The following is a 288,358-nucleotide window of genomic DNA, read 5'->3' on the forward strand; positions in this document are numbered from 1 at the left end:
GACCTTTGAAATCTTGTCAAGTAGGTTATGAAAGCTCTTATTATTAATAAAACACTCCATCCAAGGTATGCATTTGCCAAAATGGCACCGGTGTGACATACAACATCCCAAGAAAGAAATAGCCATTGTATACATGCTCTAAGGCAGGGCCTATTGCCAGCATGGTGTAGTGGTTAAGAGTGGTGGTTTGGAGTGGTGGACTCTGATCTGGAGAACCAGGTTTGATTCCCCACTCCTCCACATGAGCGGCGGAGGCTAATCTGGTGAACTGGATTTGTTTCCCCGCTCCTACACACGAAGCCAGCTCTCTTAGAGCTCTCTCAAGCCTCACTACCTCACAGGGTGTCTGTTGTGGGGAGGGGAAGGGAAGGTGATTGTAAGCCGGTTTGAGTCTCCCTTAAGTAGTAGAGAAGTCGGCATATAAAAACCAACACTTCTTCTTTGAGATGATGTCACATCCAGCATTAATATGGTCTTTTAGAAACACAAGGCAATACAAGCAGTAAGTCTGCAAGAGTAGAGGCTTTATTATTTTGTCACTTAGCCCATTTTAACAGGGAACCTGGGAAATGTCAGATCTTTTAACAACCCAGCTGTGCACAGATGCTCTCAGTAGTACCATCACATTTTAGTGTATGGAATAAGAAAAGTGCTATCATTACTTAAAGAAAAGCTGCTTCTCTTGTAAATAAGAGGCTTTCTTAGCTTCATGCAGAATAGCAAGAGATTCAATACTGGCTTCAATGCTATCTGGGCTTGTGTTGCAGTGTTTTCCAGGAAGAGGCATCAAACTCTGAGCATAGGCTGCTTCTGGAAGAAAACATTTTTTTCTTTGTTGTGAAATTTGATGACTGATGTTTTGTGAATAAGGGGTTTATTTTAACCTGGTGTGTGTTTTAACTTTGTTTGTAATGCAGTACAAACTTTGTTTGTAACACCCAGAGCCTTCATGATGCAACCAAATACATGTTCCCAGTTTGTAACTAATTTGCTGTAGTTTGATGGGTTGGGATGGAGAAGGAGAGCTTCTTGGTGGACCCTTTCCCTCAACTTCCCTATATAAGAAGAGTCTCTAGTCCTTTTACTTAGGGAGATGCAAAGAAGACTGTGTAGGACAGGACTAGGCTGTCCTTTTAGCTTGAGTGCAGTATTACTGTGAAGGTGTTGATGTGCTAGCAAATAAAGGGTGGGAGAGGTAAGGCCGTGGTTGGCCAGACACATTTAGAGGAAGCCAAACAATTGCCCTACTGCCAGCATTTCAGGGGCTCTTCTTGGACCAAGCTAGCAGCTGTGTGTGTCTGGAAAGTCATTATGGACATAAGTAATTATCTATCCATCTCCCATATCGTTGGCTTCAACGGCTCTGCCAATACCTTACAAGCTCTCCCCAGTTTATTTATTTAGGTAACATGTATGCCACTTCTCCAGAGACATGCTCAAGGTGGCTACGTGGGCAGATAACCAGCCCAGTGTGCTGAACAAAATAATATAGTGGTCTTCTGTTGAGTATGCATGCCAGAGGTTGCTTAACCCTGGTATAGGCAGTGTTCTACCCAATTACTGTTCCGAGTAGTTAAGTAGACCTCTTCCTTTTTTCAGTATCCTGGCCTCTGAATACAAAAGTATTTGGATGATCAACGAGCGCTTGGTCTTTATTTGAAATTAAAATGTGGATAACTGTTAAATCTTAATTCATCAGTTGAATTTCCTTTTGCTGACTTACAAGGAAGAAGAAGAGTTGGTTTTTATACCCTGCATTTTCTCTACCTTTAAGGAATTTCAAAGTGGCTTACAATCACCTTCCCATCCCCTCACCACAACAGAAACCTTGTGAGGTAGGTGGGGCTGAGAGAGTTCTGAGAGAACTGTGACTGGCCCAAGGTCACGCAGCAGGCTGCTTGTGTAGGAGTGGGGAAACCAACCAGGCTCACCAGATTAGAGTCCTCCGCTCATATGGAGGAGTGGGGAATTGAACCCGGTTCTCCAGATTAGAGTCCACCGCTCTTAACCACTACACCATGCTGGCTCTCTGTTCTGGTGTACCTGAAGCACTGTCCATAAAATTGCTGGGTGACATTCTGCTCCTGCCTTAAGGGTTTGAAAAGTGTAATTTGTATCCCTTCTGCATCCAAATTATCTTCAATTTCAAGTCTCTATAGGGCTGACAAAGTTTTTAATGAAGAACTTTGCTGAGATCAAGCAAACTGTGGCAAGAATTCAGTACAGCGTTAGTTTGTATATTAATATTGTGCTTAAACAGGCTTCAGTGCTATAGTCAGTTGCTTTTGTGTCTAGGATTTAGACTTACCTAGCAGCACAACAGTTTTTGTGGTTATGAGCTAAATTACTGTACTCTCCTCAGTCTATCATTACCGAAATGTGGGTACTTTAATTAAAAAAACAATACTTAATTTTGCTTGGACTGGTTACCAGAACATTTAAAATTAAAGTTTAAGAACTTGGCAGGTTTGCAGAGGGGTACATTGGGTGCCCCAAGTAAAGGAATTAGTCTGAAAGAATAGGCACAGAGGCATGCATTGTTCAGACAGTATGTGCTTGGTGGATATCAGTTTAAATTTATGTGTACTGCAGTGGGTAACACATAAGAACATAAGAAAGGTCATGCTGGATCAGACCAAGGCCCGTCAAGTCCAGCAGTCTGTTCATACAACCAGGTGCAGACTGACAATGTGTATGCACTCAGTAGGAATGCTACATGAGGATGCAGTATTTAAGTGAAGAAGAAGAGTTGGTTTTTATATGTCGACTTTCTCTACCACTTAAGGGAGACTCAAACCTGCTTACAATCACCTTCCCCTCTCCTCCCCACAACAGACACCCTGTGAGGTAGGTGGGGCTGAGACATCTCTAACAGAGCTGTAACCTGCCCAAGGTCACCCAGCTGGCTTTGTGTGTAGGAGCAGGGAAACAAATCCAGTTCACCAGATTAGCCTCCGCCGCTCATGTGGAGGACTGGGGAATCAAACCCGGTTCTCCAGATCAGAGTCCACCACTCTTAACCACTACACCATGCTGGCTCTTAACAGTGCATAGCAAATAATGAGCTGAAATCTACAGTATGTATTGATAGAGTATATTAAAGGTGGATTCTGGACTGAATGAGAGAAACATGGAGTTCATCATTGTGTCTTCAGCACCATCCTGCATGGGAACTGCTGTGGGCAAGTTTGGCCTGGTACATAAGATCCACGGCAGCGAAGGGAGAATTGAGAGGGGGGAGCACTCCCCGCTTCCATCATGTGACCGTTGGGCAGGAAATCAAATGGAAATCACCTCCATCACTAAACACTCTACAGCCCCCCTTATCTCAGTCAAAGGAAAGTTCCCCAGTTCTGTCAATCTTTCTCATAAGCAGCCATCATACGTTTAAAAATCCAAGACAAGTCCTTTTTTATTTGCCAGTGCAACATTCTCTTTTCTCTTTGGTTATTTTGAAATATTGCTAGTAAAAGTTAATTAAAGCTGATATTCACATTTTAAAATTAAATATTAATCTTGGTTTTTATCCTTCCTTATCCATCATTCCAGAATACTTTCTTGAATTGTTTAAATGGTACTTAATCTGTTTTTAAGCTTCTGCTAAATGTACCATGCCCTCTGTTTGGTCTCTGTTTAAAAAGCTGTAGTTCATCTTCAGTCTTCGGTGCAGCCCCACATATGGGACTGCGCCTGCGTGCAGGCCTGCCGCCGGAGAAACTTTACTAGCCTTATGCCTCTAAGGGGGACGCCCTCTCCCCTCTGCTCATGTGCCCGGCTTCCCGCCGATCCGCTATGTGCTAGTGGGAGTGGCATCCCCCCCTCCCCAGTTCCTTTTTCGCCGCCACCAAGGACGGAACGTTTTTTTCTGCCTTAGTGCTTCACAAGTGCATCAGTACAGTTGCCTTCGAGAGGATTTATTCAAACTGTGAGCTTTTCGGGCTGCCGCCCAGGGCTACCTGGCCAGCCTTTTCCCTCCTCGGCTGAGGGATTTCTCGTGTGTTGTCCTCCGGTCCCCCCAGCCTTGAGCTGAGGGCCGCTATGGCACCCAAGACTCCATTCAAGTTGTGCCCCAAGTGCTCTACAAAAATCCCTCACTCGGATGCACACGAGTTGTGCTTATTGTGTTTGGGAGACGGTCACAATACCTCAATGTGTAAAATTTGTCAGAGCTTTTCGACCAGAGCACGAAACGCTCGCACGGATCGGCTTAATGTTGAATTGTGGAGAAAAGCCTTACTTGCACCATCCCCTTCGGCACCCTCCGAGACCTCGCAAAGAGATCACTCGGTACGCTCAGCCCTGATCACCGCGATGGCTGGATCCGAGGCAGATACAAGACCGTCGGATCCGAGACCTTCAGATCCGAGGAATGGCTCGGACCCGGGGCAACCCTCCAAAAAACACAAGGACAAATCTAAACACAAGAAGAAGTCCAGTGACCCTTCCCGAGCTAAGTCAGCCCTTACGACACCCGCTCAACTAGCGTCGGTTCAAGGGACTTGCAGTCTAGATCCGATAATGGCTCCACCTAGAACCCCGTCGTTCCACGCGGGCTCTCCTCTTCAGGTGTTCTCTGACACTGAACTTGACTTCCAAACAGAGATTTTTCCACCGGACCCAATCCTCTCAGATCCGAGGTCAGAGATGCAGCAAGGCATTGCCCCTAGACCACAGCAGACTATCTCCCCTGCACTAATGCAAGAATGGGAGGAATTCTGCAAGCTGAAGCAGCTATCCTTACAAGCCAGGCAGTTGGCCCCAGGCCCCTCCCAGCCTGCAACATACTCCTCTTCTTCGTATATCCAGCCTGCACAATTGCTGGATCCAGACCCAGAAGACTTTGAACCATTGGGATCAATGGAAGGATCTGAGGGAAGATCAGAACCACCACCTGATGATCAGGTGGTGGACACAGATACTATCTCTTCATCAGAGGATCTCCGCTTCATCAGAGGATCTCCGCTTAAGAACGGAGCAGATGATTAGGATGGCGGAGGCCTTAGAAATCAATGTCACAACTACTGACAACAAGCCCAGAGATAGGATCCTGAGCAGATTACATCCTGACTCACCCGGGATTGCAGCTTTTCCTGTCTTGGAGGGCCTCTTGGATATTACTACTATGGTTTGGAAGAACCCAGCCTCCACCCCAGCGTCTACAAAAAAGATAGAGAATCTCTATAGAATCAAGCCAGACACGGCAAGCTTCCTGACTACACATCCCCCCCCTCGTCCATAGTTACTGGGGAGATGCAAGTCAAGCAACAACAAGGCCAGCACTCCGCCCCGGCGGACAAGGAGAGCAAAAGATTGGACTATTTAGGCAGGAAGGCATATACATCTGCTGCTTTAAATTTCAGAATTGCAAATTACCAGACTATAATGGGTGGGGGGAGGTACCAGCTCTTCCTGTGGGAGAAAGCTACTCCTCATTTAGATCTCCTACCACAAGAGTGCAAGGCAGCCATGAGTCTTATACAGGCCGAAGCAGTACGCCTGTCAAAACAAGAGATAAGCACGGGCAAACGCGGCTGAGACAGCAGCACGGTCCATGGCAACAGCTGTAACTCTGAGAAGGCACTCCTGGCTGCGTAGCAACGCTCTTCCACTGGACACCAGAACCAAGGTGGAAGACCTTCCTTTTGAGGGTGACATTCTGTTAGCACGACAGAATTTCTCACCAATATCAAGAAAGACCGCCAGACGGTGAGATCCCTGGGCGTGATACCTCCAATGGGTAACCAGAGGGAGAGGTTCCAGCCCTGTCAACAGGGTTTCTCCAGCCCTTTTTATAGAGGCCAGAAGTTCCAGAGGTACCATCCGTATCCTCAGCAAAGGCCATTCCAATACCAACAGCATTATAACCAGGGTCAGCCAGGGAAGCGTAGACCCAATAATAGGCAGAGGCCCACTAGTAGCCCTCAAGCTAAGGATAACCTACGACAGAATCCCCAGAGATTCTGACCACTACAGGAAGCTGACCAAGGAGAGTTACCCTTCCTTGACAGGCTAGCGGGATTTTCTGAGGCTTGGCGCCAGATTGGTTCTGATAACTGGGTGTACAAGATAGTGTCCCAGGGTTATCGTTTAGAGTTTAAGGTTGTTTTCCCCTGTGTTCCCGCCAACTTAGCGAGGGACAATCCATTTCCTGAGTTCGCCCCACAACTGCAAGAGCGTCTACAGAGGTTTCACCCGACGTTTCAGGGTTTTTTTCTAGACTTTTTATGATAGAGAAAAAAGATGGAGGTTCCAGACCTATATTGGATCTCAGAGAGTTAAATAAACATTTAAAGATTTCTAAATTTCTCAAGGTTTCTTTACTGGCTGTCATGGAACTCCTCGCCCCCAAGACATGGTTCGTCGTCCTGGACTTAAAGGACACATATTTTCATGTGTCGATACATCCTGATCATAGGAAATACCTCATGTTTCGTTATGGTAAGGAGGAATATCACTACACAGTACTCCCGTTAGGATTGGCTACCGCCCCGCGGGTGTTCACTTAGTGCAGTGCAGTAGTTATGTCATACTTGCGGGACAAGGGCTGCTGTTTATACCCATATCTTGATGACTGGCTGATCACGGCAGAGAACCCTGAACCCTAACGGGCCATTTGAATTTTGTTCTTTCCACTTGCACTTCCTTGGGTCTGCTAGTCAATTGGAAGAAATCTAAATTAATCCCATCACAACAGGCTTAGTTCATAGGAGCCATCGTGAAATCCTGCATGGGAAGGGCCTTTCTCCCCCCCAGAAAGGGTGTCGGCCATTAAGGCCTTGGTTAATCGGTTCACCCGATGCAGATTTCAACCTGTGATAGCTATCCAAAGGTTGTTGGGTTTAATGGCCTCAACAACGGCAGTGACTCCATTCGCTAGATTGTGGATGAGGGACCTACAAATTTGGTTTCTCAGGATGTTCAACCCAGAGAGACACTCACAATTTTGTAGATTGTCCATTCCCAGAGCAGTAGTAAAATCACTGTCATGGTGGTTGTCTGACTCTAATCTCCTCAGAGGTATGCCTTTCGGTTCTTGGAGCCCCCAATTCACCTTGACTACGGACGCCTCCCTGGAAGGATGGGGAGGTCACTGTGTCGCATCATCCATTCAGGGCAGATGGAGTGCGTCAGAGAGTCCGTTGCATATTAATATATTAGAACTGCGTGCCATTCGTTATGCCCTAACCTCATTTGCAGATACCTTTCGGGGAGCCAGTGTTCTGCTGCAATCAGACAACACAGCAGCAGTCTATTATGTCAACAAACAAGGGGGGATGGGCTCCTGACCTCTATACAGAGAGGCACAGAGGGTATGGAGAGTGGCCTTAGAGAATGATATGTGTCTCAAAGCTATTCACATTGCAGGGACCCACAATGCTTGGGCAGACGGCCTAAGCAGACACTTTCATACAAACCACGAGTGGGAGATACAGGAGGAATTCCTACGGCCAATTTTTCAGGTTTGGGGAGTCCCTCAAATCGACCTTTTCGCCTCAAGGGAGAACAGAAAGGTCAGGGAGATTTGCTTGCTAGCAGGGCATGACCCAGAATCATTGGGCGATGCTTTTTAGTTGCGTTGGACAGGCGCCCTGTTTTACGCTTTTCCCCCTTTCCCACTGTTGGCCAGGGTATTGGGAAAGATCAAGAAAGATCACACCTCTTGCATCCTCATAGCCCCGAGGTGGCCTCGTCAGATATGGTTTGTGGACCTGTTATCACTGGCGAGAGGGAACTACATAGAATTCCTGAAGGTCCCAAATCTACTGAGATGGGGGGCGCTTCTGCACCACAAGGTGGACAGGTTGCATCTACCAGCATGGTGGATAGAACAATCGGAGTAGGTCTCTCTACTCCAGTCAAGAAAGTCCTTCTACAGGCCAGGAGACCTTCCACGCGTTATTCTTATGATTGTAAGTGGGAGAGATTCCAGCGTTGGGCTGAGGAGAAGAGAGTGTCGCAGTTCCAGTGCTCACTTCCCACTATTTTGGACTACTTATGGGATCTTTCTAGGAGTGGCCTGGCAGTCTCCTCTATTAAGGTGCACCTGGCTGCTTTATCTGCCTTTCACGATAGAGTGGCATACAATATTTTCACATCCCCTGTCAAAGAGGTTTCTTAAGGGCCTTAACAACATGTTCCCACCACGACCTAGGATTACCCCACAGTGGTCCTTGTCTTTAGTACTGGTTAGACTGATGCTTCCACCATTTGAACCGATGGCCTGTACCCAGTTATCTCTGTTGACAGTCAAGGTGGTTTTCTTAGTAGCAGTCACGTCCACTAGAAGGGTGGGGGAGCTGGCTGCGCTGAGGATGGATGATCCATTCCTCAAGATATTCAATGAAAAGGTGGTCCTTCACCCTAGCTTGGAGTTCAGACCGAAAGTAGTGTCAGGTTTTCACATGTCCCAGGAGGTAGTACTCCCGATGTTTTTCCCGAGTCCAACCTCGACAGCTGAAAAGGCCCTGCACACACTGGACGTCAGGAGGGCCTTGCTATATTACTTACACAGAACACGACATTTTAGAAAGTCCAAGAGCCTTTTTATTTGTTATCAAGGCCCCAAGAAAGGGGAGCAGGCTTCGGCACAGTCCATTGCCAGATGGGTGGTCTCTACAATAGGGCAGGCATATAGAGAGGCAGGGAAGGAAAGTCCACTGCATATTAAAGCACATTCCACCAGAGCTCAGGGTTTGTCAGCTGCGTTTCACAGGAGGGTGCCACTCCTGGACATCTGCAAAGCGGCGACGTGGTTCTCAGGAGACACGTTCATCAGACACTACGCTCTGGATCTACAGATGAGGAAAGATGCAGAAGTGGGAAAGGCGGTCCTACAGACGTTGTTCCAGTGACTCGACAACCACCTCCTAATGTGAGTAGCTTGCTAAAATCCCATATGTGGGGCTGCACCAAAGACTGGAGATGATGCCCTTACCTGTAACTGCTGTTCATTGAAGTCCTTCGGTGCAGACATACATCCCTCCCTCCGACCCCGCTGTCGACCTGCAAAAAAACAAATCAAGAGAGACAAAAGGATAGACTAGAGAGCCAGGTAATTGGTGTTGAAACTATTGGTTGGCGGCGGGCGAGGAACTGGGGAGGGGGGGATGCCCCTTCCACTAGCGCATAGCGGATCAGCGGGAAGCCGGGCGCATGCGCAGAGGGGAGGGGGCATCTCCCTTAGAGGCATAAGGCTAGTAAAGTTTCTCCGGCAGCAGGCCTGCGTGCAGGCGCAGTCCCATATGTGTGTCTGCACCGAAGGACTTCAATGAACAGCAGTTACAGGTAAGTGCAACTCTGTTTTCTGTTTGTATTTCTGATAATGTGCAGATATCAATATTTTAAAACTTGTGCTTTTAGTAAGATGTCGTTAATAATGACAGAGCTCTACCAGTAGCATGAAAGTACTACCGGATGACTTGAAGAAAACATTTTCTAATATTTGGTGTTTCAGGAGGTGTGACAACTTCCCCACTTTACCCTGCTGTTTCAGAAATAAGTTGTATTCGTCACCGTCTTAAGTTATGGCCAATAGGCATTGCAGGAGGAGAATACAGAAGCGTATTTTGCTTTTTCTCTAACTTGACCCATTAAGCCAAATGTAGCCTTACAACCATGCATGGCAGTCTGCTGCGTGCTTGACTACCTGTCTCTTTATTGCTGTCCTAAGTAGGTAGCAAAATCAAATGGCTTTTTGGGCTTTATGGGGTCATATGCTGATCAGACCAGTGCCACTTCAGTACTAAAGGTTTGTTGATTCGCTGCTTAGTGTTATATCTTTTGGTTTACATGACTTATAAAGCAAGTCATCCCTCTAAAATCTGGTTATTCAGTTGGATATCTGCTGTGATCCTAATAGAGCACATTCCCCTTTGCTCTTGCATGGTAGTCATAGTTTTTAATTCCTGCACAGGGCTCCCTTGTATGTACAATGCAGTCTGCTTTCTTTTCCAGTGGAAGGGACCCAGGTCAGTATACTCTTACCCTATGACCAAATTATTTTATTTCTTTTATCCCGCCTTTCCTTCATGGAGCTCAAAGCAACTTAATCCACCTAGCTATTCTGTGAGGTAAATTAGGCTAAGAAAGTGTGACTGGCTTAGTGTCTTCCAGTGAACGTCCTGGGAGAGAGGGGGTTCCTTGGTCCTACTCTGCTGTAAACTTTACACAACACTGTTTTAAGTTTAAAAGGTTTTTAAGAGGGTTTAGGTAAGATTAATGTTTCAAGTGGAGTCAACATCTCCTTTCTGTTAACCGTAGCCTGTAATAGACAAGAAAGGTAATCTAAAGTAGATGATTTCCCAAATCAAAATGTTTTGTATGATATGGTATCCAAATATTAAACTGCATTTTGAGGCAACCAAATTAACATCAAATCTGATCTAAGCATCTTTTATTCTTAATTATTGTATTTCCTGAGGCACAGCTGTTTTTCATTTACTTGAAATAACTGAACCCAGAGGACATGCATTTTTATAGGCTGCAAAAATACCTTCCCCACAATTGGGCAGTTTACTTTCCACCATCAGGCATGGTGCTTCTGAAAGAAAGTGCTATGAATGCTCACCAATGGCTGTTACCGCACTAGGTATTCCCAGCGATGTATTAAGAGTTTGAAAACGTTATAAAAAATACTGTTTGCACTTTCTATGTATTCCCACCGATGTATTAAGAGTTTGAAACTGTTATAAAAAATACTGTTCGCACTTTGTTTGGCTCCTTTAGCTGTGAAGACGTTTTCCAGCCATTTTTTAACCGTGGCATCCAAAAACCCTTTTAAAGCGATGTTTTTTATAACATTTCCAAACTCTTGATACATCGCTGGGAATACCTAGTGCGGCAACAGCCTATGTCTATTGTTTAGCCTTTGTAGCCAGAATTCCTCAATATTCTTGCTAGAGCCCCATGGTTATGACTTAGAGGTTGGCTAAATTTAAATACAGGTATTTAGGAAAGTACCATAGCCATGCATCAAGCAAGTTATTGGTTGGGAGTAATACTGTTTTTGTGGAAAAAACCTGAAAAATAACTGACTTTAACCAGAGACTGGAGAGAAAAGCACATCCAGGAAAAGAATCAAGCAGATTTTGCAAAGTCTTAAATTAGTAAAATAGATTCAGATTGTTTGTTTACGGCCCTTAGCCAGATAAAATTACAGATGGCTCTTAGCAAGATAAAATTACAGACAACAGTTTACAGTCCAAGTCTTAATTCACTTAAAATATCAACCAGATTACCTCTACCATTTGGGCTAAGAGAATACTCGATGACGATGTATTTTCATTGCTGTTGTACAAAATTTTGCGACCTGAGAGGTAATAAGTAAGATAGAATTTTAATACCTCTGGCCTGTTTGACCTGCTGGTAAACCTTTTGGGGTCATCTGGTTAGCCTGTTGTGTGGAACAAGGTTGCTAGACTAGATGGACCTTTGGCTTGATCCAGCACATCTTATCTTATGTTCTTACATCAATGTTTGGTCTAGAAACTTGAAACACATTTTTATCCAGCATTGTACAGGGTTTGCACCAAGGACTTTAATGCTGACTCTTGTGAATGAGGTAAAATAAAAAGGGGGGGGGTAGCTTGCTAAATAGAACTCTAGAAGAAAAGTGTTTGACAAATCTATACTCAGGAAAGAAAAACTAGTCTCCAGGTAGGACCTGATACAGCTGATCTCCAGGCAACAGAGAGATCAATCCCCCTGGAGAAAATTACAACTCCATAAACCCAATCCTCTCTAGACTCCACCTCCAAAATTTCCAGGAATTTTTCAATCAGGATTTGGCAGCCCTACCTGTGGGGGTTACTGCATTATGTATTCCCAGCGATGTATTAAGATTGGTTCTTGTAGGTTGTCCGGGCTGTGTAACCGTGGTCTTGGTATTTTCTTTCCTGACATTTCGCCCGCAGCTGTGGCAGGCATCTTCAGAGGAGTAACAGTGAAGGACAGAAAATACCAAGACCACGGTTACACAGCCTGGACAACCTACAAGAACCAATGAACTCTGACCGTGAAAGCCTTCAACAATACGATGTATTAAGAGTTTGAAAATGTTATAAAAATACTGTTCACACTTCGTTTGGACCCTTTAGCTGAGAAGACTTCTTCGAACCATTTTTTAGCCGTAGCATCCAAAAACCCTTTTAAAGGGATTTTTTTAAATAACATTTTCAAACTCTTAATACATCGCTGGGAATATATAATGCGGTAACCCCCTTAGTATCAATTGAACAGTTTCTTTTTTTTTCTGAAGCACTTTCCACCTTTAATTGGGCTACCTTAAAAAGTGGTAATTCTTGGAGTAGGTAAAACTATTTTGATTTGTAAGAACTTAGTACATTTAACTGTTCTTCCCTTTCCTCTCAATGCAGGTGTTTAGAACAGCATGGCTGTGTGGACTAAAATTCAGAAACAAGCATTTTTAAAGCTGATGTGTTCATTCCATTACATATTTGAGTCCAATTTCATAGTTAAATTCTGGTATTTTCAAACAAATCTAGCTGTCATCTGAGGAACTTGGAACAGAATGTTAATGGTATACATAAACAAACATTGCTTTGGGGCAATGGGAAAGTTACCTTACCGAGGTTATATTTGGTTATTTGTATTCCCCATATGCCCCAGGTCAGAGAGAGGAAAGGTTTGTATATGATATGGTTATTTCCAAGAGAGAGTTCAAATCTGGTAAAACTGTAGATTTAAAGCACAGAAAAGTGTCAAATGAATAGGAAAAAAGTTAATTAAATGCTTGTCAGCTTAGAATGCAGTCAAGCTACAACAAAATCTCTGATGTTTAAGGGTACTTTTACATTTTTAGGTGTTGTTAATTTTATGAATAGCAATAACATTATTTCTGAGCATATTAATATGCTTTAATATGAAGTACAGTTTTTCAAACTGAATGTAAGAATTGTCCTTCTGGATCAGACGAATGATACATCAAGTTCAGCATGTTGTTTCCCAAAGTGGCCAACCAGAAGTCTTGTCCCATAAACATGGAAACAAAGGCCAAAGACACTTGCTGCTGTTATTGGCTCTGAGTTCTTCCCAGTAACTGGTACTCAGGGGTATACATGGAGGCTCCAGTTAGTTATCCTCTGACAGCTGGGTACAGACATACCTTTGGGGTGATGTGTGAGGAAGAATGAGATTCCCCATGTCTTGATTTCGGAATGATCTCTCTTAAAACAATATTTTCAGTAAGGTTAGTGAAGCAGAAGCTTAATGGCTCCTAGAAGTCCGCATTTTAAGAATGTTTCATCATCATATGCAATGAACCAGTGGTTATCTAAATCTGTGTCAGCAGGTTTTGTTATGGATTCTGGTTCCCATTGCATTTTCTGTGCGCTAGAAAATGCTTTTGGTTGATTGTCCGCAGGATAGGGATAAGGCTAAAAATAACATAGGAAGCTAGGAAGGCAATATTATCTTTTGTGTGCTTTTCATTTAAAATGCTCTCCTTTTCAGAGACCATTTTAATGAGTGCAGATGTGGAAGAATTCCATTAGAGATTTGCTAACACCTGCCTGGTTTGGGAACAAATCCTTCGGGATAAATAGGATGATGATAGTCACCTTATTCTAGTGCCCTTTATCTTCATTTGAGTGTAACCCAAATCTGTTGGAATACAAATGATAAAATAATGTATAAGCTGGTTATTGCCATGGCTTGAATGTTTTCATTGCACCTCTTTTTTTTGTGTGTGTGTGGGATTATTGATGTGCGCCTGACTTGTGGATAAGGTTTTGACTTCTCCTATTCTATGTTATGAGGAAATATGCCTTTTTTTAAAGTACCTGGTTTACATTGGAGCCTGTGGTTTATGTGTTTAAGGATTTCTGATCATTATAGTATAGGAAAGGAAGCTGTTCTGATATTTCTAAGGAATTGTGATAATACACATGATAAGTAATTTAGAAATATGCAAATGCATTGAAATGTGGGTAGGAAACCATGCATATTGCTAACTCCCTTATTTGTATGAGAATAGGAAGTTATTTTTGGCTCCTTGCAGCCATTGACCTTAAACGCTGGAAACGGAAAGCTGTAGGGAAGCAATTTTTGAATGCTGCTGTACAAGAATTGCTTGCTGTCTGTATGCTGAATCATCTTCATTTACCTGAGAACAACTTTAGACAGAAATGGCAGCAGCTTTTTCAGATCTGCAGTGATTAAGCAAAATGAAAGGCAGTAAATTTAATATTTTTTGTTCGAGCATGTTTTAAAACAGTCTGACTAAATCAGATAGATTATCTGTAACAGAATGGAACATTTCTTGCATAACATACTTGGTTAATAGCAAGTACCACAGTTCCTGTGTAAAGCTGGATGTTTAGGCTTGATGAAGATGCTTCATGTTTTCAAATACCTTTCCCAGAAATGTACTTTGCTTTCTCATCTTTTTTTTTTTTTTTGGAGGTTAGACCCTGAGTTGTAAAGCCACTTCATTTTTCTGATGCATGTATTTGAGGTAAATGTGAGTCACATGGTATGGATGTAGGTGGAAACACAGGGCAGAAGAAGGAGAGCTAGGGAATAGTCTGCAACTCTGCATTATGAATGACGGCTCTGCAGAGCCAGTGCTGTAGTAGACACATGTCATAGGGCTTTGTGGCACACTTGAGCAAGGAGTTGTCCTGGCTTTAGTGTCGAATCATCTTCTTATACTCTTGCACACTTCTCCAATGCTATAGTACACTCTGAAAAAATTCTTCCTCTCCCATAATACTTGATCTTGGGGGGGGGGGCAGTGGGTAATAGATCCAGGATGGACAAATAATTAAATAATGGATTTCACTGCTAATGGATCTAGTGGTGGCATAGATAGCTTTAAAAGGGGATGAGACATATTCATGGATAGGTCCATCAGTAGCTACTAGCATGATGAATAAAGAGAACCTCCAGATCCAGATGCAGCAATCCTCTGAATTCCAGTGCTTGTTGGCAGCATCAAAGAAGACCTTGGCCTCTGTGCCCTGTTTATTGGCCATTCCAGGAAACTGGCTACTGTGTGAAAGAGGATGCTGGACTGAATGGACCAGTGGCCTGATAGAGCAGGGCTTTTCTTAATGATTTTACGTTTCTCAGGTTATTGAATTGTATACTCTCATATTTGGGACTTCCTTGTAATTTCAGGAAACATGCAGTGTGTCATCGGAATTGGCACCTTGGCGCTGTGCTGATCTTCTAGCCTCTGTGTTGCTGTATTCCAGTGACCACTTAGGTGCTCTGCTGAGTTTCCAGACTAAGAAAAGCAGCAAGGACTTGTATGACATTTATTTATAATGATTTATTTATTTATTTATTTCCCACTTTTCTCCCCAGTTCAGACTCAGAACAACTTTTAGGACATTGTTCTCCCTTCCTCCATTCTCCTGCAGTTACACATCAATACTGCTGGGCCACTTATTTTAAAATGGAGCTTTTCTGCTTATTACTGATCTTCTTGTTGAGGAACCCTATGGTTCTCCGTTCGTATACCACTCGTATCCCAAGCTGCTTTTGTTGATCACTTTTGGCTCAGTGTTTTGCTACTTGTCCATGCTTTGAAATGAACCCAGTCAGCTGTGATTAAGCTTTGCTTGGCCACTGATCTGCTTTTTTGCTCTGTCTGACCACTAGTCAGTAGACCATTTTAAGCAATCTTTTTTTTTTTTTTTAAGATGAATTAACATATGCAGTGTAGCGTTTGGGGCAGGAGCTTTGGGCTGACAATTTCTGTTTAATCTGTGGAGGGAAGTAAGCTTCTAGTGGAACTAGAATTTTATGGCTGGCATTATTTCAGTATCTATTCTACAAGAAAAATAACCTTTCTTAAAAAAGCTCTGTGCTTGGGTGGGATGCAATATTTTCAAGAAGGTTGATCAAATGTATTCAGACGTTATCCTGTAAGATTTGTGTGACATGGAAGAAGCAGCCTTTAAGAATAAAGATAAACAAGTATATAATCATAATGGGGAAATCCCCCCATGTATCCTTTTGTGTATATTAAATGGGCTAGGTATATCAAAGGTAAAAGCATTCAGTTCTGGCTTTCTGTGTTTTTAAGTAACCTCTTTCTTTCGCTACTTTATTGCTATATTGAAGATGAAAAATAATGAGTTACCCATAGCAAAGTAGGAGTACACAGATATGGATGCATGCCATTTCTGATAACAACCCAGACAATTTTATAGCTGTTCAGTCATTTTTGAACCCTCTTGTTTCTTTGAATAGCTTTGTTTTCATATAATGAAGAAAAATATAATACACAGTTCATGGGCATGGGCATGTTGTATGTGGTATCTTCCACATAGTGAATGGAAGGAATTTAATAACAGAGACAAGTGTAGTAAGTATTAATAAATACACTACACCAACTAAAGTCACTGGGGCTTCCTAATGTGCTGTTAAGCACATGCTTTTTTCTGAATCACAGTTTTAAAGTCAAATTACTGGCACTTGCAGCTTGCCAGCAGCTGAAATGCTTTCAAGGGCCATTAAATATTGAAAAGTTCATTCTGTGCAATCACTGTAGAATAGTCCCATAGATGCTCCGTGCATTTCAACTGTTAGATTAGCTCTTTGAGCCTGGATTTATTTCTGCAAAAAATGTCTATCAAGTGTATCTTAACATCCTGTTGGAACTTTTATTGATCATCCCATAGTGAATGAACAGCAAACTTTAATATATCTTTGCAAGGTTCTCTAACCTGGTTACATTATTTTTAGTCTACGAATACAGAATTGTGGTTTAAGAAATTATCTCCTAGTTGGAACAGTTAATGGGAGCAGGGGGGAAGACAAGTCATGGTGTTAAATGCACATGCTCTTCATCTTGTAAAATGAAAATGCTATATAAGTCACCACTGAACAGTCTGATTTTATTTCCATATTTTTTCTCTCCGTCCAGCAGAACTAAAACTTGTATATCTAGGGCATTACTTTAACCATAGCAAGATTAATATCTAAGATTTATAGAGACTTGCTTTGTCGTTTTAGGGAACAGACAGCACTTGTTCAAACAAGCTGTGGCATCCAATGCATTTTTTAAAAGGTGCAGATTTTAAACAGTATATAGAATAAAACATTGCTTTTTAAGATGACACAGACATTCAGGGTGGTATTCGCTTCTAGAAATAGCAATGTTGAATGATTGAATTGTCATAACTTTTAGCAATTGTCACTGTTCCATCAAGTGACTATGATAAATAGTTTCCTTTGAATTCTTTGCTCAGATTCTCTAGTTCACTTGATATATTTTGAATGGATTACCTTACAGCTATATACCTCAGAGATATTGACGTTGTCATGGTAACTAGAACTGCAGTTCTAGCTGATAATTGGGAGTTGTGGTGAATCATGGTTTATATGTGGGTGTTTTCTGGGAACTGGATTACTTCAATCAATTCACTCCATTAAAGGAATCTTAAATAGTAGACTCGCACTTGTATTTGTATCCCTGAACAGGTTAGGATGTTGGAAAAAAACACTGCTTTTTTGTGTATCAGTAATGGAAACCAAACAGTATTTCTCCTGTGAAAATAGAGGAAATTTTGAGTCTAAAGTTTGAAATGTTATACTTTGACTTAATTATAGACATTATGTAGTCCATGCTTGTATGAAATATTCAGTGTTACACAGGAAATTGTTCTATGATTAGTGCTGACCTTAGAAAATCTTAGCTTTCAGCATTCCTGTAAATATTTGCAGGGTTTTATACTGAATAAAGGTGTTATGCCTTTATTCATTGGTCATTGATTTACCAGTTTAATATGTGAATGGTTAATGGGATGTTATCTAGGACTGTATGTCGTGATAGGGTATTTTGTGCTGATATCACACCTAACAATCTATGTGTATTTCTTAATAAAAAATTTGGAAAGTTAAATATTATGAAGTTATATCAATAATATATTTGAAATATATTTGAGAACCTATGATAGTTAGTTAGATAATCCATTGTAGACTGAAAGGTGTACAGAATGAACTTTGATATGGAATGTGGTCCAAAAGGGCACAGTGGGAGCCCACTGATCCCAAGATATGTGTTTTCTTTGATAAATAGCTGCATACTTGGAGCTGTTTTCTGTACTCAATTAATTAATGCCTTTTAGGAGAGAAAAATTGCTGGTGGTAAACTGGTTTTTAAACTGCATTCATCAGGATAGGAGTGCATGGTTTATCTGCAAGGGTGGGGGGGACAGGAGGTTTGACACTTTTTTGACCAGAATAGAATTAAAACCTGATGTAAAAGCTTAAAAGCATTTATGAGTGTTTTAGCTATATTGTATAAAATTGCAGCCATGTTGATCATTCTAAGCTAGCTGGCAGATTTTTTTTGTGTATGGTTTTTTTACAACCTATATCTTATGCAACCTGTTTTAGAGATTTTAGCTTTTCTGGGCAACCTGTTACACTGGCGAATTGGTTAGTTGATGCAATAGTCTTCTGCCTTAATGGCTGCAGAAACGTTTTTACAGTTATCATTCTGAAGGCTTGTCATGGTATGTCTCCCTTGCAGTCTGTTGTCCAAAGTCTTGAGTATCATTTTTATATTAGCCTTACATGAAGAAAGATTACAGACAATTGCAGCAGCTTTTCCAGTGCAGCCAAATTGCTGCAAAATATCCTTGTAAGTGTTCAGTGGTCCTATATATTGCTCCTTGTTAGCCATAGGGTTGTACCATTTCAAACGTTTACTCTCTTGAGATTACAAATGAACTTTTTGAATCTGTGTCTTGGTTGCAGAGACAACTATGTTATTTTGGGGTGAGGGAATCCAAACAATATATATGAACATATGAAGCTGCCTTGTTCCAAGTCAGACTGTTGGCTTTTCTGTTTTGTCCATTATGACGGACTGACAGTGATTCTCCTGGCCTCAGATTGAGAAGGATGTTTCCTGACATCTGCTACATGTCTTGTAACTGGCAATGCCATGATTGAATTTTTATTATTTTTAATTAAGAGGATTTGTATTATGCCTTATCCCATGCTCAAGGCATACAATCGATACAAAACAGACCCTCTAGAAAGACCAGCACAGCCCAGTTTTAAAGCACCCGCTGTAAACCCTGTGACATTGTGAGCCCCCAAATTGGAAAGTCTGACTTCTTTATGCCAATATGAACATCGGGATAGTAATTGCTTTCTTTAGGTTCTAGGCCTATGGCGATTTCATACTCTTCACCCCTTTTTCTGAAGACTGTGTTGTAATTTGCAGCTTGGTTCCTGCATCTTTGCACAGTTCTTACAGAGAGTACTACCATTCAAGAGGTTTGAAGAATTGAAACTTTATCTTCTAGAGGTAATAAGTTAATTCGTTTCCTGAATTAATGCATATAGTGTAATATCACTACTAATTTTATGCACCCCCTCCCCAGCTGTGTGTATATGGAGTGTAGACATCACAAGTTCAGATGAGCTGGAGTCTTTACATGGATGCATAACACTGGAATGAGTAGCGCAGCTGGGAATGTGTAGAGAACAGAGAAATTTGTTATGCATTGCCTCAGAAATGTTCCCTTGGAACGGCTCTTTTGAGCTAGACCTTCATATCCTTTTGTGATGACTTTAAAAATGAAAGAAAAGAACAAATTTATTCTGGAGCACAATCGCCTCATTATATTCAGATGCTGGCAGCATACATAAGTGACAAATCAGGTGTGGGAGAGAAAGGCAAATGAAGACACTGCAGCTCTTGTGCTTTTTCGAAAAAAATGTTTGTGTAGTTTGAGCCGCTCTTAAATACCTGTTGCCTAGTTTGTCACAAAGATAGGACATTTTGGAGGACTTTCATTCATAGGGTCGCCATGAGTCGGAAGCGACTTGACGGCACTTAACACACACACACAATAGGTCACATGCCTGGATCAGGGAATTTGGACATTGGCATTTTTTTGTAGATTGTAAATAGCATGATCTCGACAGAGACAAATGGATCACAATATACATTCAGAGCTGGGGACCTGGCCTAAAGCAAGATATAGTGGCAAAGTTATTGGCTGTCACTGACCCAAATGTAACCCTCGCTGTGGCAAAATGTTTATCTATGGTTTTTAATGATACCTCTTTTTAACTGTACTGTTTAGATATTATATTTTTGTACATATGGTTATTTATGTATTATGGAGTATATTGAATTTGTTTTGCTTATGACTTGTTGGTCCACAAGCATAAAGAATGGAATTATTCTTGCCAAACTGGCATTGAAGGGTTGATGTTATGACAGTAAGAGAAGATTCTTTTGTTGCTAACCTTGTGACTCTTCTCTCCCAAGTCAAAAGCTGACCCTGTTGATTGTGTGTGTGTTAAGTGCCGTCAAGTCTCTTCCGACTCATGGTGACCCTATGAATCCTGTGGATTACACTGAGGATTTTTACAGCACAAAGAAATTAAATAGATTGTTCCAAGACATGATTTTGCATTATCTTTTGCATCTTCACCTTTAAAATACTTACTGTGTACATTTAGGTAACCAATGCATTTTATATAGCAAAGGCTTTTAAACTGTTTTGTTTTTAATCTGGGGTTGCCAAATATTAGAGGGATCTTGGTGATACATTGTTTGCCAGCTAGGCCCTGCACTGTTTTTCTCCCTTCCTCCCCCTCTCTTCACCCAATATCTTCCATTTTGATGAGGTACAGTCTCTGCCTCCAAACAAGCTAGAGAAAGACAAATAAGGAAAGGGAACTGGTAGTGTAGGATTTACTTGGGGTGATACGGAGCTGCTGGTTTTTGACTGGGAGAGCCTTTATTTCGTGGTAGAGTAGCTGAATTGAAGAAGTTAGCCTGAATTATGTGACTGGTTGACAGTGGGATCACGAGTAGGGTTATGTAGAAGTGAAGCACACTCTGTTCAATGGGGCTTACTCTCAAAAAGGTATGTTTAGAATTGCTCCTGAGTGTACTTTGCCTCTAATTCTGTGCGGCAAAGGATTTACTCAACAGAATGAAGTAGAGTATATGGATGACCTTGGAACCGTTCATTTAGAAGCAGCAGAAAAATCTGTAGTGGCTTTTCTAGCATTAATGTGATATAGCTTGAGGAAGGTGAATTTTCAGGTACAACAAATCTTTTGTTTATGTGGCAATTGTTTGTTGATTTAACTTTATTATAGTCAAAATATTGTAAAAAGTTATGTAACTTTGCAAATGCAAACAACTTTTCTTGAACCAGAAAATGAGAGTCTAGTGTAACATTGTACTTTGAACCTCAAAAGCAATTCACAGGCTTGTTGAGAAAAGGGAAAGATTTTAACTAAAACCTTTTGCATGTTACAATAATAAGCATGCTAACAATTTGCATAGTAGTAATGCTGAAGTGGAATTTCATTACTTTCTCACATTTCCTAGCAGAACATCTGAGTTGCATCCCATAAACTCAGATATGGTTGTATTTTAGGTCAGCCTAATCAAAAGTGTAATACCTTAAAGCAGGAGTGGGAAACCTCCGGCCCGCAGGCCGGATCCGGCCCGCGACATCATTGGCGGTGGCCCGCAGACTCTCCCGCAAAAGCCACCGCCATTGCCGCCGCTGGAGCGGGCGCAGATGGACGGGCGAGTGGGGAACAGAAGCCAAGCGCCCACACTCGGCATGGCCGGCGGATTCTCCGGCGCCCTCAGGGCCTGTGTGAGCAGAGGGGCGTGGCTGGCGGGTGGGCGCGAAGGAGGCTCTGCCCCACCCTGCTCGCCTCTCACAAGCCTGAAGCTGTGCCCCACCGCCACATCCCCCCTCGCAAGTGGGTAGGAAGGAGCCCCCCCTCAGGTCAGGCCGGCCGGTGGGAGATCCCCCCCTGGGCGGGGGGCTTAGGGGCCTGGGCAAGCCATGCAGAGTTTTGAGAATTTGGAGGGGGGGAAATGTGCATCTGGAGAGCGGCAAATCCAAGGCAAAACCTCCCGTGCATGAATGGCCAGAGACAGAAAAAGCCTTCCTGCTTTTTCCAAACACACACACACACAGCCCCCTGCCTCCTCCCCCCTCAGCAGAGAAGTGGGGGCACGCGCACGCAAAACAGCCCACAGCGCACGGGGCACCAGGAGACCCTTCCCTTCCCGCGGAGGCTTGGCGTCCTGCACCACTGACAGCTGCCCTCTCCCAGCCTCTTTCTGTCTCCCTCCGTCCTTTTCTTTCCCTACTTTTCTTTCTTTTTCTCCCTTGCTCCATTTCTTTATTTCACTCTCTCTCTCACTCTCTCTCTTCTTTCCCTCTTTCCGGTGGCTTCTCCAGCACCCTCGGGTGGAGGGGCATGCAGTCCTATTCCACCTTTGAACTGCCCACAAGCCACCCTCCAAACACCTTTCCATTTGTCTTGATATGTAGAGAGAAAACAGTAAGGAACTAGGGTTGCCAATCTCCAGGTACTAACTGGAGATCTGCTATTACAAGTGATCTCCAGCCAGTAGAGATCAGTTCCCCTGGATAAAATGGCCACTTTGTCAATTGGACTCTATGGCACTGAAGTCCCTCCCCAAACCCTGTCCTCCTCAGCCGTCACCCAAAAAACCTCCCACTCATGGCGAAGAGGAACTTGGCAACCCTAGCCTCCCCCCCCCCCGCGGGGAGATCAATGTCCGGTATGGCCCCCGATCGATGTTATAAATATGCAAATGGCCCTTGGCAAGAAAAAGGTTCCCCACCTCTGCCTTAAAGAGTGCTGTGACTAGCCCAAGGTCACCCAGCTAGCTTCTTGTGTAGGAGGGGAGAATCAAAACCAGTTCTCCAGATTAGAGTCCGCTGCTCACATGGAGGATTGGGGAATCAACCCCGGTTCATCAGATTAGAGTCCACCGCTCCTAACCACCACTCTTAACCATTACACTACACTGGCTGTAATAAGAGTGGTAAGCTGCAGTACTGCAGTCAAAACTCTTCTCATGACCTGAGTTTGATCCCGATGGATGTTGGTTTCAGGTAACTGACTCAAGGTTGACTCAGCCTTCCATCCTTCTGCGGTTGTTAAAATGAGTACCCAGCTTGCTGGAGGTAAAGGGTAGATTACTAGGGAAGGCCATGGCAAACCACCCTGTAAACATAGTCTGCCTAGTAAATGTTGTGATGTGATGTCACCCCATGGGTCAGTAATGACCCGGTGCTTGTACAGGGGACTAGCTTTACCTTTTATCAGCTAGACATTTTGTGTAAATGAGCCCACTTTCCAAACTGGACTTGGAGTCACATAGAACAGCCAAGTATGGGAGGGAACCCTCTCCTCTGCCATTTTTCACTGTGTGCCCTAGTAGGGGCATCTGATTTTGGTTTTAACTCCTGGATACAAAGCAGTATGTCCCCAAACTGGACTTATGCCACCGCACTCTGTTCTGCATATTCTTTTGACAAAGTGGTGTGACACCAGTACAATGCTGAAATTAAGACAGATATGACAATTTGATAGAGTAACCAGAGAGAATTTATAAAGAGAAACCAGAGAGAATTTATAAAGAGAAACCAATGTACAATTATTCAGTCAGAGTAATATGTAAGTATCTAACAATACACAGCAATTCTAAGGATGTCATAGATACCTGTTTGCAATTCCAGCACCTGAACAGTGTGTACTATCAAGTGTTTCAGACAGAACAGGATTGAAGAGGGGGAGAAAGACAGGGAAGTTGGAGGAAGATATGACCTCTCTTTTTCATCACTGGAATATTGTCTGGTGTGGCTTATGGTCTTTCCATGTCTGACGAACCAGGCAGACCTTGAATCTATACCATTCTGAAGGTTAAGAGTCTCAGGATGGGTTGCTTGGGAAGGGTGCCATGTGGGAATTGGGGTAACAGTTTGGCGAACAATCCTTAAAAAGTCCAGAGGGTAAAGCATCTTGAGCGAGCCTGAGAGTGACAAGGGTACACAGGCACAATTCCAAAGCTGAGCACATGTTGAAATAATAACAGCTGATGTATTATTAAATATATTTTCTTCATAAAACAATAGAATAATTTATTGTTATATTGGTTATGACTTTGTGTATATTGTATATCTTCATACATACGATGATCCATCATAGCAGGATTAATGAGAAATGAAAGCAAAATGGGTACTGTGTCATCAGTGCTCCAGTATCAAAATACAGAGTTCATTAAACTTTTCAAAGAAAATCAGGAAATACATCCATTAAAGCAAACATAGATCTCTTTAGGCTGCAAAACCTGCATGCTCTTTTAAATAGTCTACATAAAGTTATAACTCTGATTTATGTTACCTTGAAGATTTCAAGAATGGAGAATACATAAACCTGATAGATTGGCTTTTCATTGTTAGATTTTAATTTTAAACATAAAGAACAATTAAAAACTAAATGAAACAAGCTTAAATCAACCAATTTTCTTTTTTCAATGAGTTAATTCATGTATTAAATTGGAATCTGTACAATTGCCCTTAATTATAATCAAATCAAAGTGAAGCCTAAAGTAGGTCACATGTCTTATCAAATAAAGCACACTGAGACAATATTTTGCTTGCTTGGTTGGTCTTAAAAGATTATTCTGAGGTGTTTTCAGCTGTTGTTTGTTCAAAGGCTATTCGTCATTTCCTCAAAATGTGTAGAGTTCTTGTGAACCATAATGAATGTTCTCTTGAGATAAGATCAATTATATTTGAACTTTCACTCTTGCTTTCCATGGTGTGTTGAGTGAGTGTACAGAATTTTTTTAATGCAGTGGTTATGAGATACAGCAGGGGCTCCCAACCTTTATGAGCTTGTGGGCACCTTTGGAATGGCTGCCACAGAAGACAGAGTCAACCACAAAATGGCTGCTGCAGGAGGTAAAACCACACACAGAGGAATATGAAGTGCAGGGAAGATGAGGGATCATTTGAAAAACATTGGGAAAGAAGAGTGAGAGAATAAAAAACAACCACTGCGATGGCAGCTGCCGCTGAAAAAGTGTCATTTTAATCTACGCAGCCAATCAAAAGCCTTGCTGGGCAAAAGCCACACCTGACCCAACCCACTTTCTAAAAACACGTGGTGGGCACCAGGAAAGGTGTTGGTGGGTGCCAGGATGCCCATGGGCAGCACGTGGAGGTATAGTTTAAGCCAGTCGTGATGATATTCTTTCATTAAAAAAAAAGAATCCCATAAACATAATAGTAGTTTTATAATGTTTATCTTATTTGCATTTTATCTACTGTAACATCCCGTGAAAGAACTAAGATGAATGGTAAGATGCAGTGTTATTTCCATTTTATCATGTTTTTAAGAATGCCAGCTTGATGCATACATTAGAGTGAGTCATTTATCTATAAATAGAACAATTAAGAATGTGGAATAAGTCCACATTCTTATTGCAAAGAAGGGGGAAATGTTTCCCGAACTGTGAAGCCACCTTATAAAACCAGGGTCACAAGTCTTAAAGATTGCTGCTAATGATATCTGGTGTAATTATTAAATAATCCCAAGTACTTTAAATTTATAGTGGCATCCTAAGCAGACTTCAGTGGGCTTAGAAGGGAATGACTTTACTCAGGGGATGGCATTATCAGTGGAATTAAGTAAACTTGATTTTCCTAATACACCAGCAGATGGGAGTGCGGTTAAATAGTAAATTGGCCTCTGAATATGTACGGTAATCCCCTAACCCTACACTGATCTCATAATGCTTAAATTCAAGTCCTTAGGTGAGTTGTATCACCAGCTAACGTGGTATAATAGTTAAAGCGTCCAACTAGAATACCCAAGGTCAAATCCTCCCTCTACCATGGATGCTTGCTAGGTGACTTTGGGCCAGTCACACATTCTTAGCTTACACTTCTGCACAGAATGGTTGTGAGGATAAAATGGGTGAGGGAAGTATGTTGTAAGCCACTTTGGGTCCCCATTGGGGAGAAAAGAGGGTGTGTGTAAGTAAATAAATAAAAATCCTTAACATAAGTCTAGGTCTCATTGAATGGCAATATGTAAATCCACTTGACTGAAAGTTCATTAGCACAGCAAAATATGTAACTCGGCCTTGAAAATTCAGTGTTAATTTTTCTGAGCACCCATTTAGCCCCATCAGTAGGTTTTTAGAGTTGGTAGAACAATAGCGCTTTGGTTTAGGCTTCCTGGTAGAATATGATTTTTTAAATCTAACTTGGTATCATTATGTATAAAATTATGGTTTAGATATTCCGGTCTTGCCCAATAGCTCTACTGTTCTTGGATCATAATTAAAAACATTCCATACTTCTCACAAGATAATTTAACCTATCAGTGCCTGCCTTTGGTTGAACTGGTCTTTGGAGGCCAAACTAGATTTCTGGCATTATCTTAGCAATCCAAGGTCACTACCCATTAGCTGCAAAAGAGGTGCAGGTAGCTACAATTTGCAAAAATACTACAGCCCCGTCCCCGTCACTTTTCCATGTGATGACGAAATATGTTCCAAGAATCCCGTGGGATGAAAATGCAGCCAAGAAAATATAAAGTACAACAGCCATATATGCAAGGTTCAGAGTGCTTGGCATTTATCCACTGTATTTATCCCTCCCAAAGCATACTATTATGGTTATTAGGAGGCAGCTTGAGTTCCCAGGTTGGGATCTGTGGTCAAAAATTCAATTTGATCTCTAGATGAGGAACAAGATTTTTTTCTGAATTATCATTGCTTCCTCGGTTATAAACTCAGGTACTCTAACATATCTATAAGCCTCTCTCTTCTCATATTGTCCCCATGTGCTAAGTACAGTCTTTAGTTTGTCACATACTGGTTGTTTCCCCACTCAAGGTGGCCTGCCTGGCATCAGCTGTCATTTGAGCCCCCCTGGTCTATAGAATGGGCTCCATGAGGAGGGGGTGCCATCGCTAACAATTTTCAGGTGGCATTGCAAGGCCATTTTTTATGTGCCAGGGTTTTCAATATTATGCAGTAGGGATCCTCAGCGTTGTGCCCGTGACTGCCATGGCACCCATCAATACTTTTTCTAGGGCCGCAAAGAGTTTTTAAAAAGTGGTTGGGGCCGGGTGGGACTTTTGCCCAGCAAGGCTTCCAGTTGGCTCTTGGAAATTTGATTGGCTGTGTAGATTGTTTTAAAAAAAAATGTTACTTTGGCAGCAGCTGCCATCACAACACAAGGATCTTCACTGTGTGACTCAAGTCAAGCTGCAGCAGTCATTTTGTGGCTGGCTCCTCCTCCAGTGGCAGCCATTTTGTGGCGGTGCCCACCATGCTGTGTCAGTATTCCAAAGGTATCCACAGGCTCAAAAAGGTTAGGTACAGACTGCTGATATGTTATATGGGGGTATTTGGGGCTTTATTTTTTATGCTTTAAATTGCAATTTGTAAGCTACCTTGAGCAGCGGAGAAGGGTGGGACATAAATATTTCAATAAATTGTTGTAATGTATGGTAATTTTTATAGGATAGGGAATGTTGTTTGTAGAGTATGGTCACCTATCATTCAGACTACCCAGTTATAGAGCTAATGGAATACAAAGGCAGGCCATATCCAATTGATTTCATAAAAATCTGAAAACTGCCTGATTTATACTAACATAAGGTTCAGGTAGTAGTAGATTCTCTTGTGTGAAGCCACAGGAGAATCAGTGAACTGAATTTAGGAGAAAATGTCATTTCCCAATGTATGGCATAAAGATACTGTGTTGAGCAAAATGAAATGCTGAAATAAATGGAGAAACCATTACATTTAAAAAATGTAACCCTTTGTCTCAAGTGGCTAGCTACAGTTTTTAATAATGCTTGGGAAGATTTATATTTTATCTGCACAAGAGGGGAAATTACATACAAGCTTGTTATGTCGTTTTAAATTCTAGACGTTATCCCTTGTGAGTCAGTAGAAAATATAAAAATAAATGCAATCCTTTTATCCCAAGCTCAGTAATTATCAATTCAATTGGGGTTGCGCTTGAATTGCAGTATATCTTAAAATACCAAACACACACCTATCCAGACACCTAAGGATAGAGAAAGGTTAGCCCGATTTACAGCCACGAAATCCTTATTTAGTTCGAAAATAAGTCATTAAATACCTTTTACTAAGAGCAAACAAAATACAATGCAATATGCAAGCTTTTGAGTTCTCCATTAACTTCACCAAGCTTGAAGTTAAAAACAAAAAGGGTATGGAAGAAAAATATTTTTAAGGCCATGATCTTAATGCTTTGGTGAATTCAGTGGGCACAGGGTATACCTTTAGCATGCTGGTAACTAGAAGCAAAACAGGTAAGCTATTCAGCTAAAAATATAACAATCAGTAGTTGATCAAGTGAGTCACTGATGCCAAATGAAAACACACACATCCCTTAAAAGGCTGAGAACAAAGAGGGAAAATATCTAGTAGTCCTTATATTAACAATCCTGGAGATTAATTTTACTAGATGCTCTAAATTAAGAGTGAATGCCAAATTGTGGTGGTATTGCCTAATGAAATTTGTCAGTTTCTCTTTCCTCCAGTTGAAGCATCTCTTTACTGGTAAAATTCCAGTTTTCCCAAATGAGACCAGAAAAGGTATTACCTCTTCTGCAGTAACATAGGTTTTTTTGTGTGAGAATCCCAGCTGAGCAAAATTCCATTTAAAGAGTTAAGGCTTGTCATGTAAGCCTCCAAGATTTAATACCTAGATGGTTATCAGTTGGATTTCTTACAGCCAAGCTCCAGGAATCTGATCAAGGACTCCACTATTTCACTGGAATTTGAAGGAAATAAAGGAAAAGAAAAGTGTCTGTGTCTTCTGTGTGCTAATGATACTTCAGATTTTCTGTTGTTGAGAAGCATAAGAGAAAAACGTTTGGCACCCCACAGAATCATTGTCACGGAGAGGGGTATGTTTGGATAATTAGGCAACATATACAAAGAAGGGGAGTGTTTTAAAAAGTGTCAGTTGTGCTTAAAAGATATAAGTCTAGGGCATTATATTTTCTGTGTACTCACTGGGTTTGAATAAGTGTTTAGCGTATGACACTGGTAGTTTATGTTCTTTATTGTCTGCCATCTTTTCACGGGTCATATTTGAGAAGTTATTTGGCAAAATGTGACATCCAACTTCTTCATCCTGGCCATCATAATCTCATTATCCAAACCACTTTTTCAATAATGAATTTCATGCTGTGTTAAATTTAGCCCTACCCTGTGGTATGCTGGCACATTCAGTATCTCATTAGTCACACTGCTTATGAGTTAGTAACATACAGACAGTGATGCTCATTCTGAGTATGATGACAAGATTTAATCATCAGAACGGCATTTTTTTTAAAAGGTGATCTTCATTTGCAGTGCTGCTGTTTGGATGTTTTAGAATTGTAAGCTGGGTGTGTGTTGAGTGTAGGTGAGGCTAAACACTAAAACCTGGTAATGGAATGGTAGTGGATAGCTATCTGCACTTTCCAGAGTAGACCTGAGTAGAGAGTACTTCTACTTGGAGCGTGTGCAAACTCGCATGGAACCCAGGCATTGCTTCACAGGCCAGCTGAAGGGAAAATGGAGAGAAATGGTGAATTTTCTATACATTTGCCAAACCCTCCCCCACAACCTCCCGTAGTGATTGGTATAAGAAGAAGAGTTGGTTTTTATATGTTGATTTTCTCTACCACTTAATGGAGAATCAAACTGCTTACAATCACCTTCCCTTCCCCTTTCCACAACAGAAACCCTGTGAGGTAGGTGGAGCTGAGAGAGTGTGACTAGCCCAAGGTCACTCACCTGGCTTCATGTGTAGCAGTGGGGAAACCAACCCGGTTCTGCAGATCAGACTCCATTGCTCCAAACCACTACACCACACTGGCTCTCTGGGGCTTGTACTAGTTGCTGAAGCCAGGAGGGACATTGCACTGATAAAGCAGCTTGATCAACCCGCAGACCTGTAATCATGACTCTCTACTATGAGAGACCACCCTTGCCTTGGACTGCCGTTGTCCTGGGGCCAGTGTGCAATAGTGCACATATCAGAGTAGGTAAATGTTGATCTTAAACCCCCCCAAAATAAAACCCCAAAATAGTATGGAGAAAGAAATTACATAAGACTTGTTTAAACATTTCAATTTAGCATGTCTCCTGGGTGTGTGGTGGTACATGGACAAATTTAGGCTTTAATTTGATTAGTTGTATTATCTCTTAATCTCAATTTTTTTAAAAAAATTGGTTTTAATTGTGTAGTTAAAAGCAGCAGCCCCCTAGCACCACCTTCTGGAACTGGTCAGTCCAGTAAGAGCGGAACTACCATACTATGGTACCCCCTGCTCCCAAACCAGCTAGTCTTTCTAGAACACTGGTTCCCAACCGGGGATCCGCGAGAACTAAATTAAGGTCCGCAAAACAAAGTTATAAACCCATAATAAATTAATATTTTCAATCAAAAGTTCTCTATTATAAAAATATATTCAAATATTATTCTAAGTTTAATGTTTAACTAACAGTTATGATTAAAGTTTATTTTCAAATTATCGCAATTTTTATTTTGAACCTTGGGGTCCCTGCACTGAACAAAAAAGTCCTAGTGGTCCCTGGTCAAAAAAAGGTTGGGAACCACTGTTCTAGAATGATACCATGGTCACAGGTATAGAAACTCACCAAGAGGTCCAGGAGCATCAACAGCCAGGAGCATCCCTGGCTTCTGTGTAATTCAACATGGGTTCTGCACTTTCACAGAATCACCTTCAGAATGTTCTGAAGTTCTAGTCCAAACAAGTGCTCAAATATTCCCCTCTGCCCTGAGGGAGAGCATTGGGACAGCTTTTTGATGTTCTCATAACTTTCTCCTTTCTTTCCTATTCTTAGCTTAGGCTTTCATTTCTGGGTTTCAAATAGGTGGTTATTTGTCCTTATTTTGTTGAAGGCTTTCACGGTCAGAGTCCATTGGTTCTTGTAGGTTATCCGGGCTGTGTAACCGTGGTCTTGGTATTTTCTTTTCTGACGTTTCGCCAGCAGCTGTGGCAGGCATCTTCAGAGGAGTAACACTGAAGGACAGTGTCTCTGTCAGTGAGAGACACTGTCCTTCAGTGTTACTCCTTTGAAGATGCCTGCCACAGCTGCTGGCGAAACGTCAGAAAAGAAAATACCAAGACCACGGTTACACAGCCCGGATAACCTACAAGAACCAATGTCCTTATTTTATTCCCTTGGATGATTTTAACCCTATACTTTAAAAAAGGCTGGACTTGAAGCCAGAGACAGCTCTGTGAGTAATTTCCTCACAATGTTCTCCTTATGAATATTTTTTTCCTTCAGTTTTAGCCTCCTTTTTTCTAATTTTAGTTCATGGTTTCATTTCTGTGTTAGCAGTAGGTGGACGTTTGGCCTGCTTTTATTCTCTTGGTGAATTTTTTGCATTTAGATGTTGTGGGATTGGAAGACCAGAGGTAGTTCTGTAATTACTCCCTTTGCAACTTTATCTGTAGAAATATTTTCTGCAGATTTAAGCCCCTTCCCGCTACTTTTAGCTTACACTATATTTCTATGTTAGAAATAAGTAGGTGTTTGTTTATTCTCTCTGGTACCTTTGCAGAATTGATCATATAGGGAATTGCATATCTCATTTCATATATACTCTATCAGCAGTCTCTTGTGCCACCTCATGTGCAGTTCTGACCCTTTATGTTGATGACTGACTGCAGCCCTGTGTTTTCCCATATGCGGCCAGTGTTGCTATCTGCCCCTCCAGTTTTGGCTGAATTGCCATAGAGAAGTTGCTGACTTGTGGCCAGGCGGATCTAAGCGACTGTGCACAGACATGGAAGAGAGAGATACCCAGATTGCTCTGCTTACTGTGTAGCCTTCAGGCAAACAATATTGTGGCCTCTAGTACCAACAAGGGTCAACTGTGAGCCTCTATATCTCAGAGTGAAACCTCTGTATCTAGCTTTATAATATGGTGTGAACCTTTATCTACCACGACTATTTGATATTGGTCATGGTATGGGTTAAATTCAATATACCTGCCATAATATAGACTGAACCCTTGACTAGACAAAATGGATTACTACTTATGATGCATACCTATTCTCTCTAGTATTAGAGGAGCATGCCTAGTATATTAGGTGCTGTGAAACACAGGCAGGATGCTGCTGCAGTTGTCTTGATTGTGGGCTTCCTAGAGGCCCCTGGTTGGCCACTGTGTGAACAGATTGCTGGACTTGATGGATCTTGGTCTGATCCAGCATGGCTTTTCTTATGTTCTTATGACCAATTATATAATGTCAAGGGTCCCCAACCTTTTTGATCCTACGGGCACCTTCAGAATTCTGAGAGTGGGTAGTGAGTGTCACCCCAAAATGGCTGCTGCAGGAAGCCAAACCCAAACCAGATGGGTAACTGCTGGTCTGTATCAGGATGTGTAAGACTAATAAAATTTATTTCAGCTCAAGATTTTATGTGTCAGAGCTCACTTCTTCAGATGCATGAAGTAGTCATCAGTTAGGCTTATGTTCTTTCACCAAAAGTGGAGAGAACAGACAGGTGGATAGGTGGGGGGGAGGGAGACGTTAAAAACAGAGGCCAATATCCAACCATATCTGATCAAAAGAGTGCTCAATCCACTCCCAACAGTTGTTAGATCGGAAAAGTAGGATTAATGTAAAATACGTGTAATACAAGCTGAGCCATGATATGCAGGTGTGTGATATGCAGATCCAAACAAAAACATGAATGGCAGAACTAATTAACATCTTCAGGAGCTTGAAATGTGCTGTTATCACCCATGGAGAGTAAGAAATGACAGATTCCTTTTCATACCTGGCTGAGAGATACTATTAAGCTTCTCGATGAATTTTATTTCATCAATTTCCCCTTTGATTCTAGTCTTTCTGTTGGAGGATAGTGACTTTAAGATCAGCACGATAAAGTCCTGGAAGATTAAAATTCTCTCTCACCAGATATTGTGATTTTTAATTTTAGATTTGTGTGCACTTCCTCTTTTGCATAAAGATTGAACTGTTTATTAAAGTTAAAAATTAACATTGTCCATTGCAATTTCAAAACCACTGAAGACTCAGTAGCCTGTGTCACCATTGGCTGTGTTCCACTTCTTCTTGAACACTAAACCCTAAAAGAGGACCTCTCACTCAAGGTAGTGAAGTTGTCCTGGAGGAGAAGTGTTGGTTATTATACATTACATTTAGTAGAGTAAATAATAACAGACGCTTAAAGTTTTATTTCTTAAGTAACAAACAAAAGATTTATTTCTTAAGTAACAAACTAGATATAACTCCTACTCTATGGAAAAGGTAAATCAACTAACTGAACCTAGATATTACATACCGTCAGTTAAACTCCCTCTTTTAGAATCAACTGCTTTACTCAACGCCCTATTGGCTACATGCAAATCTAGCAGTTTACTAACTAATAAGCAGTTAACTCTCACATGACTGGATGCTGAGGCTTGCATATCCCAACAAGAAGCCACCTAGAGATTGAGAATAGCACCATCCATGAGGACCTCAGGGCTTGCCTCTGTCTAGACAGCTGGTATTCACCATGCTTTCTCTTTTATATACTGGCATCCAAGACAGCACAATTGGGCTTCAAGTGCTGGTGTTTCATCATAGGCTGAGGAAAGTCTTCAACATTCTTCGTGCTACAATTTCAACCTGAACATCAGCTTACTCTTATGCCTCAGTTGACTCAATTTGATGGAGTGACTCTGAATGTCACTTGAAGTATGATTTCTTTCTTACCCATCAGCAGGGCTCAAATTATTCAAAACCTGGATTCTTTTCCTTAGAGCTTTACACAGTCTGTAGTACTATAGGACAGCTTTTTCTGTTGCAATAGGGTTCGTTTCGGGATGCATCTCCTTCAGTCCCTTTTGAAGAAGTCCCCTTTGACACTCCTATTCTGATTATTATGATAATGGTGCAGTTGTCCTTATTAAGGGGAGGCAGACTTGTTGGGAATATTTTTGAACTATGGCTCCTATTTCGTAGAATATTGCAACATACATGGAAAGTATGTCATGTATGTGTATTAAGTGCCGTCAAGTGGCTCCCGATTCATGGCGACCCTATGAATAAAAGTCCTCCAAAATGTCCTATCTTTGACAGCCTTGCTCAGATCCTGCAAATTGAGGGCTGTGGCTTCCTTTACTGAGTATGTCATACCTGTTCAGATAAGTTGGCCATCCTTCCACCTGGTTATTGAGTACCACATACTGCTGATTCCTGTTGACTACATATCTAAGGATTTAAATTGCGAGTGACTCTGTACAATACTGTAAACCTCAGAAATTGGTGCATCCACAGAGACTGTCAACATCCATACGCTTGCTACTGTTGCATAACAAATGGATGGATGTGCCAAACTCATGATTAATCCTGGATGACTTCTTAAACTGCTGAGTTCTTAAGCTGTTGTAATTAAACTGAAGTGCAGTGCTGAATCCTTTTTCTGTTGCATCAAGGAAGGGTGTGAGAGTTCTCCATAAATATGATTTTGGCTTCTGTGCTCATCTATCTTGTAAGGTGTATTGCTTGTTGTCCTGTTGTGTTTGATAGGTTTTTTAAACTCATTTTACACTTAGCAGCTCTTTGGAGTTGTCATCTTCTAGCATCACTTATCCAAGTAGGGCTATAGTATAACAGAATGAGTCGGCAAAACACTTTTCTAAAAGGAATCAGGACAGTAGTGTATGCCACTTTTTGGTATGTATTATCTGCTTATTGTATGTGCTATCCTTTTACTGTTTTTTTGTCAGTAATTCCATGTTCTGCTTTTTTTGACTTATCATGTCTGATCCTTTTTTTGACATTTCTAATTTTGTCATCCTGGTCATGTTGTGGGAAATGCTGGTGTTTGAACCTTTTGCTCCATAATTTTCATTATATTTCCAGTTGAGGTGGGCAGCCCCATTGTGCAGATCAAAGGATCTGCAAAAGGAGAGTCACCCAGGGCTAAGGTGCATGTTTCTGCAAACTCGGGAAACCCTAGATTTGGTTGTATTACTATTTGTTGTATTACTATGTTCTAGCTATTTGTGATGGCCCAAAAAACAATTGGGGTATTATTCTTCAAATGTGATCTCTGAGCATTGTTGCAAAGGGTTCAGGCAGCTATAGCAACCCAGGATGCTCAGTGAAAACGTAGCTACCTCAAGTAGGCAAAAGGGGGGGAGGGTAGAACAGGCTAGGCTGAGGCCTGCCTCCCTCACAAACCTTAGACTGCTTCTGCATTCCTTATTTACTGTGCTTGGCAGGACTGGAAAGATAGATGGAAGGAGGAGGAGAGAGAACCAGACGGGTGGGAAGAGTTGAAGGAGAGAAGAAAGAAAATGGTGTGGAAAGACTGCATTGGAGGAAGGAAGAGCAGCAGGCAAGCAAATAGGGGATGAAGGCAGCAATCCTAAGCAGGTCTACTTATGAGTAAGTCATGTGTTAATGTAGTGGGGCTTATTCCAGGAAAGTGTCCTTAGGATTTGTAGCCAAAGGGAAGGGCAGGCAGGTAAGTAAGTGTGCATGGAAGGAATGAAGACTTGACAGGAAGAATTGGAAGCAGAAAAACACTCCAAACTTGATGGCTGGAGGGAGAAAAGACAAAGTTTGGGAAGCAGAGAGTGAGAGCAAAGCTTGGGGGGAGAGGGAAGTGAAGGTCAGCTGGGAGGGGGAATGGAATGTCCCCTCTCCCAGTGAGTCTTCAGAGCCCCCTCCCCTAAAAAGTGAAACCTTCAACAAAACCAAAAGCAAGTGTGCTGTTTTGGTCACACTGGCCAGCTTTCCTGTGGTTTTATTGGGGAGGAAAATAGTTAACAATTGCATTTGGTTACTATGGTTTTCCAGCCATTTAAGTACCCAGCATGGAGAAATTGGGTGGTGGAAGGGAACCTGGAGAAGGCTCTCCTTTGAGCAGTTCCTTTGTGGGTGATGGCGTTAGTCATTTGTTCTTTTAGAGCTGAAATAAAGTTGCATTTTTATTTATGCTCCATAATTGTCAAGTTAAGACATTTTATGTTTGACAGTGGCATTTAAGCTTACGCTGGTTTCTGTTCCTTTTGTGAGGGAAGATTACATGCAAACATGAATGTCAGCATTTACCTCGTGAAAGGGCAGAGGGCAGTGACATTGGCGTAGCTTGAAAGAAGCAGGAGGGTGCTGTGGGCACTTGAAGGTTGAATGGGCACACATGCGCACACACATATGCACGCACATACATTTGCCGTGAAAGACAAGCAGTTCAGACTGTTTTATCTGAAGGAAAGTATGGAAATAGTGAAATTAGTCATCTAGCTAGTGTCGACTTCACAATTCGTTTCCACATATGCAAGAATAGCATGTTAATAGCAGAATGTAACAAAATCTGTCTCCTTTCTCTGATGGCCTTGTGGTGAAGTAAAAGTGAAATTAGGATGCCAGCCTAAGATGAGCAACACTTCTTCTCTCGGGAACAGTTTGAAGCCTGTGTGCACATAATTTTTGTTTGTAATTATTTTGGAGATTTGCTGTTTGGACTAAAATATATTTTATTGGGGTGTCAACCCTAGTCATCTGACTCAGAAATAAATTAACTAGTGTATAATCAAATGCTCAATATGCCTTTTTGAGATATTTAATGCAGTATAAGAATTTACGATTCAATAAAAGCTACCATTTATTGTTTGAAAGAATAATCATATTGAACATTTTGTTTTGATGTCTGTTTACAGAACATGTCACAACTAAAATAGCCTCAAAGATAAATCAGTGTGCCTATAACACTGTGCTTTCATTCAAACCCCACCCACACCCCGCAATCAGTGCTCCCCTGAATCAGTGCTATCATGCTGCTGAGTGGATCCTGTTAATTTCAAATAAAGCTTATTCAGGAAAACTTCAAAGTAGGACAGGGTGCCAGTGCTTTAAGTTGGTTGATTATTATTGCATAAGCCAGTTAAAGCTTTCATCTCTAATTCTTAGACATTTTCAGCTCTTTGAGCTCTCTCTCTCTCTTTTTTTTTTACATGACCGGCTTGGTTGTAGATGAATAGCTGCCCTATAGGTTCTTGTCTGTTTTGCTGTGCAAGTTTTGTTGGCGTTCGGAGTTACCCACTCACCTGAGTACTCCTGGGCTGATTTTCTGCATTTCTTCCCCTCTGCCCTTTTAAAGAAAACGTGACTCTTTATCACCAGCATAAAATAGCATAAACATTGTAAAGGCGATAAATAATTTATGAAAAGTGATTAATTGCTGACATGTCTGATGATACGAACCTTTTTTTGTGAGTCATGCTCCAGGTATATTTTTTTGCTTGTGCTACAGGATGGAAGAACCTGAATGTGCATCTTTGGTCTTGGAAAGTGGGTTAAAAATACTGCTCTTATACTTGCTAAGCCATTCCCACTGTTGTCTGACTTGAGGCTTAAACATAGTCAAAGGGTTCCACTAAAATAATTGAGAAAGGGAACTTACAATTTATTAATAATCAAGCATCCAATGCAGTGAGTAAGTAGTAGCTCAAATGGTTCTTGTGTGAGCTAAGGCATGGACATCTGGGAAAGACAGTATGCCAGAAGATTAGGTGAAACGATATAAAATGTGTTGCACTGGAAAAATTATTTTAAATCTCTTCGGTATCTTCTTATTGACATTACCAGTGCCCAAGAGGTCGTATGCAAAAAACAAAACAACAACAACTAAAGCTGTGGTGCCTCTATAAACAGGAATGATCCCTGGTTAACTAAAGTATTCAAAATAACAGTTATTAAACATTTAGAATTAAAATAGAAAACTGAAAGCTAAGCCACCAATATACTCTAAATAAAACTTTGATCAAGGCCTAAGCTTTTAACCAGTTTATGGTGCTAGAGCTCATTACGAGAACATATGAAAAAGAAAAAGGGTGCTGTTGGAACAGCTACAGTGTTTTTCTTTTACTGCTAAGAAATGGTAACCATAGTACAGTTCTTAAGTTTGATTACTTCCAGGACTTCCAGGAAATCTGGAATCCAGATGTCTAGTTACTGTAGAAATGTAGCACTTAAGTGCTTCATTAATATGTCATAGCAAACTTTTGTTCATGACAGGCATGGATGTGACTGGTTGGCTGTCCTAGCCTCCTTCTTCCCTTTTCCCTCTGAGTGGTGCATACCTGAAAGCTTTCCAGTTTGGTAAACTGTCAGACAAACAGTTTGCTGTGATATCTGAATGCAGATGCCTGGACAAATTGTATTTTCCAAACGGTGGTTTAATCCCAGGTTTGAATGTCAGTTTAGAGCCTTGTGACTTTTGGTATTTCCTTTTTAAATTTGTCCCTTTTGCTTTTTTGGACTACTGTCATACCTAATAAGATTGATTCTGATTAGAAGCCTCCCCCCCACCCCGCTTACTTGTTTCTCATAAATATCACCCAGGTACATCCTTGTTGTATACACAGACTTGGGATCCCAAACAAGGGACCAAGAGAGGTGCTTGCAGGTGGGAAGCTTACATGTATAATTCTGTTCCCTGGTGCACTACTGTGATTTTTAATCAGGACTACATTTTCTTTAACAGTGCTGATAACTTGGAAAGAAACAAACCTCAGTTTAAAATGCCAACAATCAGGTGTCCATTTTGTTGCTGCCCTTCTCATAAAATATTGCATAAAAGTACTCATGTAAAACACATTACTATGTAACTGTAACTTGATATAGTTAAAATCCATACCACGAATTTCACCACTGGTCTGTGGCAAGCCTCACACTGCTTTTACTGGAGCAGAATTGCACCTGTAATGACTCTTGGTGTCAGAAAATTTACTTAAAATTGTTAAGGGCCTGAACAAAATGTTACATTGTTTTATTGGGAGTTCTCATATAAGCATATTACTTTTTAGATTAAGGCTCTTGGAAGCTAAATAATTGATGTATCTTACATTTCAGTCAAGTGTTTTGCTTACTCTTTTTATGCATGATATTTTTTATTGCTTTTAAAATTCTTTTTATTCCTGGAATCCTAATTCACTGATGCCGAGTGCATTAAAATACATAAGTAAACATGTTCCCATGCCCATCCTGCTGCAGCTTCTAGTACACTTTGAATTTGTCGCCCACCTGAATTACCAGTTCTCAAGGACACATTTTTAAAAGCTGTATTTAAAATATCAAATGTGTTACCTTACCATTGAACGAAATACCTTTCCATAATTTCTAAATACTTGTACAGTCCATTTTGTTTCTGAAAAAACGCTCAGGCTCTTGTAGTCTGGAGAAAGAAATCCAGATGGAAGATACTGAGAATGCTTCTGTGGGCCCAGCTCAAGAATTTTTTTTAAAACCTCCTAGCTAACATAAAAACCCCTGCCGGGCCCCCTCCCCCAATTCTTGACGTATATTAAGCAATCTGTATGCTGCCGGACAGAGTTTAAAAGCCTACACTTTGCATACCATCACACATTGTTGGTTATTACCTGTCATGTACTATACATCATAGCAACTGGCCATTCCAACTTCTATGCTGACTATTAGTTACAGAAAAGGGCAAGAGTCCAGTAGCACCTTAAAGACTAACAAAAATATTTTCTGGTAGGGTATGAGCTTTTGTGAGCCACAGCTCACTTCTTCAGATACAGCTGGAATGTGAATCCATCTGTCTTTAAGTAGAGGAGAGTGAATTCAGATAAGCATTAGTATGTAAATGTTAACAGTATGTAAATGTGAATAGCAGGCGTGATGGGATTAGGTGTGGTATGCAGAAGAGTCTGTGATGTCCAGGGGAGAGATGGGTGTGGAGAAATCAGCATTGGTAATGAGCCATGAATGCAAGGTCTTTATTCAGCCCAGGTAAATGCATTGACTTCAGTTTGAATATCAACTACTACTGCAGACAGACTAACATGGCTACCTACTGTGAATTACTAGTTACAGAGTCATAAACACCGATCAGAATTCCTGCTTCTCTCCTATACATATACTGAATGGTGGGGAAAAGTCTATAAATGTGTCAGAGATTCAAGGAAATTGAACTACAGCATAAAATAATCTTGTGCATCCAGAGCGATGGGGGAATTTGACAACCTTATACTCTACTTATTTTTTTATATAAATTTTTTTATTGTTTTTTCATACATTCGATACAATCAATTAACATTACCTTTCAATCTTTTCTAATTCTCAATTAAGACTACCTTATACTCTACTTATTGATCCTGGAAATCATTACCACTGCTCAGTCTGTAAAATGGGTTGGAATTTAAACTGTGACTTTTATTGGTTTTATAATTGTTGTTCTTATTGCATATTTCATTATGTTTTATTTGTACTATTAATTGCCTTGAGTTCCTCAATGGAGAAAGGTGGCTAACATTTTTTTAAAATAAACAAATCCTCGCTTTTCTTATAAGCAGTAGAAAATAGCAGGAGACCAGTAGCACCTTGTGTGTGTGTGTTAAGTGCCGTCAAGTCGCTTCCGACTCATGGCCTCCAAAATGTCCTATCTTTGACAGCCTTGCTTAGATCTTGCAAATTGAAGGCTGTGGCTTCCTTTATTGAGTCAATCCATCTCTTGTTGGGTCTTCCTCTTTTCCTGCTGCCCTCAACCTTTCCTAGCATGACCGTCTTTTCCAGTGACTCTTGTTGTCTCATGACATGACCAAAATACGATAGCCTCAGTTTAGTCATTTTCGCTTCTAGGGTCAGTTCAGGCTTGATTTGATCTATAACCCACTGATTTGTTTTTTTTGGCAGTCCACGGTATCCGTAACACTCTCCTCCAACAACACATTTCAAAAGAATCTATTTTCTTCCTATCAGCTTTCTTCACTGTCCAGCTTTCACACCCATACATAGTAATAGGGAATATGATGGGATGAATTAATCTAGTCTTGGTGGCCAGTGACACATCCTTACACTTCAAAATCTTTTCTAGCTCCTTCATGGCTGCCCTTCCCAGTCTCAATCTCCTTCTGATTTCTTGGCTGCAGTCTCCCTTTTGGTTGATGGTGGAGCCAAGGAACAGAAAGTCTTGAACAATTTCAATTTCCTCATTGTCAACCTTAAAGTTGTGTAATTCTCCTGTAGTCATTACTTTTGTTTTCTTGATGTTCAGCTGTAGTCCTGCTTTGGCACTTTCTCTTTTAACTTTCAGCAGTAGTCGTTTCAAATCTTCACTATTTTCTGCCAATAATGTAATGTCATTGGCATATCTCAAATTATTAATGTTCCTCCCTCCAATTTTCACTCCACCTTCATCTAAATCTAATCCAGCTTTCCTAATTATATGTTCTGCATATAGATTGAAGAGACAGGGAGATAAAATACATCCTTGTCTGACACCTTTGCCAATTGGAAACCATTCCGTTTCTCCATATTCTGTTCTAACTGTGGCCTCTTGTCCAGAGTACAGGTTGCGCATCAAAACGATCAGATGTAGTGGCACACCCATTTTCCTTAAAACCAGCCATAGCTTTTCATGATCCACACAGTCAAAAGCTTTACTGTAATCTATGAAACACAAGCTGATTTTCTTCTGAAATTCTCTCATATGCTCCATTAACCAGCGTATATTTGCAATATGATCTCTAGTGCCTCTTCCTTTTCTGAAACCAGCTTGAACATCAGGCATTTCTCGTTCCATATATGGTAACAGCCTTTGCTGTAAGATTTTGAGCATCACTTTACTTGCGTGAGAAATTAATGCGATGGTCCGATAGTTGCTTCAATCTTTGATGTCTCTTTTCTTGGGAATTGGAATGTAAATGGATCTTTTCCAGTCTGTGGGCCATTGTTTTGTTTTCCATATCTGTTGGCATATTCTTGTCAAGATTTTGATGGACTCTGTTTCTGTGGCTTGGAATAGTAGCTCTATTGATATCCCATCTGCTCCTGGTGATTTGTTTTTCCCAATTGCTCTCAATGCAGCTTTCACTTCACTTTCTAAAACTGTAGGTTCTTCTTCAAAAGATTCTTCTTGGAAAGAATCTTTTATCCATTCATCTCTTCTTTAGTTCTTTAGTGTATTGTTCCCACCTTGTCTTTATTTTGTCCTGTTCAGTTAATGTATTTCCATGCTGATCTTTCAGCATACCTAACTGTGCTTTAAATTTCCCTTTGATTTCTTGGATCTTGTAGAACAGATCTCTTGTTCTTCCTTTTTTGTTGTTATCTTCTATTTCTTTACACTGGTTATTATAATAGGTCTCTTTGTCTCTACGTGCGAGTCGCTGGAACATTGCACTTAGATTTTTTATTCTACTTCTGTCACCTTCTACTTTTGCTTCTTGTCTATCTTTGGCAATTTTAAGAGTTTCCTCAGACATCCATTGAGGTTTTTCATTTCTTTTGGCTACAGGAATAGTCTTTGCACATTCTTCCTTGATAATATCTCTAGTTTCCACCCATAGTTCTTCAGGTTTACATTCACTTGAACTCAGTAATGCAAATCTGTTCCTTACATGGTCTTTAAACTCTTCCGGAATATTGCTTAGATTGTATTTTGGTGTTATGAATGTTTTGGTGTTTTTCTTAAGCTTTATCTTGATTTTCGATATTAACAATTCATGATCTCTAGTAGCACCTTAAATACTAACAAAATTTCTGGCAGGGTATGAGCTTTCCTGACCGCAGCTAACGTCTTCAGATACTGCTAGAATGTGAGTCCGTCTATCCTTAAGTAGAGAAGAGTGAATTGGGCACACAATGTCAATGTCAAAAGCAAGTAAGTATGACTGGATTAGGTGTCATATGCAGAGGGGTAGCAGGTGTGGGGAAATGAGCATGGGTAATGAGACAGGAATCCCAGATCTCTGTTCAATCCAAGAGAATACATAACCTTTAGTTTCATTATTAGATGTAATTCAGCAGTTTCTCTTTCTAATCTCCCTTTGAAATCCCTTTGTAAGAGAACTAACGTCCTGTTTAAGAGGCACATACCATCTGGAGAAATGTATGGCTTTGATCAAATCTATCTTCGCATTAGCATCCTGTCTATAAACCAAACATATGACTGTTAAGCCTTAGACCCTGGTAAAACTGAAGACAGAAACAGACATGATAAAGATCACAGGAAATGGGGGAGGAATAGACCTGCAACCCACTCAAACTTTTTTTAAAAGCCAAAAAAGTTGAGGGAAAAATGTGTATAAGTAAATCTACTCTCAATAAGATAAATGTTAATAAACAATATAACAAAGTACATATGATGTGTAAAACATTATTTGAATCAGAATAAAATGGAAGACGAACCACATTTTGACAACATCTTCATTAGGGATCCTTCTCCCAAAGTAACCATTCAAATATACTCCTATGCCAAAAATATGCAAATATGCATATACACACACAGGGATCTTGTATCCTTAATAAATCTCTTATGCAATACCATTAAAGTAACATTTTAAAATTGCTGGTAAACTTTAGCTGTCCTGTTCAATCAAATGCATCCAATATTTCTTTTTATCAAGTTGTTACCCATAACCATGACATAGTTAAATAATTCATTCGATTTTTCAGTGAAGGTTCTCAGTTGCTGTAAAAGGACAAAAATGTCTTGGAAATGCTGGTTTGCCTTCATCTGGCTTGCCTTCATCTTCAAAAAAGCCAAGCAGTCAAGGGAAGCCAGTTACTCAAGGCTTGGCACGGCCATTGGGTATTGTTAAAAGCAAGTTGTGATACCTATTTAAAACAAGACATCATTCCTACAAGATCCCAGTGGAGAAACTGGCCCCCCCTGCGATGATATCAGCTTGTTAAAGGAAAAAGAGATGTGTCCCATGAAATTATAACAGCATGGGGAGCCTGGTTTCAATTACTGAAACTAAACAGGAAATAAAAGATTAAACCCCCCCCTTTTCCTTCCTTGTGGGTCCCTGATTTGAAATGAGTCTGTGCGCATGCACACTTGGCTAGATATATGCTTCTGCATGTTGTTGCATGGGCTCGACGTGGAGAATACAGTGTAGTTTATTGTTCTTGAATCTGTTTATATATGATTGAGCAATTGAGTGCAGTGGAGACATTTTATGTATGTTGTTTGGCTTTTCAGTTCCCCTAATAAGTACAGCTATCTGTTTCTGAGCAGGTATAAGCATTCAAAGCTTCCCTTCTTCATCTGCAGTCAACATGAAGAATTTGTTGGTTGTTTAAATTTAGGAAGCAGAACTAATCCTGACCTACTTTGAGGCTTCTGCAAAAGAGGCTTCTGCAAAAGTTGCTTCAAACAATAAGAGAGGAAGTTCCTTTGGGAAATTCCTAGAAATGGCTCCTGAGAATGTCTAGAAATCCATAATGACAGTATGACGTTGGGGGTTACTGCACTTTGTATTCCCAGTGATGTATTAAGAGTTTGAAAATGTTATAAAAAACACCACTTTAAAAGGGTTTTTAGATATGCTTATAAATCGTTGGAAAACGTCTTCACAGCTAAAGGGGCCAAACAAAGTGCGAACAGTATTTTTTACAACGTTTTCATACTCTTAATACATCGGTGGGAATACATAGAAAGTGTGAACAGTATTTTTTAAAACGTTTTCAAACTCTTAATACATCGCTGGGAATACAAGTGCGGTAACAGCTGTTACTGTGCTAATATAATGGGTTGGCTTTTATTGCAAGATAATAATCTCTTCCCATGTATTTTGAATTCTGGTATCTAAATATCTAGGCATCCACATATCCGCCATACAGATTGATCTCTGAACAGGTTATGACAAACTAAGGATACATGATGTGTTGATTCTGTGGTAGATACTTTGCATACTTCTGCCAGGTGAATCTGTCTTGTCTTTCTGTAAATGTTTGCTACCCTTAAAACTATTGGACACTTGGCTGGCAGTGACATGCAGATTCTCCTAACTAACTGGTTTGATTTCCTGTGCCTATTATAGATTATAGCACCATTGCAACCTGAGATATAACCTTTCTGTTACATAAAAGACTGAAAAAACAAAACAAAAACAAATGGTTGCAACTCTATGCCAGAGAGTGATGGTCTAGACTTTGTGACATGACTCTTGAGGCTTTTTAATATGAATCCACTTGGGTGTGGGATGTGATTAAAAGTGTTGTTTTATAGTTCAGGATATAGTTCCGTGCTAGGTAGGGCCCAAATATTTTACCTTCCAGTTATCGGTGTAAATAAATAGTTGTAAATAATAGTTGTATTCCTGTGAACCGAGAAGATGCTGACATATGCATATACAAAGACCTTCTTTCACCCCACTTTAACTTAATAAGGACATGAGCTGAATGGGCAAGTGGCTAGCATGGCAATTTTACTATTTTTTTAAAATGTATATTGGTTGGTTTTAGGGATAATACACGTTAAACGTGTTAATGATTGCTCAGTGCAGTGTTTGAGTTTTGTACCTTACTGATTGAAATATACTAGTTCAGTATAATTAAATGGTGATTCTCAGCAGGCCGTTCGACCCTGACTTTTATAGTCTAGGTGGCCTCCAGTAGAGGGCTTGACAAATCCTGAGTGGCAAGTTGCCATGGCATTTTAAAAATTCATCAGAGCAACCAGTATTTCATTCTATTGTAGCATGTCCAAGCAATCTTAGGTGAAAGGTTGAAACACATTTGTTCTGCATCAGAATATGTTCTGTTGTGTAAGAATAAAATAAATGCACGTAAAGAAATTATGTGAAATGGGGGGAAAGAAGTTAGGTTAGAGTTAATGTTTTTATTTGGTGATGACAACCATGGTCACCCTTATATTTTATAAACAAGAACACTTTAATCATAGATTCAAAATGATAAAAAACGGTGTCGAGAGATGAGATTAGGTTTTCAGGTAGCAATAATTAGAAATGTGGTCATTAAAATATAAAACACTGAAGGCTGAAAATCTAGTCTGGCTCCTAAATTTTTTGGGTTGGCTCCTGCACCCAAATAAAATTGGTCATGTCCTACCCTAGTGCACAAAAAGGTGATTCCCCTATAAGTCTTAAAGACTAAGATGCTGTAAGGCTCCCTGTTGCAATATAACAAAAAGATTAACAAAACTCCACCATCAAAAACATAGATTAAGTATTCTATCATATACTTACCTCTTTTGTGTGTGTTTAATTTCTACATCCATTTCCCCCCTTGATGTCTCATAGTGCTGTGATACTCTGAATGGGCTACAGTTTCTACTCCACGTGTGGCAGAGATGGGGAAAGTTTCACTTTCTAATTCCTTTGCCACTATGTTGCAGCAGCATCAATCCACGCTGACCAATTTCAAATACAGAACAGCTGAACTCTGGGGCTGTGCATTTCTTAACTTGGAAGAGTGAATCTAGGTTTAGTCTCCAATTGGGCACCTACATTTTAACAGTCTGTGACCCGTGTGTTGTCTTCAGGACTCCCACCTTCTGTGACATATGTTGATTCACCAGTTAAAGCTTGTGGACTAGTTTATATACCACAGCAAATTCAAAAAGTGCCATAAATACGAAGGTATCAAAGTGCATCATAAATATTAATAGTCTTTCCAATGCAACCTGCATAAAACAGCAAGAGCTGAATTTCAAAGAGATTAAGTGACCTGCTCAAGGTTAGGTTTCACATTTGTGCAAATTCAGTTCTAATTTTTTTTTACTGGATTTTGTCTGCAAAGCTATTAAAGACAACATATCCACCCAAAAAAAGATCCACAGCAGGTGAATATATATATATATATATATATATATATATATATATATAGTGCACGTCTGTGTGTATGTGTATATGTGTGTGTATACACCCACACACCTGGATATGTGCTACATTGTGTCATTTTACAGTACAGGAAACAAATCTCCCTCATGCTTCAGCCTGGAAAGGGTTACAACTGAAATGCCCGTAGCAGCCTAGAGAAAATGTGAATCACTGAATGAAGAAAGACTGGGAACCTGGTGTTGCAAGCTGTTTTTATGGTTCTCGTTGAGGATTTTCACCACAAATGTTTGAGGAGTTTCTGCTCGTTGCTGACATTTTTCAGTCTACCAGAGGTGGAAAGCTGCCTGTCTGCCATATCATTAGTGGGGGCGGGGGGTTGGGGGTGGGGAAGGAGGATCAACTTTGTTTCTTAGCCCTTTTCTTTGGCTTCTCCTGCATTCGCCTCTTCTCCCTGTGTCTAGCCAGCTGCTTCTGCAGTGTGTGTGTATGTGTGTGCGGCGTGGAGGGAGGAGGGACCAGAGGAACTGCTGCTGCTTTTACCAATATCTGTTCAGCAGCTTCCACTGCAGGGGCGATAAGAACTGGAGGCAGTCTTGATGAATCCGAAAGGTCAGTACTATCAATAAATCACCCACAGAAGGATATTTGACAGACATTTTTAGCCCTCTTCTCATAAAATAAAATATCTCCAGCAGATACGTTACTTGTCTCTATGGAAGATATTTTTCATGCTGTGATCGAGCCAATCATTAAGTAATAAAAATATAGCCTACAATTTTTCATTAATGATCATTCCTTTTAAGGCACATAGGAGAAAAGGGAAAAATGTAAACCATTCAGACAAATCAAAAATATGGAGAAAGAGCAAAGGTAAAATTTATGTCCTTCATTATCTTTTATTTTTACTTAATTATACAATCCTACTAAAATTAGACATGGTGTACTTATGGCTCCCCCCACTTATTGATGGTGATCTTTAACACATTGTAGTCTGTGTCAAATGCATTACCTTAATACTGAAATATTCATGTCTAAATATACAGCACATGAAACATTGTTTTAAATTGAATTATACAAAATTCTTACATATGTTAAATTGTAGTGTACTGTTTGGTATTTGAATCTGCATTCTGTGTTTTTCCTTCCATCCACTGAATTTAGCACTGTAGTTTTTAGAAACTGTAGTGTAAGCTTTGGTGGTTGTGTAGTTAACATTCTTGTGGAAAGAGGCACTGCTGATATCTTCAGGGTAATTCCCCCCCCCCCACTTCACCTTGGACTTAGATTAATGCTGTGGCTGATGTGAAATAAGCCTATTGTTGTTCTAGTTCAACATAAATATTTTCTTGCAAGGAGCATGCAGGGTGGAGTGGCTGTTAAACTGAAAACTTACCTTGGCTGGAGCAACTGCAACCTCCTACCTCATTTTTAAAGGGAGGTTGTTTTGCAAGACCAAAAGTTATTTATGAGCCAAGCTTCAGGAAGTAAATGGTTCGACCTCTCTTATTTCAGTTTATATGCAAATACACAAAGTTCAGTTACCTTGTGACGTGGACTCCACCCACTTGAAGGATTTAGTGGATAACTAACTACAGGTAGGCTACAAAGGAGTGATTTGTTTTAACTGCGCAGTAGGTATACCGTAAGTTGTCCTTCCTCCCTCGCCCAGAACACTAAGGATGAAACACCCACGTCTGGTATAAATTCACTGTTATGGCTTCCTGTCTGATGTTGCAAAAAATGTATGAATGAGAACATTTTATCAAAGCACTAAAGTGCCTGACCTTCTGAATAATCATCAGCATTACAAAGCTCTATGCTTTAATACTGTGCATATATGAATGAAGGGCATTTATCAGTGTAAACCACCTGGAATTTGTACACTGAATGGTTTTCCTGGTATATGGAAATTGATAGCAGTATTATGAGAGAATGAGGATTGCAGTCTTGACTGGTGCATGAATGGGGTTGTTAGCCCATACTCTTTTGTCTTGGAGAATGTACTGCGTCTATCCAAACGTCCTCTCCTCTTCTCTTCCCTCTATTAATTTGGCCTTCTGTACTTCTGCAGTAACATGAAGTATATGGTGGCATCATGTGCCTTGAGGGTTGCCAAGACAAAACTTTTTTTCAGAGGCCTGAGCTTTTTAAATCCTAGGCAGTGTTCAAGAATGAGTAAAAAAAAGAAAAAAGAAAAGAAAAAAAAGAATGAGTAAACAGGATTTACTCTTTAACAGGGTTGCACGCTTTAGTCAATTATCAGTGCTGAGCTGATTAAAGCATTAATCAGATTTTAATTTCTTCACAATTAATTGATGACTGCATTGTTAATGGCAAGAGCCAACAGCATGCTCTGAACTCAGAGATGTTTTATCATCTGCCTTGGTCTCTTCCCCATGCAGAATTATTGAAACAAAGTGGGTGTAGAAGGACTATTGTGAAGTGGACCCCTGTGAGTAAGCCATGGTTGGGGAGACAGAAACCTAGTTAATGCTGCTATGAACATAAAGTATTGGCCTGCATTCTACGTTTGTGCATGGAATACTGATTTTCCAGTTCATCTGAATGGTTTCTATGCAGTCCCACATTGGGACTGCGCAGGCGTGCATGGAATACTGATTTTCCAGTTCCTGCAGCCCCTTCCAGTCCATGGAGACATCATTCCTGGGGTACTTGTGTAGAGGAAAAGCCATGAAAGTTGTAGGGGGCTACAATGATGATGGGGTGTGTGTTAAACTGCTCCTTCTGTGCCAGTGGAGCTCTATTGATGGAAAAGAAAGGAGGGGATGGTGTAGTGGTTAAGAGCATCAGCCTTTAATCTAGAGAACTGGGTCTGATTCCCCACTCCTACACATGAAGCCTGCTGAGTGACCTTGGGCTAGTCACTGTTCTCTCCTAACTCTCTCAGCTCCACCTACCTCACAAGGTGTCTGTTGTGGGGAGAGGAAGGGGAGGCGATTGTTAGCTGTTTTGAGATGCCTTAAAGGTAAAGAAAAGTGGGGTATGAAAACCAACTCTTCTTCCGGCCCTGCTCCCTGCAGCACTATGAAACGTGGTTATTATTACCCCAAGGAATTTTCTTAACAGGTATCAGAATACATTAATGGAGAAGAACACTGGAAAACTCCATAGGCCTTTTGTGCATGGATGCTAGAATACATGGTATTATATTACATTATGTTTTGTAAACTTTTAACATATAAGCATCTTTATACCATGTTTATAACACTCTGCCAAGTGTTAAATAATCTTTATCTCATTAAGGTTCACAACAGGCCTGCAGTACAGAGTTCTACAGTTCTCATTCTATAAAATGGAGTCTGGTTTGAACCTCTGACTCTCAGATCAGAATATGCATTGCTAAGAGATGCTCATTATAAAAAATACTTAGGGTCATGGGAGCTCTGACTGTTGTCCAAACAAATGCTCATCCTTAAAACCACAATGATTATCAGTAATGTTCTTCTTGCTATACACCGACTATCTTCTATTCTTTTATCACTAAGCCTTTAAAACCTGTTTGCTTTAATAATATCCTGCAGGCATGAATTACGTACGGTTTGTAATATTCTGTATGTGGGCTTATTGATTGTAGATATCAAATTCTCTTTTATTCTCAGACATGTGTAGATAACAAATTCTCTTTTGTTCTCAGACATGTGATTGTGGAGTTGTTGGGTATTTGATGAATCGGTATCTGATTTAAATATTTCTAATCATTATTTAATGATTTCTGTAACAGAGAACACTTGCAAAATAGAGGTGGGACATGTTCCCTGCCACAGAGAGCTTACGGAGCAGAGCAGACAAGACAAGACAAGACATGTCGGAGCAGGTCAAGTAAGGGTATAGTGTGGATTGAATAATGGGAAAGGAGAACAGGATGGGAAAAATTCCAGAAGAAGGTGAGGCTGTGAGATTGCTCATTTGTGTTTGTGTGGTGGTGGGGGGGGAGGGACTGCTCCCAAGTTACCAGGGAAATTGATTATTTTCTTATTGGGATAAATTGATTTTAAATGGCCAAGAAAGAAAAAGACTAATCCAAAATAATTGATTTAAATGTAGTTTCTCATTTTGTAATACCCATTTCTTGGTTAGTAATCATTGTTTGTTTTACTATTTAAACACATTGGTTTGAAACTAAACAGAACTCAAGGCTACATTACTGTGCTTTGAAGACCATTTGGAAATTTCAGTTAGTACAGAATGCATCTGCCTGGTTGCTATCTGGGGCTAATAAATTCAGCTATATTAGTGTGATCTTGAAACATGTATGTTGGCTGTCGGTTTGTTTCTGAGCTCAACACAAAGTACTGTTGTGCTGATTGCTTGAATGTGTTGTTGATACTGCTGATACTTAAATCTGCAGATTGGAACCATGTTGAGCCAAGGGAGACTTGTCTACAAACTTTGGGGAACCCTCACAGGTGTACAGAAAAATCTAAAACACTGCGGAGGAATGGAGGAGTTAAATCCCCCCAAAACAGAGGAGCTGCTGCCTGGTGGTGGAGGCAGCGGCACTACAAATCGTTAAGGGAAGGGGGACAGCAGGTAGAGTGGTGGGAGGCAGGCAGATGAGATGACAGAGGGATGGGGAAGAGGATGGGCTGATGAATAGGGTGGGAGGAACAGCTGCTGCTGCGACCTGCTGCATGAGATGGGCAAGCAGGAGAGGAGGTGGTGATCTTTCTTCGATATTTACACTCTGCTTTTCTCCCCAATGGGGATACAATGCAGCTTACAACATTCTCCCCCCCCCTTCTTCCCCACCTCCTCAGCCTGTGAAAGAGTGCTGGCCCAAGGTCACGGTCTTTCCTCCAGCAAGTGCCGTCTTTCCTCCAGCAAGTACCCAAAGCAATATGTGCTTTCTAGCTAAAATCAAGTAACTGAACAATTAAAATGCAGTGTAAGAACATCAAGGAATTGCTGAAACACGAGAGCCCATTTGTGTATGAAGGCAATTAATTGTTTAGCAATGTGACTGCTTCTGCACTGCAATTACTGAGAGCGCCATGCTAGCGCTGGTGCCCCCTTCCCTGATTTTCTTTCATGCATTCTGGCTGTGGCAAGGCCTTCTCCACATTTCATAAAGAAAGGATAAGTTCATATTGGGTGCAGTTGCTGTTTATCACTTAAAAACCCATAACAAGCAGCATGATTTTGGCTCAGTAGCATATAGGCAGCCCGTTAAAGCATCTGTCTGTCTTACTTTTCTTAATTTTTGTATAGGCACTTCTGCTGAAGAGCCAAATGGCTGTTTGGAATTTCTAGAGGTTTCTTCATTGGCATTAGAAATCTTCTTTAATACAATCATGTAACAAATGGGATGCTATACTTGCAGCAGCTCCCTGTCATAAAACAACTGTTTGTCTTTTTTTGAACTGTGCTTTTAAAGTGGCTGTCTTCCGAACTAACACTTGTCACATATTTACTTGCATTTGGAGAAGTAAAATGGCCTAGATTTAAAGTGAACTGACATTGCCACTAGCACTATATTTTCCCTGTAAAGATAGTTAGGCTCATTTAGTAAATCAAAGCAAGTTAATTACATGATAAATATTGGGTTGGATCCTAGGCACTGCAAGCAGAGTTTTGCTCACAGAACAGAACTTTCCCACTGTTCCCATTCAGCTGCAGCCAGCTCTTCATCCTGAAATGCATCTTCAGAAAAGAGGGAGGTTGGTGGGCTCTCAAGAATAGCATGAGGCGATGTACAGTGGGTATGGAGAATCAACATAAATCCTATGCAAATGGATGGAGAGTTAGGATCCAGCCCATTATCCAGTTGTCTAGAATGTTATACTTGTTTCCAGCCTTGGTGGTAGTTCTGATTCTCCAAAAGATTCAGTGCCTTAAACAAAAGATGGCTTTCTGTTAATGGTTGTTGGGCCTGAAGAAAGTACCAATTCCATTTAATGTATGACAATATATATGATTATATGATAAAGAGTCATTTCAACAAAGTTCAGAGAGCTATTTTCCAAGATTAAATAGATCCTTGAATGGGTAGTTTATAAAGATGGTCTTGTGATGTTTAAGACAATGGCTACATTGAACTCTTATGAACCAACTAAACAAGAACAAGATTCTGTAGTCCTTAGGCTCATATGCTGCATCCCGCCTCTTCTTCTCCCTGCAACAAATTCTGGTTACTTCTAAGATAGGAAGTACAAGGATTTCTGAAGCTCATTTGTGGAATGTTCTTTGGTTTTCATGTTCTTATGTCGGCAGCCAATGACTGGGATCCAAAGAGCTACTTTAGGCACGAATCCAGTGGAGTGTCTACTTCTTCCTGTGAATAGTATACGTCCCCATGCCATATCATAAAACTTATGAAACACCCCTCAAGTTACAAATGTTTGTAATGTGCCTGAGAGTGGTGGAGGTGGTGGAAGGGGGCTGCTGTTTGCAAAACACAGATCTAAACCTCATTTGCATGTGTGGAAGTAGTCCTGCAGGTGTTTGGGTTCAGAGCAATTAATTGCTTTTTGCTTTTTTGTTTGCTTGTTATCCCAGCCCTACCCAAAGAGTGTGTGTGGACAATGAAAATAAAACAAAATCAGCATGTACCTACCCAATTCAATCCAAAAGAAGCGGAGGTTTACATATTTTTGTGAAAACACTGGCACTTGGCTTGACTTCTAGAAGAGAATTAAGCTTCACAGCCACACATAATGTGACGTTATCTTTAAATGATTTGAAGACAGAGGAATGAACGTAAGACTCCAAGATAAAATGAATTAGTCGTCTTTCATCGAACTTGCTGGGATATATACTTCCTTCCCAAAGCTCTTAACTTGGAACAAAAGGTTCAAAAATTGCTATAAACATAGGACAAGGGTCAATTTCAAAATGGGACAGCAGAAACTTATGGGGAAAGGCATTTCCACTTGTTTGCCCTTTCATTTACTCTTCACCCACTCTCCATGTTTCTCTGTGATTGATCTAACATTATATTTAACACAGAAGCGTTTTATTTGCCTACAGCCTAGTTGGGGGCCAAGTTCTGGTTCATGATGGAAATGCAATTATTAATTCCATATGAAAATAATAAGGGTTCCCTTGTTAAACTTTATAAGGTAAAAATTGTTTACATTTTCATGTACTTTAAAAAAACTATTTAAAATACAGTGTTTTGAGATGTTCCAAATTAAATGAAACACCGGCTATCTAACAGGGCATATCTAGACAGCACATTTCAGACAGGGAGAAACGCAACAGGCTGAGTATAGTAGTTGATTCAGTAGTAGGTGAGCCTGAATAAGCTATTGGGCTTCTAAAAGTGTACGTTTTAGGCAGATGTGACTAAAAAGCTTTTGGCTTGGCTCAATTTGTTTTTTAAATTATGGTTAATTCATGAAGTCAGGAATTGTCTTTCAGATAATCAGTCAGTTCTTGGTTTATCTCAATGAATGTTGGTGTCATTGCCTTTGGTCTTTTTTCCTGCCTCCAGCAGTGACCTAGCTGGTATCCCAGCCTGCATTGTGGTGAGGACTGTGCTGGGGAGCCAACAAGGATTAAAGCCAGGGTGCTTGTGTTCATATTTCACATGGAACCATTATTAAGAGCAACTGTGCTTAATAAACCACAGTGGCCTGCCTTAGATGATCAAACTAACCAAAGTTAGTTTATTTAAACTTTGGTTTGGTGAGGCCTTACCCAAGCGTTAGTGTGATCACAAATGGTAGCATAAACTATCAATCTACTTTCTCAGTATTGACATGACAACAGTGCTGTGTGCAAATATGAGTCGATGAGGTGCAAAAGATGGGAGAATGAATAGTGATGCTGTTTTACAGAAGGTATACTGAGGCAATCAAATACAAATCATAGTGGAGACAGGAATGCAGTATAAAAATGCATTCTAGCATCACATAGCTCAGTTAATTTTTGTCTATTTTCTCCCCTATAAGTGTGATATGTTTGAATAAGAATCAAACTATGAATCGGAGCTTTTCTGAGTAATAATTTTGACAGGTTTTTCTCCACTAAGTTTAGAAGGATAGAAAATTACAGATTCTCCACATTATTTTTAGATGATACAAAATTGCAGAGGCTATAAGGACATTCTGAAACTCCTTATAATAAAACGTTGAAGATAGAGTCACCTTGCTTTCCATGTGTGGTAAAGCATCGATGGACGTGTCAGCTGGAAAGCAGCCACTTCTCAAATCTAACATTTCAGTTTTAGTGAAGAAGAAGAGTAGTTCGTTTTTATACCCTGCTTTTTCTCTACCATTAAGGAGTCTCAAAGCTGCTTACAAGCACCTTCCCTTCCCCTCCCCACAACATACACTTGAGAGAGTTCGGAAAGAACTGTGACTAGCCCAAGGTCACCCAGCAGGCTTCATGTGTAGGAGTGGGGAAACCAACCCAGTTCACCAGATTAGAGTCCGTCGCTCATGTGGAGGAGTTGGGAATCAAACCTGGTTCTCCACATTAGAGTCTCCACCACTCTTAACCACTACACCATGCAGGCTCTAGACAGATTAAGATAATTAAGTGATAGATTAAGATAATTTGAGCCAACAGGTTCACATAAGAGAAGGTCAAATTCAAATGAAAGCTTTACGGCAGTGTTCAGTCCTGAACATTTAAGGCAATTTTATCCACAGAGGCGAGCCCAGATTTGCTGGGGGCTTTGTACTGTCAATAGTAATCTACACACAATTATGGCTCTCCAGTAAGTGGATTTCTGTAACATGCAGGTTTGGTTCGATTTGTGTCTTTTTCTGGTAAAAATGTATGATGTTTTAGGTGTATATCTTTAAAATAAGTATTAGGAGCCTGATAAAAGCTATATTTTGGGGTGATATCTTATAGCTTGATACCTGTTTTGTATTTGACTTTAGGAAGTACTCTCAAATTTTGCTGGCAGGTATACAGCCTTAATTATTCTATGTGTGTGTGTGTGTGTAAAGTGCCATCAAGTAGTAGCCGACTTATGGCGACCCCTTTTTGGGGTTTTCATGGCAAGAGACTAACAGAGGTGGTTTGCCAGTGCCTTCCTCTGCACAGCAACCCTGGTATTCCTTGGTGGTCTTCCATCCAAATACTAACCAGGGCTGACCCTGCTTAGCTTCTGAGATCTGACGAGATCAGGCTAGCCTGGGCCATCCAGGTCAGGGCAAAACGTCTGAAAAAAGACGTTTTAATATTTCCTTGTACCTTTTAATATATTTCTTTTGGCTCTTCAGGTTTTTCTCAGAAGGTTTTTTTCTTGAATCAATTGGTACTGGGCGTTTTGTTCAAAGACTAGGGTTGCTATTGTGTTGACAATGTGCTGTTTTATTCCACCAAAGTGCCATTCTTCCTTAATGTTTTGTTTCATTCAGTAAAGAGTAAAGGGCTGTACCAGTAACAGGAGATAAAAAATAAGGCCAAGGCCAATGGTGCAAAATGACCCTCCGAGTTATATACTGTATCACTTGAAAGCTCATTCAGTAGGATACAAAATACATCTAAAATCAACCACAAACTTAACAAAATATTACCACTCTTCAACAAAATCTGCAAACTATATCTAAAGTGAACAACCTCTGTGTAAAGAAGTAGTTTAAAGAGTGAATAATATGGTACGTAAGCAGCTAAGAGTGTGCTTTTAATTTTCTTAATTAAAAATCTGTCAGATAAGACAAAACAATGTCTTTATGGGGCTCATTCGCCCTTTTTTTGTCATTTTCTTTCATAACCCTCCAGTTTGTCACTTAAATTTTCCTAAATAAGAGTTTTTAGATAGAACTAGAGAACTCTGCAAGTTTTTTCAGTGCATTCCTGAATGGGGGGGAATGCTCTTAGGAGTCAGTGTCTGTGCCACTTGTGCCGTGCAAACTGGCTCAGACGCCGGTGTTGGGTAACTTATGCTGGCCCTCCTGGATTGTGGCTACAGCGAGGCCCTCGGACGCCAGTGCGGGTCCTCACGCTGGCATTCTGGGAGGCATTCCCAGGGCATTCTGGGGAGCAGAGATGCCTTCAGGCAGCTTCCTAACCCCTTTCTTGCTGGAAACTCCCCCTAATGAAATGGTGTCTAAGCCCTTTGGATAAGCAGAACACATGTTAAAATATAATCACATAATTAAGAAGAAAATTATGTATACTTTGAGTGAAAGATCAAGTACAAACTGAGGTTAAGTTAACAGCATATACTAAACATTTTCTTTTATGAATGTTCACTTTTATTAATGGCAGCTGTCCTGAGAAATACACACATCATTTAATTAGCTCTGAAAAATCTCCTGCAATTCCTCCCCCAAATCTTCACTTTTAGAGTCTGTGGGGTAAATATCTGATTAACATGAGATAATTCAAAGATTAGGTAAACTGCTGTTCATTCATCTTATTTTTAGCAGGAAGCTGTAACAAAGTACTTCTAAAAGAAGGCTTTTGATAGTTCTGCTGAGTCACTGGCTGCAATGATTTGCATTAGGGGAATGGAAATCCAGGACAGTTGACTCATTCAGCAAAGCAAATTATGTTAAGAAGTTGCCATCCCCATTGTGATGCTCATCCAGGCCCACTGAAGTGGCCTTGCTTCTGTGCCTAGATGTATGTGAGAATGGATGTTTGCTTTCACAACACTGCTTAGTTCTGTGTGTATACAGCTGGATAGCTCGCATGTGGTTTGAGTAGTGCTTCGATCTTTGACCTGCCGATCAGTACCTTGAAAAGTAGCCACTGAATTTCTTGACATTCGTGTTTTCCTTTGCTCCTGTCTTCGGTAAGCGATTGATGTACACAACATCAAAAAATTTGCTTGTCACCAATATAAATGTGACTCAGCAGAAGTCTGCAGAAAGCAAAATCCTTTGTATGGCTAAGCTTGTTCAGCTTGTTCTGGCTGTGAAGCCAAGAGCAGTTTTTAATGTGAGTTTAACCTTGTTCTGTATCAAATTAAGATACACATGCTTTCTCGCTCTAGGTAAGAAGGGCGTCTTCAGTCTGGGTTATTTTCCTTTATTTGCTAGGGAAGGCAGGAATCAACAAAATTTGTAGGCCTTCCGGTTCTCTAGGGGAAATGACCCCCTCCCTTCGGAACGCCTCAGTTTTGTTTCCTGCCTTTGTCAGGGAAGCAGGTTGCCGCCGGTTCTCCGCCGTTTTTTCTAAATTTTGGGTGAAAGTTTCTTCCCCTAGCTTTTCCTTTCCCGTTTCTTTTTCCTTCCCCCTTACCTCCGTGTCTTTCCCCCCTCTTTGTCTGTTGTTTGCGGGCCCCGGGGGGGGGGATTTTTCAGTTTAGATTTTCCCGCCTAAAAAAAAAAAAAAAATGGCGGATGCCCACCAGGACGAATTCATTTCGTCCATAGATTTGGACCCGGGCCTCCTTGTTGCGGCGGATCACAGCCGCGGAGACTCATCGCAGTCCCAAAAAGGCCCCGATCCGAAAAGGAAAAGAAAGCTGAATCCTGAGGGAAAAGGGGACAAAAAGTTTCCCTCCTCAGGAAAACGTAAGAAGACTGGCGAGGCTGCTAGCCAACCGCCACAGATACCCGCCGCCACATCGGTGGCGGAGAGGGTTAAGTTAGGCGCGGCTGCTAGCCGGACGCCTGCCGAGGCTGCTAGCCTGGCGCCGAGGACCCCGCGGGCGGCTGAATGCTCCGCGGACCCATTCGGCAAGGAGAGACCCCTGCTTACCGCCGCGGCTGCTAGCCAGGCTTCCCCAAGCGGCGATGGAACTCCAGGCCCCTCTTCGGCAGCACAATCTACCGGTAAGGTACAGGCGCTCGCGGGGGTTTTAGAGTCGGGGGGAATGGCTGCCTTAAGGGCAGAGCTCACAGAGCTCCTAAGAAGCTTTTTTGTAGACGGCCTACAAGCGGCCCAGCGGACCCCCACCCCCTCTATCAGAGACCCTGAAGACTATCAGGATCCTCTAGAGGGCTCTAGTGCACAGCATAGACAAGCTGTGTCTACTGGTGAGAGGCCTGTCTCCAGCAAATCCTCTCACCAACCCAGGGGGTCGGTAGTAATGCAGGCCCAATCCTCTCCAGACTCTTCGGATGCGGAGAATGAAGAAGGGGATGATTCATCCACTGAGGAAGATCTGCCTAAGCCAGAGGAGAAACAGCTCAGGCTTTTCCCTCAGGAGGATTTCCCCTCGCTCTTGATTAAGACTCTAGAGGCCTTGGATTTATCAGAACCACAGGACCCACAAGCTTCAGACAAGCTTAAGGGTTCCAAGGAATTTTTCCATAGGCATGCCAACCCTGCTCGGGTCATACCAGTCCCAGACTATTTCACCTCTCTCATTACTGCTGAATGGGAAAAGCCTTTAGCAGGCAGACAGACTCCTGCCATTGCTAAGAAGTTCTATGACTTAGCCCCTGACACGGCCCGATTACTCCAACCCCCGATAGTGGAAGCACCTGTGTGTGCGTTACACTCCAATGACGTTGTGGCCAGAGACGGTAAGGGATCCATCAGAGATCCTCTAGACAGAAAAGCTGAGATCTCTCTCAAGAGAACACACGAGGCTTCTGCTCTAGCTGTCAGCGCTTCGGTCACTTCAGCCTTAGTGTCCAGAGCGGCCATTGTATGGACACGCAAACTTCAACAGATTATTCCTAAAGGTAATAAGAAAGCCCAGGAGGGAGTGTCCAGAATCCTAAAAGCGGTCACCTTTCTGGCCGATTCTTCCTTAGACACCCTCTCCTTTTCTGCTAGAGCCATTGCCACCCAGTTAGCAACTAGGAGAGCCCTCTGGCTTCGACCTTGGCAGGTGGACCACCATTCCAAGGCTGACCTGATGGGATTCCCGTATCAGGGTAACAAACTCTTTGGCGATCAACTAGACCCTATTCTAGTTGAAACAAGAGACAAGAAAAAGGCTCTTCCCAAGAGCTACAAGAGGGAGCAAAGGCCCTTCTCGCGTTCCTTTCGTTCCTCCCACACACTCCAGAGATTTAGGGGCGATCAACGAAAGGGATCCTGGACCTCCTCCAGGGGTTCCTTTCGGAGGGGAGGTCGTTTCTCCAGATCCCCACGCTCTTCCCATCCTCCTGACAGGTCTGGGTATGGGCCTCAACAACCCAAACAATGACTCCAGGATCGACCCGGTGGGGGGCCGCCTCTCCCGCTTCGCGAAAACTTGGCAGGCATCACATGCGGATCATTGGGTATCCTCCATCATCGCTCAAGGATATCTACTCGAGTTTCGCAGAACCCCACCAGCAAGATTCATCTCCAAAATAAATCTGGGCAAAGAAAAATTGCTCCGCACAAGAGAAGCCATCCAACATCTGCTAGACATCCAGGCCATAGAGCCCGTCGAGTCCTCCGAGCGCTCCTTGGGAGTCTATTCCGTGTTTTTCACGGTTCCAAAGAAAAATGGGGACTGGAGAGCCATCCTGAACCTCAATTGGGTGAACAAATTTGTCATCTACAGGAAATTCAGGATGGAAACTCTGAAGTCCATCTCGGAGACCTTAACACCTCGAGCCTTCCTTACCTCGGTGGACCTCACCGAAGCGTATCTCCACGTCCCCATCCATCCGAAACACAGGAAGTACCTTCGCTTCTCCTGCCAGGAGGACCATTATCAGTTTCGGGCCCTACCTTTCGGTCTAACTTCCGCCCCAAGGGTCTTCACCAAGATATTGGTGACCCTCATGGTAGAGGCTCGCAAACAGGGAGTCTGGACGACATCCTCATATGTTCTCCCTCTCAAGAACTCAGTCGGATTCACACCAACATCGTGATCAAGATTCTACAGGACCATGGCTTCCTCATCAATTGGGACAAAAGTCAACTGGTTCCTTCTCAGACGCTGACTCATCTCGGTGTAGTCATAGACACTACAACCAACTCCCTCATCCTCATGAAGGACAAGGTGGAATCCATCTCGTCATTAGCCAAACAGGTGGCTGCTACCCAGACATCTCGTCTTATGACACTTGCCAAGCTCCAGGGACACATGGTGTCGTGCATCCCGTCGGTACCATGGGCTCGTTTCAGGGCAAGGCCCTTACAGTGGTTGCTTCAACCGTTCCAGAAGGACATTGCCAAAAAACGGAACAAATTACTGATTCTCTCGGACGCTGCCCGAGCGAGCCTGACTTGGTGGACGCTCCCATCCAACCTATCTCGGGGTCTCCCTTACATCCACGAAACACCTACTCAGTTGTTCACAGACGCAAGCCTAACGGGATGGGGAGCTACTCTCCGAGACCAACCAGCGCAGGGAGTCTGGAATCTCAATCAGCAGAAAAGGAGCATCAACTTCCTAGAGATAACTGCTGTATGGAATGCCCTTCTACACTTCGGTCCCCAGTTGCAGGGGACTCATCTCCTCATCAGAACAGACAACATAGCCACAAAGGCTCATATAAACAAGCAGGGAGGATCCAGGTCGTCATCACTCCACAAGCAAGCCTCCAAGATACTGGAATGGGCCGAGATCCATCTAGCCTCGATATCAGCAGAGCACATCAGAGGGGTGCAGAACATCCAGGCCGATTGGCTCAGCAGACAACGCCTCGACGAAGGCGAGTGGGCCTTACACCCAGAGGTATTCAATCAGATGGTCAACAGGTTTGGCCTTCCACAAGTAGACCTTTACGCGACTCCAGCCAACTCCCAGCTCAAAAGGTTCTATTCCAGATACCACCAGGCCGGAGCGGAAGGGACAGATGCTCTCCTATCCCCGTGGCCGAACGGACTGCTCTACGCATTCCCACCTCTTCCTCTCATTCCCAGAGTGCTCCGGCGCATTCGGAGCCTTCGGTCCACAGTACTGTTGATAGCTCCAGACTGGCCAAGGAGACCTTGGTATCCGGTATTACAACAGCTATCCATTCAGCCTCCCTGGCGACTTCCAGTCAGACAGGACCTTCTGCTCCAAGGACCGATTTGTCACCCGGATCCAGGGTGGTATCGTCTAACCGTTTGGCACTTGAAAGGCGAGGCCTCTTAGATCAGGGGTACAGTGCCGACATCGTAGATACCATCTTAGCCAGCAGAAGACCGGCCACACAAAGGATATACGGAGCTACCTGGAAGGTGTTCGCCACTTGGTGTCTCCGCAACTCCAAGAATCCACTAAAACCGAAGGTACCTGACGTCCTATCCTTCCTCAAAGACGGACATAAACTCGGTCTTAAAGTCTCCACATTACGGCGACAATTGGCCGCAATAGCCACGCTGGTACCTCGTATAGGTCGGTACCCCCTAACAAAGCATCCTCACATCGGTGCTTTCCTTAGAGGAGTTAAATTGACATCCCCTGCGGTGGTTCATAGATTCCCTTCTTGGAATCTGCGTTCGGTTCTGCTAGCCTTGACCAAACCACCGTTTGAACCCCTTAGAAAAGTTGACCTTAAGTGGCTCCGCATGAAAACTTTGTTTCTTACCGCAGTCACTTCAGCCAGAAGGGTTTCGGAACTTGGAGCACTCTCCGTCAGGCCAGATCTTTGCATATTTCGCAAGAATAGAGTGATTCTCCGTACTGATCCTTCTTTCATTCCAAAGATTCAGACTCGCTTTCACCTTGAACAGGAGGTGGTTCTTCCTACCTTCTTCCCGAATCCTTCTAATCAGAAGGAGAGAGAATGGCACTCCCTAGATGTTAAAAGGGCCTTGCGCATTTACATCAGAAAAACCCAGCATATTAGAAAGTCAGAGCGTCTCTTCATTACCTTGACGGCACCCAATAAGGGAGGCGCCATGTCTCGGGCAGCTATTAGTAGCACCATTAAGGCCTGTATTGCCCAGGCCTATAAGACTTCTGGAGTGAGAACTCCACCTGGCATCACCGCACACTCGGTCAGGAGTGCGGCCACCACGGTGGCATTTAGACACAAGGTGTCTTTGGAACAAATATGTAATGCTGCTTCTTGGTCTTCCTTGTCAACATTTACCAGACATTACAAAGTGGGCTCGTTTTCCAGAGAGGCATGCGCCTTTGGTCTGGGAGTTCTTCAGACTGTACAGGAGACCTAATTCCCACCCAAGTTCACAAATAGCTCTGGTAAGTCCCAGACTGAAGACGCCCTTCTTACCTAGAGCGAGAAAGAGCCTTGGTTTCACTTACCGTGAAGGCTTCTTCTGCTCGTAGGTAAGAAGGGCGTCTTCCCCTCCCTAGTTATAAGTGTAAAAAAAAAAAAAAAAAAAAAAGGGGAAGAAGTTAGCGACTGCTACGGGAGGGTGTCTTATGTAAGACGTGTTTTTTACATGTTAAAGTTGAATGATTGTTTCTCGTTACCAGTTATTTTTTCCGTCCCTGTGTTCCTCGTCTATTAGGGGCAAGAATTGTTTGTTAAATTATAGGGATTACTACTTATTGGCATTTTTAAGCTTTTCAACTACTGAGTTCCGAAGGGAGGGGGTCATTTCCCCTAGAGAACCGGAAGGCCTACAAATTTTGTTGATTCCTGCCTTCCCTAGCAAATAAAGGAAAATAACCCAGACTGAAGACGCCCTTCTTACCTACGAGCAGAAGAAGCCTTCACGGTAAGTGAAACCAAGGCTCTTTTTTTGAAAAGCGACAGTCACATGAAAACTCTTCATTGACACTGGCCTTATCTTACTGGGAAGTTATAAGGACTGCAGACAAGTATGTACAGTGGTTAGGGAAAGGCTGTGCGAATTACTATTGTTTAATTACATTTTGCTTCATTTCTTGTTAGCTGTTCATTTTGCACAACAAGTAGGTTTTTGCTGGTTTTTCAGATTCTCTTGATGCAAATAAAAAAATGTAGAGCTTCAAACAAATTGGTTCTGCCAGTTTTTCTTGATTTTTTCTAATTAATGCAGGTGGCATCAACTTTCTTTCAGTAGTGCCCCATTTCTTGTGTAAGACATTCAGTAGCAGGGTGACTTCATTATCCTGGTTTCCTTGACTAGTATTGCATAACTTAAATTAGTCATTGTTCTTCCAGCACTTTTTAAAGGGTTATAAGGCAGATTTCTTCCCCCCACAGCTGAAAACATGAGCAACCACGACAGTAAGTTACTATTCTGTGCATCATATCATCCTTTCAAGTGAAATTATTTAAGTGCCCATGGACCATTTTACACCCTAGCATTTTGAAAAGCAAACCAAAAATCTCAATTGGGACTGTAATATTCTGTGCCAAGTCTTTGAAGCTTTTTTTATTCTTTCTCATGAAAACATTTCATTATCCCTCAGTGTGTTCAAGACATTAAACAGGTTTTATTGAAATACTTCTTACTTTTGGACAAGGTGGTATGAAGTAGAGAAGGAGATTAGTGTAATTGGGATCGTAGTGGCAACCGTTCTATCCTATCTGCTAGCTGTGCTGCAGCATAGTCTGTCTTGCTCCATAATCATGTGAACACACATGAAGCTGCCTTATACTGGATCAGACCCTTGATCCATCAAAGTCAGTATTGTCTACTCAGACTGGCAGTGGCTCTCCAGGGTCTCAGGCAGAGGTCTTTCACATCACTTTTAACTGGAGATGCTGTGGATTGAACCTGTGACCTTCTGCATGCCAAGCAGATGCTCTACCACTGAGCCACAGCTCCTTGTTTTCACCCATGGTCCTTTGCTAGCAAAGAAATTTATAGCATTGACATATGTTGTATTGAAAGTATGTCTTTGAGCTTTTGTCACTATTTGCGTGGTGTTTGGGACAAATGGAAAAGCAGAACCACCACTTGGAAAACACAAATGCATAATTTGGTTATTTTGGTCCAATACAGATTTCCAAACCGGTATATACCAAACTCATCTAGGCCTTGTGTGAAAATATGCTAAGGGGTATTTGTAATGCTAGAAGAAAAAATAAATTGCACTAACTTATGCATTCGGTAGTGACCTTCCAATTCTCTCTTAGTAAACAGCACTTTTCTCTTTTGTTATTTACTTTGCGTGGGAAGGCCGCTTGGGAAATTTGTACTTCTGCATTTGTGTCAGTTCTGCTCTTGTGGGCAATCAGGTTAGTAGCTTGCATTAAGCAACTTGCTAATGGCCAAATCCTTGGGAAAGTAGGTTGCTCTAAATAAGGGAAATATTACTCAGCTTCAAGACTAAGCCAATGATTTATCATTGAGGTAGGAAACTGTAACATGTTTTTCATTTCCCCTTCTCCATCTGATAAATGAAATTAGGAACACTTTAGCACCTTGTAGTTAAACACTTGTACCTTTTTCACAATGGTTGGTGTCCTCTCAAACAAATACAGTAATTAGTATTAAATTCTTACCCACCTGGGCTCATGACAGTATAAGAAGCAGTATCAGGATGCTACTTTGAATGACCTTCAGTAGGAGTGTCCTTTTATCTTTTTCTCCATGATATAATGAATATAGCCTCAGGCTTAGAAGAGATAATTGCTTGGCACAGGTGTACTTGTGGGTCTCCTGAAATTGCCTTTCCTTGTTTACAAATTGCTCTGTATGTCAGTGCAGTGTTCCTTTAATAACCATATAGATGAGCTCATGACAGAACGTTCTTATTCTTCCTATTAAGTAGACCTGCAAGCAAATATGTTTTCCTCTCATTAGAATGCACAGTTTCCCCCCACTTCCAATACTATATATCTCTTTTCCCATAATTTGTTCCAGGAATGATTAAGAGGTGCAAAAATATATTAAAATTACCTAAACCCGTCACACTAGAAACCCTAAAAAAAAAATTGGGTACAACAAAGACTTGTCATTTCAATCATATCTAGTAATCCATATTGACATAAGTTTTGGCCACAATGCTAAGTTAGTCTTGGCTGCCACCGTTTGGGAGTCTGTGTGTGCGCGCTCGTGCCATCACAGCTGATTCTGGTACCCCATAGGGTTTTCAAGGCAAGAGACATTCAGAGGTGGTTTGCCATCGCCTGCCTCTGCATGGCCTAAGTGAGTTCTTAGAGAACTTGATTGGGCCAAGGTCACCCAGCAGGCTTCATGTGGAGGAGTGGGGAATCAAACCTGGTTCTCCAGATTAGAATCCACCACTTTGAACCACAACAAAAATCTGGCTCTCCCTACTGGGAGTCCATAGAAACTACTAAAACAGCACATTGGACATTAGGCAATGTTGAACTTAAGACAATAGCATACAGTAAGCAATTCAGGATCAAAAAGCGTTAGTTATTAGGAGGCTATATGAAGTGAGTGCACATGCACAAAAATAAAATAGGCTTATGCTTCCACAAAGAGGGTTTTTTTGTTGATTGCATTATCAGAGCATTAGGGAAGTGTGCGTTCTTGTGCGCTGTGTTCTTAATTAAAGTGAACGGTATCTTGAAACGTAAGCACTTCTTCTCAGGTGGAGATATCTGTGCCAGAGTTTTGATGTTATTAAACTGACACATGCAAATTAGGTTTTAGATCAGTGATACCGACCTTTCTGTTGCCTTTTTCATAAAGCTGCAGATGCTATTTATGTAAAGTTGGTTAAATTTGAGTGGGGAAAAAGGCCCCATTGAAAAACGCGAGGTTGCCCCACCAAAAAGATGGCGCAGCCCTGCTGCCACTCGGGGGGGGGGTGTTCCTGGGGCGAAAGGGCTGTCGAAGCTGCCTAAAGGCAGCTCCACCCCCGTGAATGCCCCTCCCCTGTGCTGGCGCAGGCTTTCCCTTCTGGGAAAGCCCTGCCTGCATTGCTGTGTTGGCGGACGGGGCCAGAGGTGCCCAGTGGTGTCCGGACACCAGCGTATTTGCCCCTGCGCTGGCATAGGTGACACCTTATTCTGTGATAAGGTGGCACCTACGCCAGTGTTGGGACATGCCAGCTGCAAAGGAGTTTTGGGGGCCCCTTCAGGAATGGGCTGCTTGTTGCACATTTTCACATTATTGATGGATTTAAAATAACCTTTGAATCATGAGGAGTTCATATGAGTTGATTTGTGGTTTCAGAGATTCCCTCCAACAAAACTATTGTAGCTGACTAAGCAATTTTTGTCACCTTGATTGCTATTCCAGGTGGTGTTTATACCTGAAAGACTATGTTGTGATATCTGCTTTTGTAATGTTTTGATTCTAGAAATGTTACAAAGAACCAGGATCATGAAATATGCATGAGTGTGCAAGCTATATTTTTCATTCATTCGTTTGTTTGTTCGTTCATTCAAACACTTATACCTTGCCTTTTTCTCATAGTTTATGCTGGTTTACAGTAATAGTTTAAAAAAGCTAGTTAAAACCAGGATAAAATAACAAACCCCAAATTTCCCTCCATCCCTCGCTTAAAAGTTCCCTGCCATTCAAACCTGTTTGCTATAGCTGTCAAAGCAAGTGAATCTGTGACATCTGGAAACTTGAGCAAAACTTGTTATAAATGCAAGCCAGTGAGCGCTGGAAACTGTAACTAGTATCCTTTAATTATCGGACTGTTGAGCAACATAGTCTGAAAGTTCATCTCTTACAATATGAATCCATACTAGGGACACTGTAGACAAATAGTTAAATACTTACGCATTGGCTGAATTTCTAACTAAGCTGGATATGTTGCATTCCCAGAGCCCAATCCATCTAAAACCGTTTTTGAATAAGTCGCATTGACTCAAAGAGACAATTTAGGCAGTTCCCTATGGACTAAAGAGATACCAAAGGTAGCTGATTCAACCTGTGTGGATGGTGAAAAGTAGAAATTAAGAGGTGGCATTGCCATGCAACATTTAATGGATAACACTGAATTTTATAAGCTCATGAATATAATATTAAACACTATGATATACACCCCAAAATGAAGAATAAATTCTGGGTTTTATTTTCCCTCCAGATATGAAATTTCTAAAGTAAATAGGAGGATAGTAGGTTCATCCTTTTCAGAATGATGATTAATATCAATATCCCAAAATTAGTATTGTGTGCCAAGTGGGGAATTTAGGGTTGTGGTTTTTGAGTAGCAGCTGACCATGCTCCATGGCAACCTCACTTTTAAAACTGAGGAGAAAGTGAGTTTTTGTTTACTATGAGGAGCTGCTGTTGAAAGAAGTAAAAAAAATAAATCTGAGATCTGTCTAAAGTAGCTGTGGATTTTGGATGATAAGGTGAATTCATCACTCCTTTCATAAGAATGCCCATTGAATATTGGAATTCACTTATGTGGATGGACAGTTCCTGAAAATATGGTGATGCTTTCTCTGACTTAGAGTGCACTTGCTGGCAAATTCAACTAGTACCAGACACTGAAATTTGTCCCTTTTGTTTCTCCGTTCCCTTTTTTTTCTGTTTTATTAGAAAATATGCCTTTGGGTAGGGCTATATCTCTTTAAAAAGCAAGATTGGTGCCTAGTATAATGATAGGTACAGAATAAGTAATAAATGATGATTATATTGATATATAATAGCACTAATGAGAATGATTAATGGTTTCTCCCTAAGGGTTCTAAACCGCTTTATCAAAAATGGAGACAAATCATTATCCTTATTCAGTGGGCATTTTCCAGTTTGGTATTTTCAACTGTAGTCTGTTAAAACATATTTTTCATAGGGAAAGTCATCTGTTGTTTAGCTTAATACTAATTTTTTTCTAACTACTTAATTAAAGCAGGCATTATTCATGCAATTTTCAGGGTGTGTATATATGTAAAATTTTCCAAACCCTGCAAATTCTGATCTTTATAGTTTGAAATAGCAAATACCATTTTTTACTTGCTTTCTTCTTTTCTGCCTATCTTCCTGCATCTGGGGTAAGTAAAACTATAACCATCCTTCTCTAAAGTGATGGATTACATGACCTTATAGGTCGTTCTCATCTCCAGATCTTATGCAGGTCTGACAGTTCCAAGGTTCTACTTCACATAATTCAGAGGGGTAGTGCCAATTGGTATGTCCCTGAGTTTGCCAGTTAAGAGTGTTTGAATTTATCTCCAAATAGAGGTGATTAAAAAAAAATCCTCATCTTTAGGAATACTTCTCCAGTCCCAGCTTTTTAAAATGTTGCATTAAAATGTGTCTGCCTCTTCTCTCTCTTTCTCTCTCTCTCTCTCTCTCACTCTCTCTCTCTCTCTCTTATTTGTTCCTAGTGTGTGCCCATTGTGCAAAGATTAGAAAGTAGTTTGGTTCATTTCATATGGGTGGCTGTGTAATTGCGCAAATTCTGCCAACATCCTTCACTTCCACCTCTGTTTTTTCATGTTGACTGCATTAATGAATACCCTTTTCAAATATATAAAATTATGAATGGTAATTATAACACAGGTGATTTATGCAGAAGTATAGGTATAATGTATTAATCACATTAGTTAATAAAGTACATAGCAAAATAACAAATACAGCCCAGTCCTTTGCATGTTCACTCAAAAGTAAGTCCCATTGATTTCAATGGCACTTAATCACAAGTAGGATATAAATTCTTCATTTTCTACCTTTTTCTTGTCATTAAGCTATATGTGTACTATATATCAGAGAGACCATATGCATGCTAGGATTTCTTGAGATAAACTTGCATGCATCAGGGACTATCTGGATAAGTCCGTATTCTAATTTTACCCCTCCCCATCATCGGCAGAACGGGGAAGTCTTTCCCCTTCTATTAAAGTGCTACAGTGGGTTTTTTTTTTTTTTTTAGTTTGTTTTTCTTGCAGCATCAAAGTGAATCAGGGAATGTGCTTGTCTGTGGTTGACTGTGGTTAAAATTTGCTTGTCTGTGGTTGACTATATTTTGAGACAATTTGGACTTACTATTTGAGTGAAAAATCATACATGGCACTATAGAAATAATACATACAAACAAGTCATTTATTGACAAGAGTCAATAAATGTATTGGCAAAAGTTTCAAGTTACTAGGAAAATGGAGCAATTGGTTTAAAATATCTGGTAGCTCCTTTTGGGACTATATTAGTTATTTATAGCATTTAATATACCTTAAAAAAAACCCACAAAGAATGGGTTATCTGACATGAATTTTTTTGATAGAAGGAAGCTAGTTTACCAAATATTGGGTTGCCCTCTTCTGTACTTTTTCCATCTCTGCGATGTCCTTTTTGAGAACTGTACACAGTATTCAAAATGAGGCCTCCCCATAGACCTACCGTATATACTCGCGTATAAGCCGAGTTTTTCAGCCCAAAAAAAGGGCTGAAAAAGCCGGCCTCGGCTTATACGCGGGTCAATACGGTAGGGTAGGGGGGGAGGGAGGAGGGAGGGAGCAACTTACCGCCGCCATCGCTGCCGGCCCATGTGGCTTCCCCCGGCCAGGAGCGCCCTGTGAGGGCCTCCTGTGGCCGCTGCAAGGCCGCGCGGCGGCCGCCGCCGGGCGCACCTGGCTCCCCCCGCCCTGGAAGGGCCGGGGGAAGCCGGCAGCCGAGCGCTCCTGCCTCCCCCTGCCCTGGAAGGGCCGGGGGAAGCCGGCAGCCGAGCGCTCCTGCCTCCCCCCGCCCTGGAAGGGCTGGGGGAAGCCGGCAGCCGAGCGCTCCTGCCTCCCCCCGCCCTGGAAGGGCCGGGGAAGCCGGCAGCCAAGCGCTCCTGCCTCCCCCCGCCCTGGAAGGGCCGGGGAAGCCGGCTGCGGAGCGCTCCTGCCTCCCCCTTCCCTGGAAGCCTCCTGCGGGGGGCCCGCCACCGCCTTCGCCGGGAGCCCTGTCAGGTAAGCCTGCGGGGGGGGGGGTTATAAGCCGACCCTCGGCTTATACACGGGTGCCTAATTTTTCCCTATTTTTGGGGAGAAATTAGGCACCTCGGCTTATACGCGGGTCGGCTTATACATGGGTATATACGGTATACAGAAACATTATAATATTGGCTGTTTTATTTTCAGTCCCTTTCTTGATAATCCCCAACATAGAGTTTAGCTTTTTTCACTGCTGCAGAAAACTGGGTCGACACTTTCATTGTGTTATCTAACCCCCAGATCTGTCTAACCCTCTCAGTCTCATCAAGTTCAGACCCCATTAACCTATACTTGAAATTGGGATTTTTTTTGTCCCATTGTGCATCACCTTACATTTACCAACATTAAACTTCATTTGTCACATTATTGCCCACCAATTTAAAATTGGATTTTTTTATTTAAATTGCATTTTTTTTATTTAAATTGGATTTTTTAAAATAAAATGCTTTTGGAGAAAAAATCTTTCTAAAGATAGTTTTCTATTTAAGTTACATTATAGTCCAAAGGCTATTCATCCAGAAATAAGGATTTGTTTTTAATTATGTAGCATGAGGCTTTATATTTATGCAATGTTTAAATTTTGGGGTAAATGAATTCCATTAATCCATTCACAATGTCATGCTCTTCCAGAGGTTTCTGTAAGATTATTTGGGGTAGTTTTTTAACGAGAAGATATTATCACAGATGCTTGTTTTTGCAGTTCTCAAAAGTGTGAATTTGTGTCTGCAGAGATAACATGCCTTTTCTTCACAGGAAAAATGTTATAAAATAAATATATAGGGTTGAGGAAAAAACCTGAATCCCATTGTACCTTTGCAAATTTATATACACAGAATCAACCCCTTACCTCTTAAATGCTAAGTTCCAAGAGGTTAAATGAATAGATAGTTTCGAGTGGAATAGATCTGCACAAGTAGCTAAGTGTGAAGCAGTAAAATGAAAGTGCAACCTTGTGAGCAGAATACTCCACAAGTCTTGGGATCTTTGTGTAATAATTGTGCAAGTCAGTTGCATGTCTGTGCAACTCAGACTTGAGGCAAGTACTGAAGGCACTTCAGGGCTGGCAACCTCTTCCCAATCCCACTGAGTTCCAACAACTGCACTAACACTTAACAGTAGGCTCTTGAATGTAGAAGCAAATCCAAAGGGGTGGTGGTGGAAATAGTACTGGGATCTGCAAGACCTTGAAGTGCTTGCCAGTCAACTAATAAGAGTTCACTGGTTCCAGGCCCTTCTTCCCAGGTCTCGCCTGACATTGTCCAAACAATAAAGTCTCTACCTGGAACTTCAGTCCTACAGCAGGAATCCCCAAAGTTCTCTGCTCCAGTCCTTGGTCCCCCTTTTCCAGCTTTCCACCAGCCTGTTTCTCCTCGGCCTGTTCTTTGTGCAAGCCTGTTCCAGCCTAGGCCTACCAACTGTATCTCTCCTGTATCTTTGTGTCATCTGCAAATCTGGCCACTACACTGTTCATCACTAGTTCCAGATATATTTATCAACAACTTGAATGGCACCAGCCTTGATACTGATCCTTGAAGGTCCTTAACTTGGTAGCCCAGGCTAGCCCAGTCTTGTCAGATCTCGGAAGCTAAGCAATGTAGGCCCTGGTTAGTACATGAACGGGAGACCACCAAGGAAGTCCAGGGTCACTACACAGAGGCAGGGTAAGCCAAACCACCTCTGAACATTTCTTGCCTTGAAAACCCTATGTGGTCGCCGTATGTCAGCTGAGACTTGGCGGCCAAACCCCACCCCAAACAGTTGAAAGTCAGATGTGAGGTGGATGCTAACCAGGCTTATTGGACCTCCCTGCTAACTTCACAAGAACAATGGAATGACCTTCAGAAGGCACCCACAGCATGATGGTGTGCAGTCTTTGCCTTTCCTAGAAGCTTTATTCAGTATTACTGATCTTACTATTGAGGAGCAGCTCATAAACTACTGAAGAACCCTGGTGGTTTCCTAGAACACAGTTTAGAAACCACATTTCCTAACCATCAAATTCCCAGTCTTGTGTTAACAGCAACCATAATTTGGTTTTCATCGCAGTGTTACTGGGTTCTAATTTATTCTGTCTGCTTTATCGTGCGGTCTGCATATTTGCAAGTGCAACTTTAACTATAAATCAAATTCGGCAAACAGAGTTAACAGTTCTACAGTGGAAATTAGAGTCAGTATAAGTGTATGGGTAGCAATATAGATACCCATTATAGATAAGTATTCGTACTTTGGGAAGGAGGTAGCACCTTAGGGATTAATGGATTCTCTTAAAAGCATTAGAATATTAAAAATAATCAAAACCTAGAAATTGTAAATCATCTAATGAATATCTGTATATTCTGTCTAGGATGATGAAGTCTTCTTTACATGCAGAAGAGGATGATTTTGTGCCAGAGCTTCAGAGAAGTATTCATCCCCGCGAAAGGCCAGATTGGGAAGAGACTCTCAGTGCAATGGTAAAGCTTTATTATTTTTTATGCATTTCTGTCTAATGTAATATATCATGGATTACATTATGAGAATGGTGAAAGGTATTCAGGGCTACCAATGAAGAAAAGGATTAGATGATGATGCTTTTTGATATTGTACCATGCCCTGAAGCATGACTTGTGATTGTTTAAATGCTCCAAATGTTGCCATAATTTCAAGTCTGCATTAACTTCTGGTTTTCAGCTAGAATCCATCAGTGTACAAGAAATCATTTTATTTCTAGTGGAAACAGGGTCGTTTAACAGCTACAATAAAGAACAAATAATATTAACATAATATTACTCTTACCTGCAGACCAAAAATCCCCTGAATGTCTTGATCTCACTTTGCATTTTTGAAAGCTTTTCAAAGGGCTCATTCAAAGCTCATCAACCAACACACTGAATCTCTTAAATTTCAACCTGTTGGTGCAATTTCTTCCTTACATATTTAGCAAGCAGTACATGGATAAGGAGAGAACAGAAGTATGAAGGTTACTTTTTAACACAATTCCTTTTTACACGATTGTATCTGTGGGGAAGATGAAAACTGTTCGAGCCTTAAGGATACCCAGCTGTACTTGCTCTCCATAGCAGAAACTAGCTTAGCATTTTTATTGACTTGGTGATAAAAGGGTTTGCCATTTGCCTTGTTCTGACAAAGGGATACCCCCCCTTCAGCAGTTCAGAGATAACTGTTTTCACCCCTCACCGCATGAAACCCCTCAGGACAAGACCTGACAAAATATGTTCAACATGTTAGCAAAACATGTTAACATCTATATCTGTGGTCATTGTGACCACAATGGGTTAGATCCAGACTAATTTTTCCACTGATGGAAGGGGTGGAGATCATTTCCCCCTTCCTGATGCAGGCCCCGATTTGTCTCTCATGATGTTCCTTAGGGGCCCCTGTCCCTCAGGAGCAGCATTCTGGGTAGATCAATGAGCTGCAGCAGCAGGAGGGAGGAAGGCAGGAATGTTCTGTTCCACTGACGGACGTGTCTTGGTGACACCAGCCAACTACACCCTGTGCCCTCTGAAGTCAGCTTAGCACAGGCTGCAGACAAAGGTCTGAAAGAGGTGCCCCCATCCCCTTTAACATTCACCCTGATGAAGAGCTCTGGAGAACTTGAAAGCTTGCACAATGTGTTGTGTCATTTTGGTTGCTCTTAATAAAGGTATTACATGGGTTTTGTTTATAAATCTGGCTAACTCCCTACAGTTAACTATGCTTATCTTTAAGATACTGAGATAAGGAAATTATCTTCTTGTTACCTGTGTCAATTAGCACCCATGTCAATTAGCACCTACAAATCGGTAGGCTTTGTTTGCTTTCATTTCTTTCCTGAGCTGTAGTAAGTAGCATTTAGGTTTTTTTTTTGTTCACTCTCTAACTTTGTCTTAAGGCTGCTATTTCTTCACTTTGAACGTTAATCCTTAATTGGTTCTTGTAGGTTATCCGGGCTGTGTAACCGTGGTCTTGGAATTTTCTTTCCTGACGTTTCGCCAGCAACTGTGGCAGGCATCTTCAGAGTAGTAACACTGAAGGACAGTGTCCTTCAGTGTTACTACTCTGAAGATGCCTGCCACAGTTGCTGGCGAAACGTCAGGAAAGAAAATTCCAAGACCACGGTTACACAGCCCGGATAACCTACAAGAACCAATGAACTCTGACCGTGAAAGCCTTCGACAATATGTTAATCCTTAATGTTTCTAATGCATATTGGAGCAACACTAAAACACCAATTTTCCTTTAACTTAATGGTTTATTATTTACCATCGAACTTCAGGACAGATGACTTGTAAAGAAAGGAATGCGACAATACTTAGCTAAAGCTGTACTGTGTCCATGAGGCCTGGGATTGTCCTGGCCTATTTGCGGACAGTTTGTGTAGTACCAGCAGTTGTGCAGTTTACTAGCAAGGAAGTAAACAGTGTCTGCCCTGCTTGTACCAAGGCCTTCTGGGTTAGCCTCTTGAAGAGGCAGTGCACAACCGTGTCCCTCTCATTCCTCCATTCCTTTAGAATTATTTGGGACAGTGTAGACATATCCATATGCATGGGTAGGCAATAGTAGATTCATATTCATGTATTAATTTGGCAAATGCCATTAAAACATTCATATCAGTTACAGAATTAAAATTGGAGAATATACAATAACTAAAACTATAGGATATACGATTCATAGACAGTTTGTTTTATTAATTCGAAGTCTGTTTAAATTATACATTCTCCATTTTAAGTTGAGTTACCAAGCCCCAGCTTTGTCTGACGTATCTTATAGATTGCAGCACAGAATTTAGCTACTTGCTTCACCCTCTGGTCTGATCCTTCCCATAGGAGACTCCTCAGTCTCTCTTCCTTGGAGCTATCCTTTATTAGATTAAGGACAGGGGAAATTAGCTTGTATCGGATTTCCTGATAGAAAGAGGACCTGAAAAAGACAAGCGCAGTAGATTCAACTTCACCTGACTTGCAGGGACATCTCCATTCTGATCTTGATAATCTCCTAAATCTGCCTTCTAGGATCGCCGAGGATAGGGCAGAGCTTCTAGCAATAGGCAATAGTAATTGCAATATAATTTTTGCAACTTATGCAGGTTTGGGCAGGCTCCACATCTATGGGTTACTGTGCATCAAGATATATACGGATCATGCATTTGTTGTGAATAATGAATGCCAAAAGTTTTCCTTTTTCTGCTCTGTAACTTTTTATGTATCCTTTGTATAGCCATCGACATTGAATCTGAATTTTAGCACTGTTCTTTCTTTTCCCCCTAAATCATGCCTGCATGTACAAAGACAAAGAGGCATATACAAAGAGAGAGAGAGAGATCCCTTTGCCAGTAGTGGTGGTGGTGGTGGGGTACTTGTGAACACATGCATGCGCACATATGTGTATCCCCTTATTCCATAGTACCAAGAAAAGTGCAACTTCAGTTGGCCTGAGTGCCGTGTCGATTTAAATAGTGTTCTCCTTATGGAAGCAGAAGGAAATAGGGGAGAGAATATGACTTGGCCTGATGTTTTGTATCCCTGAATTAACACACAGACTTTTCTGTTTTGTTATCATTCACTTCTGTTATTGTGTTCAGTGTAGCGTATTTTGACTCATTCAAGGAACACAAGAGTTCAACCCCTGCTTCTGCTTGCTCATCAGCAAAGCTCTTATTTCACTGGCCAAAGGCAAAGTAATATTTTTCACTCTAACTTAACTTTATAAGGCTGATATGAGGATGCACTAGACCCCATCTCCAGTGTATGCTACCTTGAATTCCTTGGAGGAAGTCAAGGATATAATGGAACAAAATTGCTGCTGTATATCCTGTGCTTCTTCCCACTCAGACAGGCATGTAAATGAAGTTTACGGGGACAGGTGAGATGACATTATTTATTCCACCAGCATTGCCAGGTGGGATGGTGGCCGAGTGGGAAGTAACCATGCTATTCTGCCAGTGTTCATGCTTAGTTATGTGCATTACTGGAGAGGCATGGAATCGAACCATGCTTCATCAGCTTATGTGTAACAGAGAAAATTGTGGTCTTGTGGTGTTCTCTGAGGTTTAGCAATTAAACCATGTCATCACAGTTTCTCAAGGTCACCCACATTATTACAGTAGATTTAAGTAAAAAGTGAGGCTTTCTGTACAATACATTTTAAAGCAAGAAACTGAGGGGGAGGAGAGATTCTGTGGGGAGGGGGCACACTTTTCAGCATGACTTCGTTCCATAGAGCTAATACAATTCCAGTGAACCAACATATTACTTAGTTATACTTATATCAGACAGATCAATAATAGTTTTCATTCGTATTCATGTTTGAGATAGAAACTAAAAGAGAATCTCATATAAGCCATTTAAGGATGAAAGTGAGACTGTAAAGAGGGTCTTCATATTTTCTGTATATTTATGTTTTAAGTTTTATTTGACCTTGAAAGATTTTGGACAATTTGCTTAATGCATTTGTTCCTTGAATTTTCCATTTGTTTGATTAAATAAGTATTGGCACACATTACCTTCAGACATTGCGGTATAATGACTTTATATTCTTGTTTGGGGGTTCTAGCAGGGGAGTTCAGCTATCGTATACCCTTGACCGAAGAACGGTACACTCCTTCTATCTGGGATGGTCGTCCTCTTCCACCAAGCGCACAGCTTCGGGAGGGACGCACATGAAGCAGTGAGGGAGGTAGGGGACATCCTCCTAGCCAGCCAGATCAACCGAATCAACCCTGGCGATCAGTGGGGTGACATGTCGCAGCCAGATCGCCTTCACATCCAAAAGGAATTTATATCCCAAATGTTGATGGCTGGACTCTGCTTGCAGATCCTTAGCAACACTGAATGGCAAAAATAAGCTTTTCTGGTTTGTACTTCCTTTTGCTTTGAAAAAGGAGAGCTCAGTATATTGGGGAAGAAACTGAGTTGGCTTGCAAGTCAATATGGTAGTTCGGAATTGTACTAGTCATTAGTTCAGCGGAGCAAGCAGAGTACTCTTCAGCAGGAATTTCCTGCACTTAAAGACATACTGTTGTTACTGTACCTAGCCAGGGGTACAAAAGCTGTAAGAACAAATTGCTGCCGTCAGCCAGATTGTAAATAGGAGTCTGAGGACACCAAAGTCTTGAGCTCTCTGATATTAAAGATTGCAAATGTCTGATCAATACTTTATTAAACAACTTCCCCTATCCCTGGTATTAAAAGACTAACAACCTGGCAGGTGAACCTAAAGTGAGGCAGAGGGTAAAGGTATAGTTTCTTATTCAAACAGTAAAAGTCATTTATTATAGCAGGCAAACCTATATATGGCATTTTAAAATGGTACAAAGTGAAAAAAAATGGCAGATGATGACAATGGAGAATACAAAAAATTCTATGCTGCCTGAGGCCAGATGTATCACTTAAGTAAGGTCCAAAGCTTATTTAATTCGTAGTTCATTTGTGTTTAGTTCATAGATTAAACCATGTAGCTTCTTCAGCTTTGGGCATGAGTAGTGGTTACATCATGTTAACTGCTTCACTAGACAGAATGTGCAAAGTATCATGTTGCTGAGCAGAGATAATGGATCATTCTTATTCAGGCATGCTGAAAGAGAAGATCTCTTCTAGCAAGCCTTAACATAGATAAAATGGGACAAGGAAAGAACCCCATGCATATCTGAGAGTCACCAACGAGGAGAGTCATGTCCATGTGGGCTTCATCATGGGAAAGGCAAAGCTGGCACCGCCACAAGGTCACACCATTCCCAGATTGGAATTGTGCGGAGCCGTGCTGGCCATAGAGCTGGCAGAGCTCCTAACCAGAGAGACAGGTCTTGAGCTCACAGCCGCCACCTTCTACACAGACAGCAAAGTGGTGCTGGGCTACATTCATAACCAAAGCCGGAGGTTTTATGTGTATGTGGCCAACCGAGTGGAGCAAATCAGGAAGTTCACGGAACCAAGCCAATGACACTATGTGTCCACGGATCTCCACCATCAAGGATATTATATATTAAACATCAATACAGCAAAATCTCATGGCTCCATCTCTGTTATGAGGCCTTTAGCCTTTACTTTATGGCTGGCCACCATGGATTCTCCACACACCCCATTCTCATGCTTATATTAAAGAGGTGACCCTGGAAGAATTAACACATTTTCATTCCTATTTTTGCAGGCCTGTTGTGCTGCATTATTGTCTGTCATCCATGTTATAGCATTCTTGTATTCCTAGCAACTGTTTTGTAGAGGCTGATGCAGAGACGCAGTCTATTTCTCCCCATCTGGAAAGCTGCATTCCACATAAATTTACCTTGCCTTGAAGTACCCATACATTGGCACTTACAGAAGGCAGCAAAAATTATTTGCTGTGATGTTTCTTGATGTGGATTAAACAAGAAATGGAACCAAGTCTTTTGAAGCAATTTGTCTTTCTTGCTGCACTATACCCTTGGGTCTTGTTCATTTGGCATATATCTTACTGCTAGTTTAGTGAGCCTAATGCAACTCTTTCCTTTTTGACTAGCTGAATCCTTAGAGCATGGAATGCATAATGCTCTAGTTACATTTAACCATTGCCATGAATAAGTTCGGAATGTATGTCATGCTTCAGCAGACTCATCCTGGAGACGTACAGATATCTCTGCTCTCTGAGGGGCTTGTTTATAGCTGTTTGAGAGCCAAGACCATTCACAGCTGTATTTACCAAGTAAAGAAATAAAATGTGACACTGTTCACAGACATTTTTGCTGGGTTTGTGGTTGCATTTTAGATCTTATGCAAAGATGGTCCTTTCTGCAGCTAAGTTTTAGTTAGTGAATGTACCAGCCATTTATTTTAACACCAAAATATAGTTCAGGCTAACCTTTAAGAGACAGCAGATTTATTAATGGTGGAATTGTGATTTGTAGCCTTTAAGTGCTTTAACTCCTGCATAGGAACATGAAGGCAATTCTGGATAAAACAGGGTATTAAGCGGCCACGTGGAAAAGAGAGATAGGATAGGAATCAGAAGGGGGTGACAAGAAATGGAAGTGTAGATGAGAAATGCATACAAGTAATATTCTACTTTGAACTAGTAAGTGGATTAAATTTCCATTATACTAGCATAGGAATAGGACCTCTCTGCTTTCTAGAAATTGATTTTGGTATAGCCTAGACTATTATCTGTGATAATACCCGGTTTGCTGTGACATTTGGATGTTGTGTTTGCAGTAACAAATATGTTCCTATAGTGTAAAAAATGTCTGAGGCTATCACTTGCTCTGTTGTCTGTTCTCCTGAATTAAGGCAGATGTTCCTGGTCTCTATGGTAAGGTCAAACCCAATTAAATCAAAGTCCAGAGCTAAATAAATCTGAGATGGTTAATCATGGAAGCTGTCAGATCAAGAACATCTTTGACTCCACATAAAAATTATAGGGCCTATATTAACTTGGCATGTGACTTGTACACTCTTGTTATGTTTCAAGACAAGTATGATCTGAAGGGAAGATCACCTTTGAGTTAGAGAAGGCAGCAATTATTTTCTTCGTCAATTACTCTCCACATTTATACCCAAGGTACCTTGTGAAATGTACAGAATCACAGTTCTATGGACAATATCCATGTAATACTTTTTTATTGGGGCCAGCCCAACTTGCATAAAACATTATGGGAACTTTCAAGTTCTAAGAGGCAGAACTCTTCATCAGATAGACGCTACAACAATTTTAAAATGGAGTGGGGAAGCCAATTTTCCAGGTTCAGACCTAATAATTCTATGGACAGCCAGAGCAATTAATTCTCGATATGATTAAGGCTGTGGGTTCTTTACTCAGTGATGGATGTTAGAACTCTTTTGATACAAGCTAATGCAGAGTGTTGCTGGCCTTACAAAAAAGGTAACTTTTGATCACAACAAGCTGAGTACTTTGAAGCACAAAGCCTTTATTTTAAGCTGTCTGCCTTTTAAGTTTGTTTTGTTATTTTTGTAGTTTCATGAAAAAAAATCTACCTGCTCCACAGCTGCAGAGAATGTATTGCTTAGTTCTAATACGTGCCCTGAAAGGCAACCGAGACTTTCCCAGTGTGGGTTTAAGACAATAACATAATTGGTATGTTAGCTTCTATCTGGATTTGCCAGTTAAAAAGATTCAGTTATGTCATAATAATTACTTTAGCCTGGGCCATGTCTAACATTTTCATTTTCATTGGAAGAGAATCAACACTGTTACGTGGAGAACAAATCTATATTATCTAGTGAAGTTTGGCAGTAGTGGTCTTTCAAAGCTGTTTTTGTTTTTACAAAGCAGCAGATGTTAACCATTTAGCAAGGAAGGTGTCCTTTATGGTGAGAAATCTGTTTCATGAAAAATTCAGAAATTGAAACACAGCACACCTCTGTAATGCACTCAAATTGAATTAGCTGGATTTCTGTTAGAGAGGCTGTTTACTTCCATACATGCCCCTGTATTGTCCTCGTGTGCAGAATATGGCACTTCAGAAGGAACTCAGACAATTTATAGTAATCTTTGGTCTAATGAGAAAAGCAAATGGGAACATCTGTCTTCAGGAAATATTTTAATGGCAAGATATGGGCCAGGCAGAAGGACAGGAGATGTATAGTGATTACTCAACCTAAGTTTAACAAAGTGCTGTTAATGTTCTGGTAGAATTATAGGATGCGACTGAGCAATTACAGCATGAAAGCAGCTCTGCTGAAATTTTATGGTTCATGGGCTGCTGAGTCAGTTGTAACAGTGCTGTAGTAGACATGATTTTAACACAATCCTACTTAATGTATTAGGCGTGCGATGTGAAAGACCCTGTAATAGTGCTAGGGATGTGGAGTTAGGGGAATTTATAAGGGGTAATTTATAAGTTAGATGCACCACTTTGCAGCACATGAGACCGATTAGTCAGAATGGGCAGTTTCGGGAAAACCTTTTCTGGGCATTTGAGTAATATACTTCTAACAACATTATTGTCCCAAACAGAGAGAAGGGACCCTCTTGGTAAGTATCCAAGGTCCCGTCTTAATCAACATCCGTTTTACACTGTGATCAATAGTTCTTCTTCCATTCTGAAAGATTAAAAGATTGTTGTGTTCTTAGTGGAACTGGATAGTGAGTAATGTAGGAGGACTATTGGGAACTGAATTTTCTTATCTGCCTTTTAGTGGTATAGCATAAGAAAAGTTGCAGTTTAAAAAGCAGGGCTGGTACATGATAATTAAGACCTAGCTACAGCAGCTGTCAAATTTTGCCATCACTTGGCTGCCTAAAAATAAAACCATGCTTGTGGGGAGCTTTTATTTCCCACAGAAAATGAGACTTGTAATTGACATCTTCTCACAACTCATGTAAAGCTGGTACTTATCTTTTGATGTATCTCATTTAGCTGAACTGGTGAAGGTTGCCTTGCTGCTAATGGCTGTGTTGTGTCCACTCTCCCTCTTCTCCACATACAGCAGCATCTCCCTGCTAATGGTTGTTAATTGGTTACCAGTACCTTCAGCAATCCTTTCGTTCTTCTTCAGGTCAGTTGGAAGGCCAAGCAAAACTCTTGACTGACCTTTTAAAAGTTTGTGGCAGCAGAAATCCTGTTAGTGTAGAGACTGGTAACCTTTAAAATAGGTAGTGTTGCTAAAGATTAAGTGACTTTAAATATGATCAGAAAGGTGTAGTTATCTAGAATCCATTAATGGGGAATAATATCAGTTTCATCTTTTGAGGATATATTTGTGGAACGGGTTTGCAAGGGAAGTGAACATCTCAGAGCCTCTTTAGAACACGTGCATGAGTAGACACAGAAAGGAAGCTATAGTGTACAAAATTCTTCATGCATCATGAATTGTTCAGCGGTAAAGGAAAATATATTGTTCATTAGGAAAGGGTATGCTTAAAAATATAGCTCATCTGGCTGATGATTTAATAACTTGCACTACCATTCATGTTAGGATGTGAATCTGAATACATTTAGCATGACAATTAGATTTGAGTCCAGTAGCAGCAAGATTTTGGGAGTATAAGCTTTATTCCTCATCACTATGTATGGGTGTGAAAGTTGGACAGTGAAGAAAGCTGACAGGAAGAAAGTAGATTCCTTTGAAATGTGGTATTGGAGGAGAGTGTTACGGATACCGTGGCCTGCCAAAAAAGCAAATCAGTGGTTTATAGATCAAATCAAGCCTAAACTTCCCCTAGAAACTAAAATCACTAAACTGAGGCTGTCATACTTTGGTCACATTATGAGAAGACAAGAGTTGCTGGAAAAGACAATACTGCTAGGAAAAGTTGAAGACAGCAGCAAAACAGGGAAGACCCAATATGAGATGGATTGATTCAGTAAAGGAAGCCACAGCCCTCAGTTTGCAACAATAGGATATTTTGGAAGTCATTAATTCATAGGGTCGCCATTAAGTCGGAAGTGATTTCACAACACTTAACACACACACACACACACACACACAGGCTTTTGAGAATCAAAGCTTCCTTCATCAGATACCAAGAATTAAGGTGTTAGCTGTCTGGTGTTGGATTTCAAGTTTCATTAAAATTGATTTGATATGATTTTTTACTCTGGGTACTTTGGATGCAGGCATTGATTGTGCAAAAACTTAATTTTCTCTCAGTTCTCTTGTGCGTATGTGTCTTCATTTGCTTGTACTTGTGAAGAGAAATGAGGGCCTTGCACTAGAAATCAAGAATGATTGAAGAACTGGAGAAATCTAATATATCAAGATTGTTAATGTGCCATTGCTAGTTTTCTTAAGCTATTGTATTCATTATTGATATGGTCATCCGCTCGGGATAAGTGATCAATCTGCCTTTAGTAAACCTGCAGTAATGTATAAACCCAGAAGTTAAGGAGTACTTGGTCATCTCGCTCCCTGTTTCTTGGGCCATTCACTTGTTTATTCAGCCCCTTGGCTTTCACAATGCTTTTCTTGAACCACTTTAACCTTGCCCTACTGGCATCCAGTGCTCTCTGAGTCCTCTTCATATTTTCAGTATCCACAGTTAGTCCATAACCACTTTATCTCCGATTTCCTTGTTTTGTTTGGTTATTGAAAACACACACAATATCTAAAAGAAGGATCATGCTATATCGGTTTTCTGTATGCACAGCACCAGCATTAGGATTATACTAAGCCTGGATAGCCCAGACTAGCCCGAGTTTGGCAGAGCTTGGAAGCTAAGTAGGGTCAACGCTGGTTAGTACTTCGATGGGAGCCTACCAGCGAAGACTGCAGAGGAAGGCAGTGGCAAACCACCTCTGCTCATCTGTTGCCTTGAAAATCCCAATTGGGGGTGTGTGCCATAAGTTGGTTGCTACTTGATGACACTTTTGTATTATGTCAGTTACAACTGTGTTCTGAACGATTATTGTGCAAACTGGCTACTTATTGGTACAACGCTTTTTCGATTCTCTTTACAAGAGAACCAAGTACTATTTAGGTGCTGTAAAGCGGCTTTAGATTTAAGTACAGCATGATCATTGCTTAGTGCGTTTATACAAATAAAATATAAGATCTTTGAATAGGGCCAAGGGGTTCGTGACAGAGCTGCTTGCCTGCTTTGTTTGTTCTTGGTTGACTTCAGCCCAGTAACTTTATTTCCTTTTTGCAAGAAAGCAATTTTGTTTCACGGTTACAGACCAAAGGACTTCGCCCCTTTCCTATAAATCGGTTGTGTAAGGTACATAATAAAGACATTGAAATGGCTTATCAGCCACTGAAGGCTATTTTTAACCAAGCAGGTTGTAACATTCCGCAGGTACTTGTTTGTGGCTTTTGCTGTCAGATGCTCTGCTAAGAAAATTCGCATGCTTTCGGGGGGGGGGGATATGAATTGGAAAGTTTTCCAGTGCCCTAAATAAAGTGATTTATCATGTTTAATTTCACATTTAGTAAACAACTTTTTTTTTAATTTAAAAAACTATGTTAATTTTATGTCCACATGTGAAGAAATACTTAAACTGAACTATTCGATTAGGGGAAAATAAACTGAGTATGGTTTAAATGTTACATTCAGTCAAATTCAAATCTTTGTGTGGAAGTTATCCTTTTAATGGAAATAATACCTGCAAATAATTTAATGACTTTATAGCATGTTTTTTACATTGTGTAAATTTAAGGGAGAGGGAACCCAAAGAAACTTAACTTTTGACATTCTAATTTTAGCACACCCCAATACATTTTTCCTACCCCTCAGATGACAGAAATTAAAGATTCATGTGCGATGGTAGCTTAGGATGCAGCGGTTTGCAACTGTTTCTCAAGTACTGGGTATATTTGCAATTTTTCCGTATTGAAAATGAAAATATGTATGCTTTTAAATTCCATAAGTAAGCTAAATAGTATGTTTTTACATTCTAAGTTATAATGATGCATTTTATGTTGTCCAATCAGTAAAAGAAGTTTAGATTTGATAGGAAAGTGAGTATTACCTATATTTACATTTCCCCCCAATTTCAGTTTTTTTCTTTGGGGGAGGAGGCTTCTCCCCATGGCTTCAAAATTTCTGGAAATGTTGCATCTCTAACCAGATACACAAGAGCAGATTCTCTGAATCAGTCTGCAGTTGGTAATCATTAGGAACAAGGCTAAGCTTAATCTACTCAAGAGGAAGTGGTTGAAGATGGATGATCCAGTTAGCCTAGGAATAGGTAGTATCTGGGTGTGAGCATGTTCCTGGACTAATTCCCCCCCCCCCCAGGCCCCAGAGCTGGGATACTTATCTGGACATCAGCGGGAGGGAAAGACACTAGGGAACAGGCTACCTGCCTAAGGCATACAAGGGATTCTACAGGAACCAGCCAGCAGATGACTGAGGAGTAGGGTTCCCAGCTCCTGGTTGGGAAATACCTGGAGATTTTTGGAGCGGAGCCTGAGGAGGGCGGGGTTTGGGGAGGGAAGGGACTTCAGTGCCATTGAGTCCAATTACCAAAGCAGCCATTTTCTCCAGGTGAACTGATCTCTGTCGGCTGGAGATCAGTTGTAATAGCAAGAGATTTCCACTACCTGGAGGTTGGCAACAGATCAGGGAAACAGATGAGGCTGGGCGAGGGCCAGATGTAGAGGCTATTGGGTAAATGGGGAGGGGTGGATGATTGGTTCCTCAAGGACAGAGGAAGTATGAGGAGGGAAATAAAAGGTGGGCTTCACAGACAGGCCGGGGAGGAAGGAGGCAGCACAATGCCAGGCAGTGAGGCTGAGTGCTGCTCCACCGAGGAGAGAAAGGACCTGTGGTGCCCAGTCGGTGGCCTACCTTCCCCAATTCTGAGGCCCGACGATCTCCAATGCACAAGGCAGGATGGCAAGGAGGAGAGAGGCCTTGCTGAAGGGTGAGAGGCTTTGCTGAAGAACAAGCAACGGGTAGGTTGCTCCTTCTTTTAGGGACATAACCCTCCTGAAAGAACAGGTTCATAGAGGTGTTCCTGGACCCAGCATTTTACCAATGTTAAAAGAACTTCACTGGTTGCCTATTAACTTCAGTGAGCAATTCAAGGCATGAGATACCTGTCCTTTAAAGTGGTATGGGGTTAGGCCACTGTCTACATGAGCTCCTCCCCTCCCAAACATATTCTTAATTTTTGTTCTGTTCCTGGCCATTAGGAGTGAGGAGTGGTGGCTACAAAGAGAAGAGCTTTTTCGCTGGAGGAACGCATCCTTCAGAACACTTTCCATGCAGATGTCCACCAGGTTTCTTTGGGGGTGATTAGGCTCATGGTGGGAGCATCTGTTTGAATGCTGAATGCACACAATGTACTTTTTTATTGTTAATGGTTTCACTGTTTTAATGGTGGTGATCACTAGTATTTGTTTTAGTCCAGTTTTTATGTGTAATTTATAGTGGCTTTCATATTTGCATCATTCTTGTATTCTCTTTATTGCAAATCAGATCAAAAGGTGAGAAAAACAAGTAAATAAATGCATAGAAGAAGGTCTTGATATTATTATTTTTATCATTACTCGTCAAATCTAACCTTCTATTAACTATTTGGATAAACTCCTCAGCTCTATCCCATCCATGTGTAACTGAATTTTTGCACATTCTTCCCTGGTTGTCATGCCCCACCTTCCTTCTCCTTCTTTGTTGTTTTCTCTGTTGAAATTTACCTTGTAAGTTTGCAAAGGCCTGCCTCATATTGCATTGTAATGTACTATAAATGAATAACATGGCATAAATAATAATAATCGGACTTTGCTGAATTTATCTTCTCAATCTCTGATTTGGAGCCTGAGTTGCCCGTCTGAAGGTTGCAGAACTATTTGCTTGAAGTCTACATGTCTCTGAGAATTCAGTAGCAACCTCACAGTTTGTTGATTTAGCCATTATCTACAGTCTGATCAGCATAGCAGGGCAGGCATCTATTGAAAACAATCAACAGTAACATATATAAAATAGTAATCCCCTTAAAGGAAAAGCGCAGTTCTCAAAATCAAATTTGTTCTCGCCTAAAAGTATTAAAGGAGTAATGAAAATTCAATATTTAATTTTAATGTGAGTTTTTTTTAAAGTAGCCAAAGGCATTCTGTTTGAAGGTTCCTATTCTTTTAAACTGAAAATTGAGCCCCTGTTGTAGAGCACAGCTTCTCCAATAGCAGTAAAATGTGCCTTTGGTGAGTGACCTTTGGAGTTATATATTAAAACTGCCCATAAGCTCACAGTAGACATATTTTCTCTGACCCAGTGTCAACCGGTAATACAGAACTGTTGTAATAGAATTGCTTTGCCAGTGACATTTTAGTAATTTATGTGATGATTTACTGACCCATTTACGTGTACCATGTTCATTCAAAACAAATGACTTTATTTAGTGCTGTTATTGAATGGCTAATGTTTAAAAATGATAGTGTTTCAGTATACTGCTCCTGCCAAGCTTCTAAGAAATGTTATCTTCAGGACGGTTTTGTTAACGACGCCTGATATAGAGGAAAAATCAAACAACTTCATACCCTCCAGGACTGACAGTCTAATGGTGCATAAGGCAAGGTAGCTCTGTTCTTCCTCAGCTGAAATCATAGGGAGAATATCAGGTGTGCAGAATTGCGGAAAACCGAATGATTTGTTTTACTTTGTGAATAACCATAAACTAACTAGAGGAAACAAGCCACAGAATGGGCTTAAAGTAAACAGAAACAAATAGGGACCATATCACTCCAGTACTGGCCCATCTACCCTGGCTCCCAATTTGTTTCCAGGCACAATTCAAGGTGCTGGTCTTGACATTTAAAGCCCTGTACGGACTGGGACCAACAAACCTGAACAACTGCCTACTCCCAAATGAACCCACCTGACCGCTGCAGTCATCTTGGGAGCCCTGCTTCGGGTGCCCCCACCTTCTGAGATTAGATGGGTGTCAACCTGGGAGAGGGTCTTCTTAGTCATGGCACCAAAGCTCTAGAACTCTGTCCTCAGGGAGATTAATCTCTCCTCTTCTGTTGCCATCTTCCACCAGCTGGAGAAGACTTTTTTTGTTTCATTTGGCCTTCCCTCAGTGATCCCTCCTTCCTAATCAATGTTTTAAGTGCTATATTTATGTAATTGAATGTATTTTAACTTTGTTTTTGATTTATTTTAATGATGTATGTATGGGAAGGGGTGGATTTTAATGGGTTTAAAATGTGATTTTGTCATGTATATTTCAAATTGTTAACTTCCTTGATAGCCCTTATGAGGGTAGAAAGGCAGGATGTAAATTTTGTAAATATTATTATTGTTGTTATATCCCCTATTGATCAGGTTCATTATGTGAAATAAATACAGATGTGGTGATATCAGTGGATAAAAAGGACTAGGAAAACCTATAGCAAACAGGACTATTAGAGTAGAAAAGGGCAAGAGTCCAGTAGCACCTTAAAGACTAACAAAAATATTTTCTGGTAGGGTATGAGCTTTCGTGAGCCACAGCTCACTTCTTCAGATACCTTCTGAAGGTATCTGAAGAAGTGAGCTGTGGCTCACGAAAGCTCATACCCTACCAGAAAATATTTTTGATAGTCTTTAAGGTGCTACTGGACTCTTGCCCTTTTCTACTACTGCAGACAGACTAACACTGCTACCCACTGAGGACTATTAGAATGGCTGTACCTTTCCAAATAGTTTTACATCAAATATATTTGCTGCAAAACTGAAGCTGACCAGAATAAACTGGACCAAGTGGGTACCTCTTCATCTCATCTCCATATCCTGAGGTCTAATTCTGTACTCAAACTTATAGTCCTCAAGTTAAATGGAATGAAGACAACTGTATCTGCCAAATATCAATTTTGTCCTGGCATAGAAAACGCAGCAAGCCCTTGGTTAGAGGCCACCCAACTAAGGCTGTGTACCGTGCTGAATAACTACATTTGGCGCTTTGCAAATGTAATGTGGCAGCAAAGGTGGTTTGTTTTAGTCACTGCAGTGGCTTGATGTTAAAAAATGTAGGCTGAGGTTGCTTAGCTGTCATGAGTTAAGCAACAGCTGTGCTCTAGTGGCCTCATTTCTCACTCAACACTCTTTCACCCTCCTTTTATGTTCGTTGTAAACTCGGGGAAACTTGTGACATCAAAATAACAGGAAAAGACACTTGGGAGAAACTTAGCTGAGAGCCAGCATCAGTCTGCAATTCCCCATTCTGACCAAGAAAGCAATCACTAAGGGCAACAAAAGAGGAGGATTTCAGTTGGCTCCTCTTGCCTTTGGTTAAGCCACAATAATTCTTCACCTTGACTGAGATTTAGAATGGATTAGAAAGGCGGCCTTTAGAGGCAGCTACTTGATACCCTCAATAATAAGAGCACCCACTTCCTGGCAATAGCAAATATATGTCATCTAGGCATCCTGGGGCTCTTGATTATCTTGAAGATCAAGATGAAGATAAGTTCATCCAGAAGACATACCATATCTTGGAGATTGTCAGAAAGTAATGTATGTGAGTGTCCTTAACAGCACCTCTGAGAGACCATCCGTATGTTTCAGAGAAGGTGAGGGCTTGCCTTTTTTAAAAGCAGAGATGAAGAAGGATTTCCAAGTCAGTCATACCATTTATGATATTTGCTACAACTGTATCCCACATGTCCCTCAAGCAGCTCAGCAGCATTAATGGGATTCCAAGGCAGGTTTCCATCTAGGTATTGTCCTGGCTCAGGCATTCATAGCTACTAAGCTATGTTTTATGTGATGAGGTGCATTTTAGAAACTGGCACACTTGTTAGATTCGAGAACTGGATTATTCTTACTGCTCAGTTGGGAAGTTTGTGCATGAAACCTTGGCATTGGCACTGGGAACCGGTGTTTTGCCCCTCTCCCCCCAGTTAGTGAATTTTGCATTGGTGCTTAGTCAAGGAGCTGAATTCAGGTTTCTTCCTTGAACAACTGCTTAATAATGAGCCCTTGTGAGTGGCACAAACAAAGGGTTATTGAATAGAGTTGTCTGTAGAATCTAACTGATAGAACTCATTGAAGCAGGCAATGACAAACATACACACACTGTGGTGTGAGAAGAAGCCTGCTTGTCCTGTTCAGGACTTTAAGTCGGAAATGTAGTCTCCTCAACAAGGCTACCTATGTTTACCATTTCTAAATTAAGAAATTACGTCTGTAAACTAAGAGGGATTTCAGTTTGTGCTAATATTACATGCACCTAATTCAGAATTTTTTTTTACGTTTTTGTATTTTGGTATTTACATATTCTTGAGAGCTTATTTGCCTTTACTGTGATCATAGACATGGTGATAATTATGAAATGCTGTGGGCTTTACAGTTCCAGCAATTTGATTTTTGGGCCAAGACCCCAAGTGATGCTAAACAGCAGAGGAGAATCATGTGCCGTATATACCATGTGCCAGCTGGGGATTGCAGCTGTGCCTTGTGTTTTTCCAGAGTTCTATGCAGAGAAGTATTTCAAGGAAAAGAAATGTCACAGCTGCCTTATGCTTTCTGCCTCACTCCACCAAAGGATGTAAGTCATGTCTCCAGTCCTTTAGCAGGATACCAGCACTACTTTTACAAATCTTTCAAGATGTTATCTATCAAAATTTATTTTTGAAAACCTTTATTTACTTTATTAATACTCCAGGCAGATTACAGTGTATAACCAGTGCAATCAGACAACATAAAACAACCAGTGAACATGGCAACATGACTAGCTTTACAGAATTAGGCAACAATGCACATGACAAACTATCCAAAGCAGGTAAACTATAAATAATACAGAAAATAGAGTACAAAGTAAAGACAGTGCAATAAAAGACTGTGAAACATACGATAATAATTGCAGTGGACTGTCCCATGACAAAGGTGCCATCAAACATGCTGCTTAAGAGGTAAAAAGGTAACGGTCCCCTGTGCAAGCACCGGGTCATTCCTGACCCATGGGGTGACATCACATCCCAACGTTTCCTAGGCAGACTTGGTTTACGGGGTGGTTTGCCAGTGCCTTCTCCAGTCATCTTCCCTCTACCCCCAGCAAGCTGGGCACTCATTTTACCGACCTCGGAAGGATGGAAGGCTGAGTCAACCTTGAGCCGGCTACCTGAAACCAACTTGCGTTGGGATCGAACTCAGGTCGTGAGCAGAGCTTGGACTGCAGTACTGCAGCTTACCACTCTGCGCCTTTGCTTAAGAAGTAGAGATGTAAAATTTCTCAACATTTTAGATGTATATGTGCACCATCTGTTCATAACCCCATAAGCAGTCTTTTAACGTTACTGAGACGTTTAGTATTTGCAGAGTCCTAGAAGACAATGGTATTTGCAGCTGTATATGCAGGACACTTTTGCAAAAGTTTTTTTCTCCCTTCTGCTTTTGGCTAACTTCCATATGCTTCATTTCCTCAAAGATCATGAGATGTTGAATCCAGCTCTGCTCCAGCATCCAAGCTTTGATCATGCCCAAATTGGTTTACCAGTGGAACAGAAAAGTTCAGAACTATAGTAGCAACATTAAAGCAGGAAAATTGGAATAAATAATTTGCATAGGGAGATTGTTATGCAATGACTAGCTTTCTACAGAACGCTGATGCATAAAATATAAGAAGTGGAAAGCAGCAACTGCACATGCTTTCCATCCAATATTTAGATTTAAATAATTCAGCTGTTTCAAACTAATTTCTGAAAATCAAATTACTGTTACAAAAAATTCAAAAGAATGGCAAATGCAATTCTTAGCAGATTTTGTTTTGTATTTTGGGAGGTGGCTAATCATAAGTGAGGATCTCCCCAGCAGGTTTTGGAATAAAATTGGCTCTGTGTTTAATTCGTGTTTGTTGATTGCAATTCTGTGGGGATATAAATATGTAAGGAGAACATGGCTTTTAAAAATCCATCCCCAATCAACCAAAGAGATTTGTTTTTTGAGACACCATGGAGTAACTTGGGTTTTTGTGGGACCCAGGATTCCATAAATTCCTTTTTATTTGGTCTTCAATTAAGAAAGTCATGCACAGGAAGTTGTAGCATATATGGTGGTAACTGTATGTAGCATGTCTTCATAGCTTGCATGTGGTAACAGTGAGAGGAATACAGTATAAATAGGAGACCATGTTGATTAGGTTGCCTGCAGGTGTGTGTGTGTATTAGATGTCAACTATTGTCTATTAGTCTCTGCATATCATTTCTAATTCTGCATCAAGAAGCATATAATCTGCCACATCCAGCTAGGGGATCTACACTTGATGCCTGTTCCTGGCTGTGATAAGTCCTGAGTCTGGAAGGGGGCTTTCAAATGATTCTTTGAGAATTATATTTTGCATTTGTCAGTGTAACTGAAGTCCATTTGGAAAGTGTTTTGCTTCATTTGAAAAAGCTTCTTATTGTGAACCTTTTAAAATTCATGTAATTTGATTAGAGCAGAGCAAATTCTTATACCTATTTGTGTCTTGCCTGCAACTGATACTATTGGGATGTGGGTTTTAAGCTCATATATTGGTGACCATTGAAGAAGGTTCAAGTGGCTGAAACATGTCAGGTCTTTTCTGGTTTATTGTGTAGTTCATGTTCCATTACCTTTATATGATACGTTGTTTTTTTTGTCTCAGCAAGACTTACCTCTGCCATTATTTTAATGAAGCCTATTTTTCAGGCCATTTGTTTTTATAATTAATTGGGACACACTGAATAAATAATTTATTTTTATCTTCTAATTTAGTTGTCTTTAGCTCAGCCTCTTGGGTTTTGCAGTTGAGTTTTGGTTGAGTTTGTCCCCTTTTTCTTTTGTTAGTAATTGTTATTCCCATCATGTTTCCGTCTTCCCCTTCTTCTGAGAAGGTCAGAATAATTCATTCTCACAGCAGTCCTTGATAAGTAAGGCTGAAACAGTGAGACTGTCACAGAATCACCCAATGAGCTCTAATTCTTAGTAGGTATTTGAGCTTGGGTCATCCTGGTTCAGGTGCAGCACTCTCTTGACTGCCCCTTTCTGCTCTATGTCAGGGGTGTATATCAGTGTAAGAAGTGAAGGAAAATGTTTTGGTTAATATTTAACCTTTTGATAATTTAGGGTGCTCTTTTCCTTTTGGGGAGCTCGTATAGCTCATCTGGCTGATGATTTAATAACTTGCACTACTATTTACGTTAGTATGTGAATCTGAATACGTTTCAGGTTCCTTTGAAATAAATGGGATTTACTTCTAATAATGATAAGCATGACGATTAGATTTGAGTCCGGTAGCAGCAAGATTTTCGGGGTATAAGCTTTATTCCTCATTACTATGTATAGATGTGAAAGTTGGACATTAAAAAAAGCTGACAGGAAGAAAGTTGATTCATTTGAAATGTGGTGTTGGAGCAGTGTTTTCGGATACCGTGGCCTGCCAAAAAGATAAATAAGTGGGTTCTAGATCAAATCAAGTCTGAACTTTCCCTTGAAGCTAAAACGACTAAACTGACACTGTTTTCCTTTTGGGGAGGGGAAAGGGAGTTTTTCAGACTTGTATTTAGAAACCTAACATTGCACTTGTCTTTAAAAGGACCTTAGCCTATAATGTACCTAAAAGCACCTTAATCTATAATACTAATCTTTATGGTGCATGCCATAGCTATTGCTGAGAATTGACGTTTTAGTAATTGCTTTTTAAAAAAAGAAAAACTAAACTTTCCTATCTTTGTTTCTCTCTTCCTACTGCAGGCGAGAGGAGCAGACATCCCTGATATTTCAGGAGAGCTACCATTGCGAACATGTGGCAGCACAGCTAGCATGAAAGTGAAGAACGTGAAAAAGTAAGCTGTTCTGTCTTGTCATAGTTAACTTTTCATTATGTGCTTATTAGCTTCGATGACCTCCTTTTGTGCTCAGCCAGTGCTGTAGGCTATGATGTGTTGGCTGATGTCTTACCGCTGTACACTTTAAAACAACATACTTGAAGTAAACTAGTGTTGCCAAAAGACAACAGGAAATAGATAAACATTTTCAGAGTATATCTGAGAGCCAACATGGTATAGTAGTTAAGAGTGGAGTGCTCTAATCTGGAGAACCAGATTTGATTCCCCGTTCCTGCACATGAAGCCAGCTGGGTGACCTTGGGCTAGGCACAGTTCTCTCAGAACTCTCTCAGCCTCACCTGTATCACAAGGTGCCTGTTGTGGGGGGAGGAAGGGAAGGTGATTGTAAGCCGCTTTGAGGCTCCTTTTGGTAGAGAAAAGCAGGGTGTAAAAACCAGCTCTTCTTCTACAACTTCTGCAAATCAGCAATGAAAAACAAGTTAAATCCTTTGGCACTGACTGGCAGATTAATCATGGTGTATGTTTTTGTGGTTTAGAGTTCCCATGAAGTGTGTTCTTAGTTGGCAGACACATGGGCATAGAGGGGGGAAATGTAAATTGTGGGTCAAAAGGGCTGGCCTGCTCATGAGCAGTTCCCTTGTGTGAGGATCACAGAGGATCACTGGATGAACAACAGTTACAGGTGAGTGCAACATCGTTTTTCCTGCCTATTTTAATTCAGCGGTTTTATGCTAGAGCAGGGGTGGGGAACCTCCGGCCCCCAGGCCGGATCCGGCCCGCGAGATCATTTTGTCCGGCCCCTGGCCCACTTGCCGGGGCCGGGAACTCCACAGCCCACCCACTGAGGCCGAGAGCTCCACGGAGCTAGCTATCACTAGCCAAGCCCTCCTCTTGGCATTTCAGGCTTCACTGGGAAGCAAGATAATTCACCGTGGGTAGCCGTGTTAGTCTGTTTGCAGTAGTCAAAAAGGGCAAGAGTCCAGTAGCACCTTAAAGACTAACAAAAATATTTTCTGGTAGGGTATGAGCTTTCGTGAGCCACAGCTCACTTCTTCAGATACAGCTAGAATGTGAATCCATCGGTCTTTAAGTAGAGGAACAGTATGTTCCTCTACATTTACATTTACATACTGTTCCTCTACTTAAAGACCGATGGATTCACATTCTAGCTCTATCTGAAGAAATGAGCTGTGGCTCACGAAAGCTCATACCCTACCAGAAAATATTTTTGTTAGTCTTTAAGGTGCTACTGGACTCTTGCCCTTTTTGACTACTGGGAAGCAAGAGCGCATGCACAAAAAAACTGAAGACTGATTGGATGATTTTGGGGGCGTTTCCCCCAAGTCTTCCGGCTTCCTGTTGCTTGTTTTCTGTTCCTCGTGAGAGAAAACACGTGCATCTGGCCCTTTCCCCTTCAACCTACCAGCTTTTTCCAGGTGAGTGGGTGGTATGCTACCAGCTTGGTGGGCCCCTACGCGGCCCTCACCTCGCGCTCCCCCAGCTGCAACCCCATTCCACGGCCTGAAGCTGCTGGGGCGGCCGAAGCTCCATCCTCCATCCCCCCCCCTCTTGTGCTAGCCGCGCCGCGGCATAAAGTTCCCTGGGGGGGGGGAAGCTCCTGCCCCCATTCCCTCCCCCATGTGCAAAGTTCCCTGGGGGGGAAGCTCCTGCCCCCATTCCCTCCACCGTGTGCAAAGTTCCCTGGGGGGGGGAAGCTGCTGCCTCCATTCCCTCCCCTGTGTGCAAAGTTCCCTGGGGGGGGGGAGTGAAGCTCCTGCCTCCATTCCCTCCCCTCTTGTGCTAGCCGCGCCGTGGCATAAAGTTCCCAGGGGGGGGGGAAGCTCCTGCCTCCATTCCCTCCCCCGTTTGCAAAGTTCCCTGGGGGCCGAAGCTCCTGCCTCCATTCCCTCCCCCGTTTGCAAAGTTCTCTGGGGGGGGCGAAGCTCCCGCCTCCATTCTCCCCCCTCTTGTGCTAGCCGCGCCGCGGCATAAAGTTCCGGGGGGGGGGGAAGCTCCTGCCTCCATTCCCTCCCCCGTTTGCAAAGTTCCCTGGGGGGGCGAAGCGCCTGCTTCCATTCCCTCCCCCGTGTGCTAGCCACGCCATAAAGTTCCCTGTCAAGAATCAAGGATTTCTCTGTCAAGGATGTGAGCCAAGAAGGAGGAAAACATTCCAGTGACAAAATCGCCACTTTCTGCTCAATCATCAACCAGCTCCAATCTATTTTAATTTTTTGGGGGGTAGTAGCAGCTGTCAGAATTGCTGGATGAAATATCTCTCTGTTCTTAAGGCCAGTGCTGTTGAATGGTGTGAAGGGGAGTGGGCTTTTATTGGCAGGGAGAGGGACAGAGGGAAGCTGGATACAACTCCCTATCTGGACCCTTGCTGTGTGGCACCCACTTCTCCTGCGGGTTCAGTGGTAGAGCATCTGCTTGGGCTGTGGCTCAGTGGTGGAGCATCTGCTTGGCATGCAGAAGGTCCCAGATTCAAACCATGGCATTTCTGGGACAGGCAAGAAACGAACAGAGGTAGTTTGCCATTGCCTTTCTCTCTCTGAGGGGGAGAGCATCTTGCTAGCGACGGGTGATTCTCTTCCGGTTCCTTGGGACAGGCAGGATGTAAATAAATAGACTTCCTGTTTCCTGCTCCGGAATCGCCCTTTCCTCAGTTTTTCTTCCTGCCTCGCTGTGGGAAGGCAACAGCTGGGGTTGCTCCGCAACCCACCACCAGAAATCCGCCATTTTGGGCGAACACGCGATAGCGCGACCGACACGCTTGCACCCAGCAGCGCCCAGGCATACCGGCAACCGGCGCGAGCCGCCCCCGACTCACCGACGATCAGCTGGGGGGAAAGGACGCATGGTGAGCCACGCGGCTAACGCGCCCGACGACTTCCTCGCTCCGGGGGAGCTGATGGAGGGGCTTGTTCCGGCGCCCCCCCTCGTCGCAAGGGCCCTCTGGCAGCCGCAAGGGCGGCAACGCGGAGAGGCAGCAGCGCCAGGCTTCCTCCTCGACCTCCGGCAAACGGAAGCAGCAGGACTCCGGGACCAAACAGGACCACGACAAGAAAAGGAAGCCCGACCTGGCTGCCGCCAACCAAGCCGGCTCTCAGTCTGGCGGAGGAAGGAAAAAGCGACGGGGAGCCTCCCCCACTGCCGCAGCGTGTCCAGGCCCCAGGAATAACGAGGGCTCCCGGGAAATGGCGGCCGCCGCAGAGTGCAGAGACAAACCAGCAACACATCTAATGGGTGAGCTTCAACTACTCCCCGACCAGCAGTCCACCCAGCCCACCAGCCAGCAGCCTACCCAACCCATCGGGGTACCGGGAGCCCAACTCCCTGGGGCCCCTCAGAGCGACCTTATCGCCCTGATGCAACAGGTCCTCAGGGAAGAATTCCCCTTTCTACAGACAGTGGCCCAAGGGGGCTCGCAGCCGGCTTCCTCACATGTGGCCCAAGGGGGCACAGGTATCGCTCAATCCCACTACCCCCCTACCCAGTACGGGAGAGGGGAAGGACCCAGCACCAGCTCTGCTGCAGGGACCCTTCAGCCTGATACCATCAAGGCAGGAAGGAGAACCCTGAATCCTCCCAACACAAGACAGGACGATGACTCCCCTCCCCCATCCCAATACGACTCTGATGAGGGAGAGAAAGAGGAAGGCGAGTTCTCCTCCTCTGAAGGGGAGGGGGAACCAGCGGAAGAGCAGCAGATGAGACTATTTTCCAGAGAGGACTATCAGTCCATCCTGTGCAAAGCCATTATGGCCTTCGACCTTAATGAGATGCCAGAGCCTGATGAGGGGGGGGGAGGGGAAGGGCAGACCAAGGGGTCCCAAAGAGTTTTTTCCCCGAACACAGTCCTCCACCAAGGTGGTACCCTTCCCAGAATACTTTGAGCACCGACTCAACCTAGAGTGGGAAAAGCCCCTGAGCAATAGGCCTCTTCCCCGCAACATAACCAAGCTTTACACCCTGGCCCCTCATGCCATGGAGCTTCTTCGCATGCCCTTAGTGGAGGGACCGGTGGCTGCGCTCCAGTCACCAGGCCTTCTCTCTGGAGATGGCATGGGCTCTCTAAGGGACCCCTTGGACAGGAAGGCCGACCAAGCCTCCCGCAAGACCCACGAGGCGTTAGCCACATCCATCCAAGTCTTGGCAACAGCAACCCTCTTTGCGAGGGCGGCTATAGTGTGGGCCAGGAAACTAGCCACTCTTATTCCCTTGGAAGACCGCAAGGCGAACGAGGGCCTCAATAGACTGATGAAGGCAGTCTCCTTTTTGGCGGACGCCACTTTGGACTCTATGACTCTTTCAGCAAGGGCCATGGCAACTACCGCTGTGACCAGGCGAGCACTCTGGCTACGTGCTTGGCAGGCCCACCAAGGGGCCAAATCCATGCTGCTGGCTTACCCCTTCCAAGGCGGCAAGCTCTTCGGGACAAGCTCAAAGACATTTTAGTGGAGACTAAGGATAGGAAGAAGGCCATGCCGGGGAACCTCAGAAGGGACTTCCGCGCCTCGCCTTCCTTTCGTTCCTACCACACCCTCGCACGTCCTAGAACGGACCCAAGACGCCCCTCCTGGTCTGGCGCACGAGGGGCCAACAGAGGGGGCCAACGATACGGCAGACCGAACCACTTCCAGAACCAGCGGCAGGCCAAGCCAAATAACAACTTAAAGCAAAAGAAGCAATGACGACGACTCCGCGCCGGTGGGAGGATGGCTGAAGCTATTCATGCACCAATGGGAGCAAGCACAGCCGGATCGATGGGTGCGAGACGTCATTCAACACGGCTATCAAATAGAGTTTCGGCGCCTCCCACCGGATCGCTTCATTCCATCCCCCACTCCGACAAAACGTGACAAACGCACAAGGACAATGTCAGCCATTCGTCATCTTATGCAAATACAGGCCATCGAACCTGTACCAACAACAGAGAAATTCTCAGGGGTCTACTCAGTCTTTTTTACCGTTCCCAAGAAGAACGGGGACTGGAGGGCCATCCTGGATTTACAGTTCGTGAACGAGTTTGTCCAAGCCAAACATTTCCGCATGGAGACCCTGAGATCCATCGTGGAAGCACTGCGACCGGGGATGTTCCTCTCGTCGATAGACCTGACAGAGGCCTACCTGCACATCCCCATACACGTGAACCATCGACGCTTCCTCCGATTCGCCTTTTGGGTTCCTTCACTTCCAGTTCAAGGCACTCCCATTCGGTCTTTCTCCAGCTCCTCGGGTGTTTTCCAAGGTCCTCGTCACTCTGATAGCGCTCCTGAGAAGGGAAGGGATACATGTCTACCCGTACCTCGACGACAGCTTGGTCTGCACACCCACAAAGGACACAGCCACCCATCACACCTCCAGAGTCATTCAGGTGCTGAGCAGTCACGGCTTCATCATCAACAGAACCAAAAGCAACATCCTTCCATCCCAAAGGATCCAACATCTAGGCGTTCTGATCAATACCAGGGACAACACTCTAACCTTACCAAAGGACAAGGCTATCAAGCTGGCACGTCTCGCCAAACACCTGGCAAGCTCAAGGTCAGTCGGACTATCATCACTAGTTCAGCTACCACAGTCACGTGGTCCAGACTCCATGCACGTCCACTGCAATGGTTTCTCAAGCCCTATCAACGGCAAATCCTTCAAAAGAAAAACATTCGCCTGACCCTCCCAGAGGCCACCAAACTGAGTCTACATTGGTGGTCGCAGGCCCCGACCTTGCAGGAAGGCCAACCCTACATCCACGATTCCATAGTACAGATCTTCACGGATGCCAGTCTAGAGGGGTGGGGGGCCGCTCTAGTCCATCAGGTGGCCCAGAACACATGGTCGACTCGGGAACGGACCATGCACATCAACCAACTGGAAATGCGAGCAATCCACAGGGCACTGTTACAGTTCCAGTCGAGCATCGTGGGTCGCCATGTCCTGATACGGACAGACAACATCTCTGCCAAGGCCCACCTGAACAAGCAAGGGGGATCCAGATCCTCCTCGTTACAGAGGGAAGCGACCAGGATCCTGTCATGGGCCGAGGGACATCTACTGTCAATCAGAGCGGAACATGTTCAGGGCAAACTCAACACCCAGGCGGATTGGCTCAGCCGCCAGACGTTAGACGAGGGCGAGTGGTCACTGAACGACCGGCTGTTTCATCTCCTCACACAACGATACGGGACACCGGCAGTGGACCTGTTTGCCTCGCCGACAAACAACAAGACACCAGATACACCCACAGATACACCCACAGAGAAGCGGAGCGAGTGGATGCCCTGCTCTCACCCTGGCCCCAGGACCTTCTTTACGCCTTTCCACCTCTACCAATCATTCCCAAGGCACTGAGAAAGATCCGACAGGAAAGGGCGACCGTCTTATTCATAGCCCCAGACTGGCCACGCAGACCATGGTACTCCACCCTGATGGAGCTGTCCATACAAGAACCCTGGCGGCTGCCCACTTCGCAGGACATGCTACAACAGGAACCGGTTTGGCATCCGGACTCGGGCTGGTTCAAGCTGACCACCTGGCTATTGAAAGGCAACGGCTTCTGAGCCATGGATACCAACCCGGCGTCGTCAACACCATACTGGAGGCTAGACGACCATCTACACAGAGAATATATAACTCCTCCTGGAAGGCTTTTGTCAGATGATGCCGTCGTAAAGACGCAAATCCCATGGCGCCATCCACGGATGAACTACTGAGATTTCTGCAGGACGTCCACCCTCCGTAGACAACTGGTCGCGATAGCCACGGTCAATCCCATCACGGAGGGACACAGCACTACTAAGCATCCCCACATTAGGTCCTTCCTCAAGGGGGTCGATCAGAAGGCACCACCAGTCCGGCACCTCTTCCCATCATGGCTCCTCCATGTAGTCTTGTCGGCCTTGACCAGACCTCCCTTTGAACCACTGACAGAAGTCTCCCTCAGATTTCTCTGATTCAAGACACTGTTCCTCACAGCAGTCACTTCAGCACGCAGAGTCTCTGAGCTGGGGGCCCTCTCCATGAGGGAAGGACTTTGCGTTTTCCACCGTGACAAGGTGGTCTTCAGGCCTGATCCGACCTTCGTACCCAAGGTGGGTTCTAGCTTCCACAGACAACAGGAGATCCATCTGCCGTCCTTTTGTCCAAACCCTACTCATGACAGGGAGAAGGACTGGCACACCCTAGACATGGTGCGCGCCATCCGCATATATCTGGAGTGCACAGCGCCATTCAGACAAACTGACTCCCTCTTCATCTCGATGTCAGGGGCTAGCAAAGGCAAGAAACTCTCCAGAGCGACCATCAGCCGCACCCTACGCTCCTGCATCGCGGAGGCATACAGGGCAGCTGGCATCACGATACCGCAGGGCATCACAGCACATTCCATACGGAGCGCGGCTACTTTGGCGGCCTTCAACAAGCAGGCCTCCGTCGAGGAAATCTGTAAGGCAGCCACGTGGTCCTCCGTATCGACCTTCGTGAGACACTACCGCCTCAACACCTACTCATCGGCTGATGCAGCATTCGGTCGTAGAGTGCTCCAGCATGTAGTAGATGAGCGCTAACCCACCCTAAGAACGTCTCGGCTCTTGGACACCCCGTCGCTAGCAAGATGCTCTCCCCCTCAGAGAGAGAAGGGAACCTTGGGTACTTACCGTGAAGGTCCTTTCTTCTCTGAGGTAAGGAGAGCATCTTGGGCCCACCCTGGGCTTCTACGGAGCACTCTCGATAAATATGTATTCATTAGGCAGCTGTTTTCAGGACAGGGGGATCCCTGTCAGTCAAAACAAGATAGTGTACGTTGTTCTGTATTGTTATATGATGGACACCTTAGTTAATGCATCTGAATAAAACTTCCAAGTTACTTGGATTCCGTCTTCATTATCTGCTGCAGTAACACGGTGAGTTCCTTCTTCCTGAATTTCTCCTAGCTCGGAAAGTATTGAAACTGAGGAAAGGGCGATTCCGGAGCAGGAAACAGGAAGTCTGTTTATTTACATCCTGCCTGTCCCAAGGAACCGGAAGAGAATCACCCATCGCTAGCAAGATGCTCTCCTTACCTCAGAGAAGAAAGGACCTTCACGGTAAGTACCCAAGGTTCCCTTCTCTGCATAATGACTCCGGTATTCCTTGCTGTTCTCCCATCCAAGTACTAACCAGGGCTGACCTTGCTTAGCTTTTGAGATTTGATGAGTTAGGGGTGAGTTAATTAATGTTTAATTAATTAATTAATTATAGCAGGCTAATTTTAAGTTGGTAATTTTGTGCGGCCCCCGAATGATGTTACAAATATCGAAACGGCCCTTGGCAGAAAAAAGGTTCCCCACCCCTGTGCTAGAGTCTGTTTTTGAAGTATTCTGTATGTGCAAGATGGAAGAGGCTCCATGAGAGGGTATCCTTTTATTGCTGCAGCCAGAGGCCCTTGGCTCATTGTTTGCAGCTCAACCCCTTTGTCCTTTGTGGACTAAGCCACTGGGTACCAGCCCAGGATGGTTTCTGTACATTTTGTTGGTTTTTATACTTTGTTTTATTGAGACTTGTAAGCTGTTTTGGGTCCCCACTGGGGAGAGAAGCGGGGAATAATAAAGTACCCTACCAGTTCTGCAGTGGATTCTGTGGTGGAGAGCTCAGGAGGCTAACTCAAAAGGTTGGGCTGTATCCCAAGGTGAGAGAATTGATTCATACCTGTGCATCAAAGGAGGGTCCTGGAGGGGTCTCAGCCTCCTCCTCCTGGTATGGGGTGATCACCCTCCTCATCTGAGTCTTTGGTCTCCTTGCCAGACAAGGATTCCATACCCTAGTCCATGACAAGAGTTGAGGTGATACCTGCAGTGACCCTAATAGTAAACCTTACAGATCTAAGAATGAAGTATGCCTTCCACTACCAGACTTTGAGCAAGAGTTGTCTTTCCCCCAACTGCCATTCTTATTATACCTTTCATTGTGCTGCTTTCTTCTGTGTTGTATTCTCTCTCTCTCTTCTCCCCCCACTCCCTTCCATCAGCAGAATGCAGTCCCATAAAGTATGCTAGGTGGATTTGCACTTTACCCCATCTTTAGCTAGAATGTTGATTTAAGGTCCAGAAAGCTGTCTGGCAGAGATGTATTTATTCAGAGTAGCCATCTATCATCCACTGATTCTACTAGAAAAGCTGGCCGTATTTTCTGATGGGACAAGGACTGCTTTTAAATCCCATCTCTCTCTTATGTTCTCATGGGAAGAATGAGTGATGATCATAGTCACCTCATTTTACAACCAGAAATATCTGCCCCAGGATTCTGAAGTAACTTTAGCACATTTTTTCTAGCAGTAACTTCTGCAGTTTAAGGACTTGGAAATTGGGTTACCAGATATAGACAACACAGAAGTTAAAAACAATGTGTTCTGTACCCCCAGATCTACCAACCTAGGTCTGATAGGCTGTGATTCCTTCCAGAGGTTAATATTCTGGTTTCATTTGTGCTGCTTTTGTGAGGTTGCTCATGTTGCTTTTTCCCCTCAGTTACCTTATACCTTGCCTTTAGACCAGTGGTTCCCAAAGTGGGCAGTACTACCCCCTAGGATTACCTAGGGGGGCACAAAGAGGCAAGAGGGCAGCAGAGGGTCCTAGATGTGGCCCCCTTCAACTGTGATGTTCATTAATTTATAGTAGATCAAGCTATGGTACCATGCTGGCAAATTTGGTAGAAACTTATCAGAATTCTTTTCCAGACTTTGAAGAGCTGGTACCACTAAATCAAGTTCATCTGTTTTGCTGAATAAATTTCGGCTAAAACGTTTTAATTTGATTTTGAATAGATGTGCAATGAATTGTTACTGTTTTGAAATGTTATTATTATCTTCTTTAGTGAGTCATGCAAACCCCTATTTTGAATAATGCTTTTTATAGGCTAGGGTAGGGGGTGCTGGAGTTGAGTTTGTGGAACCAAGGGGGCGGTGGCCCAAAAGGTTTGGGAACCACTGCTTTAGACACTGGAATTGTACTGAAATATACCCTCTTCCTTTTGAATGCTCATGACCATAACACTCAATAGTTTGCATTCATCACAGAATTTGGTTTGGGATTACTGGTAATGCTTTATGGAAGAAGAGAGGAAGGGAAGGTGATTGTAAGTCGGTTTGATTCTTCCTTAAGTGGTGGAGAAAGTCGGCATATAAAAACCAACTCTTCTTCTTATGTAAGAATGGTATCACCTGCATTTTGCTAACACACTTACCTGTGGTCACTTTAGATCCACAGCTAATGCATTACTTCTCTTTCAGGTTATCCTTCACGAAGGGCCACTTTCCAAAGATGGCTGAATGTGCTCACTTCCATTATGAAAACGTGGACTTTGGCAATATACAAGTGAGTTTCATGTAGATGGATGCTCTCAATTACAGTTTTTGTCAGTTTATAGGCCTCAATATAAAATAGTCTAGCTGTTCATATTAATGCAAGTGGGACACCCACAAGGACTTGTGGGGGGCATCTCATTTCCCTTTCCCCACTATTTGCTATTTCTCTTTCCAGAAATCCCCTAGCGTCTCTTCTTGTCCTGCTTCCTTTTGTCATTCCCACCCACCAGCAAAGGTACCTTTATCTGCCCCACTGTCTTCAGCTTTCTGTCCTGTTTCTAATTGGTCTTTAAGACAGCATGGGTTGGTCCAGCTGCAGTGCAGAAATGCAGAAAAACTTCTGATTAATTTTTCTGACTTTCCATCTTTCATCAGTGATTGACGTTTCAAAGCTTATTTTGCTGAGACTCATTAATGCCTTCAAATTGTGAACCTAGATTCAAATGTCAAATAACCGAAGGCAGCAGTGTTTGATTGGCATGGAGGAACTTCCTTTTTTTTGGTAATGTGAAGAATACACATTAACCCAGTTTTAGTATAATGTTCTGCAATGAATGTTCTTTCCTTATGAAACTCCACAGATATTTCTGCAAGACCACAGGATATTAAGAAACGTTAATTAGCTATACAAATGGTGGAACTCATTGAGATATCTTCTCTTCAGTAATAGCATGTGTTTTGCCGCTGTCAGCTGAGTAAGAATTCACCAGTGTATTGAGAACCTAAATTAGATGTATTAATCTTTCAAGACTGAGCTAGTGCATTTTTGAAGTGTGTGCTGAAAGGTCATTCTTTTTATGATTAATTTTACTTCTCTTTTATTGATTAGAGAGTGTCTGCATCTGTGAGTAGTGGTAAGAAGAGAATAAGGATGAAAATCTATTCCAGGCAATTCATATCTATTTGAAAAGCAATTGTAGGGTGCTGACTTAGAGTTCAGATGGGGCTGTCTCTTGCGTAGCTTAAAATTTACCTTGGCTGGATTTTATTTTATTATTTAATAATGCCTACTGCTCATTGCAGTGTATAATCAAGCCATGTGAGAATTTAATGTGATCGTTTCTGTCTTTACAGCTTTTGTAATGAATAGTTGCTAAACATTTTGTTATCTTTATTAGTAGTGTTTTTTACATGTCTTGGTATGCCTACCAATAATGGCTTTATAGCAGGGTCAGAATCAATGTAACACCATCTTTGGGGAGATGTTCTGGCTCTGTATAAAGGTGTGCTTGCACAAATGTTATGAGTCTGATCATGTCTCTCCCTGAAGGTTGAGAGTTCTCTTTTTATGGTCAGTCATTACTTTACTATGATCCAGAAAAGCACCCATGCCAGAGATATGCAGATGCATAGAATTCCATGGGAGTGATTGAGACCCACACCATAGGGGCCACAGTAGTGAAGGTTGTATTTCACTCTGAGGGTCGCCAGGAGCAGGTTTAGTAGAGTCCCTCCACATACTTTCTCTACATGTGCCCTGTCAATCATCATGATGGATAATTGAATAGTAGTGGTGACAAACTCAGGTAGTAGAAATTAACTGTAAAGTGATGGAGGTCGTATGTCTTGTTTTCTCCCCCATCTCTTTTAAACATATGCTCCAGTCTCACCACTTATATAGTTGTGATGTGTAGAGTTGTTCACAATATCAACAGAGCTGATTATGCAAACACTGATGTAGCTGAGCATTACAAAGTTCCCTTTCTCACAGCTACGTAATCTTTTACAGTAGTAAAAATGTTTCAGAAACATAAGGACAGTGATTTATATGGTGTGCTGTTTTAATCTGTGATTAAGTTTTGGATAACAGATTCATTGCATTGATTAATCAAATAAATTTACAGTCCTGCTAATGACAATATTTGGTAAAGTGTGTATTGCAATTGAATGCAAATACCATTTTGGTAAATCAGCGCTTGGCCATTTTGTTTCTCTGTGTTCAGGCTAAGGAATTAAATGTTATGAATATCCACCTCCCACACGTGATCTTTCATTTTACATAAATTGGCCCTTCATGCAGAACTGTCTGTGTATGAGCAAGAAAGCATGATTGTGGAGCAGCATAAAAATACAACTTCGGAACACATTTGAAGTTGAGGTTGTGTTACTGCATAAGAAAGATCCATTCCATTATTCAGTGAACTCTGACACTGCACATTGTATTTGCATCTTCTTGATGGCAGAAGAACTATTTAAGCTGAAAACCATTTCTTCTGGGTTATGAAACTGTGCCAGAAATCCTTTGCCTCATCTCAGCATTGTTTTTATGTAGAATATTCTTTTGCAAGCTTCAGATTCCCAGCCAAGACTCTTCTCTGCTTTTTTGCTTCTAGAATTGTAACATTTTTTAAAAAAATGCATTCTTAGTAGTAATGACCCTTTGGGGAATATTTGCAAATATATATGTGCTCTTTGGGCCCAGAGCAGAGTTAACGTGGCCCCTGTGTTATGTTCATTTAACAAATGGGGAATGTACATTTTTTCCCCCCACAACCCACCCATCTCCTTCCTCACCTTAGTGAGGATTAAGTAGTTCATCAGCCAAGGCTAATTGGGAATGGAGTAAACTTATATGTGGCTAATGTGCTACAGTGGTAACTCTTTGAACTCTTCATAGAATCATAGAGCTGGAAGGGACCACCAGGGTCATCTAGTCCAACCCCCAGCACAATGCACAATGCAGGAAATTCACAACAGTTCAATATTTTCAGTATGAAAGTTGTCCCTTTTGCTCTGGTCCTTTAAAATTATATGAGTAAAGTTGTGTTGTACTAAAAATATTCGGGTGAAGTCATAAAAATTCTTACTGGCCAGGGTGTTGCTAAAAGGAAGCAGGGCCTTACTAGGAGGCCTCCCTGTTCTGTGCTTTTGGTACTAGAAATTTGCAGAGTTTCAAAATAATAATTATTCATAATTAGAATTCTAGCCCAGAGAGGGTGAAAAAACTAACAGCCATTTCTCTACAGCCAGATCTGAAGCCTGCTAATTAGTTGTTTACCTAATTACGTTCAGAGCCTTTCCACCTTGGGCTCTGATCTTGTCAGATGATTCAGGCTAAGTGGGATTGGAATCAGTCAGTACATGAATGAGAGGCTTCCTCTTTTGACAAGAGATACCCAGCTAATAATTTTTATCAGCATATTTTAGCTGGCAATGACCAGCTTCAGTGTGCTGAGGCATAATGGTAATAGTTCTTCGTGGTTGTTGCAGATGTCTAGTTTTAGATAGTGAGAAACAGTGATGGTCTTTTAGTGTGCTTGCATCCACTTCCTGGATTCTTGTCTGCTGCCCCCTCCTCAGACTAAGGCTTTGTTGCTGTGAGGGCCAGACCACACAGTATGATTTTTAACTTGCTTTCCCTGGAGCCACACAGCAGCTGCGGGCAATGACTTTTTAAAAAAGTCTGCAGGGGCCTTATTTGGCTTGGGAGGCATTTTCCTGAGCCGAAATGGCCTGGGGAGGCATTATTTACCCTGCTTTGGACCTGCACATGCAGTCTTCCATGTACATGCAGTTCCAAAATGGGGCCAATAACTATTGGGGCCATTTTGGCTCAAGAAAATGGGGGTGGATGGGAGCCCTTCCTCCCCAACACTGTGATCTTGAGCTGAATCAGACCCCCTCCCCCAGACTTTTAAAAATCCATTCCCCAGAGTTGCTTTGTCCCTGCAGGGAAAGCAAGTTGGGAAGCTGGACTTGACTTGTTAAAAATCGTTTTGTGGAACTTTACCTTCAACGAGCCCCACAATCTAGCCCCACCATCTAACCCTGCTTCTTTTCAAAGCCCTGCAAGAAGCACAGTTGGCCTGTGCAGTGGGGTTTGGAAAGGAGTGGAGCTACTTCATGTTCGTGTGTGAGAAAAGCACTCCCCAGAAGGGAATGGCCAGATATGTCACAATGTCAGTGGCGAAAGGCATATAGTTTAAGGCTGGAGATGGTGTGAGTATGATAGATTTGAAGTTGTGCAAAAGTACAATGGTTGGCGCTCTATCTTGATGTATTTAGATACACCTGCTGTTCAACAGAACTGATCATGTTGCATATATGAGTAGAACAAAGCACATATATTTTGTTTTTTATCTAACTCTTCCTCCATGATGCCCTCCCCATTTTATGTGTGCAACAATTCTGGGAAGAGGTTTATGACTGGCCCCCAAATCATCCAGCCACCTTCACGACTGATTTGATAATGGAATTTCTAAACCCTAGGTCAGGACCGGTTGTTTGGAGGCCAAACTTTTGACCCAGGAATTCAGAGGCTGTATAAAATGACGTGAGCATCTACTCCTGAAAGCTTAAACCCTGGAAAATTTTGTTGGTCTTCAAGGTGGTATTGGACTGGGATTCTGTTCTACTTCTACGGACTAACATGGCTACTCACCTTAAGTATAGTTAAAACACCCAGAATAACAATATCATTAAAAATGTTTGGAGCCTTTGAAGAATTGCCTGTGAATGGGGGAAGAAGGTGAGGAATAGGATAAATAATTGGGAAATTGTCCTGCCTCCCCCTGGTGCCATAATATAAAATTATCAAGGACTTGGGTTCGATGATTAGCTTCCACCTAGTCCTGAATCTCTATAATCTAGTGGCAAAGCATGAATACCCTCTTGTACTGACTTAAAGTTCAAGTCTAGATGAGCAGGAAGCTACTCATCTAGCTGTGAACCTGAGTGGTCTACCACAGGATTAATGTTGCATATCCCCTGGGTTCCTTGACAATTTACAAACTAACTTGTTCAAGCATTAATAGTCAGTGCCTCCTTTGGCTTCAGATCCTCTCCTGCTCCCCATTTGATCCCTGAAATTCTTGCTATGCCTTCTGGAATGGGAAGAAAGTGTTGGTGAGAAATTGTGGTAATGGAACCATCACTGTTAATGAATGAAGAAGGCAGAAATTGATTTTTGGAACGAACTTAATACTTTCAGTACAGTCCTAAGGGAGAGTTAATCTCCAGTCTAAGCTCATTCATTCAATGGGCTTAGGCTGGAGTAATACTGCATAGGATTGTGCTGTTATTTATAAGGTGCCTCCAGAGCTAGGTGCTGTACAATGGGCCTGTGAGCCAGAGTCATGTAAGTATATTAAATAAATGAATTCAAATGTTACCAGGAGCTATGCTAGCTCAGAATATTTGAACACCCATTTCATAAAGGTCGGTGTTACATGCCCTGTCTTCAGGTTGAGCAGATAATTTACCACAGTAGCATCTATTAGGACTCAATATCAGGAATAATATCTTAAATTAGTAGTAACACATTGTATTCTCCAGTATTGACTGTATTATTCACATTCTGTTTGTTAGCCTTTTGGTTGTTGGAGGGTACTTTGATAACTGTGAATCAATACATGCTAGATTTATAGGGAATCCATAAGATATTTCCTGAATCAGTCTGTGTACCAGCTGGCATAGGCATGTTCTCCAAATGTTATTTATATTATGCATTGATTTTAAATAAAGTAATTGACAAATCTTTCAGCCAAGCGTTTATACAGTCCTCTATGCCTTGTAGCCACTATTTAACAAATTGCCAAGGCAAATGAATATACATATATTTTTGTAAGTATTTGGGTTTGTTGTGTAAGCATAAATATTTAGTTCTGTTGACTTGGGTGGGATGTGTTTGGTTTTATAAGCAAGCGCTAATTCAGTGGCATTGTACAATCTAGTGTCCAAACATTTTTGTGGTTTGCTTGTTTATTTACATTGAAAGCATGTTAAAAATTATCCTGGATTTTGGATTATTGGTTAGATGTTTTAGATTGGCCTTTCCATTGGTCTGACCCAATATGCAGTATTCGGTATCACAGTTCAAGAGGCACCAGGCTACTCTTGGAATTCCTCAAGTAGAGAACACAACTCCCATGTCTTTTCCCTGTGTCCCGAGATGGGCGCAATGCTGCCCAGTTCAGGACTCGCAGCACTGCCCTCCGAGCCCGATGGCTCCCATGACTCAGCGTTTGCCGCTCCCAATGGCCCCCATACTCCGGTTCCCCAGCCACCACAGACTGAGGGGGAAGGATGGACACGGTGGTGCCCCAATGTGGGCACCACCGCAGCCACCTATGCCCCACTCACCCAGAGCGCTGAGCGAGACAGCCAATCCAATGGGGAGAAGGAGCTGAGATGCCCCAGCCCACCGCCGAGAAGCAGGCCATCTGAGGCCAGACAGGACATGATGGTGCCTGGCGGCCTGACTGTCAGCCTTCGTAGAAACCCACTGGCCTCAGAATACACCAGAAATAGAAGGGTTGAAGGAGTGGGGCCGAGAAGCAGATGGAGACTAGGAGGTAACAATGCTGGCCCTTTTATGCCCTCAGGAAGGGGAGGGGTGGTGGAGAAGGGGAGGGGCTTCCTCTATATAATGGGAACGCAGAGAAAGGCTGGGGAGGAGTCACAGCATGGGCAGTCCACGAGAGAGAGACGGACTGACCTAAAGCTAAAAGGCATGTGGGGGAGTGCAGTTAACCCCCCCTGTCCTATTCTGAGGCCTGATGGGGGATCCCAGAAGGGCACCTCCCACCTTTCCCCATCTCTCAGGGAAAGAGAAGGGTACCAGCATTTCCCCTCCGACAGGATGGAACCGCCAACACACCAGGTTGACCCGCCAGGAAGACAAAGAGGAGCAGCAACACCGCCACACCCAAAATCTTAGGACAATAATCTGTTGTGGAGGCAGGTTTTAAGATGTCTCCACATATTACTGAGTGATAGCATCTTCTTTAAGTATGATCGTATCTCACCTGATACATATTTAAACTGATCAGAATTTCTACATACTGTATACTGTAAACATAATGGTTTGGTTTCCATTCCCCACATCACACTCGGTCATTTTTCCTTTTATTATACTGTCCTCATTTATATATTATTTTGTAAAATTCCAATAAATATAGCTTATTTATTTATGAATATCTCTATTTCCTGTGTCAGTGTATTAGATTTCTGGGTGAAGTAGCTGCTGAAGAAATACTAGAAAAATAATGTTTCTGTTGACATCCTTTTTAATAATGAGATTTTAAATATAAATATTACATTATGTTTGAGCAGGGGCATTTTGTGTTTCAAAGATTGATTTTGTTGTTTGGTTGATCCCTCTTAGCCTAACAGCAACAAAACCAGAGCTGTCGGTACTCTCCAGAGGTTTGTGGAAAAGAGTGTTGATCCTGCTTTATATCTTTTCACTTGACCTAATTTCTTTATGCTTGTGAATGAAGTGTGAGTCTCTTCAATAAAGCTCTTCATGTTGATCAGACCTCAGGGTTTTCTGGCACTTAACAAGTGAACTTCTGTTTCCGGGTGTGGGGTGATGGGAAAGTCAGGACTAAAGCCACCATTCGTCTGTTTAGGAAGTTTAAGAGGCATAATTGCCAAAGGAATGGCCGAAGAAGGAAAGTGGTTTCTACAAAGTTACCTACCGTTGTAACAGATCTCATGCAAGGCAATGATTGTCAAAGGGAAAATAATTTCTTTGAGCTTCTTTTACTTGTTTCTAAGCAGATTTAATTCTAGAAAGCTAAGGAAGCTCAGTTAAAGAGGCATATATCACCCACCCTCATGAACAATGTCACATTACTGGAAAGAATTGGGTTCTCATTTGCAGTTAAGTTAGATGATAGACTATCAAAGAAACCGCAGTGTCAGTCCAGTAGTAAGACAGAGGGAATCACTGTTAAAGCTGGGATAGAAAGGAAGCCATGCTGGATGATGGAGTACAGAAAAAGCTTAGTAAAGCCACACAGTTTAATTGTGTTGAGCTCGTTCATCTTTACATGCCTTCTATGCTGAAATTTCTCTTCATTTTCTGACCAAGGGGCACTTTCCCAGAAAGCAATTTTTCCATATTTCTAGTGCCTCTCTTTTCTTATTGCTCAAAATGAAGAGGTACTTTCATCTTGTCTTGAACCATATTTCCAATTTCTATTCCAATTATAATTTATAGTTCTCCCAGTTGCTGAGAGAGAGCCATAACAACTGAAAGTCGTGGATGTGTGTGTGCGTTTTTCTGTATTCAGGTATCTGATTTTTATTAGTCATTTATTTATAGAACATGGAATACAGAAGGCATCTCTCTCTCCCCCGCTACTTATACATTGTATAGAGCAGAGTAGAGACTAAAATGGTTTTCTTTGTAGCACTCAAGGGGGGGGGGGGGAAGAGAAGAGAAATGTGAAGAGAAACTGTCACATCTTAGGGTCATAGGAAAATGTTGCTCATTAAAAAAAATCTAATATGCAGATGGCATTTGCATTCCCTTTGCTCATGTATGTTATGTATTTGTCAGTTGACCATCAAATATAGCTCTGATGCATTTTATCATATGTAAAGGTGCTACCTTCCTGGATATTTGCGTGTGAGAATAGTATAACCCTTGTTTCCTGCTATTTATAGTGCAGTTGCAGGTTGAGAACCGCTGCTCTAGGGTGTCCACGTGAGAAACATGGTGGCCACTTGCCACTCCATGCTTCCTAGTGAACACTGTAGTGTTGGTAAATCTTCATTGGGCATTGGTGTGGAAGACTGGTTGTGTCTCCCTGGTGTACGTAAGTACATTGGCACAAAACGAAACACCAGACTTGATTGCTGTGTAAAGCGTGGCTGTCTGTGCTTCTTGCATTCCCCACTGTATCACAGTAGTATTTGCAAATGAGTGGCATCTAAAGGAAAGGTCACTTGGGGACTCTGAAAAGGTCTGGAATTGAACCATCAGAGGTCTTTGAGGTACCGATCATTTGTGCAGGAGAGGCATCTTAGCACCGTTGCTGAGTGCGATGGAAGTGTCATGTGTGTAATATTTGTTTCACTAACCAGTTTCATCCCCAGGAAAAAAAAAAGAGGGGCATCATTTTGTGGTAGGGTGAGTTCATAAATTTAATGAGAGGGTTTTAAAAGGAAGATTACAATTGGATTATTGATTGGGGTAGGATGAGAAGAAAATCCTCAGTGATTGGTGGGGAAGGGCCATAGCTCAGTGGTAGAGCATCTGCTTGGCATGCAGAAGGTCCCAGGTTCAATCCCCGGCTTCTCCTGTTAAAGGGACGAGGTAGGTAGGTGATGTGAAAGACCTCTGCCTGAGACCCTGGAGAGCTGCTGCCAGTCTGAGAAGACAACACTGACTTTGAAGGACCAAGGGTCTGATACAGTATAAGGCAACTTCATGTGATAAATCTGTTAATTTGATTTTCCTGGAAAAGGAATTGAAGTTCCAATTTTTGATATTTGAAAAGGCACGGGCTCACTCCCCTCCCCCCTCATAGACATTGTATTGATGTTTATAGTCTTGCAATATGGTGTCTCAGTTTTCATTAAGCTGACATTCAGTTTTGCTCCTCACAATTTTAGGTAAGAAATGATGGCACATGGCTTTATAGTCCTTCAAAAAGAACTCTCTCAGATCTCTACTCAAGAAATTTCAGGGTCTTGATATTTTTTATAGTATACTGCCACCTGGTGTTCAGTGCCACAACAATCTCCTGCTATTGGTGGTAGATTTTATTTGTGAAGCAGATAATCCTTACTGTTCCCACTGAGACAAAAACAGTGTTCTGCTGTGCCACCTTCTCCCAAAAAGAATGAAATATTTGGGAACTGAAGCATTTTACTTTGGCAGAAAAAGAAACACGCTGAGTGTTTTCACAGCAGTACGCGCCCCTACTATATTATGTACTTCTGGAGCATTTGTTTGCAACCCTTTGTTTTCTTTCTTCCTGTTACATTCTCCTGTAATAACAATTTCTGCAACACGGGTTAACATTGCACGGTTCATATGAAAATTGTGAGTGTTGACCGCTCTGACATGTTTGTTTTTTTAATATAGGATTTAAAGGAGGCAAAGGCAAACCGTTCTGTGTATGAAGTGGCCCAAATCAAGTGTTGCTTGAAAACGATAGCTCACGCTTAGCAAATTTTGTCATTTATTTATTCATATGGTTGTCCAAAGGCCAGAAATGTATTCTGTAGTATCGAAGCCAAGTGTATGTAGGGCGAGTAGGTTCCCCTTTACAGTATCCAAGGGATCCTGCCAGTGTTGAAACACTTATAATTTTATTTATTTATTATTATTATTTATTTTATTTCATTGAATCTTTAGGCTGCTCTTCCAGACTAGGCGTCTGGCTCAGAGCGGCGTACACCCATTTAAAACAATTAAAACAGCTATAAGTTACAATACAATTTCAACACTGATAAAAACTACACACCTCTAATTTTAGCAGCAAAGCTAACCTACTACCAAATGGTAGAATAACAGCAAAACAAAACTGTGATATAGTTTCTTTATGCCATTTTCCAAAATACAAACATTCCTTTCTTGTCTCCTGAGTTTGTATGTATGAGATGGGACCACATGGGCATGGGGGCCCAAACTACATTTGTACCAGACCTAGAGAATTAATTGTTGGTCATAGTTTCAGTTAATGGTTGGGGGCTTCACAGGAAGTCAGACTTTCATAGGGCTATCTTATTAGAAATTTTGTTTTTAATATTAAGTTATTTAAAGGCAAAGTTGAAGGCAGTAACATCCTTTAGACTCTGACATGCCTTGTTCTGAGAGTTATATAGAACATACAGAGAAAGAGTTACTCTCACTTCTTTATTCACGCTCACAGACAAATTAAAAAAAGGTAAAGGTCCCCTGTGCAATCACCGGGTCATTCCTGACACATGGGGTGACATCACATCCCGACATTTACTAGGCAGACTTTGTTTACTGGGTGGTTTGCCAGTGCCTTCCCCAGTCATCTTCCCTTTACCCCCAGCAAGCTGGGTACTCATTTTACCGACCTGGGAAGGATGGAAGGCTGAGTTAACCTTGAGCCGGCTACCTGAAACCAACTTGCATTGGGATCGAACTCAGGTCATGAGAAAGAGCTTGGGCTGCAGTACTGCAGCTTACCACTCTGCGCCACAGGGCTCCTCACAGACAAATTGGTCATAAGCAAATATAGGAGAAGAGAGAGTTACCTTATTTTTCGCTCCATAGGACGCACCTTTCCATAAGACGCACCTAGTTTTTAGAGGAGGAAAACAAGAAAAAATCTTGTTTTCCTCCTCTAAAAACTTGTCCTATGGAGTGAATGCCCTGGGAGGCGGGCAGGGCCGCACAGAGTGAGCCGGCGCACGCGCCCAGCCGGCTCTGTGCGCCCGCCTGCCTCGCCAAGCCGGCTCTGTGCTCCCCCCCCCGCTTCCCAGCAGGGAGGTGGGCGGGCGCATAGAGCCGGCTTGCGTCGTTCCAGCACACCAAGCCAGCTCTGTGCGCCCTCCCGCCTCGCCAAGCCGGCTCTGTGCTCCCCCCCGCTTCCCAGCTAGGAGGGGGGCGGGCGCACAGAGCCGGCTCGCATCGTTCCAGCGCGCCAAGCCGGCTCTGTGCTCCCCCCCCCCACTTCCCAGCTGGGAGGCTGGCGGGCTCACAGAGCTGGCTCGCGTCGTTCCAGCGCGCCAAGCCGGCTCTGTGCTCCCCCCCCCGCTTCCCAGCTGAGAGGCGGGCGGGCGCACAGTGCGCCAAGCCGGCTCTGTGCTCCCCCCCCGCTTCCCAGCTGGGAGGCGAGCAGGCGCACAGAGCAGGCTGGGCGGGCGCACAGAGCCAGCTGGGCGCTCTGGAACGGCGCGAGGTGGCTTTCCCCGGCTACCTCCCAGCGCGCCCAACCAGCTCTGTGCGCACATTCGCTCTATAAGACGCACAGACATTTCCCCTCACTTTTGCGGAGGAAAAAAGTGCGTCTTATGGAGCGAAAAATACGGTACATAGAACAAGACGTATATAGAACGAACTCAGTAGCACCTTAAAGACCAACAGAATTTTATAGGGTATACGTTTTCATGAGTAAAAGCTCACTTTGATACCAATCTTCAGAGTTATATGTTTACCTTTTAATGAGTGAGCACATTAATCCAGACTTCCCTCCTGCCTCTTACACTGTATTCCAGAGCAGTCCCCTCCCTTTTGGCGCTCTAATAGGTGGCAGCTGCCAAGCTTGCTTCCGGCATTTGCCAATTTCCTTTTCATTCCTAGCAAAAAGTCTTTGGGCACCATCATTGTGCATCCATTGCAAACTGAGCCTTCTGCTCCTGTGGAAGAGAAGACTAAGCATTTTTGCTGAGGTTATACATGACTGGTAGTAGCTGCTTTCCCCTTAGTATAAGCTGTTGGGATGTGGGGAATATCACCTGTTGGCCTGTTTAATGGGAAATACCTGCTGAGACACTGACATCTAACTTTTCTTGAGCATGGTTGGCTGTGCTACAGTGTAGTTTCGTTTTTGTTTTTTAACTGGAAGTGCATGGCCAGGAGAACTTTTGCAATCAAGAGTTTAGATGTACAGCTGACCATACTTCAGTACTGGCAGTGGGAGACTTTTAGGTGGTGGAAGGTATAACTTAGGGTTGCCAACCTCCCGGTACACAGTTGTGTTACCCTACGTGGGAACTGGTCAAAATTTATCCTGCTTGAATTCTTAGCTAATATGCAATATGTAAGCTGGAGATATTACATAATGACTGAGCTTTGAGGGACTGATGAAGAAATGTAAAGCCAAAGAATTCGAAATGGCCGTATCCCTTCTTCAATTTTTGGCATCATCTCATGGTAACGTCAGAAACACCATTATAAATTTGAAGAGGAACCATGGACTTCCTTGTGAATATAACCTAAGGACTATACCTCTACTTTGAATTTTCAAGTCTGGTGTTTCAACTTGATTGTTGTAATATACATTGTACATATTGGATAGATTATTTAGGTTGTTTGTTATAAGTGTATAGTTGTGAATTCATGTTATATGTTGTAGCAATTTATATAAACATTTGCACTTTGTTATACTCATTCGCTCCTGTGCTGATTTCCAAACCCTTCTGGTACACACACAGTGGTGCCTTTTTCCTTTCAACCTCCAGATAGTAGCTGGAGATTTCCTGCTATTACAACTGACCTCCAGCTGATAGAGATCAGTTCCCCTTGAGAAAATGGCCGCTTTGGCAATTGAACTCTATGGCATTGAAGTCCCTCCCCTCCCCAAACCCCACCCTCAGGCTCCACCCCAAAAACCTCCTGCTGGTGGTGAAGAGGGACCTGGCAACCCTAGTTTAATTGTATGTGTGCTTTCATTAAGAAATAAATCTGTGAATCCATTTTGAGTGTTATGCCTACTGTGGTTGACTGTCTAGTGACCAGTGATGATGATGGAGAGATGGAAGGTTGGCTGCTCTGTCCCCTCATTGAGTTGCTTTATCCTTTTTATTGTGAAGAGTTAAAATTTGCATATTACAAGTCACCACTGTTGGCTTTCTTTATAAAGGCATTGAACAATCATTTTCTTTTTGGTTACACTTTAGACATGCATTTAGATCCACTATGTTTTCCTGTAGTTCAAAAAGCTGATTCAATTTCTGATCATGAAGTTATCTCGGCATATTTTGTACCCTATGGGGCTGAATTGGATGGCACTGCTTGAGAATGGTCTCCATGGTGATGAGGAAGGTAATTGACCTAAAGGAGGCTCAATAAAGCTTTTGCGTCAGCCTGGCTAGATCGTTGTGATTGAGTACTGCTGTCACTGTCGGTGGTTGCCTAAATTTGGCTTGTTTAGAAGAAGGTTTCGGAGCTTATTAATCCATGAAGGTACAGCTTGTATATGCTAGTGGGAAACAAAAGCTAGTGTCCCCACATTGTCAGTCGGTTGCTAGCTAGAGGAACAAGCTCCAAACCCGTGTAGTTCTCTCAGTATGAATACTGGTGCTACACTTCCATGTGGGAGGGGAGAATGTCCTTTGCAAAAATAGTCCCCAAATAATCTGGCCTTCCTACCCAAAGAATCTGGTCTAGCTGCATAGCAGTGACAGAGTACATAAGCATAGTGAGCATGTTGGGTGAATCTTTTGTGTATCTCATTTTTATCTCGTTCTTCCTCTAAAGGAGTGTTCAGGGAGATGCACAGCATTGTTTCAGTCTCCATTTTATCCTCCCAATTATTCCGTGAGGTGGGGTAGAAGAAGCATTTCCTCTAAAATGGCAATGGATTGAGGTGCCAGTGTCTGAAAAGCTGTCAAAACACGACAAAATAGGCCTGTGGATCCCCCCGCCACCAAGTCTCTAATGCACACTGTCACCATGGAAATTGAGCACAAAAATACAGTGCTGTTAGGCTAGTCAATAGATGGAGGCTTGGGTGGTGATAGATGTTGGAGGGAGATAAGTGAACCTTTAGAATTGCTAACTGATTCATAGAAATCCTGGAGGAATAAGTCACTGTATGAATGTTGCTATCCCCCTATTACTAATGTTTGTTGTTGTTGTTGTTGATAACTTCATTTAAAGCCCTTTCTCACGGAGACACGAGGCGGATTGTTAGATTCAAGTGCAGTAGCACCTTTGAGACCAACAAGATTTTTGGGGTATGAGCTTTTGAGAGTTGAAGCTCCCTTTGTCAGATATAGGTAGGAATGGAGATCCCTGAGTCCTTCTGTCCCAGTCAGAAGGTGGGAGAGGTGTTGCAAAGAAGGAATTCAGGATGCAGTGGTACAATGTGCATAGTAATCAGCATGACTAGAGCAGACGAGAAATGCTTGGAGGCAGAAAATTAGCATCTATAATGAGATAAGGATCCTGTGTCCCTATTTAGCCTTCAGCCAAGGGCAGAAAATTAGCATCTGTAGTGAGATAAGAATCCTATGTCCCTATTCAGCCACAGGGTGGGGGGTTCATTGTTCTTGTTCTGAACTCAAAATCCAACAATCTCACATTGTAATCTCCTCTTGAAGCTTCTGTTTTTGAGGACTGCCACTCTTAGATCAACGATGGAATGGTTCTCCCTCTGGTTTTTGTTGTGATTAGTTGGGTTTAGGCCCATTTATTCTTTTGTGTAGGGACTGACCTGTTTGATATACAAAGAGGAAGGGCGTTACTGACATTTGATGGCATATATAATGTTGGAAGACGAACAAGTGAATGAACCTAAGATGGTTTATCCTTAGTTGTTAGGTCTGGTGATTGTGTTGTCAGAGTGGATATGGCGACAGAGTTGGCATCTTTAGTTGTCACAAGCCCTGGTCCTAGAGTCCGTGTCCATGTTAGGAAGGGCATTGTTGTGGGTGAGAAGTTGTTTAAGGTTAGGAGGCTGTCTGTGGACAAGAAAAGTTTATTTATTTATTTATTTATTTATTTATTTATTATCTTAGATTTATATATCCCGCCCTTCCCAGCCGAAGCCAGGCTCAAGGCGGGTAACATTTAAAATCAGTGTACAGACATAATAATGATTCATTCCACTAAAACAATAAAAACAATAATAAAACATGCAAAAAACAACAGATGGTGCAATAAAAGTAGTTTCCTCTGAGGAATCTTGCAGCCAGACATTCCCCCATAGACCATAACTTGGCTAAAAATGGGGGGGGGGGAGGTAGGGAGGCCAGCAAATATTACATCCACGGCTGCCCTCAGTTGTAAGCCTGGTGGAACAGTTCTGTTCTACAAGCCCTGTGGAACTCTTTGAGGTCCCTCAGGGCTCTGATGTTGCTGGGAATGGTGTTCCACCAGACTGGAGCCAGGACCAAAAAGGCTCTGGCTCTTGTCGAGGACAGCCACACATTCTTTTGGGTGTACCAGAAGAGGCAGTCCCGAAGATACAAGGGTCCCAGATCATGTAAGGCTTTCGAGGTCAAAACCAGCACCTTGAACCTGATCCAGTACTCCAGCTGGAGCCAGTGCAGTTGACGAAGCACTGGCTGTATATGTTCTCACAGCGTGGTCCCCATAAGGAGTCTCATTCTATACCAGCGGCATTCTGTACCAGCTGGAGCTTCTAGATCAGTCTCAAGGGCAGCCCTACAGTAGAGCAAGTTACAGTAATCCAGCCTAGAGGTGCCTGGCGCATAGATCACTGTGGCTATATCGGGGCGGGAGAGGTAAGGCACCAACTGCTTAAATATTTGAATGCTGTGACATTTTCCAGGTCTTTGTAATTGCGAGAAACCTGCACTCTCTTAAATTCATAATGAGAATTCACTGAGTGTTAAATATCAGTCACTAAAGTAAAAGTTTTACCAAATGAGAAGCCTGATCCCATGCATGACTACTAGGAAGTAAGTCTGAATTCAGTGGAACTTACTACAGTAAGTATGCATAGGATTATATTGTTCTACAAAATCTGTTACTTTTTTTAAAAAGTAAGTTGTAAACCAATTTTAAATGCATGTTTTTGGAAGCAAATGCTGCATGCTTACAACTATGTATAGATAGGTTTGCAGCCCATCGCCATTTTATGTGGGCAGAAGAAAAATAATAGTTTACATTAATTGTGGCAAATAACTTCTCTTCTGGCCTCTTTTAGCACTAAAGTGGGAAGAACAAGGGACTTATGTTTCTCTCTCTGAAGTTATATTCTGAAATATTCTGGTCAGGTTTGATGTGGTTTGGGCTGAAATGGCAATTCTTAGTCACCAATTTAGTGGGGAATAAAAGAATGTTCACTTAGAAAAGCAGCACAAAACGTTCCAGAGTACAGTACCAGTTGTAGATATTTTGGGGGATTTCCTTATTGCCTGGATACTTAAATTATGTATATTGACTAAAGCATGTGACCCTCTGGGTAAAAAGCTGCTGAATGTACCATGTTGTATTAGTTTTAATTGTAAAGCTATGAGTAGCCTTCTTTTTAAAAAGATTTCCTTTATTTTTTAGCTAATTTTGCCTTACATCCATAATAGTACTGTCCAGGGTTGACGCCTCCACCCCCACACTTACCCCAGAGGACTCCAAGCCCCATTGAATTTGTGCTGCACCAGCAAGCCCCAAGGCTTGGGAAATCATCTGTCAGGTTGCGGCAGGGCCCTTGCTGAAGTCTACTCAGGAGTCAGCCAGCTTGAAGGAGCCCAGCTGGCTCTCAGCAGCATGCTCAGCAGCAGAAGCCAAACCACCTGAGATCCTACCAGAGATGACCCTAGCACTGAGGGGAGTTTTGACAAAGGGGCAGGGAGGGCAGGCAGCACATGCCCTTCTTAGAGGAGGTCTGGTGGGGCAGCCAGCTCTTTAAAGAAGTCCAGGGGGAAGGACCAGTGAGCTCACTGATCCAAGTTAAGGATCCATTGGCCCAGAGGCCTGTCACTCCCCAGGACTGGGTTGGGGAGGGAGGACTGACTGAGGCCAGGGCTGGCCCTCCCTTGGGGAAGCATTTAAAAAGCATGCTCAGGAGCAAACAGGAAGGAAAAGCCAGATCCATTCCCTGGCAGAATAGGTAATTGGCAGTACAGAGTGTGGAAATTGGGTGGAGAAAAACTTCTTGCTCTGTTCTGAGGCTCTGTCCTGGGACACTTGCCCAACTAAATCAACCCTGGACTCAGCCCCGGATTTAGACCTGATCCCAGTGGAACCTGACAAGTGTAAAATAACAGACTGCTTGCTGATGATGTACAAGATAGGAGCATTATCTCACTGGGACAAATTCTTATAGGCTCATATAGTAAACGTGGTAACCTAGCAACCACTTCAGAGCTGATTTAACTCTTCCTTCAGAATTATTACACTGATGCTCAGGAAAAAATGGTATCTTGATTTTTATTAAAACACTTGCTTCCAGTAGCGAAGCCAGATAAATATAACATTTACCAGTCCTGTGTAAAACTGGTTTGTGCGATTCTAAAACAAACATACAAAAAACACCAGCTTGGCACATATTTTCATTAGTTGATGTTCTGTATACCTCCAGTAAAGATGCCTGCAATGCTGCTAGGTAAAAGGAAATATTAGGAAGAAAGCCAATTAAGTGTTTCTTGTTGGAGGAGAATAGCAATAGGATCCTGCTAGTGTGGTACAGTGAAGTCCTGGAATAATATTGCTGTTCTGTCATGCAGCTCACTCAAGGTTCCTGGTCAGTCTCTGTCTTCCAGCCTGGCCTACTTCACAGACTGGCAGTGAGGGTATAATAGAATAACCCCATGTTATATTAACTGAACCTCTTAGGAGAAGAGCAGGTTAACAAATGTAAGAATACATAATTCAGTTAGTTGTACTTTTGCATTCAGACAGTAATTGTTTGAACAACTGCTCTTGACTTACCATTAAGTTGCTGGCATTTGGGGCGGGGGTTGAATTAAGCTTGTGAATTAAAGTCTTCCTGAAACTATTTCTGAACATTTACGCTATTCTGATTCTTTGGTACAAACACAAATCTTCTGCCTGGACTGACACTGCAATGTTTGCTCGTTCTGTGCACCGGTCCCGTTTCTGGCAGCTATTTTGATTTCAGCAGCAGAAAAAACTTGCCCTTCACATTTTATTAGTTTCTTTCCCAAGTAATCTTTGAAGCATGCAGTAGCTGTGCTTGATTTTTGGGCTAGATGCTGGATATTGGCCCAAATTGCACTCTCTCTTCAGCATTTGTGACTTCAAGGGGGGTTTCACTGGCTTGTGAAATTAGGAAAGATAATAGCAATAGAAAAAAAAAGAGAGGAATTGGAAACCAAATGGAGTGAAATGGTGTCTTTGCTGTCACTTCCCCCCCTCCTTTCAGTTGTAGCAGCTGACTAATGCCTAGCCTGAATGCTGTCCCTGCATGCATTCCCTCCCTCCCTTGTTTCTCTTGGCACTTGTTAAGCTCCACGGTTTGTCTTGTGGGACCTTTCCAGAGAGAGCGCGAACGAAAGGAACAGGACTGATTTCTCTACAGCACAAATTGAGCATGAAATGGGCAGTGTGGAAAAGGCTAACCGGGCTACCGAGGGAGATCTCCGTCCCTATTCATAGGCACGTTCATCCGAAAGAACATTAGAATCAGGAAGAGGGGCAACCAAGCAGAATGTGGGGATTTTAATTGGATTTTGCTATGCTGGAGTTCCTGCATCTCGGAGCTGATGCCTAGAAGGCTTTTTCAATTAGCGCTGGAAAACTAAGGACAGCTTTGGAACTCTTAGGCCTTGGTTAGGGGTTCTTGCCATGGAAAGAACTAATCGCTGTAGGAGGGGTAAGTGTAGTCTGGATTGGCAGAAGCAGCTTTTAAAGACATCTTTTTAAAAATCTTACAGTACGTAAAGATGTAACTTAACAAACAGCTGGAGAAATATATTAAATGTGGTAATGTTTTAAAGGGGACTTTTTAAAGCAAATAAATGTGTTTTATGAATGTCCATATGAGCAATTCTCAAATGTCATTGGAAAGGCTCTTTTGTAATGAAAACCTTTTGCAGACTGCAGAAACGAGGGATACAATTATCAAGGGTTTTTTCACTTTGAAAATTAATCTTAACCTTCTTGACAATTATTGCAGGCTGACTTTTCTCATTTATTAAGCTAAGCTATTTAATACGGGGGGGGATAATTTTAATGACAATATTCTGGCATGGCTTTAATCATTCCTACATTGCAAAGAAACTACAGCGACTAGAGACCAATCAGAAAAAAAAATAACATCTTGATGTTTAAATGTGTTTCACTGGTTGCTGTTAATTTTGTGTGTACATATGGACATAAAATGGATTTACTATGTACCCGTATTTTTTGCTCCATAAGACGCACTTTTTTCCTCCTCAAAAGTGAGGGGAAATGTTTGTGCGTCTTATGGAGTGAATGTGCGCACAGAGCCGGCTGGGCGCGCTGGGAGGCGGGCGGGGAAAGCCGACTTGCGCTGTTCCAGCGCACCCAGCTGGCTCTGTGCGCCCCGCCCGCCTCCCAGCTGGGCGCACAGAGCCAGCTCGCGTTGTTCCAGCGCGCCCAGCCGGCGCTGGGAGACAGGGGGGCGCACAGAGCCGGCTGGGTGCGCTGGAACGACGCGAGCCGGCTCTGTGTGCCCCGACGGCCAGCTGGGAGGTGGGGGGGCGCACAGAGCCAGCTGGGCGCGCTGGAACAGCGCGAGCCGGCTCTGTGCAAGGCGGGGGGGTGCACAGAGCCGGCTGGGCGCGCTGGAATGACACAAGCCAGCTCTGTGCGCCCCGATGGCCAGCTGGGAGGTGGGGGGGCACGCCAGAGCCGGCTGGGTGCGCTGAAACAATGCGAGCCGGCTCTGTGCACCCCGCCCGCCTCCCAGCTGGGAGGTGGGGGGGCGCACAGAGCTGGCTGGGCGTGCTGGAATGACGCGAGGCTGCTCTGTGCGCCCCGACGGCCAGCTGGGAGGCGGGGGGGGGCGCACTGGAACGATGCGAGCCGGCTCTGTGTGCTCCGCCCGCCTCCCAGCTGGCCGTCGGGGCGGGGAACGCCAGCTCATGCCCAGCCGGCATTCACTCCATAAGACAAGTTTTTAGAGAAGGAAAACAAGATTTTTTCTTGTTTTCCTCCTCTAAAAACTAGGTGCGTCTTATGGTCAGGTGCGTCCTATGGAGCGAAAAATATGGTATTTTGCCTGCGATCAGAGTTCACATGTGTACGAAGGCAGTATTGCTGCTGGTTATGGGAGTCGGATCATGTACATATGAAACTGTTTCTCTTGCTAGTGTGTGTTGTGTGCCATCTGACTTATGACAATCTTATGAATTAATGTCCTCCAAAACGTCCTATTGTTAACAAGCCCTGCTCAGGTCTTTCAAACAAAGGCTGTGGCTTCCTTTGTTGAGTCAATCCATCTCATGTTGGGTCTTCTTTTCAGCTGCCTTCAAACTTCCCAAGCATTATTGCCTTTCCTGGTGAGTCTTGCCTTTTAATGAGGTAGCACATCACAAAAACTGTGATACACTCATGGGCTGCCCTCAGTGGTCTGTTGAAAGTAAACTTTTAAAAATCTTGATACAAGCATGGTTAGGCTCTGAAGAAATGAAACTGGAAGAAAAGGGGAAAGAACACGAATAGCATATCTTTAAAAACTGACATGAGAAAATCTGCTTTGTGCATGAACTTGGCTTGTTGCGGGACTTGCATGCACGTGGCTACTCTAGTCTTCCATCCCTTTTTATGTGAAGCATGACCAAGGAATCCCGCTTTAAAAGAAACTCTTGTTACTTGTGACATATGAATGCAGGCACACAGTTTAACTGCAGCTAGTCCCCTCCCCCTGGTAGGCTGGGCCAATAAAACATAATTTTTTATGTGCCTAATATCATGGCTGGTGGAGGGGGAAGGTAAATCTGGCTCTCCAGAGTCCATATTTGTATGTCACTGCTGAGTAGAACTTGTTTCAAATCCCTCTCTATTTGTGTTCTATGATCTTTTGAATGAATGTATAAACAGGGCCCCAAACACTATGGACTGAAAAATGAGAGATTATTTACATTGATATGGACGGGGGGAAATCTAATGGAAAGATGGTGTTCTCTGATCAGTTTTATCACTTACTGAAAAATGTTTCTCCACCAGATTTTATTCAGAGTGTCCACCGGCATATTTCTCACATATGTGAATCAGTGCAAGAGGCATTTTGGCAATTTTAGGGTCTAACTACATGTTAAGTTTGCCCAAGGGACATTCCTGGGTTTGGCATGTTCTGAGGTTCTGCATTTCCAAGTATTGGGACTGTGGTATACAAAGAGAGTGGCTCAGACCTCCTCTCCCAACCTCATTTTCTTAACCTGAAATGGCCCTGAGGGGAGTTATTTGTCCCATTATGGAATAGCCCGCCTCAGGCCATTTCAGATTGGGGAAAATGGCATGGGGGGAGGTCTAAGCCTACTCTCTCCTTGTGCCTCAGGCTCAATTCTGATCCAGATTAGCCATGTACACGCTTGGGAAGTGTACCTCTTCAGAACATGCCTCTCCACTATACCCAGGAGAAACATCACTGAGTTAGGCCCTTATTCTTGAGGATCTTGTCTAGGGACCATTCAGTCAACTTTGGTACTCTTTTTGGTTGGCCTTCAGTTGGCTGTACTGCTACTGGATGTTTGCCAGTACATGAATATTTGTGGGTATTCTGAATATTAATGCGAGAGAGCTCTACATGTGGCCTAAAGAAACATTGTAATAAAGCAATGAGATGCCTCGCAGATACAATTTTGAGGCTGTGTGATGCTACATTTGGGTACACATTCCATTGAAATCTTGGATACTTGCTGCCAAGAAAATATATTTAGGATTAAGGTATAAACAACAGGTGTCAACAAAATTCTTTTAGTTTAGCTTCTGTAATTATAAGCATTTGGTGGGAAATTAATTAACTCATGATAAGTTTCATCGACATTATACATGATGCAAGTTTAAAACTTCTGTCCCTTCTGTTCCCTGTGTCCAAAATGTATTGGTGTTCTTTAAATAGCATCCTATGGATAAGTTATTATACATCTCCTGTATCTTATGCTTTGTTCATCACATACCATTTCATCAATAACAACTGAAGATGAAATAAAGTTACATTTCTGGTATTTCTCTGCTTTTTTGCCCTGTGGACCATAATGCCTGTTATCAGACAATGTGCATCCATGAAACCATGCTTCTGTTCTATAGCTGCCATGCACGTAGCATGGTTTCTTGTAAAATAGAGAATTATAAATCAGTCATGTCCACCCCTCCTCTTGTGGAAATGGAATGTTCCATTTCCAGAATGGAAAGAGATTATGTAATCTAGTGAGCTGTAGTAGGGGCATTGAATGAGTGACAGACCCAGGGGCTGAGAGTTACGATGTTGCTACAGCAGAAATTGGGTTGAATGTGAGTAATGCTAGCTGGAAGCAGGAGACCAGATATATGCCTTTGGGCAACTTGTCTCTTGCCCGTGAAGCTTGATTCAGAATTGGCTGTTTATCTGCCTTTTTCTTACAGTAGTAAATGATAATTTAGAATTTGTTTAAATAGGTTTAGAATTCCTCTACCCTAATACTCACCAAAGCCATTAAACTGGATAATATTGCCTCTTAATAGAAGCAACTGCATGTTTTTTCTGCTATATGTCATAGCTTTACCTTAGTATGAATAATATTTTGTATTTACAGGTTTGTTTGTTTTTTTTAAAAAAACCGTTACTAAGAAGTGCCAAGAATATAGGTTTAAGCAATCACTGTTTTGGTTGGGCTAGGCAAATTCCTAAGCCTCTTCAGGCAATCACGACCACACAAATGGGCAGCCCACCAACTACATGTGTTAGGAGTGCATGATCCATGCAACGCACTCAATATGCACACTCATCGTTTTGCATGAATTGGTCAACTTGTGGATTTTCTATACACATGCAGCTGTATGAATGTTGTACAAACATGGGAAATCCGCCTGTTGCCCGATACACTTAAAATGATAACCATGTGTATTGAGTGCTTCATGGGGACCGTGTGCTCCCAGGATTTATGCGCAGTGTGCTGTCAGTTCATGTGGATGTAGTGAACCTCTCTCTTCTCCCCTCTCCCTTGCCGCTTGTAAAGTGACCTCTACAGGCATTGGTAAATCTTGATGCTATTTTACACATTACTTAGAGACAACTCTGGTCTTGGCACCAAGCATATCTTGAGCAGTTGCTTCCTGAGAAATAACTGTAAATCCTGATTCTATTTTACACATTATTCAGAGACAACCCTGGTCTTGGCACCAAACATATCTTGACAGGTTGTTTCCTGAGAAGTATCTGTATAATGCATGCATTTGTGTTTACATTTTTGTGTAACTTTAAGCCATTCAAGGTGCATGTCTCAAAATATAATGAGTGGACTGGCTGTCATTGCCTTCAGGGTGACTATTCTGCTGTGAAATGATGTTTAATATTGCATCCCTAACATCCTTGCTCTAATCCAGTAGCTTGCAGGCCTAGTAGATGGGCTGTGCAAGCTCCACTGTTTTCTAAACAGACTCCTGCATAGGGGTGAGAATGCATGAGGTCCATCACTGTCCCAAATCACAGTGGTTGGTTGTTTTCTACAGAAACCTTTCAGCATGGGGCCTGCTGTTGTGGGAACAGGATGATTGTGTAGAAAGAAGTTCAGCTGAAATCTGTGGGGTTTACTTTCATATAAATATTACTAAGATCAGATACAATGCAGAATGAGACTACCGTATTTTTCGCTCTATAAGACACACCTGACCATAAGACGCACCTAGTTTTTAGAGGAGGAAAAAGAAGAAAAAATATATTTTTTAAAAGACCCGTCGGGGGTCTTTAAACTCCTCTGCGCTGCCATCTCAGGCAGCACAGAGCACTTTCAAGCCCCCCCCCCCGCCAGGCTTCCAGGGAGTCCCTGGAACCCCGGTGGGGGTCTTTAAACTCCTCTGTGCTGCCTGGGATGGCAGCGTGGAGAACTTTCAAGACCCGGCTTCCAGGGACTCCCTGGAAGCCGGGCGGTGGGGGGGTCTTGAAAGTGCTCTGTGCTGCCTGGGATGGCAGCGCGGAGGCGTTTAAAGACCCCCGCCGGGTCTTTAATATATATATATATATATTCTTCTTTTTCCTCCTTTTTCCTTCTTTTTCCTTCTCTTTCCCCACCCCCCCCCTTCCTGGGACTCCCAGGAAGGGGGGCGGTGGTGGTTTAAACTGCTCTGCACTGCCTGGGCAGGCAGCGCAGAGCAGTTTAACCTCAGTTTAAGAGCAGTTTAACCTCAGAGAAGTTTAACCTCAGCACACACACACGCGCGCTTCCCGGGACTTTACCGGAAGCCCTTCTCGCTTATTAATTAGAAACATAGAATCACAGAGTTGGAAGGGACCACTAGGGTCATCTAGTCCAACCCCCTGCACAATGCAGGAAATTCACAACTACTCCCCCCCACACCCCCAGTGACCCCTACTCCATGCCCAAAAGATGCCCAAGATGCCCTCCCTCTCATCATCTGCTTAAGGTCATAGAATCAGCACTGCTGACAGATGGCCATCTAGCCTCTGCTTCAAAACCTCCAGGGAAGGAGAGCTCACCACCTCCCGAGGAAGTCTGTTCCGCTGAGGAACCGCTCTAACGGTTAGAAATTTCTTCCTATTGTCTAGATGGAAACTCTTTTGATTTAATTTCAACCCGTTGGTTCTAGTCCGACCTTCTGGGGCAACAGAAAACAACTCGGCACCATCCTCTATATGACAACCTTCCAAGTACTTGAAGATGGTTATCATGTCCCCTCTCTGTCTTCTCCTCTCCAGGCTAAACATACCCAGCTCCTTTAACCTTTCCTTACAGGACTTGGTCTCCAGACCCCTCACTATCTTTGTTGCCCTCCTCTGGACACATTCCAGCTTGTCCACATCTTTCTTAAATTGCGGTGCCCAAAACTGAACACAGTACTCTAGGTGAGGTCTAACCAGAGCCGAGTAAAGCGATACCATCACTTCACATGATCTGGATACTGTACTTCTGTTGATGCAGCCCAAGATTCATTAATTTATGGAAGACTGTGTGCCTGTTATAGCTAAGAGATATTTTCATTTTGCTGGGTTTCTGGCATGCTGTTGTGGTAAGCCTTTCATTCGACTGTTGCCATTTACTTTTGATTGGTTAGACACACCTCTTAGACCTTAGCATAGGACTATATGTGAGTTTCTGTTAGTCTGCTTTGTCTAATTTCTGTGTATTTATTCATGCATGTCTGTTATTACTATTATTGTTGTTGTTGTTAAATGACAGATAAAAACCTTTCATAGCATAGGATTGTATTCTGGATATCATTTGGTCATGGTGCTGCTTTGTTTTCCCCAGCCTCCAGGTGGAGATCTCTCAAAATTACAACTGATCTCATATGAACACATGAAGCTGCCGTATACTGAATCTGTCCATCAAAGTTAGTGTTGTCTACTCAGACCGGCAGCGGCTCTCCAGGGTCTCAGGCAGAGGTCTTTCACGTCACCTACTTGCCTGGTCCCTTTAACTGGAGATGCCGGGGATTGAACCTGGGGCCTTCTGCATGCCAAGCAGATGCTCTGCCACTGAGCCACGGCCCCTCTCTCCAGATGAGAGAGACCAGGTCCCCTGGAAAAAAGGACCGCTTTGGAGGGAGGTCTCTCTGGCATTATACCCTGCTGAGGTCTCTCCCCCAAACCCAGCCTCTCTAGGCTCCACCCCCAAAACCTCCAGGAATTTCCTAACCAGGAGTTAACAACCCTAAGGGGATGGGAGCACAGCGTGCTGTTAAAATGAAGAAAATCAGGGTGTGACGAATGCCAACACCCGACCGCCAATAAACAGCCTTTATGGAAAGCAAAGATGAAATAATTAACGTATAACACATCTATGCACAGACAACCTACACCCCGGTTGCAGCAGATATATGCTGACTCTGCATCAAACCGTAACAAAAAGGCAACTGCAAAGGTCTCTTTTATTAGGATGGGGCTGAGAGGATTCTGGCCGGAAGAAAGAAGGGGGAGCCCCCCACACCTTTGAACACATGAACACACATCAAGCTGCCATATACTGAATCAGACCCTTGGTTCATCAAAGTCAGTATTGTCTACTCAGACCGGCAGCGGCTCTCCAGGGTCTCAGGCAGAGGTCTTTCACATCACCTACTTGCCATGTCCCTTTATCTGGAGATGCCGGGGATTGAACCTGGGACCTTCAGCATGCTAAACAGATGCTCTACCACTGAGCCACTCCATCTGGGATGGAGAACGGTGTCAAGGCCTTTTACCTTCTCTTGAGGAGTGCACCCCTCCCCTTTCCCTTTGGATGCCAGGGCGCGCTCAGCAGCCCAAACCTGTGTGCGCATGACTCGGTCCTCGGGAAGTCCATTTTTTCCAGAATGTTGGGGTGGGGGGAGCAGACAGTGTTGCCTATGGGTTGCGTGCTCACCTGCGGGAGCCAAGGCATGAAAACCTACTACATGGGGGGGGGGGGCTTCCATCGGGGTTGGCTTTGTTCTTTGCCACCTGCCGCTCTGCAGTTCCAAATCTCCCCCCACCCTCCTTCTTTCCCCGGCTGTTTATTTCAATACCAACTTGGGGGGCGGGGAAGAGAGAGAAAGCACATTTCATGCACGGGAGGTTTCGCCTTGGATTTGCTGCTCTCTGGATGCACATTTTCCCCACCCAAATTCTCAAGTCTCTGCTTGAGGTCTTATTTTTTGAGAATCTGGGTGGGGAAAATGTGCATCCAGAGAGCAGCAAATCCAACGCAAAACCTTCCTTACAGCTCCAGCGCCTCCCACTATGGTGACACCCCCACAACTGCTTCTCCCCCCAAAAAAACCCTTTTACTTGAGCTTAGAGACTCAGGCTTAAGGGTTTTGCTTTGGAGTATTAAGGGCAAGCGGCAAAGGATGGCAAATATCTGACAAGGGGCCAAACCAGGCTAAGGTCTTCCAACAGAACCAGGGCAATCCTTTGTTTTCGCTTGGGATCCAGCCGCCTTCCCCCTATTTTTGGCCAAGGATCGGGGCCTTCCAGGACCAAGGTTGCTCCAGACACCGTGCAATGCAGAAGGTTCAACCAAGCCAGCCATCAAAGCGGGTCTACTCGGATGCCAGGCCCGCATCCTTCAATGGGGCTGACTCCCAGGAAAGGGTCTTTAGGCTCAAGCTTGGGAAACTGGGGGTGGGGGGAAGAGGAGAGGGCGTGGGGTTTCAGTCCACTCGCCTCCTTCTAGCCCCCCTCCCCATTTCATTGAGAGGTCCCACCTTACACAAAAGGAGGCCGGCTGGCAGAGGAGGCTGCTCTGCCTGCGGCGGGGGAGGGGAAGGGCGCATAAACACCCCCCTCCCAATAAAAGGCACCGGTTTTTTGCTTTGCAAATCTCTTCAGTGGAGAGAAGGAGGAGAAGCAGCTCTTTTTCTTTATTTGCAAGCAGACCCCCAAACCGCCCGCAAAGAGCCGGGCACTCCTTTGGGGGGGGGCGCTCCCTCCTTTGCATGCCCCCCCGGACTCTTCGCCCTGCAGCCTCCCCCTTCTTCCTCCCTTCCCCGCCCACCAAGGTGGTCTTTGGGCTTTGCACCCCGTTGCCACCCCCCCTGCAACAGGTGCAGCCGCTCCCACCTCTCCCTCAGCCATTTGCCGGGGGGGGCTCTTTCTCAAAGGACGCACCTCCACAGCCCGTCGAGGCCAGCCTCCCTCGCCCTACCTGGACACCCCCCCTGGCCGAAGAAGGGCTTTGCAGAGAGCAAGGAAATGGGGGGGGGAGGAGAGAAGAAAGGCTTTGCAAGGCGCATGGAAAGGAGGGGAGAGAGAAGGGTTTTGCAAGGAAACGGGGGGGGGCAGAAAAGGGCTTTGCAGAAGGCAAGGAAAATGAGAGGGGGGGAAGAGAAGGGTTTTGCATTGGGCAAGAAAACGGGGGGGGGAGAGAAGGGCTTTGCAAGGAAACCGGCAGGGGAAGAGCGCAGAGCAGTTTAACCTCCGCACCCCCCTCCCCGCGCTTCCCGGTCCCGAGGATCAGCTGACCCACAGCCCCCCTTCCCGGGACTCCCGGGAAGGGGGGCGGTGGTGGTTTGAACTGCTCTGTGCTGCCTGCCCAGGCAGCGAAGAGCAGTTTAACCTCAGCACCCCCCCCCCAGCGCTTCCCGGTCCCGAGGCTCAGCTGTTGGGCGGGACCCGCCAGGAAGCGCCGGGGAAGGTTAAACTGCTCTGCGCTGCGCTGCGTGGCTGGGAGGGGCCTCCCGCCCCCAGCTGGCTGGCGGCGTCCCAGCCGGCTCCGCTGCCGCTGCATTCGCTCCATAAGACTCACTGACATTTCCCCTCACTTTTGAGGAGGAAAAAAGTGCGTCTTATAGAGCGAAAAATACGGTAAATACTGACTTGTATCGGTGCCAATATGATATAAGTTGTCCAAAAGTTTTACCCCTCCCCCAAGCTGATTTTGAGCAGTTTTCCTTTAGGAAGCAGTTTGGAGTCAGATCCCTTGACTTACATGCAGCAGTGGTTCTGCAACGTCCTGGGAAAATCTTAATGTGAATGAATCTGCTCAGTGACACCTAACAGCTTTGCCTGCAGTCTCAGCAACACTTGTTCCGGCTGCCACTATCACCAAGTAGAGCTGTGTCTGCACTTGCCCACAGCCTAGTTTAACGCTAGCTTTCCTTTGTACAGTGTAGGCATGCATAGCAGAGGAGAGGCTTCAGAATGGGTTTGTAAGCCTGCTAATAGATAAGAGCTTGGCAAGAAGAATTGATCAGTGGAGGGAGCTGGATGCTGTTGAGTAAAACTGAACAGGATATTAATAAAGCGGATTATATTAGTTGATTTTTGCTTGCATTATTTTCCAAATAATATTTTTCTGCATATTGGCAAAAGTTAGGAAAAGCAATAATTTCCAAATGTTATAAAACCTGCTGTTTTGAGTATAGATAACCTTAATGCCAGCTGTATGCTTTTGCTTGGCTTGGAGCTTAAACTCCAGTCTGGAAAATTTAAAACACTTCTTGTTTCCATGGTACAATACTGTACTTATTGCCATGTGAACCATCATCCTTTCCACACAGTTCTGAAGGTTGGTTGACTGTGGTTCTTTTCCTTCCGTCAATTTCCCTGTATATTTCTAATTGCAATTGATGGTGTGTACAGAAGGCAACTGGTCGAAAGGGGGAAAAGGGTTCATGCTTCTTCAGTCAGTTTTCTGATTTTTAGGCTAACCTAATTTAGTTCATAGTTCTCTGCCAAATTATCGTGTTGCTTTCTGCCAAGTTGTCATGTCAGGAATGATTGCACGTGGCAATAGTGTGGATTCAAAATGGAGAAAAATGCAATGCCAATTTCCTAATGCAGCACGATTGACAACGGAAAAAACATTCAGTGCCAAGAGTAGAGTATTTTTTAAACTTCATCTTCGATCACAGAGACATCTTGTATTATGGAATGTGTATTCAAAATCTTTTCTAATCAATATTATGGCATATGTTTGCCACATTTGGTGCCTATTTTTGGCTCACTAAGGCTCTATGTAGTAAAGCTTTCCAGTATGTTTTCCAGCCCCTTACTATCATGAATAAATTGGGAGACCATCTATATGTTTCAAATGTATTATAAAATGTTTTTGCTTCCAGTAGAAAATATTCCTTCTACCCAAGCCAAGTGGTGCCAAACTTCCTTATAGTATACATATTAAAAATAGTACTAAATCAAAGGTGGTTTTCTAGTATGTTTTGTTATCTAATGAAAACTGATATAGCCAATAGTGGAATAGTTAAAATTCAGGAAATTCTGTCTGGTAAAGGGAGACTGCAGCTTCTCCTTTTTATTTTGTGATTTTCTGAATAAAATAAAAAGTCCTTAACCTCCCTACAAAGATGTAAAGAGATTATTGCTGGAAATAGTGAAGGAAAGGAAACAGCCAAGTATTATTTTCTGCTTTAAACGGAGACATTGCAGACTATAAATTATTTTCTTGCCCTCATGCTTGATGATTTTCCCCCCTTTGCTCTTCTGAGATTTTGAAGTGCTGTATCTTGCTTAATGTAAAAGTAACTGACAGGAAAGTTAAACTTGGAAAAATCTTTCCTAATACCCTGGCGTTGTTACTGTGTATTTCTTTGCAAAGAAGTCACAGTCTGGTTTGACGCTTGGCCAACTTTTGGGGAGAAATTTATGACTTGGGACACATTATTTGCATGAATGTCAACAATTTTTGAAGTCCATTTCAAATCCAAGATGGACTAGCTTGCAGTCAGGGTACTCCTAATGAAATGACTAGGGTCAGTGACAGAACCCTATACATCTTTGTCTCTTTACACTCGAATCCTTAAGACATTGACTTAAATGCTTTCTACCCAGATGTCATCATGTGGTTAAACAGTTCTTGGAGACAGTTTGAACACATAAGCTTTCCTATAAGGAGTCAGTCCAATGGTTTATCAGGGTAAGCACTGTCTTCTTGCAGGAAAACACAGTAATGCAAAGAAAAGCTGAAGGCAACAAAAAAAGAGGACGACCCAACATGAGATGGATTGACTCAATAAAGGAAGCCACATTTTTCAGTGTGCAAGAATGAGGCTGTTGCCAATAGGATGTTTTAGAGGCTGTTAACCCATAGGGTCACCATAAGTCAGAAGTGACTTGACTGCACATAATACCCTCAGGGTCTTTGACATCACCTGCTTTGAAATCTGGAGTTGTCTGGGGCTGAACCAGGGATGCAGAGCAGCCCCCCCCCCCCGGCACTTGATTGCAACCTCTCCTATGGGAGTTTGGAAGAGGGAGAAGAAAAGCCCTGTTCACCGAAAGTCTGTATGGAGTCTGTCAAAAAGAGGGTCAGTCCAGAAACGTTTTTCATGTACAAGGAGTTTGTTATAAATAAATAATATATGAAGAATAATAGTACTACAATATTACAGCAAATAAATAATAAATGAATATGATGACATCCACTACTGTCCTCTCCTGTTCGAAGTGGTACATCCAAGCCATTTGACTGTCTAGAGTTCCTCCTCTCCCAATAAATTTCAGTGAAGATTATTTCCAAGTAATCAGTTTATTGCAGAAAGCGGTTAAGGGGAGACATGATAGCGGTCTATAAAATTATGCATGGTATGGAGAGCGTGGACAGGGAGAAGCTTTTCTCCCTTTCTCATAATACTAGAATGCAGGGTCATCTGCTGAAGTTGAAGAGTGAGAGATTCAAAACAGATAAAAAGGAAATATTTCTTCACAAAAAGCATAGTTAAATTGTGGAACTCCCTGCCCCAGGATGTGGTGATGGCTGCCAATTTGGAAGGCTTTAAGAGGGGAGTGGACATGTTCATGGAGGAGAGGGCTATTCATGGCTACTAGTCAAAATGGCTACTAGTCAGGATGCATATCTATTCTCTCCAGGATCAGAGGAGCATGCCTATTTCTTAGGTACTGTGGAACACAGGCAGGATGGTGCTGCTGCAGTCATCTTGCTTGTGGGCTTCCTAGAGGCACATGGTTGGCCACTGTGTGAATAGACTGCTGGACTTGGTGGGCCTTGGTCTGATCCAGCATGGCCTTTCTTATGACTTATTAAAAGTTAATGAGCACAGTCCAGCTAAAATTATTATTTTTAAAATTCCATGGATTTCAGTGAAACAGATTTAAACATGCTTTTAGCTGATTTCTTGGCATGCTTGCTGTGATGACTCACCACCTATCATTTAGGATACCACATGACCTGGTAGTGTTGGCATTGACCATGCACTCGTTGTGTAAAAACACTTCCATATGATCCATCCTATTTTGTGATTACCTCATCATGTATAAATAGTTTCTCTTTAGGAAGAATCAGAGTACCTGTTGTTGGCTCTAATGCTTGTGAGATTGCTTTGCTACAGATCTGAAGGTTTAAATGTGTGAAAAATGAGAATTTTTCTGTAACGTAAATTTGAATCGCAGGCTACTAGTCCATTAGGAAGTGAATTGCATCAGTTATATACAATTCAGAGATAGTGATGACCCTGTGCATTTCTGTACTCCAGAAATGATGCTCTGAATGGTGACATTGCTTTGTCAGAAGTTGCTCTGTGAAGAGTAAAATGCTGTGTCACAAAGAATCTAGTTTTCTTGGGGTGATTTTTCAAGGTGAGAACTGGTAAAAACACAAATTGGTAGTACATAGCAAAATCTTTGTCTGCCTGAGGAAGGCATGTTATGCAATGTCAGGATTTTTTAATTTGATGAATGATGCTATAAAATATCCTATTATAGTAAATTTGTTCAATTACACTGAAATGTAGAGACATGGTTTATTAGTAAATGCCTTACTTAGTCATCTTAAAATACAATAAAGTGGTAAGTTTGAAATGAATATTTATGGGAATTTTTTTTGAATGCCAGTTTTCTAATATTTTAGCTTTGTGCTTTTTGGTATCAGGGATTTTACTGGTACACTATATAACTGTCTAATCTGTCAAATAGATGCTTATATACAAATATTTGTGTTCTACTAAATATTTTCAGTCTGTTACAGTCTTTGGTCCCTTGATATACAATGTATCTTGTAGCAAGCTGCGTTTTCATGCATTGCTTTATGCGTGTCTGATGTATTCCTGTTTAAATGACTGAGTATTTCTCCTCTTTCCTCCCCTTCTCTGTTGCTTCCTTGACGTAGCTTTCACTCCCAGAGGAACAGAATGAAGTAACAAGAAATGGCTGTGAATCCAAGGAACTTGTCTACCTTGTACAAATCTCTTGTCAGGTAAATGCCATTACCCTCTTCCTGTTTTGATATTTATAAAATATGGCATGAGATGCACAATATTTTGATATCTCACTTTTTTTGAATGGGAGAAGTACTGTGGTTTTTAATGGGGGGGGGAAAACTTATATTGCAATAATAAGTACCTTGGAAGTGCAGATTTACATTACTCTGTACCTGTCTGTCTGTCTGTCTTCATTGTTTATGTAGTGTGCTTAATCTGCATACTTATAGCACCCAATGAAATGGTGATACAGGAATTAGCAACTTAATGGGAAGTTTAACAAATGTTCAACTGTGGGTACTGAACAAAGCAAGGTAAAAGGTTGAGATAGGGTGTAATTTTTTTTTTAAATCAGGGATTGAGACATGCAGATGAATCCACTGATAACCAAAATTTATGCTTGGAAACAACTGATACATTTTGAATGTGAGCCTTAAGGTTTCATTTATGGTAGATTCTAACATGGAAATGAGATATTGATATTTTAGGTTCATTTTTATTGCCTCATGGTCTATAGACAAGACTTGCGACATCAACATTCTTTCATTGGTTCAAGTGATTACCCTGTTAAAGAAATTGCTTCTGTGCTTGGCAAAATACCCTTAAGAATAAAAGTCAAAACGTGGATAACACTTTAGACTCTTTCTTTCTTGCTTAGCTCTATCTCTTATAAAATCCCTTGTGTAGTACACCTATGTTGCACCCATTAAAACCTGCACAAATTATTATTCTGATTATCTATGTAGAGAGAGTATCTATGCAAAGAGTCTTGACTTAAATAGCAGTCAGTGGTATGTCTGGGTTATCTCCTCTGTTGAAAAGTCTGTGGAACGAAATGCAAAACGTAGAAATACTAGCCATTTATTGTCATAAGACATTGGGGAAGAAACAACACATGTAGGCAGTTTCTCTCATATGTTTGTTCAGTCTCTGAAGCAGACAGCAAAAGAAATTGCAAGCCTTCCCACAAAGCAGATTCTGTTGCTTGTCTGTTTTGACCTGTTGAACTCATACTTAGTTTATTTTGCATTTTCTTTTCAATGTTGTAAAATATGCTAAAACTACATATTTATATATGTCTGTAAATGCTGACAGAAACTTATTTTTAAAAATGAACTTTGATAGACAAATATGCTTGGGAGGGAGGTAGATGATTTCATGATTACACAGAGGTGTTTTTTTTAATGTGTGTTCTTGGGCATCAAGATTTTCAGCTGCAGACTGGATGTTTAAATTTTAAAAGCATTACAGTTGTTAACAGAGGAGGATTGCAAAACTAATTGAGTCCACATGTATCTGCTTTAGCCAAGGGAACTATGTTTAACAATGTGAGAATATACATTTGATAGCTTTAGAGGCCTTTAAAAATGTACCCTTAATAAACATGCCTGGCATTTATGCATACTTGCATGTAGTGCTATAGTGAATATGAATATAAACATCAATTGAGATTCCTCCAGCTCTCTAATCATGGCTGCATATTCCACAGTCATGCTATGCAAGGAATTTAGTATGTGCTCTTGATTCAGTGCTCTGAGAACTACTTTCTGTCCCTTTCTTTCTTTAAAAAGAAAAAAAGAAGCAAATTCCTACCCTTAAATGATTGTGGAAGCATATGGGGACTTACTCTGTGAAATATAAGAAGCCACAGGAGGTACCATGACTTACAGTGATTAGGTGGTTGGGTTTTGGTTTCCAGCATGCCTTCTTGTTCACTTCTCTGTGACTAGAAGCAGCAGCATAAGCTATGCAGAAAAGAAAGCAAAGGTGTAATAGGAATTATATTAAGTATGCAAATAAATGCATATTTGCTTATTTTATAAAATTCACTTTATGAAAGTAAACTGCTTTCATAGTATAAAGTTGTGATGTTTCTCTGTAGTGTGTAGCTCATGAGTGTCAAACATGGGGCCAGATATGGCCCCTTGAGAGCTCTTATCTGGCCCATGAGCCAGCCGATGCAGCCACCCTCCCCTCTCGATCTGGGCTGGCAAGGCATGGCCCAGGCCGACCAAGAAACATTTATGTCGTATCCCGCCCCCGTAACAATTGAGGTCGACATCCCTGGTATAGAGTATAAAACCCGATTTGCAGCCAATGTAAAAATCTTGTGTCAGTTCCTGAGTTGCCTTCACAGTCTACACCCATGTACGAGTGCCCTCTGCATTCAGCTCAGATTTTTTAAAAATCATGTGAACTGTTTCTACCTATCCAGCCTCCACAGTTCATGTCTGCCAGGTAGCCAAGGTACAGCTGGACTGGGGTGATGGAAGGCAGTTATCACAGTTCCCACTGGTGGAACATGGAGGTATTGTCAAAAGCAGTAGTGGGTTTATAGTCAGCTGGACATTTTCTACAGACTACAGGCAAGACAGCAACAGAGAAGAGGACAGAAAGTCAAAGAGGGTCATGGAGAGATAGACAGCAGCTCACTAGAGAGAGAGAAATTAGAAAATTATCTAAGCTCAGGGCCAGACTAGACAATACGGTGTCCTAAAATCTGCTGAGTGGATGAGCCGCTATTTTAAGACTGAGAGTTCCTCCTTTCAAGAACACCATGGGGCCCAATCCTGCAGTGCAGGCAATGGAGAAATTCTTTCCTGCAACTCAGTTGTGGAGTTTCAGATGGCTGGACCATGGTGGAGCAAGCATACAATGCACCACTTCTCTTCTGGGCCAGGGGGTCAGCAATCTCCCCGCTGAAGCCAGTTAAGCCCGGGGGGGGGGGGGGACGGGACAGGAACCCGGCAGCAGCAGAGGCGAGGGGTGGAGCTGGCTGTACACCGTATCATCCAGTTTGGCACTTAGCGGTGCCCAAGAGCAGCAATAGAACGGTCATGAAACGCCTGCAACTCCAGTTCTGTCTTGCGTTTGAAATGCAGCTAGTAACTGAATCTGCATTCCTGGTTCAAGAGCAACTCTGCTGTACTCCAAGGAGCACATACTAGGGTGTTTTGGCTTGTGTTGATCTCCCAGATCAGGCAACGTGGCTTGATAGGATTATGTGGAGGACTGGAACATATTCAGTGATTCCTGCAGCTACTTTGCATGCATGCTTTTTTGGCTGGGTGTCTGGATTTCCAGCTATATTTTGTTTTCTCAATTTGGTATCCTGGGGAACTGCTGTTTAGATACTTCAAGCAACTATCTGCATTTAGACTAAAAAAAGTTGAAAAGCTGTAGGGGGGAAACACTCAATGCAGAAGCATAAGCTTGAGATGGATATAGATACTGGGCTTGCTGCAGTATTGTGTGAAACTCTCTTAGTAACAAAGTAAGCCAGTGGAAGAATATTACTTTGTTAACTCTAGTCTAGAAGCCTAGCTTCATCCGCTTGCCCTATATCCATATATCTTTTCAGTGATTCTAATATTCAAGTGCTTTTTTTTTTTGGCAAATGAAGGTAGTATTGTAAGGTAGTATTGTAAAAAGAAAAATAAATGAGTTGTTCAACTGGAAAATCTGTTAGTCTCTTTTCTGAGTAGCCCTCTGAAACTACTTAAGTTTGTCAACTCAATCCACGGCAGATAATCAGGCAAAACATTTCAAACACTGCACCTTTTAATATTGCCAATTTGCTGTATTACTGGGCAGAGGCCCATTACAATTTATAGTCTGGAAACTCTTATTTGGGGAGAAGGAAGGGTCATTTTTCCACAATGAGTTTTAAAGAGAAGCCTTTATTTAATTGTTAAATGTATTATTGTACAAGTAATCGGAAAGTTGCTTGGCTTGATCAAACATGTTTTTTCCTTCCTAAGGTTTTTACCAGAGGAGGGATACTTGCTTGATTCCCCTCCATGATGGTTTTTATGTTGCTGGATCAGGTGCATTCCCCTCCACTCAAGTAAATGTAAGATCTCCCTCATCAACTGTTCACTTTCTCCGTAGTGAGAAAAAGCGCATGAACCTATTCCTGATACCTCTGCAATCACAGGTAGACAGTGATGTCAGTATAGAGCATTGGCAGACCGAATTGAAATCCAGTTTTGCGGATGAATCAATGTTTGCAGCATATCATGGGTGAAAAGACAGTTTCTGATAAGATGAGTTTTGGAATCTAATAGGTGAATTCTACCAGTGATTAATTGGCCAGATATCTATGCTGTGTTGGCTCCTTCTAATAGTTGTTGTTAATATGCTTGCCTCACATATTTCCATTTACTCACAGATGAATTTGCAGAGTTTGGGCAAAACACCAGCTGTGCCTTCTCTTTCACGTAACACGTATTTTTGATTCAGCTGCATCTAATATCTGGCTTGAATTACACAGTAAATTTCTGAGGATGGAAGGCTCTATCTCTTATAAAATCCCCTGTGTAGTACACCCCAACCTTTTTGAGCCTGCAGGCACATTTGGAATTCTGACATGGCTTGGTTGGTGCAGCAACAAAATGGCTGTCACAAAATTCAACAGTTGTTTTGCACACATCTCTTTTTCTCCACCTCCTCTGATTTTTGGCATACTGAACAGCTCCCACCTACTCTCCACCCCTCTTTCCCTTCTGTCCAGCTGCTAGTTGCCAGACGACTCCCCTCCCCATTATTGTCACAAAGAGGGGGGGGAGGGGAGAATGTGAGAAGCTACCAGGGAAAAAGAGAGAAAGAGGAGGATGCAAAGGGCAGATGCTTCCATTAGGGAGGACTGGCCTGTGGCACACTTTCAGAGGCTTCTGGGTACCAACCCACAGGTTGGGAAACACTGGTTTAGAATGTATTTGAGACCACTATAGAGCAGTAGTCAACTTGGCAAAGTGCAATAGAGAAGATGTTCCAGAAACACGGTCTCTCTTCTCAAGCCATATTGCCATTTGGACACCAAAAAGCCAAGGAAACAATCAAACAGAGACTCTTGGACCATGCCCTTCAATCAGATAGGGCTCAGGCTCATAAATATTCAACCATCTTGCAATACATCAAACCTTTCCACTCTGCAGACTACCTTGGATTCCTGGAAGTATTCAAATATCGAAGGGCCTTTACTCTTGCGTGTTTCAATGCCTTACCTTCAGCTGTCTTGGAAGGCAGGGTATCTCCATACTCCCTTTCATCAACGACTATGCCCATGCAAAACAGAGAAAGTGGAACCAATAGAACATGTTCTGCTGCAGTGTCCCTTCTACAACAACATAAGAACACAGTACATTTTCGCCATATTGTCATCCTTTCCTGGGAGAATGGAAGAAGCTAAAGTTTCCCTTCTCTTAGCAGACTCCTCTCGGGAGATCTTTCCTCTTCTTCAAATCATCCTTTCAGAATCATCAACTTTTATTATTTTATTTTATTTTATTATTTTAACCTAACTTTGAGTTTTACCTAGAGCTGATATTGTATCGAAATAAAACTTGACTTGACTATAGAGCAGTAGACTTATCTCCTAATTGAGATTAGGTATACTTTGAAAAGTATTACTGTAGACTAGCCAAAGATAAATGCTATGCAAAGCTTCTGTTTGCATATATGATGTTACTTACCCTATCCTTGAAGACTCTGAAGAAATTACATTTTAAAGTTAGGAAATAGACACCATTAAGCATGGATCCAGTTCCCACTGGTGCAGTTGTTAGGGAAAGGGGTGAAATATCTCCCTTTTTGTTCTTCCATCAGTATATCTCTAGGGCTGTAACGTTTAGTCAGTTTAGTGGCACCTTAAAGACTAACAACATTTCTGGCAGGGTATATGCTTTCTACTGCTACGGATGCTACCCGTTGTGATCTATGTTAGTCAGTTTAGTTGTACAGAACGTATGCAATAAATTGGCACTAGTTTAGCTAAGCAGCTGAAACCAATGTCTGCTTAGATCATTTACAGTACTCAGCAATTTATATAGCGTGTTAGTGCTCAAATAACTTTACTTCATATTTTTCTAGTCTTTGACAACTGTATAGGCTAATATGGTCCATACTGCAGATGGGGCTTCAAGTGCGGCTTATATGAGGCCCACCTAATGTGTTCATGGCAGAAGCAAGATTTGAACTGGGGGTGCCTAATGATAGCTTCCCTGCTAGGCTCTGCCAGCTCCCTGGTTAAAGACAACCGTTCTCTTCAATCTGTGGTTGAACTCAGCCTTGCTACATAAAGGACTACATGACAATCAGGAACCCTGCCAAGTTGTGTCACTCACTAAAAGAAACCACAACTGCTAGCTTGTCCTTTGAGATTTCAGCAGTGATTTCCCCCCCCCCTCCCTGAAAACAAAAACATTGCACTGTCAGAATAAGCACAGGGAGGTTGTGGTAGAATGGCTTGACGTCTTTTGCATGCCAGATTGCTAATATACAACTAAAAAGAAGGGGAGAATAGCGTCGCTGATTGAATCGCTGTGGACTAGCTTAATAGGAATTTTCCTCTGACTTGGAAGGGCTGCGCGTCTGCTGAAATGTTTGCTGTGCTGTAAAAGCTGGCTTGGTGCAAAATTAGCTAATTGGAAGCTAAACAAAATAAGCCTGGCAGAGCTGCTAAGAGGGGGGCGAATGTTGAAGTGTGCTATTTTTAATAGCCACCAAAAAGCCTAGTTCTGCAACTGAACAAAATTTCTTTTAATACGGCAAAACTAAAACGACACAATTTGCTATGTATAGAGCTAGAAAGAAGTTAGGAAATGTTTTAAAATAATATGTAGAGCATTGCACAGATCAGAGGCAGACCAGATGAAATGAATGGGGCTTTACTCTTGCCTCTTTGTCTCTGCAAAAGTCTGGGAGTTTTTGTTTTAATGCCTTTTCCCATGTATATTACACAGTTCAATAATTCCTTGTCTCTTTGGAATGCCACAGTTTGGATGCTATCTTTCTTTTTAGAGTTAGCTATAGCAGATCCTGGAAGAAAGGCAGCATGGTATAGCCCGATCTCATCAGATCTCGGAAACTAAGCAGGGTCAGCCCTGGCTATTACTTGGATGGGAAACCTTTAAGAAATACCAGGGTCGCTATGCAGAGGCAGGCAATGGTAAACCACCTCTGTTAGTCTCTTGCCTTGAAAACCCAATAAGGGGAACCATAAGTCAGCTGCGACTTAACGGCACTTCACACACACACACACACACACACACTCACGCACTCACTCACTCACTCCCAGCAGATTCTGTTGGGTATAGCAGATTCTGATTAGGCATGAGACTGAACAAGCGGTGTTTGGGAGCTCTGCTACTGTTTCATTATTAGGCTAGATGGCCGTTCTTTTAATATTTGCTTGTTATCCAAGGGGTGTGGACAATTTGGGCATGCGGTAGGGGACTGATAGAGGCCTAAATTCAGATTTGGTGCTGGCAACACGGCGATGGTGAAAATGGCTTCTAGATTTCTACTACTTGTTTAGCTGGGCTGTTTTTCCTAGTACAAACAAAATGTAAGTTTTGCCTGCGGTTCATAAACATGGCACGTAAACATAATACTTAACGAGTTTTAGGAAGTTTTCATTGTGTTGTGATGTTTTTGCTGGCAACAAAAGTGAAAACCCTATTTGTGTGTCTTCCATGGCACTGGGAAAAAAAATGCCCAAGTGGTATAAATGCACAAGTTAGTGTGATAGTCTTTCAGAACCATCTTCTGTAGACAGGACAGCTTTGTGCAAACAGTTTAAGATTGCCACTGTTTTGGCTCATAAAATAGTGAACAAAATCTTACCTTCTGGAATTATCATTCACTCCATGAAGGTGGCAGCTTAGAAGAGATCTGTAGGGTTGAAGCCTGGGTATTTGTTCACATATTCACCAGGTATCTCAGAGTGCCTCCATGGAAGCCGGCTTTGGGTGGAGGTGCTTAGGGAAGGTGCTAAAGTCACCAGATGCAATAGAGAAGTCATCAGAATGTAATTTTTGTTCACTTCCTCTTATTTGGAGACCTCCTTCTTGACCTTTATCTGCCAGCAGATAAAGATGTTTTTGTTTCGTCTGTCATATCCTTACTGACTCTCCTTGTTTGTTTTTAATTTAGTATATATGTGTACTATTTTATCTTTTATCTCTTTAAATTGTTCACCACCTTGAGGGCCCTAATTGAGCGGAAAGGCAGCATACAAATTTTTGAAGGAAATAAACAGTATGTCTTGCCATGCTTAGTACAGTGTGTTCCAGCCACAAGTTGATCCTGCATATCCAGAAGGCTCTTTCTCAGCTCCGTCACGACATCTTTTTCAATGACCTTGAGCAATCCAGTCTGCCACTCTGAAACTGAGCCATGCTGTTAGTAAAATAAAGTTATTGGCACTGATGCATTATAAATAATTTTAGGATGTCTACATGAAAGGTGCTGAAGTGACACTTTTAAGCATGTGATTCTTTCCCGAGGATAGGCTGAAGGCATTGATTAATGTCCGTAGGTGGTGCAAAGTTATCTACAAATAGCTATTCATTTACTCTCTTAGTGCTTTTCGTTGATGGGCTTTTAAATATTCCATCATTTAATGTTAGTGGTGCTAAAACCTCTCGGCATGCTACAAGATTATGTTAGGTTATTGCACTCAATTTTCTGACATTTAGAAATAGTTTGCTACCCGCAAATTTCTCCTCACCCCCTTCCTCTTTTCTCCCTCATTTCCCTGACCTATTACCCTTACCATATATTTTACATGGCATGTGACTGATAGCCAGTTGTTTAAATTTCAAGCTGTAAAGAGAGACCGGAAACTAATAAAGTGTTGAGAGAAGCAAATCTCTTTTCAAATAGCAAGAGATTTAGGCTGTATATTTTTCAGACTGCCATTCAGAAACAGATTTAATCAGGGAAAACAGTTGAGTGTTGCAGCTTTGGGTGCTGGAAACACTTTATTATTCTTCTGTTACCTGTTTATATGCTCTTGTTCCTCTTTAGCTTCATAAAGCAATTTCCCTCACAAAATTCCAATTCGATATTTATCTAAGGAATGGATATATTTGGCAAATATTGCTTTGAGAGATTGGGTTGTGGGGAGAAAGGGCAAACTTACTGTTGATGCACAACAATTTGTGGTGCTATCACGGAGAACTGGTTTGAGCTTGGATGTTCAACAAACACTTCTTGAAAAGCTTCAGGTACTTGTTCCAGAATTAGTGGGATTATCATCTCTCCATGTTTCTTTCATTGTACCGATCAGATCTTTTACAGTTTTCCTTTATATAAAAACCCTGAAGAGCTCTTGTATTAAATATTCAAGTGACATTGTGTATACAGAGACTTGGGTAAAGAGTAATAGGTATTTTAAAGCACAGTGTTTTTGAGGCCTTGCTTCACGTGCCATGTCATAATCTATTTTGCATCCATCCCCCCCCCCCCATCCCATGGCTGTGGAAGTAAAACTGGTTTGAAGCTGAAATGGAAGATGGTGTCCTGGATGTATATTCCTTGTATTTATTTCACACTGGATGTGGAGGTTGAGCCAGTACTTGAACAAACAGCACAGAATATTATCATGAATTTTCATATCCACTTTGATTCCAGTATAGTTGTCTTCAAGGAAAATATTGTATTACTTAATCTTGCATCAAGGGATATGTCTTTGGCCTGTAGAATATTGACCTGATTATTCATGCTGTCTTTCTTAATGCCTCAGTGCTCAAAGAAGACATCACATTGCATTGTAGGGTGCCTTTTCCTCCCCCCTCCATTTGTAAACAGGTGCAAAAATTGAGCACTGGTACTCAACTTTTAAATATATGTGCCTTAAGCATGTCTGTCAGATTTCATCCCATGCTCAGTTGAGTAATCATATTGCAAAATAAACTAGGAATTCTTAACCAAGATTTGAAACTGGTTAGGAAAAGCTGGTAAAATGGGGAACTTGATTTTCCTTAACCATTTTTGCAAATATAACATGCAAGTGTTGCTAAGGTGGGCTGGAGGAATTTGGGTTGAAGACAGAAGCGAGGATGGGATCCTACAACCAGCTCTTTCACTCCTGTTACATCTACATTTACAAAGATATTCGCCTGAAGGAAACGATCCAATCAAAGTTACTGAGGAAGATACTTGAAGTTCCGAGATGTGTTCCGAATGCTCTTCTCCGATTAGAAACTGGAGTGATCTCTTTGGAGTCCAGTATGTGGATCCGAGCACTTAACTATTGGCTAAAACTCATATTCAACCCTATTAGTCTAACCCCTCTGATTCTAGCTGATAATCACTGCTCAACTTGGCAAAGTGCAATAGAGAAGATGTTCCAGAAACATGGCCTCTCTTCTCAAGCCAAATTGCCATTGGGACACCAAAAAGCCAAGGAAACAATCACATAGAGACTCTTAGACCATGCTCTTCTATCAGATAGGGCTCAGACTCATAAATATTCAACCATCTTGCAGTACATCAAACTTTTCCACCGTGCAGACTACCTTGGATTCCTGGAAGTATCCAAATATCGAAGGGCCTTTACTCTTGCGTGTTTCAATGCCTTACCTTCAGCTGTCCTGGAAGGCAGGGATCTCCATACTCCTTTTCATCAATGACTATGCCCATGCAAAACAGAGAAAGTGGAACCAATAGAACATGTTCTGCTACAATGTCCCTTCTACAACAACATAAGATTGCAGTACATTTTCCCCATATTGTTATCCTTTCCTGGGAGATTGGAAGAAGCTAAAGTTTCCCTTCTCTTAGCAGACTCCTCTCGGGAGATAACCATTCAAGTAGCCACTTTTTGCCTCTGGTCTAGTGGGATTCGTACATGGCTAATTGAAAACCTTTCCCCATAGAACAGGGGTGGGGAACCTTTTTTCAGCCAAGGGCCATTTGGATATTTATAACATCATTTGCGGGCCATACAAAATTATCAACATAAAAATTTAACCCCTCCATTGTCACCACTTCCACCCCCAGCCCTCTTGTAGTACAGAGGGAATACGTTTCTGCATGGTCTGGGTGGGAAAGGGTTAACACAGTGTCTTGGGTGGTCCTAGCAGCTCCATTGCTAACAACTCTTCTGCAAGGGGGGAAAAAGGTTCCTTTTCTCAGCAAAACAAACTCACATCCACCTTGAATAGAGGCTATTCCTGTCCGTGGGAGGGGGTGGATCGCCAGTCTTAGATACTTTGAGCTAGAAATCTGCCAGGACCCACGAAGGGCCAGACCAAATGATTCTGCGGGCCTTAAATGGCCCCCGGGCCTGACGTTCCCCACCCCTGCCATAGAAGATCTTTCCTCCTCTTCTTCAAATCACCCCTCCCATAATCATCAACTTTTATTATTTTATTTTATTTTATTTTATTATTTTAACCTAACTTTTATTTTTATTCAGAGCTGATATTGTGTTGAAATAAAACTTGATGGATTGATTACATCTACTCACTGAGGCTTAGAAATTGATGGCTCTTCATACACATTGCACTGTGTAGTCAATTATAATACTGAACTAGAAAATGTATAAAATTTGGACAATAATGCTGATGCAGTGAGTTGCTTTTATGGCTAACACAAACTCTAAGATGGAAGTTTCATGCATATATTGCTTAAATCAAGGAACTGATTATTTGAGTTTATGAACCTCTTATTCCATTCCCTGATATGTATTTTTTTAAAATAGTTTTATGCTTCCTGGCACAATATTTTGGATTTAGGAGACTTCAGACCTTGAAAATCAGTGGATAGAACACACTGAATAATATTCAGTGGGATTTTATCAGGCCTGTTTTTTCATATTTTGTTTAAATTTGAAGTCATTTTCCAGCATGACTTGTAAAAGAAAGGATTTGAAGGTCATGCTACATAAACGTGCAGAAAAACATACATTCAGATAGCTGTAGAAGCCACACTCATGCCAGAGTTAAACCTCCAGTTGTATAAACGGGCGTTTCCCAGAAATTCAGTAAAATCAGAAGGATCTAAATATATCTAATTCTCAGTGGGGACAAGTATCTGTGGATAGTTATATCTGGAGATTGGAGCCAGGAACAGATAAGATAGATCTTTTCTACATGCCTGAGAAAAGACCCAGGTTTGCACTTGTCTTAGTTCCTATCCCCACTTTCAATGGCCTTGTTCATATTTTATTTTTATCTTCAATTCAGGATGATTGTGAACATCTGAACCAGAATGAGCTGTTATTTTTATACTTATTTGTTATGACATTTCTGGCATTGACAAACTTCTTTCCCTTGCTAGCCCTTCATGCCAGCTCCAGTGCTGCTTTGAAAGGTTTTTAACTTTGGGGAAATCAGGGTCTCGCAGTGGGGGACTGAAGAGACCATTTGTGGAACATTTTTTAAAAAAAATTAAGATGCAACATACATTATCAGAACTGGTATACAAAGGAGACAAGTACTTTGTGGAACAATATGTATGGTGGTGTCATCCCCAGCCATTACAAAGACACACCAGGAGTCTTTTTACTCACTTCCCTAGTCACCTCTGTCAATACAGAGAATTTCTTGGTGCAGTCCATGAGTTAATTACATCCGCTGCTTAGTATCTGTTCTGTTAATTAAAAAGTAGTATGTAAATGATGTGCAAATTTTGGCTGCATGTTCACACTAGGTGTGGACTCCCACATGTAGTTTAACCGTGTTTACCTGATGCTGTGCATATGTGGTGGGAGGTCATAGATTTTTATCCATCCTGGCCCTGAATAGACATAGCTTAACATATGATTTGTGATAAAAGCAGCAAGATGCTCTGGATGGCTTGGGCAGTACTGCATATGCTAATTTGTCAGGATTTGTTGACTCAGAAGCTAAGCAGGGTCAACCATGGCAAGTATTTGGATGGGAGATCTCCAAGGAACACCGGGGCATGACGCGGAGGGAGGCAGTGGCAAACCACCTCTGAATGTCTCTTGCCTTGAAAACCCCACTAGGGGTCGCCATAAGTCAGATGTGACTTGACGGCCCAAAAACTAAATCATGGTTGCCTGCTACATTTTTAACCTTAAATGTTGCTCAGGTATTTTCAAGCTGGGGAGCCCAATCCTAAGGGAGGTACTTACACTGTGCTCGGGGACAGCATAGCCACACTGCCTCCAGAGCAGTTGGGAATTAAAAATAGATTTCCCCCCAAGCCTGCCTTTTAGGAGGTCTAATTCCGCACCAGCTAAATGAGGCATTCCTGGCCCGAAAGGGAAGCTGCCTAAAGCTGCCTAAAGGCAGCACTGCCCCGAGAACACCCTGGGAACTCCTCCCTGGACACTGGTGTGAGCACTTCTGCTTGTCAAGCGCTGCTGGGGAGGCAGCACCAGTGCCCGACTCATGGCGACCCTATGAATGAAAGTCCTCCAAAATGTCCTATCTTTGACAGCCTTGCTCAGATCTTGCAAATTGAAGGCTGTGGCTTCCTTTATTTAATCAATCCATCTCTTGTTGGGTCTTCCTCTTTTCCTGCTGCCCTCAACCTTTCCTAGCATGTATGTATATGAAGTACTTATGCAAGATGTATATTGTTAGTATGAATAAATTATATTGTAATGGCCAATGGTTATAAGTAATAAATGACTGACTTGCCAACTAATTAAGTCAACTAAGAAAGCCATGTGTCTATGTTGGGAAACAATATGCCACAGGCTGCCCATTGGCCCAACCAGATGTTTACACAGCTGCACTGGAAGTGACATGATGCCGCTATGAGTATGGCAGAGACAACTCAGCATCAAACCTGGAGAGCTTAACACAAACAGGCAAAGACATAATATGGAAGTGGGGGGGGGGGAGCTCCTAGAGAGATCTAGCATTTTCTTACCCTCCTGCCCAGGTTGATACAGATGTTGTAAGCAGTTGAAGGTGGGAAGCCACCTTTAGACCAGATACCTTCTTTTTGGGTAGGACTGAAAGGGGCAGCCTAGTGGGAAGAGATTCCACAGTGTTCCTAGGAACACTTGTGTAAGGTAACACAAGGAGGCTGGTGCTTGGCATCATCAGGTAGAACAGTCAACTCAAGGAGGAAACTGGCAGTCTGTAACTGGAGAGACACAAACTGTTGATGAACACAGCCAGTGGTTAGATAATCTTCCCACCTAGGTGTGGGTGACTCAGGTGACCAGCAAGCACTGGCCATCACTAATGCTGCAACAATATACATATTTAATCATTAAGTTTATCTTGTACATTATTTGCCCCTTTGGGTTTGTATTGGTTGTATAAGTAGGCAAATTAAGTACATAGTAGGCCTATGAAGTACAGGTGATAAAAATCCAAATGTGTGAAAAGATGGGATAGGAACACGGTTCCATTTTTTTAAAAAAATACTGTTTGTTATAGCTACAAGATGGCATAATAGAGTGAAAATATTTTACAAATGAGGGCTTCTTTTTTATGCATGATGAGCTCTTACCTTGAAAGAATAAAGGGAGTGTGCTACTCTGCTTTAGAGAAGGCTCAGGTAATGAATGAGGCTTCTGAGAGCATTCAATCTTTTTTTTTTAACCGCATCTACATTTCATCCTTATGTCATCGTTTTTTTTTTTTTTTTTTTAAGAAAGTTGAGTCTTAAGCTGTGGTCCTAAATCTTCTTTTTCAATCTGCTTGGCCTATTTCATTGGTACCATCTTAAGAGCTTTAAATACCTTATGTCCACTAATGGAAAAATCTGATCTTAAGTTCATTGGCTATTTAAATGGTTATCACAGTAATAATCTTTAATTTCTTTAGGGTTCTCTAGCAATAGTGTCATGCAGTGCCCTGCCAGTCAAACAACTAGGTATTCAGTCCTATACAATCAGTAAGTGAAGTCAGGAGAGTACATTGAGAATGTCCAGTTACTAGTTTGCACAGCGCAATGGCATGGACAGCGGCATAGTGGTCCCGCCGGCTCCTATGGGCATTTTCCCCCCCCTTCAGGATTGCATGGCAAGAGTGGGGTGAAGGGAATGAATGATCCTATAGCCCTATAAAAAAAGGTAAAGGTCCCCTGTGTGAGCACCGGATCATTCCTGACCCATGGGGTGACGTCACATCCTGATGTTTTCTAGGCAGACTTTGTTTATGGGGTGGTTTGCCAGTGTCTTCCCCAGTCATCTTCCCTTTACCCCTAACAAGCTGGGTACTCATACCATAGGTAGCCCTGTGCCATCTCTTAATCATAGTTAACATATCAGGAATGTCATGTTGTGCCATGTTGTGTCATTTTTTTATATATAATGTCCTCTGAAAAAAGACCAGGAAGGAAGGGAGACAGCTACTCAGTCCTCCACATACTGTATTTACTCAAATGGAAGTCTAGATGTTTTTTCCCCCAGCTATGCCTTTCCAAAAAAAGAAAGAAAGAGTGGGTCATCTTATATTCTCGTACAAGTTATAGTTATGTCCAGTAATTGTTTTTTGTGTGTATATAACTTTTTTTTAGGAAGAACATTTTACATTCAAGGTTGTCTACCTTTTCAGTAAATGCAGTAGCAGTTAACTTTTTAAAACACTGAATAATGTAACCCAAAAATATAAATGTAAAAATGTTTTTTCTCACTGCTTCACACAAAAGTAAAGATAGAAGTAATGCAAAGTAATAAAGCTCTTCATGCTCCTTTCTTTGAGGACTGTCTGTCTGTCTGTCTATCTATTCCCATTGTCAATACAAAAGAGGCAGTTGCGGATGCAGTGCTGTTCTTCATAGCTTAGAGCTCTGAAACCAATATGTAAATTAACCGAAAACCTACTTTGGCTGTAGAAGAGCTTACAGGGCTGGATTTACAGTTTCCTCTCATGAACACATGAAGCTGCCTTTATACTAAATCAGACCCTTGGTCCATCAAAGTCAGTACTGTCTACTCAGACTGGCATCGGCTCTCCAGGGTCTCAGGCAGGGGTCTTTCACATCACCTACCTGCCTAGTCCCTTTAAATGGAGATGCCGGGGATTGAACCTGGAAACCTTCTGCATATCAAGTAGATGCTCTACCACTGAGCCACAGCCCCTTCCCTAACACATGAAGCTGCCTTATACTGAATCAGACCCTTAGTCCATCAAAGTCAGTACTATCTACTCAGACTGGCAGCGGCTCTCCAAGGTCTCAGGCAGAGGTCTTTCACATCACCTATTTGCCTAGTCCCTTTAACTGGAGATTCCGGGGATTGAACCGGGGACCTTCTGCATGCCAAGCAGATGCTCTACAAACTGAGCCACAGCCCCTGTTCAAGTTACCTTTATTCACACTGATAGGAAACCTTTTTTTAAAAGATAAAAATCACACCCTGTGAAATTAGCCCTCAAACTAGGAGAGTAATAATAAATAAGCATAGTACTTCATGGCTGGCAAGCCATGACACCTCTAGATCAAATTACATTTTGAGTTCACTGCGTTACTCTCGTCCCCTCGGTATTAACTGATACTAAAGATATGCTGAGGACTTCCTGGCAAATAGAACATGGATTTAAAAGAGCATTAATAACAGCTAAAAATAGAATAATAAGGCATTAGAAACAAAGAGAATCCCTCTGTTGCATGATGTGCATTACTCTTACTGATTTCAATAGCATACAATAAGATAGCTTAATAAATTTGGAACAGGATTCTCAATTAAGGGGAAAAGTTCTCTTCACTACAGTTGATTCTGGTAAAGCACTGTCAGAAATAAAAATAAATAAATAAACCCAAACAAACACAGGGTAGATATGTGTCCTGCAAGGTTCTATTTTGTTCCTCTATACTATGTAACATCTATCAAAGCTCATCTCTGTGTTAGACTACTGCAAACACGCTGCCTGTGGGGCTGCTTTTGAAGAGTGTTTAGAAGTTTTAACTAGACTAAAATGTGGCAGCGAGAAGGGAGACAAGAGGAATTGGGAGGGAACATGAAGGTTCCCTTTAGTCACCATGGCTATTAGCCACTGATAGACCTGTCCTCCTTGAATCTGTCTAATCTCCTTTTAAAGCTGTCTATCCCTGTGACCATTACTACATCCTCTGGCAGCAAATTCTATATTTTAATCACTCACTGTGTAAAGAGGTATTTCCTTTTGTCCATCTTGGCTTCATTGGATCCCATTGGCTTCATTGGATTCCCCCGAGTTCTAGTATTTTGGGAAAGGCAGAAAAAGGTCTCTTTGTCAGCTCTTTCCACCTTGTGTATAATTTTATGAACCTCTATCATGTTCCCCCTTTTCTAAACTGAAAAGTCCTTTCCTCATAGGGAAAGTGCCCCAGCCCCCTAATCATCTTGGTTGCCCTCTTCTGTACTTTTTCCAGCTCTGTGATAACCTTTTGGAGATATGGTGACCAGAACTGTACACTGTATTCCAAATGAGGCTGCACCATAGATCTATACAGGTACATTATAATATCAGCTGTTTTACTGTCAATCCCTTTCCTAATAATCCCTACCATAGAGTGCCTTTTTCACTGCTGCAGCACACAGGGTTGACATTTTCATCAAGCCCCAGGATCTTTTCCCCTCCCAGTCTAAGGAATTTCAGACCCCATTAGCCTACACTTGCATTTTGGATTTTTTTTGTCCCAGTGTGCATCACCTTGCTCTTCCCAACACTGAACTTCGCCACATTATTGTCCACTCATCCAATTTGTGCTATCAGGCACCTTCATTTGTTCAGTGCCAAAATGCATGTGCCATAAATATAGCACATTTGTGTGATATACTTATAAGGTGGTTTCTAAGTTAACAGTGAGACCCTCAGCTTAAACTTGCAAGGTATGTGCTTTAGGAGAGATGACAGCACCGCAGAGTTGTCTGATCCGTCTTTCTGCTAGAATTGCTGCTTTATGCTCCTGGTCAGACTAGCATGACTTGTGAGAAAATGCATGGCGCTCTAATGCTGTCTCTCCCCCCCCCCCCACTCTACAGGGCAAGGGCTGGATTGTGAAGCGGAGTTATGAAGATTTCAGAGTACTTGATAAGCATCTTCACCTATGTATTTATGACCGGCGCTTCTCCCAGCTCTCAGAGCTACCCCGTTCCGATGCCTTGAAAGACAGCCCGGAGGTAAAATATGAAGTTAATTACCACTTGAAGGAAAACAGCTACCTGTGAGCAGGCATGAGTTTGCCGCTTTTTTTGCTTAGTCTTTGAACATAGGAATTGTTCTAATGTATGAACTAGAATAGGAGAAATGTTACTTGAAGTTAGGGAGATAATGCATTGCTATTAAATTATTCAAGTGTACACTTCTGCTAAATGAAGAGTGATAAAAGGATAGAAGGAGTGGGCTGTGCAGTCCATTGTTTGCAAAAGAATTTAATTCACTTTCAGCGTTTCAGATGTTTCCATAACAGTTTGTTATCAGGAGACGAGCAGTAAAAGGACTGTGATGTGTTAGACATAGCTGTAAATAGCAGCACATTGAAAACACTTGATTTTGTTAAATGTTTCTCATCTCAGCTTAATGACTAGATAAAAAAAAATTGTTGCATTATACATAGCTTAATTTGAAATTGTGCCGTGCCTTGCTTATTTGTACCTGTGATCTGGTTCTTTAATGGAAGCAAATTTTATTTTTAATTACAAACCCCACATGCAGTGTTGTTTTACTATTTGAGTAGGCTACATATTCAGAGCCTTTCCTTGGAAGTAGCAAATACATCTATAGCATATAACTTTGTATTTACAGGAAATGGATTGCACAGTTTGTTTTTGTTTTTAATATTCCAAATAATTATCATAAAATTAGAATCTTTGAGAAGAGACTGTACAAAAAAGCAGTTAGATCTGATTCACTTTCTGTAGTACGTAGCAAGGAAATTTCCTCTGTAAAACAGTGTATCTCAAAATGCTTTGGATTTATCTGCAGCATATAATATTGTTGGAGTTTACTCCCATTCCTAGGATTATTTCATGTGGACTCCTTCTCCAACGTTATTTGAATTATAATGCCACTATAACATGTATGAGTGTGTTTGTACATTGTGTACAATTTCAATTTAACTTGGAGCATTACTGGTATTTGGGACATGCTCCATTGGGATAGCCATGGTACAACATTCCTTTTTCTCTAGATGAGAGTGGTACCTTTCCCATAAACTCCACTGAAATATGCTGCATTTGCCTATGGAAAATTGCAGTTAGGACTGCAACTATAACCTTTTGTAAGCCTTGACAGTCTGGGGACATCAGGATTTAAATATCTAGCAGAATGCATTCACATAAAAAAACTGCCCAGATAACACTGATCGCTGATTTATCTGGTTCTCACAGTTGGTTCAGAACAGAAATATTTTTATGCTTTCTACAGCAAATAATTGTCAACAGCTACCATATCTCAAAGGTTTGGTATTCCGCATCAGAAGAATTATACTGATCTTTCTTTACTCTTTGCAGCTTGTCACCCAGATGCTGATGGCTTACTTGTCACGTCTCTCAGCCATTGCTGGCAACAAGATAAACTGTGGTCCTGCTCTCACATGGATGGAGGTACTGTAGAATATACAGCTCTGTGCCGCGTTCCTGAGTTTCATTTTTATTGTTTGGCAATACAGCCCACATTGGCAGCTTTGCAAGTTGTAAATGCAAAGTGAGTGTCATGTTAGAAATTGATGCTGACATAGCTTATTCCCTTCTAGTGTTGTTGTAAAAGGGCCATGCTAGATTAAAAGAGCGAGGAGAAATAAATAAAGTAAATTTATTCTCCTCCTTGAAATAGCTCACAGTGTCTAAGTTGCTGAATCCTGTACTTTTGCTCTGTCGCGCATTCCTCCGGTGTGAGGTGCCTTCTGATGATGCAGCACACTCTAAGAGCATTTTGCAGCACTGGAAAACTCCTCACATAGGAGGCGCACCATGGCACCAGCAGAGTACAGCTATAGGATCCTCTTCAAGATATTTACTACTGCAGAATGTTGGTATTCCCAAAAAAATTACACTCTGGCCATCGCAGTAAATAAAGTAAGTACTAAAAAAAGATGGGTTCCAGAAAAGCTTTCAGAATTCATTCTCCATCTTCTGCTCTCAGGTAGTAGGGTAGTATTGCTATCTTAGGAAACACAATTTGCCCTTGATTGTTTTTGTTGCTTCCTTTATTTTAAAAAGGTACAGCTGTGTCTAGTAGCAAATATCTCCTTTTACCAGTACTTGTTGTTGAAACAGTTCTGTGTATGTCCTCCTTCAGCAGTGCTTGAAGGCTATTTCACTAGGCCTCTAATTTTTGCTATAAAATGTTTGGGGAGAAATGGGAGTTTCCAGAGAGAGGGCAGTAATATCCCTCCCCTGTGTATTTCTTTTGCTTACCACTTGCTATCTATTCAGAGCTGTTTCATTCTCCAGTTTATGACTCTGGTGCCATTCAGAAAAAAATGAGCTTTTCTTGAGCTGATCTCAACTAATCAGGAATCACAAAGGCAACATAATAGCATCATATTGACACAAAGCCGACTGAGGGCAGAAGAATTTCCCTTCCTCCGAATGGACTTCCTGATCCATAGCAGCTCATATTTGGCTGCAAGATATCACAGTATTGTCATCATTGCTAACTGACTCCAGTCTGCATGGGCAAACTCTTCTGCAGCACCTTGACCCTGGAAGAATCACCAGAACAGAAAGGCTATATTTTGCAGTGGCAAAGTTCTTTGCAAAATACATCCCATGGCCATTTTGGCTCAGCTGTACATTTCACACATTATATAGAAATGAACCTCAGTTTGCCAACCGATGAGCTCTAAGTGAGCTGTTGCCAAACGCTGGCAACTGCATAAAAATTGTGGATTGGCCATGAATTACAAGAGAGGAATTGCGTTCTCTCTGACTGTTCGTCAGCACTAAGAATTAAAATGGAATTTTAATAGGCTGAAAAATATCTAAGCTCAATATGGCTGTGTCCCACATAATCAACAATGCCTCCTCTCATATGCTGAGTGGGCATGTATAGTTTGCTCACCCACTGGCACTGTTGTATCCAGACAGTCAGGAGGACAGTTAAGTGGAAAGGTTAAAACTAAATAATAATAAATTACAAACATTTTCAGAGATTACCTTTCCATATTGCTAGAAGTTCTGACAAGGTGGAATTGAACTGTCTTTGTAATAGAGATTAACAGCTGCTTTTGAAAGCACACCACAGTATAGCAAAATATACTCCTCAGTCGGAGCAAAGAAAAGGCAATCTGTTATTTAGAAATTAGTGTTGTATCATTCCTTCTCATTCTCAGGTATATGGTGCCTACCCTGCATTTTTTTCACTCCCCCTTTTTTTTACTGAGAACCCTCGAACCTCTGCCATCTCTGAATTTTCATGAAGTCCCTCCTACACATGAACACCAATAAAACAGAAAAAGATTGAACTGCCCGTCCTCAGTAGCCTCACAATCTCCTTTGTCTTTTGTTACAGATTGATAACAAGGGGAATCACCTGCTAGTTCATGAAGAATCGTCCATTAATGTCCCTGCTATAGCAGCTGCCCACGTTATTAAAAGATACATTGCTCAGGCTGCTGATGAATTGTCCTTTGAGGTAAATAATTGAAAGCATTGAAGAAGGGAGAAAAAATACCTAGAGCTGTATGTGCACATATTAAATATGGATTTTTGGCATTTTGAATGTCTGGAAATAGGAATGAATGCATTGTGTAATCAGGAAAAGATTGTATGGGTGACCTTTAAATATATTAGACCCCAAATCTGGCAATTAAATTAGTAATTACCAGTCTTGTTGCTATTTTGAACATGCAATATTTGAAGTTCCTTAGCAGTTCTCTTGGCATATTTGATATAATCAGGAAGATGTTTTCTCTGAGCATGCTTGTGCTTCTATATACAATGCTTAAGAAGTATATCTGCTCAGAAAATGGATCAATAAGTTCAGATTTCTGTTCCTTTCTATTCCAAATGGTAAAAGAGACCAGATTTTCAATTTCCCCCTGTATTGAGCTTCTTTAAAAGCTGGGTTCAAATCTCATGCTAACAGTAGTTGAGTGAAGATCTGTTCCTGGTTGCTTTTGAAATCTTGATCCCACTTCTCTAATGCCTGTTAGGTGCTCTGGTTTCTTTCTCTAGTTCTCTTCTGTGTAGTGCTTTTGGACACTGGTGTTGAGAAGTATATGGTGTTGAGAGCCAGCGTGATGTGGTGGTTAGGAGCGGTGGTTTGGAGTAGTGGACTCTAATCTGGAGAACCGGGTTTGATTCCCCACTCCTCCACTTGTTCAGCGGAGGCTAATCTGGTGAACTGGATTTGTTTCCCCACTCCTACACATGAAGCCAGCTGGGTGACCTTGGGCTAGTCACACTCTTTCAGCCCCACCTACCTCACAGGGTGTCTATTGTGGGGAGGGGAAGGGAAGGTGATGGTAAGCCGGTTTGATTCATCCTTAAGTGGTAGAGAAAGTCGGCATATAAAAACTAACTCTTCTTCTTCTATAAGACAAGCAAAAATACATCTCCAAGGAGTTTTTCTAATCACATCCTTTTATTTGGGGACATCAAAATCCCAAGGGAGTATGAGTGAATATTGTTTAGAGTAAGAATTCTGTTCTGTTAAATCACAATGTTACTTAACAGAATAGTTCATGCTTCAACAGAACATTAAATGCTGTATCACTAACATCAATTTCCATTTATTTGCCTCTCAGACTGAAGTCCAAGGCAAATATAAAGCTGATCACCTCTTAACAGGAGTGAACAATGGAATTGCACGTTTCTTCTCCAGCATGATTTTTTTAGCTCGTCCCTACTGGCTTGAACCCTAATTGACTCTGGCACCAGTGGTAGTGGTGGTTAATGGTAACTCTAGTTCCCCTGAGTCAAGATTTGCAAGTCAGCTTCATTTCAAATCTGGGTTGCAGAGGAGCCCTGGCTGTCACTAATCATGATTAACATTATTACAGATGTAATGCTCAATTAGGATTAACCAGGTCATATGGGGAAGGACATGCAGGGCAGGAACCATATGAATTATGTATTCTGCCTTAGGATCTGGGGAGGAAAGAATTTGTAATCCCACAGACTGCTGGTATTACATCTGTTCCAACCCCAAGTCATATGACAACATTTTGCTCATTATATTTGTTATCTGGATGGTTAAATGGAACCCTAGAATGTGTATCAAGAGATAGCAAATTAAACCTTGGACAAAAAACAAACAAACCTATAGCTGGTTCTTGTAGGTTATCCGGGCTGTGTAACCGTGGTCTTGGAATTTTCTTTCCTGACGTTTCGCCAGCAACTGTGGCAGGCATCTTCAGAGTAGTAACACTGAAGGACAGTGTCTCTGTTCACTGTTGTCTGAATTACTGCTTCTGCATATTTGACAGATTCCAAGCTCCTTGTGTGGGTACCATACTGAAGGACAGAGACACTGTCCTTCAGTGTTACTACTCTGATGATGCCTGCCACAGTTGCTGGCGAAACGTCAGGAAAGAAAATTCCAAGACCACAGTTACACAGCCCGGATAACCTACAAGAACCAATGAACTCTGACCGTGAAAGCCTTCGACAAAACCTATAGCTGATTTATCAGGTCCTGTTGCAACAACTATGTCTTAGTACCTTTTCTAACTTTTTTTGTAAAGACTCCTAGACATCTGTTCACTGTTGTCTGAATTACTGCTTCTGCATATTTGACAAATTCCAAGCTCCTTGTGTGGGTACCATACAGCTTGTGATCAAGATGCATCTCTCTGTAAAGCACTTTATATGGCCCACAAATTCCTATTAAATTCCTCAAATTCTTGGCTTTTGTTGTAGAAAAATACATTTGTAGACCTCCTGGTGGCAGAGGTAAGCTTGAAAATGCAAGCGCAGAGTGCTTGAAAGATTCCAAAGGCAAACATTAAGAGCCTCACATGCATAGATGGAGCTTTGCTGGTGTCATTTGCAAGCGTTAAGCGACTAGTGCAAACTACTTTAAATGTTTTATGTTAGAAAAAGTGGTCTCAAAGGAGTTTTTAAACATCTTCTCTCACCTTTCTGTCCTGCTGATATAGTATCGCATTTCCATAATGCATTCAAACTGAGAGGAGGCTGTCTTTGTAAGGTCATCCTTATTTTCATAGGAAGAAGAGGGAGCAGAGGCTAATGCAAGATAATGAGAACAAGATAAAAAGGAGTTAATTTGTTGAAGACCATCCTCCCAAAGGTTTTCACGCTTCCGGGGCTTATTTAGCTCAGTCCTGCATTCCATGTTTTAATTAGAAGAGCTTTTAGCAATTTTCAAATAAAAGATCTTTATGAATATGTTTAAAATGTACATTGTATAGAATTTATAATGCATTAACTCATGCTTTGGTGGTAGATTTTAGGAGTGCTGATCGCACAAGGATATTGTGGCTGATTTTTTTGCAGTGCTGTAGAGCGAGAGAGAGAGAGTGTGTGTGTTTCGTCTAGAGATGTGCCTTTCTTACAATATTGAGAAAAGGGTTTATGTTCTTTATTTCCAGGTGGGAGATATTGTATCTGTTATCGATATGCCTCCAAAGGAGTTGACCACCTGGTGGAGGGGAAAACATGGATTTCAGGTATGCCCTAGTATCAGGTTAAGGTAGCATTGCAGTAGCAGCTGCATATCTGCAGAATTGCTGGATTTGACACCAGGAGCATGTTAGGCCAAGAAGAAGAAGAAGAAGAAGAGTTGGTTTTTATATGCCGACTTTCTCTACCACTTAAGGATGAATCAAACCGGCTTACAATCACCCCTTCTCTTCCCCTCCCCACAACAGACACCCTATGAGGTAGGTGGGGCTGGGAGAGCTCTAAGAGAGCTGTGACTAGCCCAAGGTCACCCAGCTGGCTTCATGTGTAGGAGTGAGGAAACCAACCCGGTTCACCAGATTAGTGTCTGCCGCTCATGTGGAGGAGTGGGGAATCAAACCCCGTTCTCCAGATTAGAGTCCACCTCTCCAAACCACTGCTCTTAACCACTACACCACACAAGATTTCCAGGGTATAAGCTTTCAAGAGTCAAAGCTCCCTTCATCAGATGCATGACAAGGAGAGCTTATACCCTAGAAATCTTGTTGGTCTTTAAGGTGCTACTGGACTCAAATCTGGTTCTTCTGCTGCAGACCAACATGGCTACCATCCTGAAGATACTGCAGAATTGTAACAGATGCTAATAGGCCTCTCTCTGGTATATTCATAATATATTGTTTCCATGATTCTGGGAAAATTTAAGGGCCTGGAAACTTCTTTTGTAATTTTTTTTTAAAAATAAAGTTCTTATTTTTTCCAAATTAGTTCATATTCAGTTACGAATATCCATTAACAAATTATATAATGTATCAAATTCTTTCTTGTCATTTAACTATCATCTATATCTTTGACTTCCCCCTTCCCCTCCTCTATCCATTTGTTATCATTATTACTCTCTTTGTATTTATTGTCTAATTCTTTATAGTAAATTATCCATATCTTTATCATGTAAATATAATTAACTATTTGCATCTCTCAATTATCTCAATAAATTCGAATTAGATCAAAATATATCCCTTAATATCACATTTAAATTCATTCATACAATAGTTTGTCCATGCCTCCCATTCTGCCACAAATTCAATATCTTCGTTTTGATTTATTAATGCTGTAAGTTTTGCCATTTCAGCTAGTTCCATCATTTTATTTATCCAATTGGTCTTATCTGGTATCTTAGGCGTTTTCCATTTCTTAGCATACACCAGTCTAGCAGCCATAGTGGCATGTATCAAAAAAGATCTCTGAGTCACTATGGAATCCGGTATTATACTCAACAGCATCATCTCCGGTATTTTAGGGAGGTTTTGTTGTAAAACTTCTTTTTTAATCTTGATCACTAAGAAACCAAAGATGTGTCAAGAACTGTGTAGTGCCATTTTAGTTCTTCAAAGGCTGCATAGTAAAAGTAACAACCACAGTGGCCACTTTTCTTCTGGCACTGAGGAAGGCAAATGTGTCATCATTTTAAAGAGAACCAGAAGTGACACGTCAACCTACCTTACAGAGCCTGCAGAAGAGGATTGACATAATTCTTGCATGTGAGTTCATGCTGTCATTTAGATTGAATCGAACATAGCAGTCAGAAGATTTGGATCTGGGAATCAGGGTTGCTAAGGCAGGGCTTCCTGAATTTTAATAGTTTGGTAGGGAAGGTAATTTATAAACATACACATTTTCTGTTACTACCTTATTGGGAAGATTGTGGAAGAATGCTAGGTGCAGTTAAATGTGTGAGAGTCTCCTTGCAAGGGATTTTGGCATCCTTAATGATGCATTATATGACTACAGCCCTTTCCTGTTGCTGTGGCCCTGTGAGAATGGCGGGGGGGGGTTATCTCATCTGCATGCTGTTCTGTCTTCTTTTTGTTTCTGCTAGAGGTTGTTGTCTTTCGATTCATTGCTAGCTTACCGTATATACTCGGGTATAAGCCGACCCGAGTATAAGCCGACCCCCCAAAATTTGAGGCCAGAAAAGGGAATCTTATTGACCCGCGTATAAGCCGAGGGTCAATAAGAAATTCCCTTTACCGGCAATGCTGCGCTCTAAAATGGCGGCCGCCATTTTAGAGCGCAGGGCCCTGCCCCAGGTCGCCCTCCCGCCGGCCTCCCAGGCCCTCCCGCCCCACCCCACCCCACCCCCAGTGCCATTCAAGGGGGGAGGGGAAAGAGCCCCTTACCTGGAAAGGCGGCGAAGCGGTGGCAGCGGCGGCGGCGCGGCTTTCCTGGGCTGGCAGGAGACCCCCCCCCCCGGCCGGAGGAACGCGCCCAGGCGCGCGGGCGGCGGCGGCGTGGCCGGGGGGGGGCCTTCCGGCGGGGGCCTCCTGCCTGGGCGGGAAGGCCCCCCCCGGCTGGAGGAACGTGCCCAGGCGCGCGGGCGGCGGCGGTGTGGCCGGCGGGGGCCTCCTGCCTGGGCGGGAAGGCCCCCCCCCGGCCAGAGGAACGCGCCCAGGCACGCGGGCGGCGGCGGCGTGGCCGGCGGGGGCCTCGTGCCTGGGCGGGAAGGGCCCCCCCGGCCGGAGGAACGCGCCCAGGCGCGCGGGCGGCGGCGGCGTGGCCGGCGGGGGCCTCCTGCCTGGGCGGGAAGCCCCCCCCCAGCCGGAGGAACGCACCCAGGCGCGCGGCCGGCGGCGGCGCGGCCGGCGGGGGCCTCCTGCCTGGGCGGGAAGGCCCCTGCCGGCCGGAGGAAGGCGCCTGGGCCCGGCGGCGGCGGTGATGGAGGTAAGTTCCCCCCTCCCTCCTCCCTCTTCCCTCCTCCCCCCTCCCCTCTCCTACCGTATTGACCCGCGTATAAGCCGAGTTCGGCTTTTTCAGCCCTTTTTTTGGGCTGAAAAACTCGGCTTATACGCGAGTATATACGGTAACAGTTTAGGTGTAGAGAGATTTATTTTCCTTTTCAAAGCAGGACCATCCAGGGGATGGAGGCAAGTTAATCTTCTGGGCCTGGTTATTCCTGATCAGGCTAACCCAGTGCCTCCAAAGGGAGAAAATCTGGTACTGGAAAAAGAAGCTGAAAATGAAAACTAGAAGTAAGACTGGAGAAATTAATCTCGTGTCTAACTCCAATGATGTAACAGTACTTGAAGCTGGCCAGAGCTAGCACTGGTGTTGTTCTCATGGATGTTTCTCTTGTTTTCATTTCCATTTCTCTGTTTCAAATGTATTGCATTAATTTTAAATAAGCCTTCAAAAATTACAGTGTTCTAGCGCTCCTCCTTTTATAGCAAGAAAATAATTAAAATTTATACTGTGTGAGTTCAGGATAGGCATAATGCTTTGGGGGGAAACTACGATATATGCAGTGACAGGGATTAAGGCCTTCGAAAGCAAAACAGCAGAAATGATTGGTGTTGACAAGCAGCCCTAAGGACCCTCAGAAAGGGGAATTAGAAGAGATATGAAAGGGGAAAGACCTTAAAATAGTACGTACTTGGACAAAAGCCATCCTCAGCAAGATAGAAACCAAAATTAAGGAGTGGAAATTGCATAGAATACATAAAATGTATTGGAGAAAGACTTAGACGTAATCGAAGGTTGCCCATAATAAATATTTTTCCAAGTTCGTTATTTTTCATTTCTGTGCTGCTAGCCCTGAGAACGAATCTGGATTCCATGGCCATTTTAAGCAGAATTGGTAGCACAAAATTGTAACTCTCCACACACATCCCCCCCTGTACATCTTATACAAATTTTTTCACTGTCTGTTCTTCTGTTTGGGGGTCTGTGGTGTTTTGGCCTGGTCTGAAAGTCAGGGTTTTAAAAGCTGTTTAAGAAGAAGAGTTGGTTTTTATATGCCAACTTTCTTTACCACTTAAGGAAGAATCAAACCGGCTCACAATCACCTTCCCTTCCCCTCCCCACAACAGACACCCTGTGAGGTAGGTGGGGCTGAGAGAGTGTGCCTAGCCCAAGATCACCCAGCTGGCTTCATGTGGAGGAGTGGGGAAACCAACCCTGTTCACCAGAGTAGCCCCTGCCGCTCATGTGGAGGAGTAGGGAATCAAACCCGGTTCTCCAGATCAGAGTCCATTGTTCCAAACCACCACTCTTAACCACTACACCATGCTGGCTCTCTAAATCAGCTTTTAAGTTTGTTCTTTTAAATGTATTTTGACAAAGCAGGAAATTTTGTGGAGGACTTTTAAGCCTAAGGCTGATGAGGCTATTGGCTCCCTAAATCCTCTGTGGAAAAATTAGTTTCCAGACAATAGAATGAAAAACACTTATTCCAAGCATGTTTTTCCTGTTCACCTGGTAGCCTTATTACTTCTCAGCCTATAAATTAATATACTTCTCTTGTTGTGGCTTGGAAAAAATGAGGCAATTCTGAACTAACTAAGCTAGGATCTTTACATCTGGGGTGCATAATTTCATTGATAATAACTGTTTTAATGGCCACATGATTGCTGTCTGTAGAAGGAGAAAATTATTTGCAAGTGTTCCCTTAAGCAAGAAGAGGAAATTGCCAGTGGTACTATATGTTCTATTCTGTTGGTACCATTTATTAGCAATAATGTTACTGGTTCCAGCAATAGTCATATAGCTGAACCCAAGGCTGTATGAAACAACCTTTCAGAAAACTCTATTCAGTATTTTCTGCTGACATATTGTGAAGAAGTAGTTTCATCTGCCTAGATAATGTGAGTTTTCCAGCAAAAACTATAGGTATAGTTTGATCAAGCACATTTTTTTATTATTTTCAATTTCCCAGACATTCATGCAAACAAAAACCTATTCATACTTGTAAAAAGGAAAATAACTTGATAAGGACTTGAAAACATATTTGGAAATGTTTCTGCCCTGTTCTGACAGATCAAGCCTTAATGAGCATTAAGAAATAATGCCCTTTGGTGGAAATTGCTGCTGTTTATTTCTTCTCTAGAATTTACTTTAAAGATTGAACCCCCTTTCCTACTTATGCCCTTCTTCGCTGAAGTTTTCTCAAACTGAATAGTCATGCTTAAAAAACTTTTAAGAACTTGCTGACAAACCTATGGTGGTAATGGCTTGTCTGTAAAATGTTTGGAAGGATCTGTATCATTGCCTTGCTGTGTTTGCATAAGAGTCACTTAATCATGATTTCCAGTCCAGAGTGAGTATTCTTTGCTCTTCTTTCTGTTGAAACATCCATTAGAACATCTGTGATAACTGATGGGGTTAAAGCATTGAAATTAAAAGCCAGGCTTTCAGTTCTCATTTAGTTTCCAACTACCTCAGAAACATGTTTCATCTCGTTTTTTCTGGCTGTAGGTTACTTGTACCAAAACGTATCACATTGGAAGGTATTTCATTAGTCAAACCAAATGAAGGGATGTGGGTCATCAAATGTGCTTTTGTAGCTAATCTTATTCATCTATTTAAGTACCGGGGCGGGGGGAAATCTTGGTTGCAAAGTCAAGATGGAATTGTACTGCTCCTGAAGAAACCATAACCTGTTTTTTAAAAAAATTCCTATCTCAAATAACATCCTTTCTTCTTGGATAGATCTAAAGAAGCAATTAATAGCTTTACAGTTCGGAAGTGGCTTTAATTCTTTCTGCCTGCTGCCACCAATAAATACCACTACAGAAAGTTAGTCTCTGGTACCCTATATATAGGTATCCTATATATAGAGATCAGATGATATTTTATTATGCTCCTTGCCAAACATTTCTAAGCTTTCCCACCTCCTGGACTTGAACTTTTACACTACCACAAGGATTGACATCCTTTAGCAATAATTATTACTTTTGTATTTTTGACAGATGTAGGTATACCATTGTTCTTGCTCTGCAGAGAACAACTTTAAATGAAATAGAACACCTGACATCACGTAAAAGAGGGAAATGCTACACATTATGCAATTTCTTAGGAATTAGGAGCAGAAGGTCTTCGTCAGAATAAAATTGAGGGGAAAGCTTTCATCCACAAACCTGTGTGAGCTTCTTTATTCTAAGCAGAGAAGAGAAGAAAAATAGGGTTTGAAGAAGTGGTTTGAGGTCTTCAGAGCATCATAGTGTAGTCAGTCTCCTGGCCTCCATCCTTTATCTTCAGAGATGGAGTTACATCAACTGCTTACAGATTATTTCCAGTGCTTCACTTTTTAAACTGTAGACTGGTCAGGGTTTTTATAGCATGGCCTGCTTCTAAAAAATAATGCAGCCTGTTTCACAAACTAATTGGGCTCCCATTTCCTGAACAGCCATCACTCATGCCGCAAAAGAACCCTCCCCCCTTTTTTTGCAAAAACCAATATGAGTTTCTAAAGCAGTCTATGAAGGCAGTTAAGGGGAGATATGATAGAGACCTATAAAATTATGCATGGTATGGAGAGAGTGGACAGGGAGAAGCTTTTTGCCCTCTTTCATAATACTAGAACGCGGGGTCATCTGCTGAAGCTGGAGGGTGAGAAATTCAAAACTGATAAAAGAAAGTGTTTCTTCACACAATGCATAGTTAAATTGTGAAACTCCCTGCCCCAGAATGTGGTGATGGCTGCTAACTTGGAAGGCTTTAAGAGGGGAGTAGACATGTTCATGGAGGAGGGGTATTCACGGCTACTAGTCAGAACGGTTACTAGTCATGATGCATACCTATTCTCTCCAGGATCAGAGGAGCATGCCTAATATGTTAGTTGCTGTGGAACACAGGCAGGATAATGCTGCTGCAGTCATCTTGCTTGTGGGCTTTCTAGAGGCACCTGGTTGGCCACTGTGTGAACAGACTGCTGGACTTGATGGGCTTTGGTCTGATCCAGCATGGCTTTTCTTATGTTCTTATTGTCGCGGGGCGCCTTGGGCCCTGTCACTGGGAGAATATAGTTATTTATTTATTCAAAACATGTATGCTGCTTGGAAACCCAGATAGGTCCCCAAGACGGTGAACATCAAAACATTTCAATGTGAAAACGTCAAGACATTAACACAGAATTAAAAATATAAGTTTATTAAAAATATTTTAAACTAGTCAATAAAATAATACCAAGCCCCAGGAGACACAGAAACATAGGAAGAAAAGAAAAAAGGTAAAAACTGTCCTGGGAGCCTGCAAACGCCAGCTCCAAATGCTCCTGGTTCATTGTGAATATTTCTGGAGGGTTTTCAGGACCCATTTTGTTATCCTGAAAAATCTTGGATATATTTTGGGGAGCCGAATATTTGCATTCGGGTATAACTAAGCCGAAAATATAACAGAAAAATACCATATATTTTCGGCTTGGTTATACCCAAATGTGTATCCGTAGTGCCAAATTTGCAATCTTTAAGGCACCGAAGACATTTTAGTAGTACCAAGATATATATATATATATATATATAAGTTGGTTGGGCTGTTTTAGTCTTGCTCTTTAGATCAGAACATCCTGCTTAATCCCCAACCATTTAAATATTGTGTTGGTGTACAAAAATACTCTTTACTGCAAAACTGCCAGAACGTTGTTCCACTTGCTGTTCTAATCAAATGCAGTCATAAATATACTGCAGTCATTAAACTACTATTGTTTGTCTTTGTCACAGGTTGGATTCTTTCCTAGTGAATGTGTTGAACTAATTAATGACAAAGTTCCTCAGTCTGTGACCAATTCTGTGCCAAAGCCAGGTATGTATCTGTTCATTTTAAACAAATACATGTAGTCTGACATAATGTTGATTCAGACCCTTCTTTCTACACTCTCCCACTTTTTTCAGCCGGTTCTTGACTTCTTTTGATCTTTTGTTTCGTATATATCAGCAATCCATATAAAGCTATTTCTGCGTATGCAACTAAACAAATGCATTTCAGTGTACAGTTGATGCTATTTAAATATTCTTTCTTTCTAAGCCTGCCTTTCCACAGGGTCTCAGGCAGTTTTTAGTGTGGGATGTCAGTGTTTCTTTTAAAATTTCTTGGTGTTGGACGATGTAAAACGAGATCAAGTTTCAGTAGTTTTGTTTTCCCTTTCTGGTAATGCTTGGGATTGCATGTCATAGCTGGGTATTCCCTCCCTACATGAAAACCAGGGATTTTTGTAATATTGTACTATCTAATCTATAAATATATATAAATTATTAGAATTGGTCTGCCCTTCAGTGTAACCTTAGAAGAGCAGCAGAATTTTTCTTTAATGCAGAAATGAAAAATTAAGGTCTTTTTCCCATTCTACTTTTTTGGAAACCATATTGAATTAAAATGATCTGTTGGCAGTATTTCTTCATGGTTTAATGTATTTTTAAACACTGATCTCTGTAGTCCTGGAGATCGGTTATAATTGTGGGAGAACTCCAGGCCTCACCTGGAGGTTGACAACCCTATATATACAGAAGTTAATTGTGTTAACTGTGGGATCATATTAGCAAGCTAAGATACTGTGCCAAGTGTGTCACCAGGTGTTGTTTCACTGTAATTCCTATTTGCCATCATAATTCTATAATCAGTCATTGCTCTAGTGCAAGGGTGTCGAACTCAGTTGTTATGAGGGCCTAAATGTCAGTTGGTCGAGCTGGGCCACACCTCGCCAGCCCAGATTGAGGGGGGCGGGGGAGTGATGCCATGGGATGCTCTAGGGTTTTGCAAAAGCTCTATGGTTAAACCATACAGGTTTTGCAAATCCTAGAGCATCCCATGGCATCACTTCCAGTTTTCCCTGGACATTATGTCATCACGCCGGATCTTCAGGACCAGAGGGCAATGAACCAGATTGGCAGGAGGTTTCCTGCTATTGCAGGAGACCTGCCAACCCGAAGATCTGGGATTGGATGTTCTGGCACATGAAGAAGTCTGGATGTGAAGTGAATAAATGCCTTAAAGTATCACAGCTGTAGCTGAATATTATGCAGTTATTAAAATGCTCTCAAAATTTAAAGAGGGGAAAGCAGATGTGCTCTGTATGTATATCACATGTTGTTTCCAAAAATAAAAATCCAGTAGTTTCCCAGGTCCGATTATGCATAAAAGCTGGTTCACTTAATCACAATATTAGGTATATAGATATTCATTATGAATCATTAATGCCAATTCTGGCAATTATAATGAGTTGTTTGAAAATGACTGAGTTTTTGGTTCCTTGTAAAGATATGCAGTTAAGAACCCAGAAAAAAACCATTCGGTGCCAAATTTTATGTTCTCAGTGCCATATCTTTTTGGTACTATTGCACTGCCCTTTTAATTTTCAGTGAGAGCACATAGCTCAGCAGAGGCATGCTCTTTCCATACCTGGATGTGACTTCAGGTAAAAGCTAGGTGCTTTCAGGATTGGAGATGGTGATTCAGTAGGCAAACGCTCTTCCCTGTGAGTCACTGAAATTTGTCGTTTATGATTCCGTTCTGAAACAGAGTTAGTTTCATCAGAGTTAGTCTAGACTTGCATGCACACACCACATGTCTTTTGTGTGTGGAAGCACAGGGAAGGCATTCGAATGAAACCTGTCACTGTACCATCCTCATTTTCCCCATGGTAGTTTCCACTTTGGTTGCCACTGAAGTGGGCGTCAGTTAAGGGTCGATATTGTTCTAGAATGAGCCCCGTGGCACAGAGTGGTAAGCTTCAGTACTGCAGTCAAAAGCTGTGCTCACAACCTGAGTTTGATCCTGATGGAAGTCGGTCTCAGGTAGCCAGCTCAAGGTTGACTCAGCCTTCCATCCTTCTGAGGTCGCAAAATGAATACCCAGTTTGCTGGGGGTAAAGTGTAGATGTCTGGGGAAGGCAAAGGCAAACCACCCTGTAAAACATAGTCTGCCTAGTAAACGTCAGGATGTGTTGTCACTCCATGGGTAAGTAATGATCCAGTGCTTGCATAGGGATCTTTACCTTTATTGTTCTAGGATGGTTGATGTCTAGGATGGTTCCATGGCTCAAGGGGGTGGGGAGGAAGGGTCCCAGCAAATATGGGAGCTGTCGCCATGGTGTTCCCAATTGGGTGGGGTTTGGTCTCTGCAGATTCCTCTGCAGGAGCAGAGCAATAAGCTTGAGTATTCAGCACATTCGAGGTCATCTGTTGAAGCTGGAGGGTGACAGATTCAAAACAGATAAAAGGAAGTATTTTTTCACACAACGCATAGTTAAATTGTGGAACTCCCTGCCCCAGGATGTGGTGATGGCTGCCAACTTGGAAGGCTTTAAGAGGGGAGTAGACATATTCATGGAGGAAAGGGGTATTCATGGCTATTAGTTAAAATGGATACTAGTCATGCTGCATACCTATTCTCTCTAGTATCAGAGGAGCATGCCTATTATATTGGGTGCTGTGGAACACAGGCAGGATAATGCTGCTGCAGTCATCTTGTTTGTGGGCTTCCTAGAGGCACCTAGTTGGCCACTGTGTGAACAGACTGCTGGACTTGATGGGCCTTGGTCTGATCCAGTAGGGCCTTTCTTATGTTCTTATGTTCTAACTGGCAGCCCCTATTCACCATGTGGGCCACATAACAAACCTTTTACTATATTGTGATTTTTAAAAATGCTTACATTAACTCCATTCTGGTGTACGAGTCCTTCTCTCTCTGAGGATCAGAGGACATCTTATGAGTGGGTGTTTCCGTTCCTATGCTCAGGGATAGGCAGGTTCTTCAATCTTTTTAACTTCCTGTCCTGTACCGGAAACGCCCTCTCAGTTCTATTCCTGCCTCAGAGGGAAGAGCAGACTTTTTAGCGAGCTCCTCAGCTACGCTCAAGATCCAAGTCTTTCAACCTTTATCCTTATCCTCCCTGCTAACCCAAAAATCCCTTCCTACCCTCGTCTGTCTTTTGCCTCGTCTGGTCCCGTCTCCGTTTGTTCCGATCCTTCCCCCTTGTGCCGGTCCGTTTGTTCCCCGCACGGAGGAAAATGGCGGCGAGCGAGGAGTTTTCAGGAGAAGAGCTCCTCTCGGGGGATGAGGCGGTATCGACGGAGCTCCTGCCTTCCCGCCGAAATAACTCAGCGGGGGCGAGCGAAAAGAAGACGCGGCGGCAGCAAGGAACAGCGTCGGCCACGGCGGCGGCGCAGCGGCAAAAGCGAAAGCAGGCGGCTACTGAGGGAGAGAAAAATGGTGCGAAACATCCCCGCGCAGAAAAGATGGCCGCCAAACCTCCCCGTTTGTCCCTGGAAGGTGGCGAGGGGGAACAACCAGTCCGTAATGTCGGTCCCACGGGAAGCCTTACTACGGACGTCGGATTGGGTACAATGCAATCCTCTCTTTCCCTTTTGACGGTGGGGGGGGGGGCGAGTGAACAGGGAATGCTAGAATTGATGCGCAGGGCTCTGCGTGAGGAGTTTGCCCTATTGGGCGAAATGTCTTCAAGAGGCCCTTCCAGTTCCCGGGCCTCCTCTCCCTCTAGGGGCTCAGTTCAACTAGAGCCTCCAGTTCAAGGTCCCAGCACTGCCTGGCCAACTAAGGCGGCCAGAAAGGCCAGACCAACTCACCCTTCCAAGCCCATTTCTCAGGACCCCTCCTCTGGGGAAGAGGAGGAAAAAGAAGAAGGAGAATTTTCATCTGGAGAAGGGGGAGAGCAAGGTCAGGATCCTCATCCACGCTTGTTTGCGGGGGAGGATTATCAAGCCTTTTTATGTAAAGTAATGTCAGCCCTTGATCTTCACGAAGATGAAGACACGGATGCTATTAAGAACAAGGCTAAATTCAGGGGTTCCAAGGAATTCTTTACTAGGTTACAAACCAAGTCATGTTCAGTGCCCTTCCCTGAGTATTTTGAAGACCTGGTAAAATCGGAATGGCAAAAGCCTATGTCCAGCAAACAGATACCAGCCTCTGTTAAACGATTATATACTCTGGAGCCCAGAGGCATGTCACTCTTGAAGGTGCCATTGGTGGAAGCCCCTGTCACAGACCTCCAGTCCTCAGGCCTAATCTCTGAGGATGGAGCAGGCAGTATAAAAGATCCCCTAGATAGGAAGATTGATTTCGCTGCCAAGAAAGCACACGAAGCGGCCGCCCTATCCATACAGGCATCGACCACGTCCGCCTTAGTGGCAAGGGCCAGCATTATGTGGATTAGAAAAATCATTGAATTGCTTCCACCAGGTAATAAAAGGATTTTGGACGGCCTGAAGCGTCTGTTAAAAGCCTCCAATTTCATGGCAGATGCTACGCTGGATTCTTTGTCTTTCACAGCTAGGTCCTTGGCGGCTTCCTCCACCGTCAGGAGGGCTGCGTGGATCAGATCATGGTCAGCTGACTCTGGTTCAAAAGCTATACTCCTGGGCTATCCCTTCGAAGGTGGTCGTTTGTTTGGGCCAAAGCTCGACGACATCTTTGTTGAAACCAAGGACAAAAAGAAAGCCTTGCCCAAGTACATCAGGAAGGATGGAAAACCATCCTTCTCGCACTCCTTTCGTCCCTTTAGAACATCCCACTTCATGGCACGCCCCAGATCCGATGGAAGAAGAACCTCCTGGAGCTCTGGACGGGGATCCTTCAGAAAAGGATCCAGGTTTGGCAAGGGCAGCCAGTTTAGTGGACAGGGAGTGGACAAATCTGCAAGATTTGGAGATAAGCAAGGGAAACAGTGACTTGGCTCCGGTGGGGGGGCGGCTTCAATTCTTCGCCAAGGTATGGATCTCCTCAACAACAGACAATTGGTCACGTCAACTGATTTCCCAAGGCTACAAGATAGAATTTCAAACTCTTCCACCAAATCGATTTCTGAATTCTCCAGTGTCGCACAATCAGGAGAAGGTGCTGCGTACGCAAAGGGCCATTCAACACTTGTTGGACATTCACGCCATAGAACATGTTCCAAAATTAGAGCAGCACACCGGGGTTTACTCCTGCCAAAAAGGAACGGCGACTGGAGGGCCATTCTGGATTTAAAGTTCCTCAATCGTTTTGTCTACAAAAGGCATTTCAGAATGGAAACTCTCCGCTCCATAGTGGAAGCCCTTCGCCCACAAGCGTACTTGACGTCACTAGATTTGAAGGAAGCGTACCTGCATATCATGATACATCCGTCCCATCGCAGGTACCTTCGATTCACTCATGGCCATCTACACCTTCAATTCCGGGCATTACCCTTCGGACTTACATCAGCTCCGAGAGTGTTCTCCAAGGTCCTCGTCAACCTTGTGGCGATCCTGAGGGAGCAGGGGATCCACATTTTTCCCTATCTCAACGACATCTTGGTGAGTGCTCCGTCGGAGTTGACCTCGAGACAACACACGGAGAAGGTCATTTCAATCCTGACCCAACACGGCTTTATCGTCAACTTGTCCAAGAGCCTTACCACACCTTCACAGAAGATTCACCATCTGGGAGCAATCATAAACATGGTGCAGAACAAGCTGTTCCTCCCAAAGTACAAAATGACTACCTTACAGACGCTAGCCAAGACTACCAGAAGTTCAAAATCAGCTGGCCTCTCAACCTTGGTCAGGCTTCAAGGCCTTATGGTGGCTTGTATAGACTTGGTCCCTTGGACATGACTACACATGAGGGCCCTTCAGTGGTTCCTCAAACCCTTCCAAATTCAAATAATCCAGAAAAAGAACCCACATCTGCTACTTACATCACAGGTCAAGGACAGTCTCCTGTGGTGGACCAAGAAGACCAACCTGTCAAGGGGCCTACCCTACATTACGGCCTCATCAATTCAGTTATTCACAGATGCGAGTCGACAGGGTTGGGGGGGCCACTCTTCAGAACCATTTTGCCCAGGGTCGGTGGACGCGGCCGGAAACCCGCATGCATATCAACAGGCTGGAGCTGAGGGCTGTCCACAAAGCCCTTCTCGAATTCCAACCGATAGTCGAAGGACAGCATATTCTGGTGAGAACAGACGTTTCCACCAAAGCCCACATAAACAGGCAAGGAGGGTCTCGTTCCTCCTCCCTCCACGCGGAATCCTTGACTATCCTCAATTGGGCGTAAAAGCACCTCGCCTCCCTAAAAGCCGAACACATCCAGGGTGTTCTGAATCAACAAGCCGACTGGCTGAGCAGGCAGCAGGTGGACGAAGGGGAGTGGGCCCTGAACAGGGACATTTTTCTTATCGTCCACATGAGGTTCGGGAATCCGACAGTGGATCTCTTCGCCTCTTCAAAAAACAGACAACTAAAAAGGTTTTTCTCCAGGTTCTTGGATCCCGAGGCAGAAGGGGTAGACGCCCTGGAGTCTTCTTGGCCGAAGGAGAAACTCTACGCCTTTCCACCGCTTCCGATATTGCCCAAAGTCCTCAGGAAGATTCGGAGGGAAAGGGCTCACGTCGTGCTGTTCGCGCCCCATTGGCCCAGGCGCCCTTGGTTCCCGACACTAAAAGAACTATCCATCCAACAACCATAGGAATTGCCAGTGACAGAGGACCTTCTACATCAAGGTCCCATTTTACATCCGGACCCAGGGTGGCTAAGACTGACCGCCTGGGACTTGAAAGGCAACGGATGTTAAGTCTGGGATATTCCACGGAGGTGGTATCGACTATGTTGGAAGCCCGAAAATTGTCTACAAAACGCATCTACAACTTCACGTGGAAAGCCTTCGTCCGGTGGTGTGACAGAAAACATCTGGACCCACTAAATATTTCAACGGCGAGTTTACTTCATTTTCTACAGGATGGCCTGAATCAACACTTGAAGGCATCCACTCTACGTCGACAAGTGGCGGCTATAGCCACAGTAATTACACACCTCGACGGATACGTCACGACTCGACATCCACACATTGTCACCTTCCTTAAGGGAGTTTCTTATTTGTCACCCCCGACATTACACAGATTTCCCACATGGCGCCTGAATGTGGTTCTGAAAGCCTTGACACATTCACCTTTTGAGCCGTTAAGGGACGTGCCCTTGTCCTACCTACGCATGAAGGTACTCTTCTTGGTGGCGGTGACTTCTGCCAGAAGGGTTTCGGAGTTGAGGATCCTATCGTCAAGAGACAGTCTTTGTGTCTTTCATGCTGACAAAGTCGTTCTTTGTCCAGACCCAACATTCATACCAAAAGTGAATACCAGCTTTCACAAACAGCAGGAGCTGGTGTTACCATCCTTCTGCCCTAACCCGCGTCACCCCAAAGAGAAAAATTGGCATTCCTTGGACGTTAAAAGAGCATTGAGAATTTATCAAAAACGCACTAAATCCTTCAGGAGGTCGGAGGCACTTTTCATATCCATATCTCCTCCTAATAAGGGTCTCAAAATGTCAAACCCTTCGATCAGCAGGTGTATCAAGCAGTGTATACAACTCTGCTATCAACACGCTGGCATTCCCTGTCCTCAAGGAATAACGGCTCATTCAGTATGGAGTGCTTCTACCTCTGCGGCCTTTGACACCCAAGCTTCAGTGGAGGAGATATGCAAGGCAGCGACGTGGTCAACCTCATCTACCTTCGTTAGGCATTACAAAATTGATACCTACGCTTCCGCAGATGCCTCATTTGGAAGGAGAGTGCTTCAGCAAGTGGCGAATGATGCTTGACCCCACCCAGAAGTTACAGCTCTTGAACATCCCGCTCATAAGATGTCCTCTGATCCTCAGAGAGAGAACGGAGCCTTGGCTTACCTGTGAGGGCTCCTTCTTCTCTGAGGGAAGAGGACATCTTGCCCGCCCAGGGCGAAGTTAGAGCGCCAGTCAAGCACCAAGATGAATAATTGGAACTCCTCGCCACTGAATCCATTTACTCCTTACCTGATGTTCTTACCCGAGTTTATAACAGTTCATGTTGTACTTGTTGATTCTTGTTGTACAATCGTTGATCAGCCTTAGTCCAGCACTGGTTGATTGTACTACTTGTTCTATGTTTTATATGTTTGATATGTTTTTTCTGTCCTCTTATTCTACTTTGGAAGTCCTCGAACTGGGAGGGCGTTTCCGGTACAGGACAGGAAGTTAAAAAGATTGAAGAACCTGCCTATCCCTGAGCATAGGAACGGAAAAACCCACTCATAAGATGTCCTCTTCCCTCAGAGAAGAAGGAGCCCTCACAGGTAAGCCAAGGCTCCTTTTTCTAGGTCATGGGATGGTACTAGTGAGGTAGCTGGCCAAAACGATGATTGAAAAGGAGCAGGAGAGACGTATAAAAAGATGGGATACCTGTCATTCAGTCCAATAGAAACTGACTGGCCCCTATTTGGATAACAAAAGCCACAAAACCAGGCCACTCACAGACAAGGCAGAGGTCTGCAGATATTTTGGGGACCCCCCTGGAATGTAGAATAATGGAATTAACTTTTTTTTAAAGCGGAAAAATCCTTTACAAAATATTCTGATGAGGACTGAAAGCATTTTACCAGGGACAGAGCTTCAGTGTATCTAAATATCAGTTAAAGAGGAAAGAAGGTTGAAGGGAAGACAAGTTTGACCTGCTCAGGTGCCTGGGAGCAAAGAGAAGACTACGTGGATGGGGAACAATTTGGAAATTCTACCCCATCCAACATCTACCCCTCCAGGATTCTTTACTCTGTCAGGGTCTTGAAAAGGCTGATCATATCTACCATATCCCTTCTGGAGCATTTTCTGTTCTCATTGGGCTGGTTTTTTTTAAGGTTTTTCTTTTTAGTTCAGCTGATTTCCCCCCTCTTTTGGTGAAAGTATAAAGTCAGCTTTTTCATGAGTAGTGAAGAGCCCTTTGAGTACGAAGAGACCCCTTACCTTATCTGTGGTTGGGCCCTGCTATGTTGTTTTCATCATCTACACAGGGGCCAGCCAGTTTACCACTGGATGGAGTAACACGTATTATCTCCTTTTTGTATATCTCTTCCGTTTCTGCTCTGTCATATTTTTGATCGTCCACCCCACTGGTCAAGGTGTTCCAAAGAGCATATCTTCCTTAAATATCCCGCACTCAGTGTGCAGCTTTTCATCTCATTCTACAGATATATCAGATGTCTGGGGAGCAGTTTCATCTGTATGAATAGTCAAATGTTGCCTGATGATTTCCTCTGTTTGTAGTCAGGAGATTCCAGAAACAGTGTATTAACCAAACACAAGATACACTTGGGAGTTACTAACCTAGAAAAAGAGAATCCCTCACTCAGTTTTGTATCCTTAGCTTTGTAAAATGTTGCTACCACTATCTCTAAACAGTTCTTCCTGTGTAATGTGATTTATTTTAATAGAGGTCTGCAGTTGAAGAAAATTAAGTTTTGTCTTCAAAGGCTTGTGGCTCACTAAATACATTAGTCTTAGATAGCTACCTTAGAAGATGCTTGTTATTTTTAACATCTTTATGATAATTTCCTGATAAATTGACAGCTTATACTGGAATATGATTATAAGACAATGGTGCTTTTCAGCCACTTCGGTTGCACACATTAGCTCACTGTCTGTGACTTCCTGGTTACATACAACTGTGTATAGGGCACACTGCTGAAAATGCCCCAAATTGTAGGTTGGCCGTAGTGTGCAAAACATTTAATTATGTGTATGGAAGCATCTGCGCATGACAGGGCCAGCCACGGGCTGGGAGCTGACACATGCATCCATTTCACGTGGCCCTTGAGCCAAATGGTCAGATTGGCCAATTAGCAGATATTTTTTATACAGCTCACTTTTGTTATATGGCTGGAGAGGAGGAAGGGGGTTAGAACGAAAAACTCAAGTTATCTTTCTAGGGTTGCCTACCATTGAGGAAAGGGGAGGATATGGGGAGTCATTACATAAGAAACTGAAAGTGTACTGATAGGAACAAATATGTTGGTCCACTTTGCCAGAGGGCTGTTGTACTTTTAGCTACATTAAAATCAAAGGCGCCTGTTGTCCTTTCCCGATATATGATTTAGGTACTAAATGAATCGCAATTATATTTTTACTCCTGACAGCGTCTTTGAAAGACTGTACATGCTTCGGGTACATCTATTATTGGTAGCACTCTGAAGTTGTATAATATTGACAAGATTTAAAAGAGACATTTTTCTGGTGGTTAAATGTTATCTAAAATGGCATACTCCTGTAGAGAATTATTTCTGGTTTGCTGGGGGTGTCTGATGGGTTTTATTTTTATTTTTTTAATTGTAGCATGTTTTTTTCTTGCATTCAAATAGTATTATAGTATAAAACATTAAAGCACATAAACATTTAACTCACAACCAGCTAAGTAAGAGACTACGTTTTATGCAGGTCCCCATAAGCTATCACTTAAAAGCCTGTATGGAAAATGTGTGTGGCCTCGCCCTCTTTAAAAATGAGTTGCATTGATCTGGCATACCTCTTCTAGCAAATGTCCACTATTAGTGGCCAAAGTCCAAGGGCCACTACTACTGGTAGTAGCCAAGTTTTTGGTGGTAGTAGCCACCAGTACAAGGGCTTCATTTCATGTTCTTAACATTCAGGGAGAAGTTATTCCATCCAGGGACCTGAACCCAAAACTGGCACCTAAAATTTGGCCTGGAAATTACTGGGCAACCAGTGAAGTTTTTGTTGTACTGATAAGAATGGAGTACATTTGGTGTGTGCCTAGAAAGAAGTCATATTGCTGCTTTCTGAACTGTTAGCATTTCTCTTGAAGTAAGATAATTGCGGCGCTTCCAGCACATGCATAATGGTAGTAACCTCGTTGTTTTACAGAAAGGGTTCTAGAGAAGGCCTAGATCTGGGAATGTCCCTATACCACAAATCTGTTCTGTTGGGATAACATAGCCCCCCATCCAGGGCACTTGCATCCACCTTCTCAATTAATGGACCACCTACCTAATAGGCTCTCGTGCTACGTGGCAGCATGTTAAGAGGCAAACTTTTTTGGGGGGGCGGGCGTTGTCTCAAGCAGGACAGGAGCGCACAAACAGAAATAAATACAAGCAGCTGTACTGGATTCAGTTTTGTGAAACTGAGTTTGGTGAGGAAAAGACCTAAATGGGCAAAACAGTGAATTTATTTATAAATGCTGGGATCTTTTAGAAAGTTTTGCATTGTTTCTCTTTTGTTGCACTTAACATATTGGTCCCTTCTAGGTCTGAGTCATCACGTAACTTAATTATTTCAGTGCTTTGGAAGGATATGCTGTTTGCTGACACGTCCCCTACTGCCAGTCAGTGTCATGCTGAATAAATGCCATTGATTTCAGAAGACGTTTGGGGAACTTGAGCAAAACTGTAGCGATGCCCGACAGATGTAGAATTTAGATGCATGTTCATTGCCTTAACACCAGAGTGGATTGCAGAGAAATGTCCATTTGTGAATGTCGCCTGTGTGTTTAATGAAAATGTCTCTAAAATGGCTGCTCATTTTAATATTTTTTTTCTTTTGAATTGTACTTTCTCAGTCTCCCCTGCTCATGGAGCCCGTCCAGCGTCCTGGAGCTACTTCCCCCCTTGTACGTTTTCATTTATTCCCTTTCTATATCATCATCTTTTGCATTCAACTGAGTTAGTATCTAAAAATAATTTGGGGAGATGTGCAAGAAAGTCGAAGTGGAGTTGATTGCACTTTTAAAATTCCGCAGTGTGTCTTGAAACATAAAATAGAGGAGTCGAGGGACAGGAATGATAATCTTAAATATTCTTGTTCCAGTTAAAGGGTGAATCTTAAAGCTTTATTGTCGAATAGGTTTTTGAACTGACTGTTGGCTGTAATTTCAGATGGGGCCTATGTAATCTACTGTGGAAAAAACAAAAACGACAGGCAGATTTATGGTGGAATTTGTTTTTTTTGGGGGGGGGGCTAGAGCACTCTTCACAAGGGCTACAATAAAAATCTGTAAGGTGCCACAATACTTTTTTGTGGCTGTGTATATAAAACTGGTACCTCTGGATCATTTCTTGCTTTTCTGCCCGTGTTCTTGTTACTGGGCTGCAATTACATTTTCTAATATTCAAAATGGGAAGTGGTAACATTTTCCACAGAACTTAACTTATTTATTAAAATATTGATATCTCACCTTTTCTCATGGCTCAAGGAGGCTTACAAATTGCAGCAGTTGCTTGTTTGATGAAAAATTAGAGACAGGAGTTGCCTATGCCTGTTTCACAAAGTAATTTCTTCATTCAGAGGGAATGTGTTTTCATCATGAGCATATTTCATACACATAATGTGTATTTCTTGTGACATACTGTAGGAAAATAGCTTTAATAGTATTGGTTAGCTTTATAGTAGGCCTTAATACCATAAATTACATTATTGAGGGGTAGCCTGATCTCGTCAGATCTCAGAAGCTAAGCAGGGTCAGCCCTGGTTAGTATTTGGATGGGAGACCACCGAGGAATACCAGGGTTGCTGTGCTGAGGAAGGCACTGGCAAACCACCTCTGTTAGTCTCTTGCGATGTAAACCCCCAAAAGGGGTCACCATAAGTCGGCTGCGACTTGACGGCACTTTACACACACAAGAGGCTATAATAGTAGTGGAAAGCAATAGTCTCTGCCACAGAAAAGTAAAAGTCACAAAGGCGTCACACAAGACAGATAGGTACTGGCTGATCTATGTTTCCTATAGAACTATGAAATAGGAGAGAGCTTTTCTTCTGGCATTATTTGTAATTAAAAATTGGTTCTTAGCATTTTGAGCAGGGTGACTAGAGGAACAGGGAGTACCCATATTGCCATAAAATCTTACGGAATTGTGCTTAAAGCTGACTCTCCTGTTCCCCCACCCCCTTCTGTCGTTGATTGGCCTCACGCTAGCTGGTCCTGACACATGGCATGCTATTGAGTACGAAGTGGCTTTTTTAGCCAGCAGTGCATGGCCTTTCCTGGGCTTTGTAATTATGCAAAAGAAAAGCAAAGAGAATGAGATTTGACCTCTCCCTTTATACAGCAGGATTTTTGTCATGGGAAAAAATGCAAACGCCTGAGCCTTTAAACTAAAATGGCTTCCTTGTTTTGGTTCGGCAACTTGGCTTACAGTCTTGTTGCATCTGGAGCTATTTAGTCAAATCTGAAAAATCAGCATTCACAGTTTTAAGAAGAAAGTGCTCAGAGGCTAATTTAAATATGGTATACTGTTCAGTGGTTTACACGTGTGTGTTTTAATGGTTTCCCTTGTGAAGTAAGTAACATCTGTTGGAAGTATACTTATCTGGATTCATAATTCTATATTGTGAGCATCTCATAATTTATTGAGATTTGTGCATTTCCTTTATTCATACAATTTTTCAGATGTTCTGTGGGAAGTGTTGGCACAGTAAATACGTTTTAAAAGTCTGACCTAAATGAAAAGCCACCGCGTCACCCTGCATTGTTCACATATACAGAGAAGGGATACCACAGCAACTGATGCATTTTAAGCACAACCTGCCTTGAGTGAACACATGAAGCTGCCTTCTACTGAATCAGACCTTTGATCCATCAAAGTCAGCGTTGTCTACTCAGACTGGCAGCAGCTCTCCAGGGTCTCAGGCAGAGGTCTTTCACATCGCCTACCTGCCTAGTCCCTTTAACTGGAGATACCGGGGATTGAACCTGGGACCTTCTGCATGCCAAGCAGATGCTCTACCACTGAGCTACGGCCCTTCCCCAAGGAAGGGATTGAATAGGGGGAGAAATCAGGGGAAGAGGCAGCTTCTCTTCTATCTGAATTTTAAGAAAAGGCTCCAGACTTTTTTTTCCCATTAAGGAAAATCCTATGAGTGCCGCCTTTGATAATCTTGGTAGCATTTTCCACATTTAGAGTTTCCTATAGCCCTGACTAGCATGATCTCGTCAGACCTTGGAATGGTTCAGGTTCAGCCCTGGTTAGTACTTGGATGGGAGACCACCAAGGAAGACATGAGTTGTTATGAAGAGGAAGGCAATGGCAAACCAACTCTGCTCTTCTCTTGCCTTGAAAATCCAATGAGGGGTCGCCATGAGTCAGTTGTCACTTGATGGCACACAACTATTGTTAACTATGTATTAAGGTCTTACCAGCTTTTAAAAATGGTTTGCTTCTGGTTTGAGATCTGTTTTACAAGTACTTTTACACTGTTTATACCCAATACCTTCCTTTTAATGGCTTGTTGTATATATTGTTAAATTATTTTTTAATTGTAAGCCACGTGGAGCAGAACTCTGAAGAGATGGCATAGAAATATTCTAAATAAACAAATAATGAATAAATAAATAAGATCACAGTTTTAGCCCACTTGTCCTCCAAGGAGCTCAGGAGGGCATACATAGTTCTCTCCCCTCTCCCATGGTGTCCCAATCACAACTCCGTGAGTTAGGCTGATAACAGAGTTGCTGGTCCAAGGTCATTCACTGGGCTGGGTGAGGATTTGAACCATGGTCTCCTGGCTCTTATTCTGACACTCTAGCCACTACACCCCATTGGCTGTAGACTATGACCCAAGGGTAGGAAAGTTGTTCCGCGTCATGTGTTGCCCCCTCAGGTCTGCACTGGAATTGTAAATGAATGCCTTGTGGAGCCTAGGATAAACAGTGGTTTGAAATGCTGCTCTGCCGATACTGTATTAGCGAATTGTGTTACCTTTTTTGTTTTTGTATTTTCATTAATCTTGTTTGTCCTTTTCTCGCCTCATTTCTCCCCCTCTTCACAACTGCATGCAGATTTGGAGATGGATAGTGTAAAACCAGGTTCAGCATGTGTTTCAGAGACCCTGAACCAATCCCAGCTGAGTTCAGGTAGAACATGTTATAGTCAGCTTGTCTCTAAATGTACTAACCGAAGTTTAATAGCTTGTATTATAGCATTAATACCTACTAATCATGTAGGTTTGGTGTTTGCTTGAACTGTAGTCTCTAACTTAATGTCCAAGATTTTTCTGGGGCAGGTTCGTAGACCATGTATGTCTTGCAAATGTGGATCTTTCCTTTTTTGTGTGAACTGTTGAATATATATAAACTGCTGTTTTCCAGGGCTTTGACTGTGGTCATAAAAATATGTCTTTGTACCAAAACAGACACGTTGCCTACCACAGGGAACTCTGGCTTGGATGGGGCTTTGTTGGGGTGGGGGAGACAAGGGAAGAAATATTGTTGAAACCCTGTAGTTTAACAGCAGCTCAAATGACCATATTATGTACACAGCTGCAAGGCTATAACTAGAAACTGCTGTGCTGTAGTTGTCATGACTACATAGCGAGAGTTTGCGAGGAGGAACATTCATTGGAATAAAAATAACCACAACTCAGCTATGTGACTAATGTGTGCTGGATAATCTGCCTGTGCTAAACAGTTATTTAAAATCATTCACTGAAACGCTTTTTTTGTGTGTGACTTAGAGTTTGTTTATAAGTTCTGTGGGAATGCTGTAGGGAAGACCCAGAGGAGTTGTAGCAGGAGATGAAGCCTAGCATTGATTTGAACATAATATGACCCTCTTGTAAAATAAAAAAGGCATGAATGTTGGACAGCGTGAGTCTAGCCGGCTTCCTGCAGAAGGCTGGATGTAAGGGGCTGCCCCCTCCTCCTTCCCGTGCTTATGCCCTACATTCTTTTTTGCCTGTCATCCTTGGGAGTACAGCAGCCTGCCAGGTCACTGCACATTAAGTCAACGCTTTCTGCTCTTCCCAACACAGTGTTTGGTGACTCAGACTTCCTACCCCCGTCCCTCCCTGTCCTCAACCGGTACGTGGTTTGCGTGTTCAGGACTCGAGGGCCTGGCCGTGCGATGGAAGGAGACTTTGGCTAAGGGTGGCCATGTGTAAGGAGCAAGGAAAGAATGTAACTCATCAGAAGTTCAGCAGAATCCTTCTCTACCAGAACTGCTTTTAGCCAGCTTGAATCAGATGTGCCTGAAATTCTACATAGAGATAGAGGCTGCCATATTATACTTCCATCAAATCACTTCTGATTTGCAGTGTGCCTTATGAGCGTTCTCTCTGTTTATTAAGTTTTAACCCTCTCTTCAAAAAGCTCCTTTCCTCAATTTTATGGTGTAGCGGTTAAAAGCGGTGGTTTGGAGCGGTGGAGTCTGATCTGGAGAACTGGCTTTGATTCCCCATTCCTCCACATGAGCGGCGGAGGCTAATCTGGTGAACTGGATTTGTTTCCCCGCTTCCACACACAAAGCCAGCTGGGTGATCTTGGGCAAGTTACCGCTCTTAGAGCTCTCTCAGCCCCACCTACCTCACAGGGTGTCTGTTGTGGGGAGGGGAAGGGAGGTGATTGTAAGCCGGCTTGAGTCTCCCTTAAGTGGTAGAGAAAGTCGGCATATAAAAACCAATGCTGCTGCTGCTGTTGCTACTGCTCCTCCTTCTTCTTCCTTCCTCTTCCTCCTCCTCGTCTGCAACAAGCCTGTAATCTTATTTAAGTCCAGAGAATGTTACTGACCAAAGATCACCCAGCGAGTTACGTGGTGGTGGTGGAGTTTGGAACCCAGGACCCCCAGATCCTAGGCCAACAATCCAGTGACTACACCACACTGGCTCAGTCCTTGTAGCAAGGCCCTGGCAAGGTCTACAGTATTTCTGTTTTTAAAAAGGTGATCTAAAGCTGCAAGAAGATGACTCGGTTGATGTAGTGAGACCATTATGTTTTATATTTTGTAAGCTGCTCTGAGCCCGGCTTTGGCCGGGGATAGCGGGGTAATAAATGGAAATAATAAATAAACAAATAAATTGAGCAGGGAGTGGAACCCAGATCCAGACATCAAAGTTTAAACTGCACTGCACTTTACTGGGCTGGTTCTCATGCTCTGTATTGTCTGCATGATTTTGAACATTACCCTATATAACCAATAAAATAAACCGTAGGCTTAAATTTATTTATTTATTTTATTTAATTAATTTATATCCTCCGTTCTCTCCAATGGGGATCTGAAATGGCTTATATTATTCTCCTCTCCCCATTTTATCCTCACAACAGCCCTGTGAGGTAGATTAGGCTGAGAGAGTGTGAGTGGCCCAAGGTTGACTAGCAGGCTTCCATGGCAGGCATCGGGACTCGAGCCCAGGTCTCCCAGATATTAGTCTGACACTGTTGACCACTACACCACACTGGGTTTTCAAATATGTAATTTTCCATAGGATCAACTTCTTGCAAGAGTGATAGTGCAAAAAAAATTTTTGAATCCATTGCGGTTTTTTATGCGGATATGGAAAAAACATGAGTTATTTTTAAACAACACTAAAATGTACATACACACAACCCTTTTTTGCTCAGAACCTGTACTTGCTTATGGATATATTTCTTTAAGTATAACTAATGATATAATAGCAGTTCCCACGCGCCAGCTCTCTGGCAGACACTCATTTAGACCTTCCTTGTATTCTGCACTGCCTGCAAGACTTGCATCTGTTTCTTTTCCCACACTTGCTAATTAATTATCTTAACAGTGTTTTGAAGATATAAGGTATTTAACAAGCAGTAGACTTTATATGTCCTTATCTTCCCTCTTGCCGCCACTTTAAGACTCTCCACAGAAGAAGGTGCCTTAAAGCAGCTACAATTTTATGCCTTTGGTGCTGAACAGCATAGCTTTAACTATTTGGATTACTTGTGGTGTCACCAGGGTGCTTGTTCCAACCGCTGGCCACAAATGAATAACTAATCGGTTAATGGTAGCCCCATTCTATAACAGTAACATGGTGTAGCTTGCAGTGTTATCATCAGCCTTGTGATTTCCAGTCAAAGTGCAAAAATGATCTGCAGGCTCCAAAACATGCTTAAAGATTGGTTTAACCTTAAAAGGGGATAGATACAGGGCGGAGAGGAAGTCAAAGGAGGATGGGACCCTCTTTCTGCTGCATGGCACCCCCATTGTGTGCACTTTTCCAGTTGTAGAGTATGAATGGAAGATGGTATTTTCCTCTGTGCTGTGGTCTCCATCCCCTCTTGACTCTGTGAGCTCTAAAAGGGCATTCAGAGTGTATCGAGTATGGCTCTAAAAGTGAAGGCATATGGTTGACTGGTGTGCTTGTATGACCGTTGGTTTTCTTTGTTTCCTTTTTCTTCCTTATTCTGATCCTATTGAAATCAGTGGTGCTTAATTGTACAAATAATGCACTGACCCCATAGCCTTTGTGTGTAACATGCATCAGTTTGCCGTTTTAATCAGACTATTTTTCTTTCCTCCCAGACCAGTTTCTTAGCTGATGGAACTGTGAATGTCTGCTTAGAAGGCAGTTCAGGCACATAGAGTAATTCCTTAGACCTTATTTGTTCTTATGTTCATTTATATGAAAGTAAAGTGCATATAAATTGGGTATGCACTACAGTTAATTTGATCTGACAGCATTTTATGTTTGGAGCTGTAAAACACGTTGATCATTTGTGTAACTAATTCATACCTGTGAAGTCTCCCCCCTCCCACTCAGAGAGCTGCGAATGAAGGGGGAAGAATTTTTAAAAGTTCAATTTTAGTTCTTTTCTTTTCAGTTTCTTTTGCACTTTGCCTATAATAATGTTAGGAATTATGGGTTTGAACATCAGTGTTTGGTATATGCTCGCTCAGTTCAGAAGAAAGCTAATAAGTCATCCTAATTAGTCAGTGGCCATATATCTTCCAAACAGCTCCCCTGCCCCCTTGTTCAGTAGAAAAGGATTTTCAATTTTATATAAAAACCTGCACCTATTCCAGAATATTTCACATTATGGCCTCATTTGCAAAGGGTGAAACTAAATACTGTCACTCTTCCAATATTTTTTGACATCAAGATATCTTTATTGCTAGGGCTTATCTAGAATGCTTGGGGGAAGCATTATAGGAGCAGCAATATAGGGGATACCCTCAAGTCTTGCATGGTTGTTTAGAATTGAGATACTTCTGCATTGGTATCTTCTTCTCTCTCCCGGCTAAAATACCTTGAATGGTTAAAGTTCTCATTGAGTATATAAATCTTGGCAAAGTACTGAAACACTAGATGATATTACTGCTTTTGTTCTTTAAAGGAATTGTCCAGATTTGCGAAAGTTGACAGTGAAAGATGTTACAAAGAGGGCACACATTGGCATCTGAATGGAATGTGTGCATTGTTTTATTGTTCGTGTTATTATACATATCTACTAGCAATGGGTGTACTATTTTAGATTCTCTTTGACTTTATTTATCCTGAGTATTGGAGCAAGGCAAGCCATTACTGTAACTTATTGTATTATACTCCACTTTTTAGCCAAAACAGATTACCAAATTGGCTTACAAAATGTGAAATCAGGCACACAGATGCAAGAGGCGATGTTAGGGAATAGGTCTGGGTGGGTGTGGAGTTCTCTTTAAGCCTCTGGCAGTGGACATTGTCCAGATTCCAGGCTGTTCCCTGGAGAGGGAAAAGGGCAGAAGGAACTGCTGGAGGCCAGCTGAAAATGCCACCCACAGAAGCAGTGATTATATGGATTTCTCACGAAATTATGTCTCTCTCTATGCATGTGCTCATTCATCCTCACCCAAATATATAAACATCTATGTGCCCCCACAGGCCATGTGTAATATGCGAGTGTTTTTATAGTATAAATAAAAGAATATGTTGAGATTTATGTAATCTTGTAGTGTAGCGGCCCTATCCAGAAAGGTGCTCAGCTCACTAAACTTTATACTTCTTTACAGTATGGTAAAATCAGACCTTACAAATAACTGCTCCCATTTCTTGAAGGTTGGCTCCCCCTGCCCTTTAAAACTCACCTAACTAATAGTAATACCTAAACAATGAAGAGAAAAAGTTACAAACTTCATTGCGTAGCACTGTGATCATTACTCAAAGTGATGATTAACCTGGACAACAAATATTATACCCGCTCTGCAAATTAGGAAGAGTTTGATAATATTCATATCATGAAACATTAAAAGTGCACTTGCTGAGAAACAAATGTTGTATAGAGGCATATAGAATTATGCATGGGGTACAGACGGTGGATACAGGGAGCATTTTCTCCCTCTCCCATAATGCTAGAACTTTGGAACACCCAGTGAAGTTGAACGGCAATAGGTACAAGACATACAAAAGGAAACCCTTCCTTACTCAACGGGTAACTTAAATCATGAAATTCAGTGCCACTGGAGATAATATTAGGCAAGAGCACAGATGGCTTTAAGGGGAGGGCGTAGACAGGCTAAGTCTATCAGTGGCTACTAGCCAGGGTGAGTAAAGGGAACCTCTATATTCAAAAGCAGTAGACCTCTGAAGCCCAGAGGTAGGAGGCGACTCAGGGAAAGGCCTTGGCCTTTGTGCCCTGTTTACTTCCCCTCCAGGGCAGCTGGTTGGTCGCTGTATGGAACAGGATGCTGGACTGGATGGACCACTGATTTGAGCCAGCAGGACTCTTCTTATATATCTAGTAGTCCCACACCCTGTTTTCCAGAGTTCATCATCCAGGTGCCCCAAACATCCCACAAACAGGGACCAAAGCCTACCGCTGTTGTTACTCCTGAGTAAATGGTATTCAGAACAAGGATTTGTCATAGTATGAAAGAAACTCTTGTAGATTTTAGCCTGAAATATCAAATGCTCCCGTGAGCCTTCAAACTGTTTATAATTAAATGTTTTTTTAAAAGATCTTTAATCTTTCCCAATTATGTCTCTGTGTAATTTGATATCTTAGTAAAAGGTGTGTGTGTGCTTAATGTTTTCTCAGCCAACCTTCCTAGTGTAATTTGATCCTGAGCTGAGCAGGGATTGAAACTCATGTCCTCTTGATCTCTCTATTTAGCACTATATACAGTTTTGCACTAGGGGAATGACAATTGTACAGTCAGGACAACTTAGGTTATTATTACTACATTAATCCAGATACTTATTTTTAAATATCAATGGCTGCACTATTCCAGATGTAGGTTACTAAGGTCCTATCACTTCCTTTGGCCACCTGGAAATTTTGGCAAACCTCAGTAACTGCAGTTGCCTGCTAAATTTATTCAGTGCTGCATGAGAGGAGGGAGAGAGCCAGATTTTAGCCAGAAGTTAACTGCCAGGTGGCATCGATGTTTACAATGAGCAGATCAAAACCTGAGACTCTTAGCTATCCTTTTGAGTGCACTTCAGATCAGCTCGAAATCGTGTACCAAGCCTATTTAGTGGGCACAGAAAATCTAGTTAATCTTACTTAATTCCTGTTAGTTTCATTTTCCAAGTCGCTTAATGAGAGATGTAATTAAGGGAGGCAAGTGACTTTTTTTAAAAAAAGTGCATTTCAGAATTTCCCAAACTGCATTGGGAAATGCAGTTACTAGATTCCTCACCCCCCCCCCAATTTGGGGGGGGGATAATAATCTGCCTTGCATTTGAACTGCAGAATGCAGTGAGAATGGCTGAGGAACTTGCATTGGAAAATGCAGTAACAATTTGCTTTTACTAGATTCCTCATCCCACCCCCCAGATTTGACAATAGGGGGTATAATAATCTTAACTCCTGCCTTGCATTTGAACTGCAGAATGCAGAGAATGGCTGAGAAACTTGCATTGACAAATGCAGTAACAATTTGCTTTTACTATAATTCCTCATCCCACCCCCCAGATTTGATGGGAAGGGGGTTATAGGTTGCCAGCAGGAGTTTTTGCAACCGGCAGGAGTTTTTTTTGGGCGGAGCCTGAGGAGGGTGGGGTTTAGGGAAGGAAGGGACTTCAATGCCTTAGAGTCCAATTGCTAAAGTGGCCATGTTCTCCAGGTGAACTGATCTCTATCGGCTGGAGATCAGTTGTAACAGCAGGAGATCTTCTGCTGTTACCTGGAGGTTGGCAACCCTAGGGGTTTATAATAACCTTAACTCCTGCCATGCATCTAAACTGCAGAATGCAGTGAGTCGTCGTCTTCTAAATAGTCTCTCCCCCACCCCCGGCGTTGATTCAATCGTTTTTGGCCGCGGGGCGAGGAACGTTTTCCCCGAGATGGCAAAACTTCAGTCCGCGCGGGGCTTTTCCCGGAAAGCCGGTCTGGCAATCGTGCCAAGCAGATCGCCGGCCGCTGGGAGCCCGGGGAATCACCTGAGCGGGAGGCGTGGCTGGGGGGGGGGGGAGAGAGAGAGAGAGAGAGAGAGACTGAGCCGCGTAGTAGCTCTCTTCCACGAGGGCGAGACTTTTTTGGGGGGAGGGACTTCGGCGGCTGCGGCAGGCGAAGTCACGAGGAGGAGCCCGGCTGGACCTGCCGGACGAGGCATCTTTGCTGACCTGGAGGTGGAGCGAGCCAGGGAGGGAAGGAGGGGGGGGAGAAGAAGCTTTTAGCCGGAGGAAGAAGCGCTCGGAAGCTCTGCCGAAGCGGGGGAGGGAGCGTTTCCGTGCCGCTGCCCTTTCAGTCTCCCTGGGTGCGAACCCACTGCGGCCGGAATGCCGATCCGATCCGATTAGGGAAGCTCGCAGTTTTCTTCTCGGCGTGGCAGATTTCTAGTTGCGCCAGGCAGGGGAGGGGGAACGGATCTGTTATTTCTGGTCGGCCGCAGAGGACGGCAAAGGTAAGGAAGTGTTTGTTTGTTTGTTTTTGCTTTGCCTCGTTGCGCTTTGGGTCTTCTTGAGGAAGGCAGATTTTTGTCAGTGCATCTTAAAACCCGCATGCTTGTGTGGCTGTCATGTCGTGAAGGAGTAGGTCCATCAGTACCTCTGTCTGGGGAAAGGATTATGGGGCACTTGGGAGTGAAAAGATCTGAGTGAAGAAGCGCCGGAAGGACCAGCAAGAGTTTCAGGGTTTAAGCTTTCCAGAGTCAAACCTCCCTTCCTCAGATCCTTGTAAAGAGTGTGTTTTTTTGACACACAGATGCACACCTTCTGAAGGACACATTATACTATGCCAACGCAGTGCTTCTTAAGCCCGCTTGCTTGTGTCTGTCAAGTTGTGAAGTAGTAGGGCCATCAGTACCTCTGACTGGGGAGAGGATTACAGGGCACTTGGGAGTGAAAAGAGTTAAATCTGAGTCCAGGAGCACCGGAAAGGCCAGCAAGCGTGTAAGCTTTCCAGAGGCAAGCTCCCTTCTTCAGAGGCTTGCAAAGAGTGCTTTTGGTGTGTGTGTTTTTGACATGCAAACACACACCTTCCGAAGGGCACAGTCTACTATGCCAACACAATCTGCTCAGCCAGAAATTAAGGCATAGTGGAGAGGTTTGTTTTATGGGCAGCAACCTTTTCCCCATAGTGATCACGATCACGGAGCCCTTGTTGCTACATGAAGGGGGGGAAAACCTGTTACTCAAGAACGGTGAATAATGCTTTGTGTGAGGCTATAACTGTTGTATCTAGACAAACTAGTTTTTGTTTTGTTTTTTAGAGCTGTAAAACTTGTTGGATCTGTGCTCTGGGACCATTTGCCCAGCTTGCGGGGGGGGGGGGTTCCTGTTAAGCCAATAAAATCTTTTTTAGGAGCGCATTTCCCTGTGTTAATTACGGGGGCTTGTTGGAATCATTTGCCTTTTCATAAACCTTTGGCCTTGGTTTTTTGCAGTGTTTGGGCTTGTTAACTCCCTAGTGGCAAACCAAAGCTTTATTAAAGTAGACATGAGCTCATGGATGCTGAGAGCAAGCCACAAGAGAGGTGATGGATTCTGGAATCCGCTTTAACACATGCCTGTGAAGTGTGTTTCAAGGCTCGGGCTGCAGAAAAAGAACCCCAAACAAAAGCACCCTTGCTGTTTTCTTCTCACACGCCTTCCTCAATTCTTCACTGTGCCTATCATGGGGGGTGGGTATAGAAACCTCTGCGCAGGGTTTCCTTTTGTCCTATTGAGTCAGCAGTTTTAAGAAAAGCCTTGCTGGATCCGACCAAGGCCCATCAAGTCCAGCAGTCTATTCACACAGCGGCCAACCAGGTGCCACTAGGTAGCCCACAAGCAAGATGACTACTGCAGCATTGTCCTGCCTGTGTTCCACAGCACCTAATATATTAGACATGCTCCTCTGATCCTTATACCCATGAGTGATTAAATGCGAAGTGTCTCTACTTCAGACCAGTAGTTCTTTTCCAAGAGATATAGATTGGGCAGAGAGACATCTTCATTGACCTGAGGGATTCCTGTGGCATCTTTGGACCACTTGCCATTGTCCCCAAACGGGGTGTTTTAATAGAAGTAGGTTCTTCCTTCTACTGCACTTGCAGTGAACCACTACATGCGTGTCAACCTCACTGTAGGTAGCTAGACTGCAAATAGCTCTTTGTAGAGAGCATGCACGCAGGGATAATGCAGTGGTAATGTGTTGGAGGATGGGAGCAATTAAAGTCATCCGCAGAGCTAGGAGCTTAAAGAGCATTCTATTTAAATAATGGTCATGACCAGATGTTTTTAGTGATAAAATCACCTACCTCAGGTTACCGGTGAGCATAATGAGAAAACAAGTGTACTTAAAATCAGATACACATAATTGTGTTGGATTATGCCCTTAGAGTATGGGATGTCTTCTGAATTTCTGAACCATTTGAAATGGCTAGTGCCTGTGACACGCTTGTAGACAGAACTGAAAAAAATGCAACTCATCTTGAGAACTTAAAATAACACAACTGCAGGCACTACATTGGGAGGTGTCTGTTGTGCGTTCGTTTTCTTGTGGTGCCCATTGTCTGTTCTCAAAATCCCACAAGAGCCCAAAGGTCCAACAAACCTGGGGAGCCCTACAGTAGATTACAGAGAGCCAGTGTTGTTGGAGTGTGGGAATGGGATTTGAGACACCCAGGTTCAAATCCTTGTTCTGCCAAGGAAGCTGCTCAGGTGACCTTGGGCCCATCTCAGTCTTTCAGCCTAACCTCCTTCGCAGGGTGGTGGTTGTTGGGTGTAGAGGAGGGGCAGAATGATGTGCTAAGCTGCTTTGGGCTACATTGGAGATAAAAACAGGATATAAATGGGGGGGGGAATAATCACTTGGGATGATCCCATGGTTGAGGTTTGTGTATACTCTCCACGACTGATGGGCAGTTTTTCTCCTCGTTGCATTGTTTGGTGATTAAGACACCCCTCTCTTTCTCTCTCTGTCACTCTCTGTCTCATATTGTTTTATAGGGTTCTCCCTTGCGGAGTGCAATACAACTGATTTCCTTATATGTATTCAGTAATTTTCTTGTAATGTTAATTAATTCTGCTTTCTCCTTGTGCTGTTCTATATATGAAAGATGGGTTCCAGTGGCTTTGCAGCATTTTATATGGAGACAGAATTCTATTTTTGTTTGACCCCTACCTGTTTTTGTTTGAGCCCTACCAAGTCTACCCCTGACTTGGAAGTTGCCCTGTTAGCTGTCTTAGCTGACTTGGGTGTCGCCCTGTTAGCCTGGGGCTATGTTGCCTAAAGGCTAGCCACCCACAGCCCTCGCTATATTATAGGGGAACTGTTTGTTAACTGGTGCTTTTATGTGGTTTTCCTCAGAAACCAAGTAAAGCCTAGGCAGAATGCCCGCGGGTGGGTGCAACATTTACAGGTCAACTTGCCAGATCCTCCATGATCTTGAGAAGTGAAAACAATGGATCCGGAGCATTTTGGAGATGAAACAGTCAATGCCATCTGTAGCGGTGCTCCCTGGGTTTTGTGGTGTAAGATCAGAATTTGCTTTTTGGCATCCTGTGTTTCTAGATGTCTGTGTTTAAAATAAGCCAGCATCTCTTCTTCATGTCATGCTGATTACATGTGTGCAGGCAATATCTGGCAATGGTGGATGCAATATGCCTTCCGGAGATCACAATTGAGCTATCTGCCTTTCCTTTGTTAGTTTTCCTTATCTTTGTGCTCTTCCTTTACTCCTTTAACCCCTGCCCTTGCTGTTCGCTTTCTGAGAGCAGACTCAGTCATACAAAGAAAACATATATAAAAAGATAATTCAGTTTGCGTATTAAACAGATGGTGTCTGTTACGGATACAGTCTACGCCAATCATATAACTATACCATCGAGCAAGGGCAGTTATAACCCAGAAGTTGTCATGGAAACATGATGAGATGGAGGCCTGCCCCCAGAACACGTGTCGTTCCACATATCTGGTCACAGTTGTTCTTTGGCACAGGAGGAACGAGGACCCTCTCTATCTTTAGATCAGTTTTCCGTAGGTACAGCCCCTCCTTTTAACTACAGCATCTCTGACTGAGGGGCTGCCACAGCCGGCAGCCTCATCCTCAGTGCCACCACCTTCCACCTGATGGTCAGAGCCATCTCAGGAGATTCAAAGCGAGCGCTCTAAACCTCAATCAGCTTGGGCCAGGCCGGGACATCTCATAGGATCAGGGGTGGAGCTTGTGCGAGCTGTAACGAGGAATCTAAGCCCCTGAGGAGGGCTCCCCAGTCAGTTCCCCGGATGCCAAGAGGGGAGAGTGGAGTTGACCAGGTGGAAGGAAGATCCTGAGTGTATCCTAACCCCCCTCTCCTAAGCTGAGGCTAATAGGAGTGCCTCAAAGGTACCCAGGCGTAGCTGGCCCTTCCACAGTTGCACCCATATGTTGTCCAAAAATCCAGATTCCTGCTGATCAAGCTTCACAAGGATTTCTCACTCTATTACTTTTACAGCCTAACCTATTTTACAGGTTTGTGTTGTGAGGGTAAAATGGGGAGGGCCCAGTACACTTCCCTGAGCTCTTTGGAGGAAAATGTACTGAAAAGATAGAAGTTATCGGGATGGCCGCTGGCAAGCCAGCATGGTGTAGTGGTTAAGAGCAGTGGACTCTAATCTGGAGAACTGGATTTGATTCCCCACTCCTCTTCCGTATGAATCCTGCTGGGTGTCCTCTCTCAGCCCCACCTACCTCACAAGGTGCCTGTTGTGGGGAGAGGAAGGGAAGGCGATTGTAAGCCGCTTTGAGACTCCTTAAGGTAGAGAAAAGCAGGGTATAAAAACCTACTATTCTTCTTTGATCATGATATGCGTGTGGGCTTTGTGGAAGTAGCTGGCTAGCTAGGACTACGTGGATCCTTGGCCTTATCTTTTGGACCATCTCTCCCAAAAAAGAACCTGGGCAGCAGCTCTGATCCTCTGGTCAGACCCTTCTGGCCATCCTTTCTCACAGGCTCTGCAACTGCTTGATCGCCTCGAGCTTTTAAAAATAATAATAATAATAATGACACACACACACAATGTGGATTGTCCTTTCTGATTTTGCTAGGATGCTATGCACTTTTAAAATTTTAGGTAACAGAGTAAGGCAGACCTGTTTTATGAGGGTGCTTGCTTAGCTGTGTTGTGTTTCTCTGGCAGTGATTGGTAATGTCTTTAGCTTTCATAATGAGCTGCCTTGAGAAAAGCAAGTTATAAAGCTCTTAATTTTTTTTAATCGTAAAAATCAGTTAAGTTTGGTTCAGTGGAGAAGATTCTTCACCAGGGTCACTGCGATGACTTTCAGCTCTCCTTTTAGTCCTGTATTCATTGCAGGCGAGTCTGACTGACAGTATGTTTTGAAGTGATTAAAGCCAGGATGGGTTTTTCAAACTTTTAGATAGGTGCTAGAATAGAGGCCTACTTTAATGACCTTCCGTAGCTCTTACAATGCTTTGCTGATCTGTGTATTGATTGACCCTTCGTTGTTGCTTGTTGTAATGAAGACGACTTTGTCCTTGATCCAAAGCTCCAGCCAGCATTGTCTGAGGGGAATGGATGTTAGTGGTGTGCTTGCTGGGGCATGTCACATTAGATATTGATACAGTTTCAAAGTGAACATTGATCATAGGCAGGCACTATCAGTACTGATGGATGGTGCTAATGGGCACACACTTTCAGAGGAGAAACATTAGATCACCAAGCTTGAAAATAAAACCTGTAGTTGAAAACGACTAGTGCTTGATTGCTTCTCTTTCCTGCATCCTCAGTCTTTCCCTATTTACAGCTTAGGTTCTTTAAGAAGGATCCCTTGCGTGCTTTTTCTCTCCTTCTAAATTCTATGTGTCCTATATCGCCATCGTGTTCTACGGTCATCCAGTGATCTGAGAACAGAGCAGCGCACATCCAGGGCTTAGCTCCAGCTAATGCTGCTATAGAAAAGACCTGCCACCATAAATATGACCAAGCAAAACCAAGAATCCTTTTTGGGACTCCTAGAACTGCACTAAAAATGGTTGATGTTCTAACATCAACTTTAAATCCAGGGCAGATTGATGGATAGCTTCTGGGGGGGGGGGGCAGGCCATTGCAATGTTGGATGGAAGCCATCCCACCAAACAGTTTCTAGAGTCCCCCTCATGGAATCTCCCTGCCCAAAACCATCACTAGAAAAGGCTTTTCTCAAAGAGTAGTTAGAAGTAGCTTGATGATGGTATTTTTCTGGACTGCCTTTTAGGGTTAGGACTGGGTTGCGTACTGTTCTGTGGTGGCTTTGGTTCTACCTGGGAGGTAGGTTTCTGGTGGTGGAGCTAGGGGAAGGCTGCTTGGACTCTGGCCTATGGGGGTCCAACACAGTCCCAGCTTTTCAACATCTATGTGAAGCCACTGGGAGAGGTCATCCAGATATTTGGGCGAGGGCCGTTACCAATATGCAGATGATACTTAGCTATATATTGTCCTCCCCGAACTTCTCAGGAAGGCTGTAAAAACCATGAACCAGGGCCTGGAGGAAGTTTTGGGATGAATAATAATGGGCTGAAATTTAATCCCGACGAAACACAAGTGCTACTGGTGGGAGGAAGGATTGACCCCAGGATCTGAGGTATCTCCTGTTCTGGATGGGGTTGCATTCAACCTAAAAGGGCAGATTCATAGTTTGGGGGGTGCATCTGGACTTAAGCGTCCTGCTAGAAAAACCGGTAGCAACTGTGGCTAGGACTTCTTTTATCAGCTGTGGCTGGTGAGCCTGTTGCAGTCTTTCCTTGGCAAAAAAAGATAGTGCCAAGGTGGTGCATGCCCTGGTAACATCTGGATTAGACTACTGCAATGCACAATACATGGGGCTGCTCATGAAAAGTGTGTGGAAGCTACAGTTGGTGCAGAATGCTGTGGCCAGAATTGTGGTTGGGATAAATCATAGGGACCATATTAGTCTAGCCTTGTTCTCCCCACACTGGCTCCCAATTTGCTACTGGGCCCAATTCAGGGCACCCTTAAAGCTTTTTATTTATTTATTTATTTATATAATTGGAGGGTACAGGAAGAAAAAAGGGAAAGGGGTAAACGTTATCATTATAAAAACAATACAATATTATAAAATGATTTTTAAATAAAACATAATTGCAAAATCTCTTTAATTTATTGTACTTGCATCAGGCTGATTTATGATATTTTAAAAATTCATATTCTACTTGGCAGTTAATTATGATAAAAAATATAATTCAGAATTTATTATAAAGTTTAAATTAGCTGCGTTTCATATAAGTATAAAAAGACGCCCACTTCTCCTCAAATTGCTCAGTAGATTCACTGGGTTTAGGATTTAACTCAAAAGTCATTTTAGCCATGGTTGCATATTCCAGAAGTTTTTCTTTCCAGTCATCAATTTCAGGTATGTGGGTTTGTTTCCAGGTTCTTGCTAAAATTGTTCTAGCAGCTGTTGTAGCATATTTGAAGACATCATGCGATTTCGTAGGTAAACTTGACGGCACTATACTGAGTAAATAGAATTTTGGATCAAATGTAAATTTCATATCTAACATCATCTGTAGTTCTCGATGAATTCTTTTCCAATATAGTTGTAGTTTTGAACACGTCCACCAAACATGAAAGTAAGAGCCGTCTGACTCTTGACATTTCCAACATGCACCTTTTTTCCCTGGAGTTGTCATCTGGGAAAGCATATTAGGAGTCAAATACCATCTGTAGAAGGTTTTGTACCAATTTTCTTTCACTTCTTGACAGACAGTATATTTCAATTCAGAAGAACAAAGTTTTTCCCATAGGTCCATATTAATCATTTCTCCGAAATTTTGCATCCACTTTATCATATTTGTTTTCACTTGTTCTTCTTCTGTGTCATATTTCAGGAGAAGCTTGTATATTTTTCCTAAGACGTGTGAGTCATTTTTAGATATTAACTGCTCAAATTCTGTTAGTTCGCGAAATGGTTGTGGATATAAACAGTCTTTTTGCAAATTGGACCTCAGTTGTAAATAAGTTAACCAATTCAACTTTTGAAATTTTTCTTGAAGTTTAATCATGGTCTTAATTTCTCCCGTGGGCTCTATCATGTCATTGTAGGTAAAGTGAACACCCGGTTTCAGTTTAACATTATCGTGATAAGCTTCAGTTGGTGACATTATAGGTGGCGGAGAAGGACTTATTCTCTTTTTGTATCTTTTCCAGACTTTCAGTAACACTGTTTTGACATCGCAATCTTCTAATACTTTATCTTTTTGAGTTTTTGATTTGGAGTCCCACAAAGCTTTATGGAAACCTTGTCCCAGATCCGCCCGCTCTAAAATAACATGTCTGCTTTTGGGATGTTTTATCCATTCAGTTATCCAAGTTAGGCAGGCAGCATGGTAGTATAATTTGAGATTAGGCAATGCCAGCCCTCCTCTTTTCTTTTCGTCTTGAAGGACTTTAAATCTGACTCTCGGTTTTTTCCCGTTCCAAACAAATCGATTAAGTTGTTTTTGCCAGTTTTCTAGTGTCCTGTCAGGGATGTCAATCGGCAAAAATTGAAATAAAAAATTTAGTCTAGGAAGAACATTCATCTTTATCGTCGATATCCTTCCTATCCATGAGATGTTCATTTTTGACCATAAACTCAAATCTTTTTCTATTTCTCCCCAAATTTTCAAGTAGTTTGACCTTAGAAGTGTATTGTTTTGTGAAGATATGTTGACACCCAAATATTTCACTGGTTCTTTGGTAATTCGACATCCGATAATATCTTCAATATGCTTGTCTTCATCTGCTGTTAGATTAAAAGTCAAAATTTTCGTCTTTGTTTTGTTAAGTTTATATCCGGAATATTTTGCATATTCGATGAGATGTTTATAAACATATGGGAGTTTTTGTTCAGGGTTTTGACAAATTAAGACAACGTCATCTGCATAGCTTTTGATTTTGTGTTCTTCATTTTCTATTGTTAAGCCTTTGATTTTTGAATCGTTTCTTATATAATTTGAGAAGACCTCCATTGATAAATCGAATAGAAATGGGGAAAGAGGACAGCCTTGTCTTGTACCTTTTGTAATGTTTATTTCTGTTGACAACTGACCGTTGATCAAGAGACGAGCTCTTTGCGCCGTATATATCGTGTTAAAAACTTTAAGACTGGTTCTTAGTGCAATAAAATATGCAAAGTCAAAATCATTAAAAACAGCAATGATATTTTTAGACGCAGAAAAAGCTTTTGACAACGTTTCTTGGCACTTTATTGATAAAACATTACAACAAATGGACTGTGGAGAAACTTTACTTAAAGCTTTATGTATCTTGGGGCCAGCATATCTGGAACTGCCAAGTTCCATATGAACTTACCCAACCACTACAGTCATCTTTGGATGCCCTGCTTCTGGTGTCTGACATTTGAGTCTTGATGGCTGGCAACCCAGGAAAGGGCCTTCTCAGTCATGGCTCCAAAATTATGGAATTCTCTCTCCCAATCTATCATCATCTTCCACAAACAAGTTTTGTTTGACTGGTGTTTCCTCCCTGATTCTTATTGACTCTTCCTCCCATGCATGTATTTAGGTGTTCTGTTTTAATTGTTTTTATAAATGTACCCATGTTTTAAATCTTGCTTTAATGTTTAGGCCTTGGGGGAACCTCAGTTGGGTAGAAAGGAGGCTTAAAATGTTTTAAATAAAATTTGCCTTTTGCTTTCAGAGATCAGCAAACTAGAGTTTATTTGTGATGAGAAGAATCAGTCAGGTTTATTCTCCAGTGCACATGCTCCTTTTCACATGTGGCCAGAATTGAAGATTGCCTGGTTTAGGTGTACAGGCTTGAGAATATCAGGCTTGCTGTTGTCATGAACAATTACTATTTGTTTGTAACAACTAAATATGGAGTCAGCATGTCTATGCAATACAGATATAATTATGCATAGCATATTAAATGTATCAGCTCTTGTGTATCAGTCATCATTAACAGGTGCATGTTTATCAGTATGGAGTTCACACAGAATAAAGTCTGATATAGAAACAGCCTGCATTCCATGACTAATTTTGTTTGTATGTTAAATGCTAAACACATTAGTAAGCATGTGCAGTTTGAGACATGCCTGATATGTGACACATTAATGTGTATACGCATGACTATTCCATTGCATAACTAGAGAATGTACACTGTACATAAGAATGGTAATTTGTTATAATGACCTAATTCAATCTTTATGTGTAAAGACTGTCTTAACCAGTGTTATGAAGTTTAACTTGATATCCAAATACTCTTAGTCCTGCCTGTTGTGACTTTACAAGACTGTTCCAAATAATGCGCATTCTTTTCTTATTATATCATTTGTTTTCTGCTTTCATCTTTTATTTTTACCTACCTCTCAGATGACAAAAAAATCAAGATGTGTGTGCTAAGGTAGTGTAGGATGCGTCAGCTTGGAGTGTGCTGTCTCTCTCTTACTATTTATATTTGAAACTTTATAGAAAATTAAGGCATTTATATTTTTAAATTCCATAAATATGACCAATTAGTACAATTTTCTGTGCTATGTTATAAATCATGTATTTTATGTTGTTAAAGCCTCAGGGTTGATAGGAAAGTATTACACACATTTCAGCTCTTCCTAGAATTTCCATTAAAAAAAATCCCACAGCTGATTTCTGAAATTTTTACATCTCTAGTCTAATCACCTGCTCTTTTTGCTTCATAGATACAGTTAGCTCTTTTTTCTGAGTATAGTTTTAATTAACTTGATATAATGTTATCTAAATCTTGCAGGGACATGGGATTAGCTGTTTGGTTTTTGGAAATCTAAAAGGATGGACTCTGAATTGTTCAGATGCTAGATAGTATGGAGCTAGTTTCAGTGTATATCCATTTTGTATCCATTTTTGAAACATCAATTAACACTAGCAACTTGAACTCATGGTACTTAATCTTGTACCGGGGGCAATGTGGGTAATGTTTCCAAGGACAAGCCTAACGTGAAAGGAAGCTTTTGGTCTTCTAAAGTCAATTTAGAATGTGTTTTGTGGAAGGGGAAATTATTTCTGTTTTGCAAATAAAGGAATGGAAAGGTGGTTGTGTCTGACTTTATTTATTGTGTCTGACCTTAACCTGCATTGGTTATTTTCAAGGCCTATTAAATTGTGTAGTCAGGCCCTCTTTCATGGTATCTTTGCCAGTTTTCTACAGTTCAGTTAACAGAAAACATATCAATGAGCACCCACACTTCCATTTACAATCGGAACTGTGTTTTATTCCACATTTCTGTGTAAAGACGGGGAATGTATATAACATAGGACGCATAGAATCCAATATCTGGAGAATCTGCACTTTGTTAGTTTGTTTTAAGACCAAGCTTCTAGCCCTTGACTTGAATGTGTTGACTTCTTCAAAGCTCGAATTGAGTTAGTAGGACTGACATTTTTAACTACACTGAAAAATAGCCTTTGGGCAGCTGGTTGGAGCATTCATATTTTGTATTGGTTCTCACCATGACTAGCAGATGAAATTATGTAAAAGAGTGTGCTTAACTGAAATAAAATGCCTCAGTGATTTTTGATGTAGAATTTTAAATATGCAACCATTCCTGTTTTAAATTTGTTCCTTATAGAGTGCCACTTAGCCCCATTATCTCTTTAATCATCCTCTACATTTTGAAGACAAGAAGCTAGTCGAATAAAGTAACTTTTTAAATCATTTGCTTTCTCTCCTTTTGATTTTGCTCCCATACTGTAGTTATCAGTTTAAAACCATGCAATTGCACACGTTCTACTTTTTGACCTTAGCACAACATTTTCTGCACAGCAGGAGACAGCTGAGTGTAAAATCACTGTTGTTAATAAGAAAGGCAGCCAATATGCTGGTCATGAGCTGTAAATGTGGGTCATTCTGTATGTCGAAAGATTTTCTTTTCCAGGATGCTAATCCTGTATTAGCAATCCTGCTGCTATTACAACTAGGAAAGGACACATTTTTAATTATATTAGTGCTTCAGCTGGGCAACTGTATGATGTGAGGGGTTTTAATTCATCTGCGAATGCTTGCTAAATTGTCACAAAGCCCAGTAAGTGGATTGCGAAGGCATGCTTGCACCCATGTGCTTTAAAGAGCTTTCTGTTGCTATGTTTCCTTCCTGCAGAGGTGGATATTTTCACAAGCATTTAACACCCTTAGTGTATCTCTAAATCCATGTATCCGGTATGCCACATCTGTTGAGTTCCTTTTTTCACGGCACATTGCTTATATCAGTTGATATATTACATATGAACTATTTATTTATTTACATTATTTATAGGCCACCTTTTTCACTGAGACTTGGGGGGTGGCAGAGCCACATAGGAACGAGCCTTCTGCGCCCGCGCTGCATGCCCGGCAGCGTCTGTCTGGCGTGAGTGTTTGTGCCGGTGTCCCGGGAGGTTTTCCTGGGCATTCCTAGGGGAGGAGCTGCCTTTAGGCAGCGTTCTAACCCTTTCCAGCCCCCAAAAGTGCTACTTTGCAGGTGGCGAGATACGCCTGCAAAATCGTGGCACAACCGTGTGGAATTCTGTGAGAAGTTCCACCGGGTTTTTGAAATAAAGGGTTTTTTAAATAAAGCTGCTCTGGAGGCCGAGCTACTACACCTCCTCCAGCCTCCACAAAACCACCTCCATCCCCCCCACTCAGGAATGGGCTCAAAGTGAATTACACAATATAAATCAGTGCAATCAGTAGGATGATACATCTGCTAAGTAATGTCATAGGACTAGGAATTGCAGAAATTTTAAACAGCTGTTGCCTGAACAAAGCATTATTATTAGAGCATGACGCGTTAAACAATGAACACGGTATTTACTTGTTAAGTTTTTAAGAGTGTAGTCCTAAACAGAGCGACACCGTTCTAAACAATAGTCTGTATTTGCTGTGGTAAGAGGAGGGGTCACACTTTTGTTTTCAGTATGTAGATTGGTCAGTAGCAACTTGATTGCAAATAATAACATTTAAAACTTAAAACACCTTTTAGGGCAAACCAGTTTTGTGGTTAAATTGTTGTATTGATGAAGTTTGCTATGGTTACTAGCAGGTTTCTTGGTATCCTCAGGATGGATTTGAATCTGTCAAGATATATAGAGTAGCCAGGTCCCTCTTCGCCACTGGTGGGAGGTTTTTGGGTCGGAGCCTGAGGAGGATGGGGTTTGGGGAGGGGAGGGACTTCAATGCCATAGAGTCCAGTTGCCAAAGCAGCCATTTTTCTCCAGGTGAACTGATCTCTATTGGCTGGAGATCAGTTGTAATAGCAGGAGATCTCCAGCCACCCCCTGGTGATTGGCAACCCTAAAGATACACAAAACTTAAGAACACTGTGAGAATGGGATATACCAATATGGAGGGGAAGAACTGCTGACTTCTCCTGCACACTTTTTACAACTGGCCAGGAGTAACGAAGGCAAGGAAATAATTGGGGCAGAGGGAAACAAATTCTTTAATAATTTTTACAGTGTTACAAAAAATCTGATAGATTCCCCCTGATGAAACTGCCTGTGAAACGCATAGGAGTTGCAAAAATTATTAAAGAATTCATTTCCCTCTGCACCATTTGTTTCCTTGCATTCGTTTTGCCTTGGTGTGGCCCCCTTATTTTCTTTCTTAACTGGCCGGGAGCGCCAAGTATTTGCGTTCAGCTGTCCTCAAACTCAGAACAGGAAATGCAGTGGCCCATTCTAGGAAACAGAGGTACTGAGATGAGTAACAGGATCTTGGATTTGTGAATTTAAAAAACAAACAAAAACCTTTGAAGTTCTTTCTGAAAAGGTGGGTGGATCACCCCCACCGTTTTTCCCCTTTATTCTTACTTTGTCAGAGTCATAAAACTTCTAGGCTAAAGGTAAAGTTTGCAGTTAGCCAGCTAGCAAAGAACACCTTGATTGCAGTCTCGGCCTGATGTACTTTGGACCCAGATGCTGTAAATTCCAGCTATAAAATCTTAACAGCACAAGGAAAAAAAAACTGCAGAGACTATTCTGAACTTTGTGCAAACCCTGCTAAGCATTACAGTCCCATTGGCATTTTCAGTACTACCATCCCCACACACTTTACTCATTTTTTGTCCTATAGCAGCATCTTATGCCGCTTTTAGCGCAGCTGCATAGTTGTGAACAACATTTCCTCCCTTTTTCTTTCCCTTCCTCCTTTCCTCCCCCACCCTTCTTGGTTCCTCTCCTTTTCTTGGATCTTTTCTTGTCCCCACTCCCCAAGGGCTGTTTGCATCTAAATTAGTGTTGCTCCTCTGCTTTACGACCTTACGAGCCCACCTCACCATCAGAAAATAATTAGTATTTACAGTAGGTATGAAATTTGGCTGCTGTCTTTTAGCTGGATTGTAAAATGTTTTCATTTTCACGTTTTTAATTCTGTGTGTTTTAACTTGCATTATACTGTATCATGTACATTGATTGTTGGAAGCTGCCCTGAGCCCGACTTGGTTGGGAAAGGGCAGGGTATAAATAAAATAAAATAAAATTTAACTGCACAAACTCCATTTCCCCATGTAACCATCCAGTGAGATCCTACAGCTATTTAAAGTGTCGAGGTTCTGCCCTCGCACTTGCTAGATACATCAGGTATCAGTCTGACGCATAAAAGTGGCATGTCAGGCCTGGCTAGGCTGCAAATTAGCTCCTGGAGGGAGAGATGACAGGGCTAGATTTAAAAAAAGGTTAGGTAGCTCTGCCAGTCCAAAAATAAAAGCCTCAGAGGCACTTGAAATGATACTTTTTAATGCACTCAGATGAAAGTGTGAAAACTTTTTTTTGGGGGGGGGTGTTTAATAGTACCCGGAGAGTTCAGTTTTTTGTAGCAAGGATTTCTTCATTTGTGACAGTTATATTACGGGATCTTACTGCTTAAAATTAAATTTTCTCATGGTCTAAAACGTCAGTGTTTTGGAATGCCAAAAGCTAAAGATCTTTAGATTTCCCCTGTTGTAGGGTTGCCAACCTCCGGGTACTGTAATGCCCAGATATAAGGGCTGGTTTAGAACACTATGTATTCATACGCACACACATGGAAGCTTTGGGAAGTTGGCATCCGGGAGCCATGAACCAACAAATCATGCTCTCTGTGCCTGGTACGGCCTCTCACCAGTAGAGAGCTCTGAATTACGTTCATCTTCAGGAATGTGGTTTCTGGTTACCGAGCTCACAAGATCAGGCACTCACTAAGTGATGCCTTCGGCTAATATCTATAGGTTATGCTAATTAGAGTGAAGTAGACAATGTGCATTGGCGCTTTTGTGTATCAGTCTGCTTGTCAGCAGCCATGGGCCTGCCCCATGCGAATGCATAAATGATACTGACTTTGTCGAAGGCTTTCACGGTCAGAGTTCATTGGTTCTTGTAGGTTATCCGGGCTGTGTGACCGTGGTCTTGGTATTTTCTTTCCTGACGTTTCGCCAGCAGCTGTGGCCGGCATCTTCAGAGGAGTAACACAGAGAGTGTTACTCCTCTGAAGATGCCTGCCACAGCTGCTGGCGAAACGTCAGGAAAGAAAATACCAAGACCACGGTCACACAGCCCGGATAACCTACAAGAACCAATGATACTGATTTTCCTTTGTTTCTCGGGTGAGTAACTCTGCACATCTTATTTGTGGGTTATTTCACCCCCAGGTTTGTGTTTAGCTAAATAAAGAACTGTTGCTCTTTTTAACCTCCTCCTAGTTGTCTTCATTGGACTCTATAAGACAACCAGGGCACTTCAGTACTAGCTGGAGATCTCCTGCTATTACGACTGATGTCCAGCTGATGGAGATCAGTTCCCCTGGAGAAAATGGCCACTTTGGCAATTGGACTCTATGGCATTGAAGTCCTTCCCCTCCCCAAACCCGTCCTCCTCAGGCTCCGCCCCAAAAACCTCCCGCCGGTGGCGAAGAGGGACCTGGCAACCCTGTCTATTGCCAGGTGCTGGCAGCCTCTAAAACTCTGCTTTTACCGTTTTGAATAAGAAGAAATGATGGCTGTTTCCTCACAAAGATGTTAACCAGTCGGGCCTTTGATTGCTGCACTAATGCATGTTTAGTGTTAGCGATATATTGACTTGTTCTTCCTCCTGGCCATTACTGATCGAAAAGCACAGGGAGCTGGATGGCTAATACTGCTGTTTTGTGAGCCTTGATAACTTCCTGGTACTGAAAAGACTTGGGTACAAAGGAAATCCTTTCCTGACTTTCATGTTCTCCTGGCTTTTATTTGAGCAGAATGTTTCAGCAGAATTGATTGTAAACTAGGCAAACAAAAGGACTTCAGTTAGGTAATCAAGGGCATTTTTGTAGATCACTTTGTGAGTTTTCTTTTTCACTGCTTTTTTAAAAAAAAGGAAAACAATGTAATGGAATGGCTTTGTCCTCTATGTAGAATCTACCCTCTTAACATCAGGTCATTTCCCTCCCGTACATAATTGCTGCTTGTAGAAATCTCTGTTGCATTATCTGTAGTTCAGTGGAGCTTACAAGATATTAACATAACTGAGAATTGATGGTCTAGTTTAAATTTCAGTTCAAGAAAGTAGCATTTTCCATTGGGGTGTGTGTGGGGGGGGGATTATGGAAATCAAAACTGCTAGGGTTCTTTTCCAGGTTTTTTCCCCTGTTTAATCATTCTCTAGCCACATATCTACATTGGTGTTCATGGTTTAGTTTTGGGCATGCCAGAGTATTTTTTAAAATACTTGCAGTGTCTACCTGTGAAAATGTTCTTATGATCGACAACTACTAGGGTTGCCAGCCTCTAGGTAGCAGCTGGGGATCTCCCGCTATTTCAACTGAATTCCAGCCGATAGAGATCAGTTCATAAGAACATAAGAAAAGCCCTGCTGGATCAGACCAAGGTCCATCAAGTCCAGCAGTCTGTTCACACAGTTCACCTAGAGAAAATGACCACCTTGGCAATTGGACTCTATGGCATTGAAGTCCCTCCCCAAACCCCACGCTCCTCAGGCTCTGCCCCAAAAATCTCCAGGTATTTCCCAACCCAGAGCTGGCAACCCTAACAACTACAAAGTTAGCTATAATGCATATTTTGTATATTGATCACTTTGGGTGTTTTGCACAGGAGCAAGGGACTAAAATAACGGTGCTTTAGAAGAGTCAGTTGGAAATACTTAGAAATGTGATTACAGTGGATGAAAGTAAAGCTAGTACAGTCCCTGGTCCTTAAAACATGCTTTTCTGAGTATGTCCGAGGGCAGCAGTGTTTACACCCAAACTTTCCATCTTCGAATCAGCACACTTCAAATTCTCATTTTAAGTCATTCTGCCTATAGAAAGGGGACCCTCCAGGCCCAACCTATTCCTTACCTTGCGTGTGTCTTTCTCCCCACATCTCTCTCAAGTGGGGTTGCCAACCTCCAGGAAGTGATTGGAGATCTCCCGCTATTATAACTGATCTCCAGCCGATGGAGATCAGTTTCCCTGGATAAAATGGCAATTGGACTCTATAGCACGGAAGTCCCTCTCCTCTCCAAACCCCACCCTCATCAAGCTCCACCCCCAAAAACTCCAGGTATTTCCCAACCCGGAGCTGGCAACCCTACTCACAAGCCTCCGTTTCTGGGGAAGAGGGTGGGGAGCCTATACACATAGTCCCCTCTGCCTTTGGGTAAGGAGTGAGGCTACCTTTTCTCCAGCTGAATCACACCAAGTAGCTGAATGAGTTTGCAGCCACTGCAGTGGGCCAGAAGGGTTTGAGGGCAACGTAAGGAGACAGGTGACCTTCTGGTCTCAGGCTGTGTCCAACCAGAGCTCCATTCTGCTGGCTCCCCAGGCAACCCACGTCCCTGCAGACTGCGGAGACCACCTGAATGTGTCAGCGATGGCTTCTGTTGTTCCTCAGAGGAGGCTGCCTTGCATGTGCTACTGACAGCCTCCCACACCCTCTGTACAGTATAAATTCCCTGAGCAGCAGAGCATCAACCTTTGGCATGTGTCTGCTTGCACTCAGTGGAGGTGGGGCCAGAAGAAGGAGGGCCAGTTGATGGCATCACTGCTCCGGGTCAAAAAAAAAATCCTAGATCTGTGCTCCAACCTATCCCAACTTGACCGCACCCCGACTGTTGGTGTGGAGCAAGGAAGCTGCTGTGCTGAGCAGAATGGCATGGCATGCATTCAGCACACATGCCAGGAGTTGCATATCTCAGGTTATTTGGTGTGTGAACCCTAGAGGAATACTTCGTAGTTCTGAAGTTAGTCCATTGCTCGTAGAATAGTAGTTTCAATCTGATGTTCCGTGCTGCTGTCTTAGCACTTGCTCTTGGAAACATTCTCCCGTGTGCTCTGTTACCTTTACCGTCTAACGGTAATTAATATTGCCAGTGTTGCATTCAAAGTGCAACAATTACTGTTCCAAATGGTGTCCTGTGCCTAGAAGGCCATTAGTACCTGTTTCTTCCCCTTCTGTGAAATAACAGTTTATCTACTTTGAAGTCATGTAAAGCATAACAACATCTACAGCTAGATTGGGGGTGTCAAGCATAAGGCATGCGGGCTGGATCCGGCCCCTCGAGAGCTCTTATCTGGCCCGTGAGCCAGCTGAGACAGCCACCCCCTCCCCACTCTCGATCTGGGCTGGCGAGGCATGGCCCGGCCTGACCGAGAAGCACTTATGTCATATCCAGCCCTTGTAACAATTGAGTCTAACATCCCTGAGCTAGATATTCTTCTAATTGTTGCAGGGGTATATAGTTCCTACACAACAATTGGACATGGCATTCAATTTCAACAGAAGTGTTTTTAAATTTAACATTGAACAAAGGTTAAAGATCGCAATGGAAGAACACACCAGTCTTGCCATATTCCCCAAGGAGTTGTGGCATTTTGTTGCTCTTGAAAGAATAGGATAACAGCAATGGCTAAACAGTTGCAGGAACTAGACTGGCTGGTAAAGTAAGCTCTATAGCTAAGCAAGGGATGAAGAGTCAAATCCCTTTCCTCTAGGAAAATACCTCTTCTCTTCCCTTTTCATTCCTACCATCACAGCTCTATCAGTCTGTTCAGTGGTAATTGGCGCTGAAAGAGTTTTATGCTCAACCCTCTACAAAGGTGAAAGGAGGCTGTGAGAGAAAAGATATAGGCTGTGTTCTCCATCCATTTTGTACAGGTCATACAAGTAGACTGAAATATATGCTTGGTATAGGAGGGAGGGACACAACAAATGGCTACCTTTGGATGGCTGCTTCTCTACTGTTTTATGAGTACAGAGACTTTGCAGTTATTTCTTAAAGTCTTACAGAAAAAAACACTCTGTTTAAAACATTTCCTTACAGATTTTGATTCCCCTGAATCATTTATTTTTAATGGCACGGAATAGAGAGTGGGGAAAGGGTGAGGAGGATATGTTGGGAAACTAAAGACGATACATGTGTGTTAGTAAGTGACTGATGGCGACTAGAATTGGTGGTCAGTGGAATAAACTATATTTACCCAAGAGGAAGCCAACCTTGAATGTAAGGTGATCCCCCTATAAAAAGGTTATACCCCAAGTTTTGGGTTTTTAGTTACAGCTGGACAGAACTGTAACTTCTATGCTAATTTAAGAAGCTCTCCCCCCTTTTTTTCCCTTGGCAGTACACATGGAGAAAAAAAATCTAGTCTTCCTTTCAGGTAAATAAGGTATTGCGTATGTTGCTGTTTTGGTAATTTGCCCACCCAAGTAATCCATTTGTTTCAATCTGACAGTATCAAAAAAACACGGCAAGCTTATAACTTTCCTTCGCACATTCATGAAGTCTCGGCCAACCAAACAGAAGCTGAAGCAGCGGGGGATCCTAAAGGAGAGGGTGTTCGGCTGCGACCTTGGAGAGCATCTCCTCAACTCTGGCCATGATGGTAAGAGAGAAATCTTCTGATTGCTGTGGTTTTGGGAAAGGCTTCGCAAAATCAGATTCTAAAAATTTAATTGGACTGAACTAGCACTGCTTTCCAAAAAATCAACCAAATAAATGTGTTACGTCTTCATATTCAGCATTTCTGTAGCGAGAGATGATGTCTCACTGATTTTCTGAACCCAAGAATGCTTCTGTCAGAAGTAATTCATACAAACACGTGCTTCTGGTTCTTTTTAAATCTTTTATTACTTACGGGTCCATGTGGCAGTGATTTAGAAAAAAGAATTAGGCCAGCCAGTTTGCCTGCAATCTAGAATGTAGCCAAGTTGATATATTTACTTTTTTTTGTTCTCTTCATGTCTCCATGTGAGAGAGCCAGTGCGGTGTAGTGGTTAAGAGTGGTGGTTTGGAGCCGTGGTGTCTGATCTGGAGAACTGGGTTTGATTCCCTATTGCTCCATATGAGCGGTGTAAGCTAATCTGGTGAACTGGATTTGTTTCCTCACTCGTACACATGAAGCCAGCTGGGTGACCTTGGGCTAGTCACAGTTCTCTCAGAACTCTCTCAGCCCCACCTACCTCACAGGGTGTCTGTTGTGGGGAGGGGAAGGGAAGGTGGTTGTAAGCCTGTTTGAGTCTCCCTTAAGTGGTAAAGAAAGTCGGCATATAAAAGCCAACTCTTCTTCTTCCACTGTGACAAAAGGCTTAATATTCTGGGCAACTGGATGACATCATTGTTGTAGCCTCCAATTTGAGTTCACTGTAGCTGTACGTTAACACTAGTATTCATAAGGAGTCTAGATATGGAGGCCTAGAATAAAAGGCTTAGATAGGGCCAAAATATTATCTTATTCAAACTGTTGCACTGTGGAAGAATCTGCCACTCAGCAGTTCATTGTCAAGTGATGGTCACCCGTTACAGGAGAATAGGCACGTAGCCCATGGCTTTTTCATAAATTCAGGACTGTGTTGAGGGATCTATATAACATAAACTAAATAGTGTTTAGTTCAACCTGAGTCTGGATAACCCTTTTATAATCTGAATTGGGACATATAACTTGTTTGCCAAGATGTTCATTCACAAGATCTCTTGAACATGCGCAAATCTGTGAAAAGTCCACTCATTCTGACTTCCTGGGGGAGGAAGTTTAGGTGAGTCAGCACCGTGTTTTATACTCCTCGTCTTGTATTTGCTGTTTCTTCCTTGTAGAGGCATTTGGTTCAGTGTAATAGCCTACTTAGGGCTTACGTCACCCCTTGAAACGTTGTCTTCATCAGAGGCCTGAGTATTAGTCATTGTTGTGCCAGTGCTTATGCAATTAGCATGCTTCATTGCTCCTTAGTGATCTTATTGCCCAAGGAGCTTTAAGGTGTGCTACGCACTCATCCTGTCTGTGCTGTGACTCTGCTTGTGTTTCAGCAAGGGCTTTAAATGGTAGATTGAATGAAAGCCTGAGCCACAGTGGCTGCTGAAATCAGCAAAGTTGTTTTTGCTGAACCTTAAATGGCAGGGCGTTCTCTGTAGAATGGCAGGAGTTTGGCACTTCGATTCTTCTTTGCCTGACAAACTGTTTCAGCATTTTAACTGGCATGGCCGACGTTTGTTGGGATGTCCTTTGGTGCTGTGCCAAAACTTCAAACAGCAAGACTCCATATTTCAGGAGGAAGCACCAATGTACAGCCAGTATTCTAGAGTGTGGAGAATGATGAGAGAACTAAATGAAAGGCAACATGACAATTGTGCTAATCTGGAAACGTCCTAATGAATTTTTAGCTTGTGGTTTTGATGCCTTGGAGCTTCATTTTGGGGCAAGAAAATGAATCAGAGGGTAATGAATAACATTATTAAGCTTATACAAGGGGAAATGAACAAATGGGCTTAGGACACAAGAGTTAAAGCTCTGGGCCAAACCATTAGAACAGTCTCCTCCTTTAGGTAAACCACTGTGTGTGTCCAACCTCTGGCAGTGATTTTTCATTCATGCTTGTTACTGGAAGGTTGAAAAGGAAGTGGGAAGAGAAGAACCAGGAGCTAAGCTACACCAAGCTGGCTTTGGGGGTAGGTCCGTCCATGCTGCCCTGTAATATCTTGTGTAAATGGCAGTTTGCTGCCACAAATAGGCAAAGCAGTGCCGCCTTGGCCAGAGAAGCCAACAGGACACACAGTCATACCAAAGAATTACAGTTTGAAATGCCACCTAAGGCAGCCCCTGTCAAGGGCTGGCCATCTACTGTCCTCGCACAGATGAATCATATGACCACACAGCATAGAAACTAACAATATTCATCTAAGTCATGCGATGATGCACAGTCCAACCAAAGTTGAACAGTCTAAGTCACATTACAATTCCACTTTAAGCACTTTCTTCTCTTACAAGCACTTACAATTTAATAGTAAATTATTTGAATAATAAATGGCGTCGACATCCATCGTTATGCCATAGTTTGAGTAAGGATAGATGCTGCATGTAGGTACCATAGTTTGTTTTATATCCATTGTTCCTGTCCTAGAAGTGATTTAACTTTATATTGATGTGTGGAATTCAGCTGAGCGGGAGCCACTCAAAATGACGGTACATTAACCAGCCAAATGGCCCTGGCTTACACATTGTGAAAATGCCACTCTTGCAGGGGGGTTTGGTGGGAGGTTTGGTCACCCGGCCTAAGCAAGTAATACTGATTCCAGTAATGAACCAAGACCCCCTGGACTGGTAATGCGAGAGAGCACATTGGGGTAGGTGAAGGGAAGACTAATCTGATTTCATTGAAGTGAAATATTCAGTGACATCAGCAGTATGCACAGTTTCTCTGATAATGAAGTTAACCATTTGCCAACTCTACAGCTTTCCCATAGTGACAGTATGGCAAAAGTAAACTGTGGCTTTATGAACACTACTAGACGACAACCTCCAGACAATGTGCTTCCTGCCCTGAGGTGCCACAAGAACATTTTTTAGGCAGCAGCTACAATAATTTGATCTCTTCCCCCCCTCCCCCAAACTCTGGTTGAGGTCTAGGAAGCAAAAATGGCTATTGGTGAATCCAATTAATATGTTCTTAATTCTGAAGATCAAAGCTAGAGTGAAGATCGCACCAGTGTTGTTGGACATGCAGCTGAGACCTTCTCATTCTGCTTATGCTTCCCATAGGATCAGCATTAAGGAAGGTTGTGGAGTTGTTGGGGGAAATTGAAGGTGATTTATTACAGGGCGCACAACATCAGAATATCCTGCTTCAAGCCCGTAAATACATTTGACCTGGAGGTTTTTTGTTTTTTTTAAATGGGGTCACATGGCTTAGAGTCAGCGTGGTGTGGTAGGTAAGAGTGGCGGACTCTTAATCTAGAGAACTGGGTTTGATTCATGTGGGGGAGTGGGGAAGCCAATCTGGTTCACCTTGTGAGGCACGTGGGGCTGAGAGAGTTTGGAGAGAACTTTGACTGGCCCAAGGTCACCCAACAGGCTTCATGTGGAGGAGTGGGAAAGCCAACCTGGTTCACCAGATTAGAGTGCACTGCTCATGTGGAGGAGTGGGGAATCAAACTGGGTTCTCCACCACACCATGCTGGGGAGTAATGGGAGTAAAAGAGCACACCTCTGACTGTTGCTAAGCAGGGCGCCCTAAGAAAGACCAACCTCTCACTCTGTCCAACTTCTGTGATATACAGTGTTGCATTTAGTTGCCATAGTGTTTGCCATATATATCATGCAAGAAGCCATCAAACTTAAAACTCAAACAATGCCTGAGGCGATCTGCCATAAGGACAGGAAAAACAGGAAAAAATAGAGCAAGGGTGGCAAATTACCGCTCTGCTCACATGCAAAGGCTCCATATATATTTATGAAGGGGAGAAATTATTGCTGTTAAACCACATTGCCTGTTGCCACCCAGGCAGGATACTCACTACAATCTACTTAGCCTAAAGGCTGTTTTATCCATATCTATGTAGCTTGGAGGGGTGTTAAAGTTAGCCATGTTCTGGCACAGTTGAGTGATGATGAAGTTCTTATCCAGTGTGACAGACTAGAGAATTAACGGTAGCCCAGCAATCTCCAGAGGGCAGAAGGGGCTGCCGTGTGCATCGCCTGTTCATTGTTGATCCCCCATTCTTTTGACACTGCGAATGAGATGGTGAGTTGAATGTATTGGAATCGCTGCATCCCCATCCCTTTTCTGTTTTCTGCTTTGGCTTGATGCTAAATGTCACAGTAGGGTGCCCCTGAAATTTAATTATGACACAGAAGGCATTTGCCTGCGCTGTTTGTTTATAAGGCTAGAAAGCCCCAGGGGGCGAAAGCCATGGAAACATGCCGAGCTTGTTCTCTGTGACACGGTGCTTCAATTAGGCAGGCCAGGCAGGTGTTCCTGGCGATGCCAGAGACACTTGGGGATTCATGTGATGTGACTTTTGGTGCATGTGCAAGGTGCCACCTTCCCTGTAAAGGAGAGTGGTGGAAGTATAAATAGGTAAACGTGTGTGCTTTTATGTATTTGTGTGGTACCCATTAAAACCAGTCACACAACTCCACACTGTTCCTTCATTTTAAAATACTTCCAACAGCACATCTGCCACAAGCATGCTCAGATGGACGGCAGCAAAAGCTTTTGTGATCCCTCTTCCTTCTGAATTCTGTTATACGTCATATCATGCTGCAGTCTATTACTCAGGAGGTTTCAACTGAACTTGAAGAGAGGAGGATCTTCTGAGACTGGATGTATTCAGAAATTATAGAGGATGTAGGCTTTTGGAGCATGGTTATGGTAGAATTAAAACATGATGAAATGTGCTCTCATAATTTTGACTCCTATTGGTAAGGTTTAATTACTAAGGAGTGCATAATGTGTGCCCTGTTTCTGTATGTTGTTTCTACAAGCAGAGAGATTTTCTGTCTCAAAAAATGAGGGCTAGGCATCATCCAATTAAATTATCATAGCCTTCCTTTGTGCATAATTAACTTGTTATTTTATTGCAGCAGGTTGTGGTGATGGCCACTAGCTTAGACGTCTTTAAAAGGATTAGCTGTGTCCAGAGTGTGTCAATCAATGGCTTATGTTATGATATACATTATGTTATACATGGCAGTTCCATTTTCAAGTAATGCCAGATGCTACTGATGAATATCAGCTGTCTCCATCCACCTGGTTGCCTCCAAGACCTGTGCACCCTCCTTCGTCTAACAGCAAATTGTACAAGGGGTGGCATTTAACAGAAGAGTAGATACAAGTTGGCATAGGAATTACGGAAAAGTTAGCCAGAAATAAATAATAGGGAAGAGTTGGAGTTTCAGGACTCCATCTCATGGTCAACCGTTTATTTCTCTTTAAGTCCCCCAGGTCCTCAAGAGTTGCACTGAATTCATCGAGAAACATGGCATTGTGGATGGAATATACCGTCTGTCTGGGATTGCTTCCAATATCCAGAAGCTACGGTACATTTGTTTTATTTATTTAATTACTGTGTTTGGGAATTTTCTGACCTGTTCTTTTTTTCTCCCCTGGAAAACATTCTCATAGATGAGATATAATTATCAACAGCATAGCACAATACACAGTAGTTTATAATAAAGCAGAACAGCACATATCTTGCTGAAATAGAAGTGCAATCAAATCCAGTCTATATTCAGATCTGTAGTTCAGCCCACATGCACAATTAACTGCCAAATGCCTGTGTAAACTAATGGGTTTTCAACACCTTCTGGAAACCAACTAAATTCTGAATATCGAGGATTGTAATTGGAAGGAGGTTCCCCAGCCTAGAAGCAGCAGGAGAGAATGCTTTTCTGCTGTAGTTGTCAGTTTAATGATAAGCGTATCTTTGGTGGTGGTCTCATGAACAGGAAGGAACGTGTGTTTTGTGTTATATTTCTTAGGTGCTGAACATGCCAACTTCAACATAGTTTCAGCATCTTTTCTGCCACCCCTTTTCAGCACACATATGGATGAATTTCCAACTAGTTCCTAAAAGAGTTGATTTTTTTTGAAGAACAGCATAGTCCAAGGGGTTCCCAACCTTTTTAAGCTTGCATCCACCTTTGGACTTCTGACAAGGGGCGGTATGTGCAGCCACAAAACAGAAGCCACAGAATGGCTGCCACAGGAGGCAGAGCCAGCCACAAAACAGCTGCTGCAGCTTACTTTCAACCACACAGTGTAGATCCTTGACTTGTGGTGGCAGCTGCTGCCAAAGTAACATTTTTAACAATTTGCAAAGCCAATCAGACCTCCAGTGGCCAACCTTGCTGTGGCCAACCTCCAGTGGCCTTGCTGGGCAAAAGCCCCACCTGGCCTGGAGGAAGAGAAAAGGAAATTCCTCTTATGGGAGGGAGACTCTCAGTGTTATTTACAGGTAGCCAAATATTGTTCTGCAGCAATTAAAATCAGCTCAGAAAAGGTTACTAGTGTTAATAAAGTTAATTTTAATTGATATAATTTTATCTGTATTTTTTACAAAGAGATTATTTTATCATGTAATGGGTTTTATTGACAAGGTTTGTATCTTTTCTGGCTAATGCCATAATAATAAATCTCTCAACCCCACTTGGCCCCATCCACTTACTTTAAAAAGAACAGTGTTGGGCACTGTGGCACCCACGGGGGCCCCGTTGGGCCCCCCCTGGCATAGCCTTTAGACCCAAATCACTTCCCACATGTTCTACAATCCAAAAAATATATCATTGGGTACGACCAGAAAGCCTCCTTTTTATTGTTCTGCAGCCATTATCCATAATTTCAGAATATAGAGCATTGTGGTGTCTGGACTGGTAAGTGATTTGCCATTTGAATTGTGGCTTATGTGGACATGAGCTTCAGAAACAGCTGTTGTCTGTGATCCCAGTTGCCTGACTCACCATGGTAGTTTCTGTTCGTCTCAGCCTGGCAAATTTGAAACAGCAATTTCCAAGCATGTTTGTCGCAAGAAACAGCCCTTCTGTTTTATGGATCTTGGTACCCTTCTCCCCCACCCCCCATTCTCTCTGGAAGACCGAGGATAATCCATGTGAATTTTTCTGAAGCTTGCACAGCTACTGAATAACTGGGCACAATCATTGGGGCGCTTGAAACTGCAGTTGGCCTCAGATGCTTCTTTGTGTTCACTATTGTAGTTTCTAGGTCGTCAGTCTGATACACAGTTTTCCATTTTGACACAAGGGGAACTTGTCAAGCATATAGAAGGGCAAGGTCTGCTGGGCAAAACCCAACATGGCTTCTGTAAGGGTAGGTCCTGTCTCACTAACCTATTAGAGTTTTTTGAAAGAGTCAGTAAGCATGTGGACAGGAATGAGCCTGTGGATATTGTGTATTTGGATTTCCAAAAAGCTTTTGACAAAGTCCCCCACCAAAGACTGCTAAGCAAACTTCATAGTCACGGGATAAGAGGACAAGTCCTCTTATGGATTGAGAGCTGGCTGAAAAATAGGAAGCAGAGAGTAGGAATCAATGGTCAGTTCTCACAATGGCGGGATGTGAGCAGTGGGGTGCCTCAGGGATCTGTGTTGGGACCGGTGCTTTTCAACCTGTTCATCAATGACCTGGAGTTGGGGTTAAACAGTGAAGTAGCCAAGTTTGCAGATGACACCAAATTATTTAGGGTGGTTAAAACAAAATCGGACTGTGAAGAGCTCCAGAAGGATCTCTGCATACTGGACGAATGGGCATTAAAATGGCAAATGAGATTCAATATGAGTAAGTGTAAAGTGATGCATATTGGGACAAAAAATCCCAACTTCACATATACACTGATGGGATCTGTACTGGCAGCAACAGACCAAGAAAGGGATCTTGGGGTGGTAGTGGATAGCTCAATGAAGATGTCAACCCAGTGTGTGGCTGCTGTAAAAAAGGCAAATTCCATGCTGGCCATAATTAGACGAGGAATAGAGAATAAAACTGCTGATATCATACTGCCCTTGTACAAATCTATGGTGAGACCACACTTGGAATACTGTGTACAGTTCTGGTCACCACACCTAAAAAAAGATATTACAGAGCTTGAGAAGGTGCAGAAAAGAGCAACCAAAATGATTAGGGGACTAGAGCAACTGTCCTATGGAGAGCGGTTAAGACGCTTAGGGCTGTTTAGCTTGGAAAGAAGGCGGCTGAGGGGAGACATGATAGAGGTCTCTAAAATTATGCATGGTTTGGAGAGAGTGGACACTCCCTCTCCCATAATACTAGAACACGGGGTCATCTGCTAAAGCTGGAGGGTGAGAGATTCAAAACAGATAAAAGGAAGTATTTTTTCACACAACGCATAGTTAAATTGTGGAACTCCCTGCCCCAGGATGTGGTGATGGCTGCCAGCTTGGAGGGCTTTAAGAGGGGAGTGGACATATTCATGGAGGAGAGGGGTATTCATGGCTGTTAGTTAGAATGGGTACTAGTCATGTTGCATACCTATTCTCTCTAGTATCAGAGGAGCATGCCTATTATTTTGGGTGCGGTGGAACACAGGCAGGATGGTGCTGCTGCACTCGTCTTGTTAGTGGCTTCCTAGAGGCACCTGGTTGGCCACTGTGTGAACAGACTGCTGGACTTGATGGGCCTTGGTCTGATCCAGCAGGGCCTTTCTTATGTTCTTATGAACTACATCCAGGAAGGAAACTGTCACTGACAATCACTGGAATTGCTTGTGCTTTAGCTGAGTACACATGGAATATATATCCTGAAATCATTTCTGGGGCAATGTCTTCTGCATTAGACGGAATCTGGTTGTGGAGACAGCAAACCAGTCAGCGTTTAAACCTACCAATACCACCTCCCAAGAAGCCACTTCATCTCAGAAAAATGTGAACTTCTAAAAGCAAAGATTCTTGTGGCTTGGGGTTTGAAGCATTTATTTCTTCCTGTAAATGAAACCCTTGCTTGCTTTTGCTTGCTTTTGATGGTATATTTTCCTGTTTTTTTCTCTCTTTGCACCTCTTCCATTTTCCTTTCTCATCTCCAGGCATGAGTTTGACTCCGAGCAAATCCCTGACTTGACGAAAGATGTATACATTCAAGATATACACTGCGTGGGTTCACTGTGCAAGCTGTATTTTCGGGAACTCCCAAATCCCCTGCTCACCTATCAGCTGTATGAGAAATTCTCAGTAAGTGCAGGATGGGTCGTATTTTTTTACTGTATAGGTGGCTTCAGTCTAAATATGAAATAGGTTCCAGAAGGGTTTCTCCTGTTTTTGTTCTTAATAAATGTTCATGATCAAAATCACATGTAGAGATTTGGCGCACTGTCCACACATATCATTGCACTATGTTCTCACGAGAATCTATTCATTGTCCTCCTGCCATAACAGGTGAGATGGCTCTCTGCCCTTGCTGTAGCTCTGGGAACAAGATGAGGGAAGGAAGTCTCTAGGGCCATCTGGAGGTTCATACGATATCTGAGAATCTCTTAAACTTGCATATCCTCTGTTTTGGTTAGAATTCCCCCAAAGAAGCGTGTTAAAATGCCATGGCTGTTATTGTATTACTAAGTGGACTGGCTAGCCTGATCTCGTCAGATCTCAGAAGCTAAGCAGGGTCAGCCCTGGTTAGTATTTGGATGGGAGACCACCAAGGAAAACCAGGGTTGCTGTGCAGAGGAAGGCACTGGCAAACCACCTCTGTTAGTCTCTTGCCATGAAAACCCCAAAAAGGGGTCGCCATAAGCCGGCTGCAACTTGAAGGCACTTTACACACACACACACAAGTGGACTGAGACTTGGGATCAAAACCCATCCCACCCCACCAATGCACTTGGACAGGGCACCATCCCCTGTAGCCTTGTGAGGGTAAAACGGCATGCATGCTGCCCTAAACTCCATGAGGAAGTGTGCATTTTAAATATGATAAAATAACATCCTTGCATCTGACTCTGGGTAAATCTGTACTTTGCAACACAATGCTTGCTAAGTTGAATGCGGGAAGTGTTTGTTCTTGCTCAGCATAATTGAGCAGTGACCTCTATGCTGGCTGTCAACAGGACAACAGGGAGCCATCAGGACACGTGACATCCTGCAGCAAATGCATTGTGATAATTTCGAAAGGGTAGCTGCAGTAGTCTTTTGTAGCAAGAGCAAAACAGAAACCAAGCGACGTCTTTTAAGACTAACCGAGTTCATTCCAGACTAATGTTTCAGGGGTCAGGCTTCACTTTTTCAGATGCGCTTGAGCAGGCTGATGCTGGAAAGACCTTGGTTAGTCTTAAAGATGTTGTTTGAGTTCCGTTTTACAAATACATGGTGTTGAGGTTTGTTGACCAGTTTAACGAAGTTCTGTTTTCTTCTAGGATGCTGTGTCTGCTGCTACAGATGAAGAACGATTAGTTAAAATCCACGATGTCATTCAACAATTGCCACCGCCCCACTACAGGTTAGGATACAGAACATACCAGTTTTTTAAAAATTGCATTTTGATTAATATTGTTTCATAATGAACATTTATAGAACTCACTGACTTTTTATCTTGACTTGAACCTCTTGTCCAAGGTCTTATTTCATTGCCCTGAATTTCTTTAATGGTGTAAGACAATGCCTTTTCCCCCTGCAGATGTGTCAACACACCTCTCCCTGTCCTGGGACACAGAATGAGACTAAGGCCATTCATGCTTATCTCAATTCATGTCATGTTTTTTTTTTTTTTTTGGGTGGGGGAGAGGGATCTGAGTCGATGTCTTCCGCTCTGCATATTCAGTATGCAATTATACAATCATTCTTAAAAGAATGGTTGACAATTCTGTTTACTTTCCAATTTTGAGCTCCTAAGATGGCTTACTTGAGGCAGCATTATTCCTCCACGTATTAAATTAAATGCTTGAGTGCACGCTAAAGGATTTATAGCAGCATAAAGTTGCCTTCTGTTTTAATTAGATTGGTAATAAGACAGGCAACATACCCTGTGCATAATCTTAGCTGAAGTTATGTAAAATGTGCTGGGCAGGGGATGAAGAATGGGGCCCATCGTAGCAGAACTGTCTCATTGTGTTAAGAAAAAGGGAATTCATGAGTCCTGCAATGTATGTTAATGAAGGTTGGGGAGAGGGATTCTACATAAAATAGCAAAATCCAGGTTGTGAAATGGGGGGGGGGGGGAATTGCAGGAAGCGTATGGCCCTTGTCTTACCTTTTAAGCAACATCCGGCAAATTTGATTATGTCAATTAAGGTGAACTGTACAAAATGTTAACGTGAGCATAAATATCCTTGCTGTAGCTGGGACAGCAGATGTACATAACTGTTAGCAGTGAAGAATAGGAGCATGCCTATTATTTTGGGTGCGGTGGAACACAGGCAGGATGGTGCTGCTGCACTCGTCTTGTTAGTCCTAGAGGCACCTGGTTGGCCACTGTGTGAACAGACTGCTGGACTTGTTGGGCCATTGGTCTGATCCAGCAGGGCCTTTTTTATGTTCTTATGTTAAGAAAGGCTGGCTAAGCGGAGCTTCAGCAGTACTCCAGTGAGGGACAAAGAGTGGGGAGGGGGGAGCGCTGGTAAAAATGAGAAGGCATAGAAGGCTGGCTCTTTTTAACATGTGTGGGTGTCCTGAATCAATGTGTGGGAATCCCAGATCACAAATGTCTTCTCCATAGTAGAAGGATTCGTGTTATTTGGGTGTTTGTACAGAATGCCATCTTAACCTTTCCCCCCATGAATTAGACATTTTTAAAATATCGGTAACAGTGGATTCTAGTCTTGGTAACAGTGGATTCAAGACTCTCAAGAGTCTTGGTGATTTTCTTGCTACTTTATTAAATGTTCCTTTAGCTCATTTCATATGGCCAGGCTTATTTATTGCTTTGCCTTACGACAGTCTGGTAGAAAGCAGACTACAGAGAATGTGTAGTCTCTTCCATGCACTCAGAACACATATTGTGTCCTCATCAGTAACAGTAGGTCTGTGGCTCAGTGGTAGAGCATCTGCTTGGCGTGCAGAAGGTCCCAAGTTCAATCCCCGGCATCTCTAGTTAAAGGGACTAGGCAAGCAGGTGATGTGAAAGATCTCTGCCTGAGACCCTGGAGAGCCGCTGCCGGTCTGAGTAGACAATACTGACTTTGATGGACCAAGGGTCTGATTCAGTATAAGGCAGCTTCATGTGTTCATGTGTACATGTTGTCTTGTTCATGGCCTGCAATGATATCCATTGACAACGTGGCACAGCAATCACAAAACATTATTTAGCAGATTATTGGCCTTCAAATTCTTACTTAGTTCCTCTTCATCTATGTTCATTGTATTTCCCATCACCATTTGGCAGCACCTTCTGTGCTTCCTTGAGGAGCATTGCAAAATTCCTGTTGGGCTGTTATTATTATGTATTTATTTTTGCCATCAAATCGCAGCTGATGATTTTATGATGACCCCCTGGTGGGGTTTTCAAGGCAAGAGACATTCAGGGGTGGTTTGTTATTCCCTGTCTCTGTCACAACCCTGGCCTTCCTTGGTGGTCTCCCATCCAAATACAGACCAAGGCCGGTCTTGCTTAGCTTTTGAGATCTGACAAGATTGGGCTAGCCTTGGCTATCTAGGTCTTAGAATAAGTAAAAGGGATCCTTTTGCATTCTGAGTTATGCTCTGAATTCTGGTTAAGATGTAATAAGACCCATGTATCATGCTCTGGCCCTGTGGAAGTGATTTGCAGCCCCAAGCATCCCAACCCTCTTGTTTCTGGATATAATCCCAAATTAGGGAGCAAACAGAGAAGTTTTAAATTTTACGTCGGGTGTCAAACTCAATTGTGACAAAGGTTGGATATGACATAAATGTCACTTGTTCAGGCCAAGCCATGCCTCGTCAGCCCAGATTGAGAATGGGTGGAGTGGCTGCCTTGGCTGGCTCGTGGGCTGGATAAGAGCTCTCAAGGGGCCGGATCTGGCCTTATGTTTGACACCCCTGTTCTAAGGTATCTTTAGTAGCTTGGCTTCTCAAAGGATGACCAGTTCCTGGAGTTACTTGAAAGGATCATCTTTCTGTGTGCTAATGTAAACTTGCTTGTGAACACTGATAATTTTTTTTTAAAAAATGTTGGATTTCACAGCTACTTCAGTTTAAACACAGAGCAATGCTTTCTCATTTTTATGGCACCACTTAAACAGATCAATCTTAATTTTTTAAAGCGCAGGAAATTTTAAAAATAGACCAGTTCTAATATAACAAACAGTTAGATGTATACTGCACAGGCTCCCTCTTGTGGCTGTCATAAAACAAAGATGCTTTACTAGTTTTCTTGGTGGCTGCTGGGATTGATCCCCCCCCCCTTTTTATTTGAATGTGTTCTTTCCAGAGGGCTGGATTTCTGCACTGTAAAAACATACCAGGCTCTGTTATTGTAACCTCTTAATTCTGCGCCTGATATTAATAGTAAATTACGTGCCATTGAGTCACAACTGATTTACAGTAGAAAAGAGCAAGAATCCAGTTGCACCTTAAGATACCTGAAGAAGTGTGCTGTGGTTCACAAAAGTTCATACCCTGCCAGAATTTTTTTTAGTCTTTAAGGTGCTACTGGACTCTTGCTTTTTTCTACTGCTTTTTTCTAACACAGCTACCCATCGTGATCTAACAGATTTACAGTGAGCCCTCGTGGGGTTTTCAAGGCAAGAGAGGAGCAGAAGTGGTTTGCCCGTTGCATAGCAACCCTGCTCTTCCTTGGTGGTCTCCCATCCAAGTACTAACCATGGCTGACCCTACTTAGCTTCCAAGCTCTGACAAGCTTGGGCTAGTGTGAGTTATTCAGGCTGCTGCTATGAATTGTACATGGGCACATTAACTAAGATTACATTTATCTAGTTAATGCAGGTTGTGTGGAGGTGCATAAGAGTGCAGAATTTGCTATTGTGTGTTGACATTTTGGTTGAGGGACACAGGCTAGGAATATATGAATCAGTACTGGTGGAAGTTTGTACTAATTGTGATTTGTCGGGATGCCTGTTTCACTGAGCAGAACCACCCTTTTTGTAGCCGCCTGGCCATATAGACAGCTGTATTCGGACAGTATCATCCCTAATGGAGGGCAGAGAGAAGGCAAGGAGGTCTACCAGGATTTGCTACATCAAGTCAGACTTTACACACAACCCAACATTTAAACAATCCACAGTTTATTGTGATGTCTCAATGCAGTCCACATGCCTTATAACGTAGTCAAGTAGCATCCAAATATGTAGTCATATGATAGCCTGTTGATTAAAACTGTATCACAGTGTATTGGTCAACCCTGCATTTCGCCTGCCTGCTGTTGCATTCTGGCACTTTAATAAGAGCCTGTGTTGCTGCCTTTGCTGACAGTCTGATCAGAAAGATGTAAATTGTTTTTCAGAAAGCTGATATCGGTTTGGAAACATCCCTGAAGTGTTTCCTTCCTGCTCCTAAAGTAATTTATATTAATTATTTTTTCCCTGTTTTGTGAATTGCAGAGTGATAAACATTACCTGATGCAGAGGGCTTGCTTTCTCCCACTAACGATCACGCTCTGCCTCTCATTTTCTAGGACGCTGGAGTTCCTGATGAGACACTTGGCTCATCTGGCTGATTACTGTGCCATCACCAATATGCACACAAAGAACTTAGCAATCGTCTGGGCACCAAACCTACTGAGGTACTATTTTCTGCATCAGAATTCAGGACGATTTTGTATTTCGTTTCCATAGGAAACTGGGAAAGTTTCCTATGGAAAGTTTTCCATCTGAAAAACTGTTGATATTAAAATGAAGTGTTTGATACTTGGGAGCGGGATGTGGTTACTGTGTCTGAGCCCTTGATGAAAGCAATACTTACTTTAATTATATTGTTCACACGGCCAATTTGGCCCTGAACAACGTCACACTGAGATCAAAATAGAAAGGGGGGGGAGGAAGGAACTATCTGAATAGCTCATAAGGAAATTAGTATTTTTTAATCTTAATTGACTGGGAAAGAAATTTGGCAACTGCCAATGTAATATTAAAATCCACCCCTGCTAAAATAACCCTCAGATTATCCAGTTTAGAGACAGATTCCCGAATAAAAGGCTTTATGATGAAAGCAATGAAACCCATTCCATTCATTCTATTTATGGTCCTAATGCAGAGGTTTACTGATGCCATTGTGCTTATATCATTTGTTGTATTTTCCCCATCTTGATACATTGTATGAATAATAAGGTTTTGAATGTACAGTGATTTTTTTTTCTTTCTCTGCGTTTTTCATTAGAATCTCACTTTTTCTCATTTGGTGGGTGCCAGTTGGTTTTATTTGGCATCTCTCCGCTTTCATTTTGTCTTCCTTCATAGTTGGGTGCTTCTTTTGTGTTGGCATTTCTAAAATGCCTACCTGAGTAAGCCTAGCTCACATGATTTATCCATACTTTTTTCATGAGGGACAAGAAGAAGAAATTGGTTTTTATATGCCGACTTTCTCTACCACTTAAGGGAGAATCAAACCAGCTTACAATCACTTTCCCTTCCCCTCCCCACAACAGACACTCTGTGAGGTAAGTGGGGCTGAGAGAGCTGTGACTAGCCCAAGGTCACCCAGCTGGCCTCATGAATAGGAGTGGGGAAACCAACCCGGTTCACCAGATTAGCCTCTGCCGCTCATGTGGAGGAGTGGGGAATCAAACCCAGTTCTCCAGATCAGACTCCACCGCTCCAAACCACCGCTCTTAACCACTACACCACGCTGGTGTTTGCAAGTGGAGCTTAATTTGTTCCCATGGGAACGTACATGCTGTGATGAAATGCCTTAGCGATATCATTTTAAATAGGTGTGTGAGGTTTTTAATATGTATATTTAGGAGAGGTATCGAGTTATTTTAATTGAAATTGCAAAACAAGAGTCTCTTGGTTGACAAAGAACTGGTACAGGATCAGTGGCATTTGAAGCCCTGGCAACCCAGTGAGGGAGGGTACTTTTTGATATCCAGAGGGGAGGAAGAGGAGCTGACCTTTGGGTAATAGCAATTATGATGAAGTCTAGGAAGTTAGAAAGAGAAATGGCTTCAGTTAACAGTCTAGCAGTCGTTAGAGCATCAAGATCTGTTGCAGTTAATCCAGATGTTTGAGCTCAGCAGAGAAATATGGATGTTAACTTCTCAATCAATACCTTTGCTCATGTTGCTCAAAAATTGTAATAATGATAATAGTCTGAATTGGCAGTGTTTTCCCATTATGATTTCTTTTTAAATAATTTATTGCTTTTACAATATATTAACAACGTATCATGTCTATTATCCACTTAACAAGAAAGGGGCGGGAAGTGGTCTGTCCCTAATCTAGGACCTTACCGAAAGCTTTAGTAACGCTGATGCAGCATGTTCGGAACTACAGTTTAAAGATAATATCTCAGTGCTGGCAGCAGTAAGAAGGCAGCGGTAGTTGGCAGGGTAAAGATCAGTGAAACATCCTGCTTGGGTGTGTTATGTGGGCATAATAGGTGGTTGCAGAGTGACATGGAGGCTGTTTTGCTACATTTTTAGGTTTTGTGATTTTGGGGAGAAGGAATATGAGTCAAATATTCACTGCTGTGATCCCTAACATGTAGATCCTGTGTGCTGGAATTGCGTGTTAGACTTATACAGCGTGGGGTAGTGGTTAAGAACAGTGGACTCTAATCTGGAGAACTGGGTTTGATTCCCCACTCCTCCACGTGCGCGATGGACTCGAATCTGGGCTTGATTCCCCACTCCTCCACATGAGCAGCTGATTCTAATCTGGTGAACCGGGTTGGTTTCCCCACTCCTACACATGAAGCCTGCTGGGTGACCTTGGGCTAGTCATAGTTCTCTTCTAACTCTCTCAGCCCCACCTACCTCAAGGTGTCTGTTGTGGGGAGTGGAAGGGAAGGAGTTTGTAAGCCAGTTTGATTCTCCTTAAAAGGCAGAGAAAATCAGCATATAAAACTGCTACAGAATTCTTGAGTCTCTGAGCATCTTCTGACTCTCAGCTGTGCAAGTAAGGATAGATTAAGTTAGGTTTTCATTTCCAGTAACTCGCTTCATCTGAAGTTCTTAAGGCTTCTTGTTATGAAACCACTTGGAGCACTAGGGTGAGCATAGTTAACTAGAGTGAACTGGCCTAGAAAACAACTAGAAGATGAGTTTTTTTGCATTAAAAGGGAACTGCTCAGCTGTAAACGGGAAGCAGCACTTTTTTTGCCTATGAAAGACAGAAGAACACCCTGCTAAATGTGAAGCTATTGTGTATAATGACACAGCATTAATTTCACCTGTATAGAATTTCATCCATTTTCTGTTGCTTTTGTTAATATTTATTATCTTCTTTTCCTGCTTAGATCAAAGCAGATAGAATCTGCCTGTTTCAGTGGGACAGCTGCTTTCATGGAGGTTCGAATCCAGTCAGTGGTTGTGGAGTTCATTCTCAATCATGTGGATGTCCTTTTCAGCTCCAAACTCAGCTCGGTTATTCGAGAGAGTGCAGGTATGTTTCCCCAGGTCGAGACCCAGTTGAAATTCAGAGCGTTCTGGTAGCATGTACAACACCAAAGAATGCCATTTTCATAGTTTATTACAGCCAAATGTGAAATGCAGCCTAACATTTCCTGCTGTCAGTAATCATCCTTCCTTTTATTGATGTCACTTCAGGCTAATGGTGCTTATTAAATGTAAGAAGTGGAAGTTGCAGTTTGATATCAGAAGGTGACCTCTGTTAATTGCCATGTGGTTTTTCCTAATCTTGGCACTTCAAGCTTGTCAGTGTTAATAACTGAGCTGCACCTTCCCCTTTGATTCTTAGTTTGAACTCTACCTGTACTGTTCCATTCTGGAAGATTTGCTTTTAACTGAGCCACCTCCGAGTATTCTCGTTGCTCTTAGAAAATTGTTCAGACTCTTTATTAGAGTTAAAAATGGGCCGTGGGTAATTCATGTAATTGTCTTAATTGGTGTACCAGCTTAAATTTAATTTGTGGATAAAACTTTTGAGCTTGCTTGCTGAATGGCATGTCAGGGAACATTAGGCAACTTGCAAAGATCTCTCTGTGTTATGTAGGCTGCCTTCCTTAAAACACCTGCAGGGAACAGCAACCTTTATTCCAATATCCAATTTGCTGGGGTGGGGAGTAAAAAGCAAATTGTGAATCAAACTAACCAACCCTGTTTCCTATTGAAACATGATCTAAAAGGCAGGAAAAGTAATAATAAAATTAACTCATTTGCAAACCTCAAACCAATTTTTTTTATTTATTACAGTATTTACAGATTACCTTTCTAAAAAAAAAAAGACTCACGGTGAATATTTTCACATTTCAAGGCAATTTATTTATTAAGTGTTTTTTCCATTATTTCCTCTTCCCCCCCCTCTTAAAATTCAAAGCTATGAATTGGATCAAACCAACCATAAATGGTGCTAGCTCACAGAAATGCTCTGTGCTGCTTTCTCCTTCCCACTGTGCCAGTCAAAAGTTCACAATGGGCGTGTGTATGTGTGTGGCCCCATCCAAGCTCTTTGGAAGAAGGATGGTATATGAGACGGTACAGGTGATTTAATGGAGAGCTGGTTGGGGAGGGGTCCTACCAGATGGGCTGAGGAATGCTCAGTACAGGTTGAGTATCCCTTATCCAGACATCCAATATCCAGACTTATCCAAAAACTGGACCTTTGGAGCCGGCATGCAGGCATTACTCACAGGCCCTCAGCAGTGCCACTGATGGTTCAATGTACACAAAATTATTAAAAATATTATTTAGAGTTATATTCAGGCTATGTGTATAAAGTATATCTAAGACATAAATTAATTTTGTGTTTAGACTTGGGTCCCATCTCCAAGATATCTCATTATGTATATGCAAAAATTCCAAAATACAGAAAGATCCGAAATTCGGACTGCTTCTGGTCCCAAGCAGTCCAGATAAGGGATATTTAAACTGTAATGCCCAGCGGTCATTTCTAATACAGATTTAGTTGAAATAATGTGGTTTAGAAACATAGAGCTGGAAGGGACCTCAAGGGTCATCTAGTCCAGCTCCCCCTGCACAATGCAGGAAATTCACAACTACCTTCCCCCAGTCCCCCGTGACCCCTTCTATGACCAGAGCATAGAATTGGGTGGTTTTATAATTGCTGCATTTTACAGTGCTCTAGAGGGCAACTTCCTTTCTCATTTGTTAGAATTTTAATCACTTCAAAACATCTTGTTCTAGCCTCCCAATGTCTGATCCATGCCCTTTCCCACCCACTGCTCATCTTTACCTGTCTTGGGGTTCTCTTGCAGGCCACAGCTCTTTGTCACGGCCTAAATCTCTGCTGGTATCTTCTCCCTCAACAAAACTGCTCACGCTGGAGGAAGCACAAGCGAGGACTCAAGCCCAGATAAATTCGCCCATCGTGGCAGACAGCAAGTACATCGAAGTGGGTGAAGGACCCGCTGCTCTACAGGGGAAATTCCACACTATCATAGACTTTCCATCTGAAAGGTAGAGAGTCTCTTTCAGAGGTTTCCTGTCACTCACATTCGAGCTAGGAGGCCGGCTTCGGCCCTTACGTTTGCCTGCCCCAATGACACACACTCTACTAATTGCTCAAAGAATCCAGAAGACACATTTTGCTGTTTCTACTGTTTGAAGCCCTGGACTAGGTAGCTCCCACTCCTCTTGAGGATTGACGTCCCCTCCCCCATGTCATTTAAGTCCATCAGTTCCAAATTCCCCGTATGCCTCTACCAAAAGACAGTAGCTGCTCAGAAAAAAGCTTTTATTCTTCTTTGACCTCTGGCAGTATTTCTGGGAGTTGCAGTGGGTAGGCCTGTGACAGGGGGAGAGACTGGCTCAGCGATAGAGCATCTGCTTGGCATGCAGAAGGTCCCAAGCTCAATCCCTGGCATCTCCAGCTAACAGGATCAGGTAGGAGATGATGTGGAAGACCTCCACCCTAAGACCCTGGAGTGCTGCTGCTAGGCAGAGGAGGCAATACTGACCTTGATGGACCAGTGATCTGATTCAGTAGAAGACAGCGTCATGTATGACTGTGCTTGTGTAATGTAGACAGCTTTGTCCAAAGGCCTAAGCCAAAGGGAAGAATGGGACAGGGAAGCATGGAAACAGTTTATTAATGTAAAGTGTGGGGTAATCATATATTTGGGTAAGATGGGAGGCAAGAGAATTCTTCCGACACTTGACTTGGCACTAATGGACCTTGTGACCCTTGATTCAACCCCCCAAGCACAGATTTAAAGTTTAATTATTCTTTTAATAACCTTCCTCATCTCATCCAAAGGATAAATCGTGAGCCTTTCTAGAACATACAGTTCCTTCCTCTTTCTAAATAGTAAAAATATTATGTGGTGTATGTTGATGCTACTAGAGACAAGGAGCATGAAACAATATGTTCTGCGACTTTACCAATTTTCATGGGGGCAGTAGGGTTTACTTTGGACAGCGTAGCACATTCTGCCAGCCTCTTAATGTGGACTCGTTCCTGCTGCCTCACTCCAGGAAGAGACCGCCAAGTAAGATGAAGAAATCTCCGGTTGGAAGCTGGCGCTCCTTCTTTAACCTAGGGAAATCCTCGTCTCTCTCCAAGCGGAAATTACAGCGCAACCCGAGTGAGCCTTCTGAAATGAAAGCCATAGCCCTGGCAGGTAAGCTTGTCGGTTAGCATGACAGCAAGGACTCTAAGCCATTATTAACCTTATACAGGTAGAGTATCCCTTATCCAGACATTTCATATCTGGACTGATCCAAAAACTGGACCCTTCGAGCTGGCATGCAGAAAGATCCATGCTGCCTGCTTTCAATATCTCCCCTCACCTTGAAAAATAAAATACAGTGTACACTGTATCGCAGAGGGAGACTGAAAGCCTGCTGTTGTTAGTTAGTTCGTTGTTGCTCTTGTTTAACAACTGATACAGTGTACACTGTATCGCAGAGGGAGACTGAAAGCCTGCTGTTGTTAGTTCGTTGTTGCTCTTGTTTAACAACTGATACAGGTATTCTGGTGAGATAGTTACACCTTTGCTTTCTGAAGATTCAATGTACACAAAATTATTAAAAGCATTGTTTAAAATTATATTCAGGTGATGTGTTTAAAGTGTATATAAAAGATAAATTAATTTGGGTCCCATCTCCAAGATGGTTCAAGGTTGACTCAGCCTTCCATCCTTCCGAGGCCGGTAAAATGAGTACCCAGCTTGCTGGGGGTAAAGTGTAGACGACTGGGGAAGGCAATTGCAAACCATCCCATCAAACATAGTCTGCCTGGTAAACGTCGGGATGTGATGTCACCCCGTGGGTCAGTAATGACCCGGTGCTTGTACAGGGGACTACCTTTACCTTTTATAAAGAATCATAGAATCATAGAGTTGGAAGGGATCACCAGGGTCATCTAGTCCAACCCCCTGCACAGTGCAGGAAATTAACAACTACCTGCCCCCACATCCCCAGTGACCCCAGCCCTCCCCCTGCCATGCAGGATTCCACAATCAAAGCACTCCCGACAGATGGCCATCTAGCCTTCTTAAAAACCTCCAAAAACAGGGACTCCACCACCCTCCAAGGCAGCACATTCCACCATCGAACAGCCCTCACCGTCAGAAAGTTCTTCCTAATGTTTAGGTGGAATCGCGTTTCTATTAGTTTAAATCCATTACTCTGTGTCCTAGTCTCTGGAGCAACAGAGAACAAGCTAGTTCCCTCATCAACATGACATCCCTTCAAATATTTAAACATGGCTATCATGTTCATCGGATAAAGCTAGAAGATGCTGTATCCAACCGATTTAAGAACAGTTGCCAGTTGCTTGTATTTGTGAGGCTAGAAAATGCATTTCAGTTTAAAGGGGAAATGGTATGTGTACGCACACACATTTGTTGAATGTATTCAACTGTTTTATGTTTTGGCTGTCCAGGAGGACGAGGAGACAGTGGGACCCTGCGCTCCGCCAAGAGTGAAGAGTCCCTCTCGTCGTTACATGCCATAGATGGTAAGATACTACACTTGGAACACTGCCTATGACTTGTAGAAAAGGAGTTTTGCGATTGTCAGAGGCTCAAAATCACAGAGAGCTAAACTCTGAGCACAGATGGAAGAAAATAAAGTCCTGGTTGTAATTTTTTTAAGTGTTATTAATAAAAATGAACAGTCAACAGTAGATATATACTTAAACTAAAAACATAATCTCATAAAGTCACATAAAATACTTTACAACCCTGCATCCATAGCCACTTCTCACTTAACTGAAACTATCTACTTGTCTGCATCATAGTAGAAGACATCCTAGAAACTGATTAACTGTTTGCATCGCTGTATAAGAATTTTCTGATACAATGTTGTACAGTTCACTCGAAAATGTTTTGGAGACAACATGGGGAAAATGGTGCGGGCAGAAGAACATAAGACATTTCATTAAATGTCTCACAAATGTTTCATCATTTAGTGCGGAAATGCCCTATATCTTATTATAAAATGGACATTTCCATTCTTTGAATGGTTCTTGTCCATAACAGGTCTACACTATGAATATCATTATTATTTTTTGGTAAGCGGTTAGCTTCACTAAAATTTACACCTCTTTTATTTTTGACAACCAATCATGTATCTAAGGGGAGGTTTTTTGGTTCCACTGCCTAGCAAAGACCATTCTAGAAGTCCTGGTTGTAATTTATATATCTGTAGTGTAAAGAGCAAAGCACCATTTCGTATGATCAGCCATTATTTCAGTGAATGTTTTGCTCTCTGTCTTATCTTCCTAGGTGAATCTAAATTGTTCCGGCCCAGAAGACCGCGGTCCAGTAGCGATGCCTTGTCTACCTCCTTTAACGGGGAGCTCTTGGGGAACATGAACCGCTGCAATTCCTACGACAACCTGCCCCATGACCAGGAGAGCGACGGGGAGGAAGGGCACATCCACGTCCCCGCTCTCATCTCCCCGCGGTCAGCCGAGGACGTTGACCTGAGCCCGCCTGAGATCGGTGTGGCGAGCCTGGATTTTGACCCCATGTCTTTTCAGTGCAGCCCTCCCAAAGCAGAGTCCGAGTGTCTCGACAGCAGCACCTCCATGCTGGAGTCTGTAGACTTTAATAAGGATAGACAGAGCACCTTTAAGAAGGAGCTGGACTCCGGCAGCCAGTCTCAGACGCCGGGCAGTGCCACGAGCTCTGAACCAGTCTCCCCCTATCAAGAGAAGACCATGAGTCACTTCTTCACGCTAGACTTGAGTACGACGGAAGACAAATCATCCAAGCCCCAGTTGTTCTCCGAGAAGGCAGGCCACGCCTTTTCCCCCAAGATGGAACGGAAGCCGCAGAAGTCTCCGCCCCAAAATGTATTAGAGCCCGTCTCCTTCGCTCTACCCAGCCGGGTACCAGATGTCATTGGCGGCTTATCCGGGAGCTTCGGTGTGCCAGAGTGGACTAGAGGGAACTCCAGCACCAGCGAGGCCCTGAGCAGGTCCCCACCGGAGATGATAATATCACCCTTGAAAGCCATTGAGCTGAGGCCAGGTGAAGGACACCACAGCCAAGAGCTCCAGAGCCAAGGAGACACTAGGAAAGCCGAACTCCAAGAAGAGGTGGAGCAGCCCCTGGCCAGCAGCAGCCAGAGTAAGCCTGTACCTTCTGGACAGACGCAGCCAGGTACAGTGTGTTTTCCTCCATTCTTTCTTTAAGTTCGCATGGGACCAGCTCTCTCACTTCTCTGCGTGCCTTTAAAAGAGGGGGGAAGCAGATCTGGTTAATGACAAAGCAAGAGTGTGTGTCTTCCAGAGCGTGTGGAGGTTGCTCGGGTCCCGGTAGGGGGCGCTAAAGGAACCCAAAGCTTCTCTGCGGCCTCTTTGCATCGCAAAAAAAAGTGCTTGAATATTTTATATATCCCTGTATCTTTTCACTCTTTCATAACACAAAACGATCTCTTGCGGCCCTTGCAAACCAATATACCAACTGATAGAATCTTCTGGTTTTAAACTAAGTAAATAAATGAGTTAAATAAAATCTGTCTACACTTGAAGAAGGGACCTTTTGGCCAAAAGTAACCTGTGATTAATTGTGCAACAGATCCCGTCACAGGATCTGACTTTTTCTTTCTGCGTTACCTACTGCCTAGCTATCTAGGAATGCTACAGGAACCTTTTTTAGACAATCTCTTGTGCTTTTTTTCCACGCCGAACCGCTGTCCTGTTTGCATGTATAACTGAAGACGCACTTTGTCACGCCACGGAGTTGCCACTGTGAAATGTTGGAAGAATCTATTTTTGTAATGGTCTATAGGAATTGCTCGCTCTCCTTACAGGATAACGTAAATCATTCTCTTCTCTTTTGTTTTTTCTGCTCTTCCTCCCACTAGGAGTGGTTGCCCTCGACTCCCCCCAGGATCCCGTGCCAGTCAGTTCTGTCTCTGTTGTCCCTCCTCCTCCACCGAAAAATGCAGCACGCATGCTAGCCTTGGCCCTAGCAGAGTCTGCCCAGCAAGCCTCTGTTCAGTCCAACAGGAAACCAGATGCTCTTTCAGACTGTATCACCTATGCAGAGGTGGAGAGCGGAGGAACTGTAGAAATGTTCCATCCATATTCTGGTGTCACTCCAGAGAAGCTTCAACTCTATGCTGCTCTGCCAGAGAATCAGCTCAGTTTTCAGCTCAGTTTTCAGGCTGCCACTCCTGGAGACCACCACAGAAGTGGACTACCTGTAGACCAGGGCTTTCCTGACAGTGGCATGCCCGAGGGCAGCAGCCATTCTCACGTTGGCACACCCGGAAATCGGGACCACTCCCTTCTCCCTACTGACATTCCTGGAGAGCTGCAAAGTGGCACAGATATGGGCTGGGACCACTCCCACTTCCATCCTCGTGGGTCGGGGGAGACTCACCACCTCGCTCACTCTGTTCTGTCCGAGGGTCAGAACCACCCTCACCTTTGCGCTCGGGGAGCGGTGGAGCCAGAGCCACCCACCGCAGAAGCACCTGCACAAAACTCTCACCTCCACGGCAGCCTCCCTATGGATAAGAACCAAATCCAGACCAACAAGCTTCACTTTCCTGTCTGCACCGCAGAAAATATGTATCAGTTTCTTCCTGCAACCATTGGGGAGAAAACAGCCACAACGGTTGCTGCATACATGACGACGGTTCCGGTGACAGCAACCGAAACGGAACCTGTAGCATCCGGCCAGCACGGTCCCATCCATCCTGCCGCGGCAACTCCCAATGGCACATGGGGAGATGTTGCGCTCATGACTGCTCAGCACGCTCTTGCCGCCAGCCATGCAGCCCCAGCGCAGAGACCGGGAGAGCATCAGCCCGCTGTGGGACAAGCGCCGGTGACAGCCGTCAAACCTCCCAGTGGCCTGGGCCAGGTAAAAGTCCCTCTGCCCAACCCTAAGGCAAAGCCTTATAAATCTTGCACACTTGCAGCTTGTTTGGTGATAAAAAAATATCTTAGGGATAAACACTTCTTTGCCATTCCCCACCTGCCAATTTAGTTAAATTGTGGAACTCCCTACCCCAGGATGTGGTGATGCCTGCCAATTTGGAAGGCTTTAAGAGGGAAGTGGACATGTTCATGGATAGGACTATCCATGGCTACTAGTCAAAATGACTACTAGTCATGATGCACACCTATTCTCTCCAGGATCAGAGGAGCATGCCTATTATATTAGGTACTGTGAAACACAGGCAGGATAATGCTGCTGCAGTCGTCTTGTGTTGTGGGCTTCCTAGAGGCACCTGGTTGGCCACTGTGTGAACAGACTGCTGGACTTGATGGGCCCTGGTCTGATCCAGCATAGCTTTTCTTACGTTCTTATGTACCTATTTCTTTTTAATACATACTTTCCATAAATATTTTCCTCCTGGCACTTGGAGAAGACACAATTTGGCCAAGCTGTTCCTAGAAGGAAATTGAATATTTGCAAATATCATTCCTAGAAACAGCTTGGCAACTCTTCCTAAGACTTTTCAGGAAAAGTCAGCTGATTGATTATGCATTGAGAATTACATCCAGAATTGGTTGAAGTGTGGAGTTATCACAATGGAAAGTGTGGTGGAAAGCAACTTAGCAGTAAGTTGTATCATCATACCTCCCATTGATTAAGTTTCATAGTTGATGGAGGCTCCTAGAAGTGTTTATGCCTTTCTCCTTCTAATAGGCAAATTGAAGTGCCTGTTAAGCATACTTTGTGTGTGTTATGTGCCATCAAGGGTCTTCTGTCTTATGGTAACCTTATGAATTAATGACCCCCAAAACATTATGTCATTAATAGCATTGCTCTGGTCTTGCAAACTGAAGGCCATGGCTTCCTTTATTTAGTCAAGTATTCTTTGGTTTCTTGATGTTTATATGCTTGGGGAATAGACCTTTTCCACTGATAGTTTGCCCCACTTCCCTTCATGTCCTGCTGGCGCTGCGGCTGTATTAAAAACCTTGGTTAGTGACGGATCAATAAGGTTTGCTTAAAGTTCCAATTTTAACCGCTTTCCTGTTGAAGGGTAAAGAATGCTACACCTTCTAGTACAGCTGTCAGTCACTCCTAGCTATTCTTTTGGATGGGATATTGAACTACTTCCACCATCAGCAGCGGTGTAGCAGGAAGAACTGGAGGTGCTCATGTAGGGGCTGTATGTAGGTTTTTAAGCTGAGGCTAGATGGCCATCTGTCAGCAGTGCTGATTCTATGACCTTAGGCAGATGATGAGAGGGAGGGCATCTTGGCCATCTTCTGGGCATGGAGTAGGGGTCACTGGAGGTGTCTGGGGATGTCTAGTTGTGAATTTCCTGCATTGTGCAGGGGGTTGGACTAGATGACCCTGGTGGTCCCCTTCCAACTCTATGATTCTCAAGGAGGCTGTACCCCAGAGGACACTGAAGTATATGACTGTGCTGAGGGGCTGAGGTCACAACTAATCTTTGGTTTGCTTTGTCGCAGCAGGCACAAGAAGAGGCGACTCCAGAGAAACTGCCTGAGCCACGGTCAGCTGAGCCAGCTCTCGTTTTCATCCCCGAGGGCAGTGCTACTATCCAGTGTACGACGGCCATCCCTGTAGCCACGCTCCATCAAGGCCACTTGGAAAAGCCCCGTGAGAACGCCAGAGCTCCCACTTTGCACTTGCGTTCTGAATCTGTCCCGGCTCACTCCTATGGATTTACACCTCCAGTCCCGCCTGTGAGGACAATAGAGAGTAAAATTGCTGCAGCCATGCATTCAAACAGTGCAGATCCTATTAATCCCTCCAGTTACCATTCCTTTCTTGCTGCTTCTTCTCTGCCGTCATCAGTGGAGGACGCTCTGCCGCCGCCTCCCCCACCCAAACACGCCTCTCTTCAGTCTTCATATTTCTCACATTCCAAGTCCGAGAACACCCCGGAGCCCCCAGCATTGGACAACTGTGTGCATCACAAGCCTACATCCATCCACCAGTACAGGGCCGAAAGCATCCCGCCGCACCTGTATCACAGCAAGTCCGAGCAACATCCCGGCTGTCCTTCTCTGGCGGAAACCCCCACGTCTGCGGTTCCCAGGTACAATGTGTACGCCTCACAAGGGAAGAGCGCCTCTGTCCACCACTCCAAGCCTCGCAGCCGGGTGGAGTACATGTCCTCCATGAGCCCTACGATGAGGAGCACCAGTTACGTAGAGGAGACGCCGCCCTACCCCTCCATTCGGCGCGTGCACTCGCTGCACGTTGCTACTCCGTCCACCATCCGATCAGTTCCCATATCCCGTACGGAGGTGCCTCCTGATGATGAGCCGCTCTACTGCCCAAGGCCTCTCTACCAATTTAAGCCATATCAGCCCCATGCGGACTATCACGTCACCCAGCTGCAGCCTTACTTTGAGAATGGCCGTGTTCATTATCGGTATAGCCCCTACTCAAGCTCCTCCAGTTCTTCCTGCTACACCGCTGCCGACGGTGGGTTTTATGATCTGGATCCGTACGGAACAGTGCGACTGAGGCAGTGCCATCCTCTCTCTGGTCGAGATTTTGCATCTTACTCCAGGCTGCAGGGCAAAGGCTTGTGCCGCTATCCTGGCCTGCCGCTGTACCCCCGGGGTGGCCTCGCCAGCCACCTGACTGGCAAAGAGCACAGCTTCATCAGCCGGGACGTGCCGCCCGCTCCGGATGTCAAACCCATGTATGTCTCCTGGGATCTGGAGGACATGGAAAAGTATCGTATGCAGTCCATCCGCAGGGAAAGCCGTGCACGCCAGAAAGTGAAAGGGCCTGTCATGTCCCAGTATGACAACGTAGCCCCCTTGCTGCAGGACGAGTTGCGAACGGTCGATGTTGTTCACTTGCGCAGTAAATCTGATCCTGGGAAAACTGGCCTTCTCACTGTTGCTGATGGGAAAGAAGGAAGGTATCCTTGCAAGGTTGGGACCCCTGAGGGGGACGAACGCTACTATGTGCCACATCCGGACACCGACTTAGACAGATCCCATTACCATGGAAACTATGGGAATGGGCAGTCTGAGAAACCTTCCCTCCCTCAAAAGCAAAGCAGCATCAGGAACAGGAAACCACACGAGGCGGGTTGTAATTCGACCGAGCACAGAACGCATCTTCAGCACGACGTGAGCCATAGGCAGCCCCTGGAATCTAAAAACGGGCCCCTGTATGCTGATTACCGACCAAAGGGGCACCAGGAGCCACTGGAATCGATGGCCTACCAGCACTCTGGTGGCGGGAAATACGTTCCAGCCAGCCACGATGCCTTGAGACTGAATCATAAAGAGCTGAAGCTGCCAGAGGACAGGCCCGAAGCAGAGCGGCCTCGAGCCAGGCAGGCCGCTGCTGCTGCTGAAAAGCACACCAGAGACTGCTACAAAGAGGGCGAGCACTATGGGCAGCCCGCGGCACCGCCCCCGAAACCAGAGCGGAGCCACAGCCTCCGGCTCCAGCACCCCGAGAGTGTAGAGCGGGACCCCGGCCTCCTTTACCCGTACCAAACCCTCGGCAAGCGCCAAAGCACCATGACTGTGGTGTCGCAGTACGATAATTTGGATGACTACCATACCATGCCTCAGCACCAAAGAGGGGGCTATGCTGGAGGAGGGGGGTTCGTCCCCCCCTTTTCGCATCCGCACAGCAGGACCTATGCCACGGCCTTGGGCCAGGGGGCCTTCCTTCCCTCCGAGCTCTGCCTGCAGAGGCCTGAGACTGAGATCCATGCGGAGTGAGGCTCAAGGGGGCGGGAGGGATAGAGTGTGAGCAGCCTCTGCTGGACAGCGGACTGTTTTATTTTTTCAGTGATACACAACCCCCCCATCAGAACGACTCCCACCATTAACCCCCCACTCGTCTTGTGCCCACTCAGCTTCCCCCCCCTTCTCCACCGCCCCAGTTCTCCACCGCTTCCAGGTTTTTATATAGTAAATGTATAGTTTTCTCTCGCGTTGTCTAAAGGTAGGTTGGAGCAATTGTGCAGGCTTTTCTTAAAACTTGAAGGCGGGAAGAGTTGTGCCCATGAATGGTTCTTTTGTTCCTTAGTTTGAAATGATGGCATTTCCCATAGCCTTTGGAGATCCGTGCATGACATAATGTGTAGATGGTTTAATGCAGACATTTCATCTCGTCCTTTGTATGTGATCACTAGACAGAGATTTATGGAATGGCAAGCTTTTTAAAAAGTAAATACTTTAACTTGGTCCTTTCAAGCTTAATGTACCAAACTTGTGGGGGGGGGGGGGGAAGAGATAAATGGTTTCACATTATTTGTTCCTTCTACGTTTCTAGATTATTTTTAAAATGTTTAATCCAATGGTCACCTTCCATAAAACTACTTTAAGTGGTCTTAAAGCTCCTAATTCCATCTGAAAATTGTCCGTTGAGATCAATAAGAGTGGGATACAAGAGTGGCCAAGTGAGGATCAAGAGGCATTATCCAATTACAGATTGCTGTTAAGAAAAAATAATTTAAGAAGCTGCATCATCAAACATTAAGACAAAATAATTTAAGAAGCTGCATCATCAAACATTAAGACGTTTTGTTTTTGTTTTGTTTTTTAAAGAGAGAACCTCAAATGTTGTAAATGGAGCTTTGCTTTGCTAAACCTGGCAAATGAGACTTGTATTTCTGACGGTTCTAAGAGAAACACCTCTTAGAGACATTTTACAGCAAATTCATTTTGTATGTAGCGCTCTGTACAGGTGGATCATCCAGAGGTCCTTCTGCCGTGCATCCTTCATGGACTGACTTGGAATGGCAGAACTTTAAAAATGCTTTTGTGGGAAAAGGGTCATGGTGCATTCTGAGTCACTGATGGAAATTTAGTCATTTATTCACAAAGTAGTTCTGTGGCAATGGCTGACTTTCTAGTGGGTGCTGATTATCTGCTGGCAATGATGAATGCATAGCTCTGAATACAGAGGACCAAGTCCTAGGAAAGGCCAGCTGGCTTTACCAAAGGCCGGTGTGTAATAGCACATACACCTCCTTCACTCTTGTGGGTAAGGCGAGCTGCTTGCTGTAAGTGTAGACCGGTGCGTCCTAGTGCACACTATGACACATGGTTTCTTGCTTAGGTGCCTCTGGAAACAACATATTGGCTTGCTTCTTTGTTGAATATGTGAACCTTCAGTGCTTTTGAAAGTGGTGCGCTTGCTGGATTGGTGGCAAAAAGAGGCCTCCTCGCTCTCCCCTGTTAATGGCAGAATCCAAAACAGCAAAGGCTACCAGATGGCGGAAACTACATTGCTGGGTTTAAGTCCAAAATGAAGCTTCTCAAGTTTTTCTCTCTCTGTCTATCTTAGTCCCTTGCCAATAGGTTATGTGGGGGAAAGGGTTTGAGGGAACTCGCATCAGGATCCTCCTGGAGTGAAAGATTTTTCCACTTTGTGCTTTTTTTTAGTAACAATGGTAGTAATAATTTTAAAATACTGGATTTTACAGGGGTGGAAAGCACTTCTAAAAAAAGACACCACTTTCGGTTCTCTCAGTTCCCCATCCGTGCTTTGTCTTTGTTACAGAAAAGAGCAGACCATCTCCTTTTGTTCTGTATGATGCGTTATTTTAAGGTTTTGGTTGTATTGTTCCTCAAGCGTGCTAGGTGTAAATGTAGTGGCCAGAAGATTCACTGTGAACCAGGTTTACCTCAGCCTCCCTCCCCCCCTTTGAGGAACTTCCATAAGCATTTTTTTCTCCCATTGGAAGAGAAATAGAGAGGCGAGATCACTACCGTATGAAGCTTCCACTGTGTGAAGCAAGCAGATCTTGCTGCTCAAGAAAGTTAAACGAACTGGTGTTCGTTGTGTTACAAATGAAAGCTAAGTGAACCAGTATTTTGAGGGGCACTTTGTGACTCATCCAAGCTTTCACCAATGCCCAGTTGGATCCAGCGGTTTTGGACCTAGCGATTTGAAGTTCTTCATGCTGTTAGAGCTGCTTTGCACCTCAACTCTCTTTCTCTGAGTTCCTTTGGGAGTTAAGGCAGGGAAACCCCATTGTGTTTCGGACGTCTGAGGTTCAGGTAGCGAGGACTGCAGCGCAAACCTCTCTCTTCATGAAAGCCTTAATTTTCTTTGTTATCCTCTCCATATATTGGCCTTAAGTTACCTAACCTCCAGGTGAGATATCAGAACCAAGCCAACTTCCTGTAAATTTGTAACTTCTAGGGGCCGTGCTTAAACAAAATCTGACATTTTCCTCAGCTCACGAATCTGTCTGTCTAAAGGATGGTAGGGGTGCACTTAGGTTTTGGATGCTCATCACTTTCTTATTTCCATAGCAAGCCTTGAACTTACATACTTTTGAGTCCCCTAAACCATAAAGTCCCACCAAAGCAATGTACACCTCAGTAAAAACAGCCCCCTCTAGACAGAGTACTTTGCGGTTTCAAAGCAAGACCTTGCATTCAATCTTCCCTGTCTTGATATATGCCCCTTTCTTGCTGACCACCAACATTCATGTTAATATAAATTTGGGAGGAGGGGTGATCCAAGATAATCGACATGGCAGTACAACCTTGAGTATAAAAGGCAGCAGTGTTATTCAAAGGAGCTGCTTGCGTTTGAAGAACAGTGACAATTGCCATTTTCTGTACATGTTGCCACTGTACCGGTAGAGAAAACTTTTCCCCACCTGAGAAAGCCATAAAATTAACTATGCACCCCCTGCTCATGTCTATAGCTAATTTTGGAACTCTAAAACACCCTTCCTTGTGAACAAGAAGAGGGATAGCTTTTGTTTTGTTTTGTTACACCCAACCACAAATCCAACAATAGAAAGAATGGCAATTCTTCCACTGGTCCCATGATTATTAGACAGTATGTTGTTTGCTGGGAATGAAGTGGCACAGTATAATGAGTGAAGAGGCCCTGGCAAGGGAAGGCAAGGGAAGAGGAATTTCACTTATCAGCCATAAGTTCAAGTCCTTATTGGCCCTGATCAATGGTCAAAGCATAAGTTTGGTGAGAATGCAGAACCACCACTCACACCTGTTCTTGCTCGCTGCCTTGGTCTTAATTCCAATTTTTCTCCTTTTCAGCATTAGACGTCCATATTCAATAGCAGTTCCACTTAACCGTAAATACATCCAAATCCAGGTTTGCATGGCTGCTCAGAGCAAAATTTGGGCCCCTTTTGTTGATATGTTAAGTAGACATAGCAAGTATAGCTGATCTTAACTTTTAAAAAAGTATTTTTAATCAGGTTAAAAATTTTATGCAGATGATAGTGAAAATAATTGTGCCTATGTCTTCACAGACATAATTGGGGAGGGAGGGGACCTATGACATGGGAGGGGTCACAAGAAGAATTGCACAGTTGTGGCAGAAGTTGCCACACAAAAACCAAAATCATCTTGGAATCCAGCTTGGTTCCTTTTCAGCTAGCAAGAATTTTGGACCTTCGTATGTGCTCTTTTTCCATTCATCTCTTCGGGCGCATTGATGACAAAAGCGTCAATTGCCTGTGGTGTGACGTTGTGTGTTAGGGAACTACATTGTAGACGTATGGCGATTTTTAAAATTTTATTTACTTTTTAAAGATGGCTTCGGCATGACATTTTCTCCAGGATCTTGTGCTACGAAAACCAATGCAGTACGCATGGTACAGAAGAACATGAGCTCATGTATCTTTTAGTGTCTCCAGTAAGTTTTATATTGTTTTGTTCCAATGCAAAACGAACAAGAGAAATGGTAGTTGTGCAGTTTTATTTTTTTTCCTGCTGTGGAAAACTTGAGTCGTCTTCTGCAATGAGCCACATGAGAGAAGCATCCCAGAAAGACTTGGGTGATCTCCAGGTGTTCACTTTAATTTATATAGTGTCTTATTTTTTTTAAAAAAAAAACTTTGTGTGTGAGAACTGGTGTAAAATGTATATGCCGACGAACTCATGTTCTTTTGTGTAAATATTTTTGTGGCATCCCTGCTCCTACCCGCCCCTTGTAAATATTTAGAATTCTCATTTTCTTCACACTGTGTACAATGCAGGTGTTTGGTTTTATTATTATTATTTTTTAATTTGTACTGTAATGCTATGATCAGACTTGAGGTGTCTTGTGCTATTAACGGAAAAAAAAGAACTAACATCCCACAAAACTCAGATGTACAACTCAACGATGAATGAAGCCAGGTTAAAAATGAATCTGTGTGTGTGTGTTCCTCTGCATTGGTGTGTGTTGGGATTTGGTTTGGGAGCCCTGCCGTTGGAGGTAGGCACATCGTTGCTCATGTTTGTCACAAGATAATTCAAGATGGATGTTAGATTCTCAGCCTCTTTGTTAGCCTATGTCAGTGGTTCCCAAACTTTTTGAGTCATGGATCACTTTTCAGGAGAGAAATTCATCACAGAGCACTACTTTTCACCTAGCACCTATATACTAAACTGAATGACAGTAGTATTTTTCTTTCCAATCTCTTCATGGAGCACTAGGAGTTGTTTCATGGAGCACCAAGTGCTCCACAGAGCACAGTTTGGGAACCACTGGCTTATGCTCTCTGAGAAAAAAGCTAAACACCAACCCCATCCAATGAAACATACATTTTATCACTTAATTCAAATTACTGTGCAAAGTACAAAGCTGTAGGTTGGACAAGTGTGGGAAATATGTTTTTAATCTTAGGTAATTCAGCACAAAGTTCAGTCTTCAGTTCTAATTATTAGAAGAGCTCAGGCAACAGATAGTCAGAGGTGGTTTGCCAATGCCTGCCTCTGTGTGGGCTGAGAGAGTTCTGAGAGAACTGTGACTGGCCCAAGGTCACCCAGTAGGCTTCATGTGGAACCAGGAATTGAACCTGGTTCTCCAGACTAGAGTCCACTTCTCTTAACTACTACATGACGCTGGCTCTCTTCCTGGGCTACAAGTTGTTAAAGCAGGACTCTGCAGGGGCAACATAGAAATATTATAAAGATGTACTAAGAGTTGTCCTTCATATTTGGGATCTGAACTGATACATTGTACACCGCTGGAATGAAAACAAGTTTTACCTCCAGTTCTGGTTTAGTGGTACAAGGTACGTATAGTCTACTAATTTCCAGCAGGTGTACAAATACCATGTTCCAGCCTTATCAGTAAGAATCTATGATGCGATATCACTTTTACTTGGTGTGCAGGGGAAGATGTGAACACCTGCGCAATCTGTTTTAGAATTCCCCCTCACTGAGCAGAAAGCGTGCATAGTTGTCCAACATATCTTAAGGCACTAAAATTCCACTGTCTTAATGAGGTATGATAACCCAATGAACAGCCTGGAGGACATAGATTGCCGTTCCAGATCATAACCAGGCAGATTGTCTAAGGGATTAAGAACATAGAAGAGAACCAGTGCCCCCCAACAGAGTATCTTGTCCCTCTGTATAGCCTTCCAGTTTAATGGCTTATTGGCGAGTGAGCCCTGTTCCACTAGAAATGGACTGGCAGCTCCTGGCTCTTATGTTCATTAGAAGTGCCAAAGAAGAAGAAGAGTTAGTTTTTATAAGCCAATTTTCTCTACCTTTAAGGAGTCTCAAACGGGCTTAAAACCCCCTTCCCTTTTCACCACGAAATTGTGAGGTAGGTGAATCTGAGAGAGTTTGGAGAGAACTGTGATTGGCCCAAGGTAAGGTCACTCAGTTGGTGTCAAGAGTAGGAGTGGGGAAATAAACCTGGTTCTCCAGATTAGAGTCCACCGCTCTTAACCACTACATCACGCTGGCTCTCAAACATGGGTGTACTGTTGTTGGCTCCATGGGCGCTTGCTGCAGACACAGGTGCTTCCACCGTAGGCGGAGTCTGATGGTGTGGGCTCCTGCCGCCTCCGATGGACACTCGGGAACCAGTTGAGGTTACCCAGCGATGTGAGATCGCATGGGGGGGGGGCTGCCACTTGACGGTGTGTGTGCATGTATGAGGGAAGAGGTGGCCCAAAGCATGATTTCCCTCCCCTTTTTTACTTTGATACAATGAAATTTTTCCTACAAGAGTTGAAAGAGTTCCTCTTTCAAACTGAGTTTTATTCCTAGTTTTGTGAGTTTTCAAACCACTTAAGGAAGCTTTCATAGAAACATTTTGCCTGCTCTGTCGTTAGAATGAAGTATCCTTAGAGAGTGAGATCCTTGTCGGGCATCGGTGCTAAAAACCATGGCTTTGTGTGAAACAGTGGGACGTTCGGCCAGTCGCTCTCAGCCTAGCCTACCTCACAGAGTTATTGCAAAGACAAAATGGAGAAGAGGGAAACCATGGACGCCGGCCAGAGCTGCTTGGAGGAAGGTGGGGCTAAAATACAAAATAAATAAAACGGGAAAGTAGAGCAATGGGGGGGGGGAGTCCTTCTCCCAGCCAAAGCAGGTGAGTAAGCCAATCCATACATCATGCACTCTCAAGATGTATCTTGCCACAAATCTCAGTTACTTGCATTGCTAGGACATCAAATCCACCATGAATTCCATCAGTTGCACAAGTTGCGCAATGTGTTTCTTAGGGATTCACTTATTAGTAAGCGGATGTTCACTTGGGTGTCTGATATAAAAGCATTTGGCAATGGCAAAGAAGTAAATGGAATGCCACTGAAGTTGGGTAGCGTAAACCCTTTTCTGGCACTGTGGGTTTTTTTCAGGTGGCCCATGAAATCAGATCGTTGCTATAGGAAAGGAAAACCTGCAATATTCATGAATGTTGCAGTGTAGCATTATCCAGTGTGGCCACTGGAGGGTGCAATTGCTCCGTTAGAAATTCGGGAAACATTTGTGCAAACCAAATCACTCCCTTCTAGGCAAGATACGATTATTATATTTGATTTTAGAAACTTGAAATGCGATACAAAATGTGTACAGATTGTCCCAGGTAAGGGATGCTTATTCTTCAGTTCTTGCCCACTTGTGCATACACACACACACACTGCCGTACATTTTTATTACTTCCCAACTGCAGCAGGAAACAAAGTGTTCACCCTTGATCAGCAGTTTGCACCAAGGAAGGAGTTTCAGGGGAAAGGAGGGGCATGCAGATGTACTGATGTAGACACACATCTAATCTTTGTTCTTGTTGGATTTGAGCAGGTATTAGATGTTCAAGGATGGGAGAAAGTTGCTAATAATGTGTGTCACTAGCTTTGTGTTGTATAGGCCTGTTTTGAAACAAGGAAGTTATGGATAGTTTATCCACTCCATATCCCCCCAAAGGTAAATTTAAAACATACCTTTTTAAAACAAAACTTGAACAGGTATTTTTAAATGTTCTCTCTTGCCCCTCTACCCTAAGATTGATCTCCCCCTCAAATGCATTGCTCACTTGAATCCAAGATAGCTGGTGCAAACTGTGAGCAAAAAAAATCTGCTTTGGTGTTCAAATGGCTCCTAAGAGAACAGAGGTGGAAAGCACCCGAGCCTCCTTGAAGCAGCAAAATACCCCTTGGATGAGTTAAGAGCATCCCGTTTTCATTGTGCACTCTCCCAAGATCTCAGCAATGAGCTGTGTGCAGTCCCTATGTTCTGCTATGCAAAAGACTACTAAAAGCACAGGACTTCATTGGGAAGTGCTTTTTTTTTTTCCCCGTGGAGAAATTGGTTCTCAGGCCAGGCGAGGCCATTCTCGAAATACTGCAGGAACCCCATTTTAAAAAGTGGCCCTTGTATGCTTTGAAAAATGTTCTGTTCCCAACAAAGCTATTGAATATTGTTTACAGCTATATCCATTGATCGATAGGGAATACAGCTGTGAGCAGTAGGATGTTAATGGTATTGCTGTTTTCCTTTTCAAGGTGGCAGAGTAAGCAATCCTTAAATCGGTTTCCAAAAGAAATATAATCTGATTGAAAGTCATCACCCCCTAAAATTAGTCTCCCTGTAGAAGATACCATCCTTATTTTCTATCCATTCAGTGCAGCTTCTCCAGGAAAACACATAACATTAGCATGAGTCGCTTCAAATATATAAGGTGTACACAATATATGAGGTCTACACATAGCAGATATACTTAGCTACATGAAAGTATGTTTATACTCGGAACTTTATTTGTGGCGATACTCATCGGTACTGAGTATCGGCATCTTTTGGGGGGAACTCTCCCATGTCCTGAGAGGAGAATTGGTGGAAATTGGTGCAACCTTATGTATGAGTGTCGGCCACAAACTTTACTTTGTTTAAGAATTGCACATCCTTCCCAGTGGTCCCATGAGCCTGGATCTGGAAGCTCCTTGCAATAAAAGTGTCAGCAGGCCTGTTGGTCACCCCCTGCCCCCCAAAAATGCTGTCAGTTATTTTGATGTGGGGAAACGTAATCTCTGCCATGTAGGGTCGCATGTCTTTGCCAGGCATTATTTAAAGCCATGTTCTTCTCAATGTAGTGATGATGTGCAGGATACATTTGGAAAGGAGAGGAGTTTCGAAGGCAGGGCCAACCAACCGGCATGTCAAGTCTGTGGACGAGGGTGTCACTTTTCGGATGCTGCGCTGAAAGGTGCTGTCAAAATGCAGACTTGTTCTTGCTATTAATAAGCATCTCACAGCTGAGGTGGTGCAACTTTGTTGAAGACGATGAGTGTGACATCGCGGCTTGCAAAGAGGCATTTGGTGTCAGAGATAGGGGCAGCTTCTCTGTCACATGGAGAAGGATGTTTCTTCCGAAGTGGTTTTACAACTCAATCCTACGGGACCAGACTGGAAGCCGAAATTACTGCTCGCCATTAAGCACCCCAGGGCTTTAATTTCATCTGTCTACACATGTAAGTGCTATCAAGTCGCAACCAACTTATGACGACCCCACCCAATGGGCTTTCAAGGCAAATGGGAAGCCAAGGTGGTTTGTTGTTATTTTCCTCTGCAGAGTCTTCCTTGGTGGTCTTTCATCCAAGTACTAGAAGAAAAGAAGAAGAGTTGGTTTTTATACCCAGCTGGCTTCATGTGTAGAAGTGGGGAAACCAACCCAGTTCACCAGATTAGCGTCCACCACTCATTTGGAGGCGTGGGGAATCAAGCCCAGATTCGAGCCCGCCATGCACGTGGAGGAGTGGGGAATCAAACTCAGTTCTCCAGATTAGAGTCCACAGTTCTTAACCACTACCCCACACTGTATAAGTCTAACACGATTTGGGTTGTGCTCATTTTCCCCAAGAAACCCACAAATGAAGACACGAGACAACAGCTTGGAGTTGGAGGATTTCGATTAGGTGCTGTGGAACACAGGCAGGACAATGCTGCTGCAGTTGTCTTGTCTGTGGGCTTCCTAGAGGCACCTGGTTGAACATTGTGTGAACAGACTGCTGGATTTAATGGGCGTTGGTCTGATCCAGCATGGCTTTTCTTATGTTCTTAATCTAAAACAGATACTTTTAGGTATATTTTCAGTTAAGGTATTTCGGAACGAACACCCCCTACTCTGAAGGGAAGATGTTAGAAGCAGCCCTGCTGTTAATGGTTGATAAAATCATGCCAGAAACATTGGAAGGGGAATACACATGGCTTTTCTTATGTTGTTATGTTAAATGGCTTAATTAAATAAACTGATCTATGTCATGCTGATAAATATGCTAACATATTTAAATGGGCAGGCTGTGCTGGGCAGCCTGAACATGGCTGCCTTAGCTGGGCAGACGACCCCCCCCCCACACACACACACACACTCTAAAATTGGCCAGAGTCTTCCACGGGACTTGTTTATTGTAGCTTACACACAATGTGCACAAGCACTACCAGGTTTGGAAAGATGTTGCTTCACCCCCAAAGGCACTCCGCTGCACCGCCAGTGATGTGCTGTTCCGGACACACCATCAGGGTGTTTGCCAGTCATCATGATCGGCATGCCTTATCCCTGCCAAAATACTTATGGCCTAAACAGTCAGACTTAGGTCTATTTAACCAACCTCCCCTATGCCATTAACAGCAGGTGAGAAAGCACCCCCTCCCTATAGCCAATCCAGGGAAACCCAAAAAATTCCATCTCAGTCCCAAATGTCAACCAGCTAATCCTGTGATGTCTGAAAGGGAGGGCGGGTCGGTCAGCAGCCAGCAGCAAAAGCCTGGATGAGGAGGGCACAGTTAGAAGGCATGCTCACAAGCTGTGCCTCCGCCTTGGGTGGATCCATTGAATGCCCGATGAGCCTTGTGCCTTGTTTGAACTCATGGGGTCAAGCCAAACCCATCTGGATTTGTTTCCCCACTCCTACACATGCAGCCTGCTGGGTGACCTTGGGCTAGTCACAGCTCTTAGAGCTCTCTCAGCCCCACCTACCTCACAGGGTGTCTGTTGTGGGGAGGGGAAGGGAAGGTGATTGTAAGCCTGTTTGATTCTTCCTTAAATGGTAGAGAAAGTGGGCATATAAAAGCCAACTCTTCTTTCCTGCAAAGTTACATCGCCTGCTTCAGATTTGCTGACGGCTCAGCAAGGACAGGGCCATCTGCATCAAAATGGCAGCTGTGTGTCTTTCAAGTGTTCAGCCCAGCCAAACATTTGCCTGTGAGGAGCAAATGAACATGGAAGGGGGGGGGGGAAATTGATTGAGAGCCTCCAAGAGATTCGGGAACAGATCCCTGGGAGTCCTTGCTCCGTTCTCCCCCTCCCACCCCCACTCTAAATACTGGACTGTACATGAAATGATTTGCTGGTTCAATTACATTATCTACTCTGCTCTTTCAAGGGTGAAGTTGGCAGCAAATGTTTTCTGTACTGCAAAATAAATTATAGATATTTCCCAGAGTGCTAGCATTTGAGTCGATAAAGGGAAAGCCAAGGAGCTGGCTGCTTCTTTCTCCCCCCACCCCCAATTTTTTTTACATCATTTATTCTTTTCCTAACTCAAATCCCACTTGCTTAGGTCCCAGAGTAACAGGCCTTCTTAGAGGAGCAGCTTGGTTTGGCGTAGCTCCTGCCTAGCTTGAGACATCAAATCGTCTGCTGTTTGGAAAGGCAAGTATAATTTGCCCTGGGAGCTTAAAGAGGAATTCAGAGGCCGCTACAGACAGCACTTTTGACCAGAAGGTGAAAACATATTGAAAGGGGCTAGATGGGAGACCATCAGAGAAGACCAGGGTTGCCTTGCAGAGTAAGGCAACAGCAAACCACCTCTGTTTATCTTTTGCCTTGAAAACCCCATGAGGGGTCGCCATGAGTCAATTGCAACTTGACAAGGCTGTGGCTCAGTGGTAGAGCATCTGCTTGGCACGCAGAAGGTCCCAGGTTCAATCCCCGGCATCTCCAGTTAAAGGGACTAGGCAAGTAGGTGATGTGAAAGACCTGAGACCCCGGAGAGCCGCTGCCAGTCTGAGTAGACAATACTGACTGATGGACCAAGGGTCTGGTTCAGTATAAGGCAGCTTCATGTGTTCATGTGACAATATATGTTGTTGATGATGATGATGATGTGGTGAGATGCAGAAGTCCTGTTCTCTTTCTCTTTCCATGGTGTATCCAGCCCTAGCAGTCTCTCTCTGTTCCTCCCACAGATAAATTAAGAGAACCAAAATGGCAGCGCCCAAATACATTTGGACGAGTCAGTTGTCACATGATATGCGGCCCACCCCAATGCAGCCGACTAGATGCAGAGATGGCAGGCATGTCTTGCCATTCAGAGTTTAGTGTATTTAAGTTATTGACATCCTGCCTTAGAAAGGACTCTCAATCTGTTATAGAAGAAGAGTTGGTTTTTATATGCCAATTTTCTCTTCCTTTAAGGAGACTCAAACCTGCTTAAAATCTTCCCTTCCTCTCCCCACAACAGACACCTTGTGAGGTAGGTGGGGCTGAGACAGTTCAGAGAGAATTGTGACTGGCCCAAGATCACCCAGCTGCATGAGGCGGAGTGGGGAATCTAACCTGTTTCTCCAGATTAGAGTCCACCACTTACATGGAGGAGTGGGGAATCAGACCCGGTTCTCCAGATTGGAGTCCACCTCTCTTAACCATTATGCAATAATGAATACCGTATATACTCGCGTATAAGCCGAGTTTTTCAGCCCAAAAAAAGGGCTGAAAAAGCCGGCCTCGGCTTATACGCGGGTCAATACAGTAGAGGGGGGAAGGAGGAGGGAGGAGGGAGGGGGGAACTTACCACCGGCATCTTTTCCAGGCCGGGAGCGGCCTCCAGAGCCCCCCTGCGGCCACAGGGAGGGCGCTCCGCCACCCCCGCCGCCTTCTCCCGGCCGGGAGCGGCTTACAGAGGCCTGCTGCGGCCGCGGGGAGGACGCTTCGCCGCCCCCGCCGCCTTCTCCCGGGCCGGGAGAGGCTTCCAGAGGCCCTCTGCGGCCGCGGGGAGGGCGCTCCGCCGCCCCCGCCGCCTTCTCCCGGCTGGGAGCGGCCTTCAGAGGCCTGCTGCGGCCGCGGGGAGGGCGCTCCGCCGCCCCCGCCGGATCCGCCGCTTCCCGCCGCCAGGAGCCCAGAAGGTAAGTCTTGGGGGGGGGAGGGGTTATAAGCCGACCCTCGGCTTATACGCGGGTGCCTAATTTTTCCCCATTTTTGGGGAGAAATTAGGCACCTCGGCTTATACGCGGGTCGGCTTATACACGGGTATATACGGTAAAAGTCAGCAGGATGTGTTTAAATGCAATGAATCAGTGTGGTCCTAAGTGGAGAGCCAGTGTGGTGTGGTTAAGAGCGGTGGTTTGGAGCGATGGACTTTGATCTGGAGAACGGGGTTTGATTCCCCACTCCTCCATGTGAGCGGCGGACGCTAATCTGGTGAACTGGATTTGTTTCTCCACTCCTACACAAGAAGCCAGCTGGGTGACTTGGGCTAGTCACAGAGCTCTCTTAGCCCCACCTACCTCACAGGGTATCTGTCGTGGGGAGGGAAGGTGATTGTAAGCTGGTTTGATTCTGCCTTAAGTGGTAGAGAAAGTCGGCATATGAAAACCAACCCTTCTTAAGTAGTTACCCTCTTCTAAGTTCATTGACGTCAATGGGCTTAACAAGTATAACTCTGCTTGGGATGGCACTGCAAATATTGACCCAATCCAGATTTGATTTGTTTGTTTGTTTGTTTTAAAAAGGAATGGCTGCAGCAGAAATAAAAGCAATAGCAGCAAAATGAAGGGACCAGATCCAAAAACAGAATAACTGCAAAAGCCTAGGAATTTTTAAAAAACCTTCTTTGTGCCTGAAGTTTAATGCAGTAAGGCCCAAGAGAACAGCTGCAGGGAAGGAGTATCTGCCTCGAGTAGACTTGGAGAGCACGGGACATCAATCTTTTAAATAAATGAATAATAAATGAGGCACCAGGGCAGAAAGCTCCTATCTGGTACTTACTCATCTCGCTTCCACAATGGAAAGGTATCCTCAGTATGCCCTATATACAAGGGTCTCAACAGGTGGGGAGATCCATATGGGAGCAGGTGGTTCTCAAGGGATCCTGGTCCCATATAAAGCAAGATAGAAGAAGTTGTTTTTTATATGCTGACTTTCTCTACCTTTTAAGGAGAATCAAACCGGCTTACAATCTCCTTCCCTTCCTCTCCCCACAATAGGCATCTTGTGAGGTGGATGGGGCTACGAGAGCTCTAAGAGAACTGTGACTGGCCCAAGGTCACCCAGCTGGCTTCATGTGTAGGAGTGGGAAAACCAACCCCGTTCACCAGATTAGAATCCACCACTCATGTAGAGGAGTGGGGAATCAAACCCCATTCTCCAGATTAAGAGTCCACCGCTCTTAACCACTACACCACTCTGGGTGGGTAGGTGGATGGGTGGGCTTCATTTAGCATGAAAAGGAAGGCATGGGAGATGGGTGCTGGACACTTCTCCTAGGGTGGCCATTCTCCAGGTGGATCCTGGAGATCTCCCAGAATTAGAACTGATCTCCAGACTGAAGAGATCTGTTTTCCCCTGGATAAAATGGCGTCTTTGGAAGGTGGACTCTAAGGCATTATACCCCACTGAGGTTCTCTTCCTCCCCAAACCTCACCCTCCTCAGGTTCCATCCCCCAAATCTCCAGGAATTTCACATCCCAGGATTGGCACCCCTACCTTCTTCCCATGTTTTCTGCCCTTTGCAGTCTGTTGATTTCCCCTTTTCCTTCTCAGTTCAGCTGTGAATGGAGGAAAGTTGTTGGGCTAACAACAGACAGAAGGTATGGTACCTTTGGGGGGCTCCAGCCGGTCCCAGTGCTCTCCTGTGCCTGTTAAAGTGGGGAGTGCAGTGGGCTTCCTTCATATGGGAATAATGGCCTTTTTAACGCTCCATTTTCAAAACAAGGAAGGTGCTCGTTCTCATGACAATCACTGCAATCTTGTGCAGAGTTACTCCAGTCTAAGCCCATTGAAATGAATCACCTTCCTCTCCCCACAACAGACACCTTGTGAGGTGGGGAGACAGGGGGTTGAGAGAGCTCAGAGAGAGCTGTGACTAGCCCCAGGTCACCCAGCTGGCTTCATGTGGAGGAGTGGGGAAACAAATCCAGTTCACCAGATTAGCTTCCGCCACTCATGTGGAGGAGTGGGGAATCAAACCCAGATCAGAGTCCACCGCTCCAAACCACTGCTCTTAACCACTACACCACGCTGGGAGGGCGGGGTAAAAGTGTAATGAAATAAATATAGGTAAGGTATGGGCCTTGTACCCTGCCCTGAGCTCCTTGGAAGAAAGGCAGGATAAAAATGCACTGGACTGATAAACCAATGTGCAGCTTCTGCTTATTGCTTTGAAACAGGAGCTTGGGTGCGAGTGGCCCTATCCACCAAGACCATTTTAGATTAATTCCATTATCTCCATCTTGCTGTGATGGAGCAGTGTCTTTAAATTCTCTGAAAGCTGGAATTTGCTCAGGGTGTGGTTAAATTGCCATCACACACTGTGCGGGGACATTCTGGAGACTGCTTTTGGTTTGAGGCACTAATGGTGTTCAAACTGTGAGGATTGGCCCCACCCTCCAGCCTTCCTTTCCAAATCCTGCAATTTTTATCAGGATTAAATGTGTGTGTGTGTTAAGTGCAGTCAAGTCGCTTCCGACTCATGGAAACCCTATGTATCAATGTCCTCCAAAACATCCTATCTTTAACAGCCTTGCTCAGGTCTTGCAAATTGAGGGCCATGGCTTCCTTTGTTGAGTCAATCCATTTCTTGTTAGGTCTTCCTCTTTTCCTGCTGCCTTCAACTTTTCCTAGCATGATTGTCTTTTCCAGTGACTCTTGTCTTCTCATAATGTGACCAAAGTATGATAGCCTCAATTTAGTCATTTTAGCTTCTAGGGTCACTTCAGGCTTGATTTGATCTATAACCCACTGTTTTTTTTTGGGGGGGGGGTGCAGTCCACAGTATCCGTTACACTCTTCTCCAATACCACAGGATTAAATACCGAAGGCAAATTAAGTGTGTGTATAAAGAAAAACAAGTATGACATAGTGTTATGCCGACGTCATTTGACAGACCTGTTTCCCTTTCAGAATTTCATCTTTTCCTCCTTTTAGTACAGAACTCCCGATTACTCAGATCTGAAAATTGCTGAGCTCCAGGGGAGTGTGGCATTAACACATGTTGCGAGCACAGAGGAAGCCACCCGCCCCCTTCCTTGAGAAAAGGATAACACTTTTGCAAGCTATTTGGCATCTTCTATGTGTCATTAAACCAGCCCCCGGAGTATATAGGAAAGGAATTTTCTCTGTTAGATTTAAACACAATGGATGGGGGCCAAGGAATGCTGCTGCTCTTTTCTTATCAGAACTGCAAAATACCACTGAGATTCGGGGAGTATTTTTAGACCGGTGGAAGAAACTGGAGAATTGTCCGCTTTGGCTCCTTTGTTAAAGCGGAAGAGTACTCATATCAGTTGAATGACTGTGATATTCACTCCTCTTCTGCAGTTTGATTTGGGTTTTCACAGAAGGAGGAGGAGGAAGAGTTGGTTGGACCCCCATTTTCTCTACCTTTAAAGGAGTCTCAAACTGGCTTACAATCACCTTCCCTTCCTCTCCCCACCACAGACACCTTGTGAGGTAGGTGGGACTGAGTTCAGAGAGAACTGTGACTAGCCAGCAGGCTTCATGTGGAGGAATGGGGAATCGAACCCAGTTCTCCCGATTAGAGTCTGCCACTCTTAACCACTACACCATGCTGGCTCTTAAATGCACAGCATCACGCCCTCCCCCGCCCTCCCACCAACTCACAACTGAGACAGCACCACCAAGGACAGAGCTGTTGTATATGGATTTGGGCCAGCAGTCTCAACCTTTAAGGAGTCCCAGAGCAGCTTACAATCACATTCCCTCTCCTTCCCCACAACCGGCACCTTGTGAGGTAGGTGGGGCTGAGAGAGTTCAGAGAAAACTGTGACTAGCCCAAGGTCACACAGCAGGCTTCATGTGGAGGAGTGGGGAATCAAACCCGGTTCTCCAGATTAGAGTCCACCATTCTTAACCACCACACCACGCTGGCTCTCCCTTTCCTTTCACTCTTTTCTTCCTGCATTTCATGGCCCCTTGACTCTGCTGTTTGCTTTCACTGCCCTACGTGAAACAACTGTACAGTACGGGCCCACTACATGCATTTGAAGTGGGCTCCAGTCTCCCACAGCATATGCTAGAATAAAACTCTGTGCATTTTTAAGGTGCCACAAGACTCATAAGAAGAGCCCTACTGGCTCAGAGTGGTGATCCATGTAGTCCAGCAAGCATCCACAGTGGCCAACCAGTTGCCACAGACAACTGACATTGGGTGGCGCTCCAGTGTACGTACCGGGAAGTGATATCATGGCATCGTGCGACATTCTAGGAATTTCCCAAATCGCTATGGTAAAAACCCAGAACGTTGCCTAGTGCCATGCTGTCACTTCCTGTTATGTACCCAGAGGTGATGTCATGGCATTGCCCAACGTCAGCCCTCCCATTTTTCTCCTACTGCTCCACTGAAAAGCAGTGGGACCCCAGAGGCAGAGAGCGGGAAGCTGTCTCCTTATCAGTATAGCAATTCAGAAAGTTACTATCTGAATTATTTGTGTTACAATAGCCTACCACGGCCCCTCTGGAATTACACCCATTTTGTGTCCTATGTTTTATTTTCCATGTTGGATTAACCTTTTTAAAAGTAAACTATTGAATCATGGACCACTTGGAACCTGTCTCTTACTACTTAGAAGTAGCACTTTTCCAAATCCCAATATTTAGTGTCTTTCCAAGTGGCCCAAGTGTGTTCTTGGTGGTAGAATTTGCCGTCAAGTCAAAGCAGACTTACAGCAACCCCATAGAGTTTTCAAGGCAAGAGACTAACAGAGGTGGTTTGCCAGTGCCTGCCTCTGCATAGCAACCCTGGACTTCCTTGGTGGTCTCCCATACAAGTACTGACCAGGCAAAACCCTGCTTAGCTTCCGAGATCTGGTGAGATCAGGCTAGCCTGAGCCATCCAGGTCAGGGCAAGTTTGTTCTCACCTTATGGCAAGGCAGTAGCCACGATACAGTTTGCAGAAATTTAGGCAGATATTTGCAAAATTGCTCACATAGAGCTGGTTACTGGGGTGCAGGAAGCCAAAGGATTTGTCTTGGCCTACTAAGAAAATAGCCAGGTCTATTCCGCCCCCTTTTTGAAGGCGAGCTTCAGGATGGGGAGTTCTGTGAATGGTAACCATGGTGAAAAATGAACCGGTGGCCAAAATCACTCAAAAGCATTTGCTCCAGTTCCATCTGTTCTCTGACATTTCTCCCGTAGCTGTCCTTCCCTAAACATGGCTAGAATCCTTTTCATTTTGGAGGCTAACAACGACTCGACATGTTGTGGCTGAATGTGTAGGCTGTGCTCAGTGGTCACATGTTGCTCCTATGGGGATCTCTGATTTACAAATGGCTGTAGCCTCCCGTTTCCTTTTATCCTCCGGTGCATAATTATGTCTGAATCTCATCTGCTTTTGGGGAAAAGATGCTCGTCGTTGTCTTCTTCCCTTATCCCAAGTTATCCTGCTGCGTCTTGTGCTGACAGCATCTTCCTGTGGCCTCGACTGCCTTTTCAAGGAGATTTACAAAGTAGGATTGTGGCTCTCCGAATGAGGGGGGAAGGGGGAGAGCGGCAGATGCTCTTGTCTCTGTTGGTTTTAGATATTGTAGACTTTAGGAAAGTCACAGATGTTTGCCGTGTTGGCAAGTAGGATTGTTTTGCTGTCAAAAAAGAAAAGAAAAAGGAAAGTAAAGTTTAGGAAGCTGAAGGAAGAAAGCCAAATGGAAAGCCAAATGAAAGCCACATTTGCTTTATTTATTTGTTTGTTTAGATCATAGAATCATAGAATTGGAAGGGACCACCAGGGTCATCTAGTCCAACCCCCTGCACAATGCAGAAAATCCACAACTACCTCCGCCCCCACACCCCCAGTGACCCCTACTCCATGCCCAGAAGATGTCCAAGATGCCTTCCCTCTAATGGTCTGCCTAAGGTCATAGAATCAGCATTGCTGACAGATGGCCATCCAACCTCTTCTTAAAAACCTCCAGGGAAGAAGAGCTCACCACCTCCCGAGGAAGCCTGTTCCACTGAGGAACCGCTCAAACTGTTAGAAAATTCTTTCTAATGTCTAGACAAAAACTCTTTTGAATTAATTTCAACCAGTTGGTTCTGGTCCAACCTTCTGGGGCAACAGAAAACAACTTGGCACCCTCCTCTATATGACACTTGACCCCCTGCAAGCTGGGTGCTCATTTTACTGACATCAGAAGGATGGACGGCCGAGTCAACCTTGAGCCAGCTACCTGAAACTGACTCCCGTCGGGATCGAATTCAGGTTGTGAGCAGAGCTTTTGACTGCAGTACTGCAGCTTACCACTCTGCAAAACACTATAAAATCACAATATAAGTAAACACTTTGACAATCCCTCAAAACATAAAGCAGAATGATACCACAGATGGCACTCGTTTTAGGGAGTGAAGACCGCTGTAAGGCCTGGAAGCAGTCAGGGCCCCCACATTTCGCTTAAGCAGTTAGTGGACAACAGTAGAAAAAAGGGTGAGGGGTAGGGAGGCCAGAGCTGATGGAAACCGTAGCTGAAAGAACAACTCTTTGCATCCTTTTCCTATGCGAGACGGACTGATTGAAGAGATCATGATTGGGAAAGAACTGGGCGACTGAAGGGGGGGCACTGAGGGATGATCAAAGAGCTGTTGCTTTGACTCACGTCTTCTCCATTCGTTATCAGGCGGCTGATTTTTCTTTATAGTAATTTTATTCATTTTTAAAAGGGATACAGGAAGAGAAAAAGAAAGGGAATAGGCAAATTGGGGGAAAACATTGCAATTCATTTTGTGTCCGTGCCCTCCAGATTCCGTCTACATGCCTTCTTTTAATGTTATCGTCATTATTAGTGTTACTGGTCTTCAAATCCCAAGATCACTTGCTCTCCAAACTCTACAAGATGCTGTTGACCATGGAAACCACAGAGGCAGCTGATTTTTCAATGGCCTCTCTGTCTTTTCATCAACCCATCTGCGGCTCTTGCTTCATTTATTCCTTCCTCACAGTGCGGTTGGCTTTTTCGCCCATGCGTGTTCCCACACAGTCCAGTGGGGTTCTCCATCTTCCCCCTCGCTGCCCGGCTGCTCCACTCAGCAGGCAGTTGTTTAACCCATCACCAAGCACATAAACCAGTCACAAATAAATGCTTTAAAAACAAAAAACAAAAAAGACAGGAAACAATTTTCCTCCAGGCCGGTTTGGCCAGGGATCCTGGAGGGATTTTTGCCATCTTCTTGGCATGGAGCAGGGGCCACTGGGGTGTGTATGAGAGGTAGTTGTGAGCTTCCTGCATTGTGCAGGGGGTTGGACTAGATGACTCTGGAGGTACCTTCCAACTCTGTGATTCTATGAGACCCTTGCCATTTGGCATTTGTCCTTAGCAATAGGAAAGGAAATCCCAGTGGATATTGTACCAGAGGGAGAATGCAATTTTTTTCTAAGGAGATGGCACCCACTATTATCTCCTTCAGTAAATGCCTGGAAAAATACTTTCTTAAAGTCTAAGAAAGGTATTGTGCATTCCTCTTTTGAATTTAAAGGAAGGTGCTCTTAGTACCTATAATTTTTGCTAGTGGAACTTGAAGTCTGGCATACCCAAAAAAGTGCAATATGTATAATACAAATTGTAGCTGGTGTAGGGAAAAACATTTCAGCCTTTTTCTAATGCTTCAGTCCTTGGACAAACTAAGTCAGATCTTGCAATTCAATCAAGTTATTCAAGAAGACTGAAATCCTGAGATCTTGCTGGTGGCTGTGTAAGGTGCAATAGGAAAGGCTGGCTGATTGTGTGGGTTGGCACTGCTTTTGCACATGTGAAGCTTTGGAAAAACCTGGTGCCAAACCTCTTTGGCAAGCATTTTAAGTTAAGATCATAAGAAGAATCCTGCTGGATCAGACCAGTGGTCCATCTCGTCCAGCATCCTGCCTCACGCGGTGGCCAACCAGTTCCCCTGGAGGTCCAACAACAGGGCATAGAGGCTGAGACCTTCCCCTGATGCTACCTCCTGACACTGGTATTCAGAGGTTGACTGCCTCTGAATGCGGAGGTTCCCTTTAGTCTCGCTTAGAGTTGCACACTCTGGGTTGGAAACTTCCTGGAGAGTTGGGCATGGAGCCTGGGGAGGGTGGGTTTGGGAAGAAAGGGACCTCAGTAGGGTATAATGCCATAGAGCCCACTCTCCAAAGCAGCCATTTTCTCCATGGGAACTGATCTCTGTCATCTGCAGAGCAGTTGCAATTCCAGGAGATCTCTTGGCAGCACTTGGGGTTGCCAGCCCTACCCTTACTTCACTCAACCCACAAGACGAAATAGAACATGTATGGTTAGAACAAGCCCAATGCCAAATCAGACTTGTAGAAATGCGAAGATTTGTTTCCCATGCACTCATCAGTAGGGTTGCCAGGTCCCTCTTCACAACTGGTGGGAGGTTTTTGGGGTGGAACCTGAGGAGGGCGGGGTTTGGGAAGGGGAGGGACATCAATGCCATAGAATCCTATTGCCAAAGTGGCCATTTTCTCCAGGTCAACTGATTTCTATGGGCTGGAGGTCAGTTGTAATAGCAGGAGATCTCCAGCTAGTACCTGGAGGTTGGCAACCCTACTCATCAAGGTGGTGGTGGGAATCCATTTCTCTCATCCTCTGAGCTGGAAACAGCAGCACAAAGAGATGCTTAGTGAAATAATTGTCCCCAAATTTGCTGTAGAATAAGGCCAAATGAACATTTGCTCTCAACAAGATGGAAAACTAGTCTGATTTCATCCTTCCATTTGGTTAAGCAGGCCAAAATCAAGGCTTCAAAAAGACCTCTTCTTTCAGCTTCCACTTCTCTTGGGAAGGCTGCCTGGGAAACCTTGTAAGAGGGTGTGAGCTGCTGGAACAGGGTCATTAATACTGCAGGGCTTGAGTCTGGATGGAGCTACTGGCTGATATCTGAAAAGCGTTTGTGTGTGGAAAGCGCCTTGAACAAAAAGCTTGTGCTAGCTATTGGGAGCTCAGCATAGGGGCTCCCTTGCCCCCACTGGGGGCTTGGCAGCCCTAAGGGGAATGGACCGCCAGCGTGGTGCAGTGGTTAAGAGCAGTGGACTCTAATCTGGAGAACCGGATTTGATTCTCCTCTCCTCCACATGAGCGGCAGACTCTAATCTGGTGAACCAGTTGGTTTTCCCCTTCCTAAACATGAAGCCAGCTGGATGACCTTGGGCTAGTCACAGCTCTCTTAGAGCTCTCTCAGCCCCACCTATCTCACAAGGTGTCTGTTGTGGGGAGAGGAAGGAGATTATAAGCCGGTTTGATTCTCCTTAAAAGGTAGAGAAAATCGGCATATAAAAACCAACTCTTTTTCTTCTGTAGTCTGGAGATCAGCTGTATTTCCAGATCTCCAGATCCACCCTGAAGGTTGGTAACCCTAGTTGAGGGAGAGGAAATAGGTTGGGGGGGTGGTTGAAGGGCAGAATCCTATGCAAAGGGATTTTAGCAATTCTACCACCTACAGGGGTGCTTCCACCCCAGCAACTGTGCTGCCCTGACAAACTGGATTTGGGAATGTGGATTTGCTAATTGAATGTGTATTTTGCTGGTTTAAGATGGCTGGTGTAATAAGATTTCTGGCTCCCCCCATGGTGTCCTCAACATATGATGAGTTATAAACCTGTTTAAATATTTGACTGCTACCCTATGTCATAAAATCACTGCCGGCTGCCGCTTGAATGAGCAGAGCCAGCGCAAATTTGGTGACCCACAAAACCAAGATCTGTGGGCAGTTAAGAGAGTTGTGTGCTTCCAAGCCCCGAAACACCCCGAAGTAATGCGTTCAGCAGTTCTGACTCCTTTCAGCTCGAGGGCATCTTGCAGTTTTCCTCCTCTCGTTCATGACGAGAGATGTTTGCAGACGGCTTGCTGACTTGCTCTTGACTAATTGCTCATGAGCAATCAATTATGCGAGGCTTGTCAGTCTGGGACTCACAAATCTCAAATGCAAATATTTGGTGTGTTTACTCCAAGGTTGTTCAGGAAGTGGATCCTGAGGCTTGGGTAGGAGCTGATGTAAAGGAGATGCAAGCCCCCGGGCAAATCGCTAACCTATGCGGGCGCTTGCCACAGCTGGTGTCTCCATTTAAAAGGTGGATCCCAGGTCTTGGTGCTGTATGCAGGGAACATATATTTCTTAGCACATTGTCCCCTGCGACCACGGATTGGAGGTATGTTCATGATTAGGGTTGCCACCCTCCAGGTACTAGCTGGAGATCTCCTGCTATTACAGCTGATCTTCAACCGATAGAGATCAGTTCGCCTGGAGAAAATGGCCGCTTTGGCAATTGGACTGTATGGCAATGAAGTCCCTCCCCTCCTCAAACCCCGCCCTCCTCAGGCTCCACCCCAAAAACCTCCCGCCAGTGGCGAAGAAGGTGACCTCAAACACTTAGGGCCATTTCTAGGGCAATAAAATAAAAAATTAGCTTTAAACCCAGAATTAGCTCAAGGTGAATGTATAAGCCAGGCTCCTAAAACCGGTTCCCACATTGTGTATATTACTTGGTTTTAGGTAGCACTGGCCACTAGTGGGGGATGGGGTAGGGTTGCGAGCTGCAGGTTGGGAAACTCCTGGTGACTTGAGGGTAGAGGTTGGAGAGGTCAGGGACCTCAGTGAGGTATGATTAGGGTTGCCAGTTCTGTTTCTACATAGCACTTGGATGCAGTGAAAATTCAAGGTGACGGAGAGCATCTTGGCCCATTCAGGGAGGAGGCCAACCCTGCTGACGCACACCAGGTGGGGCATTTGGGCACTCAGCCATGCCATATGGCTGGCCTGTGCACTTTGTGTAGCCAACCTTGGCTCCACTGGGGGGGCACATGGACGAAGCAGTCCCCTGGTGCTCTCCCAAGGGCCGGCACAGGTGGAAGCCTGAAGTCCAATTTGGCAGGGACGAGCAGGCTTGGCTGTGCGTCAAACGGCACTATGGGGACGATCCTTTCAAGCGATGCACCAAAGCATGCTGGGACAGAGTTCAAATGCAGGGACAACTCCAAGCTGTCAGGGAAAGGGAAGGGGGTCAGAAAGGAGGGGACGGGGAAAATATCTCATCAAAGGATGCAGTGCTCAAGTCAATTGCCTAAGCTCTGTCACCTGCTAGTTATCTTCATGATTTGGATGCACTTTTTAAAAAAAATTAAGGCTTTGGTTCAGTTTTAGGATTCCGACTGAAGGACGTTGGATGCATAGCATGGTGCATCATTTGAAGTCAGTTTTAGGTATGGGAGGTATGTCAGCCAAAGATTGACAAGGAGATGAGGGACTTCTTCAAATGGAATGTAGCTTAAGAGTATATAAACACTAAATGTGCTTGTGATGTACAAAATTAGTGCTTTTCTGCAGGCACTTGTGAGTTCGCTGGCAAGTTTCCAGCACTAGTTTTTTTAAAAAAATCTCTTTGGGAAAAGCATACAGGGTACCATTCAGTCCACGTAAACCATAGTCTGTTGGAGTAGTGCTGTCCTGTTCAGTAAAAATGAAACTCTGATTTATTCCCCCCTAGCCCAGTATATTAATACTTTCAGGCATACAGAGAAGCAATATATTCCCCATGATCCCAGCTGTAGTCTGTCCCATTTCATGTTAGAGGTGCTCTTCCGTAATGCAGCAGTTCCAGTGGCAAAAGGCCCTTCTCAGTTACCCCAGGTTTATAATTTACCCGCATGCTCGGAATGAGTAGCACAATTGGAGGGAAGGGCTGTGGTTTAGTGGTAGAGCATCTGCTTGGCATGCCGAAGGTTCCAGGTTCCATCCCCAGCATCTCCAGTTGAAGGGACTAGGCAAGTAGGTGAAGTAAAAGACCACTGCCTGAGATCCTGGAGAGCCGCTGCCGGTCTGAATAGACAATACTGACTTTGATGGACCAAGGGTCTGATTCAGTATAATGCAGCTTCATGTGTTTATGATCTGGCTGCAGGTCCATTTGACATCCTACCGATTAAACATCTCCCCTCTTGCTATGATGCCCAAAACAATATTTGGCAGAATTCCATTTGATTGATCAGCTTGCATACCCTGGAGCTGCATTCCTGTGGAATTAAGTTAAGTACAAATCTTTTGACACCACCATCCTTACAGAAAAGGGGGCATTGATGGGCAAGTGAATTCTGCTATTTGGCTGTTGCCCATTCACCAATGAGACTTTAACTTATTGTTTGTGTATTAAGTGCCATCAAGTTACTTCCAACCTATGGTGGCCCTATGAATTAATGACTTCCAAAACATCCTATCGTTAACAGCCTGGCTCAGGTCTTGCAAACTGAGGGCCGTAGATTCCTTTGTAGAGTCAATCCATCTCATGTTGGGTCTTCCTCTTTTCCTGCTGCCTTCAACTTTTCCTAGCATTATTGTTTTTTCCAGTGGCTCTTGTCTTCTCAAAATATGACCAAAGTATGACAGCTTCAGTTTAGTCATTAGAATGCACTTTTCAAAGAAGATTTTACATGGACACAGGCCTACTCATGAGGTGCTCCATTTCTTGTCTGCAGTTCAAAAAATGCAGTTTTGTTCTTGAATGGGCAGGATCAGGCTTTTTCCCAGTTGGCCACTGTAGCTCATTATTTGGACGATTTTCTGTTTACTAGACCTGTGGAATCTAGGCAGCGTGAATTGCTCATGCAAGCATTTGTTGCTGTTTGCTGCTGTGACAGAGGAGTGGGATATGCCATTAGCATCGGATAAGTTGGCAGCCCCTGCTAGTAAGATGGTCTGTCTGGGTACAGAGGTGTTACCAGAGAAGGGATACATGTGCGTGCTGTTTTCATATGCTTGTCCTGGCCATGAAATGATTTCTAAAGTGTTCAATATTTTTGGAGAAAATACGATGGCTTAGAGAGGCAATTTTTAACTGAACTGAGTTTGAGCTTTATTGAACACAGATAAACAGGAGGAAGAAGCAAGAGCAGAAAGCAGATTAAAAACCCTGTGCAATAAAACACCAAAATCAGGGACTATATCAGAAAGCAAGTTGCTCACACAAATTAGGAAATGAGTAATCAAGAAACAATTAAAACCTTCCTAGCCCATTAAGCTAAATGTAGTCACCCACAGCTTGTCCAAATGGAGTCCACCTACTGATATGGGCGTATGGGGTCCACAAGAGTAAAGCAGAAGGAAAGAAAAGGGGATGAAAAGGAGATTTATGGGTAAATGTAGGAGAGATGCTGGAAAGGAAGAAAGGTGAAAAGGGCACCAGGGGAAGGTTGCAAGGCTAGGAGGAAGGAGAGCCTTATTTAAATAGGTTAGACTGGTAAAGTCCCCAAAATGGTGGCAGATTGAGTGTGATCTGGTGGGTAAGTTAGCTTAATCAGTAAATGCCCTGAGATATCTTGCAAAAGGGAGAGGCAACCATATTGGACAATTTGGTGTGTCCAATCAAAGTGCCTGGGGAAAAAACAAAACACAATGTGCCTGGGAAGGAAGTCACTCTCTTGGTCCCGGTCATCAATGCCTGAATGTTCACTAAGGTTGCCAGTTCCAGGTTGAAAAATACCTGGAGATTTTGGGGGCAGAGCCTGAGGAGGGGGGTTTGGGGAGGGGAGGGACTTTAGTGCCATAGAGTCCAATTGCCAAAGCGACCATTTTCTCCAGGTGAACTGATCTCTATTGGCTGGAGATCAGTTGTAATAGCGGAAGCTCTCCATCTACTGCCTGGAGGTTGGCAACCCTAATATTCACGCTGTCCAGGATAGGAGAATGGTTTCGATGGACAGCATCTTTCAGCACAACTTTGGTGTGCGGAAAAGGATAAGCGAAGAAGGGATCGGCTGTCGCTCTGCACTTGATACCAGGGTGGGATTGCCCATCCACAGACAATTGGGCTACTTTAAATTATTTTAAACTATTTTAATGGGTTATTGTTTGATTGTGTTTTTAAACTGTGTAAGCCGCTCTGAGCCCAACCTTTGGGTTGGGGAGAGTGGGGTAGAAATGTAATAAATAATAATCATAATAAAGCCACTGGGTAGCGTCTTAAGCTGCCCACACTGATTGGGGTGCTAAATATCTTGCCAAGGGCAATTCAGCTATTAAAGTTAAATGTAAAGGTATGCCTGTATATGGGAATATATGCTAGGCCAAACAGATTTTGAGATCTATAAATGTTTCTTCTTCATTTCTAACGTGCCAGAAAAAAGCAAGCTCTTGATTAAGGGGAGTGACAGTTTCTCACAGAGTCCTGATTGTCTCATAATGATATGGAATCAGATTGCCTTTGATTTCTTTGATTTGATTCAAGAGGTCTCCCTCTACTCTTGGCTGCATTGACCTACTACGGAGTATAGAGAGCTCAGGGAAGGGTGATATTCTGGTGTTTCCATATGGGGGATTACGAGGGTAACGCAGTGAATCAATGGTCGAGACGCCATGCGCGCCGCTCATCACACCGTTATGCAATTGTGACGCAGAGATCCGGCTCTTGATTACCCAAGGCCACCCCCAGACGAGTTCAGTCTTCCATCCATTTCAATGCATTTTTAGCAAATATCAAAGCGTTGTCTTGAATTAGATGCCTGAATGGACAAAAACCCCTTTTAATCAGGTTTCTGGTGGACACACTGCCATTAGCAGGAGCCAAAAATATGCTCTTGCCTAGCTCCTGCCAAGGCCTTCTTCGGTTGTAACGGGGTTGGCAGCTGGATCCTTGGCACATGGCAGAAGGCATTCCATCATTTAAGCTCCTTGGAAAGGGAGCCAGGTTTTCCCCCATCCACCCACCCACCAGTTGTAAGGTTACGCCTGGCATAGCTCAAGCCTCTGTGATTTCATTAAAAAAAAAAAAGTTATGAAGTTGTTGATTTACGGAAGTGTTGCAAATCTGTTGGCAGAAGAATTTCATTAAAAGAAAGTGCGAGTTCAGAGCCCAATGAGCCAGTGATTGTTTATTTTAAGATGCTACAGCAGCCCTCGCCCCACTTTTCAAACACATTAAGAGCTTCCGTAGGCTGCATCCACTTCCTGAGATTCTGAAAGGGACTGAACAGCAGCCAGGGCAGTGATTTTCATTCCAATGGCGTAACACCATGGCAGAATCTTCATCTTACTGATGGACCATAAATTCTTCCATCCAGCTTTATAATGAGAAAGGAATCTATGGTCCCCGTTGATGCCTTGGTCCGTGCGATTAAATCTTTGCTACTTCCAATTGCATGAACCAATGTCTCCACAAAGCCTTGAGATTCCTTCTTCATTATAAAAATCAACGAAAGAAATTAAGGTGCATTAGTAAGATGAAGATTCTACCAAGGCACTTTGAAAATTCAAGCTGCTGCCCTTGCCTCCTTGATGCTGTTTAAGGAGATGGCAGACTGAAAGGAAGAGGAGGAGGAGGAGGAGGAGAAGAAGAAGAAAGAAGGAGGAGGAGATGGAGAAGGATTGTTATTAGTAGTGTTAGTATTAGAATTATTATTGGTTTTTATATGCCAACTTTCTCTATAACTTAAGGAATAATCAAACTGGCTTACAATCACCTTCCCTTCCCCTCCCCACAGCAGACACCCTGTGAGGTAGGTGGGACTGAGAGAGCTCTAAGAGCTATGACTAGCCCAAGGTCACCCAGCTGGCTTTATGTGTAGGAGTGGGGAAACAAATCCAGTTCACCAGAGTAGCCTCCACTGCTCATGTGGAGGAGTGGGGAATCAAACCCGGTTCTCCAGATCAGAGTCCACCATTCAAAACCACTGCTCTTAACCACTACACCATGCTGGCTCTTAAAAGTAAGACAGCTTGATCTGTGCAGTATCTTAATGATGACATCTTTGGTTGTAATTTTTCTGTGAGAAAGTGCTAAGTATTTTGGACTGTTTTCCTGGGCGTCTATTAGAGGTAGTCATATTGGTCACAGTGACTACTGTAACACACTCTATGTGGGGCTGCCGTTGAAGACTGCTCAGAAGCTCCACCAAACGTGGCAGCCAGTATCTCCTCTGAAGTCAACTGCTTAGTTCACGTGACTCCAGTGCTGTGCCAACTGCACTGGTTACCATTTACTTCTGGGCCCAATTCAAAGTGCTGGCTCTTTACCTTTAAAGCCCTTCATGGTCTAGGGCAGGGGTCCCCAGTGTGATGCCCATGGATACCATGGTGCTTATTGACACCACTACCACCCCCAGATCCCTCTCTTGGTCTGTCGCTGCCAGCGCAAATCCCATCAGTGTATATGTGAGGTTGGGATTTTTTTTTTTTGCCCCAATATGCGCCACTTTGCACTTGCTCATATTTAATCTCATTTGCCATTTTAATGCCCATTCTTCCAGTTTGTAGAGATCCTTTTGGAGCTCTTCACAGTCTGATTTTGTTTTAACCACCCTAAATAATTTGGTGTCAACCTGGCTGCTTCGCTGTTCAACCCCAAATCCAGGTCATTGATGAACAGGTTGAAAAGCACTGGTGCCAACACAGATCCCTGAGGGACCCTGCTGCTCACATCCCTCCATTATGAGAACTGACCATTTATTCCTACTTTCTCCTTCCTGTTTTTTAGCTAGCTTTCAATTCATAAGAAGACTTGTCCTCTTATCCCATGACTATGAAGTTTGCTTAGCACTCTTTGGTGGGGGACGTTGTTAAAAGCCTTTTGGAAATCCAAATACACAATGTCCACAGGCTCATTCATGTCCACATGCTTACTGACACTTTCAAAAAAATCTGAAAGGGTAGTGAGACAGGACCTACCTTTGCACAAGACATGTTGGTTTTTTGCTCAGCAGGGCTTGCCCTTCTATATTCTTGACAATTCTATTTTTAATAGTGCTATCCATCAATTTACCTGGAACAAATATTAAGCTAATTGGCCTGTAATTTCCTGGATCCCACTGGAATTCTTTCTATAAATGGGTGTTACATTGGCCATTTTCCAGTCCTCTGGCACAGAGGCTGATCTAAGGGACATGTTACATATCATCATTAGAAGTTAAGCAGTTTCCCATTTGAGTTCTTGAAGAACTCTAGGATGGATATCGTCTGGTCCCGGTGAATTGTTAGTATGCAGTTTGTCTGTATGTTTTAGAACTTCCTGCCTTCCTTGTTACCACTATTTGCCTCAGCTTCTCATCCCCCTCTCCTCAAAACATATGTTCAGGAAAATGTATCTGCCCTATATCTTCAACAGTGAAGACAGATAAGAAAAATTCTCATCTGAAAAAAGCCCGTTCGGAAAATCCCTGGGTCTGTTAATGTTGACTGTTGGCATTGCTTCTGTCTGACAAGGCTTTCAGTTGCAAAAGAAGAGTTCGGTAAGGAAGACCATCCTGTTTCAGGCCCTCTTTCTCTCCAGAACTTAACCTAATGATTTCGTATGTGACATATGAGTTGCTTCATGTGCTTGAATTTCTCTTTCTCTGGCTTTCTCATTTAAGAGCATTAAAAAAAAAAAAAGAACACTGTCTACTGACACCCAGATGCTGTATGTGTGTGCGTGCAAACAAAGCTTCACGCATGGACCGGGAGAGCACAAGTAAGTAACTGGAAATCGGTAACCAAGGAAACGAGTAGGCGCTGGGAGGAAGTGGATTTCACCTTGTTACGAATGCTAGAACAATACATGGGGGGGCGAGGAGGAACAGGATTTTCTCAATGAGAGAAACAAAGGTGAGCAGGCAGAGCTGAAGAACCAAGCACCACGTAGGCCGGGTTTGGATCACAATGGCCCCAACGGGGCAGCAGGAGTCATCTGTTTGATCTCCTGGTTTCACACCCATGTTACTCCTTCTGGACTTAGACGTTAGGACTTGACTCAGCATGATGATAAAGGTTTTCAGAACACTCTTCTGCCCCAGAGGGCTCCTTCACGGCAATAACGACACATCCCTCCCACGTCAGCTGGGCCCCGTGTCAGCTGGAGCTTAGCAACATGTGTGGGCTTGAACATTGTGATGGCAAAGTCCCAGCTCACTTGACACCAAGGACCAGGATAGCTGAGGCGGATGTGTTTCAAGATTTCTTTCTTGCGCAGAGATACACCCACCCTGTGATTCCCGCCCTGCTGCGCTCTGAGTTCTGCTGAATCAAAGTAGCACAGGGAGATGTACATTCAGTTTAAGATGCATCTGGGCTGGTGCAGGTCATTTTACAAATGTTGAAGATATAAAAGAGGCATACTTGAGAGCCAGCAGGGTGTAGTGGTTAAGAGCAGTGGACTCTAATCTGGTGAACTGAGTTGGTTTCCCCACTCCTACACACGAAGCCAGCTGGGTGACCTTGAGCTAGACACACTCTCTCAGCCCCACCTACCTCACAGGGTGTCTGTTGTGGGGAGGGGAAGATGATTGTAATTCGGTTTGATTCTTCCTTGAGTGGTAGAGAAAGTTGGCTTATAAAAACCACCTCTTCTTCTTCTTCTTCTTCTACTTGCCACTGGTACACATCCTTGAATGCAAAACTAGAGCATCGAGCAGAAGGAATGGTGTAGAAACCAGGGGAACAATACCTCTTGTTCCGATTTCCAATTTGCCTGGTCAGTAGCAAGACCCAGCATTGTCTTTAAGACTCTGTAAGGGTTTCCTTCTCACTTTAGTGCTTCAGGTAGTAGCTCTACAGAATTTATTTCCTGTCTTTGCAGTCTTCTTTGGTTCCAGCTCCCTGTCTCATACGCTCTCTCAGCCTAACCTACCTCACAAGTCTGTTGTGATTTAGATCTCCTTTGGGCAAAGAGGTGAGGCATACATAGCTAAACCAAAATAATTGGCGCTGTAAAATCTAGTAGCAAGATTGTGGTAGGACTGGCTACTCCCTTATGAACCTATCTGATCACTATGGTAATCTTTAGAGGTCCTCCTTCAGGTGCCCCCACCTTCTGAGATTAGGTGGGTGGCCACCAGGAGAGGGCCTTCTTGGTTGTGGCACCAGAGCTCTGAAACTCTTTCCAAAGTGAAGAGTTTTTTGTTTGTTTGTTTCACTTGGCATTCCTGCAGTGATCCTCCCTCCCTCCCTCCCCAGGGTTTTAACTGTTGTTTTTAACTTTTGTATTTATTTTAACTTTGGTTGTAAATGGTTTCAATGCTGGATTTTTTGTGTTGGTTTTTATCGGCATTTAAGATGAAATTTCAATTTGTATGTTTGAATTTGTTAGCCGCCTTGAGGGCAGAAAGGTGAGGTAAAATAAACAAATAGGCATCTGGCTGTTTAAAATTCATAGCAAGCTATCCCTTGACTGGGGGCAAGTCTGTGGTTGTGTTCCCCTTGTATCCTTGAGAAGAAGAAGAAGAAAGAGGAGGAGGAGGAGGAGAAGAAGAAAAGGAAGAGGAGGAGGAGGAGGAGAGTTCGGAGAGAACTGTGACTAGCCCAAGGTCACCCAGCAGGCTTCCCGTGTAGGAGTGGGGAAACCAACCCAGTTCACCAGATTAGAGCCCGCCACTCATGTGGAGGAGTGGGGAATCAAATCCGGTTCTCCAGATTAGAGTCCACCACTCCCAACCACTACACCGTGCTGGCTCTCAACAAAGAGTTAAACGTGTCGAACTGGAGGAGGAGGAGGTTTTTATATGCAGATTTTCTCTGCCTTTTAAGGAGAATCAAACTGGCTTACAATCTTCTTCCCTTCCTCTCCCCTTGTGAATTCGGTAGGGCTGAGAGAGCTCTAAGAGAGCTGTGACTAGCCCAAGGTTACCAAGCTGGCTTCATGTGTACAAGTGGGGAAACCAACCCGGTTCACCAGATTAGCATCTGCCGCTCATGTGGAGGAGTGGGGACTCAAACCCGGTTCTCCAGATTAGAGTCCACCACTCTTAACCACTTCACAATGCTGTGTGCCCCCCCCCCCCATTACTTTTTTCTGGAACTTGTTGTTTCTCCACACAGGAGCTGATGGATCTTGGCCACCAGGCCCTTAAAGTCCATTGCAAACTCTCTTGCTTTCTAAGCATCTCAGGGAGGCTCACCTGAAATGCTTCATTGCTGGAAAATGCTCCTTGAATGTCTATTTAGTTGATTCAACATCTCTGTATTCTATTTTGGACATCAAGCGTTCCAATACCATGGTGGCTTCCTTTGACCCTCTGCCTACCTGATTCACTATGGTAAAAATACATCAACTTATCTTTTGTCATTTGAATGAATTTTTGCAGTGTTTGCCATTTCACAGAAGGAAAACTATCAATTGGACCAGATATAATTTCAGAAAATATTCATGCAGAAGATATTTTTAGACAGTGCTTTTGGGTCAGACAAAGCAGCCGAGTTTGCAAAAGGAGCAGCTGTATGCAGTGAATGGCGTTCCTGGTTTATACTCTCCTGTTCTGTCATATCACAACTCTCAGCCTTAAAAGAAATCCCTGAGTTCCTCTTCTGTACCAGTTCGTGCAAATCGATTTTTCCCTGCCAGGATAAGTTAGAATGAAATTTGCATTCTCCATGCAAAGAAAGTAATGACATGGTTTTCCCTTTTTGTCCCCTCTTTAAAAGCCCAGTTTTGGCGAAGAGCTGGATTTGGAAACAGGGGAAATAAATATCCTTTTACAGGAACATCTCTTTTGCAAGTCAAAGAAAATTTATATCTCTACATACCAGAGGCAAGAACTGAGTTGAGCCATTGTCTGAGTGGAGTCTTTGTGGCTGGTCCAGATTTTGGGTAGAAACATTGTGTTCTGCAGAGGATGATTTCCTTGGAACAGTGTTGGGATTGTTCATGGGGCAACCAGACAAAACCAGACAAAAGTCTTGGATGAGTAATTCTCAGCCAAGACTTTGCACCAGTTACAACCCACTGGGTGTAGTCCTTCTCTGTGTGGAATCTGTGACCTCATGTAGAAGGATTCCCGGGCTCTGTTTCTTCCTGTTCTTACCTTCTCAAATGCCAATTGAAGATCGTGAGTTGTACCTCTATCCCATTTGGCCTTCACACTCAGTTTTCTTTATTTTATTTACTTTATAGCCCACTTTTCTCACTGAGGAGAGGGGAGGTGGCATGGTATAGCCCGATCTCACCAGATCTCAGAAGCTAAGCAGGGTTGGTACTTGGATGGGAGACCACCAAGGAAGACTCTGCAGAGGAACCCATGAAGCTGCCTTATACTGAATCAGACCCTTGGCCCATCAACGTAAGTATTGTCTACTCAGACTGGCAGTGGCTCTCCAGGTCTCAGGTACAGGTCTCTCACATCACCTATTTGCCTAGTCCCTTTAACTGGAGATGCTGGGGATTGAACCTGGGACCTTCTACAAGCCAAGCAGATGTTCTACCACTTAAGAAAGGCAATGGCAAACCACCTCTGCTTCTCACTTGTTTTGAAAGCCCCTTGATGGCACTTATGTATGTTTCTCACTGAGACTCCAGGAGGATTACACAGTGCAAGTCCATGCAATCAATATAGGATTGCAGCAGACTGGAGCAAGGTATGAAGTTCAGTGCTCACAGCAGCGAGGAAGCTTATGTACACACGAAGGTACCTTATACTGAGTATGAGCTTCTACACCATGGCTCAGTTTTAAAGTATCTACTTTGTATGCAGAAAGTCCCAGTTCCCAGTAGCTCCAGCTAAAATGGATCAGGTAGTAAGTGATGGGAAAGATTTCTGCCTGAGAGCTGCTGTCACTAAAACAGACAAAGGCTAAACATGATAGACCAATATGCTGACTCAATATAAGGCAGATTCGTGCATGTTCAAGCTTCCAGTCACCTTTCTGGATCCAGCTTGAGCCAAGGACTCCACCCTTCTTGCAAGTTGTAACTTCCAGGCTTGGGAGGCAGATCTTAATGGGCAGGCTGGGCAGTACAGCCTTGAGGACTGTATATGTTAGAAGGGGGGGTTAAAAGCATCTTTTAAACTCAACGCTTTGTCCAGGCGTTGTCAAACCCATAAGAACATAAAAAAACCATGCAGGATCAGACCAAGGTCCATCAAGTCCAGCAGTCTGTTCACACAGTGGCCAACCAGATGACTCTTGGAAGCCCATAAACAAGATGACTGCAGCAGCATCCTGCCTGTGTCCCACAGCACCATCTCCCTCTCCTAGTGCCACCCTCCCCTTCCCTTCTGTGTTTTGTCCCTTGTGTGTGTGTAGAGTGCCGTCAAGTTGTAGCCAACCTAGGGCAACCCAGGAGGGGTTTCAAGGCAAGAGACTAACAGAAATGGTTTGCCATTGCATAATGACCCTGCTATTCCTTGGTGGTCTCCCATCCTAGTACAAACCAGGGCCGACCCCGCTTAGCTCCTGAGATCTGACGAGATCAGGCTAGCCTGGGCCGTCCAGGTCAGGGTGTTTTGTCTCTTAGCATGTGTCTTATTCTCATTTTGGTGTAGTGCTTGCTACCAGTAATGTAACTTTTAAATTGATGTGAGCTACTTTGTGAACCTTTTTATTATTTGAGAAGAGGGACAACAGCATAAAATGTGCCCTGGCCTTTCAGCACCACGGACAGCAGCCACACCCTTTTTTGCACTAAGAGTGGAACTTTTTGTTGTGTGTAGTTTTGGGGGTTATTCTTTCCAACTTTGTGCCTTAACAGAATTCAGCGGCTAGGGCTGTGATCTTAAGGGCAATAAAGGTTCAGAGGGAAGAGGAGTTGTTTAACCCTTTCCCCGCATACAGTTGTCTTGCAAAAATTGCCTCCTTCCCCCAAACTGCTTTTACCCACACTGAGGAAAGGGATCCTAGACTTAGAAGGCTGTCTCATTTAATGCAACCACCAGAGTTCGATCGCCATGCAAAGAATTTCTCAGCATTACCTCAAATGATATGGCACATGCTTTTTCTTGAATCCAAGTCAGCTACCAGGCATCAAATTTTGAAATATGAAATGATGGACAGGAATGTGTGATCCAGTCTAAAACCATTCACTACTCCTTTGTAAGAAGCCCTGATACTATTGCAAACAAATGTATTAACCACCTATGCTGTACTTCTTTTTGTGCCTGTAATCAAAAGGAAAAGGAAAAAGTATGTATGTATGTGTGTGTGTGTGTGTATGTGTGTGTATGTATATGTATATATGTATGTCTGTATATATTTATTTATATATAAGAATTTATAACAAAAGCCCTCGACCATTAGTGCTTTTTTTTTGTTTTGTTGTTGTTTTGTTTGCTTTATGTATTTATGTGTTCTTGTGTTTGTGAACTGTGATTGTATTTATTTCTGTTAATAAAATTTATTTAATTTTTTTTAAATGGACCTCTGTAAGCAATGGGACTAATTCTTAGAGATTTTCTAGCCCCTTAATCATCAGTTATTAATGCATCTCTCATTTCTGCTTTTATCTTCCTTTGGGGTAATGATTATGAGTAAAATGCAACTTTTGTTGGGATATCACTAACTCTTTCCTATTCAGATAACTAATCCAGTTACAGTGTATGCTATAATTTGTTGCCTTGGACTCTATGCGGCACTTACCTTTTGCTATCTTGGTCTTCAGGTACCACACTAGGATGGCCAGGGGCTCTTAAATGGAAGAAGAGTCTTTTAAAAGACAAAAATGGAGAGTGTCTAAGTCCAGAGAACTAGATATATCTCTAATTCATATTTTGTAAGGGGCATCAAAAATAATCCTATAGGGGCAGGTGAAATAAATCTGGAGATCTGTCTTCCTCCTTAGAGACTAGTGGCTTGGGACCATGTCTATCTGACTAAAGGCCACATCCCCCCATGGTAGAACACGATACCTTTTTTTTTTTTTAACCACAACTAGTACAACTAAAACTGTCTACTTAGGCTTAACATCTTCCATGAAGTTTGTGCTGTATTGCTCTGAGGAAATGTGGATGTTATGTAAAGAGCTTCATGAATAGATCTCCTGTGGGGTTTTTTAAAGAGCAAATAGCTGTTGCTAATCCATCACTTCTCTCTGTAGGAACATCCCAATGTGGGGGATAATTTAAAACTCTACTATGCTATGTGGCTGCTTGCTCTGTCCCTTTGATAGAGCCTCAGCTTTAAAACTTAGGGTCAGAACTTCTAATGGTGTCCTCTTTAAATATTTTCCAGAAACAAGCTGTTCATCTTTTTTTTTGTTTATAATCTGCTTTTCTATTAAAAGGACTCAGTGATGCACAATAAAATAATAAAAAGGCAACAATTCAATAAAGAGAAGGCACAAAACTACATCCAAAGCCAGCCAGCAGCATAAGAACCAACTGAAAACTGATTCAGCAGCCTATAATAGGAACCTGAGACTTCTCCGATGAGAACAAAGCCTTTCAAACATTGATTGCAAAACAGAACAGAAACCGAATAAAAACCCAAAGCATGCATCGAGATAATTTTACAAGGAACTTTGGGAATAATTAAGAGCAGGATCCTGGGCTAACAGTTGTTTTGAAAGCTGCGTAGCATGAGGAGAACTGTTCACTCTTTAATATGCTTCGAAACATTCATTTTTCTAAGCCCTGGCTCAATAGAATGGGAATGTTAACTTGCCTGGAGTGTAAACAACACAAATAGCTTTTGTTGAAAGGAGAAAGGAGCAGCGATCCCAGGGCCAGGAAGAAAGTCAGCACCCAGTGTTCTGCTGCAGGCTTTGTCCGTCTTCTTGTTAAGTTCGTGCCCTAAGAGATAACGAAGCTGCCTCACCATTGCAAAGAGTCATTTATACTATTTACCTTAACAACCTCGTTTGTTATCCTAGCTTGCCTGTTTACTGCTGAGATGCCATCCTTCCTTGCTTTGGGCTCATTTCTTTTTAAAAAATGTCCCTTTGTATTGGCCTTTAGGCAACTACAATAAGCAAAATGGCTCAGTCGTAGAGCATCTGCTTAGCATCCAGGAGGTCCCAGGTTCAATCCCTGGCACTCTCCGTTAAAAGGATCATAGGATCATAGAGTTGGAAGGGACCACCAGGGTCATCTAGTCCAACCCCCTGCAAAATGCAGGAAATTCCCAACTACCTCCCCCACACACCCCCAGTGACCCTTACTTTAGGCCCAGAAGATGGCCTGGATGCCCTCCCTCTCATGAACTGCCTAAGGTCATAGAATCAGCATTGCTGACAGATGGCCATCTAGCCTCTGCTTAAAAACCTCCAGGGAAGGAGTGCTCACCACTTCCCGAGGAAGCCTGTTCCACTGAGAAACCGATCTAACTGTTAGAAAATTCTTCCTAATTTATAGGCAGAAACTCTTTTGATTTAATTTCAACCCATTGGGTCTGGTCCGACTGATCAGGAAGCAGGATATGCGAAAGACCTCTACCAGAGATCCTGGAGATTTGCTGCCAGTCAGAGTAGACAAGTCTGGCATTGGTCAACCAGCGGTCTGTCTGACTCAGCATTAGGCAACTTATGTATTCCAACTTCCTGTACATTTCACAGTGGCTGAAGGAATGTTAATTTTAAATTGCTGCTTTTAATTCCATCGACGTTTTGTCTGCGTTAAACTGCTTTTCAGATTTTGCCTCGGCTAGCTGAAGCCTCCCTAGTTGGAAGGAGAGGATAGCTGCCTCTTTTTATTACAGGAAAGTTGTCCTGTGTTTTGACACATCCAGTCACATTCATTATGTCACTTACGCAGTGCTTCATCAGTCACTGTTCTCCGGAAATCTTATCAAGTCCTCTTGTAATTTCTCAAATGCAAAGATTCTCCGAGCTGTAATGATTAATGACATCATCAAGGTTGCCCAGTCCCTGGAAGAGCTTGGATGAAGGCCAATTTGCACTACTGTTTGTGACACAGTCAAACCCAAACGGACATGTCCATGAATTTGTGCATGCTGAACTTGACTTTTCAATGATTCAACATGTGCCAAGGTTGAGATTCAACATCAAATATGAAATGCTTTGGAAGGGGATAGGAGAAGGACATGTTAACTAGATTTTTCACTGAGATGTAGTTAAAGCAGCGACATTCAAGTTGAATATGACAGCTGCATGAAACCGGATCCAGAAATTCTGGTGGCTGTTGCCATACATACCATGCTTTGGTTAAGTCATGCTTACAAGTCATACTTGTATGAATGAGGGCTGTGCTTCTTTTGATGACCTTCAGCTCTGTAGTATTTTACTTTTGTGTGCCAAACCATCTCTTCAGACTAAATGATCTACATTTTCACTTGTGAAATACTCAAGTAACTTTTTGCGCAGCATTATGACTACAAAATACATAATGCAGTGTGACTGAAAGGGAAGAAAATCACATGCATTAAAACATCTGCAGCTTTTAATGGCATGAACTGTTGCCATTTTTTATTGAATGGTTCCACTCCAGGCAGGTTTTTCTGGGAGCATGGTGGGGTTAGAAGAGGCGAAGGGGAGGGGAAAGTAAGGGCTAGTCTTGTGGTTTCTCCGACGCTTCCGCTCCTTGCAGTTAGGTGCCTGCCATGCCATTCTCCATCAGCCACAACCTCTTGAATATGAAATATTCCATGGAGGACAAGTATCCAGACCTGAGTGCCCACAACAATCAAAAAATTGGAAGAGATATCTTGCTAGGTGGATACCTGGGATGTCAGCATAACTTTCAGGCTTCTGGACAAACAGTATGAAGTTTGTGAGATTATTTTGTAAGAGACTACAATAATTATTTATATATATGTATATATAGTCTCATACGCCTCCTTCTCACTTGCCATACCTCCTCTTTAATCTATGGCAGGCTTTTCTGTTCAGCCATTTCATGTGTCACAGATGTATGTACTCTCCAGTTTGTGGACTCCTACAGAAGAAGAAGCTGTTCTCATTTCTAATAAACTTCCTATTCATTGACATTGTAGGTCTGTTCTCTCAAGAGACACTGTGGAGTGTCAGTCTTGGAGAAAAAAATCCTGCACTCGTTTAAGGCAATAGAGCATTGAAGAAGGACTCTTATTAACCCAGATACAGTACAACTGGGAAATGTGGGTTTTGTTCTTACGTTCATTTGTATATTTAAAATTTGTCACGGCCTGTAGCTAAACAATATGGTTTTGATTGATATTTAAAGGAATACCAAAACCACCATGAAACACAACGTTAGATGGGCATGTTGGATAGAAAATTGTGTCTTCAGGCAGTTTTTTCCTCGCTGAATCACAGGCCCTGAGCCCATGTCATTCATGCATAATGCAACGACTTATTCCAGCATCCATCAGATATGGGGCTTGCAGAATTGCAAGTGAATAGCACTTCTAAATTAATGTCCGAAGCAAAGATTCTCAGATCTTACCTGCATCAAGGTTTGTGAACTTCAGAGGTAATCGGAGGCTTCAGGAACTCCATGCGCCGAGAGACTCTTGTGGATTGGAAATGGGGACAGCGTGTCCAAGACGCACTCATACTAGGACAATCTGACAAATGTTCAAATTGTTTGGTAATGTTTTTAAGACACAAATCGACCATGCAACTCTTCATAAAGAATCAAACCATAATTTGATATACCTATCATAAGAAGAAGAGGAATAATAATAATAATAAGTTGGTTTTTATATGCCCACTTTCTATATCACTTAAGGGAGAATCAAACCAGCTTACAATCACCTACTCTTCCCCTCTCCACAACAGACACCCTGTGAGGTAGGTGGCGCTGAGAGAGCTAGCCCAAGGTCACACAGCTGGCTTCATGTGTAGGAGTGGAGAAACCAACCCAGTTCACCAGATTAGAGTCTGCAGCTTATATGGAGAAGTGGGGAATAGGCTTAGTTATCTTATAGCACTTCATAATTGCTCCCAGGGGAGTGTTTTGTTTCAAACAGATGTAAGCTAATGTAGTAACAAGGTGTTAAGGTCGGTCTTATATGTGAGAGAGGAAAGCAATGGCAAGCCACCTCTGCTTAATCACTTGCCTTGAAAACCCCACCAGAGGTCGCGATAAGTTTATATCCAGTAAGTTTATATATAGTCATGGACCTTACCTGGACGGCCTAGACTAGCCCAGTCTCATCAGATCTTGGCAGCTAAGCAAGGTCAGCTCTAGTTAGTATTTGGATGGGAGACCCCCCCCCCTCCAAGGAAGTCCAGGTTTGCTACGCAGAGGGCAAATCACCTCTGTTCCCGTCTGGCCTTGAAAACCCTATGGGGTCACCATAAGTCAGCTGTCACTTGATGGGACTTCCCATCAAGTTGGTCATGAGGGGAATGGGGCAGAGAGCGAGCGAGGGAGGAGGTGTTTAAATTATTCCATCACAGCCATTTATCAACTCAAATTTTCTTAGCCCACCCCAATACACACCTCTGCTTTTGCCCTGAGAGGTAAGAGATACAACCACCACCACCCCACACACAAGATAAATGGCTTATTGGCATATGGGGAACCAAGGCTGAGAGGTGAGGACTTCTTTGTCCATCTGAAGGTTTTGTGTCAAAAATGGAACCCGGGGCAATTTCAGCAGTCTTTCTCCTAGATGACACCACATGGTTTTTTAATAGTTGCCAATGTAATGGGTCTATGTATTCGACTACACTATGAAACTAGATGAATATTTGTAGTCTCAGCAGGTAAGTATGCATAGACCAGGGGAAGCAGCTCATTTAGTGTTATGAATTATTGAGAGAGACATTCAGAAAATGTCATTTTGATCCACGGCGATCCCAGCAGTGGCAAATTATTAATTCATAACTTAACTATGGCTAAATTAACAGAACAAGAAACCCATCAACATCTTTAAAAGCCCAAGGTATCTTTTTTTTTCTGGAAGCAGCCGAGTTTTCAGACCACATTCCACAAAGATATTGGTTAATGGAATCTGACGATGTTGTTGGCACATTGTCACATGGAGCCCTTCCATCTACCAGGGTTTGTTTAGTCATCTAGTCCTCTGAATGAAGGCAGTGGCTCAGGACATGACGAAGTGTATGAACAGTCCTTCTTCCTTGAACTGGATGGCGGTAACCCACAGCTAGAAGGATCAAGTGCACATCAGAACACAGATCAGAAGCTCAGGGTTGGAAGCCCACCCCCCAATTAACTCCTGAATTCTGATCTGGCCAGACTATTTCATTCACCAATTTTAGGTTCACTAGTTTCATAGCTGCAGTATGTTGAACGAGGGTCTCTCTTCAATTTGTACCATTTTATGTCACGGGTGACCCTGCCTGCACACCATTTTTGGGTCATGCAGATGTATATTACACAGGATACAAATCAGGAGTTCTGAAAACAAATACAGAATGTGAAAGTTGGTAACAATAGCTGCTTCTCTACACATTTTCATTAAAAAGCAAACAGGTTTCTTGCCTTCTGGATAGAAAAGAATGAGTATACAGACATTTTTTGAACTTTCAAAGGGTTGGCCGAATGCAATATTCAAAATGTGGGTATTAAATCTACTAAACAATACTAAAAACAGTACAATCCTAAGAAAAGTTACCCCCTTCTATATCCATTGACATCAGTGGGCTTAGAAGGGTGTAACTCTGTTTAGTGTTGCACTGGTAATCATACAGATCTGTTAAATTTGCATAACTTATGCATGTCAGCTAATTCAGCAACTTTCACTCAGACGCAGAATTTCAGTTAACGTTGCATATACGCAGACCTTGTTACAGATACTTGAGGTCTGCATTAACTAATATCTCGACCCCTAATCACAAAAATCTATAATGGACTTTTCATGGCAACCGAAATCCCTCCTTCAATCCCCTTTTAGGAACGTACCCGTAGAGCACCCATTTCATCCCACTGAATCCAGAGATACGTTTTCACGGGCAACAGGTTTGCTTCATGGTGCTACCTCCGAGGATTGTGCCATTTTCAGTTCCTCGTGTATCTTTGTTTAGGCATCTTGAGATAGACCTCTTGGCATTCCCTGCAGTGGCATGTTTATTCCCAGAGCGCACATATTTTTGCATTTAATATTCACCCTGCAGATGGCGGGCACAGATCGGCCGTCTTGCTGCATAAGGAATGGAGTCCACCTTAATGACTACCTACTTCCCTGGCAGATAATATCGCAGTGTTTGCCAAAATGTTTGCTTTGGGAGTAAAGCAAATGCACTCTTGAAAGGCACCTCCGCTGTTACTTTCATACCAGTCAATATCTATACCTTTGCAAGGTTATTCTCACCTCCTGTTAATGCGAGGGGAGGGGCTGTGGCTCAGTGGTAGAGCATCTGCTCAGCACGCAGAAAGTCCCCGGCATCTCCAGTTAAAGGGACTAGGCAAGTAGGTGATGTGAAAGACTTCAGCCTGAGACCCTGGAGAGCTGCTGCTGGTTTGAGTAGACAATACTGACTTTGATGGGCCAAAGGTCTGATTCAGTATAAGGCAGCTTCACGTGAAAGCCCCTCCCCAAACTTGTAAAATTTTCCCACTTGTGGATTAAAAACAGTTTAGGGAGATAGTGAATTTCAACAGGAAAAAGATGCAAGGGGAAAAAATTTAGACAGCTCCCTTCTCTTTGCACAGGGCTTTCCCTTTAAAAAGCACCCCTTCCCCCCCCCCCCCATGGCTGCATTAAAAAGTCTGGGAGAGGAATTGAGGGCCTGCGCATGTCGTGTTGCTCTTCCCCTTGGGTTGCCTTTTTGTACTGACTGCCATTTTCATGTGTCCTCCAGTGTTTTCAACCACAGATGAAAAAATTAGTCTCTTGACTTCCATGCCAGGGACAGGGTTTGCCTGCATGCCAGCGGTTTGTCTGCATGCCAGCGTGGTGTAGTGGTTAAGAGTGGTGGTTTGGAGCGGTGGACTCTGATCTGGAGAACTGGGTTTGATTCCCCACTCCTCCACGTGAGCGGCAGACTCTAATCTGGTGAACCGGGTTGGTTTCCCCACTCCTTCACATGAAGCCAGCTGGGTGACCTTGGGCAAGTCACATTTCTCTCGGAACTCTCTCAGCCCCACCTACCTCACAAGGTGTCTGTTATAGGGAGCAGAAGGGAAGGTGGTTGTAAGCTGGTTTGATTCTCCCTTAAGTGGTAGAGAAAGTTGGCATATAAAAACCAATTCTTATTCTTCTTCTTTGGCTCAGGGACAAAGGTCAAAGAATTCACCTCCTTAGCCTCGGCCTCTTTGGAACTCATCCAAACCTTGCCCTTTTTTTCACTCTCTTCTTCCCCTCTGCAGCTCTTCTACTGGATTTCTTTTCGTCTTTGACAGGGATGGCAACTCACCAATATGGACTTAACCTTCCCCCAAGTGCTAATCCAAGAACTCTGTTTTCTGGAGTGGAATTATGATAGCTTTAAGACATTTTCGAGAAACCCTTAAACAAATAGTAACTAACAGCCGGGTCTAAAGTCATTTCCTTCAGCTTAAGGAGAAGGATTTGATCTTGCTGTAAGATTTAGCAGACGGGGCTTGTGTAATGAGCCAGAGGTGTGTTTGTCGTATGCTGAGGCTACGTGTCCCTTACTCTTTTCTTTTTCTTTTTTCTTTAAAAAAAAACTTCTATCTTACAGTTCTGTAAATATCATGGAAGCAAAAAGATAAGAGTGATTTAGCCAGGCTGGAAATCCCCCTGATGCGTGGGCTATTTTTGCAGTCTGAAAGAGATTCTTGCATTTAATGTTGGAGACAGATGGGGAAGGGGAAATATAATTGACGAGGAGTAAGAGACAGGATCTGGAGATACCCATGATCACCTTCAAAGGGTCCAGCCGCTTCAAATTATGAAGTTCTGGGATTAGCTCCAGGGAAAAAGAATTGAGTTAGGGAAAGGCTGGGACAACCTGTCAAGAGCCAAAAATGCCTTTTTGTTCCTAAGTTTGCCTCTGCGAATTTTTGGGGGAATACTATCTGAATATTTTCTACATAAGCAAGTGTTTAATGCTTGACAGCACCAATGTTTAACATCAGGATGTGCAACCAAACCTCCTCCTCCAAACTTTTGGCAAGTTTTAAATACAGCTACCCTATGGAGCTGGGCTCTCTCAGCAGGGACAACCAAAAGTACGCAACTCTTTCTTTAAGAAGTTTGCTCTTTCCCATCTTTGTAAGCCTTTGGGTTCTGTTTTATTCTGGAGAGGTTTGCTCTGTCTAGGGTGGGATGAAGAAAGTCTCTGGCAAGTAGGGTTGCCAACCTCCAGGTGGTGGGTGGAGATCTCCTTCTATTACAACTGATCTCCAAGTGATAGAGATCACTTCACCTGGAGGAAATGGCTGCTTTGGAAGGTGGATTCTATGGCATTATACTCCACTGAAGTCCCTCCCCTCCCCAAACCTTGCCCTCCCCAGGCCTCGCCTCCAAAATCTCTAGGCCTTTCCCAGCCCAGAGCTGGCAACCCTACTGGCAAGCCATAGGTCATTTTCCATTGGATAACCTAATGCTTTTTGGCTGCTGGGATTCTTGCAAAGAGTATGGCTAGAGAGGGGGCATATGTATCATCTCCTGTCCCTAATATGCAAATCACAGGTGTGTGCAGCCTCAGTTTGCCTTGTAGCTAGGTGAGGAGTAAAGAAGATGTTGAACCCTTCAACCTCTTGGCTTCACTATTCAGAACTGTCTTCTTGGGGTCTCAACCTCCAGGTGGGGCCTGGCGTTCTCCCAGAATGACAGCTGATCTCCAGACTTCAGAGATCAGTTTGCCTGGACATAGTAGCAGCTTCAGAGAGCTAACTCTGTGTCATACCATGGATCGTAGGTAAAATCCCTCCCTAAATTCCTGCTCCACAGGTACTACCCCCCAATTCACCAGGGTTTTTCCAAGCCAGAGTTGGCACCCCTACCAGCTCCCCCTTATATTAGTGTGTTAAAAGGATAGAACGTGTGTTTTTAAAAGATTTTGGTCTAATTTTGCAAGGCCCGTTTTTATGACCTTACAAGAACATACAATCACAGCACACAAGTTAGTTATAATTAAAGACATCCTGAGCATGCCTGCATGCTTACTTAACCGAAAATCACATCAGTGGACCATGGAGGTTTTAGCAAAAAGAGAGAGGCTGTGCAAAATAGACGTCAGGTGCGAAACGCGTGACTTTTATGTATTCACTGCCAGACTGCATCCCTGACATTTCCAGCTAAAGGGACTCAGACAGAAGGTCTGGGAAAGAGACCCAGAAAGGCCCTGGAGGACTGCAGACTGTACGGGCTAAACGAATCACTGATCGGGTTCAATACAAGCCGGCTGCCCCATAGATACGGCAGGCTCTGCACAAGATGATTCCGTGCAGCTCCCTGCCTATAAATGAGACAAAAGTTTTCTTCTTTGTAGCCTTCACATTCACTCAGTATCCCAGGAAACCAGAAAGAAATGAATTCCCCAAGCCCTGTTCACCTGGGATCAAAGCTCAGCTGCTCCTTCCGCAAATAAACAGACTGCCGAGCTAACCCAAATGGATACACAACCTCCCCAGGGCTCCCGGGGGTCTTCTGCTTTGTACCTTTGTGTTGCTCGCTCGCTTTCTCTCTCCGTCAGCCGCCCAAACATCTTCCTGGCCTGATGCCGGATTGGTCTGAGGGGTAACGAGAACTGCATGTGAACACTCCCGCTCCGCCAGTGTTCTCGCAACTGCTAGGTTTTTTCCCCAGTGGTGGTCGCCAAAGGTTCAAAGTGAAAAATGAGCCTCGTTCTAATAAGAAGCCAATTCAAAGCAGCATTCATTCTGCTGAATATTTTTTTAATTAAAAGAATGGGTATGTCGTTATCGGAAAGTAACTGTGTTGAGAATGTTAATATTTTAAAATGTTGTAATGCTGTTATTTATTTCTTTGTGGTTTGTTGGCTAGCAGCAATGTATTCCCCTTAAGATGTTTCTGGCATGATTTTCTTAACCATTAACAACAGGGCCGCTTCTTATATCTTCCCTTCAGTGTGTGTGTGTGTGTGGGGGGGGGTGCATTTTGAAATACCTGAACTGAAAATATACATGAAAATATCTGTTTTGGATTAAGAACATAAGAAAAGTCATGCTGGATCGAACCAAGGCCATCAAGTCCAGCAGTCTGTTCACACAGTGGCCAACCAGGTGCCTCCAGGAAGCCCACAAACAAGACAACTGCAGCAGCATTGCCCTGCCTGTGTTCCACAGCACCTAATATAACCGGCATGCTCCTCTGATCCTGGAGAGAATAGGTGTGCATCATCACTAGTATCCATTTTTACTAGTAGCCATGAATAGCCCTCTCCTCCACAAACACATCCACTCCCCTCTTAAAGCCTTCCAAGTTGGCAGCCATCACCACATCCTGGCGCAGGGCATTCCACAATTTAACAATGTGATCATTATGAATAGTAACACCAATGTGGGATTCTTAGACATTACAAAAAACAGCCCCTGAAAAATCTGTTTTTCTTGTTGGGGTGCTTACCATCAACAGCAGGTGTCTTGTTTTTCTTTGATTCTCCAGTTTTGATTCTCTGGCAGTGGCATTTGTCCTTTCCAACAGGATCCTTGCAGGGGTTCAGGAGAATGCTCCCAGTCAATTCTCTATCGAACTGTGAGTGCTTGAACTACTTCATATGAAGGTCCAGATTTATGTGATAGCCCCCCAGTGGGAGTTCTTTAGAATCAGGAAAAAGGCTGAGGGGAAGCAAGAGCCCCCTCCTCCACCCATGCTTCCTTGTGTCAGCAGAATCACTTCTATGGCTTTTAAAATGACGTTCTTGGAGCAGACGTGCAACTCTGATCAAAGCAGAAAACCAGAGACAACTCGTAAACAAGTGTACCTTGTAGTGTAGCCCTCAAACTCCCCTGCCCAAGTTTCCAGCCACTGCCGCTTCCTCCAGGAACTCCTTAAATAGTACCAGTCCTAATTAAGATACCCATACAGTGGATGCCCAGCATGAAGACGTGCATCTCAAAAAAAACTGGATGATTAATTCATCACGTGCAATCACATACAAACACATGCACTTTTTCGTTTGTTTGTTTTAAAATTTTGGACTATTTTCAAAGATTGCAGGGAGAAGAGGAGATTTTCTGCAAAGGAAGCCTTCCTTACTTTGCAAAATGAAACAATGAACCAGGGCAAGGAATGATGGCAAATTCAGAATTACTGTGGACAGGTAAAAAAAAAAAATCTTCATTGTCGATCAGTCACTGTAAGATTACATTCTCCTGCTGAGCTGCCACCATTTTCCCCTCACAGGAATAAGTGAAGTGCGCCTGCACCAAGAGGCACCTATGTCAGGGGTCTTTAAAATCAACCCCCTTTGTCCATTCTGTTTGAAACAGAGGAGCCTTTAGATTAGAGGGAGGACTATGTTATAATTAAATTTGGTGCTGTTATCTTTAAAATCAGCTGCCCTAGACCCTCAAATTGATTCCCCATTGAAAATATTACTCCCAAAATTTGGGACCCCCCCCCCAGAAAACATGGATTTGAATCCCAAACCAGGACTATCCAACCCCAAAATCAGCAATCACAGCTAAGGTCCTCCCACCCCCCGAAATCCCAGATCGAAAATTATAACATTTTTTTTTCAAAGTCTGCCCATGATTCAGTACAAATATTCTTTGAAGTGTGTGTGTTAAGTGCTGTCAAGTTGCCTCTTACTCATGGCGACAATGTCCTCCAAAATGTCCTCCAAAATGTTCTATCATCAATAGCCTTGCTCAGGTCTTGCAGACTGAGGGCTGTGGATTCCTTTACAGAGTCAATCCATCTCATGTTGGGTCTTCCTCTTTTCCTGCGGCCTTCGACTTTTCTTAACATTATTGCCTTTTCCAGTGAGTCTTGTCTTCTCATAATGTGACCAAAGTATGATAGCCTCAGTTTAGTCATTTGAGCTTCTAGGGACAGATCAGGCTTCATTTGATCTAGAGCTCACTGATTTATCTTTTTGGGGGTCCACGGTATCTGTAAAACTCTCCCCCAACACTGCATTTCAAAGGAATCTACTTTCTTCCTATCAGCTTTCTTCATTGTCCAACTTTCACACCCATACATAGCAATAGTGAATTCTATGGCATCTTTTTCAAGAGGTTCTGTAAAACTACAGCTGATGCCCAGAATGACCATGTTTTATGACCTAGTGACCAAAGGCTTTGTTTCCCTATCTCAAACATATATTTCTCCTTTATCAAAAATAGATACCATGATTAGTACTTAAGAACATAAGGTCAAAAGAACAGCCATGCTGAATCAGACCAAGGTCCATCAAGTCACACAGTGGCCAATAAGGTGACTCTAGGAACAAGACAATTGCAGCAGCATTGTCCTGCCTGTGTTCCAAAGCACCTAATACAATAGGCATGCTCATCTGATCCTGGAGAGAATAGGTATCCATCATGACTAGTATCCATTTTTACTAGTGCCCATGGATAGCCCTCTCCTCCATGAACACGTCCACTCCCCTCTTAAAGCCTTCCAAGTTGGCAGCGATCACCACATCCTGGGGCAGGGAGTTCCACAATTTAACTATGTGTTGTGTGAATAAATACTTCCTTTTATCTGTTTTGAATCTTTCACCCTGCAGCTTCAGCAGATGACCCCGCATTCTGCTATTATGAGAGAGGGAGAAAAGCTTCTCCCTGTCCACTTTCTCTATACCATGCATAATTGTATAGACCTCTATCATGTCTCCCCTTAACTGCCTTCTTTCCAAGCTAACAGCCCTAAGCATTTCTCTAATGTACACTTCCTTTCCTCCAACAATGTACACTATAAAATACCAGACGTCGGGCATCGAGTCACCAACAGCAGGGAAGGGAAGTGATACTGATAATGACTAAGTCACTGCTACCACTTAGAAGTCCCCAACAGGCATCAGACGTGGGCTATGTGCAGCCCAGCTCCAGTTCCCAGCAGCTCTGCCAAGAGATAATATTGGCATCTAGTGCCAAT

At 43.2% G+C, this 288,358-nt stretch overlaps 1 protein-coding gene across 1 annotated transcript; it reads left to right on the forward strand.

Moving 5' to 3' along the window:
* Positions 1-72,288: 72,288 nt before the first annotated feature.
* Positions 72,289-239,190, forward strand: ARHGAP32 (Rho GTPase activating protein 32). Its single transcript, XM_056860465.1, has 23 exons — positions 72,289-72,396; positions 92,990-93,081; positions 103,349-103,433; positions 136,229-136,315; positions 154,006-154,143; positions 155,476-155,568; positions 157,478-157,600; positions 160,521-160,598; positions 168,042-168,123; positions 179,686-179,736; positions 182,905-182,979; positions 209,896-210,045; positions 215,370-215,472; positions 218,988-219,132; positions 220,311-220,393; positions 224,504-224,611; positions 227,284-227,429; positions 229,222-229,423; positions 230,441-230,586; positions 231,852-231,926; positions 232,696-233,577; positions 234,284-235,290; positions 236,862-239,190. The coding sequence occupies exons 1-23, from the start codon at positions 72,289-72,291 to the stop codon at positions 239,109-239,111; spliced, it is 6,309 nt and encodes a 2,102-aa protein (XP_056716443.1). The 3' UTR covers positions 239,112-239,190.
* Positions 239,191-288,358: the final 49,168 nt, after the last annotated feature.

The sequence above is a fragment of the Euleptes europaea genome, chromosome 14 (assembly GCF_029931775.1).
Source record: "Euleptes europaea isolate rEulEur1 chromosome 14, rEulEur1.hap1, whole genome shotgun sequence".
NCBI classification, from domain to species: Eukaryota; Metazoa; Chordata; class Lepidosauria; order Squamata; family Sphaerodactylidae; genus Euleptes; species Euleptes europaea.

What these genes read in the sequence shown, in the direction of transcription:
- ARHGAP32 (XM_056860465.1), top strand. Translation starts at nt 72,289, where the DNA reads ATGATGAAGTCTTCTTTACATGCAGAAGAGGATGATTTTGTGCCAGAG. An exon ending in AAGAGACTCTCAGTGCAATG is followed by an intron (nt 72,397 to 92,989) that starts GTAAAGCTTTAT and finishes TTCCTACTGCAG; the next exon opens with GCGAGAGGAGCAGACATCCC. An exon ending in TGGGCACCAAACCTACTGAG is followed by an intron (nt 224,612 to 227,283) that starts GTACTATTTTCT and finishes TTTCCTGCTTAG; the next exon opens with ATCAAAGCAGATAGAATCTG.